Source organism: Artibeus jamaicensis, unplaced genomic scaffold, assembly GCF_021234435.1.
Source record: "Artibeus jamaicensis isolate MK-2021 breed Jamaican fruit bat unplaced genomic scaffold, CSHL_Jam_final contig_685, whole genome shotgun sequence".
In the NCBI taxonomy this organism is placed as follows: domain Eukaryota; kingdom Metazoa; phylum Chordata; class Mammalia; order Chiroptera; family Phyllostomidae; genus Artibeus; species Artibeus jamaicensis.
Window position 1 is genome coordinate 12,260,270 of NW_026521924.1, and position 244,805 is coordinate 12,505,074.

The 244,805-nt window shown below is 44.9% G+C and overlaps 4 protein-coding genes and 1 pseudogene across 17 annotated transcripts in view; 3 read left to right on the forward strand and 2 right to left on the reverse strand.

Annotated features, from left to right (window-relative positions):
* SIGLEC1 (sialic acid binding Ig like lectin 1) overlaps positions 1-13,005 on the forward strand; it is a 20,469-nt gene extending 7,464 nt beyond the window's left edge. For 4 of the 5 annotated variants that reach the window (XM_037147767.2, XM_037147768.2, XM_037147769.2 and 1 more), the window contains 17 exons: positions 1-36; positions 1,014-1,313; positions 1,964-2,221; positions 3,234-3,569; positions 3,825-4,082; positions 4,282-4,584; positions 5,908-6,168; positions 6,338-6,649; positions 7,352-7,603; positions 7,926-8,195; positions 8,281-8,532; positions 8,851-9,153; positions 9,722-9,982; positions 10,780-11,082; positions 11,354-11,459; positions 11,847-11,919; positions 12,539-13,005. The exon at positions 1-36 is cut by the window's left edge and continues 219 nt beyond it. In XM_037147767.2, the coding sequence (XP_037003662.2) occupies positions 1-36; positions 1,014-1,313; positions 1,964-2,221; positions 3,234-3,569; positions 3,825-4,082; positions 4,282-4,584; positions 5,908-6,168; positions 6,338-6,649; positions 7,352-7,603; positions 7,926-8,195; positions 8,281-8,532; positions 8,851-9,153; positions 9,722-9,982; positions 10,780-11,082; positions 11,354-11,459; positions 11,847-11,919; positions 12,539-12,646 (3,992 nt within the window). In that variant the 3' untranslated portion in view covers positions 12,647-13,005. The remainder of the gene's footprint in view (positions 37-1,013; positions 1,314-1,963; positions 2,222-3,233; positions 3,570-3,824; positions 4,083-4,281; positions 4,585-5,907; positions 6,169-6,337; positions 6,650-7,351; positions 7,604-7,925; positions 8,196-8,280; positions 8,533-8,850; positions 9,154-9,721; positions 9,983-10,779; positions 11,083-11,353; positions 11,460-11,846; positions 11,920-12,538) is intronic. The other variant, XR_005082877.2, reaches the window with a different exon arrangement.
* Positions 13,006-22,339: 9,334 nt separating this feature from the next.
* Positions 22,340-35,377, forward strand: ADAM33 (ADAM metallopeptidase domain 33). 8 transcript variants are annotated; one of them, XM_037147832.2, is made up of 21 exons: positions 22,340-22,472; positions 24,488-24,567; positions 26,845-26,921; positions 28,541-28,619; positions 28,816-28,892; positions 28,981-29,152; positions 29,694-29,759; positions 29,841-29,912; positions 30,093-30,259; positions 30,346-30,430; positions 30,515-30,657; positions 31,175-31,352; positions 31,436-31,525; positions 31,743-31,938; positions 32,085-32,193; positions 32,281-32,479; positions 32,570-32,647; positions 32,735-32,843; positions 32,926-33,067; positions 34,444-34,535; positions 34,700-35,377. In XM_037147832.2, exons 1-21 carry the CDS (start codon positions 22,370-22,372, stop codon positions 34,735-34,737), a joined length of 2,352 nt encoding a protein of 783 aa, XP_037003727.2. In that variant the 5' UTR covers positions 22,340-22,369; the 3' UTR covers positions 34,738-35,377. The 8 variants fall into 8 exon arrangements, with proteins under 8 accessions (XP_037003727.2, XP_053527325.1, XP_037003725.2 ...); XM_053671350.1 differs by lacking the exon at positions 22,340-22,472 and having other exon boundaries at positions 24,192-24,567; XM_037147830.2 differs by lacking the exon at positions 22,340-22,472 and having other exon boundaries at positions 24,192-24,567; positions 29,694-29,912; positions 30,093-30,116; positions 30,207-30,259; positions 30,346-30,657.
* Positions 35,378-40,105: 4,728 nt separating this feature from the next.
* On the forward strand, positions 40,106-48,794 carry GFRA4 (GDNF family receptor alpha 4). The gene is made up of 5 exons (XM_037147763.2): positions 40,106-40,494; positions 40,602-40,711; positions 40,803-40,937; positions 41,644-41,735; positions 48,632-48,794. The coding sequence occupies exons 1-5, from the start codon at positions 40,106-40,108 to the stop codon at positions 48,767-48,769; spliced, it is 864 nt and encodes a 287-aa protein (XP_037003658.2). The 3' UTR covers positions 48,770-48,794.
* Positions 48,795-49,917: 1,123 nt separating this feature from the next.
* On the reverse strand, positions 49,918-206,855 carry ATRN (attractin). 3 transcript variants are annotated; one of them, XM_053671406.1, is made up of 30 exons: positions 206,357-206,855; positions 179,343-179,426; positions 175,496-175,609; positions 169,340-169,468; positions 165,321-165,526; positions 164,187-164,355; positions 148,293-148,383; positions 147,142-147,385; positions 146,006-146,189; positions 142,331-142,485; positions 139,748-139,829; positions 132,413-132,633; positions 129,884-130,005; positions 128,886-129,024; positions 127,122-127,312; positions 123,441-123,660; positions 122,069-122,254; positions 121,331-121,564; positions 113,586-113,723; positions 110,624-110,717; positions 103,488-103,540; positions 101,599-101,693; positions 98,345-98,423; positions 96,484-96,641; positions 83,061-83,122; positions 65,133-65,211; positions 61,244-61,351; positions 56,559-56,673; positions 54,071-54,216; positions 49,918-51,963 (listed from the first exon to the last, which is right to left on the reverse strand). In XM_053671406.1, exons 1-29 carry the CDS (start codon positions 206,728-206,730, stop codon positions 54,092-54,094), a joined length of 4,251 nt encoding a protein of 1,416 aa, XP_053527381.1. In that variant the 5' UTR covers positions 206,731-206,855; the 3' UTR covers positions 49,918-51,963; positions 54,071-54,091. The 3 variants fall into 3 exon arrangements, with proteins under 3 accessions (XP_053527381.1, XP_037003651.2, XP_053527382.1); XM_037147756.2 differs by having other exon boundaries at positions 49,918-54,216; XM_053671407.1 differs by lacking the exon at positions 206,357-206,855 and adding an exon at positions 199,580-199,698 and having other exon boundaries at positions 49,918-54,216.
* LOC119051153 (60S ribosomal protein L31-like) lies at positions 200,848-202,312 on the reverse strand (annotated as a pseudogene).
* Positions 206,856-244,805: the final 37,950 nt, after the last annotated feature.

A 244,805-nucleotide genomic window follows, 5' to 3' on the forward strand; every position in this document is an offset into this window, starting at 1 on the left:
GAGAGCGCTCCGGGCCCGTCAGCGTGGTGGTCATCCGTAAGTGCCCAGTGGGGTGGGCACTGCTAGGGCGGGGCCAGAGGGCGGGGCCGCTGAAGGAGGCTTAGGGCACTGGGTCCGGGTGGCCTTGAGCTCTGCACACCTGGCAAGGCTTTGACCTCCTTGGGCCTTAGTTTCCTCCAATTAAAAAAAATCTTTATTTTGAAATAAGTTCAAACTTCCAAAAACAGTACAAAGAATTATCCTGTACCTTTAACTTAGATTCCCCATTTGATAACATTTAGGTACATATGCTTTCTCTCTTTTTACATGTATACTCTTTGTGTGTATATGTGAGCACACACATGCCCATGTGTGTGCAGGCATGTACACTCATGTCTCTCCTTATAAACACATATGCACTCTATACATGCATATGGACCTGTGCCCTCTGTCAGTATACATACATGTATATGTTATCCATCACCTAGCCATCCATCCATCCATTCATATTCCTAAATTTGCAGGCATGATGCCCCTTACCCCGTAGTTCCTCAGCATATATTTTCTTTTCTTTTTAAAAAAATTTTATTTATTTCTTATTAGAGAAAGGGGGAGGAAGGGAAAAAGAGAGGGAGAGAAAGATGAATGTTCAAGAGATACAAGGTTGCCCCTTGCAAACCCTCAAACTGGGGAACCTGGCCCGCAACCCTGGCACAGGCCCTGACTGGGAATCGAACCTGTGACCTTTTGCTTCCTAGGCTGGCACTCAATCCACTGAGCCACACCAGCTAGGGCCAGTTTCTCCATATTCGAAGTAGGGTCCCTGATCCCCAGCCGCAAAGTTGCTGCAAGGATTGATTGGCGATTTGCCCAGTCCAGGGACAAAAGTGTATTCAGCAGTCACTCAGGAGCCCCTGGGGTCACCCTCCATCTCCCAAGGCATTCTGGGACAAAGAAGGTGCCGCAGTTATAGACTATATAGGGGGACCCACGGAGTGCCCCTGTCTGAGGGTGACAGGCCCTTCTCCACACAGACACGCCCCTCGCCCCCGACCTATCTGCCTTCCTGGAGACACAGGGCGGGCTGGTGGGCATCCTCCACTGCTCTGTGGTCAGTGAGCCCGTGGCCACCCTGGTGCTGTCACACGGGGGCCTCATCCTGGCCTCCACCTCTGGCAAGGAGGACCACAGCCCACGCTTCAGAGTCTCTTCTGCCCCCAACTTCCTGCGCCTGGAGGTCCGAGACCTGGAGCAAGCCGACAGTGGGGAATACACGTGCACAGCCTCCAATGCCTACGGGAACGCGTCCTCTACCCTGGACTTCCACGCCAATGGTACGATGGCGGAGGGGGCTCGGAGCGGAGGCCTGGTCTGGGCTCTTCCTTCTAGGGGAGCAGAGGGCTCAGCTGAGGGGCTGCACGAGCTGGCTAATAAAAATCACACCAAGAACCCAGGCTATACAGTGTTCCCAACACAGGAGGTTCAGGGAAGTAGAGGCAAAAAGGAAAACACGGCAGATTGTGTTACCGTTTTTGTATACACTCTGATTCTGAACTCCGAGGGTCCTTCATTTGCATTCATTTGTTCCTTGTTTACCAAACGTTTAGGGCAGGTCCTGTGCTCGGTAGGGGTCAGATGCAGGAGGCACAATAGAGTAGGGTCCTCCAGTTCTTGGTATATGAGGTATCCTTCCCTTATTCTGAAGCCATAGCTGATCAACCAAGCCAGGTTTTTGACAGAAGGCTGGGTTCCAGCTCAGAATCCTCAACCATGAAGCAGCCAGTTACTATCAATAGATCAGAATGGTCCTTCGAGGCCAAACCCTCCTGATTGTCAAGAGATTCACAGAGCCGATGGCATGAAGCCCAGACCTACCCTACAATTGTTCGGGGAAAGCGGGATACTGGAGGGCTTCCCGTAGTGGGTGGCACGGAGCCGCAGATGTGCAGGGGAGCTGAGCCTCCCTGTCTCCCTCTTCTGCTAGCCGCCCGCCTTCTCATCAGCCCAGCAGCAGAGGTGGTGGAAGGGCAGGCGGTGACCCTGAGCTGCCGGAGCGGCCTGAGCCAGACGCCTGACGTCCGCTTCTCCTGGTACCTGAATGGAGCGCTGCTTCTTGAGGGGCCCAGCAGCAGCCTCCGGCTCCCCGCGGCCTCCAGCGCTGATGCTGGCTCTTACCACTGTCGGGCGCAGGATGGCCACGGCGCCAGCGGGCCCTCCTCGCCTGCGGTCCTCACTGTGCTCTGTGAGCAGCCCCCCACTGGCCCCTGCTTGTCTTGGGGGGGGATCGATCAGTCCACTGGGGTCCACTAGCCGTCCTTCCCTCCTCTAAGTCCTCCTGACCCTGAACTGCCCAGGGTCTAGATAAAGAGGGCAGCCACAGGCCAGGGCTGAAATTTGGAGAACAAGGTTAAAGACTTTTCTACCTCCTCATGCCCCCATCCTCCAACCCCAGATGTTTTACGGCCCTCTACCCCAGCCTCAGACCCACCATGGGCACCGTGTCCCAGCTTCCCCCTCCCGAGCTGGGCCCTGGGACACCATATTCCTACCAATGTGCACACACCCCATAGGATGCGCCCTCCCCAGCTCCCAGAGACGTGCAGGCAGAACCTCTCAGCACAGGAATTGTGTCCGGTCAGCGGGGGATGTTCTGTATGAGCCCGAGAGGCTGACCAATGTTCAGGGCACCCTGAGCTTCCAGAAAGCCTCCCCTGATATGAGCGGGAGCGACGTCCTGGCACTGTCAGGAAGAGCAGCCACTGCCAGAGGCTTTCTAGTGTCATGGTGAGGTCACGTGGAGGCCTTGACTGGTGGCCAGCTCCAGAAGCCTCTAGAAAGAGGGCATTTTGGGTGTTATCTACTATCCTGATAGAGCCAGCTGGCAGATCAGAGATAAGAGGTGGGGAGGACCTTGGGGGAAGGGTTGGGGTGCAGAAAGAGCTATGAGGGCGCCCTGCTTAGGAGCACATGGGAGTTCAGCCAGTGACGCTAGCCCAGGTGTGCCTTTGTCTAAGCTAGAAAACGGCGCTTTCTCAGGGAAGACTCAGTGCAGCTCGAGGGCACAGTTCAGCACCAGGCATGGGGGCTGCATCCCTCCCACCCTGGTTCAGCTGTCCTTGCGCAGTGCACAGGTCCTTTGGTGTCCCTGGGCACACGTCCTTGTCCAGTGTGTCCTGGGATCCCAGCCAGACTGGAGTGGACTTGCGAGGCCCTGGCAGAGCCTGTGGTTGAGAGCCCGTGCTCTTCCTCCCCAGACGCCCCACGCCAGCCCAAGCTCACCGCCCGGCTGGACGCCGATGCTGCAGAGGTCGGGGCTGGCCGCAGAGGCTTCCTCGAGTGTCGTGTGGAGAGTGACCCCCCAGCCCAGCTGCGGCTGCTCCACGGGGATGATGTAGTAGCCTTTTCCCTGCCGTCAGGGGGTGGCTGCAGCAGCTGTGGGGCCTGTTCTGGGCGCAAGAAGGTCAACAGAGCCCCCAACCTGCTGAGCGTGGAGATACCAGACCCGGTGCTGGAGGACGAGGGTGTGTACCAGTGTGAGGCCAGCAACAGCTTGGGCAACGCCTCCTCCTCAGTGACCTTCAATGCCCAGGGTGAGTCGGGGCAGGGAATGGTGGCGCCGGGGCGGGGCCGGTACTCAGGACCCTATCCTCCGCGACCCCTGGCTCCAAGCAGGTCAACCGAGGGAAACCGCCTTATTCGGCAGTGAAGTCTGCTTTTCTGCCCTTTGCCGTGGGCCCTCCGGAGGGTCTCCTTCCTGCCCCCTGCAGGCCAGGAGGCTGGACCGCTGTCCCCTAAGGTTGTGGGGGAAGCAGTCAAACTGAGGGCCTGTGCTGCCTGCTCTCCAGCCACTGTCCTGGTCATCTCGCCGTCACACACACTGCCAGAGGGCACCGGAGCCAACCTGACCTGCCGTGTGAGCCGGGAAGCTGATGGTGGCCCTGCTAACTTCTCTTGGTTCCGGAATGGGGCACTCTGGACCCAGGGCCCCCTGGAGACCCTGACGCTGCTGCCTGTGGCCAGAACGGACGCCGCTCTCTACGCCTGCCGCATCCTCTCCGAGCCCGGCGCCCAGCTCTCTGCCCCCGTCATCCTGAGTGTTCTCTGTGGGTGATGGGCCAGGGCAGCAATGGGCACCTGGAGGGATGAGGAGGTGGTCTGGGAGGAGCCAGGCTGGGGAGAGGTTTGGGCATGGGGAAGGGTGGGCCTGGACTGTGTGTTTGGAGCGGGGATGGGACACAGTGTGGCAGCTGGAACGTGGTGAGTGGGGCTGGGGGTGGCCTGAGCTCCTCCCTGTCCCTGCAGATCCCCCAGACCCTCCGAAGCTGTCAGCTCTCCTGGACGTGGGCCAGGGATACATGGCTGTGTTCGTCTGCACTGTGGATAGCAGCCCACTGGCCCAGCTGACCCTGTTCCACGGGGAACACCTCCTGGCCACCAGCCCGGGGCCCCAGCTCCCATCACATGGCCGCTTACAGGCCAAGGCCACGGCCAACTCCCTACAGCTAGAGATCCGAGACCTGGGTCTTGGGGACTCTGGCAGCTATCGCTGTGAGGCCACAAATGCCCTTGGGTCAGCCAACACCTCCCTCTTCTTCCAGGTCCGAGGTGAGTGTCAGTCCTCTGAAGATGGGAGACCCAGATGCCCTGGGGGTCACTCTGACCAGGTTTGGGGCTGGGTCGGGTGGGTTTCGTGCAGAAGTGTGAGGTCTTTTTCAGCCATGGTTTCTGAAGTTTCCAGCCAGCCCGCAGGAGACCTTTGACTCCAGTTAGATATTTTCAGCTGTAATAACTGTGGCAGCCACTAGGGGGAAGTGGCAATTGCACAAGGCAACTTGCTTGGTTGGAGTAATTTCTGACAGATAACTTCTTTTGTAACAATAGAATTTTGTTAGATGATAAGTATCTCACACAAAGCCTAATATGTATATTGTGCATACACATGTGTATTATACGTATATGGATTTGTTATGTATATACACACACATAAACATATACATAAGAATATATTCACATATTCTTCTCAAAAAACCCTCCCTATGAAAATAAGCCAGGACAAAGGAAAGCTAATACCCATAATGCTGCAAGGGCCAAAAAACCCACACAATTTTCCTTCCACAATGACAAACACCAATTTTTGAACATTTCCCTTGGGCTTCCGTTCTATACATCTTGTCTTATTTATAATGCTCACGTCACACGCAGAGAAATTGAGGGTCGGAGCTTTAGGAGCGTGCTCACGATCACACGACCAGCAGGTGCCCCTGCCGGCGTGGGACTAATTTGGTTCTGTTCCCAGGCGCAGCCTGCGTTCTCAGTCACCGCTCCAGCTGTTCCTCCATCTCCCTCCCCGCCCCTTGGTCTCACCCTGCCTCAGACCCAGGGGGGCCGGGAACTGCCCTTCGCCCAGCCCCCAGTTCCTGGGGTCTCATGACCTGGGGCCTGGGTGCAGGGCTGGGCCAGAGAGAAAAGACCGCACGGCTGCTAGCTTCCCCTTCTGAGCCCTGGTCTCATGCTGAGTTCAGCTCCTGATCAGCGCCTTGGCCCTTGGCATGACCTCGATTGCTCCTGTTTCAGTGCTTTGTAAGGCCAAGAGCCCACATGCGCAGGCGCAGTGCCTGGCACTGGGCTGCAGACGGTCTAAGTCAGTCGGGCCTCCAGAGCCTCACCCTCTGGTAGGCCAGATATGATCAGCAGCAAAGCCGTAACTCAGGGTGGTGGGTGGTCAACACCAGGGCAGACCCAAGCCGGGTCGTTGGGAGCGGGAGACTGAGGCACGGGGATGAGGTCGGCGGTGGTCTGGGTCCAGGAGCTGTGGCTTGGGGACACGCAACTGAGAGGTCGTGCAGTCTTGGCGTGGACGGACTCCCAGTCCCAGACTGCGGGAGGACAGGGTGCAGGGTCCCTACTTGCTTCTGGTTTCTCCTGCAGGAGCCTGGGTACAAGTGTCACCATCGCCCGAGCTCCAGGAGGGCCAGGCCGTGGTCCTGAGCTGCAAGGTGCCCACGGAGGCCCTGGAAGGGACCTCATACCGCTGGTACCGAGATGGCCAGCCCCTCCAGGAGTCAGCCTCAGCCACTCTTCGCTTTGCAGCCATAACTCTGAGCCAAGCCGGGGCCTACCACTGCCAGGCCCAGGCCCCAGGCTCAGCCACCACGAGCGTGGCAGCCCCCGTCAGCCTCCACGTGTCCTGTAAGCGCTTTCATATGGTGTGTTCTTGGGGTGCAAGGGAGCCAAGGGCATGGCAGGGGGAGGGGACGCTGAGCCCTTGCTCTGGGGCTCTGCCTCCATGAGAGAGTCTTAGATGAAGGACCACCTCACCTAACCTGGCCAGGCCCTGAGCACCCCCTGCTTTGTGTAGATGCCCCACGTGAGGCCACACTCAACACCCTGATGGACACTGGCCCTGGGCGACTGGGCCATCTCCTGTGCCGTGTGAATAGCGACCCTTCAGCCCAGCTGCGACTGCTCCATGGGGACCACCTGGTGGCCTCCACCCTCCAAGGTGTGGGGGAACTGGCAAGCAGCTCTCCCCGGCTGAAGGTGGCCGTGGCCCCCAACACCCTGCGCCTGGAGATCCGCAACGCGACGCTGGAGGACGAGGGAGTCTACACCTGCAAGGCCACCAACACCCTCGGCCAGACCTCGGTCTCAGCCAGTTTTGATGCCGAGGGTCAGTGCGGGGTTGTGAGTGTGTGTGTGGGCGGCTCCTTTAAGAGAAGAGAAGGTTGGAGAAGGTTCCGGAAGTCTAGGGCGCAGGCAAGATGGCTCAACAGAAGGAGCGTTTTCCCTTCTTAAGGGCGGCAGTCTCCCAACTTGGGTTTTACAGAAGAGCCTGTTTTTGAAAAATCCTCACTTGAGGACTGTTTTTTTCATTGCTTTTAGAGAGAGGGAGAGGGGGAGAGAAGCATTGAGGTGAGAGAAACATCAATTGGTTGCCTCCCCCACACACCCCAACCAGGGACTGAACCCTGCAACCCAGGCGTGTGCCATGAGTGGGAATCAAACCGGCAACTTTTCCGTGCACGGGTCGACACACCAACCAACTGAGCCCCACTGGCCACGGCTCATGGAAGAGCCTTTTTGAAAAATCGGATTTTTCCATGGATGCCCAGCGGATAACACTAATCAGAAAGGGCGTGCTCAAGGAGAAAGCACAGTGGGGCCAGAGAAGCCTGCGTCCTCCTGTGTGCCCCGCCCCCAGGGGCCGGGAGGGCTCTGCAGAGCTCTGCTTGGGACCACCTGAGAGACGATGAGTCGTTTGTTTACCAAGCTCCACCTCTGAGGGCCTCCCCTCCCTCATGGGGACCCGCACCCTGTTTTACACAGCCTCACAACCCTCACTGGTGTCCCCATGTCCTCCTTCTCTTCTCAGCTGTGAGTGTGCAGGTGTGGCCAAAGGCCACCGTGCAGGAGGGCCAACCAGTGAACCTCACCTGCCTCGTGTGGACCGCCCACCTGGCCCAGCTCACCTACACGTGGTACCAGGATGGGCGGGAGCGCCCGGGGGCCCACTCCCTCCACCTGCCCAACGTCACAGTCTCGGACGCTGCCCCCTACCACTGTGGTGTGGTGGCCCCTGGCCGGGCACCCCGCCTCTCAAGGCCTGTCATCCTGGATGTCCTCTGTGAGTGTGGTTGGTGGCAGGGTGGAGCTGGAAGGAGCGACAGCAGCCAGTGGGGGTCAGGGTATGGCTGACACCCAAAGGTGTCCAACCTGGGAACAGTTCCAGAACTCAGCCGGCCGATGGAGCACTTCCCAGGGAACATTAGAGTTGGGGAGCTGTGGGGTTAGGTCCTCTTTGGGCAGAGCAGCAGCGCCCCAGATTGGGCAAAGGGAGGCCCTTGGGGAGGGAAGCCAGGGCCCTCCTGGTCCGAATGGCACCTGCACACTGGCCTCCTCTGGGCTGCAGCCGCTGAACTCCATCTGTGCCTCTCATGCTCCCGCAGATGCACCCCGCAGCCTGCGCCTGACCTACCTCCTGGAGAGTCGTGGTGGGCGGCTGGCCCTGATACAGTGCAATGTGGATAGCAACCCCCCTGCCCAGCTGGCACTCAGCCACGCTGGTCGTCTCCTGGCCTCCTCGACCGAAGCCTCTGTGCCCAATACGCTGCTCCTGGAGCTGAAGGAGCCCAGGCCCAGTGATGAGGGTCTCTATAGCTGCTCGGCACGCAGTCCTCTGGGCCAGGTCAACACGTCCCTGGAGTTTCGGCTAGAGGGTGAGGCAGGGCTCAGATCCCATGAGGGGTGGGATCAGCTATGGTTTCTGGCTGGGGCCCGCTGACCCTCGCCTCCTTGGGACAGGTGTGCAGGTGACCCTGACCCCGTCGGCCACTGTGCCTGAGGGGGCCCCCATCACAGTGACCTGTGAGGACCCTGCTGCCATCCCACCCACCCTCTATACCTGGTATCACAATGGCCGTTGGCTGCAGGAAGGGCCAGCCGCTTCCCTCCCACTCCCGGCGGCTATGCGAGCTCACGCTGGTGCCTACTCCTGCCAAGTTCAAGATGCTCAGGGCACACGCAGTTCCCGACCTGCAGCCTTGCAAGTCCTCTGTGAGCTGGGGTCCTCGGGTCAGGGTACCCAAGGTGGTGGAGGGCACTTGCAGGTCCCAGTGGGGCTGGGCACAGGACTGCAGGGGGGCAGGTAATGGGCACTTGGGGAAAGAAGGACATGGGTGATGGGGACAGAGGCCCAAGGTCCCCGAGAACCCTGCCCGAAGGAACCTGCCCACAGGATTCCTGAGAAGGCAGCACTTCTAGGAAGTGACAATTTGTCCAGAGGCTTTGGCCTCGCCAATGCCATGAGGGTGGACAATGGACAGTATGGAATTTCCGAGGGGGGACTTCAACTGTTCCCTGCTGCACCCTCAGATGCTCCTCGGGACGCTGTGTTGTCCTTCTTCTGGGACTCGAGGGCCAGCCCCAAGACTGTGGTGCAGTGCACTGTGGACAGTGAGCCACCTGCTGAGCTGGCCCTGTCTCGCGGTGGGAAGGTGCTGGCCACCAGCCACGGGATCCAGGGCTTGGCATTGGGGACGGGCCATGTCCAGGTGGCCCGCAACATCCTGAAACTAAAGGTGCAAGACATGCCCTCGGGGGATGAGAACACCTACGTCTGCACGGCCCACAACTTGCTGGGCTCGGTCAGCACTACTGGGCAGCTGCAGGCGGAAAGTGAGTGGGTGATGGGGGAGGAGAAGGGACTCAGGTGCTGTGGGTTTGCAGAGTCTGTGTGGAGGGGGTTGGCTGGCCTGAAGGGGTGGAGGCAGCCCTGATCCGTTGGAAGAGAAATAGCTCCCACTGGAGGGCACGGCCCAGCCTGAGGGGGAGAAACAACCTTGCCCTTTGGGAGCTCCCTGCAAGGGTGGAGGTATAGCAATGCCCAAGAGGAGCTTGGGAGCAGGGGAGACACAAGCCTCCCCTCACAGAGCCCGGTCTGAGGGAGGAGGTGCGGCCTCACCCACAGGGAGTGCAATCTGAGGGTGGGACACAGCCTCATCCATTAGAACTCTGGTGTGATGAGAAAGGGAGGCACAGCCCAGCCCTGGAGGTCCCAGTGGGAGGGTGAGAGACAGTCCTGTCCTCAGAGATCTCAGTCTCATGAGGGGAGACTGAGTCCCACCTTCAGAGGCCCAGATCCCAAGTCAGATCATAACGCACAGAGGCCCCTCTGATCCCGCCGAGAGGCTCTGGCTCCCGCAGGCCTGCAGATCCCCAACCACCTCTGGTCCTTGGCCTACAGATGTGCGTGTGGTGGCTGAGCCGGGCCTGGATATGCCTGAGGGTGCAGCACTGAACCTGAGTTGTCACCTTCCTGGTGGCCCCATGCTCATGGTCAACTCCACCTTCACTTGGTTCTGGAACGGCCGGCAACTATACGCAGAGCCTGTGCCCACCCTTTCCTTCTCCCACGTGGCCCGTGCCCAAGCCGGAGTGTACCACTGCCAGGCGGAGCTCCCCACTGGGACCACCACCTCTGCTCCCGTCACGCTCCGTGTGCTCTGTGAGTACGACACATGCCCTCCCCCCACCTTCTCAGTCTCCCCACATCTCACGTGCCCTCCTCAGGTCTTCCTCTTCTTTTGCCTGCAAAGAGCAAGGACTTCACAGGCATGGAGTCCTGGGTTGAAGGACTCCCACTGACTTGTGTGATCTTGTGCATCTGTGCCTTGGTTTCCTCATCTGCAAACACCAGTTCCCCCACCTTGTGAGGAATGTAGGAGATAAAGCACGCAGAGTGCCTGGTGCACAATAGGGCCTCATCAGCCTTGGTGCTCTATTCCATTTTCCACCAGGGCCTCATGCTGTTTCAGTCAGCTATTGCTGCATAACAGGTCACGCCAAAACATCATGCTTAAAATAACAGCCATTTTATTTGCTCACAATTCTGTGGGTCAAACCTTTGGGCTGGGCTCAGCTGGGCAGTTCTTCTGCTGGTCTCACCTCACGTGGCTGCAGTTATCTAGTGGCTGACCCATGATTACATGGTCTAGGATGGCTTCATCCTCGTGACCGGTGGTTTAGGCTGGCTGTTGGCTAGGCCGTATGTATCCAACGGGCTGGCTTGGGCTTCCCACAGTCTCGTGTTCCAAGGAGAGCAGAAGCTGTGAGGACTATTAGATCTAGCCTTGAAGTCACTCGATGTCACTTCTGCCTTCTAGTGGTCAAAGGGAGTCACAGATTCATGGAGTGAAGAAATGGGCTCTTAATGGGAGAAGCAAAGTCACCTTGCATGGATATAGGAAGGAGAGGAACCTGTAACTGTTTTCTACAATTACCATATTCCTTGTCTTCCCATAGACCCTCCCAAGACACCCACCATGACAGTCTTTGTGGAGCCTGAAGGTGGCACCCAGGGCATCCTGGACTGCCGAGTGGACAGCGAGCCCCTAGCCATCTTGACCGTCCATCTTGGTGATCGGGTGGTAGCCTCCAGCCAGTCCCCAGGCACCCCAGCCGAGCCGCACATCCACATCTCAGCCGCCCCCAATGCCTTGAGGGTGAACATTGAGGAGCTGAGGCCCAGTGACCAGGGTGAATACGTGTGCTCTGCCTCCAATGCCCTGGGCTCTGCCGCCGCCTCCACCTACCTTGGAACCAGAGGTGAGGGACACTGCACAAGGTCCCATCTCCCAGGACACTCTGCACAAGGCCCAGCTCTCAGGTCCAAAGGCTTCCTTCTGAGGCCTTCCCTGGGTTGTTGCTTAAGCTTGTCTGTCTAGTCTAGACCGGTGGCTTGAAGCTCCTTTCTATGGGCAAGCTCCTGAGACAAAGCAGAAAGTTAGAAAAGGTTTCATCTTGGGCAAGTCACTTGGGAAGGAGCGTTGGAGGCCTGAAACCACAGCTGCCCCCTGAGCTACCCCCTGTGTTCCAGCCCTGCACCGCCTGCATCTGTTCCAGCAGCTAGTCTGGGTCCTGGGGCTGCTGCTGGCTGGCCTCCTCCTCCTCCTGTTGGGCCTGGGGGCCTGCTACCTCCGGAGGTGGGTCCACAGCTGGAGGGCGAACGGGGCTACCTCATCCTTCTATGTTTTCTCTCAATATTCCCCTATGTCCCTCCTACCAAATTCATGGCTTCATACTTCCTAGCCCATCCCCCTCCCTGCCCATATTCCAAATTTGGGAATCCTTTCTAGAATTATCTGTAAATCCATCTTGATGTAGTTTTCTTCTTTCCTTATCTTGCTCCCCTTCCCCGGTCTGTGCTGAAGAAAGGGCTGGGGAGGAAGAAAGATAAGGTACCCTGCTCACCACAGTGCTCCCCATTGCTTGGTGCAGTGACCAGTCTGGAGACAAGCATGTGGGCGGGCAGGAGGAACTGGGGCAGGCAGCAAGAGGGGAGCCCTCTGAGTCCTCTCCTGCCCTTGCAGAAGGAGGTGTTTTCATAAGCTGAGCATGGGTGAGAATTCGGTGGAGATGGCTTCTCAGAAGGACAGCATGCAGGTATCGTTCCACCATGTGGGCACACACGGACATAATGCCCAGCTACCCCACAGAGCAGGGCTGGCCCCTAGAGACTGCTGTCATTTATAGGCCGGTGCCTGGGCTGTAGAGAGATTGGGGAGAGACTACAGAGATCCGGGTCCCCTTCAGAAGAGGTGGAACCATAATCTGATTGGGGTAGAGAGAAGTCATGTGTCTGCTGCTCAGCTGGCTGCATGATTGGGGCAGGCATTCCAAACTTAGCAGCAACACCTTGGACACATCTTGGAAGACAGGACCTCCTCCTGTGTTTTGGGGTCTTTCTTCCCATCACTTGGGCAAGAGTGAAAAACTGTTTTCCCTCCTTCATGGTGTGTCCCCTTCTACAGATAATCCATTTGGTGGGTCAGGGCTCCCAGCTGTGCACACTCTCACCAATCCGCTTAAGACACTACCCAAGGCTTAGGGGTCTGGGGGTCCTGCCCTCTACAGTTAGGGATCAGGCGATGACATCTCCCAGAGTCCTCCAGTGACCAGAGTTTTTTCTCCACGGGAAGCTCATTGATCCTGATGCAGCCACATTTTGGACTTCACCCCGTGCTCCACCCCTGAGCTGACCTGTGGCATTGCTTACCTGCAGGAGGAGGAGGCCACTGAAATTGGTGATGACTTGGGCTTTGTAAACAAGGCTGCATTGGATCCTGCCTGCTTCTGTGAAAACAATGCTGAGACATCTGACTTGCTGTGACCTGGTTCCAAACTTCTTGCTCCTCAAGAACAATAGGTGGTGAGAGGAGGGGGTGAGCCCCCATCTACCCAGGAGGGTGTGAACCTCGGGGGATGCTGAAGAGGAATGGGTTGATCATGTCATCCGCTTCTCCTTCATTTTTCTCTGAATCTCATCTCTCCATTTATCTCCCACTTCCTCCGCACATCTTTCTCTTCCAAGCCCATTCTGGACTGTTTGGAAGGATTACAAGAGGAGCTTTCTACATCCTCACAGGCTGGCCAAGGTCCTCTGTATGATCTAGAATACAAGCTAGGCTGCTGTAACAAGGCACCAAATATAGTAACTTCAACATGAGAAAATTTTATTATTCTCTCCCATACTAGTCTGGGTATGTTATGGTGGTTTAAATTGGTGGTGCTCTGTATTCTTTTATCTTGATTGTGAAGTTTATAATGACCCCACTACACTCACATTCCCTCCAACAAGAAGAGTGGAAGTTGAAGTTAAATGTACACCCATTCCCATTGTGGACTTTGCCCATTTCACATATACTCACTTCCCATTGGCTAGAGTTTAACCATAGGGTCACACCAAAGCTTTGAGGGATTCTGGGAAATGTAGTTTCATCATATTTCCAAAGAACTCCCAGCTATGGTCTCATCCCCGAGACTTGACATTGATGAGAATGCTGCCAGCAGGGCACATTCTGTCTTCGTGCAGATCTGCTGAAAGGCATGCCCTGGTCATGGGCTTCCTGGAGGGAATATTTCCTCTCAAACATTAAGACTAATGGAAATGGAGGAAATTGAGAAGGTTTGGTGGTCCCTTGGGAGATGGCATGCCAAGTAGTGGGGTTGCCTGAGCAGATGTCTGTGTCATATCTGGCCCCTGGAAGAAGAAGTGCTTCCATCCCCACCCCACCCACCTCAGGGAGTGTAAGGAGCAGACAACAGGTCATCAGCATCCTTCTTTCTGCTCCAGGTACATTCCTCTCCATGAGCCACTGAGTTCACATCTCCCTGGAAGCGGGTGCCCAGGGGCTGTTAAGATGCATGAGGGTCACCAAGAAGGGATAATGTGTTCCCAGGAAGTCAGTGCCTTAGGGGAGACAGTTCTTGGGTAGGCTCGTGAACTCTCCTGGTAGCCTGGTGACAGATGGAAGGAGCAAAGAGCCCCTGCTCTGGGATTTTGGCTGAGAAACGTTGGGAGTCATGGGGTGTTAGCATAAAGCTAACAGGCTGGGGAGAAACTGGAGGCCTGGTGAGCTCCACATGGCAGTGGTTGGGTCCCTTCTTGGCCTAAGGTTCCATTCCTTTTGATGCCTGATGGCCAGACCTTTCCTGGGAGCCTGTCTGGCATTTCTTCTCAATAAACGTCCATCCTATGACATGACCAAAGTGAGTCTTTTTCCTGCAACACGAACTGCTGGACTGGAACACAGAGGATTCAAATGTGAGTGGGGTTTGTTCTGGGAGACTACCTGCTGAGTGTCCAGTGCATGCAAATGACATGCATTTACCACAAACTGCCTTATGCTCAAGTGATTTGTGCCCCTTCCTGCCCCTTGAGACAAGGGGCTGCTCACCTGCACTGCCCGCATGACCAGCACCATATTGGGCACACAGTAGGTGAGCACTTAGTAAGTAAGCCCTGGTTTTTCTACATTGTTGTCACATGGAAGGGTGGAACGTGTGGGCTAAATCCAGAGGTGGGACTGGGAGAGAGCAAGCCAAATGCGGCCAGTGTTTTTGGACTGTCTGGGAAAGAGAGCCTGAGGGGGCACCACAGGTGGCTGCAGAAGGATGGCTACTGGGCGATCTGGGACCATGTGACTTGAAAGTCTTTGTCTGCCTCTGTGCACCTCCAAGGGAGTGGAGGTCCACCTGGGATAGGAGAGTTCTCAGAGGGGTTCAGTATGTCCACCCCCAGGGGTCTGAGGCTCCTGAAGACTTTGATTTTATTTTTCACATCAAAGTTCTTAGTTTATTCATCCTCTCATGAAAAATCTGCCACCACAGACGAAATCACTGAAGAATCTTCACTCCTCCTGTTGTCAGGTCTCCAGCTCACTCTCCCCAGCACCGACCTTGGCCTGTGCAGTCCCCCTGACTTGCTTCCCTCTGCTCTGGCCTTCCTTCCCGTTTCCACGAGGTCTTTGTCTTCCCACACAGGCCGTGTCCTGCATGTCTGTGTTTGGGTTCTTTTTTCTTTACGTAATCCAAGGAATCATAAATCACACCAAAGCCCGTTGTCTTGCCACCACCCAGATGGGTTCTGAAACCAAACACAAAGATGACACCTGGTGTGGCTTTACACATTTTGGTGGTTTTTCCCGAATTTCCACCTTGGGTGCTGTTGCCTTCCCAGGGTGAGGACGTCACCGCTGCAGTGGTCTGTTGGTCATGAACTTCCTGGTGCGGGTAGTTCCTGTGTCATTCATGATGGCAACCGGTCTTCAAGCAGACAGGGAGGAAAATAGCAAGACTTTAAAAATAAACTTTGATTCAAGTGTAACACACATACGGAAATGTGAACACATTATACCTGCACAGCTTGATCACTTTTTTAAAAGCCAGCACACCCATGTAAATCAGCACCCGGATCAAAAAATAGACCATTGGTTATCAGCACCCTGGAGTCTCCCTTCTGATCCCTCCAAGTCACAACCCCGCAAAGGTAACCACTCACCTGACCTTTCACACCATAGACTCGATTTGCTTGTTTTTGAATGTCTATAAGAATGGGATCATACAGACTATATGACGACTTTGGAAAACTGTTTAACATTATCTATTAAAGCTAAAATACTCCTGCCCTGAAATTTCACCCTGGGTATTTACTCAAAAACGATGAAAGGTTTTTGCCCACCATGGGATTGTACTAGAATGTTTACAGTGACACTATTCACGATAGCCAAAAACTGGAAATGACAAATGCACACTGACAATAGAATGGGCAAATGAATTGTGCTACGTTCACACAGTAGAATATTACACAGGAGTGAGGAGGAGCTACAACCACACGTATTATGGTCCCCAACTTAATGTTGAGTGAAAGGAGTCAGATGCTAAACAGTGTAGACTGCATGGTTCCAGTCTCACGAAGTTCAAAGCTAATTGATAGTGACAAAAGTCAAAATAGTGGTTACTTATGGGGGAAGGTCATAATTGGGAGGGACCATAAAGGGACTTTTGGAGAGTGGACAGTGCGGTTCCTTGGTCCAGGTGCAGGTTTGATGGGTGTGTTCACTTTGTGAAAAGTCACCGAGCCACTTAAGACACACACAGTTTTCTGAAAATATACCAAACACTACTTCAATAAGGTGGTTTTAAAAAACCTGCCACCTTTCATGGAAGTCTACCCAAATTACAGCTGAGTACAGATTTTTTTTTTAAGCGCCTTCTTCACTTTGCTGAGGGACATCATGTTTGCCTTCGAATCCACTGTTCACATGCGTGACTTTTTCTGATGCACACGTGCAATGGCCTGGCATCTCCATGGGCTGGCGTTGGTTGTGCTTCCCTTGGACACCTTATTCTGGGTCGCTCTTCAGGATGAGTCCTACTTACAAATGGTAGGTATCGTTCATTATGTGAACACTTCAAAGCTTTAACTCTCACTGGTTTGCCTTCTTCCCAGGACACTTCCCATTGCCACCAAAGAGGGACACCAACAAGGCATTCGAGAAATCATCTTTCCCATGGTGCTATCCAGCATGAACACTGAGTTGATCAGTGGCACCTCTAGGATCTGTCTTCCTCAGTTTTGGTCTAATGGCCCCATCCCCTCCTCTGCTATTCCCAAATGTACATAGACAGTTGCTCTGAGATTTGGGCAGAAAATTCTTCTGATGTGCTTGGTCATAGCTCATCTGGGTTGAAGCATCCGCTTGGCAAGGATGAATTCAGTCCCCACACAGCTCTTAGGCCACATGCCCCCCTCATTTTGTCAGCACTGACAGTGTGTCGGGCTCTGTACAAGGCAGTGAACAAAAGACAGTCTCAGACTCCATGAAGCTCAGGGTCTGGAGGAGAGAGACAAGACATAGGCAACTACAATGCTGTGTGAAATGTGGTACAGTGAAAAGTATAGTGCCAGGGACAGTCACCAAGCTCTGGGTCAGGGAAGACCCCTTGATAAGGAGTCACCAAAGCCGCAGCTGTCAGTGTGAGTAGGAGTTCTCCAGTGGGCTGTATTCTTGCCGGAGGATGGAGGGCCCCACCTTCCTCTCCATGACTCTGGGGTCTGTTCTACTTTCCTGATCCCCAGCTTGTTGGGCACTCAAGCCACCTGCAGCCCCTTGCCAGGCCCTTCCAGGACGTACATTTGGTATTGTGCTGTCCCTGTGATTTCTGGGGCTTTCTTAGCTGCCTCTCTCTTCTTCCCCTTCAGGACTGTTTCCTTAACCATGGTTAGGGCTTCTCCTTTCTTAGGATTCACATTCTCTTCTGGAATCTCCATTTGTGCTCCTGGTTCAAGATGGAAGCCTGGGTCTCTCTGACCACTGCTGCTCTACCCCAAATCCTCCCCCAACAAGGGGAGATAACAAAATCTCCTGGGTATGACAGAATGCCTTGCCCTCTGTTCCCTGGCTTAACCAGCAGAAGGATTAGGGAATTCTGTCTTGGAGGGGCACCTTCTGCTGCTGTCAGGATCCACGGAGACTCCATTCATTCATCCGCAGGGGGAGGGAATGGATGCTTTTCCAGCCTGTCTACACTGGAGCCCCCCATGTGACCAAAGCCATCTGTGTCTGTATTGAGTCTAGTTCCTGAGATGAGATTTCATGTGCAAGTGACTTATTAAGAACATGCCCCTAGGGGAGACCAGTACAGGGGTGGGAGGAGCAGAACAGCAAAAAGAGGAAGCCAAGGACACATGCATTTGAATGTTCATAGCAGCAACTTTTGTAACATCTCAAAACTAGGAACCACTCAAATGTCCAAGAACAGTAGAATAAATGGGGAAAAGATGTGGTTATAGTCACACAACTGAATACTACCCAGCAAACAATATAAATGAACTAAATGCTGGATACATTTCATAAGCTATGGAAAATATTTGCAACTCATACTCTAGACAAAGGTTCGATCATGCTATGTATAAAGATCTCCTTCAAGTTAGGAGAGACCAAAGGTTCAACGGAAAAAATGGGCTGTGATATGAACTGGCAATTAGGGAAAAGTAAATACAAATGGCTTTTAAGTGTTTGAACAAATATTAACCTCACGAAGACTGCCAGTCAAGATGAAGGCACAGGTAAATGCGGCTTGCCTCCTCACAGACCACAGCTAAAATACAGAACAAACATCACTCAGAACCATCAGAAAAATCAAACTGTATGGACCCTACAGGACACCTACTACATTAGGCAATGCTACCAAAACATGGAGTCAAAGCAGCTCTACTTAATACATAGAAACAAACACAAGGAGTCTGCCAAAATGAGACAAAGAAATATGGCCAAAATGAAAGAACAGAACAAAACTCCAAAAAGAGCCAAACAAAATAGATAAAAGCAATTTATCAGATGCAGAGTTCAAAACACTGGTTATAAGGACCTCAGTGGGTGCTTCAACAGCATAAAAATGATCCAATCAGAAGTGAAGAAGACACTAAATAAAATAAAGAACAATTTAAAGAGAATCAACAGAGGAATGGATGAAACTGAGAATCAGATCAATGATTTGGAACATAAGGAAGAAAAAGACATCTAATCAGTACAACAAGTAGGAAACAGAATACAAAAAATAAAGAAGGTTAGTCCCAGGAGCCCCTGGGACAACTGCAAGCATTCCAACATTTGCATCACAGGGGTGCCAGAAGAAGAGAAAGAGCAAGAAATCAGACACCTATCTAAAAAAAATAATAAAAGAAAACTTCCCTAATTTGGTAAAGGAAATAGACATACAAGTCCAGGAACCACAGACAATCCCAAACAAGATGGATTCAAAGAGGACCACACCAAGACACATCATAATTAAAATGCCAAAGGTTGAAGATAGAGAGAGAATCTTAAAAGCAGCAAGAAAAATAGCAGATAATTACTTACAGAGGAGTTCCCATAAGACTGTCAGCTGATTTCTCAAAAACAAAACAAAAACAAAAACGACCAAAAAACTTAGCAGGATAGAAGGAATTGGCAAGAAGTATTCAAAGCGATGAAAAGCAGGGACCTACAACCTGCATTACTCTATCCAGCAAAGCTATCATTTAGAATGGGAGAGCAGATAAAGTGCTTCCCAGACAAGGTAAAACTAAAGGAGTTCATCATCACCAAGCCCTTATTATATAAAATGTTAAAGGGACTTATGTAAGAAAAAGATAAAAACTATGAACATTAACATGAAAACTAATTCACAACTATCAACAACTGAATCTAAGCAAACAAGCAGGACAGAAATAGAATCACAAATGAGAACATTGGGATGGTGGCCAGTGGGGAGGGGAATCTGGGGAAATAGGGAGAAAGGGGAAGGGACTAACAAGTACAAATTGGTAGTTACAGAATAGGCAGGAGGGGTGTTAAGAGCAAGTATAGGAAATGGAGTTGCCAAAGGACTTACATGCATGAGCCATGGACATGAACAAAGAAAGGGAGATCCACCAGAGGGAGTGGGGGGTGCTGGGTGGAGGGGGGCAAAGGGGGTAAAGGGGGAATAACTGGGGCAACTGTAATAGCATTATCTATTAAAAAGACACTAATTTCTCAATCATAAGAGAAATGCAAGTTAAGACTGCACTTGCACTTTCAGACTAGCAAATGCTATCAGGATTTGATAACCCTGCTGGTAAGGCTGTGGGAAAACCAGCACTCCAGACAGTATAAATTGGCACAAGTTGGGAGGGCAATTTAACTGTAGCTATGCAAATCAAAAATACATGTATTCTTTGACTCAGTAATCCTGCTTATAGAAAATCATCTCACCGATAAACTTGTGCATAAATTATCCATCACAGCACCGCTTGTGAATGCAGAGGTACAGGCAACCATATATATGCCCAAGAGGAGACTGTACAAATAAATGGTAGCACTCAACTACAAAAAATGATGAGGGTGTTACGCTCCCACTAGAATGGCCAAAATTCAAAAGATGGACAGCACCAAATGTTGGTGAGGGTGTAAAGAAACTGGGATTCTCATACATTGCTGGTGGGAATGTAAAATGGTACAGCCACTTTGGAAAAAGCTTCTTAAAATAGTAAATTCTAACCCTGCAATTCTACTACTAGATATTTACACATGAGAAATGAAAACATATGTTTACATACAAAGACTCACACAGCAATTTTGTAACAGCTATATCTTAGAAAGCCCCAGCCCCGGCTAGTTGGCTCAGTTGGTTGGAGCATTGTCCCATGCACCAAAAAGTTTGGGGGTTCAATCCCCAGTCAGGGCACACAGCTAGGTCGTGGGTTTAACACCCGGTCAGGGTGTGTATGGGAGGCAATGATAGATATTTCTCTCTCATACCCATGTTTCTCTCCCTCTCTCTCCCCCTTCCTCTCTTTCTAAAAATCAATAAACATATCCTTGGGTGGGGATAAAAAATAAATAAAAATAAAAAACTCAAGAAACCCCAACCTGGAAGAACCTAAATGCTAACTGGAATATAGAGGAATGTACTTCCCTATACCATGGAACACACTCAGCACTAAAAAGAACAAATGATCGATACACTAAACAATGTAAATGAATCTCAAAACCATGAAGAAAGAAGGCAGCCAGACACAAGAGTCCATGCTTTATGATTCCATTTCCATGAAGTTCTAGAATATAGAAAACCCATCTATAGACAGAAAAACCAACGGCTGCTTGGAGTTGGGAGTGGGACAGATTGGGAAGGGGCACAAGGGAACTTTCTTGGAGTGATGGAAATGTTGTATGTGGATTGTGGCGGTGATTACACAGGCATATACATTTATCAAAACTCATCTACTTGCCTGACTGGGTAGTTCAGTTGGTTAGAATGTGTCCATATTGGTCAAGGTTTCAGGTTGGATCCCTGGTCAGGTTACATGCAGAACCAACCAATGAATGCGTACCTAAGTGGAACAACAAATCAATGTTTCTCTCTCTTTCTTCCCTTCCTCACTAAAATCAATTTATAAAAAGAATTTACTTAAAAAAAACTCATCTAATTGAACATGTTATATAGGTGCATTTTAAAAAATGTTTTATTTATTTATTTTTATAGAGAGGCGAAGGTGGGGGAAGAGGGAGAGAAACACCATGTGTGAGAGATACATCAGTTGATTGCCTCTCAGAGCCACGTCTTTAACTGGAGACCTGGCCAGCAACCCAGGCATGTGCCCTGATGGGGAACTGAACTAGGGACCTTTTGGTTCTCAGGCCAGTGCTCAATCTACCAAGCCACACCAGTCAGGGCTAGGTGCATTTTATTGCATGTAAATTAGACCTTAATAATAATGAGAATAGTGATAATGAGACCACTCTAAATTCACTGATATGAAGAATCTCCAAGGTGTATTAAGTGAAAAAAAAAATCAACGTGCAGGAAATGCTAGAGATGAAAATGTCTATTACATTGGGAATGTGTAGAATAATCCAAAGCCTGTACTGATAATTAGTGCCTTCCTGCTGAGGATGTGGGCTGAGAAGGTGCACCAGAAAGAGAGAGAGAGACACGTTCCTCGAACATCTTACACCTTTCGGTGTTTGAATCAGGCGACCATAGACTTCCCTTGTAGCTGGAACGTCTGCTGAATTGCCACACTTTGATTTCTCCAAAACAAATAGATTTAAAGTTAACTTCCCTCGCTGTGGGAATACTTGTTCGCTATCGGAATGTATTACTCGGTAGGGACAAACCTTTAAAACCAGAAAAAGATGGTACAGAGGCTGCAAGGATCCCTGACATCTTGGAGTCCACGGTTTTGTACAGTTTCCCTCCCCCCTGGGCACCACCAGGGACAAAAGGCCGCCCCTGCGCGCCGGTCCCACTGCCTTGCCTTTGCCGAAGCACGGAGCCGACAGGACCGCGGCCCCCACTGGCTCCCCACGCCCACGCGCGCGCCGCGGGGCTGGCAGCCCCTGGGACACAGAGACTAGCTCGGGGCCCCAGCCGCACCTGTGGCGTTCGCTCCGGCCTCCCTTCTCCCAGGGACCCTTCTGCCGCGTTCTCTCCAGGGGGCCTCTGGGCGGGACCGGTGACAAGTCGGGGACAGGGGTCTGCCTCCGGAGATCCGGGAGTGGGGTGCGCTCCTAGGAAGGCCCGAGCAGCAACAGGTGGCCCACAAGCCCTGGCTCTGTCCCCTCTGCTGTGGTCCTCAAAGTCTTACCCCGAGGGTCCGCACCCCAACCTCACCCTTCGCCCCCACAAGTAGGGGGCTCTCTGAGACCTATGGGGTGGGATGACACGGGCGGGTTCCCAGAGCGGGGCCGCACGGATTCCCGCCCCCGCCCTGCCCACGCAAGCTCTAGTCGGTAGAGGGCCTCTCCGGCCGGGAGGGTGGTCCAGGCTCCCCAAGGGCGCGCGAGCTCCGGGTCTGCAGGGCAGGGTCGGGTCGGGATCCGCTGAGGTCACGGCGAGGGCGGCCAGGGCTGCGTGGGAGGACGCACGGGGAGGGGTGCGGGCGAAGAGGTGGACGCGGGAGGGTCGGCAGGCGGCGGGCCCGCTGCACGGGGCGTGCGCCGGCGGTGACCCAGCGGGGGCGGGGCCCGCAGGCCCGGAGCCGAGAGCCGAGAGCCGCAGCGTAGAAGTCGAGGCGCTCACAGCTATGGGCTTGGGGTCTCGGAGAGCTCCAGGGTCTCCTGCCTTGCTGCTGCTGCGGCTGCTGCTGCGACCACCGTGGCCGGCGTGGGGGGCCGAGACACTTCGCGGTGAGTGCGAGAGCGCCCCAAGGGCAGGCTTGGCCACTGCCAGGGGATGGGGCGTTGGGACGAGGAACAGGGAGGGTTTGGGAAGCTGCTCCTGGGCCCTGCCCGGGGATTCTCACCTTTACTTGGGACCAGGGCCGGACTTGCACACTCTGCTCAGCGGCCACTGTGCCCACGACGAAGCGGAGTGGCAGGGACCCTTCCCCTTGAGCGGCGGCCCAGCCCTCCAACCCCTCTGCCTGGGTCCTCAGGCCCCTCCTCCAGCGGGAACATCCCTGCACCTCCTTCCGTTAGGACTCGAGGGTCTTCCTCCACTGCCCCCCGAGTGCCTGCTGTGACCTCAGACTAGGGCACTGACTGTGACCTCCGCACTCAGGCATCGCCCAAGCTCACCCGCCGTGGCAGGGCCTTGGGACAGCGCGTGTTCTGTCTATATTGTTGCCTTGTTTGGTGAGATACAGAAGGAGGGCTTCTCACAGAAGGTGCCTGTTTAGCGGGACAGGGAGGAAGGGTGCGGGGGGGGGGGGTGGCTCAGTTTCTTCCCAGTGTAACTTCTCCAAACCCCTTGTGAGACGGGGCTGGAAACAGCAACTTCTCAGAGTGGGCGGCAGGACTGGGGGAGTCCTGCACATCAAGTGCCTAAGAGGGGTCCGGGAGGAGGCAGGAAAGGCGGGGCTGGGAAACCTGAGGTGGGGCAGGGGGAGGCTGCAGAGCCCTGGGGCGAGGGGGGATGGCAACAGGGACTGGTCCCCACGCATTGCACTGATTCCTCCTCTTCATTCTGGAATCGGGGGTGGGGGGTGATGCCACCCCTGGGGAGAGTGGAGAAGGGCTCTGCGCTCCCCAGCAGCACCCTGGCTCCCGCCCCCGGCCCCGGTTTCTGCTCTCATCCACCTAGTCACCAGACTCCACTTCTGCCTCCCTGTTCCTCATCAGGGTGCCAGTGACCAGTATGTATGTGTACCAGGGGCCATGAGAACCCCCAACCCTCCCCTCCCCTCTCTGCCCTGGGAAGCCTGAGCCCAGCAAGAACTGGTTCTCCACCCTCAGTCAAGTCCACTCTGGGCTAAGAGACACACCCGCTCCCCAAAAGCACTCAGACCCCTCTCCACACCGGCCCCAGTCTGAGGGCAACTGCTGGATGGCAACTCACTCATCCAACCAGGGAGGCCTTCTTGGGGGAAGGGAACTTCTGGAGCTGCTGCTCTTCTAGGTCTTTGATGGTGGAGTCTGGGGGAGGAGACAGAGGAGGAGAAGGGGGTCAGGGTGGGAGTTGGGGAGCTGTCAGTTCTGGGGGCTGGGCTTCTCCAGGACTGAGTGTGGGAGGGAGGGAGGCCTGTCTGCTCGCTCTGGGCTGCCTGGGGCCTGGCTCCTGGCTGCTCAGGGCGGGTGTAATGAGAGCCACTGGGGCTCCTGGGGGAGGGGGTGTGGGAGCATTCCAGCCTCCTCTGAGTAATGCTTGGCTCTGGTATTCCTCCTGGAACCCCATAAAGCATACCAGGCCTGGGAGCGCTCAGGCTCTGTCCCCACGCGCCCCCCTCTGAGGACATGAGGAGCCGGCCTCTGGGCCAGGGTCCCTGGAAGCCTCATCACCAGCATGAAGCTCCCAAGGGCAGCTCGGAGCAAGGTGGGCCGCCCGCAGCAACATCCAGCTGTCGATCTTCTCAGAGGGTGGTGCAGACAGAGGCATCTGTTGCCCAGTCTAAAAATACCCAAGGCCACTCCCCTTTTCTTTCCTCTGGGCACTGGTAGCCTTGGTGTCTTCCTTGTGACCTTTGACACCAAGCCTTCCCCCAAGGTCAGTGGGGCTCCTGCATCCCCCACTGAACCATCCTTCCTAGACTCCTCTTTCTCTCTTCTGCCGCCTCCTGGACGACCCTCAGTTCCAAGGACACCCCGTGGATCGTTGAAGATGGCTGTTCCTCCCTGCTGCGCTCCTCTAGCCCCACCCCTCTGTGGTCCCCAGTCCCCTCCGTTCCTCAGGTTTCCCCTCACCCTTTTCTCTGTCCTCACATCAGGAATCGTCCCTGGGGAGCCAGTCACCCCTCGCTGGGTCCTGGATGGACAACCCTGGCGCCCAGTCACCCTGGAGGAGCCGGTCAGTGCCACATCATTCCTCCCTGTGCAGGGCCCCAGGGTCTCCCAGCCCTGTTGCCCCTGCCCAATTTTCGGTGTGGCCATTTTACTGGGTGCCCTGGATTCCCCCTCCCAGTCCTAAGGCTCCTCCCTGAAGGGTTGGCAGGCAGGGGCGGGAGGCATCCAGACTGCATGAGCCTGCACACATGGAAGTCATTTGCAGGCTCCCCCTCTGCCCCCGCCCCTTCTCTCCCTTCCTGAGACTATCCAGGCCACCCCCGTCCCATCAGGCAGTTTGTGAGGCATGAACTTCAGGGACCTCTTGAAGAAAACACCAAGATAGCTTCCTTTTGCAGATTACCAGAACATGTGACCCTGCAGACAGACACATGGTTGTCGCCTCCAGGCCCCTGCGATTGAGGGGCCTGAGACTTCAGCCTCACTGGCTCATGAAGAGTCCGTTCCTGTCCAAGGGCAGTGGCCACTCTCCTGATGGCACTCAGATGCAAGCCCACCACATTTTGCTTCTCTAGGATGCTCTGTCCCAGCCTCCTCCCAGCACCCACACATCACACCCCCAGGATAACCGTGGCCCTGTCTCTATTTGCCGCACAGCTGCGCTGCTAACCCGGAGGCCAGTGGCCTCTGCCTGCCCATGTCACAGAGGGGCACACTGAAGCCCAGAGAGGTTGCAGAAATTGCCCTAGTATGCACAGCTGTCTGAGACCCATGAGGGGCTGACAGACTTCAAACCATTGGCCAGTGTCCCCCAAACTTAGAGAGTCTTCTTCATCCTGGATTTTCAGGCCAGAAAGGACAGCCCTCTGAGCCAGCGAGGAGAAAGTCAGGAGAGCATCACCGTGAAGGCTGGGAGGCTCCCACAGCTGCCCACCTGGGGCCCCCACTGGGTCCCCTGTACCCCCAGGGTCCCTGCTCGAGTGGCCAAGCATAGTGCTGACCCATGCTTGGAGGTCATTTTTCTGGACATCACCAGCAGAGGGCAAGGCTGAGCCTACACACCCTGACTGTGGACCCTCCTGGCCTGGCCTGGGCTGTGACCAGGAGGGGATCCCTGGAGGGGCCTTGCTTTTCCCACTTCCAGGCCCCTGTCCCCAGGAAGCCTGACAAGAGGAGGACCGTATTGAGGCTGGGGGCCCTGTCCCAGAGGAGGGGAACGCCCCAGTTTCAGGTCAGGGCTGGTGCGCATAGTGAGCGGTAAAGTGGCTAGGAGGGCAAGAAGCGCAGGCGGCCGGGGTGCAGAGGAACAGAGAGGGGGCAGGAGGAGGCTTTTCGTTTGGCCTGCCATCTTTCCTTTGGACAGACCTCTCTCCAGTAAAGAAGGGGCATTCCGGGCCTGTGAGCTCATGTCTGGGGCCTTGCTGGGCTCTTCGCTGGGGCAGGGAGCTGTCTGTTCCCCACCTGCCAAGGAAGAGCTCACACTCCAAGACTGTGAGCCCCTTGGCCTCTGGCCCAGCGCAGTGCACTGTGGGCTAAAGAGGAAGGGCCAGCGAGGGTTGGGCCAGCATTCCAAGACACAGCTGCTCTCCAGGAGGACCCTGGACTGGCTTCAACTCTGGGCCCCTGGCCAGACTGAGTGGACAAGGGAGGCAGATGGGGTCTTCCCACAGCATGGGAGAGACAATGAGGGTAGGGAAGGAGAGGCTGGCAGGCTCGCCACCTCCACATCTGGCTGGGAAAGCCAGCGTTTTTCTCTCAGCCTGGCATAGGGGCCTGCGTTTACCTCGCAGGATCAGTGACACAGGTGTGACACTGATGGAGACCAGGGTAGCTTTCAGGACCTGGCAGGTTGTCACGATCGGGGGTGGAGGGGTAGAGTCTGGGCTCTGCAGGGAGTGAGCGGAAGCAAGAAACAGAAATGAGAGGCCGTGAGGCAGCCTGGGCCGAGGCTGTGTGATGTCCACCCCACCCCCACACTGCACTGTCTTCAGGACACAGCTGCCTGCGTAGAAGAAGCAAACCGAGTCAGGATAGAGGAGGGAGGGCAGAGGAAGGGCCCAGTGACTGTGAGCAAGGCAGGCCCCTTTCTGGGACCCCTCGTCTCTCTGGGGAGGAAGTGGTGTGTACCTAGCAGGCCATGTCAGACGGCTCTTGTAGGAATGACAAACATCCTGAGTTTGGGAACGACTTTGTCTGCATGTTCTCACCCCCACACCCGCCCAGGCCCACCAGAGCAAGCGGGGACCCTTCTGTCCCTCGCCCCCATGTTCTGCCCATGAGCTCCCTGGCAGCAGAAGGGCCAGGCTGCCTGCCACCTCAGCCCCTACTCTTCCTTGCCCAGGTCTTGAAGCTAGACAAGGGGCTCATAGCCTTGGACGCTGAAGGCCAGGAGCTCCTGCTGGAGCTGGAGAAGAACCAGTGAGTACCAGGTTGGGGAGGGGGCTGGGAGCCAAGATAGCCCCTCTGTCTCTGGGGGCGGGGACTGGTGGGAACCCAGGAGGGAGGCCGGAAGGGCTGAGGGCCCAGAGGAGGCTCAAGGCACAGGGAGAGTCACACCAGCCCACGATTCACTCCCCTGAGGCTAAAGTGGACTGTGGGGCTGGTCAGCCCTGCCGTGGGGCACCTCCCTCACACAGGCCCTGGGAGCATCTTGTCAGCTCCCTCCCGAAAGCGAGTGAGCATTACCTAATGGGTTCTCGAAAAGAAGCCTGAGTCAAAAGAGAATACAAGATAGGTTTCAAAGATGGGCTTACACCCCAAGCTAATGGAATGACAGGGACAAAGGTGCAGTGGGTACAACGATCAAGGCACATTCAGGGGACCTCAACTTGTCAGGCCTGCCCAGAGGGTCTCTATCTGCAGGGAAAGGAGCAACGGGACACAAATTTGGGGAGTCCCGGTGGGAACCAGATCACAGAAGGCCATTTTCGTGTTAAGTGTCAGGAATGGTGCAGAGCCAAAGATTTTGAGTTGATGAATGAGTAGGCAGAGCGAGGCTGGGTGGGTGTCCAGGATGGAGCATGGGGTCTTAAAACCATTCAGATTAAGTTAAGCAACAGGTAGTTATTTATCAAGTGCTTGTTTCATTGCAGGCACTGCTCTAAGCACTCTGCACCCATTTTAGTCTCCCCCACGGAATCAGGTGGACTAGGAACAAACGGGTTCCACCATGCCTAACCACTGTTCCTCTGGGGTTCGATGTCCTCATGTGTTAAGTGGACTGACCACATCACCTGCCCCCCTGGGGTTGTATGTGTGCATGGAGTGGGGAGCAAAGCTCGGGAAGGTGAAGGGAAGGCTGGGAGGCAGAGAAGCAGGCATCAGAGGTTTCTGGGGCAACCTGCAAGTACAGAGGTCAAGGTGAGGTGGGATTGAGATTTTCTTTAAAAGAGAGGGATCGACTAAATATTGAATCCTTGGTGGGAAGGATGTTAGTGAGATAGATGGGGCTCAAAGATGGAATCGTTACGGGGATGAGCATCACTGAAGGACAGTCAGAAAGATATGTGGGGTGTTCAGGCCAGAGGAGAAGATCTGAAGGACCCTTGAGGCTGGAAGGCAGATGAGAGAGGGTTGACCAGATGCCCAACAAGAGCAGGCGGCAGGAAGGGCCACCCAGGGAGTTCGGCCACACTTCCTTAGCTCCCAGTCCCACCTCTTCATCAGTTTCTCCTGAGTCCTCCCCAGCCCCAGGCCTGGGGATCCAGCTGCCTGCCACGGGCTCCACAGCGACCACGAACTCTCCCCCTATTGCTGCACCTCCCTGCTGCCTCCCACACACCCACTTCCCATATCTAAGCCATCACCAAGGCTCCTTCCTGCCCTTCACTTTTCTCCCTCTAGCTTACGGTTTTTCTGAGCTACGCAATACACATTCACTTCTGTCCCTTTCCTAAGATACACTTTGGGTGCTTCTTTAGTGTTAGCCCTGTGCCTCACTCAGAGAGCTGTCCAATTAGCATTCATGGAAAAAGGCTGGGGGGCATCCTGGAGGAGGCAAAGCTGAATTTGGTGATTCCCACAATATCCCTTCCAAGCAGGCTGCTGGCTGCAGGATACACAGAAACCCATTATAGGCCAGACGGGCAGCCAGTGGTGCTGGTCCCCAACCACACGGTGAGATACTTCCATGGGCACTGAGGACAGACTGAGGGACACTGGGGGATGCACTCCCTGAGGACCTCCCCATCCACTCCTACCCCATTCTTTTCCTGGTCCTAAGGAGAGGGAGCCAGGCCCCCACCACGCCTGCCCTCTTGCCCCTCCCACTTCAGTCCTGGCTGGGTCTGAGGCTGGGTCCCTTGCTCTCCAGGATCATTGTCACTACCATGGGCGTGTAAGGGGCTTCCCTGACTCCTGGGTAGTCCTCAGCATCTGCTCTGGGATGAGGTAAGGAGTTGTGGGGTGGGAGGGGGGCTGGGCCTGGGGCTGGGGCAAGAGTTCTCTCACACCGCCTTCTGCACCCTGTGCACCCTAGGGGCCTGATCACTCTCAGCAGCAATGCCAGCTATTATGTGTACCCTTGGCCAGCTGGGGGTGCGGAGGACGCCTCAACCCACAGGATCTTCTGGACAGAGCAGCTGCTTAGCTGGAAAGGGGCCTGTGGCCACGGGGATCCAATCAACCTTTCTCATGCCACCCGGATCAGGGTGAGGGCCACAGATGGGGTGGGAGCAGAAGTGCAGTATCCATAGCAACCCTCCAATCAGAGGAGATGGGACGTGTCCAGGGTGGTATGGCCGTGGGCCACAGCCCCCCCAATCAGAAAGACAGGAAGGCGTGGCTTCATTTCAGCATCTTCTGCCATGATGTTTTTATTTGGAGGCTGAAGAAACAAGTTCCAGCAACATTTTATTTTATTTATTTATTTGAAGATTTTGTTCATTTTTAGAGGAAGAGGAAGGGAGGGAGAAAAAGAGGGAGAGAAACATTAATGTGTGAGAGATACATCAACCAGTTGCCTCTCATAAGCCCCCAACTGGGGACCTGGCCCTCACCCAGGCATGTGCCCTGACGGGGAATTGAAACGGCGCTATTTTGGTTCACAGGCCAGGGCTCAAACCTCCGAGCCACACCAGCCAGTACTGGCAAAACTTTGAAGTTAACTTTGTGGTTTCTGGGGATTAGGGCTGGTGGTCAGAGTTTAAGCCCAGTGACCTGCCACCCAGGATTACAGATGCTTCTCCCCAGGCCAGGCGGCAGGCCCGCAGAAGCCTGAGGTACCTGGAGCTGTACGTCGTGGCTGACCACACCCTGGTGAGAGGAGGCTCTAGGGGGCTGTCAGGACTGAGCGTGGCCAGCTCAGCTGGTCACACCACCATATCGCTGCCTTTCCAGTTCTTGACCCAGCACCAGGACCTGAACCACACCAAACAGCGTCTTTTGGAGATCGCCAACTACGTGGACCAGGTTGAGTGGGGCTGTGCTTTGGCACAGAGGCTCAATGGGAGTGACAGCTGCAGCCTGGGCAAGTCCTAGACGGAGGAGGCAGGCTTGGAGATGAGAGAGGAGGTGGGGGAAAGAGAGGGGCCACCAGCAAGGTGGTATAGCCTGGTCCCCTGCTTCAGGCCCCTCTTGCCCTGACCACAGATTCTCAGGACTCTGGACATTCGGGTAGTGCTGACCGGCCTGGAAGTGTGGACTGAGCAGGACCAGAGTCGGGTCATGCCCGACGCAAACGCCACACTCTGGGCTTTTCTGCAGTGGCGCCGGGGGCTGTGGATGCAGCGGCCCCACGACTCCACGCAGCTGCTCACGTGGGTGTCTCCCATCCCCACGCGGGCTCCCCACTGGGCTTTACCCCCTCCCGGCATTGCCCGGTCACGCTGCACTCTGCCCTCAGGGGCCGCGCTTTCCGGGGGAACACCGTGGGCCTGGCGCCCCTCGAAGGCATGTGCCTTGCAGAGAGCTCTGGAGGCGTGAGCAGGGTGAGCTGTGCCCGGGACTGGACGGGAGGAGAGGTGCGGAGGCGGTCTTCTCAGCCAGCAGTGACCGTCCCCACGCCCTCCCAGGACCACTCGGAGCTCCCCATCGGCGCTGCAGCTACCATGGCCCACGAGATCGGCCACAGCCTTGGCCTCAGCCACGACCCCGAAGGCTGCTGCGTGGAGGCGGCCGCTGAGCCCGGTGGCTGCGTCATGGCAGCGGCCGCTGGGTACGGGCAACGTGGTGGCGGGGAGAGGGGCTGCTGGGGAGGCTCCACCAGACCTGGGGCCCTTCTCCGGCTGCGTTCCGCTGGGGGAATGCTTATCTGCTAGTTTTCTCTTCTGCAAAATGATCATAGTACCGGCCCTGAGTTGTTTAGGAGGCTTAAATGGAGGGAACACAAGGAAAACGGATTCCCAAGAGTACGAAGATTCTTCTCCGGAAAACCGAGCGAGGTCATCCCTACGGGACCGGCCGCGTTGGGTCCGGGCTCGACTTTTCAGCCGTGGGCTACCGGCGCCCGGGTCACACCCTCCGGCCTCGCGCTCGCTGTGGGACTTTGCCCGGGCTTCTTACCCACTCTGGGCTCTGCCTCTAGAGGATTAGAGCCGCCTTCACCCGGGCGTTGTCTGCGCATCCGCGGCTGCGTGGCCCTGCGCCGGTGGTCGTGGTGGGAGGGGGTCGGAGACCACCCGGGCGTTAAGGGGGTTGGTCCCCGCGCGCCTCAACGCCCTTCCCCGCCATAGGCACCCGTTCCCGCGCCTGTTCAGCGCTTGCAGCCGCCGCCAGCTGCGCGCTTTCTTCCGCAAGGGAGGCGGAGCCTGCCTCTCCAACGCGCCGGGCTCCGGGCTCCCGGTGCCGCGGGCGCGCTGCGGGAACGGTTTCGTGGAGGAGGGCGAGGAGTGCGACTGCGGCGCGGGCCAGGTTAGGTCCGCGCGCCCGCCCCCTCCCCCAGGGTCCCGGGAGCGACTGGCTCACCCGATCCCTTCTTGCCTTTTCGGCTCCAGGAGTGCCCCGACCCCTGCTGCTTCGCCCACAACTGCTCGCTGCGTGAGGGCGCCCAGTGCTCCCACGGGGACTGCTGCTCGAGCTGCCTGGTGAGGGGATGGGAGTCTGGAGCGTGAGGGGTGAGGGGCGCTGGGGAGCCGGCGTCCTCCGGTCCCCCGTTGGGTGCTGGCTCTGCTTCGAGCTTGGGCCCGCCGGGCTCTAGCCGGGCCGCCCCACCTCTGAGCCTTGCCGTCGGCGTGGATCTCTCACTGTCCATTGTCTCTCTGTGTCTCGGCCGCTATTCCTCCGCCCGCGTCACCTGCACAGCTGAAGCCGGCGGGCGCGCCGTGCCGTCGGGCTGCGGGGGACTGCGACCTCCCTGAGTTTTGCACGGGCGCCTCTCCCTACTGTCCCCCAGACGTTTACCTCCTGGACGGCTCGTCCTGCGCCAGCGGCCGCGGCTCCTGCCGGGACGGCGCGTGTCCCACGCTCGAGCAGCAGTGCCAGCAGCTCTGGGGGCCCGGTGAGAGACCCCGCGCACCCTTCGCACCCACCCGTTCCTGTCCTTGGGTCTGAGGAGTTTTCTACTCCAGGGAAGACGGACGGGGCCGGGGCGGAGGACCGAGGGCAGAGGAAGCTTGGTTTCCAGCCCCGCCCGTGCTTCCCCAGGCTCCCGCCCAGCACCAGAGGCCTGTTTCCACGGGCTGAACTCGGCAGAAGACGCCGGTGGCAACTGCGGCCCGGACGAAGAGGGCGGCTCTGCGCCTTGTGCGAAGAGGTGGGGAGGGAAGCGGAGGGAGCGAAGCCGAGGTATGGGCGGGGGGCCGGGACGCTGCACGCTGACCACCCCCCACCTGGTTCCCAGGGATGCGCAGTGTGGAAAGCTGCTGTGCCAGGGCGGGGAGCAGAGCCCACGGGCAGCACACGCGATGCCGGTGGACTCCACCATCCGCTTAGGCAGCCTCGAGGTGACCTGCAGGGGGGTCTTCCTGCGCCCTGGTGCCCAGCTGGACCTGCCGGACTTGGGCCTGGTAGAGCCTGGTACCCAGTGTGGACCTACAATGGTGAGCCCTGCCCACCCCGCCCCCTCCCTGCCACTTCTAGGGCCGGAGCGTCACTCCCCCACAAGGCTTAGCGCACACCACTGCCCGCAGGTGTGCCAGGACAGGCGCTGCCAGAACACGACATTTCAGGAGTTGCAGCGCTGCCTGACCGCCTGCCATGGCCATGGGGTGAGTGGTCTGAAAGGTGTGTGTGTGGGGGGGTGACCTTGAGGGCCCTGATGCCATGGGACCTGCCTTCTCTCTCTCTCTCTTCAGGTTTGCAACAGTAACCGTAACTGCCACTGCGATCCGGGTTGGGCCCCGCCCTCCTGCGACAAGCCGGGCCTGGGTGGGAGCACAGACAGCGGGCCCCTGCGGCCTGAAAGTGCGCACTCGGTGGGGAAGCAGGTGGGGACAGGCCGGGCAGCGCACCCACTCAGGACTCAGCCCCACCCTGGTTTTCGCAGACCCCTATGCATTCCTGCTGGCAGTGATCCTGAGCTTTCTGCTGCCTCTGCTTCCTGGGGCCGGCCTGGCCTGGTGCTGCTTCCGGCGGCAGCGGGGATCCCAGCTCCAGCAATGCCTCTGCGGCTCAAGGAGCAACAGTGGGTAGGTTCCGAGGGCTCAGCTTGCTGCTCCCTGGGCCCGCTCCTGTGGCTCCCGCTCCTCAGAGTTCTGCTGGGCCTGGGGCAGCTGGGATGGCCCCAGCTGGGCCTTGTTCCTGGGCACAGAGAGGCAGCAGAGAGAGTCGGAAGAAGCCTTGTGCAGAAGGCACCAGGGCCCAAGGGTGTCAGTCCACGTGGGGCTTTCTACCCCTCCCCATCGCTGTGGTTCAGTCCCTTTTGTCCATTCGCCTATTTCTGCCACCAGGGGTAGGGGGGGCTGCCTCATCGTCAACTTTGCCCTGTTTTCCACCAGCTCACAGTGCAGCTCCTGCCCCACTGCGCTCCTCTCAGTGTCTTTCTCATGAGCTTTGGACCCTTCGTCACATCCTCTGCCTAAATCTCTGCTGTTAATCTCCTTTGAGTTCCCAAATGCTGGGCCAGCACATCTTTTCACTCCATACCACTGGTCAGCTGCAGTGCCAAGGGCCCGCCCTAACCCAGCCCTTGGGTTGGCCCCAGCCTGGGAGAGGCTCCCATAACACCAACCAGTTGCTCCAGGACTGCCCCTTCAGTGGGTGCTGGGCAAAGCAGGCACCTTACAGCCACATCTGACACAGCCTGGCCTTGGGAGTGCTCAGGACAAGCTGAGGGAAAGGGCAGGGTTTGGGCCGGAGGTAGGGGCAGAGGGCATCTCTGACAGGGTGGGCACCGGCCAGGCCCTGGTGAGGCCTTGACACAGTGAGTGGTGACTGCAGGTCTGTGGGCAGAAGTGCAAGGTGCTCAGAGCTCGGCGTGTCGGCGTGAGGGGCCCTTCAGCAAGGCAGTGGCTGCATGTCATCGCCATGGTGGAGACTTGAGGACAGCCGAGACTGCTTTGAAGAGACATGGAAGGAAGTGGCAGGCCCTGGGAGATGGGGCATGAGCAGTGGAGCATGGGTTGGAGTCACTGAGGGCAGCAGGGCACCAGAAGCAAGGAGAACAGGCAGAGCTGGCCCTAGGGAGGAAGGCCACCCCTCTTTGGGACCTGAGCGATGTGGACACCTGTAAGGTGCCAGGATGCTGGGGTGGTGCTGGAGCTTGGTAGAAATGCCAGGGCAGTAGAGAGAAAGCGCCAGCAGCCCTGGGAGAGCCTGAGTCTGAACTCAGGCCTGGACCCCAAGGGCTTCTCCTAGGAGGGAGCAGGAAGTGAGCTGGAGGGAATGACCTGGAGAGAAGGGTGGAGACCCAGTCAACACTGAGGGCAGAGCAGAATGAAAACCTTGGGCTGGACATGTGCTCCCAGCTGCAGGGAAGCGGCCCGGGGTGGAGGGTGTGGGGCAGGGGGCGGTCCTGCTCAGCATCACTGCTCCAACCTCCTGGCCTCTTTATCTCACTGCTCAGGCCCAAAGATGACCTGCGCAGGCACCGCCCTCTGGGCAGTGTTCACCCCCTGGAATTGGGCCCCATGACCACTGGAGAGCCCCGACCCCTTGGTGAGTGAAGCGCAGGGGCAGATGGGAGGGAAGCGAAGGGATGGACTGCTGGACCCCCTCCTCTCCACCTAGCTCCCAGCCACCTTGAGTCCCTGTACCCTGCCCACCCCAGAGCCCACTGCCAGCTGCATTCACAGTGCTTGTTCTCTACCCATTGCTCCCAGACACTGAGATCTCTGCCAGAGCTCAACAGCCACCTTGAGAAACCTGTGCCCTGTGGCCCTATCGGCACCCCAAGGTAGGTGGGGACCCTGATGTGGGACCTCCACCACCCACTGCCACTCAGTTGCTCCTCAGCTCACTGTCCCCTACCCTGGGGTTCTGAGAAACGACCACACGGAGAAGCTGTTGTCATGGAGGCCTCTGGAGCAGGGGAGAGAGAAGTTGTGGCTCTTCCTGGGTCATCTGTCCTCACTGAGGTAGCACAGGGTGTCCCCGTCACATGACCTGCAGCCTCAGGTCTCAGTCCTCAGGGGAAGATCCTGCCCCCACTTAATTTATAGCAGGTCAAGTCCAGAAGCCAAGCTACTCTCTCTGGTGAGAGGTGAACACTGAGAGCCACTCCAGGCGCTTGGGCCACCAGGGGCAGAGCCAGCAAGTCGACTGACCTCCCTGCACCTTCAGGCAGCTTTGCAAGTTTCTTCCCTGAGTTACCTCCACCCTACCCACTCCAGGACCCCACTCTGGAGCCTCATCAGAATTTGCCCAACGCTGTCCCTGTTGGTTTGGGCCAGGGATCATGCAAGTCCAAGAATCCATCTCTCACGTAAAACTTCCAAGTCTGAGAGGCCAAAGAAAGCAGCTGGCAACTCCATCATAACCAGTTTATTAAGGGAACTTATATACAAGGCACATCTCGGGCAGCTGCAAGACCAAGTGGATTTCCATCACACCATGTGGCAGGTGCTAAAGGGTCATACAGGACGCAGCAGGATGGGTAGGGACACTGGGGTTTGACCCACCCCAGAGAAGGGGAAACTACCTTACATGCTGGCCCAGGGAAGCGTGAGGGCCTGTTCTGGGAACCAGCCTGCCTGGGGCGAATCAGGGGAGGGGTGACCAGTCTCTGGGGGTTTATTGGAAGCAAACTCTGTTCTGACCCAGAGGATCTGGCAGTGGTCAGGCAGCGGTCATGTCATGGAACAGTCTCTCCTTCGTGTCATCAGTCCAAGGAGCGGAGGTCACATAGTCACTGACATCCTGTCACCAGGAGAGGTGGGGTCACACTGGGCCCTGGGAGAGGCCTCTGTCTAAGACCCTGAGGGTGTGGGCTACACGCACTTCCCCGAGACTCAGCTCTGCAGAGCACGGTGACTGCTGGGCCGGAGCCAGGGTGCAGGAAACCCATATCACAAATTGAGTCCACTTCCCTGGTGCCTGGTCCCTGCAAAACACAGTCCTTGGGACCCTCCTTCCTCCCTCTTCCTGTCCTGTCTTGTCCCCCAGATGCTCCCTCAGCTCCTGCCCATTCTTAGTCCTGCACCTGAGGATTCGGAGGAGGGTAGGGTGTATGGCAGCCCCTCACTTCAAACATTACTGTGCCCTTCCTCCATTTCCTGGGAGGGGACAGAGGGAACCATTTTAGAAAGGGCACCAAAGGGCCTCTGTGAGTCTTTCTGTCTGGAAATTCAATGCCGTGGGGCTCCCTGAGGGGCGATGGCTGGTGGATGGAGCCTCAGATGGCAGTCAGGGCCCCAGACGGGCCTGGGCATAGAATGGTGCTGCCTTGCTTGAATGATTGCTTTGCCCCAGCTCACCTGTCTTTTGGGGCATTCTCAGAAGCCACTTTTTCTCTCCCCTTGCTTCAAGAGTTGCTGTGCGATTGTCTATATTGGTCAGCTGTTGCTGCATAACAATACTCCCCCCAAACTTAGCAGCTCAAAACAACAACCAATTCTGTGAATTGGCAGATTAGGCTGAACTCAGCTGGTGGTTCATTTGCTCTCAGCACAGCCCACTTACACGTTTGCTGTCAGCTGCTGGTCAGCCAGGCAGGTCTGCCTTGGGGGTGGCTGGGGGGCGGCTGGGGCGACGGGGAAGGATGTGCTGCGTGTCTCTCATTTTCCAGCAGGTTAGCGCAGCCTCGTTCACATGACAGCTGGGGAGGGTTCTGAGAGAGCAAGATTAGGATGAGGTACGTGTGCCAGCTTACCTTGGGCACACACAGAAAAATAATCAAGATAAGCAATCATCTGAAAATCAGTGCCAGAAATCTATGATGAACAAAACATCAAAATTTCCAGTAAAAACCAGATCAGTAACAGTGCCACGCCAAACCACGTGGGAGCCAGAGGCAAAAGGAAAAACCGAGGGGTCCTGAGGCCAGTTCCTCTCACACCTCGTCCTGCAAGAGACTGATTGGAAGCTTGCAAGGCCCCTTGAGATTTCACGACTAGCTCATGTTAACAACCATAATGCTTTATGGGCCCAAGCAAGTCACAGGGCCAGCCCAGATACTGGGGACTGGGAAAAAAACTCCACCTCTTAATGGGAGGGGTGGCAAAATCCTATTTCAGAGGGTGTGAAGAGTGGGGGTCTCTACAAGTGTCTGCTCCCTCCACTGGCAGCACAGAAGAGGGACCCCCCCACACCCTGCATCGTTCCGCCCTGCATGGCCCCAGGCTTGCTTTAGCTCCACTCCACCAGCCCAAGAGGCTGAAGGAAACTGTTTTCTAAAGCCCTTCCTGTGTTCTTTGTATCTGTGGGATTTTGATCTACAAAGAGGACCGAGTGCTGCTGTGGAGAGGTCAATGCCATCGAAAAGTTTTTAGCACATACAGTCCCCAAGAGGGGGCACACAGGGCCACATAGGAAGCACCAGGCTTGTGAGACTGAAGAGGAACTACCACGATTACAGGAAGCTGAGGCAGCGTGACCATGGGGTGCCATATGGGCTCCTGGAAAAACTGGAGAAATAAAAAATGCACCAATGAAGCCCTGGCTGGTGTAGCTCAGTGGATTGAGCACCGGCCTGCGAACCAGAGTATCGTGGTTTGATTCTGGGTTGCAGGCCAGTTCCCAGCAGGGGACACACAAGAGGCAACCACACATTGATATTTCTCTCCGTATCTCCTTCCTTTCCCCTCTAAAGATAAATAAATAAAATCTTTTAAAAAAATGCACCAATGTTCAAGTCCTAGTTTTAACAATTATACTATGGTTATGTAAGATGTTAGCATCTTACATAAGGGGGTGCTGGGTAAAAGGCATAAAGCAAATGCTAATATCTTTGCAACTTTTCTTCAAGTCTAACATTAGTTAACAATGAAAGTTTAAAAATTAAGTTGTCAAAGGAAAAGAACGGTGCTGTTTCACAAAGTTAACAGTTTGGCATGGGAGAGGCAAGGTCTGCTGGGGTGGTTCTGTAGGTGTTGCTGGGGTGAGGAGCGTGTGGTGGGGTCCACGTAGACAGTCAGGCTCTAGATTCAGTGGCTCCTGGATCTACCTGAAGGCACAGCTGGGGGTGGAGACTTAGTGGGGGCGGGGAGTCATGCAAATGATCCTCCCAGCGGTAACTGCAGGAGAGACTGTCAGCACAGGGTGTGGGTTTCCTCCACCAGCTCCAGCTCAGGCAGCGCTGGGAAGAAGGCACCTGTCTCACTGGGGTTCTGCCTGGTGCGGTCCTCTCCTCTGTTGCAGGCTGGCATGGCCCACTGCTTGGAGCCCACGATGCTGCTGCTGCTGCTATGGCTGTTTTTGAGTGAGTGGCCGTAGGACCCCTGAACCCTGGCTTATCTGTTCCAGATCCTCAGTGACAGAGTAAAGGGCAAGAGGGTGATTTCAGGAAAAGCTGGGAGGCAGGAAGTGACACCAGCGAGAGACCTGTGCTTGGGGTGCAGGGACACCTGGCCCCCTTCTCTGCAGCGCTGTACTGATCCTGCCTCCAGCTTCCAGGTCTGCAGAGCCCCCCCCCCATTCCCAAGTCCCACCCTGGTACCCCTGCCCCAGGAACTTTCCTTTTCCTATTTCCTCCCCTCTCCCACCTCTCTTACCCTTCCTCCAGCCCCAGCCCTCCACCCTGGAGTCTTGTACTGAGCTCCTGCCCTGCATCTTCAGTGTCTCCGTGCCATTCACCTGCTGTTTCCATCTGCTCAGACTGTCCCTTCCCCACTGGAAGCATCGCGGAGGGAAGGGTCATTTTACCGGGTGGGATGGGGAGAATGCAGTCAGGCAAAGGATTAAGGCTGAAGAGATCTTGGAGCTGACATGTGCTGTTTTGAGGGTGGAGATGAGGTAAGGCGATCCTGGTGGAGAAAGACAGGTAAGCAAATGAGCAGAGGTGGAACCAAGACCTTATGGGACAAACACTAGGCACTCCTGTGTGTGGCTGAGACCTGGGGACATGAGGGGCTTTGCTGGGAGAGGAAGGGAGGAGGGGAAAAGGGAGGGCTCACCCCTCTCCTGTGACCCTCTCCACTCACATACCCATTCCAAGTCCTTAGTGTCTGCCCGTCCTTCCTGTGGAGTGGTGGGCACGGAAGCCACCACAAGAATCACCATGGCCCCCCAAGGAGGTGCCCAGTGCCAGAGAGGGGCCCTGCTCCAAGCCCTGAGGCAGGGGACACCCCTCTACACACACACACACACACACACACACACACACACACACACACACAGTGAGAGGGGTGAGGCTGGCAACTGCCCTGCCAGAGGGCTTCTTGCCTAAGTGAGATGCTCCCGCAGGGACTGACAGTGTGAAGGGCAGGGGGAGGGAGCCTGGTTTGATGACCTAGGTAGCAGCGGCCAAGTCTCAACCGCTGGAGACCACTGCTTGGCCAGGTTTAGATGTGGCCCCTGGCACGTCTGCACAGAGCTCACCCTCTGGCTCTGTGGTGGCAGATGAACTCTGCCCCCAGCTCTGACCTGTGGCACAGGATAGAGCCCTGTGGCCTGCCATAAAGGGCTCCTCTCAGATCCATGCCCTAGCAGCTGGACCCTCCAGTGACCACAGCCCTTTCAAGAGACCCCCTGGCTGCTGAAGGGTGGCGGAACCAGGAGGAATCCAGAGTCCAGATGGAGCAGCATGAGTTAGATGGGCCAGAGGGAGCACCAGAGGGAATGGAGGGGAAAGACTCCAGGGGCAGCGGGCAGGAGGAGGTGGAGGAGCCAAGGAAGGAGAGAGAACTAGAAATCTATAAACCCATTTAAGGGTCAAGGAGGCGGGAGGAGGGGAAAGAAAGAAAGCTCAGCCTGCCAAAGAGAGAGGATGGGGAGTGTCCATTGTTTTCAAGGCCACGCCTGATGTCTTCATTAGGCCCCAGAAGCCTTGTTTCTCGAGTCAGGGGGAAATCTCGTGAAAATAGAGGAGACCGGAGGGCTCCTCTTTGGGTGCTTGTGGCCCTTCTGGGGAAGGGGTGCCTGGAGAGGTTGGGCCTCAGCCTCTAGGGGAGCCTCGGGACGCCCCATTCATCCCTGATGTGTTGCAGGAATCTCCAGAGCCCGCCGCCGCTCATCCACACGACGGAAGGCTGGTCAGTGCCAGTGGTTCATAGTTTCCGGCCACACTCCGTCCCCTTGGGTTTCGAGCGCGCCCCCATCTTAGGGGTGCGGAGCGGGGTTGAAGTGTGACTATGGGCCGAACAGAGAACCGCAGTCTGCCCGCCCTTCCGCCAGGGTCCCCGAGCTCGGAAGCACGGAACCGATGCGTGGTCGCGGCCGAGGCGTGTACCGCAGACGCGCGGTGTCAGCAGCTGCGCACCGAGTACGTGGCGCAGTGCCTGGGTAGGACCGCGTCCGGCGGCTGTCCCCGCGCCCGATGCCGCCGCGCCCTGCGCCGTTTCTTCGCCCACGGATCGCCCGCGCTCACCCACGCACTACTCTTTTGCCCGTGCTTTGATCCCGTGTGCGCCGAGCGCCGGCGCCAGACCTTCGTGCCCGCCTGCGCTTTTTCCGGGCCCGACCCAGTGCAGCCTTCCTGCCTCGGGTCCTTGGCGGCCTGCGAGCACAGCACGGTGTGCAGGTGCGGCCGAGGGCCGGCCGAGGGGGTGGGGCCGGCCGAGGGGGTGGGGCTGGCCAGGTTGGGCGGGGCCACCCGTCCGCAAATCGCTGTTCTGCCGCACCGCGCAGGCCCCGCCTCCTGGCCTTCCGGGCCTCCTGCGCACCGGTCCCCAGCGTCTCCGACGGATGCCCACCAGGTCAGGGCTCCCACTGCCTGCGCGCCTACGCCGGCCTCGTTGGTACGCACAGCGGGAGTCCGAGAGCGGGCGGGGCTCTCCCGGGCTTCCCCCACCTGGGTGGACCCGTTACCGGCTCTCCGGGTTCCCGCAGGCACCATAGTCACCCCCAACTACGTGGACAACAGGAGCGCGCGCGTGGCGCCCTGGTGCAACTGTGGAGCCAGCGGAAACCGGCGGGAAGAGTGCGAAGCTTTCCGGGAGCTCTTTACTAAGAACCACTGCTTGGGTGAGGGGCCGGGGCCAGGAGACTCTAGGGTACAACGGTTGGCTCTTACTGCCCTCTACCAAGCCGCCTGGCAGGCGGAAGTCTATTGTAGAGGTGAGGAAAGTGAGGCTTTTTGTGGCCGCCAAGTAGCCCCGCTTCGTCCTCTGCTGTTGTCCTGTCCCTGTGGGAATCTGTGCTCAGCTGTCTCTGGAGAGCAGGTGTCAGACCAAAATGGGCTCCTAGGGGTGTGTGGGCTGGTGCCCCTGTGGGCAGGAGAGGACCTGCAATGGAACTAGTTGAGATCCCTGCTTCTGCCACTTCTGAGGCAGTTCCATCCTCCTCCCCTAGGCACTGCCAGCTCCTATCATTGATGATCTTGCCTTCCGGGTCTGAAGAGCTTGGTGGTTCCCTGCCCAATATGGGAGTTAGGGGAGCTGAGTTTGAAGGCCTTCTCTAAGCCGTTTTGTGTCCATCCCTAGAATGGGAATGATAATTGTCGCCCTCCCCAAGGTTTGTAAGGAGCTCAGTAGCACAGTTGTTCTTACTTTGTTATTTCTCACCCTGCACCTTCCATTCCGGAAGCCAGTCCTTGCAGACATTCTATCTTCCCATCCATTCGTGGGGAGAGGCCACACAGGATGCCGAGGGTCTCTCATTTGTCCCCCAGGAGCTGGCTCCTGTGCTAGGGTTTCCAGGCTAAGCCCACCCCGGACCTTTCCCTCTATAGATGGTGCCATACAAGCCTTTGACAGCAGGCGGCCCCCAGTCATGCAGGACCATCAAGACCCCCGCCAAGACCTGGAGCACAGCCTCCTGGAGGTAGGTGCAGGTAGGGGTTGGTGAGCTGGCATCCCCTGCACTGCTTCTTCCATCCTTCCATGCCGGTGGGGCCTACGTGGACATGAGTGGCCTGGGACGGGGTGGATGCAGAGAGCAGGGCCAAGCTTCTGCCTCAAGCCCGCACTTCTGCTTCCACCCCAAGGTGTCCTCGGCAGTTGGGCCCCTAAAGGGGTGTTTTCTGCTCTCCATGTTCCCTGTGCTGGCCTTCCAGCCTCTGCTCTGATTAGGACAGAAGACCTTGGACAGCACGGCCAGCTCTCCCATCCTGCCTGGAGTACATGGCCACCTTTGTGGCCTACTGCCCCAGTGAAAAGGGACTGGTTGACCTCTCAAGTTGGCCCCAGTGCTCTTGACCTTTGCAGGTCTGGACACCCTGTGTGCCTGTTCCCTGGAATGAGGTGTATAGGCCGTAGGACTGATTGCGAAGCCATGGTTTTCATTTCGGTAGGTTTCTTGGTTGTAGATCTCTTTCTCCACAGACCCTGGAACAGTTGGGGGTCTCCCACAGGATAGGCATGGGAGGGGGTCACCTGTGTAGCTGAGACCTCACCGGGGCTTCAGATAACCTAGAGAAGGTCAGAGACCATCCGGACTCCCAGAATTATAAATTTTATCAGCCCCTCAAACAGATCACGCCTTAAGGAGTACATCTGAACAAACTTGTAGGCAAAACCCCCTCGAACACCACAGCCTTTCATGGTACCCTCCCAGTTAGGCAGCACCCATAATGATAATCACCTGTGCCCGTGACAAGTGTTGGCAGAGTGCTTCCCATCCAAGATATGTTGCTTGGTGGGTACCACCTAGAGTAGGTGAGAATTCAGTCCCCTGAATTGCACTGGCCATATGGCCACCTTCCCCGTAGTTTAACCCAGCACTAGGAATGGCCTCCACAGCTCAATAAATCAATGTACACTGGCACTGGCTTTGCTTTCATGTGATCTGTGTCTCCCTGGGACCCATGGTTAGCCACAGGGTGTTTTTGTTGGTTTGTGTGACTTCAGATGGTCTCAGAACCTTTCTTAGCTTTGTCTCCTCACCTACAGATGCCACACTGAATAAATGATCAGGTCCTAGTGGTAGGGATTTGGGTTGCTTTTGTCTATTTTTTTCTTCTCTGCTAGTACCCAGATAAAGAAACTATATTTCCCAGACTCCCTTGCAGCTAGGGTGGTCCTATGACACAGTTCTGGCCAATGAATGAGTGGCATTCACAGATGAAGCTTCCAGGAGAGCTCTTTAAACAGAAATAGACTTGCTGACTGACCCCTTCAGCCTTTGGCCTCAACCTTCCCCACTTCTTGCCCGGGGACATGGGGACATGGGCACCATCTCGAAAATTGAGTCATTGCACCAGCTCCAGTCTGCTTCCCTCTGGACGCTTCATTGTGTAGAAAAATGACACCTCTAATTTGTTTAAGGCAATTTCTCTCTAGGTGTCTGTTACTTGCAGCCAAAAATGGCCCTGATTGATGTACTCCCACCTCTGGGGTGGGTCCCAGGGTCGCCTGCTGTACTCACTTAGAGGAGCCTCATCTCATTGCCCACAGAGCCCGGCTCTGACGGGCACTTCAAAGAAAAGGTGACAGGAGTTTGTTTTTGTTCCCACATATTCTGCCTGCTTCACTCCATGTGGAGAGTCGCATTCTTCCCTGAAGCTGAAGGAAATTTATCGTAAAGGTTTTTGTGAGCATTCCGTGTGTGCGTCCAGTGTGGACCCACAGAATGCAAAGGGCATCGTGTTAAATTTCCATTCTGCAAAGGGGTTTGGGGAGAAGAGGGCAAAATAATGGGGCCTGGGTACCAAGCCTCTGTCCACTTCCTTCTTCCTCAAAATCTTGGAGACTTCTGAAGGGTGAAGGGATCCCATGCTGGTTGAGGTTTGTCAGGGGCTATGGAAGCTGTTGGTACCTTGCTCATAGACTGCTGTGGCCAATGCAACCCATCCCCATGCCTCTGGGAATGCTGGCTGCAAACACAGCTTAGAAGAAATGCCTGTGAGGTTACGCTCTGCTCCCTGACTGAGACTCAGGTACCACAGCCTATCCTGCTTGCCTCAGGGGGGGTGATCCTGTGTGCCAGTCTTGCTCCAGAGCTTCATGGCTGATCCCAGCTGAGACCGCATCCTAGCTTGGCTCCCTCCCCTGCCCACTTCTGACTCCTTCACTTAGGAGGTTCCTGTGAGGGTAATCCCTCCAATAAATTAGGGCTTGAGAACCCTTGTCTTGGGCTCAGTTTCTGGAGAACCTGACCTAAGACGTGAGTTAGGTATAGCCCACACCAAAGCCCAGGCCTGGGGGCTGTCCTGACCAGAAAAAGAGCTTCCAGGTCTGAGACTGTGTACTTAGCAACTCACACAAAACCCACAGACACCCTGCGAGGCAGCTGTGAACCAGCCTCCCAGCTTCAGCCAGTACTGTCCTGAGTGAACCAATCAGAAATCCAGCCGGCCTGGGCACGTGACTCAGCCATCCAAGCTTCAGGCACAGCTCTCTAGGATTCAGATGATGTCCCTGCTGGTTTGTGCACAGCTTCCCTCTGCAGCCAGGCAGGCTGTCACCACAGGGTGGGTAAGAATGCCTCCAGCAGCCCTTGGTCTATGATCGTTCCTTGTAGCATTTGTGGCATTCGTGGACTGTCCCAGGCCACACTCTGTTGGTCCCAGCATGGGTCATAAGCCTTTTCCCAGTGGCCTGGGGAGTGACATCAGCCCATCAAGGTCACATGAAATGGGAAGGCAGTTTTCCAGTGGAAAAAAGGAGGAGTATTGGGCAAAGTGCGAGTCCAACCTGTTCTCAACTTATGAAGGAGAAGGAGTGTTCTCCACCACCTACACGTGCATGGGAGTGGACACCTGTAGGTGGGCTGGGGAGACATGGTGTGTGTGTATGTGGGGGGGAACTGGGGGCAGGACGGGCAAGTGAAAGCATCACCTTGCCCTGCTCACTATGATTGATTGCATGGTGGCCCAAATACGGAATTAAATATCTGCTAAATAATTTGCTTTATGTGAGAGTGTGTTAAACTCTCTTACTCCCTGTTTTACTCAGATAAATGGAGTAAAATATAGGCATATACCTTTTGAACGTTTGGAAAGATAAAAGTGAGCAGAACCAAGCTAGAAATCGCACTGCTGTTCCCTGGCAGCTGTCTGCCTTCAGTCCATCTCTCCAAGCGGACTCACTGGTGTTTAACCAGACTGAGCCTCTTTAACATCCGTGTGTGGTGGCCAAGGGGCTCCCTCCCTGGGTGCAGGGAGAAAATGGAAGGTCCCAGGACCCCGTTGCCTGACTCTCTGTTGTTCCCCAGAGTGGACATTTAGTGTGGGGGGCCGGAGGCTGTCTGGGGCATCGACGCAGCCGGCTCTGCAGAGAGAAGCCAAGAGGGACGACGTGTTTTGGTCTGTAAAAACCACTGTCTTGCCACTCCTGGGCCAGTCGACTTTCTGAGGGTTTTGCTGCTGTGGAGGGCTGATGGTGGCCCCAAAGCTATGTCCACATCCTAAGCCATGGAGCCTGTGGATGTTACCTTGTATGTAGGCAAAGGAGTATCACCCAGTATAGCAAAAGATGTGCTTAAATTAAGGGTCTTGAGGGGAGGTGCTTATACTGGATTATCTGAAGGGACCATGAACTTGGTCACAGGAATCGTTACGTGAGAAAGGCAGAGAGAGGCAAGACCCAGGAAGAGACGAGAGTGAGGCAGGGACAAGCCGGGATCGCGGGCAGCCACCAGCAGCTGGAAGAGGCCAGGAATGAATTCTACTCCAGGGCCTCTGGAGGGGCCACAGCCTGGCCACACTGTGATGCCGGCTTCTGGCCTCTGGAACTGTGAGAGGACATTTCTGTTGTTTAAAGCCAACAGGGTTGGGTAACTTGTCCCAGCAGCCCCAGGAAACTCATGGAGTTGTCTAAGGTTGTCGGAGTTTGGTTTCTGTCACTTCTGCCTCAGAAGGTTCTGGCTCACATGTGGTTTTTAAATCTGGCCAGACTCCTCAAGGCTGAGTCCAGCCGTGGCCCCCACGACCAGGAAGAGGTCCTGCCTAGCTCGTCCACACCTGAGTGTCCTACCAGGTAGCCTGGCTGCTGTCGCCCTCTCGCCTGCACTCAGGAAGACTGTGGTCATGGCACTGACCTCATCCCTGTGACTGGGTCTCTGTTAGCTGCGGTCAACATTGAGCCTCTAGCTGGCAGGTGGCTGGGGGCTGGGAGTGAGGCAGGAAGGCAGGTGCTGGAAGCTTCTGTTGATTTATTGGTGGAAACTTCACGGTTCATGAATGCCCACTGTGGCTTGGAGGCTGCTAAGGTACAAGGTCGGCATGGAAACTGCTCATTGCCCACTGCTTCTTTCCCCCTCCCTCACTGACCAGGTGGTGCCAATTTCACAGAACCATCTCATTCTTTTTTAAAGATTTTATTTATTTAATTTTAGGAGTGAAGCGAGAGAGAAACATTTGTGTACGAGAGATACATTGATTGGTTGCTTCTTGTGTGCCCCCAACTGGGGACCTGGCCTGCAACCCAGGCATGTGCCCTGACTGGGAATTGAACCAGTGACCTTTTGGTTCACAGGCTGGCACTCAATCCACGGAGCCACACCAGCCAGGACAGAACCAGCTCATTTTTACCAAAAGTGTGGATATTGCCAGTAAAATTCCCAGAGAAGCAGAAGGACAGGGGCTCTGCAGAGCTTCAGGAGACATCCCCCAGCTGGACAGAAACTGGCTAGTGAGTCTGGCACGCATGTGAAAGGAGGCAGAGACAGGACCCTGCCTCTGTGCTGCAGGGCTGGGGAGGCCTGAGCTGGAGGATTTCTCAGGAAGCTGTTCTGCCAGGGACATATCACCCCACACCCAAAGGAGCCTCCAGTCCAGGGCAGAAGATGCAGGGAGGAAAATTAGGATGAGGACACACACAGGAGAAGAAAACACATAAACCTCACACCCTGAGCCCTCAAGAGACCAGGGTGGGGCAAACGAGGAAGAAAGGCCCCCAGGGCGTGTGGGTGGGCCTGACCCCTGCAGCCTGAGGGGAAAGCGTCACACAGTCAGTGGGGTCGCCTGGTCTGGTCCCTTGAGTTGGCAACACAGGATGGAAGGGAATTCTTGCCAGGCATGTCACACAGCCAGTAACGCAGGGCTGCCGAGCGTGTCTGCTCAGACACAACCCACACAGGTGTGCAGGGCAGGGGACTCAGTCGCCAGGAATGACGCTGCTGCTGGTGACTGAGTTTCCCAAAACGATGACCAGGTCTTGGTAAAGGTATGAAGAAAACGAAGTTCAGTCGCCCCTCGAATTACGCAACAGTACAATTTCTGGAAAACTGATTGTATGTTGAACCAGCTCTCACATACTGAGTTTGTAATTGGGTTCTACACTAAAATATTCAGAAACATTTTCTCACATACACAAATATCCAGCAAAACACTTGAGAATCGAGTGGGATGTGGGTCAATTCCTTGTCCGGTGGGACAGTCCCGTGTGTCACAGGACGACCACCGTCAGGCCCTTCCTCTTCAACGCAGTAGTTGAAATTGCCTCCACCTATTTCCAAAATGTCCCCTAGGGGGCAGCCCTGTGCCGGCTGAAAACTGTTGTCCCGGGGCACCTGCCTGCCCCAGCTCCTACCAGTGCTGTTGCAGCCCACTTTGCTTTTGCCCACTGGCACGCTGCCACCTCTGGCCCTCCCCACCAGCTCCGTCCTTTTTCAGCTCTGCTCCCGTGTCACATCGGAACGGTCCCTTCTCAGCACCACCATGTAAAGCAGCAATCCGCCCCAGCACTTTCTACCTCCAACCCTATTTTTAGCCGTGAAACCCCTGGTCCCCACATAATGCCTGGCCGGGCAGGACACCCTCACGACCCGGCTGTTTGCTGAGCCAGGCAGACACAGCAAACTGGTCCAGAGCGATTTCACTGTTGACCATGCAATTTCCTTTTTGAAAAATGATAGTTTTTCCGTTTATCAAAATTCATTAAAGAACTCCCTGAATTATTAAATCTTCATTCTTCAAGAATTATTGTATCTTAAACCCAGGGCTCTCACGCACTCCCCATGGGCCTCAGTTAGGCGTTTGCAGTGTTCTCCTTTCTCCACGATGCACGCACCGCCTCCGGGCAGGCGCGGCAGGGTTTCCTCGGCTGCTTCTCCTGCGTCTCAGGGCAGGGCTTGCAGCCCCAGACTGGGCATCTTGCAGCCTGAAAGCGGCAACTAGTAACAGGCGCCAACTCTTCCAGCCTCTAGAGCAATTTTCAAGTCCTGCCAGGCCTTGGTGGGGGCAGTTCCCGACCAGGCCCGCATCTGCCCTGTGGGCCCCATCCGAGGTGGCCTTGGGCTGTGCTCCCCTCAGACCCAGCTTCCACAGCCGGCTGCTGCCCACAGGTGCTTCTGATTAAGCTTCCTCAATAGTCAGGGTTTTTTTCCTTCATTTTTAAGTTAGTCTAACGGTTTCTCTGGCAACACAATTCCCTCAGAAACCTGGGCTTTTCCTTTTCCGGTGCAGGTCCAGTGCCAGTGATGACATTCCTGGTTCTTCCCGGGACACGCTTCCGAAGTTGGCTTTGTTCCTTTGCTCCCTCAGGACGATGGCCTTGAAGTTACGAGGTTCCAGAGGAAAGGACACATTCTGCCCCTGATTCTCACCTGGAAGCAGAATCCCTGAATGTTGCCGGCTCTTTGTTGCTCACAGGGATGGCTTACTGTATGGAGACCAGAAGCAAGACTCGTTGGCTTTTCTGACTCTAAGACTCTGGATTTCAGAATCCTCCGCTGCCTTCCCTTCTCCTTTGTAAACTAATTCAGGAACTCAACTCTTTCTTGGGATACCTTTCCAAAAGCAGTCACAACCAACACATACCACATTTTGTTTTTTCCAGCTTTTCCCCCTCGAACTAAAAAAGGCATACAGAGGACATGCAGATTGCTTTCCAAGTTACCAGATGGTTTGCCACTGCCTGAGGGGGTCCCCAGCTGTTCTGCCTGCTGTGTCTGCCTGCCACCTGGCCCCTAACTAAGACGATGTCACGTGTTTGAGGTTTTGGTCGCAGTTGCCTTCCACCTCAAGGTACCAATTTGTGCATTAGTGAGAAAAGCTGTAAAAAGTGATCAAGTCTCAAATCTCGGTGGGTCAGTGGAGCAGAAGTGTGCTTTTCAGGGATGCAAATACCAGCACATCACCCTTGCTGCCCAGGTGGCCTCCCCCCACACCTTCAGACCCCGATCCCCTGGGGAACCCCGAGTGGGAGCACACTACGTGCCAAGTTTGGAACTTGCAGATATCACTTCTTTGGCCACAGATGTTTATGGCACCAACCTAACTACACAAGGGCTGGGAGCTGCTGTTGACCTGGGCATCCAAAGGCAAAAGCACAGGTTTGGTAAGCACACAGCAGTCTCTGCCTCACCACTACGGAAACACAGGTTTTCACCCTGCCAGGAGCGCTCGAGAGCCCCAGAGCCCTCCACAGGCGCTTCAACGACCACCCCAACCTTGCAGCAGTCACCAGTCCAACAGCTTTCCTCCGAGCCCAGGTCCAAGCTTTGGTGGCACTTCCACCCCATCTCCCAGACCCCCTGGAGCCTTGCACCCTCCCCTGTATGAACCACTGTCCTTCCTTGTGCTTTCTCTGATGTTCTCAATTCTCACGATGCTTCTCACCCTTCCAGGCTTTTCGCACTTCGCACCGGGGCAACTGGAATGTTCTGAGCCCAGAGGAGCTGCATGAAGTGGGGCTAGGCAGGCAGAAGGCCCACGGACAAGACAGTGTGAATGGACGTGTATTGATAATAACTTCTTCAAAAACTCAAGACTGATGGCAGTGCTGAGGCCAGGGGACAGGAGGTAGGTTCCTGTCCCTACCAGTGCTCCTGAGAGTGAGCAGTTCCAGAAACCCCGAGACGTTCAGGAGCCCGTGAGGAGGACAAATGCTGAAGGACCAAGGGCACACAGGTGCAGTGGGGACATTAGGAGGTCCCCCCACAGGTGCCCAGGGTGCCCGCCCTGTTGGTTCAACACCTTCACCTTCAACTGCCAAGTGCTTCCTCTGAGGGAGTCTGAGATTCGGGAACCGTTCTGAACTTTTTTCCCCCTTAAGGCTCCAATGACCAAGTTGTAAAAGGTAAAACAAAAAAGTCAAAATCAAAGACTCAGAAAAAAACCCCATGTTTTTACCAGATCTACTTTTATTTTAGAAGGAAGTTTGTAGTATAGGATTAGTTTTGATTATGTACAGGTTCTTCACATTTGTGTTTAAAATGCACAGACCTCCCTTATTTCTCTTGTTCCTGCTTAAATTAGCTGTTATTTTACAATACAAAAAATACCAAAAATTGCAGTCCTAAATGTATGTATAACACCCACAATCCCCAGCAATGAAATAGTTTACAATACTTACTCCATATTTACATGAGTGCAATAGATGCTAAATTATACATATTAACAAACTAAGCTTGAATCCAAACAAAAAAACCGTAAATCACTACAGAACAAAACATTTCCAGAGCCAGAATTAGTTCAATGAAACAGGCTTCACTAGTGTTTAGAATGTTTTGTGCACAAATTCAGTTACCAGAAGTCGATTCCATTATTGCCACTAAAAGAGAAGGCGCCAGTTTTCTTCTCTCCCGATCATTTCCCTGCAGGCGGGGGTGTTCAGGACTCGGGAAACGTCTCCTGGGGGGCCACCTACAAACCATCACCGTGAGGTCTGAGGCCGAGTTTGGTACACTGGGTAAACACTTCAGACAGAGCGGGTGGGTGGCCCAAGGACAGACCCTCTGCCTTCCTGGGTCTGAGCTCAGACAGCCAGTTCTCACAGAAACCACATGGAAAAGGTCTCCTGGGACGGTGGGTCTGGCAGCTGGATTCTGTCCTAATCCTGGAGCTGCTCTTTCACGCAGGTCACTGCCCCAGAGTGAGCTCAGGCTGTCTGTGGTAAGTGCTCTGGAAGCATCGGCTGGATGGGTGGATGGATGGCACTGAAGCGTCGAAGGTGCTCCTGGCGAGGGCACGGCCACCCAGGGAAGCGAATCACTCCTGCTCCTTCCCCTCGCACACGCTGTGAAGGGGAAGGAGTAAGACCAGCACCGAAAGGTAAAATGTCTCTTTCTGGTAGTGCTCTGGTCTTTTCACTTGCCCCAGACTTTCTGCTGTGTTTCCAATCTTGCACCACAGGCCTCACCCACACATCTTCTCATGTTTTCCTTTTGCTGCCCAACCTCCGGGGTAGCTCAGGGGAGTATGAGCTGCCTCCCCTCCGTGCCTCTCCCTGCCTTTTGGAGGTGATGCCCAGAGGCAGGCACAGGCTTCCCCTACACTGTGTGTGGAGAGGAGGGCAGGGGAGGCCAGGGTGTGCGTGGTTCGCCATGGGGAAACCGGGAGCTGTGTATCAGCAACTAGCCACACCACTCCCATTGCCAGTTTCCGGTATAGTAAACTATGGTCCTCAGAATTGATCATTAAAAATGTAGATAAAACCACAACAAAGTGCAGCCTGAAACCCCCTTTTTGGGAAATCTGATTTCTGCAGGTATAGTCTTTGAACTTACAGACCTCAAGCAACGTTTCTCAGGACGAGCCCGGCTGTCCCTGGCCACGCCCCAGCACCCGGAGGCAGGGAGGCTCACAGGGCACCCACGCCCGAGACAGACCCCCACCACTGCCCGAGTTTCCTCTCGCACTGCCACCACAGGGGCTGGCTGCCAGTCTCCACTGGTGACTCGAGTTGGCCAGTCGGCGCCAGACGCATCTGAACACACCGGTGTGATGGGAGTGCCCTTGGCTTTGTTCTCTGTGTTTTGGGGCTGCTCGGAAGACTTCTCTGAACCTGGATACCCAGTATATGGCACAAAGACACATGGGGTGAAACTCAGACACCATAACATTTAATAAAAATACACTGAGATAGGTTCCTGTTTTATGTACACTCCGAATGTCTGAACACTCTGATGCTGCTGCAGAGCTATGTACAAGTGCAACATCGATGTTGTCGGGCCCGCCCTAACCACGTCCAGGGCTCTCCCGTGGCAGGCGGGCACCACCTTGGTCCTGGTGACGCCCTCCCGGTAACTGGCTCCAAGCTGAGCGCCCTTCTTCCGGCCCGAGCCTCGAGGAAGCGGTTTGCTACGGGCGGCAGAGGAGAAGCAGGTGGAATCAGCTGTTCTTCACTGTTGGAGCAGAATTACACTTCACCGGTTCCTTCCTTCGGTTCTAAAATGGAACATTCTCTTTTAGGAAACAGTAAATAAAAGATGACCAGTGGCTGTGGGACTCGGTGCATGTTATTTCAAGGCATGGGACCGGGTGGCTGTGGGACAACTGTGGGGAGGAGACTGCTCTGGTCAAGGGCACGCTGGCTCCTTAGAACAAGGGAGGATTCCCTGTGCAAGGAGCCTCTCCTGTGCCTCCCCCTTGGCCAACAGGCCTCATGGTGATCACAGAGGGGAAGGGCCAGTCCACGGCAGGTTCTCTGTGGCTGCCGGGACCTGGAGTAGGGATGTGGGAAGCTTCGAGAGGTCTTTTCTAGGACCATCTGCTCTTCAACAGTGACGTGAAAACACAGCTTTCTGAGAGAAGAGTCTCAAAGTAGAGGTGTTCTGTGTACCAGACAGTATCTTATGGTTCAGCTTCTTTGAAAACATCTTTCCAGGCAACTCTTCATGGGAGTGAGGTTGGTACCTGGGAAGAGACAATACTCCCTCTCCAGGCACTGCACCTAGGAGGTGAAATGCTGCAGTTTTTGCTCTTTTCAGTATTAATGTCTCCAAATTCACAAACTCGAGCATTGTTGTCTAGAGGTCCATCCCCAGGTTTAGAAGCACAAGAGAGGTCCTGGGAGGCACCGCGTGGTGCCAGGGGACAGCGCCAGGGGCGGGACAGCATGATGCCCGGCGGCGCCCTGGCAGGAAGGCAGAGGCTGCCCCACCCTGCCTGGTCACTTTCCCTGTGGCAGAGTTCTCCCTCCTGGTCCATGTTCCCATGTGCTTTTCACCCTCTTAGTGTTCACTGCCCTCCCCATGGCCAGCAGCCGAGTCTGCTGGGGAGGAATGAAGAGCCCAGGCCCTCCCGGGGAGAGAGGGCGAATAGCTCCAGGTCCTTCTCCAGGCTCTGGGCAGGTTCTGCCAACAACGGCGGGAGCTGCCCCTCTCCTGGCGTGTGATTCCACTCGCAGCCCGTGGCGGCCCCCAGCCCACGGTAGGCTGCAGGCAGAGTCGCACTGCCCCGGCAGCAGGCAGCCAGGAAGGCTGGAAAGCAGACGTCAGGCCTGGAGCCGCCCGGGGGCACGGGGACTCCTGGGGATCACGCTTACTCAGTGTCCTTTTTGACAACAATACGAACAGGAGCTTTTACAGTTGGGTCATTTCTGCTTTCCTTTCAGTCCTTGCTGCTGGGATAAAGGTTTCTTGGGGTGAGAATTCTTTCCTGGCTGCAAAGTACATTTTAGAAAAAAAAGCAGATTGCCAATGGAAGCTATTTAAATTTTATAAGAATGTAGGAATGTAATTATGAAAGAATTAGGAAGTAAAAACTGAGGCTTACTAACTTTCCAATTGCTAGATCTATTTAAAGTCTAGGCACTTAGTGTTATGTGTGTGTGTGTGTATGTGAGAGAGAGAGGAATTTCGAACAGACTTATTAGACTAAATTAATCAAGTTGCTCTAGAAAACTACCTATTACACCAGTTTACGTTCTAAGCATCACTGCCGACCTTGACATTTAAAATAGCCCCCTTCTATCTGAGTTTAATATGATTCAAAAGAGATGGACCGTTATTAGTTCTCAACTAGAAAAAGCTACTTCTTGGAAGAGAGGTATCTGCCTAAAACGTGCAAGAACAAGCAGCACATCTTTTTTCAAAGACAGCAGGCTTCAGATGAAAACAAGTTCATTCATCTGACTCGTCTGGAAAAGCCCGAGTCCCCGAGTGACTGATGACGCACGTCTACTCGTAAACACCATGTCCTTGTTTTTTGCGCAGTTGAGACAGTCCCAAGACCAGTCTCCCACAAGTAAACCTGAGTGTCGTTCCCAGCTCTCTCATGGGCTCCACTAAGGCCTACTCCAGCAACATGAGGATCACTCCGGACATGTGGTTAAGTCAGTCATTTCCTATGCAAAAACAAAAGGTCAGGTGCTGGAGCACAGATGGAGAAACTGTCAAAGAAAGCTTGTGAACATGCAGATGAGTCGGATGTTTCCAGTCGGAGGGTTTCCAGTTTCCGGCCCTGCTCCGCTCTGCAGAGCATCTCCTGCCTGCCTGCCCCTCCCTGCAGACGGCTCTGGCACGCCACGCCTCGCCACGCTTGGCTCACTCACGAAGAGTCCCCGGCCCCAGCATCAGATACAGGTCCCAGGCTGCGCAGGTGGTTGCTGCTTCCGGTTTCTCACGGCTCCTGACTTCTCCTTGTACACAATTGGCATCTGCTGAGAAATGTCCACCAGGGCGCTGGCTACTGCGAGACCTTGGGGGAACCCACGGAGGGAACACGTGTTAAGGAGCAGCTTGCTTTTATGTTTGCAGATAATTAAAAAATTTCTGTCTACATTCCCCTGGTGCAATAAATAAAGCAATAAAGTGTGTAGGGAAGTCTTACTGCCACCCTGCCCTCCCTCCACCTTTCCCCTCTCCAGCTGAGAAATGGCTTTCATTAGTTCGCATGCATTCTTTCAGGGTGTCACTATGCAAACACAAACACGCAGTCCTTGCCTTTCTCCACCATTTATTTACACAAAAGGTGTGGCTTGCTTTTCAGCAGATGGGTCAAGCCAGAGCTCTGCCTGCTGCTGGGAGCATTCGAATATGACTGCAGACACACTAAGCACTACACTCTTCCTGCCTGCCTCCAAAAGGATGCCAAGAAAAAGCAGCGTGGTTTACAGTGAAACTCAGATTCACTCCACACTGCCCAGCCAGCACCAGGGATTTTTACATCTGTATCACGACACAGGTTAGGGCAGACTCTGGAATAAGCAGGGGCCTTAAACCTCCCTGGGCCTCAGTTCCCTCATCTGTAAAACAGGGAATAAAAACACAGGGCTCATATGGAGAGTCAGTGAGCAAAAGGAAGTAGTTCTGCTTGGCTCATTCCCCACCCCCCCACCCCCGCCCTTTGCTTTAGGGACGGGTGGTTTCACTCCCCTGTTCTCCTTTCTGTACTTGCACCGCTCGCTGATGTTCATTAGGGAAAGGCCAGCCCAGGCCCGGAGTCGGGCTGAGGCCCTCAGGAACCACATTGGGGGACTCGCCACTTCACCTCACTGAGCCTACAAAATGGAGGGATGGGGAGTGGGGAGATTTTAAGTGCCGGGGTCAGCGCCTGGCATTCAGTGGAGAGTCCACACCGGTGACAACTGTTACACCAAAGGCAGAGCCAAGTGCTCCGGAGTCTGGGGAAGCACATACTCTCAAATGGGGGGGGGGGGGGCGGGTGTGGGTAGAGAACGGTGGCAAAGGAGGGTGGTCCCACTTCTGGGGTCTCAAGCTGTGAGCAGCCCTTCTTCAGGAGTCCAGTGCGGTGGGGTGCGTCAGGAAGAGGCTGGTGCAGAAAAGGCCGCAGGGCTGCAAGGCCACCACCCTCGCCATCCCAGCCGGCACCCTGCCATCAGGGAGAAACGGCCAATGTGGTGGCAAAAGACACCGCCCCAGAGTCTTCAGGTCAACGGGTCATCCTGCCCTCAACACGGGCAAGGCCAAGGTGGGGGCTCAGCTCACACAGTCCCTGGGGGAGGGCAAATTGAGCCCATCCCCTCTGCAGTGAAGGCAGCACATCCTGGCCTGGTGGAACCCACAGGCACAGACCACCGGAAAGAAAGCTGACTGGGAGCTCTGCTGAGTGGCACTTGGGGCTGCGAGCTTGTGGGGGGTGGGGTGGGCAAGGGTTCCAGGCTACACTTTCCTGACACAAGGTGTTTTTGACAGAGGCAGCCCTGACCCCAAGAACCATCTCAGTCGAAAGCCGTCTAAAGCATCCGCATTGTCTGGGGCATCCCTCCAAAGCACGCCATGATTAGTCAAGATACTTCCCAAACTGTGTTTCGTCGTTCCTTCATGTACAACAACACAACAATGTTCGGCTAAATTCTGAGTCATGTATTTGATGGAATGGTTTAAAAGAGATTGGCAAAATGTTATGTAGTAAGCTGCAAAAATGTTTATGAAAGTTACATGACAAAAGAATAAAAATAAGAGTGATGCAAACATTTCAACTAAATTGCCAGCCAGGGCTGGAAACAGAATAGTGTAAACTGATGGATGTTGGACAGTAGAATGGTGAGTCAATTCTGAAAAACCTCCTTTCACTTGTAATAATCGCTGTTTTGTGCCTTATTTTTAAAACAGAGTGAAAAAAGCAAATGAGATGCAGTAGTTCTGGAAATACCCACTGGAGGATCGCCGGCGTGGAGGAGCCGGCTGGACGCCATGAGAGTAGGTAAGGCGACTGGGAGGACGAATGGAGTGAAGAGGGAACTGCCCACACTGAGAGGCAGAGGCAGCCACGGGGCAGCAGAGCCAGAGGGGCCAGAGACACTGGGGGCAAAGGAGGGTGTGGTCGGAAGCATCCACACCTGGGAGGCTGAGGAAGCTGGCGCAGCGAGGGGAGTCTGCACTTTCCCCTGGGAAGGAAGGGTGACCCCAGGAAAGAGTTCTGGGGAATACCACTGACCCTGGGTTCATCTCACTGAATCCTCAGGCCTGAAGCAGGCGCTACGCAGTATCACTTTCAAACCCAAGCTCTCAGTGAAAGGGAAGGATCCCTCACACGTCTAAAACGCAAACCGTGTCGCTGACCCCTCATCTACTCACCCGACTGCCCGGGAGGAGGGATTCCACCGAGACCTCGAGGGAGCCGCACGAACACTGAGAGGACAGCAGCTTTGTTGCCAAAACACGGCTCCAGGGCAATGGGTTTAGGAACAGTCTGGTGGAAGAAAACAGAGGGTTGGCTAAAGTGGTCTTTCTCAAGCTTCAACAGTGAAGCCCTCAGATGTGACTTTTTAAAGATGCTCTCTGTATTTGTTTCTATGGCTGTGTAACAAATTACAAACTTAGTAGCTTAAAAGAACACATCCATTATCTCAGTTTTGTAGGTCAGACACCCAGACCTCTCCAGGGCTCGCTGCTTAGGGACAAAGGACTATTCATGTCTTCCCTCAAGTCTGGAAAATTCTTCGCTCTTATTTCATAAGTCTCAGCTCTTATCTTCACAAGGGGGAAGTTGAGTATCAGCAGCAGGGCTTTACTCTTCATCCTGAGGCTCTGGGGAAGAACCTGCTTCAAACTCATGCAGGCTGCTGGCAGAACCCAGCTCCTTGCAGGGCAGGCCCGAGGTCCTCTCTCCTTGCCAGCGGTCAGCCGCTCCCTTCTCTTCGAGTTCACGTGCGTCCCGCTCACGTGGCCTCTCCAGCTTCAAACCAGCGATGGTACATCGAGTCCTTACCACACTTCCTCTTCCGACACCAGCTGGAGAAAACACTCCTCATATTACTTCCGGACTTTTATGACTTCTGCAAAATCCCCTCACGGAACCACCTAGAGTTCGATGAACTAACCGTAAGACGGGAATCTTGGGGGCCATCTTTAGAATCCTGCCCATCATACCTCCAAATATGTCAGCAACCTCTTCGGTTTTATTGAAGGAACTAACTTCCAAAACCACCCTGGCTATGGCACAGGGCAATGACTGGATGGGTGAAATGGCAGAAGTCGGGAAACCAGATACGAGCAACTACAATAGTCCAGGTGAGACGGCAGTGGCCTAGACCCAGGTAGTGGGTCTGTAGTGGAGGGGTGTACAGTGGTTTGCAAATGCTTTCGATAAAGACAAAAAGATTTGCAAGAATGAGTCGAGAGTGATTCGTGGTTTGGGCCTGAGCCACTAGGATGATGGAGATGATATACGAGTTCAGCAAGACATGCCAGAGGAGCAGGTGTGGGAAACACTATACACAACTTTCAGATGAGTTAGGTTGGAGACACCTGTTCAGGCAGCCAGTGGGGACAATGAGCACGCAGTTTAATATATGAGTTGGAGGCTCACTGCCGAGATGTGAGTGGAGAGCTCATGGTGTTTAAACCCACGGATAAGACCACTGTGGGGGGTGGTTTTCTGGATGTCTGTGTAGTCCCAACATTCATATGTCAAATTATAACGCCCCAAGGTGATGGCATTTGGAATTGTGGACTTTGGGAGAAAATCAGGTCAGGAGGGCAGAGCCACCATTGCTGGGATTAGTGCCCTCGGAGAAGGGCCCACACAGAGCACCCGCATCCCTTCCACCATGGAAAGGTTTCGGCCAGAAGGAACCATCCATGAACCAGAAAGTGGGCTCTCAGAAGACCGTGAATCTTCCAGAACTGTGAGAAATATGTTGTTGTTTATAAGACACCTGGTCTCTGGTATTTTGTTATAGCAGCCCAAACAGACCATGACACTCAATCACCAAAGGAATAGATGCCAAAGACGTAAGAAGAGGCCTGAAGACTGAGCCTGATGTGCCCACGGTTAAAGGTGCTGGGGAGCTGGAGAGGGTTGAACAAAGAGCACTGAGCAGGAACAGCCTCGGGGAAAGTGGGCGACGTCCTGAGAGTCAAGACAGGACTAACCAACAGTGTCACATGCTGCTGACATATGACACACAATGGTCTTTTTCAGTACCGTAGGTTTATCTACTCTTTAAAAAATTTTATATTTTTTTTTAGAGAAGAAAAAGGAGGAGTAAAGAGAAGGAGAAAAACATCAGTGTGTGGTTGCCTCTCCCGTGCCCCCTACTGGGGGCCTGGCCTGCAACCCAGGCATGTGCCCTGACTGGGAATTGAACTGCTGACCCTTTGGTTCGCAGGCCAGTGCTCAATCCACTGAGCCACACCAGCCGGGCTGTCTGTTCTTTTCAATCCCACAAATTATTACTGGTTTACCAGGACAATGTCTGCTTAGATTTGTGCACGTGTCCACTTTTTATTTACTCACTATGCCTTATTATTCCATCCTCCTGGGGTAATTTTCCTTCTTTCTAGCACATCCTTTAGACATTTCTTTTGTACAGGTCTGTTGTGGGCAAACTCTGTTTTTCTTCTAATCAGAAGATATCTTTATCTTTATTTCATCCCTGTTCTTGGAACACAGTCACCAGGCACACTCTTCTGGGCTGGCAGTTCTCTTTCAGTTCTTTGAAGATACTCTTCCACTTTCTTCTGGTCCAGTGTTAACTAATGAAAAGTCAGCTGTCACTTTGTCACTCCTCCGTAGGTGATCTTTTCTTGTTCTTCCAGTCATTTTTAATGCAGAAAAATACCCGTAATGTAAAACTTACCATTTTAACTACTTGTAGGTGTGCAGTTCAGTGGCATCGGTTACACTCGTACTGTTGTGCGACCACCACCACCAACCACCTCCAGGGCCCTGTCCACCTGGTTAAGCTGAAACTCTGTACCTGTCAAACAGTAACTCCCCACTCCCACTCCAGCCTGACAACACCATCTGACCTTGTCTCTGTGAATCTGACTCATTTGAGGCACTTCATATAAGTGGAATCACACAGCATTTGTCTTTTTGTGACTAGATTAGTTCGCTTAGCATAATGTCCTCAAGGTTCGCTGATGTTGTAACGTGTCAGAATTTCTTTTTTTTTAAGGCCGAATAACACTCCTTTGCACATATATATCATGTTCAGTTTATCTACTCATCCATCAAAGGGCACCCAGGCTACTTTCATCTTTCAGCTACTGTGAATGTGCTTCTGTGGACATGGGTATGCAAATGTAGCTTTGAGACCCTGCTTTCAATTCTTTTGGGTGTAAACCCAGAGGTGGAATTGCTGGGTCACATGATTATTCTATTTACATTTTCTGATAAAAAACCAATACTGTTTTCACAGCGAATGCCTGATTCTCCCATTCCCTTAGCAGTGCACAAGGCTCTAATTTCTCCACATGGTAGTAATCATTTTTGGCTCTGGCTGATTTCAAGATGTTCTCTTTGTTTCGGAGTTTTCCAGTTCCACTATGATAAGTCCAACTATACTTTTCTCTCTCTCCTGCCTTCCCTTTGCTTTCTTTCCTTAATCCTGCTTGTAATATGTTTTGCGTCTCAACTCTGTATTTTGTGACTTTTATCAATTCTGGAAAATTCTCAATTATCTCTTTGAATTCTGCCTCTCCTCCATTCATTTGTTCTGGGACTCTGATAACATGCATGTCAGATCTTCTCATTCTAACCTCCACATTCTTATTATCTGTCATATTTTCCATCTCCTTGTGTCTCCTACATTCTACGTAATTTCTTCAGATTCATCTTCCAGTTCAAAAGCTCTCTTCTCACTTGTGTCTCATGTGCTGTTTACCATGTAAACTGAGTTATTTTAAAAAAATTTCTACTACTGTATTTTCCATTTCTAACCATTCCATTTGGCTGTTTTTTTCAGATATGCTTGACTCTTGTGGCTTCTGCATCTTTATGCTTCCATCTTTTGTTTTCTTTAAAGATTTTATTTACTTATTTTTATTTTTTTAATGTATATATATGTATATTTTATTTTATTATTTTTTAAATTTATTTTTATTTATTTATCTTTAGAGAGGAAGGGAAGGAGAGAAGGAGAGAAACATCAATGTGTGGTTGCCTCTCGTGAGTCCCCTGCTGGGAACTGGCCTGCAACCCAGGAATGTACCCTGACTGAGAACTGAACTGGCGACCTTTTGATTTTCAGGCCGGTGCTCAATCCACTGAGCCACAATAGCAAGGGCCCATCTTTTATTTCTTTAAACATTTCATACATAGATATCTTACATTCTCTACATATCAATTCCAACATTTGAAGTCCTGTCTAAATCCACCACCTGTTGTTGCTGACTCTTATTCACAAAGGCACGCCTCTCTTGTCTTTGGGAACCACTTTAGACCACTCATGGTTCTGGTTTTGGTTCACAGCTTGCTCCTTCTCTGCTAAGGGAAAGCAGAGTGATACCTGAAAATATTGCCTACTTCCTGTGAGCTCAGTAATGCTTTAGTATGGATGTTTTGTTCAGGATAAATAGCTCTTTTCCCAAAGTATCTGCAATATATCATGTTTGTTAAAACAGAAAGTCTTACTACTTTTCTCATCATTTGAAGGGGGGTCAGAAATATTTATTCTCTACAGTATTCATAGTGAATTATGATCTGTCACTTTAAAAAAAATCCCCAAATACTTACAAAGAACAATGGTTCAATTTAGCTTCATTAAGTTTTAAAGTATTATGTCATAGAATATCAGACAAATCATTTATATTTTAAAATCCCCTTAACATGAGATTTCTTAGTAACATTAACTGAAGACTAGAAAGTGAGAGCAAAGAATATATTGCAACTTTGCTATGTTGGCTTGTTATAAAAAAGAGAGAGGAAAACACGAGAGGCCACAGAATAAAGTTCTTGCTCTCTCAGATTTCCCAGACTCAGACGCGTGAGTTTTAACAAGTTAAGCTGCAATGACTCTGAATCACATTCTCACCTTTATAGTGCCCCCAATAAGATCAGGAGGCTCTTCATCGGTTTCCAAGGCAACGTTTACAGAGGCAAAGGGACGACTGGCCATCTGCTGCATCTCTCGAAGAAGTTGCTGGCAAATAACACAGCAAGCATTAATGCAGTGAGTACTGAGGGGACTTCGCGAGAGAATACTATATATTAAAAATATCTCATCTTCCCTGATTCCGACGACTCAAAGCCAAAATATTTTTACAACAGCTCGGGAAACTTGGATAAGAACAAGGTACTAGATAACGTTACGAATTATTAAATCTTGTTGGATATGGTCACAGTATTGCCATTATATTAAAGAAAAAAAATCCTTATCTGTTAGAGGTAAATAGTATGCATACAATACCTGCTGTAAATACATAGAATAAATCGTACAGCCCTCTCTCTTCCTATTTTTATTACTAGATTAAAGCCAGGCTTTTTTTTCCTGCTGACACTTAAACCAAGTATTTCTGTAGCCACAAAAACCTGTCCCTTGTTACACAGTAGGTAGGAATGGGAAAAGCTCTATTCACAGAGGTGGTACAAGCTAAAATCACTAACAAGCATGAAGTATTGCAGTTAGAGGGACAAGCAGGAGCTCTGGATTTAGCGAGGCTTGATGTGAATCCCGCTCCATCGCTCTTCAGCTGTGTGACCTTGAAAAAGGCATTGCAAGTTTCTGGGCTTCAGTTCCTTCCTCTCTGAAGTGGGTTTTTACTGCCGTGTGTCAGTGGGATCACATGAGATCCTTTAACTAGCACAGTGTCCGGCATGGGAGGGGGTGGGGTCGGTCACGTGTCATCGAGGGTATGGTCACGCTGCTGCAGCTCTGGGTCCTGTGTCAGGAGCCCTCCTGCAAACCATCCCCTAGGAACCACTGTCGGATTGAAAATCTTGGGTTGGAGAGATCATGGCTGTTTCAGAAGGGCATTTTTATGCTACATATATTTTAAAAAATACCAATAAGAAGATTCTTACATCTCATCAAGTTGTTGGTCTATTTCCTGAACAATATATGCAGCGACCTGCTCTGGGTCCTGTGCTATTCTAAGTGCTGGAGCCACGGTAAGACCCGTGTCCAGGTGCCATTCGAGTTCCTTTACGAAGAGTGCAGGACACAGTATGTGTAACAGCACGAAAACGACCTGGCACGTAGCAAGGACTTAGGCGGTATTAGCTGCTATTGTTTCTGTTGTTATAAATCACAACATTTCTTCCACAGTTCTGAGAGGGTTAAACCATGACTAACTGGTTAGAAATGATGAAATATATTCTGAAGGGTCAGATTCACAGTAACAGAGAAATTTACTGTGAAATCGCAAGGGTAACAACTTAGCTTATTGGTTGGTCAATTGCATAATAAGCATACTTTCTGAAAACATCTTTCTTCAAAAGTGTTCACCTTTTCCTTATTTTGTGTATGTTGCAATTATTTTCCAGTTGGTTGTCTTCTGTCTTACTCACTTTTTAATTCTTTATACACTTTAGGATTAATTTTTATGCAGGTAAATCTGTACTATACCGTGTTTCAATAATCTTACCTGAAAATAATTTTGTACCCTTTTTAGTAGTAACAGAACTTACTTCTCTTTCTCTCAGTGCAGTCTAGAACATCCAGAATAAAATTACGTGACTATGAGGATGACATGACAACTAGACAGCCTGTGAAGGCTGAAGTTCCAGGCTTAAAGCCCAGTTCAGCCTCTAGGAGACTGTGTGATGATGGGTGAGTTATACGTCTCTGGGCCTCAATTCCCTTCCCTGTGAAATGCGGCCGTGCCAGTAACTGTGTCATAGAGTTCGATCAGTTAACCCACAGAAACCTCTTAGGACAGTGCCCAGAATTCAGGAATGCTCAAATGTCAGCTGGTACTATGAGTAATTTATTGGTACAACCTATGAGTAATTTTATTGGTACAACCTTTGGTATTTTTTCGTCATGAATGGTGTTGGTTATCTTCAAAGTGTAAAGGAGGTATTATTCTTGAGTTTGCTAACATTTTATTTTTCAAGTAGGAATTGGTGTTGAATTTCAAAATGATTAAATGATTTCTTGGCCACTGCTAAAAATTTAGGTTTTATTTTTTTATTGACTTTTATTTTTTACTGGCCTCTATTTTTTGGTGCTACCTTTCTCAGGTATCAGTTTCAAGGTTTTCGTGCATAATTTAGGACTCTTCAAAATTTTATGTTTTTGCTTATTTGTCTGAGAGAGAGAGACATCGTTTTTGTTGTCCCACTTCCTCACGCATTCAATGTCTGCTTCCCGTAGGCGTCCTCACCAGACGGAGTTCAAACCTGCAACCTTGGCAGTAGAGTGGACGGCACTCTACCCAACTGACCTGCTCAGCCAGGGACAATTTAGGCCTCTTAAAACTTCTCATCTTATCTTTTGCTCTGGAACAGTTTACATGTTTTGAAAATAATTCTCATGACCACCCAAGGAGGAACAGACTATTATAACCATCATGAGCTCATCTCAAATTGAAACTCCCTGGTTCTAATAATGCCAATTGTGGAGAGAATAATATTTCGACAAGTTTTCAAATCCTTCTTCCCTGGTTACTAGTGTACTGTGGCTCCCACTCTTTTCTTACTCCATTTGGACAACTTGCATTTTTTCAGAATATTTACAATCCATTGGGACTTTAAAATATCTCGGAAACAGAGCTACTGGAGAATCCTCTGAATAGGTTATTCACTGAAGTTTTAAAATGAAGACAAAGAGGACGCAGCATTACCGCTGTGAGAACGTCACCTGTACATGGTCAGAAAAGGTGTCTCGGCCTCAGGAAGGGGCCCACACCCTGGAACCTATCTCGCCCCATTGCACACGCTAACACTCCATCGACAGTGCCGAGTGCTTCTGAGTTTTGGTTTTAGATATTCCATTCTCTTCCAAATCTTGCCTGCAGATTGATATTTTTTAGATTTTTAAAAAATTTACTTATTCTTTGGCAGAAGGGAAGAGAGGGAGAAAAATATCAATGTGGTTGCCTCTTGTGTGCCCCCCACTGGGGACCTCAACTGCAACCCAGGCATGTGCCTTGATTGGGAATCAAACCAGCAACCCTTTGGTTTGCAGGCTGGTGCTCAATCCACTGAGCCACACCAGCAAGGGCCACAGATTGACTTTTATACAGAAAAAAAGGCATGAGTAGACACAGAAAACAAAAGAGTGCATATATGTTCAGATCTCACTGTATTTCCATTAGCAACAGTGTAAATACCTGATGACCAGAAGGCAGAGTATTAACAAGTGAAAGCTACAATAGACAAAGTTCTTTTTTACTTAATTTTTCAATCATTTTTTGTTACTCTATTCAAAGTTCTTATGCTGTAACTTTTAACCAAGTGTTATTTATTTGACTTGTCTATTTTAAATATTTGCTTGACTCCTCACTTTTGGAATGAAGTTTTGGAAATATATCAAGACTCATTAAAAACAAAACTCAATAGAAAATTTAATTAGACACATATTTACCTTTCCTTGGATAATGAGACAATTTTGAGATGCTTAAATGGCTGATTTTACTCTCATTCTTAGGAAAGGCTCTTGTGAAGGCTGTGCTACTGGGCCCTCAGATCTGCAGCCTAAGTTAAGGACCAGTGTCCTGGTAGGACAGGTAAATCCAGCACCTGTAGGTCAATACTCGAGTTTCCTTTCAGAAAGTTAAGACCATGCAGGGAAGAATTATCGGTACCTTTTACATAGCACTACTTGAAGTCTGCTGGCCATCTGTAAAAAGGGTGGCGTCATTCTCACTGTGGATTTGTCCGTCAATGAACACCAAGTCGCTAACACTGGCTTAAGGAAAGTGTGTCAAAAGGCAAAGCTCTGACAAGGGGTCCGCTTATCTTTACCCACTGAGGCTTACCTCTCTGCGTCTGGAGGCCCAACAACTTTGTTTGATCTTCCAAACCACAGCAGCCACCAGGAGCAAAGAGAGGAAACAACTGTGAGAAAGGAAAGTACCGAGTTATTATCCCAGCCCCCAGAATCAGCAGAGCACCACTGTCATCCACATGTCAGGCCAGGCAGGGAAGTGATCCCCTAAACACCTACCCTGAGTGCCTCTCTGATGGAAAATCACAACCATGTCCATTCATAGGAAGCAAAGTGTGACAAGACTTTGAAAAGCTGAGCTTCCTGACCCCCGACCTTTTGGACTGTCTTGTCCCCAGGAAGTACCTGAGGAGAGCACTGACCTCCCATTGGGCCTTAACGCAATGGCTTACCCCACATAAGAAAAATAATGCTAACATAACTATGACAAAGAATAGCGTGTTATGTAATCTACATTAGCAAATGCTCACTGGGAAAGTCTAAAAATAGGAAAAAAGTTCATTTTAAAGTAATCTGATAAGAAGGGTAAATGTAGAAACAAGCTTATGTATCATAACACATTCAACTATACTTTTACAAAGAAATACATACATTCATAATAAGTAAAATGATCAACTTCAACCTAGGAACTTTCTTCAAAGTATTAGGCGAGACTAACTCCCAGTGGTCACATAATTCCGAGTCATTTCAACTTCCTCCCAATTGTAAACTGGGCACTCAGTGGTTTGAAAAGCTGCTGTAATAGCTATGAACTGACTTCTGATTAAAAGGGTTAATGAGCTGAACAAATATACCTCTTAGAGAATTGCTGAAGGAATTTTTAAACTGGCGTTTTCACTCACTAACTTGTGAAGGGGCTTGCTGCTGAGCATCGCTGCCGAGTGTCACCGCAGACGCAATGCCCCCGGCCTGCACCGTCAAGCACCCTCTTGCTGAGCTAGGTGTTTGCAGGATGGGTCGGCTTCACTAAAGGCAGCCTCAGTGCACCCAAGCACTGACCGACCCCAAGGCAGGCTTCCCAGGCTGGCTGGAGAAGGGCACTCATGCTGAGATGCTAGGATGATTAAACTTGCCCTTTCAAGGTTCAGACATCTCACCACTTCCCCAGGATGCAAAAGTGTGCAGACTCCTCCCCCTGGTACCCTAACAAAAGGCATGGGGTCCCAGGGTCTTCACTTAGAGGAGAGCCTTCGGTTACTATCTGCTGGTCCTCTCGGCTGTTCTGACACTGCTGGTCCTTCTTCCTTCCTGACAATCTCTGTTTTGCTGTTATCAGTACTTAATGGGCCAGGTCCCGGTCTAGGCTCATGGAGTACATCAGTGAACACAACAAAAGCTCACTGTTCTCATGCGGGGAGTTTACATTCCAGTAGGTGGAGACAAACAGGAAAGGAAATAAAAAACCAATATAAAAGAGTATGTCAGACGGTAGTCAATGCTACAGAAAGAAAAGATGGTAAGTGTAAGGGGTACCAGTGGCATTCTAAAGCAGAATGGCCACATGGGCCTTACTTCTTCAGAAGGTGACATGTGAGCAAAGACTTGGAGGTGTGGTATTGGAAGTAATCAATCTGGATGAGGCCACCAAGGGATTGAATACAAGTACATAAGAATGTCTAGGGGGCAGCCCAACTGTGGGGTCAAAGGCCATGGCCCGTCCCCATCCCATGACTGAGGGCTGGCCAGACGGCCACTGGCCAGAAGGAATGTGTACTGTTTGGGGAATGGAGTATAACTCCCTCCGTATCTCATTTTGGGAATGGCTTCTTGTCCTGTGACTGCCTCTGGACCTTTACACAGTGAGGTGACATAGTTTAGAGTCACGTCCACGTGCAGGACGTGTGCCTCCTTTGTCTGGGACACCTAGTAACGAGCCTCAGACTGGAGGAGGCGCAGTCCCTTGCACCGACCCGCACCACGCTCCCCTGTAATGTGAGCAATAAACGGCGTGTCCTCATCTGCTACTGCTCCGGGCGGTTTTTTCAGAGTATAACAAACACTTAAGGAGCTCCCCGTTTGGGGCTTGGAGCTCCTGTGCTACACAAACATCAACAATTTGGGAAGGACAAAAAGGAGTCTGAGAAAAGCAATCTCAGTCTTTTTTGGTTTCCATGGATAATCCCACTTTTTGCTGTTTTTATTCTAACAGATAAACACAAGGAGGCAGCAAATCCACAAGATATGAAGCAAATGAGAACAGCTTGTCAGCTGGTCAGGACACTGTTGCTGCAGCTGACTGAGGACAGGGCTGGCCTCAGAGGTGAGGACCCTAGTGCCACCCAGAGGCTTCTCCTGGAACTACCCTCTCAATACAAGGCTCAGAGGGTCCTTTTCCCCCTGAGGCCGGGGTGGGGCTTCTGTCTTCAATGCAGACCTGTTGAAAATACCAACACTGTCCCTCCCCACGCCCCCACCCTGCCCCATTCTAGTTTTTATAAGGGACACAAAGAGCCTATCAACATACAGTGATTGTCCCTCAAAGATGATACATGTGATTTCTTCAGGGTAATACAACAATAGAGAATTTACTAGTTATTCCAACGAAGGTGGCACCTGCCTGTACGTCTCCCTTCATTTTTTCCTACCACTAACTCGGCTACAGGTGGGGCTGTGTGCGACTCAGTGTTCATCCTATTACAGTCCCTCTTATCAATGGTTCTATTTTTCAATGCAAATGTAATTTAAAAAAGGCATCATGAAAAATTTCAATTATACACAGCAACAGAGACAACAATCTAGTTATTCCTATATGTCCATTATTTAACTTAGACAATTATTAACATTTTGTCAATGTTATTCAAAGATCATTCTTAAAATATTTTTTTCAAGCCCGGCCGGTGTGGTTCAGTTGGTTGAACCACTGTCCTGTAATTGAAAGGTTGCAGGTTCAATTCCTGGTCAGGGCACATAGCTATGTTGCAGGTCTGATTCCCGGTTGGGGTTCCCAGTCTGGGCATGTACAGGAGGCAACCAATCTATGCTTCTCTCTCGCATCAATGTTTCTCTCTCTCCAAAAGCAATGAAAAAATGTCCTCAGGTGAGGATTGAAAAAATAATAAAGTATTTCCTTCAACAGTAGGACACTGACCCAGGCTGGGTCCCTTACTTTCTGTCAGCTCCGTGTCTAAGGAGAAACCAAGCATCCTTCAGCCTTTTTGTTTTTAAACCTGTTCCTGTCTATCTGAGATGTCGAAAATCTATGCCTTGATTGTAGGTCTTTCTTTCCACATTTTTGTATGTCTTTTGAAAACTCAGTTTGTCTAAAACCTCCAAGAAATAGACATCTGATTATTTCTCACCAGCTTACCTATAATTGTGAAGCTAGAATACTATTTTTTAAAGAGATTTTATTTGTTTATTTTTAGAGAGGGGAAGAGGGAGAGAAACATCAATGTGTGGTTGCCTCTTGCATGCCCCCTACTGGGGACTTGGCCTGCAACCCAGGCATGTGCCCTGACTGGGAATCAAATCAGTGACCCTTTGATTTGCAGGCTGAAACTCAATCCACTGAGCCACACCAGCCAGGATAGAAGACTATTTTTTTTAGAATCCTCAGCTTTCCTTCCAGAGGTTGAGGCCATTAAAGAATGGTCTTCTTAAAACATAGGCAGTACATTCTCTGACATCCCTCTTAGCAATATTTTTCCTGAGATAGCTCCTTGGGCAAGGGAAACAAAAACAAATAAACAAATAGGACCACATCAAACCAAAAGGTTCTGCACAGCAAAGAAAAACATACAACAAAATAAAAGGCAATCTACTGAATGAAGATATTCACCCATGATACATCCAATTAAGGGGTCAGTAACCAAAATTTATAAAGAACTCATGGCACACAACACCAAAAAACAACCCATTTAGACATGGGCAGAGGGCCTGACATACGCATGGCCAGAAGACAGGTGAAAGACGCTCAACATCGCTGATCACCAGATGATGCAAATGAACCACAACGAGACAGCCCCTCACACCTGCCAGAACAGCTATCATCTACAAGTCAACAAACAACAAGTGTTGGTGAGGATGTGGAGAATAGGGAACCCTTGTGCACTGTTGGTGGGAATGCACACTGATTCAGCCACTGTGGAAAACAGTATAGGGGGTCATCAAAAAATTTAAAATGGAACTGCCTTATAACCCAGCAATTCTACTTCTGAGTATATACCCAAAGAAACCCAAAATACTAATTGGAAAAGATATATGCACCCTAATGTTCACTGTAGCATTATTCACAAATAGCCAAGCTATGGAAGGAACCCAAGTGCCAACAATAGATGAGTGGGTAATAACACTGCAGTACATATATACAATGGAATATTATTTGGCCATAAAAAGAACAAAATCTTACCATTTGCAACAGCATGGATGGACCTTGAGGGTATTATGCTAAGTGAAATAAGTCAGACAGAGAAAGACAAATGCTATGTGATTTCACTTACATGTGCAACCTAAAGAACAACATAAACAAACAGAACACACTCACAGATGCAGTGAACTGATGGTTGCCAGAGGGGAGGGAAACTGGGGGACTGGGAGCAAAAGGTGAAGGGATTAAGAACAAACTGGTAGTTACAAACCGGTCGCAGGGATGTTGAGTACAGCATAGGGACTACGATCAATAATGCTGTAATAACTCTGTATGGTGTCAGGTGGGTACTTGAATTATCAAGGGGATCGATCACTCTGTAAATTACATAGCTGTCTAACCACTAAGCTGTACACCTGGAATTAATATGAAATAATATTGAATGTCGACTGTAATTGAAAAAAAAAAAAAGAACAGTTTTCTCTTGCCGTGCTTCCAAATCTAGCCTTCCTTAAACCACATACGCATCTCTTGGCTTTGTCTTGACCTCCCAGCCAACCTGGGAGAACAAAGAGACATTGCCACTTCTTCCCAAGTTCCAGTGATTTATTTACACTTCACCATTCTGGTCAGGATTAGGCCCAGAGCGGCAGGATCCCATATCACACGTACGTTCCAGAAAGTGAAATGGTCAACAAGCCATGGATTTGTTAAATGTCTGCTGACAATGTGGCAAGAGTCTCGGTAGTGACTGAGATTAGGTTTTACGGAAACATGCTGCGTCTACACCAGGAAATGCCCATTACATCCTTTCCTTCTGGCTGGGTGGCATGACATCACCTGTTTTTCCTCTTTATTTTCTCTCAAATGCTGCCCTCGGAGGCACCTCCAACCCCAACCACAAGGATTTTCAGAGTGTTAGTCCGTCTCTCCTCTTACTAATAACAGTCATCGTCCCAACCGCACTAGCGTATCACTCCCTGAAGCAAAGCCCCTTCACGTACATTGCTCATTTGATGCTGAGCAAACAAGCGAGTGGGTCGTATTTCCCTCTTGTACACAAGGCTCCTACTGGAGTCTGGAGAAGCACTTGTTAAGACACGAACAAGTCTCACTAAATCTGTCAGGATCTAGACTTGACTTTCCTGTGTTTGATTCTGGAAGCACTTTTTCCAACCCTCCTCATACTGATTTTCTCACTTGACTCACAGAGTGCCCTCCACTTCCCTGCTTTGCTCCAACTCTGATTTTCTTTTCTGTACTATATGAACTGTTCTTCAGAGTGCTGAGGATTATCTGGATTCCATTCCTCCTCCCCTTGTGTTTCAGGTAAATCCTTTTTGGATCTGGTTAACTTGCTCTGGAGAAACAGCTTCTTCCTCATGCTCACAAAAAGGTCTCTACACGCAGCTAAAAGCTCACCATTCCTAGTTCTTAAACAGAATCCAGAAAAACCAAAGTTCTGGATTCTTTTCCCAAGGCCCCATCTTCAAAAGGGAGAAGGGTGAAAACACCCCAGAAGATGGGCCCAGAAGATGCTCCCCTAATCAATGCTGATGGTGTCTGTCAGTCTCCCACTGATCAACGGAAATGACTGCTCCTCACTGGCTCGGTACTTGGCAGCAGGGTCATCTCACGAGCAGACCTGCTAACCCGAGCCTCTGCCTAAATGCGAGCCTTCAACCAGCACCGCCAGCCTCTCTCCCTCAGAGGGCTCGCTACCTATGGCTTCTCGTAACTACACTTTTCCTGAAAGACTAGTTTACTTCCCACATATATAAGAGCCCATGTGTTACGTGTTCACAGGCGTGTGCATGTGCGTATGGCAGCAAACAAGAGACAGTGTCCTGTTCTGTTGAAGCGTAGAGTCTAACTGTGGACACAGATATTCCACAAGTAAAAAGTTACGTGAAGTACCACAGTGGAAAATAATATAGTTTATGGGAAATGAGAACGAGGGCAGCCAATTTAGTTTTGGGGTTCCAGGACAGATTTGCAGAGAGTGACAGAGTGCATGATTTGAAGGATGAATATGGTATAATAAACAGCTTTACTTGTAATAACCAAAACCTGGGAACAACCCAAATGTCCATCAAGAGGTAAATAGCAAACTGTGGTTTATCTTTATAAATAATATTACCCAGCATTAGAAAGGAATGAGTTATATTTTTATTTTGATTTAAAAACTTTAAAACTGCTTACTAGTTTTTTGTAAGAAGCAATTAATACAATTCCGAAGGGTATAATAAAAGAAGTGACCAGGTTTTCCGAATCTGAATGAACTGCCTTTTGAAACAGGTCTATCGAGATGTAACTCAGGAGCATCTGTTGTATGCTAATGGTGATTCAAGAGAGAAAGGGAGTTAAATAGCTTCAGGATGGAGGCTGGTTGCCAGAAAAACCAGTCCTGTGATTTGGGGGTTAGACTCTCAGGGGAAGGGAGGGGCAGAAGACTGAGTTCGATCACCAAAGACCAGTGATCTCATCGATCATGCCTGTGGAACGAACCCTTGAAAGATGAAACGTGGAACGAGGTTTGGGGAACTTGTGGGCTGGTGAACACACTGACACGCTGTGGGAGGCTGGTGTGCCCAGAGAAGGCATGGAAGCTCTGTATTCTCCCATCCCCGTATCTTGCCCATACACACACATCTGGCTGTTCCTGAGTTGTATTCTTTATAACAAAACTGTAATTTTAAGTATAGTGCTTTCCTGGGTACTGTGAGTCATTCTAGAAAACTGGTGAATCAAGGAGGGGGAGTCCACTGGAACCCCCTGTCTGTAGCTGACGTGTGAAGTGGGGGCAGTCTTGCCACACTGAGCCCTTCCCCCGGGGGTTGTACCCCAGCTCCGGGCACTGTCAGAACCAAAATGAACTGCAGGACACCCAGCTGGTGTCCGACAACTGGCTGTTGTTGGGAAAACCAAGCAATGAATAAAAGTACACAGGGTAGGGAGGAAGAAGTATGTTCTAGAAAGAAGGAAAACCGTGTGCATACGCTGTGACGTGGGAAAGGGCTTGTGCTTTCGAGAACAAAAGGCGGCGATGCAGGGGGAGCACGGGGCAGCATGAGCATGGAGAGGCCCCAGCCACTGTAGCTCGGGCGGCTGGTGTATCCGCAGACCAAAAGGTCGCAGGTTCGATTCCCGGTCAGGTCACGTGCCTAGGTTGTGGGTTCAGTCCCTAGGGAGGGCGCCTATGAGAGGCGACCAACTGATAGTTTCTCTCACATCAAATGTTTTTTTCCCTCGCTTTCTCCCTCCCTCCCCCTCTCTCTAAACTCTTCCTCTCTCTAAAAGCAATGAAAAAAAAAAGTCCTCAGGTAAGGATAAGGGAAAAAAAGTAAAAGGAATATGGAGAGGACCCCGGTATTTATTTCATTAAAATTTTTTAAAATCTTCACCTGAGGATATGTTTATTGACTTTAGAGAGGGAGGAAGGGTGAGAGAGAGAGACACCAACTGGTTGCCTCCCACATGTGCCCCAACCAAGGATCGGCCCCGCAACCCACGTATGTGCCCTGACCAGGAATCGAACACACAAGCTCTTGGCATACAGGATGCCCCAATCAACTGAGCCACCTGGCCCGGCCCCCTGGGGTTTATTTTAGATACAATGGGGAGCCACTGGATATGAGGTAAGTAAACAGACTCAAACCAACTCATGATTTTAAAGGTCTCCTCTGGACTTTTTGTGGATTGTAGAGAGGCCAAAATCAACTGGAACAGTCAGGCAAGACTGTGATGGTTAGGACTAGCGTGGGAGTGGCGGTGGCACAGACTGGAGCTGTACGTGCTGGGTATGGCGCGGCAGTGCCTTTTGGACGTGAAGGGAGAGCAGGGACTCAGAACTGGCAGCCTGATGCTGCAATCAGTGATGTGGAGAAGCCTGGTGAGGAAGGATCAGAAAGTTCACTTCCAGGCGTGTTATGCTAAAGATGGGGATGGCAGAGCCAATCAGAGAATGCAGAGTGGGAAGACGGCCAGGGTCAAGTCAAGCTCAGGGTCCACAGTAAGACGCTGACCTGAAAGGTTGTTCAGGAAGGAAGGCCAAGAAGGAACGGCCTCAAGGTGGTATGGGATTCCAGGGGGCAAGAAAAGTCTCACAGATGGGTGGTCAGTTTGATCCCTTTAAATTTGGCAAGAGATGCCTGCTTTCAACTCGTGATTTGCTCTTTGTCTGCCTCTCACCCTCTGCTGTCCTCTGGACACTGCTCTGTGACCGGGATGGTTTCTGAGACTGAGCACTGAGGGTGGGAGCCAGAGGCACGGCAGGCTGCAGGAGGGCACCAGGGAGACAAGGGCGAGTCGGCCTGTGCCCCCCACAGCCTTCGTGAGCCCTGGCAGCCGGCCCTGCAGGGTCCCCCAGCAGCATGCTGGCAAAATGGGGGGCTGATCGAGGGGCCATCTGTGATGGCACAGCTGGTGCTGTGGCACAGGATGGAACACAGAGTCTCTGTCCCTATCACCTGATCCAGGCCCAGGCCCAGAAATAAGACAGGTCTCTGCCCTCAGGGTCCATGCAAAGTTCAGGAACCATGAGAGCCCAGTGAGTTTTGGATGCTGGCTGCCACTGTGGTGAGGCTGGCCACTCCCACCAAGAGAAGGGCAGCTGAAGCCAGGATGCGGGTGGCAGCAGGGGCTAGGACAGCCATGTGACAGACACAACAGACACCTGCCAGATCAGTGGGAGGACCTGCTGGGGTCACAGACCTGCATAAGCCAGTGCTGGCCGGCCCCTCCCTTTAGGATGCTGAAGGACTAGATGCAGGAGGAGGCCTTCCTGGCAAGGCGCAGGCACAAAGGGGAGAAGCAGTTGTGGGGCGCTGTTTTCTTAACTCGACTTCTGTCTCACTCTCCCCTGGCTCCCAGTTCTCCCTGCTCTTGTCTCTCCCTGGGTCCTTCCCAGGTGGTGGACCCACCTGGGTGGTGGAAAAGCTTGAGTCTTTGTGAAGAGAGACTAATGTGCAGCAGACTTGGCGAGGTCTGTCCAAAGCTTACTGGAGGCTGGACCTCGACACAGACCCTGCTGATGAACTCTCGGCCCCTCCGCTGGCGTCCCAGAGCCCAGCGCTGGGCCCCTGCAGGCTGCCACCCCTGCCCACTCCCACACTAGCAGCCCAGGCCCCACAGAGCACGCTTCGCCCCTTCGATGCGCTCCCTGCCCGCTGCCACAGCCTGGGTCCTTTAGCCTTGGCTCCCGCTTGGGGAACTGCTCGGGCAGAAGAAAGTGTCCAGAGCAGTCTGGCCTGTGGAGGACCTCACGGCAGGGCAGAGAGGAAGCCCAGTGTTGGGAAGCCTGACCTGAGCTTACGGTTCACAGTGGGGAGGGGTCTCTGGGTGGGCAGTGCTGGCCAAGTCCAGGCCAGGCCTCCTGTGCGGAGCTGCCATGTGCCTCACCCTGAGGGCTCCTGCCGGGCTGGGGGTGGGGAACTGGGGGTCCTTCCTAGCTCTGCAGACATGTTCTAGTTATTTCATTTTTTCTGTAAGATAATGTTGAATGAAAACAGCACTGCCCTTAAAAAAAATTAATTTGGCAACAGAGATGTGCTAGTCGCCCTCAACAAAATGACAATTTAGTTGGGATATGAGGACAGAAGACAGATGGGAAAGGGCAAAAGGTGAAAAAGGGCCCCCAGCCCAGAGCCAATGGGTCTGAGAAGGAAGGGGGCTCGGGAAGTGTCAGAGTGCTGGGGGACTGGCATTCAGAGGGGCACATGGGATGGCTTCGTCCTGAGTCTTCGCCTGTGCTGAGCAATGGAAATCAGCAGCTAAGGCAGTGAGCTGTGGTCTGGAGGCTGCAGAGCCCATTCCGAAGACAAACCAACAGAATATTCATCCAGCAGCAAATCCTGCCCCTACCTCACACTCGCTGGAGGCTGTGACAGATGGAAACAGCATTCACACACAGGCAAACGGGGGTCTTCTGCACAACCAAAATCAGACATGTGTGGGGAAACCAATAGTGTGAAAGACAAGGACCACATGACAAATGAAAGCAAAAAACCCCAACAGCTGAGGAGACAGTTATTAATAGCACAAAGACTTAAAGATAAAATATTATGCATCTCACAAATGAATATGAAAGGAAACTGCATTCTCAAAATCAAAGCAGGCTATAAGAAAAAATGTATTAGAAATAAAATGCACTGAAAACAGCAAAAAACCTCATTAGATGGAGTCAACAAAAGAAATGAATCCAACTTCGGGTTAAATTCACGAGCTGGAGGATACTGCTGGGGCAGCAAAAGGAAGCTGGGAAGGGAAATCAGGGTTCAGTTAAGAAATACAGCGCTCAGACCCAGAATCGCCCTCATTCATCTGACAGAGAATTCCAGAACTGAAGCACAGAGAATTAGCGGAGAGGAGACAATCAAAGAAAGAGAAGACAATGTTGTAGAACTCAACACTCTATCTTCGGACTGAAAGGGTCCCCGGAACGAGCACCAATTCCTTCTCAGATCTTTTCTGAATCAGGACACGGTCCCACACAGTAATAACATCCAACAAAAGGGAAGAGAGATTTGTAAAATGGTGCAAGGAAAAAAAAAACAATAAAACGTATTACAACAGTTCCCGTATAATGTAAAATAATTACAATCTAGAATCTAAATCCCAGATAACTGCTGCCTAGGCGTTCACGGGGTGGTTGTGAGAAATAATTAAGGGGCTCTCTCAGAGACCTACGGCAGCCAGCTCTCCTGAGAGCGGGGATCATGAAGCTGCCAGGAGCAGAGGCTGTGGTCACACCCCTCAGTGGTTACACAATCTTCCTCCTTGTCTGACCTCCTACGCTTTAGTTTGCATGGATAGATGTACTACTCCCCAGCCCTCGAATTCCACGATTCAGCTAATTCAGGGTTTCTCAATGGTAACTGGATGTAAGAATCACGAGAGAGCCTGTAAATATCAGAACGATCAGGTCCCATGCCAGACCAATTAAATCAGCATCTAGGCTGCTGCTTTTTTTTTTTTAAAGCTTCCCAGGCAGTTTTAAGGTATAGCCATGGCTAAGATTCATGAGATAAGTGTTTCAGACTGTCTGAATCCAATTTAAAACTTGTAGGAGAGGCCTCTAATTGGCCCTGTTCACCTCTGCATGTCAAATTGTAGGATCAAGCCCTGGCTGCTGTGGCTCAGTGGATTGAGTACCAGCCTGCGATCCAAAGGGTCCTGGTTCAATTCCCAAGCAGGGCACATGCCTGGGTTGCAGGTCAGGTCCCCGGTATAGGGCACATGAGAGATAACCACACACTGATGTTTCTCTCCCTATCTTTCCCCTCTCTCAAAAAATAAAATAATTATAGTTTCACCTGTTTATGGTCTGCTCTTAAGCTCTAGAATGTTAAATACCTGCATTAAAAGTGATAAAGTGCTATAATGAAACCATGAGAAACATGAAGGGGCAGTCTATGAAGGGGTGTCCTCTGGGGTAAATGTGCCAGAAGACTTCACAGTAGACAACGAGACTGTGTTTTGAAGGAGTGAAGATATGTACGACAGGTCAGTGGGTGGGCAGGTACCTATGCACTTGCAGGTACATATGCAAATGAGGAAAACTGGATTACGCACACCACCCTCCAGGTCCTGCTGCTCACTGAGCCAAAAAAGCTGGGGGGTTGGGGGACTGGCATTCAGAGGGGCACATGGGATGGCTTCGTCCTGAGTCTTCACCTGTGCTGAGCAATGGAAATCAGCAGCTAAGGCAGTGAGCTCTGGAAGGAATGACCATGACCTTAGAGGGCCTCATGATTTGGTGGAAGTCATTGAGCAAAGATTCATGAAATGCTGAATTTGCAAGAATACAGAATGATTCTCTGGCCCCACACCGGAGGAACTGCGGAAGGTGCTGGTCTCAGTGTGTCCTGGCTGTCTGAGCAGAATACAAAAATGTTGGGAGGGGTGGGAAGAGATCTTGGGTTTTCTGTGGTAACACGGGAGAGGGCAGTTCCTTTCTGTGGGAGGGAGGGAGGGAGACACTTCCTTGTAAATGGGAAGAAGTTTCATTAAATTTCCAGCATTTCCTGTTGCTGGCATTGCATCCCTGTCCTTCGGGAAGAAGTCCTGGGTCCCCGCTCAGCTCCAATGAGCTCATTAGCTGGGCACACTCTGAAAAAAGAATTAAATAGAGATGGCCTCCCAGCCTGGTGGGTGGCGTGGCCTTGGAGTTGAGGTAATTAATCCCGAGCCTTGATTCCCTGACAAATTTCTGAAGTCTACCCATTTGGGAAAAAAGCAAAGCTATATCTAAACAGATTCCGGATAGATAAAAGAAGACTCAAACATGAAAAAACAAGAGGTAATATACTCCTGAAGAAAATACAGAAAGACTGACAGACCTGCTTAGTGAAAGATACCAGAAACAACAAACAACTGAAGATACACATGTTAATACTCACAGAATATAATGAGACCCTAAGTTTAAATAAGAAAAAAGGCACACATACCAACAGAAATGTGAGCAAAGGATATGAACAGATAATTCAAAGAGCTGTAAGACATCAGTGAGTATCACTCATAAGGAAAGAAATCCAAATGAAAACCAGATACCAGTGATACCTCCCAGATTAGCAAAACTAAAAATATGACAATTTCTAAGACTGCTGAGAAATAATAGTAGTGATAAGAAAGACAGGCAGAAATAGCAAGCGATATTAACTCCAGCTGCAGGAATGTAAATTCACGCCAACTGTTCTAAGGGGCCAGGTGGCAGTGTTTTTGCGTTTTGATACAGCAATTACAAAAACTATCCCAGAGACGACATTTACAGAAAAGTGCAGACGCAGGCAACAAAAACTGAGGACAACTGAAGAGTCAGTCAGAAGAGGAATGGTTATAAAAAATATGGTAATCAAACTATGAGAGAAGCTGTTTTTAAAAAATGAGGTGAATTTCCACCTGGGAAAAGTTAACCACAGAACAGTGAGTAAAGAAGTTACAGAACACTATAAAAGGAGGCAATCCATTTTATAAACCAAAAAATCAGAAAAACCACTATTTATTTTGGAGCTCCTTCTATTTTGTAAGAATTCATGTCCTTCTTATTCCCTGTATTTTCCCCCACCCTATTCTCCCACCTCCCCCTTCCCACTGATAACCCTCCAAGTGGTGTCTATCGTGGTATCTATGATTCTTTCCCTATTCTAGTACTTGCTTAGTTTTGGCGGGAGGTGGGAAGGGGGTTGGTTCAGTTGTTGATAATTGTGAGTCTGTTGTTATTTTTTTGTTCATAGTTTTGATCTTCTTCTTCTTAGATAAGTTCCTTTAACATTTCATATAATAAGGGCTTGGTGATGATGAACGTCTTTAACTTGACCTTATCTGGGAAGCACTTTATCTGCCCTTCCATTCTAAATGATAGCTTTGCTGGATAGAGTCATCTTGGATGTAGGTCCTTGCCTTTCATGACCTTGAATACTTCTTTCCAACCCCTTCTTGCCTGCAAGGTTTGAGAAATCAGCTGATAGTCTTATGGGAACTCCTTCTGTAGGTAACTGTCTCCTTTTCTCTTACTGCTTTTAAGATTCTCTCCTTATCTTTAATTTTGGCTAATGTAATTATGATGTGCCTTGGTGTGTGCTTCCTGGGGTCCAACTTCTTTGGGACTCTGAGCTTCCTGGACTTCCTGGAAATCTATTTCCTTCACCAGATTGAGGAAGTTCTCCTTCATTATTTTTTTTGAAATAAGTTTTCAATTTCTTGCTCTTCCTCTTCTCCTTCTGGCACTCCTGTGATTTGGATGTTGGAATGTTTAAAGCTGTCCTGGAGGTTTCTAAGCCTCTCCTCATTTTTTTTTTTTTGGATTCTTCTTTCTTCATTTTGTTCTGGTTGAATGTAAATCTCTTCCTTCTGTTTCAAACTCTTGATTTGAACCCCATTTTCCTTCCTTTCACTGTTGGTTCCCTGTATATTTTGCTTCATTTCATTTTGTGTAGCCTTCAATTCTTCCTTCATTTTGGGACCGAGCTCAATCAATTCTGTGAACATCCTGATTATCAGTATTTTGAACTCAGCATCAGATAGGTTGTCTATCTCCTTACTGCTTAACTCTTCTTCTGGAGTTTTGATCTGTTCTTTCATCTGAGCCTTATTTCTTCATCTCGGCGCACCTGTTAAGTTGTAAGGGGCGGAGCCATGGGTATTCACCAGTGTGTGGCAATCCTCTTTGCTGCACTGTGGAGCTGTCTGTTGGGGAGGAGTCAGAGAGGGAACAATGCAACCCACTCACTCTGCTCTAGCCCCACTTTCCAACCAACTCTCCTGTGAGACTGGGATGTTTCTCCCACCTTTGCAACCCCCATAGTATTTTGTGGTTAGAAGTTTTGAGTCTTTAGTTTCCAGGTGAGCCAGCCTCTCCTTCCCTGCGTGTTCAGCAGCCATGCGGTGGGTCCTCTCTGCCCACCCAGCTGCTCATCTCTGCCCCTCCTACTGGTCTGGATGAATGTTTTTTTAACTCCTTGGTTGTTGGAGTTCCACACAGTTTGCTATTCTGGCAGTTCTGGTTGTCATCCTTGTTTTGGTTGTGCGAGGAAGCAGTATTTCTGCCTCCACCTCCACCTTGGCCAGAACTCCCAATGTTCATTATTATTGGTAGATTTTTGCTTCCTCCTTCATGAGACTGGCTTATAAATTTGTTTCTCATAATATTCTTGTCAGGTTGTGCTAAATTTGTAAAATGAATTGGGGAGTAGTCTCTCTTCTGTTCTCTAGATGATTTGGTTAATACTGGTATTTTTTCCTTAAAACAGTGTAAGTTACCATGAAATGTCTTGGGCCTATAGTTATCTTTGTGGGAAATTTTTAAATTATGTATTGTTTTAAAAATAGATACAGGACTATTTAGATTTCTTATTTCTTCTGTGTCAGTTTTGGTAAGTTGTATATAGTTGTTTAATTGTTCTATTCCATCTGTTCCATCTTCAAATTTATCCCCAAGAAGTTGTTCATAAAGTATTCTTGTAGAGGGAAAAACACCTGTAGGATTTGAAGTAATGTCGTCTTTTTTATTTCTGACAGATTATTCATACCTTCTCTCTTTTCTTCTTGGTCAGTCTTGCTAGGTATTTACAACAATGTTCTTATTCTTTTCAAAGAATAGATCCAACTTATGGTTCTTTCAATCCCCTCCATTGTACTTCTTCCCCTATATCATTAATTTTGCTCTATTTATATTCCTTTCTTCTACTCTTTTTAGGTTTAATTAGCAGTTCTTTTTCTGATTTATCGAAAGGGGTGTATTTTCTTTCCTGACAAAGCATTGATTCGCAACCTTAACTGCATGTTGGAATCAGCTGGAGAGCTGTCACATGCTTGACCCATCCCCAGAGATTCTCATGTAACTGGTCTGGGGTGGGGTTTGGGCATCAAAAGTTCCCCAAGTACTTCTACTGTGCAGCTGAGCTGGAGAATCACAGATTTAAAGATACACCCTCTACTTACAACTTTAACTGCATCCTACATGTTCTTAACATTTTCTTCATTTGTTAGTTCAAATGATTTCACAATTTCAGTTGTGATTTATAATTAATATACATTTTATTTTTTTAAAGATTTTATTTATTTTTTGGAGAGGGGAAGGGAGAGAGAAAAGAGGAGAGAACATCACTGTGTGGTTGCCTCTTGAGTGCCCCCTTCTGGGGACCTGGCCCAAAACCTAGGCATGTGCCCTAACTGGGAATCGAACTGGTGACCCTTTGGTTCAAAGTCCAGCGCTCAGTCCACTGGGCCACACCAGCCAGGGCTAGTTAATATAAATTTTAAAACGGGCAAATGCAATATATAGTTTTAGAAGTCAGGTAAACAGTTACTTTTGGGGAAGATAGGAGTTGTAACTGATGAAACTACCCCTGTAGTACTTCCAGGGTACTAGTAATATTATATCTTTTGTTCTGGGCAGTAGTTATGTAAGTATGTTCAATTTGTGATCATTCATTGAACTAGACATTTATGATGGGTGTTTATGTAATTTTATATTATACTTCAATGTAATTTTTTGTTTATTTATTTATTTTTAGAGCCAGGGGAAGGGAGGGAGAAAGAGAGGCAGAGAAAATCAGTGTGTGGTTGCCTCTCATGTGCCTCCTACTGGGACCTGGCCTGCAACCCAGGCATGTGCCCTGACTGGGAATTGAACCAACAACCCTTCGGTTCGCAGGCTGGCGCTCAATCCAGTGGCTCAGGGACTGAGCCACACCAGCCAGGGCTCAATATAATTTTTAAAAGTGAAATTTCCTGAAGATTCTATACAAGGAGTAGAAATTTTAATGGCATTAGCCTTTTTATTAGTTGTACTGGAAGACAGAAGAACAGCATAATGCCTTCTAAATTCTAATAGAAAATCATTTCCAACCTAGAATTCTGTATTTGATCTTCAGTCCACTGTGAGGGTAAAATTAAGATTTTTTTCAGACAGGAAGGTCACAGAAAAGTTACTCCCCTGCACCTTTTCTCAGAAACCTCCTGGAGAATGAGCCCCGGTAAAAGGAGGGAGTAAATAGGGAAATGAGGACCTAAGACCTGGGAAACGGAGATTTCAATGTAAGATGAAGGCAAAAGAAACTCCCCAGGTGACAGCTGTGCTTCAGGCCTCAAGAAGCAGCGCACCTAGGAGCAGGCCAGGGGTTCCGGGCAGACATCTACCAGAGAAACGAAAACCAAGAGAGTGCCTGCCCGTGTGGGACCAAACCGAGACATTTTTCAGTTCTGTTAGAGTGCAGAAAGAATCAGAGGTGCCTACACAGAAAACCAAACAATTAAAAAAAACTAAATATGGGAAATATTACATTTAGAAGAAGCAAAGAGTGATCACCCATCCAAAAACTGGGGAAGTACAATCACAATTCAACTGACCTGTGAATAGGAGTTTTATGTGCATAACGTAAACAGGGATGACTGATTTAGCCAAGCACTGTGATATAACTATATTAAGTGAGTATAAGGAAGGGGATTTTATACGTTCTTGTGCTGTGGGACACTGTTGAATGAGGTAACATGAAATAATCAATCCTCAACTTGTATGTATAGTAGGACATCAGAAGATAACTAAACTGAAAAATCAAGAACCAGTTAAAGCCTGGATAAGTAAAAATAGCAAAACCATTTAGACTGGAAAGAAGGGAGGAATGGGAAGGTGGGGGCAGGATGCTGCTGTTTCCTCTCATTAGCACTGTAGGACTTGTGTTTTCCAATACGTGTATATAGTATTTTCATTAAAATAAAATTAAACTGAAAAAAAAAACCAATAACAAAAAAATCCCAAGGGCTTAATAAGTCCTTTAAAACCGTAGATAATCACCTAAAACATTTCTTGAACAACAGGAAGTATATATGTAGCACTCACCAGTAATCATTATAAATTGTTGTTTCACCCCCAATTCTCCCCATACGAGGAGCCAAATTATCTACGTTTTAGTACAGGGTACATGAAAAGCTGCTTCAAAAAAGTCAGAACATACAAAGCAAATATTTTCATTCACCAGATGAGGCTGAATTTAGGCTCTTGTTACTGACATCTAACTTTTCAGGAATATAAACACAATTAGTTTGATCTGTTGCGCAAACTCAGGATATTCATTTATCTTTTATGAGCAGATAATTAATGGAATTAAGTGCCCGAATCAGAAGAACAGATATAGTTTGTATGAGTGAAATTACCTGAAGAACGTCACAAAGAACTGTACCAGGTCCATAAAATTGCTGTGCTGGGAGAAGGCGATCTGCGGCAGAAAGACAGAAAGACAGGCAGCGTGGTTAGGTCGGCTCCCAGACGGCGCCGGGAACTCAGTCTTCTCGGTTGGTTCAACGGTTAAGATGAAAACATACTTTTATTTTAAAGAGACTAACGTAAAGTTTTGCACTTGAGGATTAGTGCCCCGTCCCTTTGTTTTTTCCCCTCATTTAATTGTCAACCCAAAAGTAATACAGCAGGTCTTCCAATAACATTTCATTCAATGTCATTTCCTTATAATGCCCATGAGGTGCCATTGGCACTTAACTCGTGTTTGTATCAATCAGCCTGTGGTAAAATCGGCTTTGTTACATGTTGTTTTGCTTAAAGTCACAGAACGCATCAATGACATCGAGTGAGGGCTCACTGTATCCCGGGGCTTCGACAACCTCTTCAGTGCCCTCTGCTCAGGACATCGTGCGTGAGTTCTCCCGGGCTGACCCTGAAGACCTCTCAGACTAATGACAGGCAGGTGAGTTTGCTTGCTACCTCCCTGGGCCTTCATCCAGACAAAATACTCTCCTGGTTTGCTTCACATTAATTCTTCATCTACGGCGAGGTGGGCAGCCCCTCTCCTTGTGCCCCTCCTTACTTTGACCTTTATGTGCTCAGTGTATACTCACTTCAAGATAATGTCTTTCTTTTTTAACCATATCTCAAATTTTATCTTATTGAGTATCATCTGACAATCAATATAACATCCGCTGGAACTTAATAATTTCATTATACAAATCTTTGTATCGAGAATATGAAAATCCTTAGTGGAGTTCATCAAAACCACCACGGCATTATTTTTTCTACTATTAAGAAAAAGCACCGCCAATTAAACTGTGACAACAAGCTTCCAAAATCCCTGACCGTGCGGTTCATCTCGATTTTGGGGCTATTAGAACATGAGAAAACGTACACCTCAGGATTTATTACTGAGCATGACAATTGTGTCCTCATTATTACCTACGACACATGCAGTACCAGCCAGCTATTACAATGTATTCACTGCTTTTTTTTAGGGGAACGGAGCTGTCTTGGAGACAGAATGATACTACAGATGAAACAATTATTAAAAGAGGTGATAAGTGTTCCAGACAGACAATAAGTATGACAATCAGAGAAGTCAATGATTTTTTCTAATCCCACCCAACCCTCTGCCTTTCTCAGGAAGCAACACCCATCCTGTGGTCACGCTAAGGAGCTGCCACGCCCAGGCGCCAGCACGGTAACCTTCAACACTTTGCCCTCTTTTAACAACCAGACTCACAAGAGGCGGGAGAGGTTTCCTCTGTTTGCCTTTGCAATGGTTTTACTTCCTTTTCATGCTCCATAAATGAAGTTCCAACAGCACCTCTTCAGGCCATAGAATATTATAGGGCACAGAATTTAAAGCTTTTGTATCCTCCTCCTTGCTATCAATTATTATCAGAAATACAAAGGTAACATAAGTTCCGTACCCTAGACAAGAAGAAACTCACATTTTTTGCTTTTCTTTTGTTTATTACAGTAATGCATCCCAAATAAGAAGGCTCCTTGAGAATATGGCTATAGTCCTTACATAAAAGCATTTTGGTAAGACTGGAGAAGGACCACTGTATAAATAAAGTTACTCAGTCTTGAGGAATGAAGAGTCCAGGTTTTACTTAATAAAGGAGAAGGAAACAGATTCTATCTACTCCATTCTGTTTATAGAGTTTAATCTCTTAAAACATTAATATGTTCTCGGTGTTCACATTTAAAAGAAACCCACAATATGCTTTTAATTATTATGGGATGCCAACACGTTTGGCTGCCCAACAGCACTTCTGAGGACTTACCAGGCGTCCCTACGGCCACTCCTCGGGGCAGCTCCCCAGGGCTTCGTAAAGCAGGGCCACACCTCATTCACATCCAGTCAGAAATCATAACGAACCCATGCAAACTGGCTGCCAGTGTGGCTGATATGCAAGACTGACATTACTCTAAAAGCGGCTCTATTGTGTTGAATGTTTATCATCTAAGTCTCCACAGTTACAGAGTTTCTCAGGGAATTGAAAGTCATAATATAAAACTTTATGAAGGATCAACCACTGAGAAACATCCAGCCCTGCTTAATACCCTACGCATTGTGCGTCCCATCTAACAAATGCTGAGAGGGAAGGGGAAGACTTATAAAAATTACACGGGGACAACACGCATGAATTGGGCAGTCCTTACTCACAGACTGCAGGAAAATGCAAAATCAATTTTGCAGAAGATCCGAGTTCAGTGAAAGTACTGTTGGAGAACTGGTCACGTAAAACCACTGCCAAATGAGACTCGGCAGGATCGGCAATGGAGAAGGGATGAAGGATAGAGACGTAAGCCCTTCAAAGTGCTCTGAACAGGACTGAGGGGATCTGGGGAAAACTGATGAGGCCCTCGACTACCGGTTTTAAATCATTCTGTGAAGTCAGCTGTAAAGAGAAAGACTCGTCTCCAAGCACCGCTGCACAACTGATGCCACGATCTCTCTCCTCTTCTTGCTCCATTTTCCTTCAGCCTTTACATGTACATTTACTTACAGTCCTTGTCTTTCCCTAGAAAAGAGGATCCATAAGGACAGGAACTTTGTTGCTGATTATTGCATCTTAGTGCCTAAAGAGGTGATGGCATGTACGAGGTGCTTAATAAATACCTGCTGAATAAGTGAACGTGACACTGGAAAAACAATGACCTCACTTCCCCCAGAATGCGGTAAGACACAATATAGAGATTTACTGCTTCTAAGAACCGGCTCGTAGTTGCAACCATAACTTAGATGTTGTTAACTGTAAAATTAAAAGACATCTTTTATACTTTGGAGTTTCATTTTTCAGGATAATATGCCAAATCAGACTTTTCTGTCATGATTATTATGAAAATGTCAAAATGTGTTTATGGACTTTTCTGATACTAAAGTTAATGAGGATTTCTACGATAAAATCTACTTAATACCAAGAGGAAAATCTCATTATAATTCATAAATTAAACCCCAATGCCATTCTTCCCAAAAAGCAGGTATTACCCTCCACACTCCAGAACATCTAGAATTTACTTGCCTATACATTTCCACAACTGGCTGCTGACTCGATTTTCAGCAGTACGTTTGATTAAGGTGTACTTGCCTGGGCACAGGGTGGGGAGTGGAGGGGCCGAGCTCAGTATGTGTTAAATAAACTCTAAAAAACCAAAACTCAGAAGCCCAGCTGGCCCCAGGACTTGGGGTACAACAAGGAGGACCTGCCCTGCCTAAGCGCAAACTGTGTGCATCAGCCAAACAAGTGCTTTCAGGGGCCGTACTACCTGCACTTGACCCTTCTGTCCCCAGTGTGTCCTCCCTTCCTCACTCAGGCACCCATCACCCCTGGGAAATTCTCTTCTCTACATTCTCTCAACACTTGATCTACTTCCATTTCAGGGCATGGGATAAACATATTCTACCTGTGTATACACAGATAACCTGGAAAAGGAGAGTCTCGTAATTCTGTCTACGAAGATATAAATATATGACTTTTTAACTGTTGCAGGAGAAAGAATGAAAAGGCAATTTCCCATCTACCACACAAGAACAGATGCAGCTTTGTATTCCAAGAACCAGACCAGGGTTCTTAAACTCCTGAGAGCTTGGATCAAAGTCTGAGCCCTGGGCCCTATTCCTACTCCTGTAGCTCTAAGCTCCCCAGCTGATTCTGGTGTCCAGAGGCCATATATTTAGGAAACTCTGAAATTAGGAATTATTTTTAAAATCTCCTTCCTCACTCCTTTCCCTGAACAATTTCATTAGAGTTCCATGAACTGCACTGAAAAAAAAACTGACCCTTTTTACTTTAAAGGTTTGGCCCCAAAAGAACTTAACTTGGATCAGAGGATAGTGCTTTGAAACAAAGAGAGGCGTGGCCCAACCTGGAGGCCGGGAAGTGAGAGGGGAACGGACAGGACGTTTTAGAGTTTTCAAAGTGCTGAGGATATGGGGTGACTGCACGGTAGGCCTGGGGGGCTCTGGAGCTTCGGTGATTATTCTATGTCCACGCCTGTCACACATGAGAGGGAGGGGGTGAAGCATTCTTGACTTTGAGGCAGCACCGGCCAGGCTCTGAAAAAACCCACAGTCTGTGTGCACAGGGCAGAATCTCTGTGGGCTGCGCCCACAGCCTCCTGAGGCCAGCAGCTGCATCAGGGCTCAGCTCCCCCTGGTCTGGGGGCCCATCAAGACCACAGCCCCTCTGCTCCTCAAATCTCTCTGAGAGGCCAGGCTCTGCAGGTGCTGAAGATCTCTCATCAAGACCAGAAAGGGCTGAAACGACATGGCTGCCATCTGGCCTCCTGGCGTCACCATGCCACTCTTGCCACACAGTTCTGGACTCTGCATGGCTGGAAGCCAAGAGAGGACAGATGCCTCCCATGAGAACTCAGGCCTCAGTCGTGCTGAGGATGGAAGGTTCTGTGACCACAGGCTGAGCAGCATATTCTAATCTGGGTCTAGTGCTGCCATCCCCTTGAGTTTTGCTGTGACACAAAATAACTTTCTTTACAAAACAAACAAACAAACAAAACCCAAAGTTCTATATGAAACTCTGTGTTGAGACCACAGGCCCTGGATTGGATCCCAGTGTCCAGCACCTGGCCTCACTGCCACCTACCTAATGCTGGTTTTTGCTGGCACAGAAACTGTATACCCAAGCTCTGGTCAGAGCCCCAAGGCTAGCGAACACCACCGAGCGGCGCATCCGCAGCATGCAAGCCAGCACTCACCGTCTGTCCGCTCCCAACCTCCCACCTCAGCGCTGCTCTGTGCTTTGTACCCCCGATGCCCTACGACCTTTCCTTTTCACCACCGTCCAGAATTTCCATTCTGTTTTATCATTCTCATTAATAATCTAAAAAACATTAAGAACTACATACACTTGGTTGAAACACCAAGTACCAAAAGGCTAATCACGAAAAGCAATAGCTCCTGCTGTCTTCTCTTCTTAACTTTCCTCCTTTAGGAGCCACGGCCCCCTGGATGGTAGCTTCCCAGGCCTCACGGCCCACGGAGAGAAGCCCTCAGGCCTCCGAGGCAACGCTGCTTGGGGGCGAAGTCAGTAGCTCTTGGGGAAGCTCCCTTTGCCATTTTCACCAGGGTGAGGTATCCGGGGATAAGGCGTTTTGTCCTTGTCCCTTGATTGTTCTAGAGACTGCCCAACAGTGGCTAATGAAGCAGTGACGCGCTCCTAGTACAATGCTGTGTGCTTCCCCTAAAGTCGACCAGGCCGGCTCTGAGAGCGACCCCAGCTGGCCGGGGCTGCAGGCCTCCCTGAGGCTCATTACTGCAGCTCATTTCGGGAGGGTAAATAATATACCTGGACTTCTATTTCTTGTTTTTGTATTCTATTTCCTTGTTTTTTTTGTTATGACAATTTTAACTTTACAAAAAGTAGAGACAACAGTCTAATGAATGCAATTGTGTTCGTAACCCAAGTTTAATAATTACCAGCTCATGGCCCATCACGTTCCATCCGTACTCTATCCACCTTCCCTGTGACATGTCATTTTGCAGCTAATCCCAGACATCCTGTCATTTCATTGTTCAGTGTTTAAATACGGATAATCTCTCCTAACTACCCCCTCTGTAAAACTAGGATGCTTGTGTCCTTGTCCCATCCTTCCCTTTTCTTCTACTCTCGATTCTTTTGACAGAATTCCAACCTAAAACAATTCAGTCACCTAACACCACACTGTGTAGGCTGGGATGACAAACTCTGGGTGGCCAACCCTGGCTCCTTTGCACAGGTCAGCAATCACTCCGACCACATCAGAAAAAGCTGTCAGCACCTTTTAAGAAGTTACAACAGAAACAGTTCTGACACCAAACCTGAAGCTCTTGTAACCTACAACTATGCATCCATCTAGCAGACATTTAGGGGTGTCTACAACTGGCTGCCCCTAGGCCATGACTCTGAGGATACACAAATATGAAATGTCGTCCCTGCCCTTAAGGACGTTTTTGCGCAGTGAGAACTAGACAAGTCTATGGCCGTGGAGGCAAAGACAAAGAAAGAAAGTTGCCACGGGACATGCCTAAGGGTCATCAGAGAAACCTTCCCCCGAGTGGCTAAACGAGAAGACCACCTGTACGCCCAACTCAGGCCTGGCTCCTTCCAATCCAGTCCCCTACCTGCTGCCAGAAGGGCCTTTCAAAAATACTGATCTTGGGCCACTTTTTGATTCAAAGCATTTTTAATGACTCCCAGTGGTTTTCAGGCTTTCAAGCCCCGCAGCCAAAACCTCCAGTCTCTTCATGGCGGCCTCTGCCTACCTCTCCAGCATCTTGCTCACAGGACTGTTGTGTTAGTTCTGCTTAAGTCCTTGTAGTTCTTGAAGGTGATCTGACATGCCCTTTCCCCACCCAAATACCCTCTCCCTGACCTCACCCTCCTCAGGACTCAGCTCTGATGTCGCCTCTCCTCACTCAGACTCAGGCGACCAGGGCACTCACTCCTTCTCCCAGCAGCACAGTGGCACCCCACCCCCACAGTGTCTGAAGCAGCTCCTCCTATCCATTCATGGCTGCCGCTCTGGGCCAGAAAGTCTCCTGAGTGAATGGATGTTAAAGGAAGCCTAGTGGGTCCTGGCTATGGGGATCACAGAAGAGAGGTCGGCTCCAGACGGAGATTCACCAGTTCCAGCCAGAGGTATTCACAGGTGGTGTGGATGAGACTGTCCAGGGAGCAGTGGTCCAGAGGAAACACGAGGGAGCAATGTCATTGAGGAGCTCAGAAGAATCAGCCAAAGCCACAGGTGAATGCAGGAGAGAGGAGACGCTCAAGAAGAAGGAATAATAAACAGTGACCATGATGAAAACCACAAGTTAGTACAAGAAGCATGATGCCCCCTGATACAAGGAAAGACTTATACTTTATGTAGTTTAGTTTTAAAAGTATTTCATGGCTTTATAATTCCTAAAACCCTTAAGGTAGAGATACTGAACACCAGGAGGTTTGCATAAATCATCATCATCATTAGTATATATACAATAACTACAAACATCAAAAGTATATCTGACACTATTCATAACAGTCAAAGAGTGGAAACAACCCAAGTATCCATCAACCGATGAGAGGATAAACAAAATGTGGTATATCTGTGCGATGGAATGCTACTGAATCTTAGAAAGGAATGAAGTACTGAAACATACTAAATGTGGGTGAACCTTGAAAACACTGTGTGAAGTGAAGAAGCCGGGCCCACAGGCCCACCTATTATGCAATTCAATTCATATGTCGTGCCCAGAATAGGAAAATCCATACAGACAAGAAGTAGACTGGCGGTTTCCAGGGGTTGGAGAAAGGGAGGAAGGGGAAATGACTGCTAATGGGGGTGGGATTTTTTTTTTGTATGTGATGAAAATATTCTCAAATTGATGTGGTCAAGATTGTGCAACTCTATGAATATATTAAAAACCACTAAATTGTGCACTTTAAATGGGTGAATTGTATGATATGTGAATAATATCTCAATAAAACTTTCACTTAAAAAAGTATATCTTTATCTGAGTCAACAAAAGTTTCATACATCCTTTCCTCGGTATAGCGATCCTGCTAGTACTCATAAACATAACTCTAAAATTGAAATGAATGCCTGCTTCTCAATACAAATTCTGTGTTGCCTTCACTTGGGAACACTAGCCTCTTACATAGAGTAGCAGATGAAACACCCAGCATGGGCAGACTTTAATATTAGTTCCACATCACAATGACCACCTCTGTTGCACAGCCGGTAACAAGCCAGAATCCCGGCTTCACTGCCCACCTCCCCCCTCACACAATGTCTGCCAGTCCATTCTCTGCCTCGAATACCTGCTCTCCCAAACTGTGGTCCTGGCTCAGCTAGCTGAGTGCCTGCTCGCCGGGGAGACACCTAGGGTCGCCTTCAGAAAGCTGAGTTGAGGGAGGGGTGCTCACCCACAGGAGCGACTGACCAGAAAGCAGGCACAACCAGACCCGACAAACCCACCACCCTACTGCACACAGGCTCTTTCAGTCTGGGGGGCGGTTTTTTAAAAACTGCACCTACAAAGACCTGTATAGTTAGTTTCAAACTCCCTCAGTTAGCAGTTACAGGTTTTGATCTGTTCCTAATTATGGAAAAGAATCCTGGAATCAGTTCAGAGAGAAGGAACTTGAGTTTAGCATTACCATTTTTAAAGCACCAATGTTTACATGAATTTCTGAGTAGAGAATTAGATTTCCTCAGTTATTTTGCTTTTAAAAAATGAGAAAGACAGAAAAGTTATTTTGCCTGCACTCAAAGCCATACTCAATGGCCTACACAGCACCATTTAGACATTCCCTATTCTTTACATTTTTACTGAATTTGTAGTCTCTGAGTGCATGCGTGTGTTGAAGAGCTACCTACATCTAGAAAAGGAGAAGCTCTGAGGAAAGTAGAACAAGAAGGAAACATACAGCTCCTGCCGTTGAGAACAAGACTGCATCTGCCTGGGAAGGCGCAGCCCAGCCCTCCACCCAGTGCACACCCAGACACGGTCCCAAACACAGAGGAGCAGCGGCGTGTGAAGACCCTGGGAACACCCAGGGCTGCAGGTCTCATCACACTGCATGCACCAAAGAACAAAAAGACACATTTTCAATAGAACTTACCTGCTTTTTCAAGGAAGGCTTGGCAAACTAAACGGTGAGCACGCCATCATTTGTTTTCAGAAGTGCTCCTGAATACCGCTCTCACAAGGGACCTTACTCATGTGAGCGATCCAGCCCAGGTACAGGGCACCGAAAAATCAGGCAGAAAATCGACATCTCTGAGTCTTAAAACTTAAAATTGGTACTTAAAAAAAATAAGTGTGGGGAAGAGATCCCTCTAGAAGGAAATGCTCTAAAAACATTTCAGGGACTTTCAGAGGGTGGAGCAACAGGGCATCGGGAGGAAAAAAACCAGAGCTCCGCATTGGCAACCGCATGGCTATCTCCAGCACAAAAGCCTGTTTATGTGCATGGAGCCCTCTTTCCAAATGGGAAAAATGTCAGCAGCATTAAGTCAAGATTTTCACTAGGAATCTTAAAAATATTAATTATTGCCCTGGCTGGTGTAGCACAGTGGATTGAGCGTGGGCCTGTGAACCAGAGGATCAAGGCTCGATTCCCAGTCAGGGCACACGCCTGGGTTGCAGGCCAGTTCCCAGCAGGGGACGCATGAGAAGCAACCATACATTGATATTTCTCTCCCTCTCTCCTTCCCTTCCCCTCTAAAGATAAATAGATAAAATCTAAAATAATAATAATAATAATTTTTTCAGCTATAAGCAACAAAGTCTGAAGTTCAGATGGATTCAGAATATCGCCAGGTATGCCATTATGAAAACAATCTCAACTTAAAATAAGTCAATAAATAATATTTACTAGAGTGTAAATCAAGTATTTTACAAATATATATGATCTATAGTTGACAGTGTTAGAAGATGTTACAAACTGAAGTAACACTGACTGGAGCCTAGAGTTCAACCCTCTGGGGTCAGACAAATAACCTAAATCCCTGACTGGCCCCCAAGATTCCCACTGTGTTGATACGTACACTCTGCACAATCTCCTCCATCAGAGTGTGGGAGGGCCTGATCTAATCAGATGACCCCTTTCTAAAGGGGGCCTAGAGGGCAGAAGAAGTCAGAGAAAGCTGAAGCCTCAGATTATATCAATTTTTGTTCTGAAATTTTTATTTGCAAATGTTACTTCTATTACTTCTATTTTCAATTTTAGCATTTTGATAGGCGTATAGTGATATCTCATTGTGGTTTGAATTTTTATTGATGTGATTATAGAACTAGAATCACACAGAATGCCAATTTCTAATTTTTCACTCACTCAGCAAAATTTCCTTGGGATTTATGCAACTTGTTGTATCAAGCGTTTGTTTCTTTTCATTGCTAAGTATTATTCCACCACATGTGTTAGCACAATTTATTTACCCATTCACCTGCTCAATAGTACTTGACTTGTTTCCAGTTTGGGGATCCAATGAATGAAGCTGCTAAATACTGTTATACAGGTGTCTGTGTAAACATCAGTTTTCATTTCTCTGGGATTAATGCCCAGGAATGCAACTGCTGGGTCATACAGTAAAAGCAAGTTTAATTTTATAAGAAAATACCAAACTGTTTTCCAGAGTGTCTGTACTGTTTCCCTCCCCCACCAGCACAACATGATCCAATTTCTCTGCAACCTCTCTAGCATTTGGTGTTTGGTATTACTTCTATTTTCAATTTTAGCATTTTGATAGGTGTATAGTGATATCTCATTGTGGTTTGAATTTTTATTTCCTTAATAGCTTTGATCCGAAACATCTTCTCATGTGGTTATTTGGTATATGAATATCCTCCTTGGTGAAGTGCTTCCTCATGTCTTTTGTCCATTTTCTACATAAATTAGAAAATGTTTTTCAACGCATTTTTCAACATTGCATTCTGAGAATTACTCTTATATTCCAGATATAAGTGCTTTGTCAAAACTATGGTTTGTGAATATTTTCTCCTAGTATGTAGACTTTTTATTCATCCCTTTAACAGGTCTTTCACAGAAGAAAATCTTTTTGTTTTGATGTAGTCCAATTTATTGATTTTTCCTTTTATGGGTCATGTTTTTGTTGTCAAGTCTAAAAACCTTTGCCTAGTCTTAAGATGTAAAGATCTTCTATTTTTTTCCTAAAAGTTTTATAGCTTTGCTTTACATTTAAATCTGTGATCCATATTGAGTTAATTTTTATATAAGATGTGAAGTTTAGGTTAAAGTTCTTTTTTTTTTTTGCCTATGGTTGTCCAATTGTTCTAGTATTATTTGTTGAAAAGGCTATCTTTCCTCCTCTGAACTGTCTTTGCACCAATGTCAAAAATCAGCTGGACGTGTCTACGTGGATCTAGTTCAGGCTTCTTCATTTTATTCCCTGTCTGTTCTGTTATGTGACCTCTGTCTGCCCCCCACCAATAACGTCAATGCTCTGGATACTCTGGCTAAATAAGAAGCTTTATCACGGCATACAGTGATTCTTCCCACTTTATTCCTTTTTAAAAACTGTTATAGGTATTCTAGAATCTTTACCTTTTAATTTTAGAATAAACTTGTTTACATCTGCAAAAAATCTTGAGATTTTTAAAACTATTTTTGATTGGGGTAAAATATATTTAAGACAAAATTTACCACTTTAGCCATTTTTAAGCATATGATTCAGTATAGTTAGGCAGAGATGCTACAAAGATTAGATAAAGGACCATGTGAAAAACTCTGTGTCAATACATTTGAAAAACACATGAAATAAAAAATTATCCTAAATGATTCAAACAGAAGGACAAAATCTAAAATATCCTATAACTATTAAAGAAATTGAATCAGCAGTTAAAAAAATCCCCATATATAAAACACCAGAGTCAAATTATTTTACTTTGATTGCTCAAGTTAAAAATTCCTCAATTTATAATTATTAAAGGTTAGTTTAACCTTGATTTAAAAACCATAACAAGGACAGGAAGGGAAAATGATCATTCTCACTCATGAAATAGATAGAATGTTCTAACCCAAATATTATCAAATTTAAAGTAAGTTTTGCATCCCAGTAATGCTTGAAGAAAGAAAATGACACATCATGCCCAAGTCAGGTTTACCCAGGAATGCAAATGACTTCCTGGGTCCCAAGATTCCCAGTTGTACAACAGGGTGAATGTTGGTGGTGCCATTCACTGGGAAAGGAAGCACAGGGTTTGGGGTTGCCAGAATGGCTATGTGCAGAGTGCGGAGAGCTTGTGAATGTTCAGATAGAGATGTCTAGACAGCAACCAAGAGGACTTCCTGGTCTGGAGCTCCAGTATAAGCTGAGCTGGAGCCAGAGCACCGAGAATCTCCAGTACAGAAGTAGTATCTACAAATGGGATGGAACTATCCAGAGAAACTGGGATGAAAACAGATGAGATCCAACCTGAATCCCAGACAACCCAATATTTAAGGAAGAAGATTCCCTAAAAGACTGGCCAGAGAATCAGGGAAGAAAAGACCAGGAAGGCAAGAAAGACAGTGATTCAAGTCCCTCTATGAAGGAGAGAGTACCGAGAATTCAGTCACTGAGACAGGGCAGTGTCAGGGGGTCCTGAGGGGAGGAGGCAGACTGTTTTGGGCTGACGTGTGAATGAATAAGAGAAAATAGAAATAGAGAATGTGGTCAATGCTTGTAAAAGGATGGCTGAGGAGGGAAGCAGACTATGTGCAAGAGCAAAGGGAGAAGCAGATTAGAGGATGAACTTGTAGACCATTTGGAAGGAAAAGAAAAAGAGGGTGGTTAGAAGAAATACAACACCAAGCCTGTCCTCCACATTCTAGAAAGGAAAAGACTGTTCCTTAGCAACAACTCTGAGATATGAATATGAAACCAACAGAACTGGAACGCACCCCCATCCTAACTGATCTGTGACAACGTGCGTCAGTTGACCACGCTTCTGAAAGGTAGCAGAGAGCCACGGCCCTCGTCCAGCAGCCAGGCCTCCATGGCTCAAGGCAAACCAGTTCCTGAAAGTCCACCCATCCCTCAATTCCACATTTACCCAAAACGGAGGGGGTGAAAGTGAAAAGAATTAAGGCAAGGCCGCAAGGACACAGAAGCCAACGATGATAAAAAGCAAAAAAGGGACCATGGGTCTTGGATAAGAGGGACTCCACTGGTCCCCTGGGAACAGAGAAAATGAGCAAATGAACAGCAGCAGTGGCTGCAGAAGGTGACATGAATCCTCCGACTTCCCCTCTTAGGTCACACACATAAACAACCTGAGATGTGAAGAGGGAACCCGAACTGCACAGGAGCGAGACAGGACGCACACCCACATCTGTCTGACTACAAGGCCCAGGTCCCTTAATGCAACCTCATACTGCCTCCCATTACATACCACCCCATCCTCCTTTAAACTCTGATAGCATTTTTGGGACCTTTTCATGCGGCACTTTCCACACTCGGGCTTTTGCAGGATGTATGTGTGTTTGTTTCCCTTATGCCCACCTTACTCATGCCAGAATTGAAGCTCATTATGTAGCTGTACAAATTTTCACACGGCAAGTGCTCAATGGAGAAGTTAGAGTTATAATGATCAAATTTGTTACACGCCAACTTGCTTTCAAAATCGCCAGTAACTTTCCTTCACAAGTGGTTTACACCCTCCCCCCTACAATTTCCTAGAGTATTACTCACACGCTCAGCCCACCTTCGCCATAGATATTACAGAGGCAAAGAAATACTGTGCATCTCATTTATCGCAAGTTCCAAATTAGAGAATTTGTCTCCTCTAAAGAGAGTTCACCATGGCTGCAGAAGAGACCAAAAAGCACAACTTACCTGAATTTTGATGGGCCAGGTGAAATTACTAACATAAACAAAGAAAGTGATATTTGGGTGGTTACGAAAATCAAACTTCTCGTTAGAGAAGCTATCTTTGTACTCCTTGATGTTGGTTTTCGAAACAACAGGCATCTCTTCTCCAGCTTGGGTTCCAGCTATTAGGAAGAAAAAAATAAAACAGAAGAGCCTTTTTTTTGGGGGGGGGGGCAGAATCTACCCTCATTACTAATAAGGATAATCGCATTTATTAAACACCATGTCCCAGAATCAGCTTTTAAGAGCTCAATAGCATTTAACCCTAACGATAACTCTATTATCCTCATTTACAGATTAGGAAAGTGAGGCTCAGAGAAACTAAGCAAGTTGGTTCAGGTCACACAGCTGACAAGAAGGGGAGCTGGGATTTGAAGCTGGGAAGGAGGCTGATACACAAGCCCATGCCCTTAACTAGAATGTTTTACCAGGAATCCCTGCAACTCCCCTTCACTGAAATGGGCTGCACGTGGCCGTGAACTTACAGATACCACTAGAATCCTACTAACAAGCAATGGCACCTACTGTGCACACTGCACTTTGACTGCTCTGCATTTCCCCTCGTACACTTGTCTGGCAGTGTTCCGTATGTCCTCTACCAGGGACGCTGATTCTCCCCTCACTTCCTGACTAGCAGTGACCTCAAGCCTCAGCAGTAGCAGGGAGGACAGAACTGTAAGGGTCACTTGGTCCCTTCTGCTGCCAGCTACGACTGTTGTTAAGTCCCCCCAGTTTGGTATAAATGCATCTATTCCCCAAAAGTCTTTCAGCATTCCATATTCTCCCTCTGCCGGGAATTCTAGTGTCTGTAAAAGAGTCATGAAATGGGTATTTTCGAAGTCTGAGTTAAATCTGTGACTGGAGCCCAGGCTGCCAGGTCCTCAATGAGACAGTCACTGCAGATCAGCACATGCTCAGAAAGGTGACCTTTCTCAAGACAAATACTCCAACAATGCACACCTTTTCTTAAAGTCTCTCCTCACTGCAAGTTGCTGAATTTTTTCTGAATTCTATACAATCTTTTAAGACATCATAAACATAAAGTGACAGGCAAAGGTACTGATTTTATTTTGCTTCAGTCAAATGAGTTGTGTTTTGATCAAAATCCAGAACTGTATAATAATAATAATAATGAAACACTTAGTGAGAATTTACCGTTCTGTAAGCACTATGCTGAGTACTTTGTTACACCACTTCATTCCCATGACATTCTGCATGGTTAAGTGCTTTTCACACGACAAACTGGGTCAGAAAGCTTAAGCATTTTGCCTGATAGCAAAGCGCAGTACAGTAAGTAAGAGGTAGAATTCAAACCTAGGCCAGTCACGCTATGTTCTTAATCACCGTGGAAGGCCCACCCTTCACTTTTTTAGTGGATTTTCTGCCCAGGCACATTTTCAGTGACTCGCAGTAGGATGAACAGGAGAGCAAAAGCTGTGCTCCCGAGTTTCATTTAATTCCCAAGTACATTTCCCTGTACCGACTGAAATCTCATTCTACTTTGTTTCCGTTGCTTGCATCTACGAGTCCCTTGCCTTTTTCACTTCTGAAGCAGGGACGGAGATGGGGAGCGTGGAATGAGCCTGACACCATGGCAGGCACTGACGTGCAGGGCCTAATTTATCTGCACAACATTCTCTTTACCATGAATAACCCTAAAATCTAGAGGGGAGTTTAAAATTGCTCAAGGCCTCCCAGCTAATAAGTGGCAAAGGGGGGCTTCAAACCCATCTGTCTGTCTCCAGAGCCCCCTTTCTCAACTCCTACATCATGTTTCTTAATCTAGACCTTCCATTTAGAAGGTCTTCTCTAGGTGGATTTTTACCTGAGAAGCTGGCGGCCCAGGTGATATTGAGGTTGAAGTTTTTGGAGGCATTGATGAACATGTCCAAATCCCTGTTTTGCTGAGGAGAGGTACAAATAATTAGAAAATTAATTAGAACAGTGTCCAGATTTTAAAATAAAGCAGTAATTAAAGTTTACTACTTTTACCTTTTCTTAAAAAAGGATTTATGTTATTTTTGGAGAGAGGGGAAGGGAGGGCGAAAGAGGGGGTCAGAGACATCAAATGGTTGACTTTCACATGCCCCCATGTGGGGACCTGGCCCGCAACTCAGACATGTGAGGGATTCCTGACCAGGAATCGAACAGGTAACCTTTTCATTCACAAGTCCACGCTCAATCCACTGAGCCACATCAGCCAGGGAACCTTTGTTAATTACAAAGCAGGTATTTTACTATGTCTTGAGAGAAACCGACATTAGAGTGAGCAAAATTTCTAACTAATATAAGAAATATACCCCAAATAAATCTGATTTCTCTTCTATACAAATATATGAAATTTAAGCCCTGGCTGGTGTAGCTCAGTGGATTGAGCGTGGGACTGTGAACCAGACAATTGCGGTTCGATTCCCAGTCAGGGCACATGCCTGGGTTGCAGGCCGGTTCCCTGCAGGTCAGTTCCCAGCAGGGGACGCACGAAAGGCAACCATACATTGATATTTCTCTCCCTCTCTCCTTCACTTCCCCTCTAAAGATAAATAAATAAAAATCTTTAGAAAAAAATTATATGAAATTTAATGGTTTATCAAATGCCAACTCCATGAAAAGAATACCTTTAAAACAAAACAACCCCTCACCACAGCACAGTGACTTACATCCTGTGACCTACATTAGGAAAAACAGCCTCCTAAGGAACCTCTGGGCAGCTATTTCCAAATGCCTGGACAGGAAAACACTTGATCAAGTGACCCACTTTCTAGGCATTTATAAATTCAGCCTAAGTACTTCTGAACTAATAGATTATATACAGTATAAAGTTCTCCAAAATGAAAATAGACTTTTAAAAAGCATATAAACCTGAAACAAACTAAATAATGTGATTGTATTCGTTCATGATTTGAATAACATTTTTCTCTCACTAAAAATATTATTTCAAGTGAAAGACAACTAAATGTCTTTCTTTCATTAGCTTTAAAAAGCTTGTTTACCACTTAGAGATACAGCAATTTGAGGAGCTAGTTTGACTTTTGATTCTAATGATTAAAAAAACATCTCAAGCCCTGGCTGGTATAGCTCAGTGGATTGAGCGCGGGCCTGCGAACCACACAATCGTGGTTCGATTCCCAGTCAGGGCACATGCTTGGGTTGCAGGCCAGTTCCCAGCAGAGGAAGCGTGAGAGGCAACCACACATTGATATTTCTCTCCTTCTCTCCTTCCTTTCCTCTCTAAAAATAAATAAAATCTTAAAAAAAAAAAAGACATCTCAGAATTATGTTGAGCCAAATGGAGAAGTTCAGGGGGCCATGCTGGATAAATTTTAATACTAATTTTTACTTTCTATTGGCGTTTGGTAAATAAATCTTTCTTGGGGGTCAAAGGATCATTTCTGCAAATACATCAATGTGGTAGCCCTGCCTGGTGTGGCTCAGTGGGTTGTGTATCATCCTGCAAGGTGAAAGGTCACTGGTTCAATTCCTGGTCAGGGCACATGCCTGGGTTGTGGGGTCAGTCCCTAGTCAGGGTGTGTACGAGAGGCAACTGATCGATGTTTCTCTTTCACATCAATGTTTCTCATACTTTTTCTCCCTTCCTTTCCCTCTAAAAATAAATAAAATCTTTAAAAAAATAAAATTTTTAAAAAGATGTTATATTTTTATGTTTTACAACAGATCTAACTCTGCTGATATTCTTCATTTTGTAAAATCATAAAACATATTAGAAAATTAAGATTCTTAAAGGGTGTTGTTTTGCTGGTTTTAACAGGCAAAAACCACAACAATGGAAACATTTTCAAAGCAGAATCTCCAAACCAGAAGTCTCCCTCACAGAGCAGATACCTTCTCACTTATTGCTACAACCTCACTTTCCTCTTGAAAGGACAGCTCAAGTGTTGTTTTTTAAAATTTGCCGGCAGCACACTACCTACCAACAATTACTTCTTCTACCGAAAGGATCAATAAATTTGGAATCCTAGTGCTTTTTTAAAGAATAGAACACGCACACTGAATAACTCTATTAAATATTCCGTCATAAGATAAACAGGGAAGCACAGAGAAGTTCTAAAATTTTCATGGTCATTCCAGATCTCACTAAGAAATATTACTGAGACTACTACGTTTATTTAAAATAAAATTTACAGCATCAACTATATCCTGAAAGACCGAGCACTTCAACCACTTGCTTATGAATAAAGTAGTAAATAACTTTCATGTTTGCTGGTTTTGCTATAACCTTACCCTTAAATCTTCTTTAAAACTTCCACTTCACACAGCCCCTCAAATGATATGGCTACAGAGTTTTTCCACAAAATATTCTCATGGAAAGTACACTGATGAGAAATGAAAAACTAAGGAGGTTCCTAAATAATTTATCACCAAGTTTAGAAAAATCTCATTATGGATTGGGGTGGGTAACGAAAGACTGTCTATTTCATTGAAGAAACCGTGTGGGTGTGTCTTCACGCTCTAGATGCCCCGCCTTTAAATGCCGGCTCCCTTCGACCACTCCCAAATGCCATGTGGCACGGTGGGGTTCATCGTTAACTGCAGTAAATATAAATCCATGTATCAAATAGCTGCCTTGATAGTTTCGATTTTTTTTCTGGCTGGCTGACTTGTTGGACCCAACTAAACCATCGCTGTTTTTACACCCTAATGAGGTCTGCAACTTACTATATGAGAAGTGTCATCTCTGCCACCTCCCATGCACCACTGCCCTTGATTTCAATCACAGCTTCCTTGTGAGTACTTCTAAGCCTCTGGTTTAAATGTGGGCTCTGCCATCTGTGCCTCTGATGGGGGAGCTGCCCTTGCCGTCTCTCCTTTTCTGTATGGGGGCACAATGGGCCGATGGGCAAACCAAGTATCTGTGTACCACATACTAGCAAATCCTAACACCGTTCCTGCCTTTTAGGTGGGAAACAGATAAAATGCAGGTTCTAACATTTCTTCCCTATTCCTTTAAACATCATCAAGAGTGCTCCACTCTGGGACTGCTGCTAAGGCCGTGCTGCTAACCATAATGACAAAAAAATTCACATAAATTTGAAACAAAGTGAGAAGACTATGAAATCTTACTTCATCAGGTGTGGCCACAAAATTGATGGCTGTGTAGTAGCGGTCATCCTCCTGGGACAGGCTAAAGGTGAACTGATAGTCAATAAGAAGAGTGTCTACGGGAGGAAGGACACATGTATTTAAAACTGAAATGAAACACAACAGGTCTCTAGAAATACAACTTGATTATCTCACAAACACCGAATGGCCAGACACCGAAGGCCAGGAAGCATTTCTGGCTCATTTGTACCTGGGGGATGGGGGGTTTTTCAAAGGCAACCAGATCTGTGGACAGTACCATTTTGTTTGGGTTAACCCACCAAACTCTCCTTAGATCATGGCCCTGGCTGAGATCTTAAAAGCCCCAATCTACCTTACCTAAAAATATTAACTGAATGCCGATTACATGCTAGGTTGTGCTTAAGGATATAATGCTATAAATGGGGAGTTGTTGGTAATTTTATTTTTAACTGTTTAAGAAACTGCCATATGGTTTTCCAATGAGACTATATACCATTTCACATTTCCACACAAAATGTATGAAATTTCTCCATAGCACAGTTGGTATTGGCTTTTGTTTTTCAATATAATAAATAGTTTATAAATGTACAAGACTACAACAAATTCACTGAGGTGGTTTCATGTTCCATGCGGTAATTAACCTTAAAAATACGACCAGTTGTCTGGTTTTGGTATGGTATCAAAGGATAATATCCATAATTACCAGAGATGGTTATTAAAATACTCCCTTTTCCGGCTATATGTCTGGTGAGGCTGGGCTCTTCTCATGTACTTTCACCAAAGAGATGTTGTAACAGAGGCAGAAGCAAATGCGAGAATCCGGTTGTCTTCTTGTAAGCCACAGTACTGGCTTTTCATTCTAGTCATTCCAGGGATGTATCTCACTGGGATTTTAATACATAGATCTCAAATGTCTAATGTTACCCATTTTTCAATGAGCTTATTAGCCATTCACATATATTCTTCGGTAAACTGTGTATTCAAATCTCTGTTTTAATTGCATGTTCTGGATATAAGCCCTTTATCAAATATAAGCTTTACAAACATTTTCTCTAGTTTGTGGGGGTTTTTAAATGCTGTTTTCTAAAACACAAGCTTTAAATTTGGAAGTCCCAATAAATAACATTTTCTTTTATGAAGTGTGCTTTTGGAATTGTATCTTGGAACTCTTTCCCCTACACAAGGTTATAAAGTTTTTCTCTCTTCTCCTAGAAAAAAGAAATATTTTCACACTGATAAGTTCCAGGTGGACATGAATTCTGAAGGGACACTGTTCAACCCAGGAGAGCAGGTATATAGTTACAGTGGATATGCAAATCATTAACTCCTTTTCCTCTGGTTCCATAACCTGGCCTACGATGTGGATTCTCCCACTGGAAGAAAATGCATTTACCCATAAGGACCTGGTCCTGGTCACTTTGCCAGACTCACCTTTCACTATAAGCGTTAGAGTTTTATTTTATATATCAGTTCCTAAAGAGGTGGTTAACACAAGGCAGTTTCAGCGAGAATGACTTTAACTATACTGTAAGAATTATTTTTTGGATCTATATCCTAAAACCAATTAATGATAACCAGGTGATAGAAAATGAAATAAGTTTTCAAGAGAACATAAACAAGAAAACCAGAGATGTGAATCTCTGTATGTTTCTTCGATATCTGCTATGCACATATTAACATAAACCACAACCACAAAGAAAGCAATTTAAAATCGTATCCATGTATGTATTAGATTTATAGAATGTGAACATGTCAAATAAGGGGACAATTCCATGGGTTGTTGCTATATTCCTACAGCACCTACCATTGTCAAACAACGTTAAAGACAGTAATGAAGTTTTACTGAACTACGTTGCTTCTAGACAGGTAAGAATTACAAAAACACTTACAATAACATGTTCCTTTGAGAGGGTTTCCCTGGTACCGATTTTCTACCTCACATCTAGAGGGGGAAAAATGAAGATTATTTTCTATTGCTATATAAAAGAGAATCTATATTCATTTTAAAATCAAGTAGGTCCTTTAACATAAACTAAGAGCATAATTACATTCTTCAGTTATTATTCAAACCAGGTGAACTAACAAGAATTTGCATTGACTTACACTGCTGACTGCCCAGCAGTTCACACCACCAATAACTGATCAACATTTGCCAGAGCACACGAGACAAATCCAAATATAACAAATCTAGATCCTACTTATAATCATGAAAAACATTTTTATTTTTGTGTGAAGGAAATAGTCTTCTAAAAGTGTGGTTAAAACATTTTTCCAGCCTGGCTGGTAGCTCAGTGGACTGAGTGCCAGCCTGCAAACCAAAGGGTTGCCAGTTCGATTCCTAGTCAGGGCACAAGCTGGGGTTGTAGGCAAGGTCCCCTAGCAGGGGGCGCATGAGAGGCAACCACACATTGATGGTTCCCTCTGTCGCTCTCTTCCTCTCTCTAAACATAAATAAAATCTTTAAAAATAAACAAACACTTTTCCTGTATTCATTTTCCACTTCTTTCCTACCCTCCCTGGATAAACCGATCCTGTCCTTTAACTGTAAGTGAGAGAAGGCTAAACACAAACTTTTTTTTTTAAACTCTGGACATGGTCCACCAGCCTGGAGGCTAAAAAAGTTTTAGTAAAAAAGTATTTTTAATTCCCTCATAGGTACCATCTATGACTATCAGCAACACTACAACAGGGGCAGAGCATCCCCCACAATCCTCACCTGGGGGAAGGTTAGAGTAGAAGACCAGGTGGTGCGGCGGTTAGGATACACTGCGTAACAGTGGCAAGGTAACAGCTGTGCCTTCCTCAAAGGAAGAGGGCTGCCAACCAGGGCAAACTGTGTACTTGACTGTGACTGTGAAAATGCTCAGGGACTCCTGACATAGTCAGGAGAGCTCGTACAGTGCTTGCTCAAGAGGCAGGGAGCGAATGCCCACCCTGGATGTCCCAGAGTCACTGGGAACTTTTGCCCTGACTAAAGATGGCAGCTGAAAGAAGGTAAAATATATAGGGGAACTGGCAAAAATGGTGGACACTAACATACCATAGAAAGGGCCAAAAATGAGATCACACAGGAAGTTCTAGGCTGAGCATTTAAATAAGGGTAGGCTAAAAGAGAAGAAAGGTCTACCACGGGGTTTGGAGTGTAAGTGAGGAGGTCTGCTGGTGAGGCAGGAGATAGTCACAAAGGAGGAAACTCGGGAGGTGCCCCCGGGCTAAGATAAAGGGCAGTGATACAGGACAGAGATCCCATTGTGGTTGTTTTCCCCCTTCTGGAAAAGCGCTGAATCATGGTGAATCATGACTGCACCTGTGCAGAAGATGTTACATGACTCCTGCTTCATTATAATAGCATGATAATAAATTAACATTGTGTGACCCCCTTCCCCAGTGGGCCAAAGAAAATCATGGGAGACCAACCACATGCACAGTAGCTTAAAATAATATAACTACTCGTACACGCACAATAAAAGCCTGCCAAAACTAGCCAGGAAATATCCACCTTTAAGAATGGAATCCCTCCAGCCCCTGAGGTCAACCTCTGCTCGGAGCTGGCCTGCTTTCATAGTCTGTGGGGTGTACTATTGCTTAATAAATCTGCTCTCTCCCTTTCCACCATAAACTGTGTGTTCGGTTCAATTCTTTGTCTGCCATCACCAAGAACCTGGTTACCTTTGCCCACCTGTGACACTGGGAGATCTGAAAGTAAGAGAAGAGTCATGTGGTCTGGGGTAAGAGAGGTCTGAAAGTCAGAAGTCCAGCGAGTCCCCGGAGCTGGTGGTACAGTGGGTGAGAGGAGACCTGCCTAGCCACCCAGGTTCAAGTCTGCTTGGAGGAGACAGTGGCAGAGCTGGCAGAGCTGCAGGGGACCTGCCCAGCTACCTGGATCCATGAGAGATTCTTGGAGCTGAACTGTGACTGGGAATGCTGATCTACAGACTTCCACTTTTCTGAAAAGTACCTCTCGCTGGCGTATTCTGAAATGAGCCTGGTTTTGTAAATGAGGCAGGACTATGTGTTTTTGGTGTTTTTAAAGGGAGCAGGACTTAATGGCATAAATCTGCTATTATTCTAAATCTTTACCACCTTCGAATAAGCGACAACACCTTTCCTTTTTCACCAAACTCTTGCACTGGCAGTAACACTTCTTGGCAGTGGGCGATCAACCCCCACAGCTGTTCCAGAATAGCACTGGCAGGATTCTGTCACAGCAATGGCGACTATGAAGGCACAGTGATAATTACCCATGGCAGATCGACCCCCTCAGGAGTGGGAGAGTGGGACTGTGGAGTTTCCCAATCTCTGAGAATTTCTCTGCACATTTCTTGATGGCATCAGCTGCCTAAATATGCCTGGTAGGTGGAAAGGAAATGGCTCTGGGAAGGGGTCAGGCTCTGAGAAGTGAGATTGTTGGGCTGAAAATTTGCTTGTGAAAGCCATTTGGAATAATAAAGTTGTGGATGACAGTTTTGTTTATATGCTGCTCCCAGGTTGTCTGTATTTTTCTGGTTATAGCTTTCAGCATGTATGGCCAGCACAATAAGGGCAGTTCTATGCTGGTGCCTTGGGGGGCCCACTAGGTAGAATTTGGAGGAAGGGAGTATGTATTGCCAGTACCCCACGTCCAAGGAGGTACTGGATTATTAGTGCAATACTGTTTGACCTACGTATGTTTTGGAGCGTGGGGAAAGGCGGCCCCCAGACGGCCCCCTGAGTTATTATGCAACTATACCATCATGAAACTGAACAGTATTGCCAACAGTTGGACAAATGGGATGAAATCCGTTATGTTAGTGCATTTATGTCATTGTATAAATGGGTTTCGCCAGGGACAGAGAATGTCTTGATGGTACAGAGAAGGGAAGTGGCCTCAAAACCTCTCCCCGATGGTAAAACACAGGAAGAAAAGGAGAATGAGATAAACCTCATGATGTTGTGAACCCAGGGGACCAAGGGTTGGTGGCAGGAGAAGCTTTCTTGCCACCACCCCCTTCACGAGCTGCCCCTGAAGTAGAGAGCACAGAGCCAATGGCTCACCCCTGTGTGACGAGGGAGAGACCTCCCCCCTAAAGACCCGTCAGCGTACCCAATACGGCCAGGGAGCCTCTCAACTCAGAGCAAGCCAATTCCCTTTGAGGCAATACCTATAGGGAGAGCAGATCAGGAAGGCCAGCCCTCTGTGGGCCTTCTAACCCCTCATATAAGCATGATCCCCAGAGAATAGCAGATCTTATCACCTCCATTTTGCCACTCATCATCCAAACTGAGCAGATGTACGGGCTCTCCTAAATATCTTGTTAACTGCAGATGAGAGACAGCTGGTTATAAATAAGGCTAATGAAGAGTCCCAACATCTCCACCAAGAGAATCCCCATGGGACCATCAACCCAGCTGAGGCAATTCCCTTGACAGTGCCTAACTGGAACCCAATTGGTGGGGGCCCAGCCTTCCTGAAACATCACAGAAGGTGACTACTAGAAGGGCCTAGAAAGGGGCTGCCTAAGCAAGAGCCCGAGTATGATGCAGGCCCTTCAGCAAAAGCCAAATGAGGACCCTTCTGCATTTTCAGAAAGGATCTATCAGGCCTACAGGGAGCACACGGATGCCGATCCACAGGCATTGGAGAATGTGTGGATGGTGAGCATGACTTTTACTGGGCTAAGCACCCCAGGTATCAGAAAGAAACTCCAGCGTATAGACGGGGCATTGGGAATGAGTCCCTCTCAGCTGGAGGTTTAGCATTTAAAGTTTAAATGCCCAGGAAGCAAGGAAGACAAAGTAGGCCTCGGTGTTCTTAGAAGGAGGCGGGGGAGGCCAAAGGAAGCAGCAGGACCCTACAGGAAGGAGGACCAGCTCAACAGGCATCAATGAATGTGCCCATTGCAAGTGGACTACAGTGCAGGGCCACTGGAGGAATGAGTGCCCAAAATTCAAATGACAAAATAGAAATGAGATCCCTTGCTGAGAAATGCTGAAAAGGAGAGAGGAGTCTGATGATGAATGAGGAGGCCCATGGACTCCACTGGACATCTTCCAACCTATCACTATTTCCCCATGGGAGCCCCAAGCACAGATGACTACAGGGAACAAGCCAATTGATTTCCTTGTAGATATGGGAGCTACATACTCAGTGCTGAACACAAAATTAACCAAGAGAAGTCCAGATGCAGTAATGGTTCCTGGAGTGACTAGAGTCACAAAAACAGGCATTCCTGCCACCTCTGGAATGCCTGGAATGCTTGGGGATCAAAAGTTTACGCAGTTTTCTTTTCATGCCAAATTGCCCTATTCCATTGTTGGGCTGAGATTTACTCTGCAGACTGCATTCATAAGTAACTTTTTCTCCTGAGAAGCAGCAATTACATGTGGAAGTCCCACTTGAACATGCCCTCCAGCTACAGGCATTCCTGACCTGTGCAGAAGGTCCTGGAGTTGAACTCTTCCCACCTAAGATTTATGAACAGGTCGCATGAACTGTTTGGGCTGATGGACCACCAGGTAAAGCGGTTAATGTGCAACCTATAAAGGTTAATCTAAAAGAGGGACTGTGAGTCCCATGGAACAAGTAGTACCCACTCAAGAAGGAGGCTTGAGAGAGTATCGAGTCAGTGTTGCAAAAGTTGCTAAAATCAGGACTGATTTGGCCATGCCAGTCACCCTACAACATTCCCATTTTGCCAGTCAAAAAGCCTCACTGGGACAAATGTTGGTTGGTACAGAATTTTAGGGCCATAAATGACACCATTTAGGACACTCACCCTACAGTGCCTGATCCCTACACCGTGTTGACCAGGGTGCCTGGGGATAGCAAATGGTTTTCAGTCCTAGACTTGAAGGATGCCTTTTTCTGCACCCCAATAGATGAACAGGCTCAGCTACTGTTCACCTTTGAATGGCAGAACCCAGAAACGAAAGCCATGCTCTAACACTGCTGGGCCGTGCTGTCACAAGGATGTAAGATTCCCGGACTGTGTCTGAGAAAGTGTTGGCAAAAGACTTAAGGAATGTTCAGTTGAAATCAGGAGTTCTTTTATAATATGTAAATGACATATTGATAGGTAGCAGCACCTATGGGGGGTGCACAGCACCATCACAGTCCTAAATCATTTGGCATAAAGGGGGTATAAGGTGTCACCTGATAAGGCCCAGATTTGCAGAAAGGAAGTGGCATACCTGGGATTTCAACAGAAAGAGGGTACCAGGAGCTGGATAGCAGATGGAAAGCAAGCCATTGCTACATTAAAAATCCCAGAGAACTGAAAGCAGCTTTGCCTAACAGTTTTTAGGAATTACTAAGGACTGCCAAAGGATGGATTTTGGGCAGTCCTTAGCATAGGATGGATTCTTAGGAATTACAAAGTTCTGCCAAATTTGGATTCCAAACTTTGGACTCATAGCAAAGCTACTGTACAATTCCTTTCAAGGACTGGACTCTGAACCCTTTGAATGGACAGGGGATTGTCAAGTAGCATTTAATACCCTGAAGGACAAAAGCTAGTTTCGGCTCCTGTACTGGGATTGCCCAACTTACAGAAGCCTTTCAAACTGTGTTCATGAAAGGAACGGGATTGGACTGGGGTACTAAACCAGACTGTGTATTTGGGGTGTTTTTAAAAGAAGCAGGACTTAACGGCAGAAATCTGCCATTATTCTAAATCTGTACAAGGTTTAAATAAACAACGCTTTTCTTTTTCACCAAACCCTTGCACTGAAAGTCATGCTTCTTGGTGGTGGGCAAATGAACTCCAAAGCTGTTCCAGAACAGCACTGGTGAGATTCTGTAACAAAATGATTTAGGCACAGTAGCTAATAACTATGAAAAAAGAAGGAGAAAGCTTCAGTCAAGCACTTTCTCCAGATAAATAACACAGGGATATTGTGTCCTTTTGTCCACAGTGGTTATCAGCACTTGCTTGTATTTAAATCTCTTCAAAAGAAAGTCTTTCACTGGACCTATATCTCATTTCTTTGCTGTATATCAAAACTGAGGACAGGAATGATTAATTTCACTCTATTACATTTCTCTGTTTAAAGGAATCTAGATTCAAGAATTAAATTTAATCTTTGATTAGACTTTTCTTCTTGTACTTTCTTTAGGGCAACATAAAACCAGTAAATGTATACATCGGTATAAACTAAAAAATGCAGACAGAGTATTTCCCTCCTGAACACCTCTAACCAAAGCCTCAATCACTGGTGATGTTACTAGTGTTCAATAAGCCGGAGTTTACCGATGACACATCTGGTTGTATCAGCTCATTATTCTGATACTACTAAACATTTCTAAGTTTCTTCTTGAGGGTATGAGTAAACATGGAACGTGTGTTTTGTGAGGTTTTCTGGTGAGGAAGAGAGGAATATATTAATTGGAAAACCATCTCTCTTCTCTCAACATCCCAGGACACTAAAAAGGATTACTGCTAGCCCCACTGTTGACGGATATGGAAACTGAGGTTCCGCACATCGAGTGATTTGCTTCCAGAGGACCCTGCTCAGTGAAGGCACAGCCAGGGCTGAAACCCCCCACGTCTGCCTGCATCCTCATGGGTGAGGACCCCGGACTCTCTCCTGGAAAATGTCTCATATACTTTGTCAAGGAAAACACTAGAACAGGGAGGGATGTGTTAAAGGCCGAAGAGGCTCATCTCCACTATCAGACAACCAAAATGCCAAATAAAATACTAGCTCTACCAACTTTATCTTTTGGAAAAGAGTGTAATCTCGTGACATGAAAAAAAATCGAGTCGTGGCTGAAGTTAAACGACTAATCCAGGTCAGCAACCCCGGAAACGTCAGTGTCACTGAGACAGGAAAATGTAACTTCAAGAGTCATTAAGAAATTGCTCCTCCACTGACAACCTATTCAGTACAGAGGCTGACCAAGCTAGACCTGTCTGAAGTGGAAAGGGTAAAGTTCCCAATCAATCAGTTTGAGGATCCCTTAGAGCCCACGGCAACAAGGCACAGACCCAGCTGACAGGCTGTCAGTCACTAAACCCAGGTGCGGTCACGGGAGGGTGGTACTCACAGCTGGCACTCGTCCCCCTTGACGCCCTTGGTGGTGCAGAAGCACTTGCCCGTGTTGGTGTTGCACAGCGCTGCGTGCCCATTGCACTTGCATGCTGGAAGGAGGAAAAGGAACGCTGGTCAAGTTCAACTGGCTTAGGACATTACTATTATCTGAGACTTTTTCTACAAAAAAAAATTCTACCTGAATTGGATTTGATATGAAAAACATTTAAAAAAGTATTTAATGGGTGAGATTTGTTTTTCAGCTAATGATTTATCTCAAATAATGTAAAGGAAATGTTAAAAAAAACTAAAGTAAAAAAACAGGAGGAAAGAATGTCATTTCCATTGCCTTCTGAAGCAATCACCATGTTTATCTTTTCAATAGACACTCTGGTGTTCACTACTACAATTCATTCGTTCAGCAAACATTTATGGAGTGTCTCCAGTGTGCCATTCCCTGCCCCCACGGAGATGTTCTGAGCGGTGACTGCCAGAGGGGAGGGCTGGTCCCTCTGTGCTCTGCCTCAGCTGAGGTGCCTGCTCCACAATGGTCATGTTTTAATCACAGAGGGGCTCAGAACTGGGGTGGGATTCCAGTGGCAGGTCAGTGTTCAGAGGCCGTTCAGAACTCACCGCCCTTTCTTGCCTTCTTCTTAGCCTCCATAAAAAACCTACCAGCTCCCTCCTCTAGCCATCAACACCTCTCTATCAATTTTTTTAATCAGACAAGTATGAGCCATGACAAATTTTATGCTCTAGTTGAAGTAAGTGAGTCTTTTTGTTCAATTCCTTTTCACTTCACACCCTACTTTTCTGCAAATAAATGAAAGGCATTAGGCTGGAGACTGGTACACTTTAAAAATAAATCTTGCAGAGAAAAAAAATGACCCAAAGAAACCTATGGCACGAAATTAGTAAAGCAGGTAACAGAGTGGATGAACAGGCAGAAACCTGAGTGTTCAACTCTTGGCTCAGTTGAGCAGGGAGAAAGGGGCACAGTGTATTAATAAAAAGCAAAGGCCTGTGGTTGGTTTGCCTGGCTCTGAATTCAGTCCCCTCCACTTAGCTTCTTTTTATGTTTGGCCAAGCTGTTTAACTCCTCTAAGTCTCTGTTTCCTCCTCTCTATGAGGAAGATAGTGCTAGTACCTATTTCATAGGGTTGTTGTGAGGATGAAGTGAGACAGGGAATGAAATACAGTAGGCACTCAATGACTCATGGGCATCATCCTTAGCTCAAGGGCCATACAACTCTAAGAGGAAAACATAAAACACATGGTGCCACTCACGGTATTTTAAAACGATGCTTTCTGTTGTGGACCGGGACTCTAAAACATACAGTTAACTCTAAGTTCTAGAAAATAGTACTCAGCCCCCACAAATGCTACAGAGCAGGATGTAATTTTTCTAGATGGCAGATGCAGGAACAGGGATGATAAGAACAAGGCACAGATCTAGCTGACCTTGGCCCCTGGAGGCACAGTAAATTCAGACATTCTGGAGAGGGTTCCCAGCACGGCCACCTCTTGCAGTGAGAAGCTGGGCAGCTTCCTCCATCATGGGGACAACAAAAGCCCCTATGCCTCAGGTGGCTGCCAGCACAATGCCTTGTATACAATTATCAATAAAGTTAGGTACTCTGATTACTATCTAATGAATGAAGTCTATTCACAGGAGTGGGAAAATATTTTTACTGAATGATCTTTTAATCTGAGCAAGAAATTTTATTTAAGAGTGGCAGAAAATGGCATTAGAAGAGTAATAATAATTGCTCACATCTACTGAGTGATGACTACATGTCATGCGCTTCTCGGACTTCTTTCATTTCAACAACCCCTTTCATATCCCCATCTTGCAGACGAGGAAACTGAACCCCAGAGAAGCTGAGCGATATACTGCTGGAACACAGCTCTCTCCCAGCTGCTCTGGGATCAGACCTTTTTCAAGGCTCACGCTAAGGAGTTTGGAGGTGGAATTTAAGGAGTAGCTAGAGAATTTCTTTTATTTCCCTGCTCAGAACCTGATGGGTCTTTCCAATGGAAACTAGAAGAAACCAATAACCAGTTCACTAGTAATATTGGTCATTTATAAAAAAATGTAATATATATTCTAACAATAAAACATCCTATTGCTTGCAGGAATCTATCTGACGTGTATGGGGAAACACGAGAGCACCTAAATATTTAAGATACACTTAGAAGTGCTGAGGAGTCCAGCTCCTGGTCAAAAACCTGGGTGTGACTTTTTCCAACCACAGGCTTTCCCTGGCAGGCCTTACACAGAAGGCTGCCCACCCCCCACCAGTTTGGGAGGAAGTCTCTGAGGAGTTGCAGACAAGGTCTCAGGACCCCCTGGTTGGCCACTGCTTTCACATATTTGCATCCCTACTTCAGATGCCTTCATCCTAGGTCACTTTAAATGAGGTCTCAGGCAGAGGTCATCTGCAGGCCTCTGCTGAGCTCCCTTGTGAGGGAGGAGGGGGAGGCCCTGGAGATCTTTCCCCACTCTCAGTCCTCAGTGCTCTTCCATTCCCAGCCCTCCCTGCTCACCCTCCCTCCCCACCCCAGGGCCCATCAGAGGCGTGTGCTGAGCTTTCTGTCTGGGCTCCCTCAACAGGGAGAAGACCAGCCCCCACCTCTGTGCTCATCCACCTGATGCTCAACCAGTGTGCCATTCCAGGAGGGGACATGCAACAAGGGGAGTCAGTGCTTTTCCATGTTAAGCCTCTTTCTGATACTGCCACAGCAAGTGATTAAAAGCTTAATTCTTTCATTTTTGGTTTGTTGCTTTAACTGGCTACTCTGACACTTGGCAGCTCAGCTCACTTTCTCCCAGGCTCAGCTGAGCTTCTGACAAATATGACTTTAGAAATGCAGTATCTAAAACCAAGTGGTTTTCCTCCTAGATATTCAAGTCAAATAGAAGCATCATGTTCCACCTGGGCTGCAGTCAATAGCCCTGACTGATGGATTTGACTTACGCTGACATTTCCCGCCATTGGTGGGATCGCCATAGAAGCCAGAGATACAGGTCTCACAGTGCTTGCCCGTGGTCAGGTCCTCACACTTCTCACAGATACTCTGATTGATGCACTTGCTGTGGCCATTGCACTGGCAAGCTGAAAGAAAAAGAATTTTCTTTTTGTCTCACCGTACAACTGGGTGGAGTAAGCACCACAAGATCTATTTGTAACTTTCTTATTGCCTCTAAATACCAAAATCATCAAAACTGATTTGCTAAAAACTAGTTTGAGAAATAAGCTCAAGACATCAAAAAATAGCTAATGCGTGAAAATCAGAAATGTACCATAGCAAGAAGAAAGTCCACAGTCATTAAAATAATTTTTGCTATTCACTGTAAAAATAATATATGCTTATGGTAGTTAAATTTGAAAAACTAAGGAAGGAGGGAAAAGTCATATATAACTCCAGTACCCAGAGATCACAACATAGTTGTTGTGACATTTTCATAGTGTTCACTGTAATATTCAATTTTGATTTTTTAAAAAAAGATTTATTCACCTTTCGAGGGAGGGAGGGAGGGAGGGAGAAAAAGAGGGAGAGAAATATCGATGTGCTAGAGATACACTGATTGATCGCCTCTTGCACGCCACACCCCCAACTGCAGATGTGGCCGCAACCCAGGCCTGTGCCCTTCACTAGGAATTGAACCTGCAACCTCTCAGTTCACCGGCTGGTGCTCAATCCACTGAGCCATACCAGCCTCAATTCTGATTTTTAAACTTACATCACAAGCATTTTACCACATTAGTTCATCTATAATGAACAAAACTTTAAATGGTATGATGATTTCCATGAGCCATAACAGTTATTTAACCATTCCTTTACATTCTGATATTTACTGGTTCAATTTTTCATGGTGATGAAAATAACTATCTCTACTTATAAACATTTTCATAAGTGGCACTAGTAAGATTCTTGATGCGCGTAGGTCTTTACAACGACAAAGGCGATAGGAGCCCGGACTCCTCGGGACTGCTTGGCACCGCTGTGCGGGCTGCCCGCTGAGGACCTGGGGGGGCACTCACACAGCACATGACCTGAACCACGGTGAGCAGAATCTGATTACACAGATCTGCCCCTGCCCCCCACTGACATAGAATATTGTATAAGTTCAGGGTGTACAATATGCTGACTGTACACAATTAAGTATCACCAAATGTTGGCCAACACAGCATTAGTTAACACCTGGATCATATCACATAATCACCATCTTCTGTGTGTGTGTGTGTGTGTGTGTGTGTGTGTGAGAACATTAAAGATTTACTCTTTTAGCAGTTTTTGTAGATTTTTATTGCTTCATCAGCACAATACAGTTTTTTTTACCATCTCAGAAACTTTTCATAGCCTCATACCTATTCTGTTTATCACCTGTTTTCTACCCCGTCCCTGTATTTGACTTGTTCTATACAGACTGCAGCTGAAAAACTTAGAAATGACTACATCAGTTATGACTGCACCAAAATCACTTTACATGTGTGGGATACACATGTTGTTCCTCTGAAGTTAAGTCCCTTCACTGGGCTTCTCTATCTGTGGGTGCAAAACTCATGGATACAAAGGACCAACTACATAGCAAATGGCAGAGCGCAACACACACAAAGTGCAACACCTAAAATCATTTACACACAAAAAAATCTGTGTTCTGGTACAATTTAAAAAGACTGAGCAAATGCCTCTCTCTTCCTCTTCAAAATCCCACTAAAATCACAAAAGAAATGTAAAAACAATGATTAAATCAATAGGAGTATGGGGTAGGAAGGAAAAGTACTATTAGAAGTATTTGGAACTTCTGGCCAAGATAGAGTTGTAGGTAGATAACACTCACAACCAAAAGGACAACAACAAATTTAAAAACAAAAATAACCAGAACTGCCAGAAAATCAAACTGTATGGAAGTCCGACAAGCAAGGAGTTAAAGAAGAAACATTCATCCAGATCAGTAAGAGTGGCAGAAACCAGCAGCTGGGATGGAGAAGACTCTTAGCAAAGTGGCATCTGGCAGAGTGGGCAGTTCTACATTTGCATGCAGATAAAATGGGAGGAACAACTGGGGAGTGAGACAGACCACACAAATGACGTGGGTTGCCCTGCCCTAGAATATACCTAAGGCTCTTCCCATTACTATGTAACAGGTGTGCCAAGACAAAAAGATAAAGTAAGTACAGATCAAAGCTCAATAAATAAATAAATAAATAAATAAATAAATAAATAAATAAATACAACTAAGCAATGAAGAGAGAGACAACCTATCAGATGCAGAGTTCAAAACACTGGAAATCAGGATGTTCATAGAAATGACTGAGTATGGATGCAAAATAAAGGAAGAAGTCAAGGCTATGCAAAGTGAAATAAAGAAAAATACACAGAGAACCAACAGTGAAGGGAAGGAAACTGGACTCAAATCAACAGTTTGGAGAAAGAAGAAATCAACATTCAACCAGAACAGAATAGAGAAACAAGAATTCAAAAAAACAAGGAGAGTCTTAGGAACCACAACTTTAAATGTTCCAACATCCGAATCACAGGGGTGACAGAAGGAGAAAAGAAAGAGCAAGAAATTGAAAACTTATTTGAAAATATAATGAAGGGGAACATCCCCAATCTTGCAAAGGAAATAGATTTCCAAGAAATCCAGGAAGCTCAGAGTCCCAAAGAAGTTGGACACAAGGAGGAACACACCAAGGCACATCATAATTACATTAGCCAAGATTAAAGATAAGAAGAGAATCTTAAAAGCAGCAAGAGAAAAGGAGACACTTACCTACAAAAGGAATTCCCATCAGACTGTCAGCTGATTTCTCAAAAGAGACCTTAAAGGCAAGAAGGGGCTGGAAAGAAGTATTCCAAGTCATGAAAGGCAAGGACCTACATCCAAGATTGCTCTATCCAGCAAAGCTATTATTTAGAATGGAAAGGCAGATAAAGTGCTTCTCAGACAAGGTCAAGTTCAAGGAGTTCATCATCACCAAGACCTTATTAGGGAATTATCTAAGAAAAAGAAGATCAAAATATGAACAATAAAATGACAACAAACTCACAACTATAAACTACTGAACCTAAAAAAAAAACCCCAAATACAAAAATGAAGCAAACAAGTAGAAAAGGAACAGATTCACAGAAATAGAGATCACATGGAGGATCATCAACGAGGAGGGGGAGGTGGGAGAATGGGGGAAAAGGTACAAGGAATAAGAAGCATAAAGAGTAGGTACAAAATAGACAGGGGGAGGTTAAGAATAGTATAGGAAATGGAGAAGCCAAAAAACTTATATGTATGACCCATGGACATGAAGTAAGGTCGGGGAATGCTGGTGGGAGGCAGGTATAGGACAGAAAGAAATAAAGGGGAGAAAAATGGGACAACTATAATACTATAATCAATAAAATATATTTAAAAAATAAAAAATACAAGAAGTATTTCAAAGGAGTCTATCAAGAAAGAAACAGGACTTCCAGCCAAGATGGAGGCGTAGGTAGAAACACTGCACCTCCTCCCAAAACCAAATTTAAGGACAACAAAGATTTAGAAACAAAGACACAACCAGAACAGACAGAAAATTGAACTGTACTGAAGTCCAACAACAACAAACCATTCATCCAGACCTGAAGAGGGGTGGAGTCACTGGCCTGCGGAGAGGGGTCGAGGCAGGAAAAAGCAGTGGCTGCCAGACCGACCCAGGCATGCAGGTAGTGGTTGGCAGATCCCAGGTGTGGGGTGGCAACGGGCAGACCCAGTGAAGGCGCAAGGTGGCTAGCTGACCGCGGTCACACATTCATGCGCAGATAAACCAGGGAAAATAAAGGGCAGTGAGACAGACTGCAAAACCCAGGGCCCCGGCGATGAGAAATAAAGCCTAAAAGCACTGACTAAAAAAAATTTTTCAGGGGTTGACGTGCCGAGAGAGGCTCCCAGCCTCATAGGAGAGTTCATTGGAGAGACCCACTGGGTCCTAGAATATACACAAGCACACCCACCCGGGAACCAGCACCACAAGGGCCCAATTTGATTGTGGGAAGCAGCAGAGGGGACAAAATTCCCAGGGAGCATGGAACAAGTGCCATTGCTCCCTCTCTGACCCAGCCCCCACTTACAGAGTCGTAACCCAGCCACTGGGTGGACCCAGCCTGGTGAACACCTAAGGCCCTGCACCTCATATGTAACAGATGTGAACAGACCAAAACACTATGGCTCAAAGAGAATAACTCAAAGCCCCAGAACCAATACTTCTAAGCTACCAGGAGGTAGCCAACCTATCAGATGCACAGTTCAAAACACTGGTGATCGGGATGCTCACAGAACTGGTTGATTTTAGTCACAAATTAGAGAAACATATGAAGGCTAAACTAATTGAAATGAAGGAAATACACAGGAAACCAATAGTGATGAAGAGGAAACTGGGACTCAAATCAAGGGAGTGGACCAGAAGGAAGAAAGAAACAACCAAACAGAAAAATATGAAGAAACAAGAATTCAAAAAAAAATGAGAGGCTTAGGAGCCTCCAGGACATCTTTAAACGTTCCAACACCCGAATTATAGGGGTACCAGAAAGGGAAGAGGAACAGCAACAAGTGGAAAACTTACTTGAACAAATAATAAAGGAGAACTTCCCCATTCTGACAAAGGAAACAGACTTCTAGGAAATCCAGAAAGCTCAGAGAGTCCCAAAGAAGTTGGACCCAAGAAGAAACACACCAAGGCACATCATCATTACATTAGCCAAGATTAAAATGAAGCAGAGAATCCTAGAAGCAGCAAGAGATAAGGAGACAGTCACCCATAAAGGAGTTCCCATCAGACTGTCAGCGGATTTCTCAAGAGACCTTACAGGCAAGAAGGGGCTGGAAAGAAGTATTCCAAGTCATGAAATCCAAAGACCTACATCCAAGATTGCTCTATCCAGTAAAACTTTCACTTAGAATGGAAGGGCAGATAAAGTGCTTCTCAGATAAGGTCAAGTTCAAGGAGTTCATCATCACCAAGCCCTTATTATATGAAATGTTAAAGGGACTTATCTAAGAAAAAGGAGTTAAAAAATATGAACAGTGAAAGGACAGCAAACTCACAGTTATTAACAACCACACCTAAAACAGAAGCAAACTGAGCGAACAGCTAGATCAGGAGTGGAGCCACAGAAATGGAGATCACATGGAGGGTTAGCAACAGGGGAGTGGGAGGAGGAGAAGGGGGGAGAAGGTACAGAGAATAAGTAGCATAGACAGTGGGAAGAAAATAGATAGGAGAAGGGCAAGAGTAATGTGGGAAATGTAGAAGCTAAAGAACTTATGACGCAGGGACATGAACTACAGGAGAGGACTGTGGGGGGAGGGGGTGTGCAGGGTAGGGGGGAATGGAACAACTGTAATGGCATAATCAATAAAATATATTTTTTATAAAAGAAAGAAACACACAGAATGAAAGAAAATACATAAGCACACCCATCCGGGTGTGCTTGTGTATTGCAAACCATATATTCAATACGGGACTTATGTAGGATTCATAAAAATCTCTCACAGGTTGATAATAAAAAGACAAGTAATGCAATTTAAAAATGGTCAAAAACTTTGAATAGACATTTTTCTAAATATGACATACAAATGGCCAATAAGATGCTCAACTTCATTAGTCATTAGGGAAACCAAAACCACTGTGAGATACCATTTCTCATACACTAGATCAGCTACAATAAAAAAGATGAACACTAGTATTGATGAGGATGTGAAGAAATCTGAGCCTTTTTATATCTCTAGTGAGTGCAAAATGGTGCTACTTATTTACACCCTTGCCCACTTTTTCTGTTGGCATATAACTTAGCTTTTCCTTTTTCCCCTGGAGGGAGGAGGCTTACATACTCTGCAATCATTGGACATATACACTGCAGATATTTCCCCCATCTGTCTCCTGCCTTTTATTTTTGTTTACAGTGGTCTTTCCCTTACAGAACTCACGGAGAGCCCTGCTGTCAGTGATGCTGTCTGCAAGGCTCTTGGAGTTCTCCCCCACTAATCTCCTGGGAGTCTTTGCACCTGCCCGACCTCTCCCAGCTGTTCTGGGGCCCATCAGCACATTCCTGAGTATCTACTGAAGGTCTGTATCAAGGCTAATTTCTCAGGATTTGTTTCTCAAAGCAGCCTCCCCAGCAGATTCAGGCTTTTAGGTCAACTCATGGTCTATTCCTTCTTTTTTTTTTTTAATCTTCATTCAAGAATATGTTTATTGATTTTAGAGAGAGAGGAAGAGTGGGGAGCGGGGGGAGGGGGAGAAAGAGAGAGACAGGCAGACAGACAGACGTCAATGTGAGACAGAGATATCGGTGAGTTGCCTCCCATACCCACCCCAACTAGGGATGGAACTTGCAACCAGGTATGAAACCCACAACCTTTTTGGAATACAGGCTGATGTTCCAACCAAAAGACACAATATGATTTATTTTGTTCGTTGGATAAACACAATTATGTAACACAAGTGGCCACCCCTATTACCAGGTAAACTCACAACGAACTATGAAAGAATGTACAGCAAACCATGCCACCAAATGCTCTCACAGGAGGACAAATTATCATCATCTTGAGAACACATACATAATGGATGGCATCTGCCTGGCTGTTTATTTAAAAGGGGGGGATTTCGCTTGGTCTTTGCAATCTCCTTAGCGGACTGCCTGTGATGTGTGCCACAGTCTGCTTAAAGCTTAGTCAATAATGAAGCTGTTTTCTTTCTGTTTCCTTCTTTCTACATTTGTGGAGAGGAATTTATGGGTTGACTGGAGATCTTATTTTTAATTTTTCTCCTAACAACTGCCAAGATGTATTTTTAAATAAAAAACAAACTGTAGATACCATATCATACGAATGGTATTTTTTTTGTTTTAAAAATACACATTAGTGTGTCTAGAAGTATCTATATCAAACTGGTAAAAAAAATTTTTTAAATATTTTATTTATTTATTTTTAGAGAGAGGGGAAGGGAAGGAGAAAGAGTGGGAGAGAAACATCAATGTGTGGTTGCCCCTCATGTGTCCCCCACTGGGGACCTGGCCCGCAACCCAGGCACGTGCCCTGACCATGAATCGAACCAGCAACCCTTTGCTTCACAGGCCCGTGCTCAATCCACTGAGCCACACCAGCCAGGGCTAAACTGGTAAAAATTTGTATTTCTCTGAAGAAATGGACATGAGATGAGGGATTCCAGTTTTTATATTATGTACATCTGTAATATTTAATTTTTTATTATGAAATTATTTCATTACTTTTGTAATGAATGTTAACAAAACAACTCACTTGAAATTCCTTGTATTTTCGATAACAGGTACTAAAGATATTTTCCATGTAAAACTATTTCTCCACAATGATCTGTTATATGTATTTTTTAAGGAAATCCATATAAATAATATAGCTTTCAATATTTGTTTTCTTTAATCCTCACCTGAAGACATGCTAATTGACTTTATAGAGAAGGGAAGGGAGGGAGAGAAACACTGATGTGACAGAGAAACATTAATTGGTTGCCTTTCGTACGTACCCCAACTGGGGACAAAGCCAACAACCTAGGCTTGTGCCCTGACTGGGAACTGAATCTGCCAATCTTTTGGTTTATGGGATGATGCTCCAACCAATGGAGTCACACAGGCCAGGGCTTTCAAGGGTTCATTCATTGCAAGTAGGTAGTGAAACACTTGATTTTGGCTACACGAGACATCTTACCCGGGCAATGAATGAAAGACCAGTTGTATCTGCTGTCCTCCAGACACATGCTGGAATTGAGAAGGGGCTGTGGGTAGAAATTTCCTATAGGGGCCTGAGAAGGCATCCTCACTGGTCCTTTATAGGAGCCCTCTATGCATTTCCCTTTGCCAGTATTGCTGGGATCGGTACACCAGCCGCAGCCTGGTTGCTCCAAGCAATGGCCACAGGTACAGTAGCCTGAACAATTTCCAGCTGTTGAAAAAAGAGAACAAAACAAGTTGATCTGAATTCATTGTCCTTAGTAATTACCTTGTTCTTTAACAGACTATTCACCTTCCGTGAGTCAAAATTCCCATTCTATTGTGACTGTTTAAATGACATAATAAATTTGAAGAGCCCAATATCTTGCTCTACAATAATAAGGAGTCCTCCCTTCTCTCTCAATCTCAGGATGTTGGAGGCAGAAGGGACCTTAGAGGTCACCTGCTGGGAAGCACTTATTATATGAGCAATATGGTACTGAAGTCGAGGAGTTATTTCTGTACTCTGTGACCTATCTTACATTTATTTACTCATGTCACTATGCATAATGCTGTGTGAAGGTTCTCATCAGGCAGTCAATGGACAGACCCGAGCCGACAGTCAAATTGAGTCTTGTCCCTGAATTGTTCAGAGGCTGAAAGCACTGCTTCCCGGCAGCAGTTGTCACTTGCACACAGGGCACTAATTAGTGCCTAGAGCTCACGTTTCACTTACGGGGGCAGCTGCTCATGGTATACCACTCCAAACACTGGCCGTAGGGGAAAGAGGCCACGTAGGCATTGGAGTCCACACACTGCTTCATGTTGCTGCACCACATGCACTCGGAGCTGCCACTGGTGCAGTCCCCACACGCCGTCCTCAGGGCACACGGCACCCGGCACTGCTTGCTGCTGTGGTTCGCTGGAAGTCAACCCAAGAGAGACACTCAGAGCTCCCCCCAGGTCAGCTAAGGTCAAAGGCTTTTCAGTGTGGGTTATGACCCACCAGTATGTCATGAAATCAATTCGGTGGACTACGTTAAATGAAGGAGAAAACAGGAAACATTAGAGTCACCTTGTACTGTTTAGTCAAGTATATTTATACATTTTGGGGAAAAGATATTTTTCTTTTCAAAGAGCATAAGAACAGACAGGTAGGAACAAGGTACTCTTTCCATTCAAGTGGGAGTTCTAAAGCTCCTTACAATTTAGGGGTTTTATAGTCCACCTGAACATGCAAAATCGTATCTTTGCATATTCTGGAAAAGAAAGACGACAGCATTCATTAAATACACGAGATCCAAAATGGCTAAAAGCTCCCCTATAGGAAGTTTAGAAATCATACTTTAGGGTGACTCCTACAGTGCTATGAATTCTCCTCTACACTTCTGTGTTCCCTACAATATGGTACCATCCTAAAATGATGGAGTCCAACCTCCCAAAAGTGCCTAGAAAATTCCACCTATTACTTGTGAGTTCCTCTGCAGGAGGAGGATGCTTGTCTTGGGCTGGTCTGCGTGCTGCAGGGGCCTTTAAGAAGCCCAAATATAGCCCAGAGGAGCCCTGAAGAAGCCTAAGTATAGCCCAGAGGAGACATTAAAACCGTGAAGCTGCTCAAAATGCTCGTTCCTTCCGGACTCGAGCACAGCTTGGGCACATCAGGCTTGCTTGTATTTTGTTGTAGAACTGCTCTCATCATTTTTCTGTCACAAGCTTTCTGTCTGCTGTCCCTTTGTCCCCCACTGTCAGTTCTGACCTTTCCATTGCTTTTACTTGCACTTTTGGTTCTCTCTTCCATAGCATTTCTCTGGCAACACCAAGAAATTTACCTTTTAGAGCAAGTCGCAATACTTTTTGTAATCAACAAACCAATCATTCTCACTGTTAATTAGAATATTAGGTTCTTTGAGCAGTTAGTTATTTTTGTTTAGGCTTATGGCTCATACTATTCAGAGCCAGAGGCTATTTCCTAAAATTCTTGGTTATACTCTGCTTCATATACTTCAAATCAATTCTGTTTTTCATGATTATTTCACACATATCAACACCATGCCTCCTACATTTTCTCTCTCAGTGAACTTCCAAAATGTGTAATTCCCCACACTTACCCTCTCTTTCACAGACACTACCATTGAGGGGGTTGATGCAGGTTGCAGCTTTCAAGCCCCGAGGACTGGGTTCTGACAAGATCCCACAGAATCCGGCGTCACTGGGCTCAGATGGCATCCACTGAATTGTACTATTTGTGAATGAGGTCATATCTTCCCAGCACCAGTAGGACACATTGATCTTCCGAAGCCCAACCCACGGGGTCAAGGTCTGCTTGTTCTATAGGCAAAACAGACACAGCCATGAATATAATCAATGTATTGACCAAAACAGGCGTCTAGATAACAATACAGCTACTTAAATGGTTTTAAGTTACTTATCCCGACATACAGGAAAACCTCTCTGTCTGCTGACTCGGCTACTGCACGTTAGGTAGATCATATTTTTATGTTACATTTTATGCTTGGTATTTCAACTATGGCCATTTTGCAAAGGACAGAAATATAGCTCAGAGAATATATCAAACATTTCAAAGAGATTAATGGGAAAACAATAATCAAAGTCCAAAATTTCCATATCCTAAGACAAATGCTATGAAGAGATGGCCACCCTTAAACTTGTTTTAAATGTTTATTCACATATGAAGTCATCTTGCCAATGTTTCTGAAATACTGGTTATGTGTCTATAGTCAGAGTCATGAACTAATAAGCCTGTTTGGGGGCACTGACCAGTTCAGATGATCGGAGAGTCCCACCTTCAACTGGAAGGTACTGTCTGGCACTGAATTTTATAGGGAATTCTAACGCGATAGTAAACCACAGGGAGAGTCTCTGACTCCTGCTCTACTGCAATTTCCTTCTAGTTGCATGAAAAATTTCTTTTAAAATAAAGTACAAAGTTTAGCCCAGAAATGAAAGATATTTCTAATTTTGGCAGTTATAAAACAAAGTGTATGATACATTTCCATTTTTGAGAGAAAAGAAATGAGTACCTATTAAAAGACCTAAAAGAAATAAACATATCCAAAGTAGTTATTTTTAGTTGTAATGAGTAATATTTATTCTATTTTTAATGTTACTGTTTTATAAATTTCCTTTGAAATATGTATTTTTTAAAGAAAAAAATAATTAAAATTAATGCTTTTTAAAAAGTCCTTCAATAACTTTCTTTTGCTTTCATGATAAAACTCGAAGCAATCAGCATTGTAGATAAGGCCTCTCAGGTTTCGGCCTCGATTCCTCATAAGATCCAGCTACATTCCTTCTACCCAGCCTGCAGCTCATCCCTCAGTCTCCTCGTCTTGGATGAGCAGGTAGCAAAGCACAGAAAGCCCTTCCCTATTCACCTTCCCAATCCACTCCCCCTCTTCAGGGGTTACCTCTTTCTGCCTATCAGCCTGCCTCTGCCCTAAAGGCTAGTTGGGTACTCTTGCTTGTTTTTGCATAAGCCTGGGCTCTCAGTCTCAACTTATAACACAAGACTAAATTCCTGTTGTATAAAGGCAGTCCCAGCTGATTTGACTACCTAGAACCTTCTAGAGCTAGAAAACCTGAGGAAGAAAGAAGAAGGACAAGAAGAGAGAACATTGGTGGCCAGCTGGGATGGCAAAACCCTTGCAACCAGCTGTTCTTTGAGGCACATGGAATTGGGAATCACTGGTAATGAACAAAACTGTAAGCCTCCAGTTTTCTGAGGGAGTTGACTACAGGTGAGATAAGTTGACAGCCAAGGATAGAACACTGTAGAAACCCATATCTGGAGTTCAGGTGAGAAGAAACAAACAACATGAACAGTCTCCAATGGAGATTATGAATTTGAAAAATCTTTTACTGAGGCAGGAGAGTAAGAAGCTAGAAAAATTCCTTGGCAAGTGGAATAGGGAAATTGAGACAGATGGCTGATCAAACTGGCTGAGCAATTTATAGTCTGACACGGAAGGTCATCTCCCTGGAGATAACATCTAGGCCTCTGTTGTATTTCAGCCCCAGGCTCAGACAGGCAGCAAGACTAGGCCAGCAATGCCAGGACCAGCTACAGGACTCACAATTCCCTGCCCTGGCACTGACCCAGCAGTAGAGACCACGACCCTAAACTGGCACACTTGGAAAAATAATGAATATTCTGCTAAAATGTTTCCCTGAGACCTCTAAAATGCCTGCCTGCAAGAGAGAGTTAAAAGTCCTCAAGACAGCCCTGACTGGTGTGGCTCAGTTGGTTGGGTATCATCCTGCAAAGTGAAAGGTCACCAGTTCAATTCCCAGTCAATGTCCAAGCCCGGGTTGCAGATATTGTCCCCATCAATGTTTCTCTTCCCGTCTTTCTCCCTTCTGTCACCCCTCTTTCTGAAAATGAACAAATGAAAAATCTTAAAATGAGAAAAGCCCTCAAGACAAAGGACCCAGGGCGCTCTCCCTCTGGGAAGCATGCCCACGCTGTTCCCTTCCTCCTCTTCTTCCCCCACAGGCACTCATCTCCTAAACTCTAAGGGACCCCAGGAGACTTGCAACCAGGGGAACAATGAGCAGCAGCAGCTTGCCCCTGAACCTGTCCTCAAGACCCCCTTTTCTCTCACTTCCCAGTGAGCTAAAGCAGCCTGGGCTCTCCTGGTACTTCTTCTATGCTAAGGCGTTCCTTGTTTCACTGTCCCCAGCTTTAATAAACATACCCTCATAGTCACCTGGACTCACGTTGTGAAATCTTTCCTGCATGAAGTCAAGAACCCACACACTACCAGCCAGCCCTAGGCAGACCCACTCGGGGCCAGGTCTGCTGTCTCCTAACACCAAGATATAAAATATCAAATGTGGTCACAGAGTCCCCTGAGGTAAACTACATTTATAATGTATTACCAACATTTGAGTGTCTACACCATACCAAGTTGCACTGGAAAAGGAAAAGAGATTCACTGGAGAAAAGTCAAGTACAGGGCACCTCCTACCAGCTGCAGAATTGCCCTCCAGGGGGCATCAGGGGCCACAGGTAGCCAGGACCCAGACAGTACTCCCTGTCCTCACCTGAAGAAGGCTGCACCTGAGGAAGTCCACCTGTTGCTTTTCCCTGCTTGTTGAGAAGAACGTTCTCCCCAACCTGCTCTGTACCAAAGCCAGCACTGTTAAGAGCTTAGTCTTGTGACCATCTACTGAACTGAGGATAGGACCACAGTCTAGGACTTTGGACTCAAAAATACCAAATGTGATTGCAGAAGGTCAACTACAAGCCACATCAGAGCACTGAGCAGATGGAAAGAGAACAGGGGGCCTTTCTGTGCTTAGAAGCTCTTGGTAAGGTACCCCCTCCTTTTGGGCTGGCCAGGCCTAAAGAAAGATGCAGACAAGTGGGCACTCCTTAGGGTGATGAACATTAAATCATATTACACGCTATAATGATACCTAAAATCTGAGAGACCTGGGCACCTTAATCCAACCTAGCTAGTGGTAGTGACATTCCCCTCCCTCCACAGCAGAACCGAGGGACAAAACAGACCTGAAAACATCTACTGCTGTCACAAAGGTATGTGCATAGTACGTGTGTTACTGTTCAATACACACACAATTATTCAAACATATTTTAACAGACATGACTAATAAAGTGTTAAGAATTTTAAGATAAGAAGGAAGGCGTTAAAGGAAGAGACTGGCAGGCAGTTCCACAGTCGGGCACAGCACCCCCGCCAAGCACACCACGTGCCCTCGGCAGACAGTGGGCCCTGGAAACTGGGGTTCTGGGGGTTCTAACTCACCATGCTCTGTGACGACTGCATTATTCTCAGCTGCGTAACGACGAAGTCTACCTTCTTCTGGTTTGTAAGAGAGGCCAAGAAGGCGTTGTGGTTCCGACAGGACAGTTTAGCGTTGTCATAGTTCTCCTTGGCAGTGGTGATTTTCATACATGAGTTTAAAACCAAATGCCAGCCATTGCCACAGATAGTTTCTTTTGTAAAGGAGGAAGAGAAAGGAAAAGTTTTAGAAACCACATAAAAGTACTATGTTACTAATTCAAATTACTGAAAACCTAAATGGTTTGGGGGCTCTGGATTGCAGTACTTATTAGGATGTACTGGAGTATCAGACATATTACTAAGGACCAGATAGAGAATACAAGAATTTAAAAAATGCTTATCACAGTCATATTCCTGAATCTCAAAAAACATATCCTGAGGTCAACCATCCCATATTTTTGAAGAAAACACTTGTTTGGTGCCAGTGTTGGAGTTTATAAATCTCCTTTTGAAGAACAATTAGAAACAAGACTAAAATTCTAAGAGCAGAAAAATAAATATGCATACTGGAAGGATGTGGTTAAAAACTGCAAGAATGGGAAATGAGCTGGTAAAGGAACAAGTCTATAGTCTTCAAAAACTACATTGTTCTCACATCAAATGGAAGGTAAAATCAAGTGCACAAATTATCCCAAAAAACGAAGTGAAAGATTCTTTTGAAGAAAAAAACCCAAAGCGATACAGCTGTCGCACAGAAAGCGAACCTGCAATCTGCAACCGTGATGGCCCCGAACCCACCCAAAGAACGGCAGGAAGCCCTGAATACCTCTTGGAAGACAGTGAGCAAAGCAACTGTACCAGAACCAAAGTACCCTGGAGACGCCATCAGCAACACTCAGTAGTAGTTGGTGAGGTGAACGAAGGGTACCATGGGTTAGGGACCATTTAAGAGCAGAGAGACAGTCGCTCCTCAAAGTGTGGCATTAGTGTCACTTCTTGTTCAAATGTAGACTCTGGGCCTCACACTAGATTTCTACCAAAATCTGACTTCCAGCAAGATCCCCAGGTATTCTGTTGTGCATTGAAGTTTGAGAGGCAATGCGATAAAGAACAAGAAGCCCACTCATGAAAGAGAAATCCAGAGGCCATTGACGAGGGGCCTCGCAGAGCCCCAGTGCACGTGCCGCAGACACTGCGCAGCGCCACAGGAATCCCCCTCCTTGAATATCTCAGTCCCAGCAAATGCACCGCAGTTTCAGTCACGGCTGGCCGGCCTCAGATCCCCTAACTTGTCATCCTGAACCTCAGAAGTGCCACAAATTAAGGTATCTGGGGCTTGAGATCACCCCAAGCGGTGCTGTGGACACAGGCATCTCGCCTCGTCTCGTCAGAAGGTGCTGACAGTCTAATCCAAGCGGTCAAAAGGAAGCAGTCTTCAGTGGGTGCCCAGCAGACTGGCTGTGAGACCGTGGCATTCTATTCCCAGGCTCCCACAGCAGAGTGGGGCGAGGCCAACAGAGTGGGCTCCATGCTATGGAGCCAAGTGGTCATTTGATGCTCCAGAGAGCAGATGATGTTTCACTTCATTTCAAAGGATGTAGGAGCATACTTCAGAACCATATTTTTGTTTTCAAAAATCACCGCCACAATAGTGGTATGGGAGATGAATGGATGAAATGAGCTTGCCCACCACTGCTGGGTTCGATCGAGGCTGCACAGTATGGGAGGCATGAATGTGAAGTCTCTAGACCCACGCACACCCCAAGGTCCCGCTGTAAAGCCTACCGGGCAGGGCGATGCACTCCTGATTCCGGGGCTCCCACTGGCAGCTCGGGTCCAGGGCGCAGCTCCTGCAGCTGGTCTTCTTATTACAGTGGTACGCGGGGTTGTCCTTGGGGCAGTTCTCATACCTGGAAATGGAGACCTAGAGCACAGCAGAAAACAGCTTTTGTCGTATCCACAGAGAGGACTCACGGGATACTAAAAACTGAATTAAAGCAGCAAACTACAAATACATAAATAAACAAACAGAATGTATACGACACTGCGCTGCAGTGAACACACTTTAGTGAAAGGTTCTGCTCAAGGACATGCCTTTACCCAGCAAGGAAGCAGGACACCCTTAAACACCACGCCGCAACCTGCTCCCCTGTAAAGTGGCGATGTTGAATGTAATGCTTTTCAAATGCCTCCCAACCAGGCTAAAAGCTTTATATTTGACGGACTGCTTCACAGATTGACAAAGAATGTCTTATGTAAACTGTCAAAACCTAAAAGCTGAGTCATCATCTTTGTTGCCTTAGAACCTAAATAAACAATTACAAATGGTGAACATTATAGGTAATTATGCTAAGCCAAGATATAACATAAGACAAGGAGATTTACTTCCGCAACTCAATGTGTAGCAGCCACACTGAATCTTGGAAATAAATCTCAAGTTTTAACTTGCCTCTGAAACCTTGCACAGGTAGAGCTCACAAGCCTTACACCAAGGCTCCAGTGTTTAGCCACAGCCAGGCCTAGCAAGTGGGGGTTACTCAAAACACTATTCCTTCCTTCTAAAACCCCACACGTCAATCCTGTGACAAGGACCTTTAGAACGTCAGAATGCATAGAGCATCCCCTCCCAAAAGAAAAGTTGAGCAACAATAAAATCCAAATCTACACTGAAGGTTTTACAAATTAACTCTGGGCCAGTATTTACAACACACGCATTATAATCTCCACATAACCCCACTCTGGTTTGTTCCATCCTCTGAAATCCTTCAGAAACGGCCCCTGACCTGGCCTTCTGTGCAGCTGTGGTTCCTAGGGACACAATAGTCGTTGCACCAGTGGCAGTCATTGGTGTTGGCCGTGCAGCTGTAACAATCCGTGTGCTGGTCACATCTGTCATGGTCAAGAGCTATGAAGAGAAGAAAAACTCATCAACTGTGACAGTTTCTCCTCAGAAAAGTCACAGGCCATTACAACTGCTGTTGAGCACAATGAGACTTAGGTAAAAAAAAATGTGACAAGGGTTGGAAAGTAAAACAAGGAGCTCAACTAGTAGAAAATTACATCAGTGAGGTCATGTTAAAATAAAACAGATTTAGAAAATTGTAAACAATTTGAAAAAAAAAAAACGCTGTTCTGTACCCACTCCCCCTACAAAAGTACACAAAAAGTAAAAAAGAAAGACAGACTAATTTAATTCAACAACAGCAAGACAAGAGCTCTGGTTCTTTAAATACTTTTCTTCCCGAAGGAAAAAAAAAAAAACTACCAACAGAATGAATGCCAGGACCTTCCCAAGGAGCCAAAGTAAGATAGGAGACCAAGCCATTTCCCCCAGCTACAAACACGAGGCTAAGCCGGGCACAGGAAGAAGGTAGTATCATAGAACCCTAAAGGAAGCAGTAGGCTGGGCTGCATTTTGTACACATATATGTAAATCCAAAGATGTAAGTTTGAGAATTTCTGGGCAGACCTGCTGCACCTCCCATTGACCCCAGACAGGTCAAGGTTAGCAACAAAAGAGAAGCTGCACAACCATATTGCCTCATCTTGTGGACACAGCACATGATGAAATCCATGGATAAGAAAGAGTAGGGCCATCCTCACAAAGTCTCCAGCGCCCTGCTCCTTGGCTTGTTCTTCCTGCCCTGGTCATAACTCCAAGGACTAAGCCCAAACAGGAGGTAGAGTGAACCAGGGAGGCAACACCTGAATGAGCTCATATAAAATGGGTTCATAAAGAACCACCTAAGCTAAGCGAGTATTATATTAAACTTGCACATCTAACTTGAACTTTAAAAAATTTGGTTAAGCTCTGGCTGGTGTGGCTCAGTGGACTGAGCACCAGCCTGCTGACCAAAAAGCTGCCAGTTTGATTCCCGGTCAGGGCACATGCCTGGGTTGCGGGCCGAATCCCCAATCAAGGGCATGTGAGAGGCAACCAATGTATTTCTCGCACACTGGTGTTTCTCTTCCTCTCTTTCTCCCCCCGCCATATCTAAAAGTAAATAAATATTTTTAAAAACTTGGTTAAAAAATAACTATGTCACTGATTTTATCACTTTTAGGAGACAGGGACTAACCCTTCCAGGTTCTGGTCATCTCAGTTCTCCAGCACTTGCCAGCTCACCAATGAACCTAGAAGGCTGCCTGGGTGTCCTCACTGAGGACTTATGTCCAGCTGAGGAGTGAAAGCTGCCTCTGTCCACCATAACTGTCGTGATGACTGCTGTACCAGACCTAACAGTTACGAAATTCAGTCAATATGCTTTAAGTTAATTGAAAAAATATTCTACAGAGACATCTTTCTTACTCTTTTTTCTTTTAATCTTTAATTATTGACTTTTAGAGAGAGAGGAAGGGAAGGAGAGAGAAAAACACCAATTTGTTGTTCATTTATTTGTGCATTCATTGATTCTTCTTGTATGTGCCCTGACTGGGGATCAAACCTACAACTTTGGAATATTGGGAAGATGCTCTAACCACTTGAGCTACCCAGCCAGGGCACATTTTTCTTACTCTTAATGGAATTTCTCACATAATACTTTGCATTGTGTTAAATGTCAGAGCATAAAGGTAAGAAGCTAAGTAGGCAAGAGGAAGAAAGCTTGGAAAGTACAAGAGGAAGTTTTAGAAGCAGGGTTCACTATGCACCCCCAGCAACTGTCTGTCCTGCTATCACTGCTGTGCTGAACTAGAGAGGCTAGAAAAGAACAGTACTTTGCAAAGACAGCTGCGACGTCACCTCTGTCCATGAGAGCGATCGACCCCAACGCAGCTGCTTTGGGTGGCCCTCTTCTTCTCACCCTTCACATTAGCGCTGCCTAAGGCAAAATGGTAGCCACTAGCCACGTGGAGTTTTTTATTGAAATTAATTAAAGTAAAAAATGCTCAGTTCTTCAGTCACACCACTCTCATTTCAAGTGCTTTACAGCTACATGTGATTAGGAGCTACCATACTGTGACAAGCAGATACAGAATATTCCCATTAACATACACAAAAAAATCACTGAATTGCATCTCCTCACACAAAATGCAGCCACATTCTGGAGCTGATATACAAAGTCTAAGCCACACTCGGGAAGTTTTCGTCTCTATGATTTGCAGACAGCTTGCAGGAGCCACAGGGCATGTCCCACCCATTGTAAAGATGTTTATAAACCAATTCCCCATAAAACCTTTGCATAAGTTATTACTGAATATTTTTGGATGATAACATGAACTTAAGAAAAAGTATACATATGCTAAGTGCCTTCATAATTCAGACAAAATGAGATTTCAAGTTAATTATATTTTAAGAACAGAGAAAAACATACTTCTTTTGGAAAAACATTCTGATTTTAACTTTTCTTCTTGTGCTTCTGTTGCCAGCTCCCAGGAGATACACTGAGATGACCCTGGGTCCCACACACATTGGATGCCAGGCCCTGCTGCTAGACAAGCAGCTTTACTCTGGTGTGCTTCACACAGTTCTGAGGTAAATACCAGGATGTCACTGAGAAGGAGACTATTAAAACCACCAAATACATACATGGAGCTAAAAAAAAAACCAGAAGTAGTTTAGTGGAAACAGAAAAACAAAGGCACGATACACTATATGCAATCTTCAAACTAATATTATATATCAAAAGTCCTGTCAGAATTATGTTCCAGGGTCTCAAAAAACAATCATATACCCTTCCTCCCAAATTCTAACATATCATGCTAGTCTTTCCAACCTCGATAATTCCAATAATACACGTACTCTTTATAGAACATATATTAAAAAGTTCTTACAATAACAAAGTGGCTCTTAAACATGATTCCCTAGAATATTTTAGCAGCAGGGTAAGTAAACATATTTTAAAATTAAACACATAGGACTTCTGGGCAAGATGGAGGTATAGGTAGATACACTTTGCCTCCTCACACAACCAAAAGAAGGACAACAAGAAATTTAAAAACAAAAAATAACCAGAACTGCCAGAAAATTGAACTCTATGGGAAGTCCGACAACCAGGGAGTTAAACAAGAAACATTCACTCAAACTGGTGGGAGGGACAGAAACAGGCAGCCAGGGTAGGGAGGGCAGCTGGAGGACCAGGGCAGGCAAGGCAGGGGCTGGAGGACTGGATGGTCCACATCTGCATGCAAATAAACCAGGAGGAACAACTGGGGAACGAGGCAGACCGCACAACCCAGGGTTCCAGTGTGGGGAAATAAAGCCTCAAAACTTCTGACTTAAAAAAACCTATGAGGGTTGCGCGGCAGTCCTAGATGGTACACAAACCCACCCACCCAGGGAATCAGCACCGGAGTGGCCCAATTTGCTTGTGGGTAGTGAGGGAAGTGACTGAAAGTTGGTGGGAGCTGAGCAAGCAGCATTATTTCCTCTCTGACCCCTCTCCCACATATAGCACCACAACGCAGCATCCTGGATTGTGCCACCCTAGTGAACACTTAAGGCTCCACCCCTTACAACATTAACGGCTGTGCGCAAAGAAATATGGCCCAAATGAAAGAACAGATCAAAACTCCAAAAACAAACAACAAAAAACCCCCAAAAACTCCAAAAACAGAATTAAGTGATGAAGACATAGCCAGCCTACCAGGTGCACCATCCAAAAAACTGGTAATCAGGATGCTCACAGAAATGGTGAAGTATGGGTGCAAAATAGAGGAAAAAGTGAAGGCTATACAAAGTAAAATAAAGCAAAATATACAAGGAACCAAGAGTGAGGAGAAGGAAACTGAGACTCAAATCAACAGTTTGGAGCAGAAAGAAGAAATAAACATTCAACCGGAACAGAAAGAAGAAACAAGAATTTAAAAACGAGGAAAGGAACTTCCCGTCAAGATGAAGGTGTAGGTAGACACACTGTGCCTCCTCACACAACCAAAATAAGGACAACAATTTAAAAACAAAAAACAACCAGAACTGACAGAAAAATCAAACTGTATGGAAGTCCAACAACCAAGGACTTAAAGAAGACACATTGATCCAGACTGGTAGGAGGAACGGAATTGGGCAGCCAAGGCGGAGTGCACTCACAGCAAGGCAGTGGCTGGCAGACCCACTGAAGGGGCGGAGTGGTGACTGGGGTGCACAAGGCTGCGGCTGGCCAGCAAGGCAGTGGTGGACTGGGTGGCCGCACACTCACACACAGATTAACCAGGCGAAACAAAGGGGGAGCGGGAACTCCCAGCCTCATAGGAAAGTTTGTCAAAGAGACCCACAGGGTCCTAGAATGCACACAAACCCACCCACACGGAATCGGCACCAGAAGGGCCCAATTTGCTTGTGGAAAGCAGGGGAAGTGAATGAAATCTGGCAGAAAGCGGAGCAAGCACCACTGATACCTCTCAGACTCCTTCCTCACATACAGCGTCACAACCGAGTAAGTAAGGTGGGTTACCCTGCCCTGGTGAACACCTAAGGCTCCACCCTTACTATGTAACAGTTCAAAACACTGGTAATCAAGATGCTCACAGGAATGGTTGAATTTGGTTGCAAATTAGATGAAAAAATGAAGGCTATGCGAAGTGAAATAAAGAAAAATGCACAGGGAATCAACAGTGATAGGAAAGAAACTGGGACTCAAATCAATGGAGTGGACCAGAAGGAAGAAAGAAATATCCAATCAGAAAAGAATAAAGAAATAAGAATTCAAAAAATGAGAAGAGGCTTAGGAACCTCCAGGACATCTTTAAACATTCCAACATCTGAATTATAGGGGTACCAGAAGGGGAAGAGGAACAGCAACAAGTGGAAAACTTATTTGAACAAATAAAGGAGAATTTCTCCAATCTGGCAAAGGCAATAGACTTCCAGGAAATCCAGGAAGCTCAGAGAGTCCCAAAGAAGGTGGACCCAAGGAGAAACACACCAAGGCACATCGTCATTACATTAGCCAAGATTAAAATGGAGAGAATTCCAGAAGCAGCAAGAGGTAAGGGGATAGTCACCTACAAAGGAGTTTCCATGAGACTGTCAGCTGATTTCTCAAAACAGACCTTACAGGCAAGAAGGGGCTGGAAAGAAGTATTCCAAGTCATGAAGTCCAAAGACCTACATCCAAGATTGTTCTATCCACCAAAGCTTTCATTTAGAATGGAAGGACAGATACAGTGCTTCTCAGATAAGGTCAAATTCAAGGAGTTCATCATCACCGGGTCCTTATTATATGATATGTTAAAGAGATTTATCTATTAAAAAGATAAAAATATGTACAGTAGAATGACAGCAAACTCACAATTATTAACACCACACCTAAAACAAAAACAAAAACAAACTAAGAAAACAACTAGGACAGGAACAGAACCACAGAAATGAAGAGCACATGGAGGGTTATCTACAAGAGAGTGGGAGGGGAAGAGAGGTGGAAAAGGTACAGAGAATAAGTAGCATAGATGTAAATAGAAGATAGGGGGAGAGTAAGAATAGTATAGGAAAAGTAGAAGCCAAAGAACCTGTATGTATGACACATGGATATGAACTAAAGGGGGGGAGTAAAAATGGGAGGGGGTATGCAGGGTGGAGGGGAAAAAATGGGACAACTGTAATAGCATAATCAATAAAATATATTTTAAAAAAACATGGAGAGGTTTTGGAACCTCTGGGACAACTTTAAAAGTTCCAACATTGGAATCATAGGGGTGCAAGAAGGAGAAAAGAAAGAGCAAGAAATGAAAAACTTATTTGAAAAAATAATGGAGAACTTCTCCTATCTGGCCAAGTAAATAGACTTCTAGGAAGTCCAAGAAATTCACAGAGTTGCAAAGAAGTTGGACCCAAGGAGGAATACACCAAGGCACATCACAATTACATTATGCAAGATTAAAGATAAGGAGAGATTCTTAAAAGCAGCAAGAGATAAGGAGACAGTTACCTCCAAAGGCACGCCCAAAAGACTATCAGCTGATTTCTCAAAAGAAACCTTACAGGCAAGAAGGGGTTGGAAAGAAGTGTTCCAAGTCAGGAAAGGCAAAGACCTACATCCAGATTAGGTCAAGTTAAAGGAGTTCATCATCACCAAGCCCTTATTATATGAAATGTTAAAGGAACTTATCCAAGAAAAATAAAATGATCACAAATGTGAACAGTAAAATAACAACAAACTCACAACTACCAACAACTGAACCTAAAAAGAAAATAAAAACAAAAATAAACTAAACAAACAACTACAACAGGAACAGAAAATCAAAGAAATGGAGATCATCTGGAGGGTTATCAGTGGGGAGGGGGAGTTGGGAGAATGGGGGAAAGGGCACAGGGAATAAGAAGCATAAAGGGTAGATAAAAAATAGACAAGGGGAGGTTAAGAATAGTATGGGAAATGAAGAAGCTAAAAAACTTGTATGTATGACCATGGACATAAACTAAGGTGTGGGGAATGCAGGGGAGAAAAGAATGGGACAGTTCTAATAGCATAATTGATAAAATACAGTTAAAAAATTAAATTAAACACATAATTCTAAATCTACATATTCTTAAATATTAAAAATAAATATGTATAATTTTAAAAGCTTAGATAAAGTCTCCCTACTTAAAACTGTGTAATGATGCATAAATCAATAAGAAACAGATAAAAGTGCACAGTAAAAGTGGCATCTTAAATTAGTGTAGAAGAGATGGACTTTCTAGTAAATGGTATGGAGATAATTAAATAAACATGGGAAAAGATAAAATTGAGTCCATTTCTCCATACCAGAATAAATTCCAAATGGATCAAAGAACCACTTGAAAAAAAATGAAGGCACACATGCACTAGAAGAAAAGATGGGTGAGCTACTCTATCACCTGGAAAGGCTGCACCATTAGGCCCTACAGGACACCTACTACACAGGGCACTCTACCAAGTCTGGAACACCCACCAGCCCTACCTAGTACATAGAAACATAGGGAAGCAACCAACAAGTGGAGACAAAGATACGGGTCCCAAATGAAAGAAATCTTCAGAAAAAGAACTAAATAAAATGGATGCAAGCAAACTACCAGATAGAGTTCAAAACAATAGTTTATAAGGACACTCAAGGAACTTAGTGAGAACTTCCACAACTTGAAAAAGGGCATAGGAAACATGAAAAAGAACCAGTCAGAAATGAAGGATACACTAACTGAAAGGAAGAATAACTTATAGGAAATCTTCAGATGAAGATGAAGCTAAGAATCAAATTAGTGATTTGGAATATAAGGAAGCAAAATATACCCAATCAGAATAGCAAAAAGATAAATGATCCTACCCTGCTCCAAATGAACATAACATAAGAAGCCTCTGGGAAACTTCAAGAGTACCAACATTCTCATCATGGGGTTTCCAGAAAGAGAAGAGAGTTAGAAAGTGAAAACTTTTTTGAAAAAGTGATAGAAAACTTCTCTAACCAGGTGAAGCAAGTAGATATACAAGTCCAGGAAGTGCACAGAGTCCTAAACCAAGAAGAACCCAAAGAGACCAACACCAAGACACATCATAATTAAAATGAAGAAAGTTAAAGACAAAGAGATAATGTTAAAAGAAGCAAGAGAAAAGCAGCTACTTACCTACAAGGGAGCGCCCATAAGACTATCAGCTGATTTCTCAACAGAAACTTCACAGGCCAGAAGAATGGCAAGAAATATTCAAATTGATAAAAAGCAAGGACCTAAAACCAAGATTATTCTACCAGGCAAAGTTGTCATTCAGTACATACAAGGTCTTTCCAGAAGGTATCCAGCCATGTAATATGAAAATAGAGACTTTTATCGAGGATACAAGATATAAGAAACATTGTACATAGGATATTGATGTCTCAGTCCCCTCCAAAGTAGGAACCTTGGGACCTCACACAGTTCTCCCAATCTCCATCAGCAGCCCCATCGGATTTTCCAGGTTCTCATCACTGGTCTGAAATCCCTTCCCTTCAAAGTTGACTTTAGTTTTGGAAACAGCCAGAAGTTGCAGGGCACCAAATCTGGGCTTATAGGGGGCCTGAGTCACCTGGGTGATTTGATGTTTCACAAAAAAACTGCCCAATGATGCATAAGCGGGCACATTGTCCCAATGAAGCTGCCAACCACTAGATGCGCACAGCCGTGGCCTTCTGAATCAGCCAAACAGCTTCCATGAAAGAATGTTCAAGCTTAATGCAAAATATGATGCAGATTCATTGCTCTATTCACTCAGTCATTTTGAGTGCAATGGACACAGGGTACACATGCTCACTCGACAGCATCTACTTTGCCCCCTGACTAATACAGTAAAGTTGTCATTGTCCACGCATGCGCATTCCAGTCCACTCTCCTTCGCTGTCAGGTTAAATCAGTGTGGCGCAAACTGTTCTCGTTATATTAATGATGGCTGGATGTTTTCCAGACAGATCTCATATAAAGAACTTCCCAGACAAGAAAAAGCTAACAGAGTTCATTATCACCAACCCAGTATTATATGAAATGTTAAAGGGTCTTCTTTAAGAAGAAAGAAAAAAAGGTAAAAATATGAACAATAAAATGGCAATAAATACACATCTACCAACAACTGAATCTAGTAAAACAAAATAAATAAACAAGCAAAACAGAAACAGACTCATGGGTGTGGAGAACATTTTGATGGCTGCAAAATGAGAGGAGTGTTGGGGGGATGGGTGAAAAAGGGGAAGGGATTAAGAAGTACAAATTGGTTGTTAAAGAAGTCATAGGGATGTAAAGTACACCATAGGGAATACAGTCAGTAACATTCTATTAACTATGTATGGTGTCATGTGGGTACAAGATTTACTGGGATGATCACTTAGTAGGTTATAAAATGTCTCATCATTGAGGTATGTACCTGAAACTAATATACTATTGTATGTCAAGTGTAATTGAAAAATAAAAATTATTTAGAAAATAATAATAAATGGTAAAATGAGTAAAAATTATGAGGCAACTGGGAAATCTGAACACTGAACACTAAATGGTATTAAATTACTATTCATTTTTTAAAGTGTGATCATTGTATTGTGGTTGTATTTTTTTTAAGTGAAGAAGAAATAGTAATAACAGCAAAAACAAAAAATGAGAAAAACTAGTATCATGATTAGACTGTTTAACAAATCAAACATCTTTAAAGCACACTGTAAGAAACAGGTGTGCCCTTACAAGAAAGAGCTGTCTCCAGGGGCAGACTGATGAAGAGCTCTGTTAGGCAGGGCCACGCATTTTTGAGCAAGGCAATGCAGACTCCAGATTACCAAAGACTATAAACTTCTATACGAAGCTTCACAATCTCCCCACCTCTGTTCCCCTACCCGATCCCCAATCTGACGTGCCCTCTTTCTTTTTTCAAATCTCCTTACCACTCAGACCTAAGTACCACCAACAACAGCAAATGACAGAGGGCGTAAGACAGTAACTGCACATAACTTTTGTGGTCTGATGCATTCAGGCAATATAGAGTATAATATACTCCTTCATGCAAACAGAAAACACATCAACAAACATGGCACTAAAATTAACTCAAATGAACATCAAATATTTTAAATATATGTCAGGAAATTCATACCTATGTAATTCTGTGAAAAATTAATAGGTCCTATTAAATAGATTGAGAAAATCCTGTAAATAATATGTAAGTCTGATCTCACTTCTTCATATTTTACTTCATTTTCATTTTAAACACAAGAGAAAAGGAGCAAGCACTTTCTTTCCCAGTTACCTGTTGTGTAAGACTGCTGAGTGGCCAAATCTGTTGACATGGTGGAGATCAGGTCTGGGAAGCACTGACCAGCGGTCACAAGCTAAGAGCAAAAAAAAACACATTTCAGATGAGACTGCTGGTCATCATCAGTAGAAACTGGCTTTTTTTTTTTTTTTTGAAAGAAGATTGCAACAGACACAACCTCCTAAAATGTGCCTCTCACTTTTTCTTAGTCACCCGATCATTTCTGAGTTAAATGCTGCAGCAGAACAGCAGGGCATGTAAGAAAGGCAGGACCATATGCCAATTCTAATTAGTGAATTATAATTCCTTCTAATTAGTGAATTCATCCAACATTCATGATACCCACATCACTCACTCTGTTGCCTATCAATTTCACCCACTACAATGTTTTTTCCCCCCAAAGAGTTTATTTATTTATTTTTAGAGAGAGGAGAAGGGAGAAAGAGAGGGAGAGAAACAATGATGTGAGAGATACACTCATTGGCAGCCTCTCACATGCCCCCATCTGGGTACATGGTCTACAACCCAGGCACATGCCCTGACTGGGAATCAAACTGGAGACCTTTCAGTTCACAGGCCAGCACTCAGTCCACTGAGCCACATCAACCAGGTCTCACTTACTACAATGTTTTTTAAGTTAAGCATATTTTATATTTTTCAAAGCTTATATAAGTAAAACATGTAAGTTCCGTAATTATTTTCCCCTCTATATTGACCTGCCCAAATAGTAGCTAAAATAGGAAAATACAGGTAAAAAATTAAAACTAAAAAAAAAAAAAAAAAAAAAATCAATGTTATCTAATTTTTTAAAACTCCTTTCCTCAATCCTTTAGATCCACTACTTTTCCTTTGTCATGATTGATACTATCAACTGCTCTTGCTGGGAAACCACATGCAACTCACATTCACTACGTGCTTCCGAGACACTCAGATACTCACACTCACTAGGCAAACGTTCTTCCACTCAATCCAGACCTTTTTTCAACCTTGACAACAGCTTTCACTTCCTTCTCCAACCAGCCCAGGCTCTGTGGTCTTCCTCACATGGAGAACAGAGGCTTCCAGCCCACCCACCTTGCTTCCTTCCTTAAAACCGCAGTGTGGCAAAGACCCCCTCCTCTTAGTGCACCTGGCTTTGACCACAGCATTTAAATATGCCCAAGACCGTACTCAAATCACCACTTTCTTCTTCTCACAAATGCATTTTAAAAATTAAAATAGTCAATATTCACTGTGTACATCTCCCTTACATTATTTTGTAGCCCTCTGCAATCTGGATTATTCCTCCATGTGTACAGGGTAATAAACCACCTCTTTGTTGCTAAGTCTGAAAGACTCTCCAGGCCTTATTTTAATCCCTCTGTGGCATGGTTAACATTTCCCTTGCAGGACACCAATCTCGCCTTACTTTCCTCCCACGCCTATGACATGCTTTCATGGTCTGCATTCTCTTTCCAACTTCTTTATCCATCTCTCCTCTGCTTCTTTGCTCTTCCCTGATGACACATGTCCCCTACAGAATTTCACCCCTTACTGGAGATTCCCACTGATCTCTGTGCTGCTCCATCCCATCGGCAACTCTAGCTGAACATGCTCCCCAACTGCCTGCACTCACCTTCTCCCAGACCCTGTCCCTGTACTTCCATGTCCCACCTTAGTACACAGTACCGTCTACGCTGGCCCACATTAGCTACCTGGGAATCGAGATGCTTTAATCGCTCTCAAAATACACCCCAGACAATCCTCAAGTTCCCGGGAGTTCTCAAACCCATCTATCTCTTTATCGTCATTGCCACTTCCACAGCCTTGGTGCAAACCCTCCTCAGAACTTCAGCAAGAGCCTCCTAACTCCCATCTTGCCCTGTGCTAATTACTCACCACAATACCACAAAGACCTCTTCCTGAAACACAAGTACGATTCTATCACTGCTTGTGTAAGGGTCTTCAAAAGGCCCAAACTCCTCAAGATCTGACCACTCTAACAGCTGCGTGGGTCTCTAGTTCCACTTAAAGTAGCTATCATACACCCAGAACTACTCACAGGCTCTAAGTAGGTGGCATGGTCTGTTTTTGCCTCCACCTGAGAAGTCCGCCTGACTCTGCCTAACTGACTTTCCAGTGTTCCTCAGGACCCAGCCCTTCTCCTAACTACAACCCTTACCCCCATGTGTTAAGGACTATTCATAGGCGCTTTCATACACTTATCTTAAAGCAAGTAATACTCTGAATTACAATTACATTGTATGTTCAGTTCTCTGCCTCCCCCACTATGAGACCGAGGGCTGTAACTTACAGTCTCCAATGTATAAGGTTGGTGGCCAGCACAAAAATGACCATCCAATGATATAAGAGATGGGCTAGTATTTTGCATGAACAAATTCTGCCCTCTTCTGGTTAAATATGTTACCACATGAAATTTTTTAAAGAATGTGAAATCAGATTCTAGGAACCAACTTAATACAATTTGGGTGGTAAACAACTACAAGACACTTCTGTGTAAGATATTGTAGTACATCTCAGAGAGCCCACTTATCTCAACTCATCCTTAAAAATTAACATTCAACTAACTACACCTACCAATGTCATAAGCCATGAAATCCGAAGAAAAGCACTTGGCACCATAGCTCATGGACGTGTCGTTGTGCGTGTTTCCTCCGAACACCAGCATGGTCCCACTCACCAACACCGCTGTGTGCAAGTAACGGAAGAACCGGCTGTCCTTAAGAATGGTCCTTTTGAGAATTAAAAGTAATAAATACATGGTTAGTTTTTTACAATACTTAGCACCTATTTGCTAATAGAAACATAACCATTTTCTTAATTTCATATCCAAATGTGCAAATATTTCTGGATTTTTCCCTGTATATAACTTTGTCAATACTAAGTAAACATGTAGAAACTTAAAGACCTATAAGAATTTTGACAAAATATATTAAGAGCCTTAAAAATTAATGAGCTCAAAATGACAGTGTAGGCAGAGCTGACTTGCCTCTTTGCACAACCATGTCAAAATTACACTGAAACATAGAAGAACCATCACTCAGAAGCATCCCAAACTGAGTCGAATGGAAGTCTGACAACTACGGAATTAAAGAAACCATATCCATCCAGACTGGTAGGAGGGGCTCAGATGTGGAATGGACTAGTCCCTTACACACGTGTGCTGGATAAAAAAATTCAGGAGGGATATCTCGGGAGTGAGCAGTCCTAGCCCTATATGAGGCTCCCTTAGTCCAGGGTTCCAGTGCCCAGAAAATAAGTCCCCACAACTTCTAGCTGCAAAAAAATCAGCAAGGATTGAGTCGGTAGAAGAAACTCCTTGGGACCCCAAGCAGTTCCTCTTAAAAGAACCCACACATGGGCTCACCTATGCAGACTCACTCCCTCTAAGCTCCAGCACTGGGGTAGCAGCTTGAAAGGCATCAGTGGCATACAGGGAGGAACTGAAGTGTATGACATCAGGGCAAAGCAGAGGCCATGGTCTCTTTTCTAAACCCTCCCCCAACAGAGCTGGCAAGCAGGTGCCATATCTCAGACTCCATCAACCTGGCTAACACTGTGTGACCCGCCTCAGAGATCCCCAGAGACTCCACACCACCTTTAACAGGGGCACACAAGCTGCTTTTCCATATGAATGGCTGGTCTTGGCTTATGCTTCACAACTTCCTAAATCCTCTCAAACATGCAACAGCTGGATTCAGTGAGCCCCAGGCCCAGCACCAGAAGTAGCCAGCCTTGATTCACAGCATAGCTTTGCTTGGGAATCTCTAAGCCCAGCACAAGTAACAGCCATTTCAGGTTCCTTTATACCTCAGGCAGGGTGGCCCCAGACAAAACAGAGGTAGGGGATGACCTCGGCCTGTACCACCCAGAAAATCCCAGGGCAGCTACAGACCACCCTGCCCCTGCACGGCTGATCCTTCAGGGAGGGCGGAAGTTGGCGCTAAGTGGTCACAGCCAATCCTTCCAGCTGACTGGCCTGGGTAATTCCTTCCCATTGATTTGCCAACAACAATCAAGGCTCAACTACAAGAGGAAGTGTACTCAGCCCACACAGAAAGCACACCTCGAGTACCCAACTTGTGTGATAGAGGATGCTGTGGCACCAGACTCTACAGGACACCAATTACATTAGGCCACACTACAAAGGCAGAGTCAAAGCAGCCCTACTTAATACATAGAAACAAACACAGGGAGGCTTCCAAAACAAGGAGACAAAGAAACATGGCCCAAATGAAAGAACAGATGGAACTCCAGAAAAAGAGCTAAACAAAATGGAGACAAAGCAATCTATCAGATGCAGAGTTCAAAACACTGGTTATAAAGATGTTCAGTGAACTCAGTGAGGACCTCAATAGCATAAAAAAAGATCTAGTCAGAAACAAAGAATACACTAATTGAAATAAAGAACAATATACAGGGAAATAGTAAAGTAGATGAAGCTGAGAATTGAATCAATGATGTGGAAAGTAAGGAAGCAAAAACTAACCACGCAGAACAAGAAGAAAAAAGAATCCAAAAATTTAAAAAATGAGGATTCTATAAGCAGTCTCTGGAACAACTTCAAGAGGTCCAACATTCCCATCATAGGGGTGCCAGAAGGAGAAAAGAAAGAGCAAGATATTAGAAATCTATTTGAAAAAATAATGAAAGAAAACTTCCTTAATTTGGTATAGGAAATAGACATGCAAGCAGGAAGCACAGAGAGTCCCAAACAAGATGGATGCAAAGAGGCTAACCCCAAGATACATCATAATTAAAAGGCTAAAGTTAAAGATAAAGAGAGAATCTTAAAAGCAGCAAGAGAAATAAAGTTAGTTACCTACAGAGGAATTCCTGTAAGACTGTCAGCTGATTACTCAAAAGAAACTTTGCAGGCTAGAGGGGATTGGCAAGAAATATTCCAAGTCATGAAAAGCAGAGAGCTACAGCCAAGACTGCTCTATGCAGCAAAGATATCCTTTAGAATCGAAGGGCAGATAAAGAGCTTCCCAGACAAGTAAAGGAGTTCATCATCACCAAACCATTATTATATGAAATGTTAAAGGGACTTATTTAAGAAAAAGAAGATCAAAACTATGAACAATAAAACAGCAAAAAAAACCCCCCATATCTATCAATAATTGAATCTAAAAAGCAAACTAAACAAACCAGAGAACAGACAGAATCATGGGCACAGAGAGGGTTTTAATGGTTGCCGGATGGGAGTAGGGTGTGGGGGAATGGGTGAAGAGGTTAGGGGATTAAGAAGTACAAATAGGTAGGTACGGAATAGCCATGGGGATGTAGAGTACAGTACAGGAAATGGAATAGCCAAAGAACTCATAGGCATGACCCATGAACGATGGTGAGAGGATTGCCCAGAGGGAATGCGGGGAGCTGGGTGGAAGGTGGCAAAGGGGGAAAAAAATCAAGATAACTGTAATAATGTAATCAATAAAATATAATTTAAAAATAACTATGACCTTATAATTGCAGTTTCTGGGTGGAAATCATGTGAAATACAAACAGAAGCTTATGCATAATGCTTTATCAGTAGCACAAAAGCGAGAAACCAAAATTTCTGGCTGGATAGGCTCAGTACACTTACACAACAAAGTGTTACACCACCACTAAAAATGATGCTTTTAATGAAAGGCAGAATGTAAAGTGAATATCCATAGCACGGTCTCAAGTATGTAGGGAAACAGGAAAAGCAAGAAGAGAAACTATTGCTTTATAGTTACATTATTTCATGACTCAAATTTGCTTTACATTTATTAAAATTAGCATACTTTATATAGACCAATATATAGTTTAGAGTAAGGAGAGTTCTAATCTTTTAGGTGCTAAGACCATTTCTGTTTGATGATTCCATGGATGCCAGTAACTGACCTCAATGATGACACCTCGGTCATTAAGAAAAGGACAAATGGATATATTCTACATAATTACAACAGAGTGCATACTCAGAGTAATTTATTCCTTAGGATTCTGAAGAGCTAAAATTTTACAGTGGTACTGAATGTATAAAAATTAAAAACCAATTCAAAAAAATAGCAAGCATTTTCTAACCAACCCACTAAAAAATGAAAAAATAATGCAACAAAATAAATACTACCTACTTTACTACCTCTGCTTTGCCCCCCATTTCTTTGTAACACTGCAGAGAACTATCTGCTAGGTCCGAAGACAAAAATACAGCACGGTATTTTCTCAGCAATGGCCAGAATGCGCACCTTACAGTGAAAGTGCAAGAGCGAGAGCACTCACCACATCCGGGTGTCCACGTCGTATCGGTAGAGATCATCTGCGAGCCGGTATTTATTGGCACTGAAAGCCTTGTAGCCTCCATGAACATAGAGGGCCCTGGTCTTGGGGTCATAGACACTGCTGTGGCCATAGCCCCCTTGGACAAGGGCGCCAACAGTATTTAATATGCTCCATGTGTTTGTAACTGAAAACAGAAAACAGTTAAAGGCAAATGTTGCAGGCTTCTCCTCTCTAATACTTAAAATTACCAAGTAGCTTAGGACAAGAGTAGAGATTTCAGGAGAATTGATACATATAATTTTCTTTTATTGTTTTATTTTTATTTTTTTAAGATTTTACTTTTTCTTTTTAGAGAGAAGGGAAGGGGAGGGAGAGAGGGAAAGAAACAGCCATGTGTGGCTGCCTCTCAAGTGCACCCAACTGGGGACCTGGCCCGAAACCCAGGCATGTGCCCTGACTGCGAATCGAACCAGCGACCCTTTGGTTCACAGGCCAGCATGCAACCCACTGAGCCACACCATCCAGGGCTATTGTTTTATTTTTACAGGGAGGTCACCTAAAACTAATTAAGTCAGGTGGCCAGACTTTTAATTTGTTTAAAGTTCTGACATTCTAACGTGCCATGTAGAAAAAGAATTACATTAAATTGAAAAGACAGAGAACACTTAATTCTCATGACCTTTACCGACCAATACACACATGTACTGTATGCATCTATTTTCTCAGAATATAAATTATAGCTGGCACGCCTACTACAGAACAAGATACAATAAAATTTAACCAAAGGAGAAATTACATAGTAAGGGGAAGAAATCATACTCCCTTAAACCAATCTCTAGAGGGCTTACCAAATACATTTTCTCTTCAGAATAATTGTTTTTTAGAACCATTTATTTACTTACTTTATTTCCAGCATGTAAAGAATTTAGTGCCGTCTCTGCCCCATGCCAAACTGACAGTAACATACATACCACACGGCAGCATCAATAATCTGATGCTAACACATCGGTGTTAACTGCATTTCAAGGTAAAGTATTGGGTCAAGGTTAGTTTGAATCCTGTTAAAAACTCCTAATAATAAGTGTAAAGGTTTTCAATTTGACATCCAAAAAACTCACTGGAAGAAGCATCCCCACCTAAGTCATACTCCTGCACACTGCTGATATAGCCATAGAGGGGGCAGTGTCCAAAGAGGACCAGCATGACCACCCGGCCGGTGTCGAGGGTGACAATGTGCGCCGAGTGCCCCACCACCGCGTACTGCTCCTTCGCTTTAGGGCTCAACAGCACCCACGACTCGTTGTGAATATGGAACACTCTCAACTCATTGGTCACATTCCCTGTTGAATCGATTTTTCCTCCATACATGTAAATTTTATCCTAGGGAGAAAATGGGAAAGTTCTAACAACGTCAAAAGGATTAAATCTGAGAGCAGTTCAAAACCTCAATATCATTCTTAGCTTAAAAAGTGTTAGTAAAATACACCATTCCGTGAATTACTAGAAAAAAGATGGCAAAAAATAAAATAAAATATAAAACACAATAAAGTGTGTTCTATATCTGTAACAATTTCCTGCTTTTCTTGGACTTCCTCATGCAAGTTCTTTTACAGTAATAAAATGACTTAGAAAAATAAAGTTGAAAAGTTCCCTCATCCTACCATAAACCACAAAAACAAGGAAATGAAAATGATTATTCAGTTATATTGCAATGTGCTCATTCTTGGCAAACCTTGCTAATGAACATAAATACTAATCTACACCATATTAATTTTAACCATCTAATACCACAATCATAATATCCCAGTACAATTTAAACCCATTAAGAATCTGTCCTGTTGTATTTGTTTTAACTTTAACTTCCACTTATACCTTAGCCTATTATACACCCCCCGTCCCCACATGTAGGAAGTTTTTCCCCAATAAAACTAACACTGCAGTCAAAACCACAGAAACAGAAAGCTGAATGGTGCTTTTTGGGGGACGTGGGAGGAAGCAATGGAGAATTTAATGTTTAACGGCCACAGAGGGTTGCAGTTTTATAAGATGAAAAGAGTTACAGAGATGGATGGTGGTGATGGTCGCACACTGTGAGTGTATTTAATATCACTGAACTGTATACTTAAAAATGGTTAAGATAGTAAATTTCAAGTGATGTGCATTTGACCACAACCAAAAAGATTAGGAAAAAAAAACATCAAACAGTTTTTTCAACCACATAATATTGTGATAAAGTCAGGTTGGAAGAGCTGAGTTTCTAGTTCAGTGAAGGGCGGAGACATTTTACCTGGTGTAATGCTACAGAATGGCCATATCTGACCACCACATCGTTCACAGAACGGTTCAGTGCAAGCCATTCCCTAGAAGCGAGGTCATACCTACAAAACAAACAGAGCATATTTTCACCCAAATGACAAACCAGAATATCTTGTATTCTTTTATTTGTGACATAATCCAGTTTGGAGATGCTCACTGCACCTGCTACATATACAGGGAGGTGCCTGGGCAAACGACCCTAACACCTGGGCCTACCCACAGATGAGAACCCAGAAAGGGGGCCTGGGCTGCACAGCCCTGAGACAGGAAAAAAGTCCATCTATTGGCAATTTCTAATGCTTCCTGAAAACCTCTTCTACACACATTCTAAATAACTTGAAGATTGCATTGTACGCAAGCAGCTTAAACTTTTATTATCATAACTCATCTTTTATTCAATCACATAAAATTGAAGACAGGTACTCAAAGGGGAATGACAATAAAAGAAAATTCCTAACTCTCCCTTTAGTTTTTAAAAATTCTCACCTAAGGAGATGCTTATTGATTTGAGAAAGAGGAAGGGGAGAGAGACAAACAGACACCGATTGGTTTCCTCCTGCACACAACCCAGCTGGGGATCAAACCTGCATCCTAGGTGTGTGCCCTGACCAGGGATTGAACTGGCTACCATTTCGGTGTGTAGGAAGATGCTCCAACCAAGCAACCTAGCTGTGTCTCTCCCTTTTCTTTATCTAATTAGTTTTAAAAAAATTCATATTTTTAAGAAAGCTGTAATATCATTATAGCATTTCAATTATACTATGAATACATTTTATACCAAAAAAAAAAAAGCCAAAAAGAAAATCATCTACACTCTTGCTTTTGCCACTTATTCCCATTCACTTTCTTAGAATATCCACTTTTAGTTTGTCTTTGAGGAAAATATCACTCTACTATTTTCACCCTGGCTGGTGTGGCTCAAGTTGGCTGGGTGTCGTCCCACAAAAAAGTTGCTGGTTTGACTCCCAGTCAGGGCAATGCCTGGGTTGCGGGTTCAGTCCCTGGCTGGGCCTTGAGTGGAAGGCAAGCAGTCAGTGTTTCTCTCTCACATTGATGTTTCTCTCCCTTTCTCCTTCCCTTTTCCTGTCTATAAAAATAAATAATAAATAAAGTTTAAAAATAAAAAGGATGTACTCTATTATTTTTATTAAAATCAGAATATTCATTATAAAGGATATAACCAATGCAAAATATAAAGAGCTAAAATCTTAAAAATGATCTCACATTTTATCACCTAAAAATGACTATCATTAAGTAAACACGACCCCACGCATTTTCCTACCCATTTATGCGAACAGAAGAACAGAGTGACAGCGCAGGGGATCACACTACAGAGGGGAAGTTTAATAAATAGCGTCAGTTTTAACTTTTGTATAATGTAATTTAAAAAATCAAAGGGAAACCAATGCTATTGTCACACCTTAAATGTTTACTTACCTTATAAGTTTCCCTGAATAACGGAAGATTTTTTAAGTATACAAACCATTAATATACGTAAACAAGAAGATGCAAGAAAGTTTTATCACAACTTAGTATCAAAAAGGAAAACAAATGTCCATCAATATAAAATGGATCAATAAATTATAAGATATCTATATAATAGAATAATTATACATAGTGAAAAGTAAACATACTCAAGTAACATATTATCAACATAACTCTCAAAACAATGTAAAGTTAAAAAGTGAACTACAGAGTACTGTTTCTGTAAAGACTAAGAAACTTCATTAATTCTACTTTATAGTCACATACACTTAAAGTGTAAAACTATGTATGTGAATAACCGACACCACAAAATCAGAACACTAATTATCTCTGGGATTCTGGGGGGCATGCTGGGGTCTAATAACTATATCAACAATGTGCTACTTCTTAACCTGTGGTAAATACATTCATATTCATTATTTTTCACTCAACTGTTCCTTTTGTCTGAAGTATTATGTACATAATCTGAAACCAATTTAACAAAATGGTGACTTTGGAGGGTCGGTGGAGGTGGACAGTGTATGGGGGATAAATGGTGATGGGAGAAAAATACCGTTAAATCAATAAATAAATGGCATTTCTTAAATATGAGGAGTACTTAACACCACAGCACCTATGATTTTATATATTGTTTGAATATGCTACATTTTTTAAATATACGAAAAGCTGACAGGTTCAATTCACTTTAATTTTAAGTTATATACAATTTTATTTTGGGCAGAATCCAAACAATCCCTGCTTTGAAAGTTGACAACTTTAGCACTTACACCTCCTCCCATTTCTTCTCCCAATCTCTGCCATATAATTTTTACTGTCCAGGCTCACAACATTCGTATTCCATCCTATAACTGTAATTCCGTAGTGTAGTACCAGGTCTACACTGTAGCTGAATCAATCTCTTTACAGTTTTCTTAACAGCAACTTCTTTCTCGAGTCTCTAACTCTTAATTGGCTGGATTTCACTGTCAAGTAGCCCTTTTCTAGTTGAGTTCATATGTACCATCTTTTGCAATGTATAACGCATACTTTTTTGCCCAAATTTTTGAGGGAAAAATACAGATGGTCATTATACATGGGCAGTCCTTGAAATACCTTGTAGTGGTTTGTAATTATTTGTTACATAAAATTTCTTGTACCATAATGTGTCCAAAAATAAATGCTAAAATTCCTTTATAATACAACCCCCCCATGTATCTAAATATCAATCAATAAATAATTGGATCAAAAAATTAAAGTGAAAGACTTTTTTCCCTGAAAGTCTGGGCCAAAAACATGGGCACACATTATACACAGCAAAATGTAGCGTCCCCTTCTTTAAATTCTTTAGGGTTTAAAAAGAGTATCTGCTTGCTAGCCCTACAATTGAATGACACTTTGGCTGCTCTTAATATTCTTGGGCCATCTTTTCTTTCCTTCAGAAATTTGCAGACACTGCTCCCGTGAGTGCTGGTATTAAATGCTGCTATGGAGAAGCCTGAGACAAGTATGATCCGCAGCCCCCTCTTACGTGGTTCGCTTTTCTTCTTAGAAACCTGGAGAAGTTTCAGTCATTTTCTCTGTCTCTCCCTGGCCCTCCTTCCCCCTCCTTCCCTCTCTCTCTCTATTTTTTCTCACTACTTTTAAAAACACAGTATTATACTTTACTTTAGGTTTAAAATAAGTTAAAACTACCCAAGAAAATGGTTTTACAGCACTGACTGCATATCACTGCAACAGTTTTGTCCAGTTCTGACTATGGAAGGTGTTTTCTGAGAAGGACTACTGTGGCTTCTGAAAACACATTTATACCTAATATTCAAGCCAGAGGCCTGTTTCTGTCAACGTGAAAGAGGTCAAAGAGACAGAAGGACCACAGAATCAAGTCTCCAGATGATTCAATCCATAATTCTCTCAGGGGACATAGAAGGTGTTCCGCCTGCATTTTAATGCATTTTGCTTTTTCTTAAGTCAAGGACACTTCAGCCCAAGAGTTTACTGGAGGTACTAAGGGGCTGGCAGGACCCAATGACTCAGCTAAAATAAACTGCCAAATGATACTTACATAACAGGCTCTCCTTCTTTTCAAAACACAGAGAAGCAAATGCAAGACAAGTGCATTATTGATGCAATAAAACATGAGACATTTCAGGGACCAAATAAATGCTCCTTCTTCTGGAGCTGAGTCCATAATAACGGAATACTGAACAACTAGTTCTAAGACCTGGACAAGCAGATAAACAAACTTCAGGAATTCAGAAACTGGTGTGTTCCACAGAGCTCCTGCCACGCCTCTCGCAAACTCTTCCAGGTTGCCTGGCAAAGCAATGACCACCATGCCACGGGGCACATGCTGCACCACCCACAGTGGCCTGGGGTTCAGTCACAGTGTCTGGCTGTCCAAAGACCACAACAAGGGCTTTGTAGAGACTGGGCAGGACCCCTGCCAGCATTAGGCACAGAACTACCTGAGGCTTTGCACATAGTAATTTGTCCTTTATTTTAAAAGTTCAATTATTTGCTCAAAACAGGTCTTACTGCTAAATATCAAAATTTTCCTAAAACATCTTATACTATTTCAGTCCTTTTGTTGTTTGTTAGGTTCTTTTCTTCGGTGATAGTATTTATCTTTATACTGGATCTTCTGCATTCTTTTTTTTTTTTTTTTTTTGCTTTTCTCTATTTTAACCTTTTTATCTGTATTCATTGGAATCATGTTTGTCTGTTAAGCTGTACAAAAAACAAACTATTTTTATTCTAGTTTTTGGTACACAAAATTTATCTGTATTTCTTTAGGTGTGTAATCTCCAACTTCATCTCGTTCTGTTATTATTTTCTTGTCTTTGACCCTGTTTTTCTGAATCCAAATTCTCACTGAGTTAATCTATAAAACAAAAGAGTTGGAAGGAATCTCCTTCTGCTCTTTCAAGTCACTCTTCCTCGATGATTGGTCCTTGTCAGCTTTTCCAGGCGACTCTTTCTTCCTCTTTTGTTTTTTCACCACGGAATACTTGCATCAGCTACACGTCTTTTATCTTGTTTGCAGTTTGACACTGTTCTCCAGACATTTTATTTGCAAGGTGTGTGCTGGTTTCATAGTTCTTTTTCCCACTGTATCTAAGACAAGTTTCTCTCTCCATACTACTGGCATCAGTGCCAGGGCTGGCATTTTATGTTCTGTTCACTTTCCTGAAGTCCGAGGAGAGGCTGGGGCTCAGGTCTTTCAGAACAAACCACACTAGACTCTCCTCTCCTCTGAGATTTTAGGCGTCCTAGCCCAGTGTTCAAAGCGTGTCCCAAATTAAATAGAAGCTCTGACTTCTGGTCAGAGAGAAAGTCAGCCACCTGATCAATTTCCTCCTTCTTTACCCGATCTTTCCTAGCAACTCTTTCTCCTACTCTTCAGTTAAAACAGAATGATACCCACTCAGTTTTCCTCCTTCTAGATTTGAGGCTATTGGTGAGCACTTGCAGAATCTCGCCCAGTGGTTTCTGTGGGGTAGCGAAGGGGGTCTGGTCTGCCCTGCCATTTCCTGTGAGTTTGTTTTAAAGTTTATTGGATTAGGTGATACTTCTTTCCTTATTTGGTTTCCTTATTTGGTTCCCTTAACTTACTATTTTTTTTAAAACTTTTTAGAAAACTCTTTTGCTCAAGCGAAGGAAATTCAGTGATGAAGTTTTGATCAGAAGTCTTAACCCATAAGACCAAGCCAATTGTTTTGCAAAAGGACCCTTGGGCGACATAAAGTGGGAACTGCAAGTTTTGGGTTAACAGGGTTGTGGAGAAAAGAGAGTAAGAGCAATTCCTGAACTATATCAGAGTACAGATGATGATACATTTATAATCTAAATTCTAGAATTACTTCTAAAAGGAGTTACTATATTATTTTCACCAGTTAGTAACAATATATTTGAAATTTTATTAATATTTACACAAAATACATAAGGCTATATAAAATCATGTTTTTATCAGCTGAAAAGAAATGTTAGTCTATAAAACAAAGGTGGTTCATGAGGAACACAAAATGAAAGCAATAGGTGACATTAATATTTCCAGGAACAAGTACTTGTGACCATTAAACAACACGGGCTTGAACTGTGCAGGCCCACTTAACATGCAGATTCTTTCATTCGACCACAGTTCAACTGACCTGTGCAGTTCAACTGACTGATGTAGCTCAATACCGTTCAGGGGTTAACTCACTCCAAGGTTGGGAACCCAGGCGTGCAGAAGGCCAACTGTAGTTACATGCAGATTTCTGACTGTGTTAGAGGTCAGGGCCCCTAACCCCCACATTGTTTTCCAGGGTCAACCATGATTCATTTACTCTTCCATTCATTTGATAAACACCTATTTGAGTATGTTCTATGAGCTAAGCCCTGACTTGAGTGAGTAAACAAGGTCCCTAAATCTTGGAGAACTTATAGTGGAATAGGTAGAAAATAAGCAAGTACAGCAACAGGCACAAACAGAATGAAGAATCACAAACACTGCTCTAAAGAAATGAGAACTGTGAAAATGGACAGGGAAAACCTATCTGAACCAAATGGTCAGGGAGGAGCTCTCTGTGAGACATTTAAAATTGTGACCTAAATGGTAACAAGACGTCCCCCTGAGGTAGAAGAGCAGAAATACAGTAGACAGAGGGACTGTGAGCCTGCAGGCCCTTAGTTAGTACTCTTGTGAATTTTAAATCAAGAAAGAAGGCTCATGAAGCAGGACTACAGCAAATAAGGCAGGAAGGGAACAAGTTGAGTCTGGGAAAGTAAGCAATGGTCAGATTACATGTAGGCCCGTTAAGTTCAATGGGAAGCCACTGATGGGTTTTAAGAAGGTAATAAATGATATGATTGACACTTAATAAAAATTATCCCAGTTGCCTGACTGGTGTGGCTCAGTTAGGTGTCATCCTGAAAAGTGAACAGTTGCTGGTGTGATTACCAGTCAGGACACACGTCTAGGTTGTGGTTTGGTCCCGTTTCAGAGTGCGAGAGGCAAGTGATCGATGTTTCTTTCTCACATTGATGTTTCTCTCCCTCTCCCTTCCCCATCTCTAAAAATAAACAAATAAAATCTTCCCCAGTTGATATTTAGAAACTGGAGTAAGAGGAATAAATGCAAACAGACAGACTTGATAGGAATCTGCTATTGAAGCCGAGGTGAGAGATAATGGCAGGCTGGTGACAGGGAAAAAAGGATGACTATGACGTATTTGGTGAGAGCGTGATATGAGTTTATGATCTGAGAGGATGAAGAAGAGAAAATATCAAAATGACTCCCAGATTTCTTGCTTTGCGATGGAAAGAGGATGTCAGGTACAAGGGTAAAATTATGTAAATGGTAGAATATATGACTCTTACAGAATCTAGCATAACAACAGAAGAAACGATCACTTTTACATCTTTATTTTTACCTTTACTTCTCAGGGTGGCGGCACTAGGAGAAGTTGCAGGTGGTTATACTGGGGACAGAATTTAAAAGCAGAGTCAACAAGCAGGCAGACACTGGGGTGGTGCCCACGATCATTTGTAGCCATGCCTCCTGACCTTCAGATCCACATGTAACGCCCTCCATTTGAGTGTGCCCTTTCAATCAACGTAATATGGGAAAGATGATGATCTGCCACTTCTGTGACATCCTTCCTACTAGCAGATAGTCCAGAAACTCTCCTTGTGCCAAAAGTAAGCAGCCATTCTGGGAAGCTCAAGTGATATGGAACTGTAGTGGCTTCTAAGCATTAAGGACCGCTCTAGTCAACAGTGAGCAAGAAGTACAAGCAGCAGGCCTACAACCACAAGAAAACAGAATTTTGCCCACAACCTGAGTGAGGGTGGAAGTAGATTTTTCACTAGTTGAGCCTCTGCATGAGAACACAGGCCAGGTGACACCTTGACAGTATAAGACTCAGTTGAGCTCTGCCTAGACTCCAGAGGAATAGAAACCATGGGGTGATAAATGTATGTTGTTTTAAGTGGCTAAGATTGTGGTAATTTTTACAAAGTGATAACTCATACACATACCAATTTAGGGGGCGGGAAAACAAGCAAAGGATGACTCCAAAATTCTGGGCTTCAGCAAATAGAAGCATGGAGCAGTCACTGACCAAAGGACACTGGGGCAAGAACAGGCTGGCGGAAAGACCTGTCCTGGGTACACTGAGTTTAAGATGCCTGTGAGCCAAAAGATGGAGATGTCAAATAAAGACGTAAAGATATGGGTTCTGGTGAAAATTCCAGGATGCAGATATAAGTTTGAGAGTCATAGCTAAAGAACCAAGATATTACATGAGATCACAAAGACAGTGAATATACATTCTCACAGAAGGTGGACCAAAGGCTAAGTCCACGGACACACCATCAGAGTCAGCTAACAAAGAACCAGCTAAGGAGGCTAAGAAGGAATAGTATCAAGATACTGTGGGACTTCCACCAAGATGGAGGCATAGGTGGAAACACTTTGCTTCCTTGCACAACCAAATCTAAAAACAACAAAGTTTTAACAACAATAAAAGCAACCAAACCACAGAAAATCAAACAATACAAAGTCTGAAAACAACAAAATGCTCAGCTAAACCAGTGAGGGGGCGAAGCCAGCAGCGGAGCGGGTCGGGCAAAAAAGATCCCCCAACCCGGGGCGGCGGGCAGGCAGCCAAGGGTGCAGATCCCAGGTGTGGAGTAGCTACAGGCAGACCCAGGGAAGGTGCAGCTGGCTGTGTGAGGTCGTACATTTGCGTGCAGATAAACCAATGAAGAGATCAGCATTGAGACAGACCATGCAGGACCAGGTACAGGGCAGCAGGCTCGCACATTTGCGCTCAGATAAACAGGCGGGGGTGAGTGGTGGGACGGACTGGGAGAGCGGAGAGGACCGCCACTGCTCCCTCTCTGACCCCACCCCCACATACAGTGTCACAAACCAGTGACCTGGGTGGCCCCGCCCTGGTGAACACCTAAGGCGCCTCTCCTCATACGTAACAGGCACAAACAGATCAAAACATGGCTCAAGTACAACTCAGAGCCCCAGAGCTGATAAATCTAAGTGATGAAGAAATAGCCAAACTTTCAGATGCACAGTTCAAAACACTGGGGATCAGGATGCTCACAGAAATGGTTGATTTTAGTCACAAATTAGAGGAACATATGAAGGCTAAACTAATTGAAATGAATGGAATTGCACAGGAAACCAAAAGTAATGGAAAGGAAACTGGGACTCAAATCAAGGGAGCAGACCAGAAAGAGGAAAAAAATGACCAAACAAAAGGATGAAGAAACAAGAATTCAAAAAAAGGAGGAGAGGCTTAGGATCCTCCAGGACATCTTTAAACACTCCAACATCCGAATTATAGGAGTACTAGAAGGGGAAGAGGAACAGTCACGAGTGGAAACCTTATTTGAACAAATAATAAAAGAGAACTTCCCCATTCTGGCAAAGGAAATAGACTTCCAGGAAATCCAGGAAGCTCAGAGTCCCAAAGAAGTTGGACCCAAGAAGAAACACACCAAGGCACATCATCATTACATTAGCCAGGATTAAAATGAAGGAGAGAATCCTAGAAGCAGCAAGAGAGAAGGGGACAGTCACCTACAAAGGAGTTCCCATCAGACTGTCAGCAGATTTCTCAAAAGAGACCTTACAGGCAAGAAGGAGCTGGAAAGAAGTATTCCAATGCATGAAATCCAAAGACCTACAACCAAGATTGCTCTATCCAGCAAGGCTTTCATTTAGAATGGAAGGGCAGATAAAGTGCTTCTCAGATAAGATCAAATTCAAGGAGTTGATCATCATCAAGCCCTCATTATATGAAATGTTAAAGGGACTTATCTAAGAAAATGAAGGTAAAAAATATGAACAGTGAAAGGACAGCAAACTCACAGTTATCAACAACCACACCTAAAACAAAAGCAAACTAAGCAGACAGCTAGATCAGGAGTGGAACCATAGAAATGAAGATCACATGGAGGGTTAGCAACAGGGGAGTGGGAGGAGGAGAAGGAGGGAGAAGGTACAGAAAATAAGTAGCATAGAGAGTAGATAGAAAATAGATAGAGGGAGGGCAAGAATAGTAGGGGAAATATAGAATCTAAAGAACTTGAGACACGTGTTCATGAACTAAAGGGGGGGAATGGTGGGGGAGGGGTGTGCAGGGTGGAGGGGAATGAAGGGGGGGAAATAGAACAAATGTAATGGCATAATCAATAAAATTAAAAAATATATTAAAAAAAGATATTGTGGTATGCTGGAAGCCAAGTGAAGAATGTGTTGAAAAGAGGGAGAAGGGAATGGCTATATCACATGTTGGGGAAAGTTCAAGTAAGATGAGATTAAGACTTTAAAATTTAAGATTCAGCTCTTCAGTCACACGAGCCACATTTCAAGTGCTCAATAACCGTGTGTGGGAGGAACAAATAGGAAGGACACAGGGACGAGAACTAAGGGGGGTGGAAATGGGAGGGAGGTGGGGAGCAAGGGGTAGGGGAGGCTAGGAGGGGAAAAATAGACAAAAAACTGTACCTGAAAAATAACTAAATAAAATTAATTAAAAAATAAAAAATAAAAATAACCGTGTGTGGCTGGTGACATGACAGCGTAAATACAGAACATTTCTACCGTGACCGAAACAGAAAGTGCCTACTGGACAGCCCCGACGTACAGAGACAGAAGACACGATAAATGAGCACAGAGGTGGGTGATGGCTCAATGTGGTGCTGGAGGTTTACACAAGTCCTCGTGATAACCTCTAGCTTTCAAAACAGAAACAGGAAGCAAGGCCATCAGCTGAGAAGAGAGATAGGAGAAAATGTACCGAAGATTTGAGAACAGAAAAGACAGTGTTTATTTCTGTTCTGATATTTATTATTTCTTTCCTTCTACTGACTTTGGGCTTTGTTTGCTCCCCCCACCCCAGTTCCTTTAAATGCAAAGTTAGATTATTTGAGTTTTTTCTTGTTTCCTGAGGTAGGCCTGTAATGCTATGAATTTCCCTCTTAGGCCTGCTTTTGCTGTGTCGCGTAGATTTTGGATTGCTATGTTCTCATTTTTATTCGTTTCAAGGTAACTTGGTTTCTTTCTTGATCTCATTGTTAGTCTATTCACTGTTTAGCAGCATGTTATTTAGCCTCCATGACTTTGTATGCTTATCAGTGTTTCTTTTCTCCTGTGGTTGATTTCTAGTTTCAAACCATAATGGTCAGAGAAGATGCTTGATATGATTTCAATTTTCTTAATTTATTGAGACTTGTTTTGTGTCCTAACATGTGGTCTATCATAGAAAACATTTCATGTGCACTTGAAAAGTATGTATATTCTGCTGCTTAGGGGTGAAATGCTCTGAAAAAATCAATTAAACCCATCTGATCTAGTGTGTCATTTGAGGCCACTGTTTACTTGCTGACTTTCTGTCTGGAAGATCCATCCACCAATGCCAATGAGGTGTTAAAATTCCCTTCTATGACTGTACAGTCAAACCTCAGTTCTTGAACATCTCCCATCTCGAACAATTTGGTTCTTGACCAAGTTGTTCATAGAAAATAATGTCTCAGTTGTTGAGAAAACTTCAGTTTCCCACCTAACAAACCACTCGTGCTGACACCTGTATGAACGGTCACACGCCTCTCAGGCGACAAAGGTGACTTGGTTTTTTAAAAAGTCGCTTCACAAACAGCCTGCCTGAAAGAATTAAGTCTGAGAACTGAGGTTCCACTGTATTACTGTCAATCTCTCCCTTCATGTCCATCAAGGTTTGCTTTACATGTGTAGGTGCTCCTGTGTTAGGTGCATAAATATTCACTAGAATTATATCCTGTTAGATTGTTCCTTTTATCATCACATAGTGTCCTTTGTGTTTCTCACTACAGCCTTTGTTTCAAAGTCTATTTTGTCAGATAGAAGTATTGCTATTCCAGCTTTTTAAAATTTCCATCAGCATGAAATATCTTTTTCCATTCCTGTGTGAATCTTTTGTTCTGAGATGGGACTCTTGCAGGCAGCATGTATACGGATTTTGCTTTCTTACTCATTCAGCTATCCTATGTCTTTTGATTGGAACATTTAAGGTATTTACATATAAAGGGATTATTGATAGGTACATATCTATTGCCATTTTGTTCTTTTAACTGTTCTTTCTCTATTTTCTTTCTAATTCTTAAAGCAGGCCCTTTAACATTTCTTGTAATGCTAGTTTGGTGGTAACAGACTCCCTCAGCTTTTTCTTGTCTGGGAAGCTCTTTATTTCTTCTTCAGTTTTACATGATAGCCTTGCTGGGTAAAATAATCCTGGTTGCAGGTCCTTGTTTTTCATCACTTTGAATATTTCATGCCGACCCCTTCTGGCCTGAAACATTTCTGCTGAGATCAGCTGACAGTCTCCTTGGAGCTCCTTTGTAGGTAATTATCTGCTTTTCTCTTGCTGCCTTTAAGATTCTCTCTTTGTCTATAACCTTTGGCATTTTAATTATGAGTCTCGGTGTGGGCTCTTTGTATTCATCTTGTTTGGGACTCTGTGCTTCCTGGACTTGTGTGCCTTTTTCCTTCACCAGGTTAGGCAAGTTTTCATTCATTATTTCTTCAAATAGGTTCTCAATTTCTTGTTCCTTCTCCTCTCCTTCTGGTACCCCTATGGTGCTGATATTGTTATACTTCATGTTGTCCCAAAGATCCCTTAAACTATCCTCATTTTTTTTTAATTCTTTTTTCTTTCTGTTGCTCTGATTAGGTGTTTTCTCCACGTTGTCTTCCAAATTGCTAATTCGATCCTTTCCTTCATCCAGACTCCTTTTAATTTCTTCCAGTGTATTCTTGGCGTTGGATATGGTATTCTTCATATCTGACTGGTTCTTTTTCATGATTTCTATGTCCTTTTTCATGCAGTTGTAGTTCTCACTAAGTTCTTCAGTTCTCACTAAGCTCATTACTTTGAACTCTATAACTGATAGATTGCTTGCCTCTATTTCATTTAGCTTTCTCTGGAGATTCCCCCTATTCTTTCATTTGGGGCCTGTTTCTTTGTCGCCTCATTTTGGCTGTCTTTTTGCACTTATTTCTATGTATCAGGCAGATCTGCTATGACTCCCAGTCTTCATGAGTGGCCTAATATAGTAGGTGTTCTGTGGGACCCAGCAGTGCAATCTCCTTGATCTCCTGAGTTGGGTGTTCTAGGAATGTCCCTTGTGTGAGTTATGTGGGCTCTTCTATTGTAATTGAGTCCTGACTGATGTTGGCCTGTTCATGCATGGGATCAACCCTCAGTCTGGCTGACCTTGAGGCACAACCCTGGCCACAGTGTGCAAACTGCTGTGCAGGTGCTGACAAAAAAGAAAAGCAGTTTTGGTGTAGCTCCTTCTGCACTTCCTTCATTTCTCCAGCTAGTCTGTAGTTAGTTTTTCAGTATGACTGTGCCCCAATTTAGTTGTATTTCCAGTTTGGCCCTGCCCAAGGTATGTTCAAGATCTACCTACTCCACTGCAATCTTGAAAAATCCTAAGGCTGTTTTTTTTTAATAGCCCACAGGTCTCTGAGGTTCTATTCATTTTTTTAAATCTACTTTCTCTCTGTTCAGGTGGAGAAATCCCTGTTGTTCTGTCTGCAAGTTCACTGATTCTTTTCTTCTGTCCTTTCCATTCTGCTGTTGAACCTATTCACTGAGATTTTTGTTTTGGTTATTTTTCTTTTTTTTTCTTCCTTTTTTTAAAAAAGATTTTATTGATTTGTTTGTTTGTTTCTTTGTTTTTAGGGAAGGGGAAGGGAGGGAGAAAGAGAGAGAAACATCAATGTGCAGTTGCCCCTCGAGCACTCCCCACTGGGGACCTGGCCCACAACCCAGGCATGTGCCCTGAGTGGGAATCCAACTGGCAACCCTTTGGTTTGCAATCCAGTGCTCAATCCACGGAGCCACACCAGCCAGGGCTATTTTGGTTATTTTTCAATTCTAAAATTTACCTTTTATTTTTCTTTATATCTTCTGTGTCTTTGGTGAGACTTTCTATTTTTCATTTGTTTCAAGTGTTCTATAATCACTCATTAAAGCATAATTCTAGTAACTGTGTCATTTTGGTGTGACAGTGTCTCTTGATTAACTTTTCTCATTCAAGTTTAGATTTTTCTGACTGTTAACATGACAAATGATTTTCAATTGAAATCTGAACATTCTGGGTGTCATGACATGAGATGATGGATCTTCCATAAATCTTAGAGCAGGCCTCCCCTGACACCACGCCAGTAGGAAGGGAGAAGGCCAATTCACTACTGCCCTTACTGCAAGATGACAGGAGCAATCCAGGCTCCCTACAACATCTCCACTGAAACCACAGGGGTGGAGTCCTCATTAAGTACCTGATGAAAAAGGTCCCAGTTCCTTAACTGGCCTTCCCTAACACCATCCTGCCAGGAGGGTTAGAGCACCTCAATAGGTCTTGGCAAGGGTGGAAATGTAGAGTCTCCCCTCAGACCATGCTATCAGGGGCTGGAGTGGAGCCATAGATCTGTGGGGTCTGGCTAGAGCAGAGGGGTTACTGTCTAAAAGTTTTCTGTCTTGCTAAGCTGCCACCGTCCTTGTCCTTGGTCTAGATAAAACAGGATTTTTTCTGGGGCTTTTTCAGCATGTGCCTGCTGGCATTTCCAGATTGCTAATTTTTCTAACATCAAGTCTTAGGTACAGGAGACTAAGAAGAAAGCCCTTGGAGCCTACTGGTATGTCATTCATTGGGTCCAAAGGCTCCTGGCCAGACTGCCTTCTTCTACCCTTCAGCTGTTTTATGTTTGTTTTATAGATAATTTCTAGCATTCTTAACTGGGCTTACCACAAAGAACAGGGAAAAGAGACCTTCACTTCTTTATGAGCTTTTATATTTCCTTTTTCTATTTCTAAAGGAGTGTCAGTTATGTTCATTTACTCTGTATTCCTTTTAGGTTTGTCTTCAGTTCTGAAATTATTTTAAAATTCTTTCCCAATGTCTATCACCTATGAATTTTTCTTATGATTATATTACTCTTTGATGTCTTCCGTCATTTTTTTTTACTGTATTTTAGTTTGCTTTGGAATACTGTTATAATTTTCATTAGTTTTATGAGCATATTTTTCTACTGTCTTTCAGGTATGAAAAGGTGCATTCTATTCCTTATTCTCTTTGTTCTTAACAACTTTCTATGAGATCTGACTGTGATATTTTTCTGTTGATCAATTTTAGGTAAAATTACTTTTTCTTGTATTTTTACAGGAAAGGCTTCATTTGGGATAGTTTTCTAATTTCTCGACTCTCTAGCTCCCCCTTCCATTGTAGTACAGTGTTCAAACATATGACAGTTTACTCGTCCAGATCTCACTGCCTTTCTCCTTCCTTAACTGTTATTTGAAACTTTGTCTCTATTGCCCTCACCCTGTTCAATTTGAATTCTCTTCCCAGAAGTTTCTTCTCAGGGTGGGACTTTCTCCTGTAAAAAGACTTCAGCTGGTTCATTTTGAGAGTTAATAAGGCATAATTTGCTCCAGCCCCTTCAGATCCTACCACAGATCCCCTGAAATTACTACATTACTAGAATATGCAAAACTCTCTTCAATTCCAGCTGCTATTTTCCAATAGCTGGCCGAGCTTCCCAGTGAGGTTCCTCTGGGGGCACTGAACCCTGCCGGTGGACTCACTGCTCCCCTGCACTCACTCCCACACAGATGCTAATGCTGCACAGGTTTTGCCGCTGTCGTTGGTTTAGCCCTCCCCATCTGTCTAGCTCCCTCTAACCATGTTTGTTATTTGTGACCCATGTGATTGTGCGTGTTTCCTAGTTGTTCAGTGCAATTTAATGACCATCTCTTGGGGGGATTCAGAAACTATATCACCGCTGCCATATTTCCAAAATCCCTTAAAGAACAGGTGATAGTTTTTGACAACCTTCATTGCCTAAAAACAGTCAGCACAAAATCAGCATAAGTGTTGCTAAATTTGTCCCAAAAGTCAATCTCCATGGTTAATTCCGCTATGACAACATATATCCTCCTTTCAAAATGAATGGAAAGAGACCAGCAAACTGACCTTGAACTCTGGGGAAGTATTAGACAATGACAAAATTTCCACTAGTAAACTATACATTCAAACATTTGACCTACAGACATGTTAATTAAATGAAGAGATAAAGTAATCCCCTATTTATATAGAACCTATTACATGTACCTAAAGCAAACAATGAGAGATCATATCTGGAAAAGATGAATTATTGTTTATTACAATGAATTCATTGTAGCTCCCAACTTCAAAAACTAAGGATATGTCAAAAACAAAGTGGAATACTACTACCAAAATATTAACAGAGATTTTCCACCAGATAATGGAATTCTTTTCCTTTTGCTTATCTCTCCTTTATACATTTTCAAAATGGAAAGCTAAGCCTCTTGCAAAAGCGTCTGCAACAACTTACGCCAGAACCATGCTGTAATCTGAGTGGTTGAACATGTATCCTCCGACGACCCACATGATGTTGCCACTGACCACGGCTTTGTGCGAGGCTCTGGGCAGCTTGGGGTTAGAATATTCCTCTTGAGTCCAAAATGACTGGTTAGCTGGAACAGGGATTGAACATCCAGGACCTAATAAAGTGTAATAAATTAGCTTCACAAAATGCAGCTTTAATATTATTGCATTTCAAGTTGAATCTTTTCAATGTAACCAATGTCTAAAGAATACTTAGTCTTTCCCCCTTTAGCATCTAGATATCAGACAAATCTCTTTAATTTGTGCTTTTAATTTACTCAAAGCTAGAGACCAACAACAATCTCTCATAAAATTCAAAATCACGTACTTTTTAATGAACAGCCCTCAAAGAAAGGGGTTGTTAATTCAAATGAAAAAAAAAAAAAAAAAAACCTTTAGGGCTAAAATGTAAAGACTAGTCCCAGGAGTAACAATATAAGCCAACCATTTCCTAGAAAATCAGGAAACTCGACTCTTGGGAGATTTGGCCTCTGTTGCAACATCTGCACGGTGCCAGGTACTCAAATACTTCAATTATTTACCTCCCTGATTTCCGCCAAAACAAACAAATAAAGCATTTAAACAAGCACATTTCCTTTCATAAAAAAAGTGGTTTGAGAAAGAGATAAATGTATAAAGAAAATCACTAAATCAGTGTCACTGTTATCGCCTGCCCTTAAAGAATTTGCTAAAGCTTCTTTAATAATTTTTTATCTGCAGATAACTCCATCAGCTGACTACTGTAGAATTTCACTCTATATTGAAAGTTTCCGAGGAGAGACTATTATGGTCAGCTCTTGTCCCACCTCCCAGCTTGGCTCTCTGCTATGTCCTCTTATGGCGAAGGCCAAGCTGAATGAATTGCAAAGAATGTCAAACCCCTCCCCATTCTAAAGAGACCACAACCACACATCTATGAAATTCAAAGATTTCTAAGAAGTTCAATAAAGAGATGTGAAAACCTAAACACTACCTGGCTTTGAATAACATAAAAGTTATGGATGCTAGAAATAAAGTCGATTACAAGTTATTAAACTAGAAATACACTGTAAATTCAAAGAAATATTAAAGAAGTTCCTACCCTGCCACTCTGGGAAACATGAACACCCCCTGACATCACTGGCGTTGCAGACGCCCCGATAAGGAAAACCGCAGTCATTCACACAGTGCGGAATATCACACGCTTCACCCGTCCAGTTTTCGGAACATTCGCACTGGACAGTGTTGCTGCTATTACTGATCTTGCATTCTCCTTGGCCTGAGCAATTATTCGGACACATGTCAAAACTATAAAAACAGTGGGAGAACATTAAATCAAAACAAAGCAACACTTGGAATAATTTAGCAGAACTCCCTCCTACAGAAGGTTGAAGAATGGCACTGTCCCCCCATTCCCAAGCCCAGCTGCAGTCCTTACCACTCAGCCCAGACAGGGTAACCCAACACTGCACAGCTAGGGCACGTAACGAAGTTAAACTGAACTCATTGGATCTTCTTAAAAAGAGACAAGCTTTAAAAATTACAAGGAGAAAAAAGATTCTTGCAAAATGTACAGGCTTTGCTTCTCAAGTGTGGCAAGACTATCCTATTCCTGGTAGCCCACAAATGATGAGCGTTACAAAACTGCCACGTGCTTGCAACTGTGGAGAGGAAAAGGGTAAAACGAACTGCCAGCAATAATACACTAACATCCTGATGGCATATATATCCCTCTGGATAGTTTCTGAAAATTTAAAGAATTTGTTAAAGACTACTGCCCAGATTGGTGTATTTAAAATTCCTTAGTCAATGTATCTACACAATTCAGATGGAAGAAAAGGCCAGTTTAACTTAATACAGGAGTTTAACTATGTATCTCATAATAACCTGACTTAAGATAGTTGTATTGACAGCACTTTGAAAAGACATAAATCAAATTGTAAATAGGGGGAGGAAAACTGAACTATCAAGATACTTTAAGAGTACAGATTTCTTCTAAGGCCTGTAAAGAAAACCAAAAAGAAATTTTGTAACAAAATGTGTCAGAATATCAGAAAAGAGTTACAAAAACAAGCTAAATAATGTTCATGCTTACACCCAAATAGCATTTTATGATATATCTGTAATAAAATTTTATAAATATTTGTACACAGTATTTTTTATAGTTTATATTATAATATGATCACTGAATTTGCCTACTTTTCAAGTCCCAGTAAGCAGAATGAAGCATTTGGTGAAAAAGCTGAGTGGCACTCCTGTAGGTCTCTGGAGAGCGGTGCTTATACTTACACAGAGGTAAAGCTTCGATAAAGGTCAACTTCATCTTTCCTAAGAAAAAGGCCTTGCAAGGCAAAAGTTTATAAAGGGAAAGTCTAAGCTTCAGATTGAACTTGCTATGCCCACAGAGCCACAACACTCCCACTTCATTTTATAAAAGGCCTAAAAGAAAAGTGAGGCAAGGCAGTTCCACCATGTGCTCAGACCTACGCCTCAGACCAAGCACATGCCGAACGTTTCCTTACAGACACGCTTATCTGCCACAGAAGGGAACAGCACATAACCAACACTGAATGTGACCGAAAAACAAAGAGGAGGCGATCACTCATGCAGCCCTTAAACTAAAGGAGGGAAAGTGTAACTTCAACTGCCCCTTACACTTCAACCTCTCCACTCAAGGGCCTTTAGGCACAGATTTACTTTAAGTGCCGACATTAACAATGAGCACCTTTTAGAGCAGTGAATTACATCACATCTCAAAACACAAAAATTATTTTTGTATCTCTAAACTGTACAAACGGCCAGCAATATATCAAAATGTCTGCTTGTTGAAGTAATAAGAAAATTAGTCTAACTTTCTACCTTTAAAATATGACTCTGAGTGAGAAATAAGGTACAGTGCCAATCTGTGTGAAAGTAAAATGTAACTATTTGTTTTTTCTTCTTTTAAAAGAACATCAGAAAGCACCTGAGAAGCTGTGGGTGTGCACTCCAGGGGTCCTCCAGCTGCGTTGGCCCCAAGCTAAGATTCAGTGCAACCCGAGGGTCCCGGGAAAATGAATGACAGTGTTTTATGTATGTGCTTCTGGACATTTTTCTGGGATACAAACCATCATTTTATTTGGCTTTTCATAGGGCCTGGGACCCCTAAAATAGTTTAGGATTCCTTTTTAAAGAACAGAATAGAGCCTTGGGACCAAGAAACTAATAAAATTTATGATAACCTCATCATTCCTTCATTTAACAAATACTAATTCTGGTCTCTAGGAGAGACCAAGGCTTCTCCCTACACCAGTCAGAGTCAGGAAAGCACGCACTCCTGAGGAAGACACTGGCAACAGAGCAAGAAGAGCTCTCCAGGGATGACGGGCAAAGGGCCTCCAATGTCAAGGGGTGCTTGAACTGCTTTCTCCCCTGGGGTGCTCACTCCCTTGAGTTTCTCTTCTCCCCCAAGGCTGCTACTGCGACGGGCCATTTAACAGTGAAGACTGTGCCCTCTAGCCCCTGACTTAGGAACCTACCCAGAATGGAGCCTTAGTGAATAGCTAGTGCAATGCTACTAGACCTACCCAGAATGGGGCCTTAGTGAATAGCTAGTGCAGTGCTACTCAGAATGTGGACCACAGAGAGAGAGCAGCAGCCAGGAGCTATTCAGAAATACAGATTGTCAGGCCACAGCTCTACTGAACGACGATCTCTGGGCAGATCCCAGGAATGTGCCCTAATGAGCCCTCCAGAAGATCCCTGTGCATGTGAAGTTTGAGAAGCCCTGGCCTCAAGCCACATCTCCCCTTTCTCCCCTCCCCTGCAGAGAACAAATTCAGAGTGTCCGTTCTTAATGCCATGACTTTCTAATCTTCCGTCCCTACCAGGCCCTGGACTCCAACCTCCCCAGCTTGGGTGACCTAGGGCCTCCTCTGCTTACTCAACCCTCTATCAGCTTCCTCCTTCTTGAGACTTTCCTCTCTGGGCTTCTGTGACAACAGAGCCCACTGGCATTCCTCTGCCCCGTAACTGCCTGTACACCGTGCACACGCCCGCAGGCCAGTCAGGCACGTCCGAAACCCAGTGATTCTGGATGGCGTCTCATAAGCACCCAGCCGAACTCATCAGCCTCTCCCTTCAACCCAGCCTGCCTGTGTCACTAAAACTCAACTCGCTAATACTGCGATAAGCTGCCCAGGCTGCCAAGTCACACACCCTGGGCGCCTGAAAGACTGAATCACCGTACTAATCAAGATACAGAAGGCTTTCAATCAGTCTGAATAAATACTGAGATCATGAGAAAATGGGCAGGAAAAGAACCCAACATAAAGGTTTCATACAGAGGTGACTGCCTATGCCAGGAGCTGGCAAACTTATTTTGTAAAAGGCCACACAGAACTTTAGGCTTTGAGGGCCACAGAAGCTCTTATCACACACCACTCACTTATGATATTTTATGAATTTAGCTACTTATGAAAAGAAACATTTTTTTTTAGAGTTTGAAGTGAAAGCGAATTTATTCGTGAAGCAGTGAAACAGAGAATGGGTTACTCCACAGACAGAGCAGCCCCCCTTTAGTGAAATCTTCTTCCTTTATTGAGGTTCATTTACTTGGGGGCGGGAGATAGTATTTCTTAAAAGGAAAAAAAGAAAAGACAGAAGTGAGCCTCTCTCCTATCACAGCAAATTCCAAAAGCTGCCAAAGTCTGTCTGTCAACATCTCCTCTGTAACCTCAACTAAGTTGTCACCAGTGGTCCAACCACTAAGTACGCAAAAACTACTAGTATTTGTTAAATCATACTTAGCAAAAATCCCCAACGTTTTAACCCATTTTCACAGGAAAATGCCCCTCTCTCCCAGGGGAAGCTCGACAGCAGCAAGATCTGGGCTGAAACTGTGGCCCCAGGACTCTGACAATTTACTGTCTCCCACTAGTTTCCTCGATTATAAAACGAGTAGAAACACAGTGCCCATATGTCAGAGTCTTTTAGGAAAACACTTTACATGAGAAAATACATTCAAACCGCTCAGCACAATGCCCGGCACACTGTAGGCCCTCAACATACGTTAGTGACTAGTACTGTTCGCGTATACAGTCTTTGGAATAAAATCACAAATATTAGACATAAATATCTTACTTGTAAGTGATATTAAATCCAGTCAAATTATAAGCAGCATCACTAAAAAAATGCAGCAGGGCATAACCTGACGTGGCAACCACCTCGGGGACAGTCTCGTTGCTGTCTCGCTCAGGAACGATGAGGCCGCTGAAATGAAAACACATTTCTTAGGAAGGGAAACACAATCGCAGACACATCACACGGTGGCAAGCACAAGTTCACAGCTGGAATTCATCCGTATGGTTTAAAAAACCACTTTAGGAGGAGGGGCGACTACCCTGTCAGCTTCGGATCCCTGAGGAGCAGGGTCTGAGTCTCTGGCTAGGCCCTCCTTTACTCTGGGTTGTATTTCTATTCAGATTTGAAATTAATGGCCCTATGCTTTTTTTGAATAAAAATTTTGATACCTCATCTATGAAAAATTGAGTAAACCCTCAATAATTAGAGAAAGTAACAAACTTTGTTAAATACATATTAGTGAAAGACACGAAGAGTAAAAATACACGTAAGTGGGCTTGGTAAACAAACACCCGTAACCCCAACACCACCAGCATTCTGATGTGTCCTCTTTGCCTAGGTGGCACCAGATTACAGCTTATATTCCATTTCACCAGTAATGCACCGTAAGTGTCTCCCGTGTTACTAGAAATTCCTTCAGAGCTTTCATTGTCTCACTGAGACTCAAGCACACAAAAATTCTTGTTGGGTGCCTGGAGAGCGAAAGAAGTACCAAGTCACAGGGTCTAAATGATGCCTGTAAGGTTCCTGACCCAGAACACCAACCTGCTTTCCGGAAGAGCCATGCTGACTTGAAATCCCATCAATAAGGAGGGAAAGGGTCCATCCCACCTTGCTCAACCAACCAGTAAGGTTACCAGCCCTATTTCAGCTTTGCTAATTTAATAAGTGAAAGTGATTTTTAAATTTGGATCCTGAGTTTCTTTCATACTCATGATGTAAGTCATGTTTCCCATGTTTACTTGCCTTCTGCATACTTCCACGTGCTCACATCTTCTGCCCAATTATTGACACACTGTCACCAACACCTCACTCTGTAAAAAGCTTAAATCCTCCCAGGCCCTATGCAGTCTGCTGCACACACACGGGACACCACCCAAGAACAAACACCTCGCCCACTATTCTCTTCCCTTCACCCACTTGACCCCTGGCACACTGGCCTCTGTGCTTTCCCAGAGCACTCTCCACCAGGTGAACTCCCACCTCAGGGCCTATAATAATCTTAAATGCTCATTCACTGTGATGCAGCAATTCTATTTATTTGTAAAAGAAACACTTGCTCGAGTGCACAAAGACAAATGCACGAGAACCCTCACTACCACACCTTTTAGAATGTCAATAGTTTGAAATATACTCATCCACAGAGAGTTGGCTGAATGAATCACTACATCTCTGTCGGTCTGCAGGACTAACAAGGGGCCTCATCAAGGCACTCTGGTAAGTGGGGGCGGGGGCAGCTGCAAAACAACAGGCCTAGTATATGTGCACATTTATGTATTTATTTAAGTCCACATGAACATGACTAGAAGAATACATAAGCAGGGTCTGAAGGGGAGAAGGGGACAAGACGTTCATTCAATGAGAGTTTTCTTTTTTAAAGATTTTTATGTATTTATTTTTAGAGAAAGGGGAAGAGAGGGAGAGAAACATCAATGTGTGGTTGCCTCTTGCACGCCCCCTACTGAGGACCTGGCCCGAAACCCAGCTGTGTATACCCTGACTGGGAATTGAACCTTTGGTTTGCAGGCCAGCACTCAATCCACTGAGCCACACCAGCCAGGGCTCAATGAAAGTTTTTAATATGAAGACAGAATGCTAGTAACCCGAGGACACTGAAGGTGCTCCAGAGGTTACTAAACAGTGAAGAATTTTTCTCCTACGTATTCAACTAACAAATACTTACTATTTACTACTATCTGCATCTGTTCCACTTACATATGAGGCACCTAAGAAGGTACCAAGAATACAGCAGTGAAGAAGTTGCTGCCCTCAGGGGGCTCACCTTCTGAAAACGACAAATAAGCCTAGATACAGCTCCTCCCCTCCTCCACCAGGTGTGTGTACATAATGCCAGGCAGAGAGAAATGCTATGAAGGGAAATAGAACAAAGTACAAAAGGACAAAAGGTGCTACTTTAGACCGAGCAGACAGGGACGGCCTCTTGGAAGAGGTGACATTGGATCAGAAACCAACAAAAGGTTTCGACCATCATCGTGCTTCCATCAGTTTTATACACCTGAACCCCTTGAAATGCTGAAGGAGCAGGTACTTACAAGAGCAGGGCCACCTAGAAATGGGTTTGTCAAAAGCGATGTTCCCATGAGAAACTGGCACAGAGAAGGACGGGGCACTTCTGTCACACGTGGGAGACCCTGCACTCTGTTATCCCAGCACGAGCTTCAGGATCAGAGATGTGAGCTCCGATCTTTGCTCCACAGGCCTGGGTATGTCGCCGACATCCCTGAGCCTCAGTTTCCTCAAATGCACAACGAGAGAAATCCTATCTACCTCACAGTGATGCGTGAGAATCAAGCTGTTAAAATATGTGAAGTGCTTAAGAGCTGCCCCACACTAGGCTCTCAGTAAGTGGTAGCTAACGGTACTTATTTTTTATGTGTGGTGGGGACACTTCAGCATGTAGGACGAATGGCAGAATGCGTGTAGGGAGAACGCACGACAGCCACCCAAGGGATGGGAGGGCCATCTGCACTGGACAACCACGATACTAGAGAAGGGACCAGCTTCCCAAGTGCCAGAGGAACGTAGGCATTTACGTCTTTTCACTTCAAAAACTTGAAATTGTGACACCTCTGGAATGTGCTGCTTTCTCCTAGTATAAAAATAAAACAACTATTTAGGACAAAAATAAACTTCTACAGAGTAAGTGAACACAAACACAGCCTCTACCCAGTGTGGAAGGCAACGGAGAGTGTGTGGGTGAGCAAGTGCCGCTGCAGGCGCGCCGCTCAACTTCGCCCCGAGCTGCCCTGGCCTCCCCCCCCTGTGCCCCGAGGACACAGACAAAGGCAGGCGCAGCTCAGGCCACAGCCTGTTCAACTTGAGCAAATCAAGAACTGCCTGCCCCGGGTTTCTTCATCGTTTTATATTTCAAACACAGAGTTTTTAATTGCTTAGAATCGCTTTTGAAAATCACTTAACTCACATATTTTAACTCACCATAACTGCTCCAGACAGACATGGGCTCTCTGAATACACCTATAACTTCTAAGACACAACCTGACTTTACCAACTACACCACAGGTGACAAACACAAGGTCCGCAGGCCGAATCCGGCCCTCCACCTTGTTTTATCTGGCCCGGCACCAGTGGCAGCACCGAGCTCCTTGGCCCTAGTTCAGGAGTAGTTACATTTCTACAGTCCTACAATTACATTCGGCCCTTTGAGGGCAACCGTGAGGCCGGTGTGGCCCCCCATGAAAATGAGTCGGACACCCCTGAACTACATTACATAAGTGTACTAGTACTCCTTATCTGACGCACCTGTCTCCTTGCAAGACGACGTGCTCCTCACCCTGACTAGTGTGATTCAGCTGGCTGGGCACGGTCCCAAAAAGCGAAAGGTCATCAGCAGTTTGATTCCTGGTTGAGGCACATGCCTGTGTTGCAGTTTTGGTCCCCAGCTGGGGCATGTAGGAGAGGCAACTGACTGATGTTTCTCTCCCCCTCTTTCTCCTTCCCCTCCCCTCTCTCTAAAAATGAATAAATAAAAATCTTTGACTACCTTTCTAACTGTGCCATGGTCTGACTACAGTTTCAGTTGGGTGCTGGACAGACTGATTGACCCCCACTCTCACAGGCTTCCTCTAACAGCTCTTCGCCTCGGTCTAAACAACTGCCTGGCCTCAGCAACATCTGACTTTCTTTAAAAAATATATATATATCTAAAAGCAATAATGTTCTTTTGAAGAATGCTCTCAGAGGGTAAAACTGCTTCATCACCACTGCCACCTCTGCGTCTCCCTGGCAACAGATCCCAGCAGAACGGCTGCTCTGCAATGGTGCGTCATGTACGCATTTGTTGGACTGGATGCAGCACCGAATCCCAGTGTTGTGGAGTTGGAAGAGCCTTGTTCCAGTGGTTCTCAAAGCTGTCTAGTAATGGAATTGTGTTTATTAACAACAATTTTATTCAGAACTTCAATATATAAAAAAGATCAATGTGATCAACCAGTCTGAAGTCAAATTCAACATCGAAGTTTGCCATACTCCCCAAAAAACACAGTGTGACACCTCCACTTTAGGTTTTAGAAGCTGAAGTCCAGAGCACTTACATGACCTGTTCAAACACACACGGGGACTGGAGCAGAACTCAGATGAAAACTCCACATCTTCTGAATCCTGTGGGATTCTTCCTTCCTTTACTAGCTGAACCATCTGCCTCCAGGCTCCCTCCACTCCAGTCCCCGAGCACATCACCACTGGCTTGTTCCTCTAGTCAAGTTCTCCTGACTCGACAGCTCCCCATCTTGTGACAGGGCCTTTCAGCCTAAACAGTGGTTTCCAACTTGTTCTGCATACCTGTGCTTTAGAGGTTTTGTGTTTCAAGTAAATTTCAATTTTAAAACATATCTTTTCCCACTATAATTTCTGAAAAGTCATGCTCAAATATTATGCCATAGGTTAAACTTTAACATAATCAATGGAATAACTCATACTATCATCAACCAACTTTATTTTGTAGAAACCTAAAATCTCTCCTGGTATCTGTACATATACTTTGGCTTCTCTCTAAAGTCATTAATTAGAATAAGGACAGCCTCCTGCTTGTTCTGCTGTTGCTGCTGATTCACACGTCTGTTCATCAAACACCTAGTCCAGGTGAACACGGGACTGATGGTGTACACCTGCTTGGCGGAAGTTCGCACAGCTAATGGCAAGCTGACTCAAAGTGCCCAGTATGTAATAGGGACCCCATCAACTTGGATTAACAAACTCAGTATCAAGTGAACCCCCAACAAGTACCATCATAATAACATCATACTCTAGGTAGTTTTGGGGCTAATGCTAAAGTTTGGGGTGCCTCTTGCTATAATGCAAGGTATGCTTCAAACTCTCACATAAAGACATGCATGGCTCAGCACTTAGCAAATGACATCTTAATGCTTAGCATGGCCCAGCCATCCTGCTGTTTGGCTTCCTAAGTGAATCTCTGAAACTGGTTCTTAATTCCAGGACATGTAAGAGAGATTTCTAAGCCAAAGGGAGGGAAGAAGTACAAGGACGTTAGTCCCCTGGTCTCCTGTGCCCTTGGGCAACTCGTGCACTGTTTACTGTTTCTTCCTCACCCGCGAGATCAGCCTCATGTGAGGAATACAAAAATATTTGTTGAACTGATTTCTATTTAAACTCAAGGAAATAAAACATTTGAGGGAAAAAATATCTAGAAAGTGAGCTGCAGATGAAAAGCTGACAACATGGCTTATTATTTTATAAGTCTTCTACCAAGTAAAAGACAAATAAGGTAGATTTAAATTCCCACGTGGTCAAAAAGATGACAACACAGCCCATACTGTTAATAAAAACAAAAATGCCAAAAACAATCCAGAACATATATGTGGTAGTAAGCGATTTTCTTTAACTACTAATATAGAATATACTTACTGAAAACAAAATCGCAATATATGATTGGCATACTCCTCGTTTTCCTCAGATAGCCACGGTCCACTTTCTGCATATTCTTCCCCAAGTTTCCCCTCACTCATATTAATGCATTTACACAAACATACACACACATCTCTATACCTGAATTCGACAACTCCCTCCTGAAGGCCTATGTCATGCGGAACACAAGGATTAAGATGACCGTAATCCCTGATTTAATTTTTTCACAGAAACATTATTCAATACATTACTCACGAAACAATTTTAAAATGTAAACTTCACCACCACGAGAGGCAGATGGACGACACCCCTACCACGACTGGACAGAGCAGGAAACTGAAAGGAGAGGTCAAGTGCTCTGCCCAGAAACTTACCCAGTAGCTACAGGAAACCAAGTCAGGCCTCCAGAACTAGTACTTTCCATGAAATAATGCGTTAAGGGATAATAAAGGTGAGTCAGTAAGAATGCAATCTAGGAGATATACATTTGAATTCAGAAACCATATGATTAACTACTTATATGAGTGAGCTTACCTAAAGGCAGCAATTAGTGGTGCATAAATTGAGTCCCCGTCATACACATATAAATGGTCCCAACTACATTCTGTAGCAAAATGATTGAAACGAAGTCTCATTATTTTATTTGGCCTGGAAAAAAAAGTAATTTATAATAATCATAACTATTAAACATTTGAAAAAATATATAGCTAGATTTTTAAAGAATTTACAGAGAGAAAAATTAATAGTGAACAATATTCATTGGTTTGTCAAAGATTTACTTAGTATTTACATATGTGCAAGAGACCACTAAACATGCAATGATAAACGAAATAGATAGGTCTATGCCTCTTTGGGCCTTACGGTCTATACTGGGGCCATTTATTAACAGCCTCTGAACCAATCCATTAGCTCCTCCATTTCTGCACTTCCTTATTCAACTGAAGATCCCATACTACACCATTTCATACACATAGCTGCCAATTCTCTACACTCACCTGCCCCTCTGACTTTTCATAGAACTAACTGGCCAAAAGCCTTGGTCTAGAGGAAAACAGTTGCCTGCTTTGCCTTAGACTGAATCCAAAGAAAACTAAGCCGTGCCAGAAAAAAGTCACACCATGGACAAGGCTAGTTCCAGTACTGGTCACTGTTCACCCTCAAACAGCCCTTCAGTTCTGCCCGCAGTCCTATGACCAACTCTCTCCCTCCATAACTGTTACTCTCAATTACTACTTCAACCCATTCGGTCCCACCTCCCTGCTCTGGAAAATCGCCCCAGAATCTCTCAAATTCCCATTTCCCAAAACATACACCCACCTTCTCTTCCTTCTGTCTCTCAAATATTTACCATCTCCCTCTGTTCTGGAACTTCCACATCCACATTTTAATCTCCCTAAGCATCACACATTTTACCAAAAAACCCACAAAACGCTAAAAACTTCAGATCCCGACTCTCCTTCTAGCTATTACCCCGTCCTATCCCCTTCTCCTCTAGAATGAACCTCGACAGAAGACTCTGCTTTCTCCACTGCCTCTTATCCCCTTACCACTTCATTCTCCAGCCTGGCTTCAGCTCAAACACTCCACCCATAAAGCTCTTGGAATTAGCAACACCATTTAGTTCCTGCTGATGTCTAATTATATGTCTCCAGCCTAGACTTTTCCTCTACCTCACACTTATTTGTCTAACTAACTTCTCTAAGCAAACAACTAAATAAATACATAAACAAGTTAACTCAGATGGTGATGACCACTGTGAAGAAATTAAAGGAAACAGAATATGGTGGTACAACATATTCTGTTCCGAGGAAACACCCCAGAAGGCTCTGGAGGAGAGTAGAATGACAAGTGACAAGCCACATGAAAGGCTTGAAAACAATGTTTTAGACAGAGGAAAGAGCACCATCATAAAGTCTGGGGATGAAAGAAGTTATGACTTCATGTATTGGAGCAATATGAAGAAAATCAGCATGCCCGACAGCAAATTAGGGAACCACATGAAATGAGAAGTGAGAGGTAGGTAAGGGTGAAAATCAAAAGGCCAATTTCAAGGCTATTACAGGGGCCCAGGAAGATAAGGGTGGTGGTTCTTACACTAATTGCAGAGATCAATGTGAAAAGGAGAATGTGAATGGGTTTGGGGATATTCTAGAGGGAAACTGGCCAGAACTTAATAGACCGAATGTGAGGATAAGAGGAGGGAGAAATCATTTACTGGTGAGGCTGGGAGAAGCAACCACTGAGATCACATGCAAAGCAACAGTGAAGAAGGACACCAGACGGGAGAGAACTGATACAACAGAAAGGGCAGACAGACTACGAGTTCTCAGAGTCGTGTCCACAGAACGCCGGGGGCCCTGAGACCCTTTTAGGGGCCCACCAGGTCACGACTGTTCACAACAATTAATACTAAGTTATCATGTGCCTTATCGTCATGCTGGCATTTACTAATGGCACAAAAGCAATGGTGGGTGAAGCACCAAAGGGTACTAGTCATCACTGTCATTCTTCACCACCAGTTCCTCATAGAAAAAGGAGGAAAAAATGACAATTTCATGTAAGGATATCTCTATTAGATGGTAAAAATTACTAATTTTATTAATAGTGCACATCTTTTTAATATTCTGCATGACAAGACGGGAAGTCTGCATAAAGCACTTCTGCCACCTCACAAAGTACAATGGTCTCAAGGAAAATCACTTCTGCAATTGCTAGAGTTGTGAGCTGACCTTGTTGCTTTTCTTTTAGAACACCGTTTCTCATCTTTACTTGAAAGAACAACTGAAAAATTATGGTTTTTCAGACCTGGATATATGACCGATATTTTCTTGAAAATGAACAAAGTAAGCCTGTCACTTCAAAGAAAACAACTGGCAGTACTTGTTACCAAAGATAAAATAGAAGTTTCAGGCAATAATGAGAACTCTGAAAAGCTGGGATCTGCCAACCAAAGACAACTTTCCAGTATTTAAAACTTCTGATGAGACTGGTGGTGATACTAACTAATGTGATTTTTTAAAGTGATTTTAGAGAGAGAAAGGAAGAGGGGGAAGGCTGGAGGGATGGAGGGAAGGGGACGCTGGGAGAGAGAGAGAGAGAAACACCTATTTTTGTTGCTCCACCTATTTATGCATTCTTTAGTTGATTCTTCTATGTGCCCTGAGCGGGGACTGAACCTGTAAAATTGGAGTATTAGGATGACACTCTAACCAACTGAGCTACCTGACCACGGCCCAGTGTGATATATTTTTTTATATTATATAATGAAATATATCACCATTTGGGAGATCTGCATAATTCAGTGAACCAATATTTTCCAAATGTCCCACATATCATGTTACAAAAACAATGCACCTTTATGCAGGTTAAAGATCCATTCAAAGTACAAGAAAATGAATTAATTTTAATGTAACAAATTCCAAAAGTTCATTCATATTGTTTCTGATTCCACACTACAATTTACTTTTAAGCAATTACCCCTTGTCCAGTTTTGGAATAGTACCAAACACCATCCACAATTATTTCAAAGGGCTATGAAAGCCCCTCCCCTCTTCCTACTACATATTAAGTGAAGCCTAATTTTCTTCACATACTTCTACCAGTAACATACGGTAACAAAGTGAATGCAGAAGAGAATATGACAATCCAACTAACTGCCTTCTACAAATCCAGAGAAGAGATTTATAAAAACGTAAAGCACTGTCGTCATTCTTCTCACTAACCATTTCTAAGTACAGGGTTTCTTTTTTCATAAAATACATCATTTGTGCTAACACATGGGTTTATTATTGTTGCTTTTAAAGTAAATTAAATATTTCTTAGTTTTAATTTTAATATGGTAAACACACACAAAAAATTATTTGGAATTCTGTACATTTAACAGTGTAACAGGGTCCTTAGACCAAAAAGTCTGAGAAACGTTACTTTGTGAGTGTGCTGAAGGCAAGAACAAGAAGGCCCGCAGCCGCGGGGCCACGGGCGCCCAGGGCAGGGGCAGTCCGGGCAACAACGACTGTTCTGACTCCCCCGCCCCCCAGTAAAAAAGGGCACTCAGAAAAAATGACACGATGTTTTAACTGTCTAATGCTTCAAGTAAACCATTCAAAATACTCAACAGTTTTTTAATTAGTACAATTGAAATATACATTTCTGGTGTGTGTAATTCATCTGCAGCTTTAAATCAAACGCAAATTTCTTTGTTAAGTAACAATGAAATTCAGAAAAATAAAATCAAATTTACTTACAAACTAAGAAGTTACCAAACAAGAAAATATTTTAAGTACTTTATGCTACAGACTGATCATTTTACTTATAGGAAAAATAATGTCACACTGAGCTCTATCCTGAAAGAAATTAAATTAAATCGGCCTTTCCTACTTACAGTCCTTCGACGAGCCATGTGCACTTCGTCTTGTATTTGTAATTTCCAGGTCCATCCGTTATAAACCCAGAAGATCCAGTTAGTCTGAAATTTAAAAAACCCATCAAAATATTACATATTAATATTATCTTTCTTCATTCTCAATACAATCCAAGTTAAGCACAGTGAGTATACTAGTGCATACGACTGATACATAAACAGAAGAAAATAACCGGACAGTTACATTCAGATTACACAAATATAGATGAAACAAGTACACACACTTAGGGAGACAAATACACTAAAACTAACACAATGAACAAAAAACATATCTAAATATTTCCAGATAAGATGGGAAAATTGTACTTTGTACCACAAAAATGGACACAAGAACTTACTTATAAATATGAGTTGGTTTTTAAAAATAAGGTCACACAGTAACAGTTACACGTATTTGATACAACAGCACTACAGACAGCATAACTGTGATGGGTGAGCATATCAGATGCCGCAACACACAAGAGATCCATCACAGCCATTGAGGCTGCTGCTTCTGAAGGGGCGATCTCGAACCCTGCATGGACAGTGTGCATCAGCACCTGTCTTGCCACGCTCATGCCAAGCTTGAAGTTCAGCAGTATGTTGAGGTCTTTCCATTAAGACAAGCATATCCTAGTATTTCATTAATATTTTCACTGGTACTAGCGCTAATGTCTGAACCTTCTCAACTGTTCTATTCATTTGCATTTCCCCCTCTGTGAATTTAGATTCTATATTCTTTGACCACTTTGGGACCAAATTGCCTTTTCAAATTAATGTTTAGACGTTCTTTTTATGTTAAGGAGTTGCAGGTTGTATGTTAAATGTACTAAAAATTTATTCACTCAGTTTACTTTTTTTCTTTATACTCTCTGTCTAGTATATTTTGTTACACAGAAATTTTTATTATTTAAGAAGGATGTTGTTTCTTTCCTCATTGCTGTTTCCAGGTCATTTTTCCTCCCCCTTCTATCGACAACATCAGCCTCTCTGAAACACGTGCTCTCTTCTGGATCAGCCTCCCTCACTTTCTCAGACACCTACTGAGATCTCAGTCACTTCTCCTCACCCACTGAAGACGTCAGCAACAAGTTCACGGCCTTCCACTTAACTACATCAACACCCAAGATGTTCCATCCAAAACCCAGACTCTCTACTTCTTAATTTCATCATTAACAATCTTTCCTCCACCCCACTTTAGTTACTCATGCCTCTAGGTCATTACCAGTAACAGCACTGCCATCAAAATCTTCATTTTAGGTGTCCTATGCTCCTGTGCAGACTGCCATCTTCTTGATCTGCAGAACATTTAGCCTTTTTCCTCCTTCCCAGTGAGTCGATATCCCCATGAGGACCTCCAACCCACTAAACTAGCACTTCTCCATGTCCATCCCCTGACACCCACACATTTCACTCTCCAGTTCCCTAGTTAAGATCCTGCGGTCTATCACAATTAACATGCCCCCCAAACCCCTTGACTTCCTTGCCCTTCTCTCCCTCCGCTACACTTAACTGATACAAAAGTCTCTGTGTCTCACTCCCCAACATCTATTCCACCTCCAAAATGTTAGTCTGAGCCAATCATGGTCTCTTGTGTTCTCTGCCAAAAATTAATTAGAAATGTGTATCAGTTAAGATTAGGCTCTTATGCAACTGACAGAAGAATCTACACAGTAATGGCTTAACTGAGAAATTAAGTCCAAAGATAAGCAACCCAGAGCATTTCCATGATCATCAAGAACCTAATATTTTGGGACTGGAGGTGGGAGGGGGGCGTGTGTACGGCAGGGAAAAGTGGAGACAACTGTATTCAAACATCAGTTAAAAAAAGGGGGGGGGACCTAATATTCTTCTGTCTTGTTGCTCTGTCATCCTCTACAGGTGGTTTCCACCTCGTAACCCAAGATGGCTGCTCAAACTCCAGCTGTCTTCCCCACATTCCACCCAGCAGGAACAGGCATATATCCCAAGGTGAACTTGACAATTCAACTTAACCATTATCCAAAAGTTAGACAAATCTAAATACAGAGGCTGAGAAATGAAGCCATTATCTCAGACGACCATGTATCCAATGAAAACCAGGACTTGCTTTACTAGAGGCAGAGAAAGACTATGAAGGGTCATTGTTAGTCTTTGTTACAACATGTAATCTAATACTTAAATGTAGGGGAAGTTGATCAAGGACTGCTGGGAAATATTTTCTGATTCTTAAAGACAGCATGGTAGACAGAGATGTGCCACCTAGATCTCCCCCTCCAGGAAGGACCTGCTCTAGCGGCAGTAGGCAGCACGGCCATCAGATGGCCTGCAGCTGTCGCCTGTTCCTTCAGCAGCTGCCTGCCCAAGGCAGCCCGCACCGGAGCAGACGCAAAGGCTGGGACATCTCAATCCAACGTGAACAACCATGAGGAGCAATCCCTGCTCCAGAGCTCCCCTTGATCAGGCCTGCATTAAAGCTCTTCTTTTGCCCAGTTCTGCTTCCAACCCCTTCCCCTCACAGTTGTGATAACCAACCTGTACCCCAAACTCAATCTCAGCAAACGCATCCAAGAAACCCTCCCTACGACGGACATGCAGAGAGAACATTCTTCTTCTCCCTGTGGACTTTGCTGTAGTTGGATTTTACGGCTGGAAGTACTGCAGCCTGAACACAAAGCCAACACCAAGAACGACCAATTGAAGCAAGGCAAAGGCCCCTGAAGAGCAACACCAGCCAACCAAAGAGACCACCCCAGTTTTATGGGTGATTAAATCTCCCTCTGGTTGCTGCTGGAGAGAAAGAGAGCAAGAACGAACATGGGCGTGCATTTCTTTCATTCCTTCTGTTAGGCTCTCCTACCTCAGAGATTTTATGGCTTCCTATTATGCTTGTTTTGCTCCTAAGAATTTCTGTGGACTTCACATGGATATATTCAGATATTTGCAAAGAAGCAACACTTTTAGAAAAAGAAATAGGTTATTTCTAGGTTATTTTTATTTAAAATGTTTACTGAGCATCATTACACATGTACATTTACATAATACTCTGGTTTCTCTACAGATCGTATAAATCTTTCATCTTTTACATAATTTCACAGGTCATTACCTGTGAAGTAAGTGTCATCACAGGCTTTTTTTGTTGTTGTTGTCAACTAAAGAACATTCTTCCCAGGTACACTCACCTACCTCCAGCCGAGATGAACATTTAACCACTAACAAGCATTCTTAAATATTTTCCTTCATACTCACAAGACCATGAAATTCATCCTTTTTCATGGAGCATAATAATCCAACCTCTGAGATAGCGTTTTTGTCTCTGCCTTTCTCCTACTAACATTGTGTTTTCAGCCGGTTGGCATTCTGCACTTTGCTGCAGTAAACACCCCTATACAAGCGGCTTCACTTGTGCTTCTATTTCTAGGAACAGAATCTTGGGAGGAAGTGGCTGGGCCAAAAGGAATATGAATTTTAATTGTTACCTAGGCTGCCAAATTTATTTTCCAAAAGGCTGTAACAATTCACATTTGCACCTGCAATATGTGAAAATATTCTATTCTCCACATCCCCTCTGTGTATTAGGTGTTGTTTCTATTAAATTTTACCAGTTTTGAAGTTGAAATCCCCTGTGTTCTAGTGAATGAGCAACAAGTGGTTACTGGAAATTTAGAAAGGTTTGAAAGGGGAAGGCCAGGAGTATCAACGTAAAATTTCAGGTCAAGTTTTACAGCATCGTTAGACATATTACTTGTTTTACATGTTTCAATGGTTCTCACTCTTCTGTTTCTCGCATTTTGCCTTCCTGGGGGGGGGGTCACTTGAACACTTTTTAAGATTCTACCTTAATTAATTTATATTGCTTTTATCTTCTGTATAGTTCCCTTGGTGGTTACACCAGGAATCAGACTATACATAGGTGACTCATAATTACTGGTAATGCCATTTCACTCCTTTGAGTGGAGTGTGGAAACCTCACTTCCATTTAAATGCTTTATCTTCCCAATTTTAAATATCATTTTTAGCATCAATGGTTTTATATTTTTTGATTCAATCAACAGATCTGCTAAATCTCAGGAGGAGAAAGAGTCTGGTATTGTACACATCCATATTTCTGCTTTCCCCACCATTCCTTCTTTGCTGGTGCTCTAAGATGCATCCCTTTCTCATTTCTTATCTGTTAAAGAACTTCTGTTAGCCATTCTTTAAGGGTAGACCTGCTGGCAACAAATTCTTTTAGTTTTCCATCATTTGAGAATGTTTTTATTTCCTTTTAATTTTGAGGGACAGTTTTTGCTGGATACAGAATTCCTTTTGTTTCAGCATTTAAAAAATATTGTGCCACTTTCCTGATCCCACGGTTTCAGGGAAGACATCTGTCGTTTGAACTGGGCTTCCCTGTAGGTAAAATAACTTTTATTTGCCTTTAGTTTCTGGGCTCTGTTAAGTTCCACCAACCTATTAGTTTATTCACTCACCGCTACCACATTGTCCTGATTACCTGTAGCTTTACAGCTAAGTCTTGAAGTCGGGTAGTGTCAGTCTCCTGACTTTGTTCTTCACCTTCAGTCTTATGCTGGCTATTCCAGGTTCTGCCTCTTCATACAATCTTCAGGATCAGTTTGTCGATATCCATAAAACAACTTGCTGGAATTATGCTTGGGATTGTGTTTAACTTATAGATCAAAGTGGGGTATCTTGACAATAATGAGTTTTCCTATCCATAAACAGGAAATATCTCTTCTCATTTATTTAGTTCTTTAATTTTAGTCATCAGTTTTGTAGCTTTCCTCATACAGATTTTGTACATGTTTTGTCAGGCCTATACCTAAGTATTTCATTGGGGGGGCTGCTAACATAAATGGTAATGCATTTTTAATTTCAAATTCCACTTCTTCATTGCTTGTATATAGGAAAGCAACTCACTTCTATATATTAACCTTGTATCTGTGCCTTTTAATTTCCACCTGTGGGTTTCTTTTGCCAAATTTGGTAAATTTCCAGCCATGATTTCTTGCAAATAATCTTTCAATCCCACCCAATTTTTCCTTTCCTTAGGGGACTCCAATTAAATGAATGTTAGATCTTTTGTTGCTCAGATCTTTTTTTTCTATTCTGTTTTCTCTCTGTTGTTTATATTGGGTAAATTCTACTGTTCTGTTCTCAAGTTTACTGATTCTACCCTCTGTCATTATCACTCTACTATTAAACTCATTTAGTGAGTTTGTTACAGTATTTTTCAATTTTAAAATTTCCATTTGGTCCTTTGTAATTTCATTACTATTATGGTTCTAAATAATTTTATTTGATTCTCTGTTGAGATTTTGTACTTTTATTTAAGATAATTTTTAATTGATCATGAAGCATTTTTGTGATACTAGCTTTAAAATCCTTGTCAGAAAATTCCAACATCTGATTCTTCTCATGTTGGTATTTGCTGATAGCTTTTTTTTTAAAGATTTTATTCATTTATCTTTAGAGGGGAAGGGAAGGAGAGAGGGAGAAAAAATCAATGTATGGTTGCCTCTCGTGTGTCCCCAGCTGGGAACTGGCCTGCAACCCAGGCATGTACCCTGACTGGGAATTGAACTGCGATCCCTTATTTCACAGGCTCTCACTCGATCCACTGAGCTACACCAGCCAGTGCTGCTGATAGCTTCTTCTGTGATTCAAGTTGCGGTTTCCTTCGTTACTGGCATGACAAGTGATTTTCTACATCTTGAACATTTTTCTACTATGTTATAAGTCACTAACATAGAGCATTCCAGTTTTTTTTTTATTGTAACAGGTAGCCACCCTGTTTAGTTTTAACATGTGGGTCTTGGCCTACTCTTCTGGTCTATTACTCTAATGGCAGGGTAATTTTCAGAGCCTCTGTGGTATTATTTGGCTTGCTTTGTTTATCTGGGTGTCACTGGGCTCCCACTGGTCCTGCTGGTGCTGCTTGAGGGAGTGGAAGAAGTTTCCCCAAGTCAGGCTGCCAAGTTATCTCGTGGTGGGAAAGGGGCGTGAGAGCCCCAGGGTGCCCCCACCCCAGCTTCACAGTGTCTCAGAGAGTGAAAGGCCAAGTCTTGAGCCCTCAGGGACAACGGAGGCTTCCCAGAATGTGCCACTTACTATAGCTGGGTCCCTCCTGCCGGTTCCACCCACCTGCCCCTGGGTCTCTGGGTAGCTTCTCTGAGAAGACTCTCAGGCCCACAGGGCCAAAGACGCTTTCCCGGATAGGACACCTGTCGCTGTGTCCTTTTTGCAGGGGAAAAGGAGAGTGCTTCTTCTTGGCACACATTCAGTGGGGCTCCCACTGATCAGCCCTGACAATGTTGCCAGGCTTGCACAATGTCTTCAGGGGGACTCCCATTTGATTCAGGGGAGGCACGAGCCCACCTGGATGCTAGGCAGGAAGGTCAGAAATACCGGTCTAGGTGGCCTTCTTCTGTTCAGTGTGGGTCTGTAAGATGTCCTATGACTATGCTGTCCTTCCAGTCCCATGATCCCAAACCAGCTTACCCTCTTACAGCCTTTCACCATTCACCAGCCTTTGGTTGTCCTCTGCATCAATCCCAGGGCTTAGAGTGAGACTTAGCAGGGAAAAGTGGGTGTGTGCAATCTCATCTGCACTGGAAATCTCCCTATGAATCTATTTCAATTACCGTTTTCTCTCTAAATTTTAGTCAGTTTTTTTATTTTTACACATCTGGTTATTGTATTGAATGCAGACTAAGTTTTACAAGTATTTATTATGCTACAAATATAATATATAATATATACAATTGATACAAATACATATCACATATTATCACTGAACATAGAAAAACTATACAATTTGAATCAATTGTTGATGGTGTCTTCCTCGAGAGAACATTTACACTTGCTTCTAGCATGCAGTAAATCTCCTTAATCCAAACAAGGATTAAAGGTGATTTGAAGGCTAGGCTTCAGCCTTTACGAGAGCTGATCTATTCTGAGTTCACCCTTAGGCATGGGGTGTAGCCTGTCCTTTAGTGCTCCCAATGAAAAGCCCGGGATGTTTTCGGTCTCCTTCCTTTGCCGGTCATGAACTCCAATTAGACCCCTAACTCGACATGATCACCAAAAACTCTGCTCAGAATCTCAGCTTCTTTGCCACGATTTTCTGCTCAACTTCTTGGCTGCATATTTCAAACTAGCCAATCACTCCATGAGAAAGGCTGTACCAAAAGTTGATTTTACCACCCTGAGCTTTTCTTCGCTCCAAAATGTTGGTTTCTCAAGTCCTTGCTGTTTGCCTTGCTCAATGTCCAAAGACTTCCAAAAGATTAAAAAAAAAAAACTTCCCTGTTTTTCTACTTGTTTTCAGCTGAACCGCTGGCATAGAAAAAGTTATTCTGCCTGCGAATCAGAGGGTCGCTGGTTTGACTCCCAGTCTAAGGCACATGCCTGGGATGCAGGCCAGGTCCCCAGTGTGGGGCACGTGAGAGACAACCACACGCTAATGTTTCTATCCCTCTCTTTCTCCTTCCCTTCCCCTCTCTCTAAAAATAAATAAAATCTTTTAAAAAAGATAAGAAAAGAAAAAGCTATTCTACCATTGATAGAAACAGAGATTTCCCCAGCAGTTTGTTTTGTAGTGTGTGTGTGTGTGTGTGTGTGTGTGTGTGTAGATCCCTTTCTTTGAAAAACAGAGCATACAATACCACTGTTCTGCTCCTTTTTTCACTGAACCATATATTTTCGAGATGACCACACAACATACAGGGTCTGGCAGAAGTGAGGTCTGCTTGAGCGTGGTTGGTACGGTAATAATGTGAGCGTAATAATTTATAGTTTTAACTTGAACATTTCACCTAAAATGTCATATGGTGTGCTGCAGAGAGATATTGTTATGTTACAGAAGTACATGCTTATGATTTTGTAATAAAAGATTTCGGAATAAAGAGGGGCGTTATTTGTGCTGGACCCTGTAGAGTCCCAGTTCCTTTTTACAGCTACTTCATCTACAGTACTCCACTGTGTGGACATACCATATTTTATTTAACCAGTCCTCGGTGCTCTGAGCCTAGACTAACTTGCTACTGAATTTTTTTATAATTTAATTTCACACAGAGATTCAAATGGTCTCACTGTGGTGGCTGGAAAAATAAACTTGCAGGCATTCTGTCTGGCCTCTGCTGTCACAGCTCTAAGCGGAGAAGTTACCAACAGGATCAAGAAACAAAATACACTCACAAGGCCCCCACACAAGCCACTGGTAAAGGGTTCTCAGCGGAGAACACATCAATACCACCCACAGAGCTCTAAAAAACACAAATGACAAGTAATGGAGCCTCGATACACACCAGTCTCTGTGGAACCCCGCATTGCACTGGGACCTTTAAAAGCTCCTCAAATGATTCTAATACATACTTCAAATTGAGAACAAATCTTCCACGAACAATCTTGGAATTTTCTAGGTATTAAAGTAAGTGGCTAAATTTTTGGCAAAAATGCTAAAAATAATTCCAAAGTTTCACCTTTAGTCAGAAAAGTTTAATTCTTATTTCTTAAAATCCAAATGTAATGAAAAAAGTTCATGAAAATTTATTCATACTAATAAGCCCTAAAATGTAACAGCATTTGTCCTATTTTTTAAATAATACATCTATACATCTACAGTATGATAAATAATATAACATTACAAATGAGTGTTGTACACTTTAATGTTTAGGATACCCTACTACACCCATCCATGATGATAATTAAATAAACAGACAATGCACTTCCTCATATTAAAAAAATAATAAATCATCTACCTTCAAGGACTCAATAAAAGGGACAATTCCTTTGCTCAACCAGAGCTGTCCTGGATCCAGTTCTCCATGATCCCCTAGAGGTAATCTCATCCGCACTTCCGGCTTCAACTTCCATCTGTATGCTGATAATGCCCAAGCTGTATTTCCAACACAAAGCTAGACACATATTCCCTATCTCATAAATTGTAGGCATTAATTAAATCCCCTTCTTTACCTCTTGCTTTTTTTCACCATTTTGTCATCATCTACTCTATCTTTCAAACTTTATGAACTCTTCCTTTGCCTCACCCATTTGTTCAGCCTACAGAACCACTCATCTTCTCCCTTCTATCCCCACTGCCACTGTCAATGCCCTAGTTCAAATTCTCCTCATCTAAGCTTGGTCTCCTGTAACAATCAGGGAGCTGGATCAGCCCAGTTCCCTGATCTGGCCAGTTCTCTACAGACCCACCTGTCATCCCCCTCAAAACCTGCTTAGAAACCCTTGCCTTAACACTGCACGAAAGGTCCATCACAATCCAACCCCAGCTCACCCCTCCTGAGCCATCTCCAGCCACTGCTCCCCAGACTGAGCAGCCCACACTGCAGCAGAACTGAATGTCAGTCCCCTCCCTCAACTCACCTGCCCGCAAGTCCCCATGCCTTCGCCCATCCTGACTTCTCTGTCTAAACTACCTTCTCTTCACCCCTCCTCTTGTTTACTGAGTAAATAAACTCCTAACCACCCTTTTGCACCTCAGTTCAAATGTCCTTTGGGACACTGGGAACCATGTCCAGTGATTTTTATACTGAGCTGAATGTTGCCTTTCATGTTCAGACTTATCATATGGTCTGATTATCATGGACACAGAGGAATTATCTCTGCCCACTAGACTATCAAAACTTTTTCAATGATATACTGCATTTACTTCTTTTTCTCCACTGCCTTAAACTTCATAGATGTCGACATAATGTTTGCTGCCTAATAAAGTTCCAGCAAAGTTTCACAGCAATAAAAAGTTTTAAGCTCTTATTACGAACAAAATTTACTACAAAAAACGTCCAGGGTAAATCCCTACAATGTATCTATGACAGTCTGGAGAGAAGAGCATTCCAGAAGCTTATGAACTGGAGGTGGAATCTTTGTTCAAAACACTGAAAATCTATCACCTCAGAAGAAGAGGTGCCTTGTGAATGCCTAGTTTGGTTCAAGAACCATGGGAGTCCAATAATTTATGTAAAGCACCCCCTTAAATAGCCATATAATGATTTTTCTAAACAGCAACAAAAACTCACAGCAGAAAAGGGCAGTGCAACAGCAAAAACTGGAAGTTCCAGAACCAACAAAACTCAAGACTGCAAAGAAACCAGGAGCCAAAAAGTATGGCTCTGACATGAGCTACAGTTGGCTCTGCCCTGTGTGTCCTGTTTCCTCTAGGTTTCCAGACACATCTTTAACAAATAATTTATATTAACCTTATGGGGGAATATCTCTTCCCATCAACTACCACCCACCTGAAATGATAAAACAGCCCCATTCTCCCAGGCTTAAAAGGTGTAACCTTCGTTAGCTTCTTCTTCCATTTTATCTCCTGTGCCAAATGCATGACCAATTTATAATGAAATGACCATCAAAGGCTTCCTTCGATTCATCCCTTCATCTCCATTCCCACTGCTACAGCTATGCTCTACCCCAAGTACAAACAGTTCATAGTAGCCTTACAGCCACAGACTCTGGCTACTGTCACAGCTCCCATGAACTGCCCACAAAATCAACTAAGCACCCCACAGCCAGAACAACATTCCTAAAGGACCTATGTCACTGTGTTCCTACCCTTGTCAAGTGTTTACAATGACTCTGCACAGACTGTGGAATGAAGTTCTGACTCCTGATGATGACATTCTGACTACTAAGAATGTCAATCCTCCCTGTCACCCTGGGAAGCCAGTTCCCATCACTGTTCCCCAACTGCTCCATGCCCATTCTCATCTCCACTGTGCTTTTATTCATACCATGTTCCCCATCTCTTCCTGGAAAGCAAACACGGCCACCCACGCACATTTTCCCGTATCTAGTATATGCTTTCTTGTGTATCCAATAACCAGAATCTCTCCCAAGGCCCTGAATATTCGACCAAAAAAAAAAAAAAAGCACAAAATGGGACTACATTAAACCAAAAACCAACCCTTTGGCACCCAACTCCTTGTAACTACACTCCTTTCAAAAAGTCCATATAAGTATACAGCAATGAAAGGACAGAAGAAGTGATTAGTAAGGATAAAGAAGCTTAAGGAAACTGACATTTCACTCCAACTCCTGCTAGCCCTCTAACACCTTTTATTTGTGTATACCACCTTAAGCTTTTCAGGATTTTTTTATGATTATTTAAGAATAGAAAGACATACACAATCTGGCCCCTACCTATAGAAGGAGGGGAAAAAAAACAGCAGCCAATTCTTAGCTAAATTTTAGTGGTTAAATAGTCAGCATTTGAGGACAGTTTTGAGATAAGGAAAAAAGCATATGTAAGGAAAACACCTGGGTCTTTAGCCTGTGCTGAGGAAACTGGGAACTGAACAGGCTTGGGGTAAAAAGCAAGGATTCCACTTCAGTGTTCAAAGTCCTGGGACTAAGACAAACACCTGAATATGAGGTGCAGACACAGAAGAGGGCTGGGTGCAGATACACAGAGTGTGTCCTGGGGTACTCTGATTTTTAGAGGCCAGAAAAAGACAGAATTTGCAAATGAGCAAACGGTCAAGTACGGGGAGAAAATAGACAAGAAAAAGAAACACGAAGTATACAGATCAGAAGTCAACTGTCAAAATTTATGGGCAGCATGATTATGAACACAGGAAACAGGAGAATCCATACTAACACAAAAATTTAGGAAGATCTCCTAGATAAATCCAATATATGAGAAAACAAATCTGCTTCTGCAACTCTGCCATCACCACGACATCAGACTCAGCTAAGTCTCTGGTCTAAGAAAGATGAGACAGTTGTGATACCCCACCCTACCCCCAGTGAGTCCAGCCAAGTTCCAGCCTAGACCCACACAGGTAGGTTCAGGAGAGATGAGCTGGGCTGCCCAGACAACCACAGATGCTCATGAGCTAAATATTATTTAATGTTATGAAGACAATAGTAACAAAAATGATAACAAAATATTCCATTCCTAGGGTGGTGGCAAGAGCTGGGTGGAAGGGGGACAAAGGAGAAGGAAAATGGAGGACATCTGTAATACTGTCAAGAATTTTTTTTTTAATTTAAATAAAAACAAATTCCATTTCCATGCACCACAGTAATCCATTAGGTTACAGTCATAGGAACAAAATTATGTATGTAGGGGTAAATCCAATAAAAGTATTTCAGACCACTTTGAAAAAAGTTATAAGAATTTACTTAAAGACATTAAAAAAACCTAAGTAAATGGAAATATAAAGCATGTCTGGATGGGGAGACTCTACATCACAAAGATGACAAATTTTCCGGGTGAATCTCTGTACCAAAATTCCAACAAAATATCAACAAGGGCCCTGGACGGTGTGGCTCAGCTGGTTGGAGCATCATGCCATAGACCGAAAGATCGTGGGTTAGATTCCCAGTCAGGGTAAATACTCAGGCTGCAAGTCTGATCCCCAGTCAGGGCACTTATAAGAAGGCAACCAACTGATGTTTCTCTTGTGTCAATGTTCCCCTCTCTTTTTCTCTCTCCCTCCCACTCCTCTTGAAAGCAATGAAAAACCGTCCCCAGATGAGGATAAAAAAATAAACTCAACAAAATTTTTATTGAAATTAGAGAAGCAAAAGGCTAAAAACAACTAAGACAAATTTGATGTCTTACATGACCAAGGTGTATTTGAAATCTGTAAGGGGAAAACATATCATTCTATAAATGGGACTGGGACAACTGCTTATTAAATAAAAATAATTAAATTAGATAATTATAAAAAACTACACATAAAAATAAATTACAGGTAAATAAAAGATCAAAATGTAAAAAAGCAAAAATTTTGAATATTGAGGAAGAAGAGTATCTTTATATCAGTACAGGAAGGAAATTTTTTAATGTAACACAAAAAACACAAGAAATAAAGAACGAGTGATAAACTGACTATATTAAAATTAGAAATTTCAAACTTCTGGACAAATTGGAGGCATACGTAGATGAACTGTACCTCCTCGCACAACCAAAAGAACCACAACAAATTTAAAAACAAAAAAGTAACCAGAACCGCCAGAAAATCGAACTGTGGATTGATTCTGACAACCAAGGAGTTAAACAAGAAACATTCATCCAAACTGGTAGGAGGGGTGGAGAGGACCACAGCAAGGCTGCAACTAGAGGACCAGGAGGGGAAGAGGGCAGCCAGTGGACCAGGGCAGGCAAAGAGGTGGCTGGAGGACCATGCTGTCCACATTTTCATATAGATAAGCTAGGAGGAACAGCTGGGGAGCAAGGCACAGGGTACAATGCAGGGATCCAGTGTGGGGAAATAAAGCCTCAAAATCTCTGACTGAAAAGACCTGTGGGTATTGCAGTAGCGGGAGAAACTCCCAGCCTCACAGGAGAGGTTATCAGAGAGACCCACAGGGTCCTAGAACATACACAAAACCATCCACCTGGGAAGCAGCACCAGAAGGGCCCAATTTGCTTGCGGGTAGTGGAGCAAGTGACTGAAAGCCAGCAGAGAGCCAAGCAAGTAGCAGCACTGTTCCCTCTTGGACCCCTCCCCCACATACAGTGCCACAACACAGCCATGGGCATTGCCCCGCCCTGGTGAACACCTAAGGTTCCGCCCCTTACAACGTAACAGCTGTGCCCAGACAAAGACATATGAAAGGACAGATCAAAGCTCCAAAATAGAACTAGGCAATGAAGTGATAGTCAACTTATCAGATGCAGAGCTCAAAACACTGGTGCTCAGGATGCTCACAGAAATGGTTGAGTATGGTCACAAAATAGAGGAAGAAATGATGGCTACATGCACAGCAAAATCAAGGAAAATGTACAGGGAACCAACTGTGAAGGGAAGGAAACTTAGACTCAAATTAACAATTTGGATCAGAAGGAAGAAATAAACATTCAACAGGAACAGAATGAAGAAACAAGAATTCAAAAAAATGAGGAGAGGCTTAGGAACCTCCAGGACAACTTTAAATGTTCCAACATCCAAATCACAGGGGTGCCAGAAGGAGAAGAGGAAGAGCAAGAAATTGAAAATTTATTTGAACAAATAATGAAGGAGAACTTCCCTCCTGGCAAAGGAAATAGACTTCCCAGGAAGTCCAGGAAGCTCAGAGAGTCCCCAAAAAAGTTGGGCCCGAGGAAACACACACCAAGGCACATCATAATTACATTATCCAAGATTAAAGATAAGAAAAGAATCGGAAAGTCAGCAAAAAAAAGGGGACAGTTACCTACAAAGGAGCTCCCATCAGACTATCAGCTGATTTCTCAAAAGAAACCTTGCAGGCAAGAAGGGGCTGGAAAGAGCTATTCCAAATCAGGAAAGGCAAGGACCTACATCCACGATTAATCTACCCAGCAAAGCTATCATTCAGAATGGAAGGGCAGATAAAGTGCTTCCCAGATAAGGTAAAGTTCAAGGAGTTCATCATCACTAACCCATTATTATATGAAATGTTTAAGGGACTTATCTAAGCAAAAGAAGAAGATAAAAAATATGAACAGTAGAATGACAACAAACTTACAACTATGAACAACTGAACCTAAAAAACGAGAACAAAAACAAACTAAACAAACAACTAGAACAGAAACAGAATCACAGAAATGGAGATCATTTGGAGGGTTATCAGTGGGGAGAAGTGAGGGGAGAATGTGCAAAAAGGTACAGGGAATAAGAAGCACAAAAGGCAGGTACAAAATAGACAGGGGAGGTTAAGAACTGTATGGGAAATGGAGAAACCAAAGAATTTATATGTATGACCCATGGACATGAACTAAGGTGGGGGGAATGCTGGTAGGAGAGCAGGGGCAGGCAGAGGGGAATAAAGGTGAGGAAAAACATGAGACAACTCTAATAGCATAATCAATAAAATATATTTAAAAAAAGAAACTGGAATAGAGAGATTAGAACAAAAAGAGTTACATGGTTTGGGGAAAAAATAACAAAGAGGCAATGTTCCCTCCTAATCATGTATCTGGTAGCGCATTAAAGCAACATATCTTATCATTGGAAGCTTCACCCTGATCAGTTAGTGAAGGTAAGTGCGTACAAGGTTTTTCCCCTGTATCATTACTATTTTCCCCTTTCCATATTCTAGTATTTGGATAAGAGTCACTAAACCCAGGGTATACTCAAGGGAAGCAGTAAAGAGAAATTAAGCTCCACATCCTGGAAGGTGGAGCATCTACTTATATTGTCCAGAATTCTTCTGTAAGATTTGCCCCTTCTCATCCTCTACTTATTTACCCAATCATTTATAGGTACAATTTTTAAATTGTGAAATAAAAATTTAAAAGCCATTCACTAGATCACTGCTGACTATATAATCCCAAAATTAATCCAGTATATACAAAGAATGCCTACAAATCTATACAAGAGAACAAACCACCTAATAGACAAATGAGCAAAAGCAAGAAAAAAGCAATTCAAATAAATGTAACATACAGAGCAGTGGACAGAATTCATAATCCAAGAAAAAAATCATATGAGTGAATTAGAATAAAAATTAAAATTTAAGCCAAAAAAAGAAACAACACAAAGAAGATCATATACATCTTTTTTTTTTTTTAATGAATGAAAATGGTATCAAACTACTATGGAATTTGCATTCCATTTAATTAATTTTTTAAAAGATTGTATTTGTTTTTAGAGAGAGAGGAAGGGAGGGAGACAGAAAGGGAGAGAACCATCGACGTGAGAAAGAAACACTGAGAGGTTGCCTCTCTCATGGGCCCCGACCTGGGACCAAACCTGCAACCCAGGCACGTGCCTTGACCGGAACTGAACCACCGACCTTTCAACTTCATGGGACAACACCCGACCAACTGAGCCACACCGGTCAGGGCCTGCTCAATAAATTTTTAAAAGTAATATAACGGGTCCTTTTCAGTAACTCTGTACTATTTCAGAACTGATAGTCTTTGCAACTATATAAATCATTTTTAATGGTATAAGTTAACTGCATGTCAACCTAAAAGTATGCAAGGAAGTCAACAGAATTTTTAAATTATTTTGGAGGTGCCTGTCCAAAAGTTTAAAAATCACTATCCTAGAGGAAAATCATGCACGCATACACCAGGAGCTGTGTAAAGTGTTAATGGTAGCACTGTGTATAATGGCACAAACTGGAAAAATCTAAATGTCCAACAGCAGGACGATGAACGAGTAATGGGTGTTCTGTAATGAACACAGCTAGAATCAACTAGAACTGCATTTATGAACACAAATCTCAGAAATACTTAACAATTTGTTGTTTTCAGGTAAGAAAAGCATGTTTACTTTTTGTGAAGTATGAAAACCATGACCCTGTTTTTGGAAACAGGACTGGATGTGCACGTGTGGGTGTGGGTCTGCAGCAGAGGTAGAAACCTGCGTGCAAGCGAGATGACACACGTCGACTCCACACCAGTTACCTGTGGGGAGCGAGTAGCAGGGCTAGGAAGGGGTAGTGGAGAATCCGGTTGATATCTGCAATATTTTATATTTCATAAGTTATATTAATATTATTATGGAGTAACAATATTACTATGAGGGAAATTCAGCAAGGCCAAGTTGTAGGTTCAAAGCTGTTTGTTTTATTACTCTTTGTACTTCTTCCATCGGCTTGAGATACTTCATATTAAAAGAAAGTTAAAATCAGCCCAGAGAGACTGAACCAGCACCAAACATACAGTTACTTTAAAGCAACCAGTTACTTGGTCAAGGTTGTTCACTGTTGCTCAACCAGTAGTTCAAATAATGTTCCAATTAAAAGACAGTAATGGCATCTATTAAAAGAGAACTATAAGACATGATGTTTAAGTACGAGTTATGGAAGGGCATAAAATTAATCCGTACCTACAAATATGCCTCAAGATCAATTTGCCAAACCTTCTGATCAAAATCCTCGTATAGATTTGCAAAACATCTTTTTCACTTCAAAAACCAATGTTAAAAGAGGGAAATTGACAATTATAGCCAGTTTGGCCTTTTCAGTTTTGAAAAAAACCATTCACACAAGAAACAAGCTATTGTGGAGAAATGCTTACAAATAGCTGAAATGACTATTATTTTATCACCTAGAAACAAAATACAGAAAATTCTAAGAAATAATTTTTAAAGCACAAACCTATGAAATATCAATCATTAGGAGAAGAAAGCTGTCTATTTCTATAGTACAAAGCAAAGTCAAATTTGATCTCTATGTTAATGTACACTTGATCCCAAAATTAAATGTCATTTTTATTTGTGTATAAATCATGCTTTTCCTTACACATTAACTTAAAACACATTAAACATGTAGCATATGTTAAACAGAGAAAAGGTCAAATTTTTTACATTGTGAATATCATTATGAATTACATTTAAAATGTACATTATAATATTAAGAAATTACTTTTTACTTTATTAAAAGCATTTATCAAAGCCAGGATACATTTTTTAAGGTTATCTTTTAATTCCTAAGAGCGTCCAGTACAATATACATGTTTCTGAAAGGATCTGTGAATCAAAAATACCGTGAAGAGAGGTGAAGAGAGGTTGACCTGTGTCAACAGCATCTGATAAAACTTCCACCTCTAATGGTTATAAGTTTATTAACAAATAAATTTAAAATTCTTAATTAGAATGCAAAAAGGACCAAGTGGGCCCTGGCTGGTGTAGCTTAGTGGACTGAGCTCGAGTCTGCAAACCAAAGGATTGCAGTTCGATTCACAGTCAGGGCACATGCCTGGGTTGCAGGCCAAGTCCCAGCAGGGAACCCACTAGAGGCAACCACACACTGATATTTCTCTCCTTCTCTCCTTCCCTTCCCCTCTAAAGACAAATAAAATCTTTAAAAATAAATAAAATAAAATAGATTTTTTTTAAAAAAGGACCAAGAGGAATTAATTTAAAAATTAATGTTAATGTTAAATTCTAAAAGAATACACTCAGCGATGGCATATTCAACCGTGACTAAAATTAACCTCCTCAAGTGAAAGATAGATTCTAGGTGAGTAAACATGTACATAAACAGCCAGAGTTAAAATTCTCTCCAAATGTAACTTGAAAAAACTGAAAACTTAAAGAATTAAAAAGTGAAAGGACAAAAATCAAAGCAGGGTCTCAAGTGCTAAAAGCAAAGTAGTTAAAGGGATATGATGTCAATAAAACAAGGAGAAGGGAAAAAAGCAAGGTAAATATCAGAAAGCCACCTCAGGAGAAAACATTAGAAAAAGACTGGTAATACAGGGCTAGATTGAAAGAATCGGGTAAAAAGCAAAAATGGGAAAAAGTAACAAACTAAAGGCTTAGATTAGTATATAATATAGGGTGAGTGTCGCTTTTGCCATAATGCCTTTGGGAAATCACAGAAAATGGTGAAGAACAGAAGTGGAAAACAAATTTCATAATAGGTTAGTGGCTGATAAATTTTCAGATACAATTACTTTGAAAAGTACAACTATAGTTTCATTTCAGTTTTAGAAACAAGACTTTGTGAAAGAGAAAAACCAATATAATAACTTCAGTTCAACCACAGTTCCAGGTAAACACTTCTACATTTAATCCTTAAGATAAAGATAACCTACAAATTTATTAAATCAGTTAGTTATATTTAGAACAAAACTGTTTAGATCATAAACACACTCTGCTTTTCTTTTACATATTTCTCTGTTGTCTATATCATAGTAAGTAAGAAACTATTTGCCTATCTCAGGAATCTTTTACAGAGGTAAAGTATAAATGTCAGATATCTGCTTTTGAATATATCACAACTCTTACAATTAAGACATTCATGCTCATCTTTCTTTTTACTCAACAACCATATTTTTACCTTTTCAAATAAGAAAATTCTATCTTCAAGGAGTCAGCCAAAAACATTAATTTAAATGTCAATTATATAAGTATTCTACATACAGTTAAGTTTGTACTCAACATAGCATAATTTCACTCAATAAACACATATTTGTTTGCTTCCTCCCATAATCCCCCCTATTCCCTCATTACAACACTAAGAGATGAGTAATGCAATTCAGTGACTTGGCTCTACTAGACTGACACTCAACCCTGGACAGCGCCCACTGTAGTAACCTCAAAGAGCCAGTTCCATCTAGTGGGTCCCTCACAACTCCGTGTAATGACAGTAAATTCCTGATGAACTGGGCCCCGCACTTTATTACTTGATTTAATAGTATCCGGACCATTCCCAATTTTTATCATCAACACTTAGTATTCACTAAATGGCAGGTTCTAAGAATACACAGAGATGTTACTGTTCTCACTTGCCCAGCACCGGCCCACTTTCTGTAACACTGCATGTGTTTTCCTTTCTCCTTCTTTGTCCCCTTTCTCAGTTCACGCCATCTAATGGAGCTGGACCTCATCGCCCACCCCGGAACAGGTACTCAGCTCAGGAGGATGCTAAGCAAGTTCGATTTAGCTTCTGGAGGCACTACATGAAGACAGCCTTCCTGAGAGTGAGGCTAGTAAAGAACAGAGCAAACAAAGACATGGAGGAATGGACACCAACGGGCTCCCTGGATCCAGTTATGCATGAAGCCGCAATAGCCCACTGACCTTTCTGTCACACAAACCAGTAACTCTCTCCCATCTTTTTCTCTTAGGCTTGTATGAGTCGGGTGTCTGTCACTAAAAGAATTTTGATAGAAATCATATCCAATACGACTTATAAATAAAGTAACGATTGATGAGCCCTCAGACGTGAAACTGGCGAAACAGGGCTGGGGTACAGGGCAGTAAGAACGGTCTCATCTCCGCTGGTAGCTGGCAATCCCAGTTAAGCAGTAACAAAGAAATAAGCTAAAAAGTACTGCCTATGGTAACGTGGGGTTCAGATCATATATGCACATCAAAATTGGAACACTGGGAGACTTTATAGAAAAAGATCAGGAATTTAGACCACATCATCAATGCCAAGAGCACTGGGCCCACACTCCTTGGTATGGAATAAAAAGACTTTCATGATCTGGCCCTACATCCCTCTGTATGTTATGAATTATTCCATATTGTAAAGGACAGAAAATCTAATACTAACTGGCATAAGAAATGTAATACTGCCCTGGCTGGTGCGGCTTAGTGGACTGAGCACCAGCCTGTGAGTCGAGAGGTGGCTGGTTCAATTCCCAGTCAGGGCACATGCCTGGGTTGCAGGCTGGTTCCCTGCAGGCCAGTTCCCAGCAGGGGACGCACAAAAGGCAACCATACACTGATGTTTCTCTCCCTCTCTCCTTCCCCCCCTTCCCCTCTAAAGATAAATAAATAATAAAGTATTAAAAAAATAAAAATAAAAGTAAATAAATAAAACTTAAAAGAAAAATGTAGTACCTCACAAAACTGAAAAGTACAACAGCTTTAGGCAAGGCTTGATCCAGAGATTCAGAAAGTCATCGGGTCTCCATTTCTCTGCCATCCTCCCTCCTCTAGGAGCTGCTCTGACCTCAGGTGGGCTCCTGCTACAACAGAAATGCTACAAGCTATAACAGTTCTAAGTTTTATATCCTCACTACACAGAATGCAGATGACAAAGCATCTGCTTCATAAACACCCACAGAGGACAGAGGTCTCCAGCAAGTTCTGCGATTCACTCTGAGTCAGCTTAGGTCACATGCTTACCTCAAACCAATCACTGCAGCCAGAGACTGGAATGACCTGATGACTTAGCCTAGGTCAAGGATGCGTCCTGAAGCTGGAGGTTGTTAGGAAGGGCAGAGGGAAGGCCATTATCATCTTCCAACGCATCCCTCACAAGTTATACTCTAACAACCACCTACATTCAATGCTCTAAGTGTTGTGGTTTAAATTGTGAACGCCAAAAAGATATTGTGAAGTCCTAACCCCCAGTACCTGTGAACGGACTTTATGTGGAAACAGGGTCTTTGCAGATATACTCAACTCAAGATGTACTCAAGTTACACATCCAACATGACTGGCTTCCTTATAAGAAAAGAACAGTCACATGGGGAGAGTGTCATGTAAGACTGAAATGATGAACCCACAAGCCAGGGAATGCCCAGAATTGCTGGCAATTCCAGAAACTAAGAGAAAGGCAAGGAACAGATTCTCCCTCAGGTCCTCGGAGAGAGCGTGGCCCCTCCAACACCTTCATTTCAGACTCCGGACCTCCAGAGCTATTAGAGATGACATTTCTGTTGTTTTAACCCCCCCGGTGTGTGGCACTTTGTTACTGTGTAGTAGGAAACTAATACATGGAATGCGTGTGATGGTCCACAGTTCTCTGTCTTTGCACAATGGAAAGCCCTTCTCCCGCACTGTCGTGACTCACTATTCACACCAGACTCCTCAGATCTGTCAAAATGCTCTCCTCGCTGTGACACTTTCCAGCAGAGCCCCCCAAGGTTAGTCTCTCCGCCTCATATTGATCCAGCACCACGTGTTGCCTGTGTTTTTATTATTAAATTCTAATCGCCTGCACATGCAGCTGTCTTCTCAGAACTATGAGCCCCGCAATCCGAAAGCAGGGCCTGATCCTTACCCACCTTCTTATCCTCAAGGTATGCACTGTACCTAATACATAATAATCATTCATTCAGAAGCGTTCCATGAGTTGAATGGGTTGATACCTCATCTCAGAAGAAGATAACAAGTATGATTTTGGAAAATTTGCTATTACAGATTATAGAGAATTAAAGATGAAATTGAAGGGGTAGAATCTAGGTAAGTGGAGAAGAATGTGGAGGCAGGGAGGAGGGAGGGTGCTAAATTTAGCAAATACTCAGAAAAAATGTAAGGCAGAAGGATTCGGTTAGGGAAAAAGAACGTGCATAAAGCAGAGGGAGCCTTCCGCTGACAGTCATTTTACAGGTAGCAATGGGAGGGAGAAAACGGTGTCTGAGCAAGACAGTGACACAGGTTTTCAGGGGATTATATGACAGAGTGTGGAATGGACTCTGGAGATGCAAGATACCAGTCAGGGTGCAACACAGGCAGGCTGGCAACGAGGTGAAGGACCAGGTATGCTAGAACGGCAGCAGGAGAAACAGAGAGGAACAAACTTCTACGACTTTAGGAAAGAGAGACTAAATAGAAAGAACGGGCTACTCCTAAATTTTGACCTTTGGTTATCTAAAGTCAGATTTGCTACTGAAATAAGGCAGTACAAAAGAGTATTTTTCAATGCAGGTAAGAAGTTTGGTCTTAGACATGGCTCATTCTGACGTGACGGTAAAACATCCCAGTAAAGAAGCCCAACAAAGAATAGAAAATAAGACAGTGAAGTTTAGGAGAAACAGGACAAAAGACATATGGCAGTCATATAGGCAAAAATGACCTTTTTTTGGCAGTTTTACAACTGTATTTGACAATCAGTAGTTAGTTCTCAACCACATTAACTATTTGTAGATTATTGAAAGTGGCATCAGGTACATAGGTAACCAACGTATAGAGCGTGTTTGGTGAATCTTCATCCTCATGACATTTTCTAGACAACTGCACCTGGGTATGGTAAGACACTTCCTTATTCCTGTGGCCCAAACAGCTTAGTTGGGCCTGATGTCAATGTGTACATCTAAAGTTCCCATCTCCTTCACAGCAAATTTCTGGATCTCTTTAAGTGCCAGAAGAGCATGCTTCTTGAAACCCACTCCATGGATGCCCTTGTTGAACGTGTATTCTCTGGTCCCTACCTCGTTAATGGCAGAACAGCCCTTCTTCTCAGCATCCTTCTTTGCAAGAGCCATTCTGCCAAGCTTAGGTTGGAAATGAAGCTCAGAGTGTTCCCCAGAGGATTTAGGTCAGCCCTTCCAAAAAACATTCATAACGGGTGACCGGACGGACTCAGATAGTATGAGAGGCCAAATGGTACCATGGAAAACGTGGATTTGGGAATTAGACAAGGCCTGAGCTTAGACCACAATTGTTTATGAGTTATGTGACCTTGAGCAAGTAATTTAACATCTCCCAGGTTGAGTCTACCCAGCTATGAAATAGGAATACCTTCACTCTAAAGATTAAAAAGGGTAATTCCTAAAAGGCACTTGACACAATACCTGGTAAAATTGGAATAAATGCTAGGAAAATGGTGGCAGCTGTTGCTGTAACTATTACTACTGGTACTACGTATGCCGGGCACAAAACGGATGCTCTGTAAATGCTTACGTCTTCCTTTTTCTTCTGTAGAAGGCAACTCAACATCATGGGTAACTATAAAGCCCCAATTCAATAAGTTACTCTATTCTATTCTCCCAAAGTTTTGTATAGCAGAAACTTAAAAGAACTAAATACATATTAATTTCATAAAGGGCTTAATATCTCCATTCTCTAACTTGATGGGATATATTTAACCTCCAAAGAAAATTTTCAATGGCGATATGACAAGTTGAAAAAAAGATCAATGAATTATGAAGGTTCATATAAAAACGAATGAAAGTGTTTGTGCTTTAGAAATCATCCACCGAAGACTCGATTGTTATTTTTATGACAATGGCACCATTAACTCCGTCCTCTGCAATTAATCATTTTTGTAGTTATCTGTCATTTGGGGAAAAGACACGTGATTTTCTAACTACAACCACACAAAAATCCCAATTGTATAAAACACCCTCAGAGTTATCCTGAAAATTAAGTGGCACAGTGTGTATGAAAATGCCTGACAGGTCCTGGCATAGAGAGAGCATGCACTCAGTGATAACCCCTGTGAAATCTAATCCTCTATTATCCTATGTTCCTTGTAATTAATAATAGAGACCTTATAACAGCAATTATAACACAGGATTTATGGAACTAAAGTGCAATAAAAAGCACACTGACTTGATGCCAGTCCAAGCCAGAAAGGCGTTCATTTTAAAGTCTCTCTGTTTAATAACAAGGTTGGTGTCATATACACTACTATAATCAAAATCAGCACTTCACTCTTCCCCTTTAAAAAAAATCCTTCAACTACAATTTTTTATTATTTTTTAATCCTCACCCAAGGACATTTTTTCTTTGCTTTTAGAAAGAGAGGAAGGGAGAGAGAACATCAGTGCAAGAGAAAACATCAGTGCGAGAGAGTAAGCATCAACTGGTTGCCTGCCATACACGTCTGCTCCAGGGATTGCAGGTATCCAAACTGAGGATCAAACAGGCAACCCAGATTATGTGCCCTGACCGGGTATTGAACCCACAACCTTTCTGTTACAGGATGACACTCCAACCAACTGAGCCACACTGGCCAGGGCTAAAATTTTCATTCAAGTTTTTTTAAAAAGTCAGAGACATAAGTTCCTCTTCCTTTCATTTTTTAAAACGCAAATTCCAGAAGCCTACAAAATATAATGGAATTATCAGGACTACAGTCAAAGGAAAGGACAGGGATACAGCTCAAAGCAGCTCAAACAGTACCCTCAAAAACCAGGGGACCTCCTTCACTCAAATGTGACACCATCCGAGACAGCCACTGTCAGGGCTGCCTGTTCCCATACCTAGTGATTCTTCTCCAACCCTCCTAATCGGCTGTGTGAACACTCAGACCTGCTCCCGCTCCCGGGCAGTCTCCTTCATATACAGCTAACACCAGTGCTGACACCTGTCCTGCCAGGTGGATACCCTGAAGGCACCGCAATCTCAGTGTGTGCAAAATTACACATCTCAGATCCGTTCCTTCTGTGTCCCTGTGTGTCTTATTGATATCACTGTCTTCTCAACTGCCCAAGATAGAATCTAGTTTTCTTTCCCTCACCATCCCCCTTCTCTCTTCCCAAAAACAAATCAGTCTCAAAAACAGATGTGTCACTTACCTCTACAATACCACTTAGGACCTACCCCATATCCCATCTCAAGTTCCAGTTACTGCTGTCCTGACCCACACCAACAGTTCCCACCTAGCTGCCCACCATCTCTCATGCTGTAAGTGAATTCCCCCACTCTGAATATTCCAGACAGACTGATCTTGCTATGCTTGTCCCTCCTCACACTGAGTCTATGAGACCTCCACAGGCTCATGGTAAGTCCCTCACTACCTCCCATGGCATGCCAGATTTTTAGAACCTGGAAGAACTTTCCTCTGACCCAACCATCTATTCACTTGATCTTGGAAGCTCCTCAAATTCAAAACGCTCTGGCCTAACCCTCAAGGCCATTCCTACTCTGGCTCCAATGGAAAAAGCCTGTAATGTCACTCAAACAAGAGGAACTATGCCAATCCACTGCTCACAAGCTAAAAGTTAAAAATTTCAACCCATCCAACAGGGATCCATGTGCCTTGGCCCCTGCCTGTCACTCCGGTCTTGCCATGCTCCCCTTTGCTCTCTCTGCCTCAGCCACCTGGCCTTCTACCCAGTCTGCTACATTTCTGCTCATCCCCAAGCCCCTTAGCATCCACCCCTCAGATCACAACTAAAAAGTCCCTTATTCAGTCACCAACCTTACCACACCAAACTACGTCAAGTTCTCTGTCCCCCGCTCTTCACTTCCATGTTCTTCGGCAAAATCATACTAAGTTGATTATTGCATGTCTCACCCGCAAGCTGGAATGTAAGCTCCACAACAGCAGGACTGTGTCTGACTTGTCTCTCACAACCTAACCCAGAACAGCCCTCAACAAATGTGTAGATTATATTCATTCATAAGTCAGAACACCCAAGTTACAAGGCCAGCCCACAACACACTGGTCGTGAAATTACTTCCTTCTTTCATAACAATAAAGAGCTCATCTCCTCCACATTCTCTGAGTTCCCTTGAAAATCTGACAATACATGAGTCTACAATTCTACCATTCCAAACTTCTCTCTCACAACTCTTCTATATAGCCTGCCACCAGCAAAATACTCCTTTCTGGTCTCCATACTTTGTTTGCATCCTTCTTTCCATCTGGAATTTTTTTCCCAGCTGCACACATCCAAATCCTACTTAGTCTCCAATGCTCAAATAGAATGTCACCTCCTCCTCAAAGCTTTCCTTTCATTCTCCAGCTAGTCACAACCTCTCTACCCCTAAATTCCCCCAGGTTCTCACATGCTTCATTCAGGTCTCAGATCAAATACACTTTAAATGAGAGGCTTCTCCTAAAATTACCCACCAGTTATCATTCTCTATCAGACCATCTGTTTTCCTTTCTTGAAAGCATTCAGTATTACCTGAAACCATCTTGTTAATTTCTTTCGGTTACATTTTTACTGGTAATTCCCTGTCTCCCAACTAGAATGTCAAGATTCATGAACGCAGGGACCCTGTCTCTCTTTTTATTCATATTTCCTCACTCCACCACATCTGAGATCAAAAGTATTTGGTAAATATCTGTCCAAGGCAGACAATTAGGGTTATTTGTGTATATACCCTTCTTTTGCTATACTCGAAATTCCTGGTGGACTAGGCCAAAGTCTAGCTAATCTATTTGTGCATATAATCTGGAAATCCTTGCACAACGAAAGCAAACAATAGATAACCACTAATTAATTAATGAGTGATCTCTCCAAGAGGTACTGCCCTGAACCAGGCCAACTCAGAACTCGGTATTCCCCAGAAATCAGGGCAAACAGGAACCACCTCCTATGCCCTCTCCACGACAAACCTGGTCCAATCTGCGGCCTCAGGAGAGCTTCAAAAGGGCTAGTGCCCTCACTTTCCTTAAGCCAACAACCATTGATTCTTCTATCTCTAATATCTCACTATCTTACTCTTTCTTTTCTATCACCAGCCAACAAATCACTGCCAACACCCTGTTCTTTTCAGACTACCCCATATATCCAATCAGCAGGGGAACTCAGGAGGCCTTGGGGAACAAGTGAACGTTAAAACGAAGTGTTTAAGTAAGACTGGCTCTCTTTTTCACGTTTTCTTTCATACTTCGTTTATCCACAAGAGGCCCAGTTTCAGAGACTGGCTTCGATTCACTTTGGGACCCTAGGCTTTCTTCCCTTGTAGCCAGCTGCACCTAAACCCCTTTGGGGTGCCCCATCCCTTGCCTCGAACCTTTTCATCTTCCAGTGCACGAAAATCCCAGGCCACAGACGAAGATCTCCCCGTAAGCAAACGGTCCTCAAACAGCGTGGGGCCCCACCTCTCCACTTTCTGTCTGGCATCCACCTCTGGTCTGAAGCTGTCTCGAGCACCCCTTAACCCCAACCTCTGGCTGGGTCCGACCTTCCAACACCACCTTGCACTCACCTGAAGCGGCCCCCGCAGTGCTGGCACTGCTCGCCCACCCAGCCGGTGGGGCAGACGCACTGGCCGGTGCCAGGGTTGCAGCGGCCGCCGTTGACACAGGGCCGGTCACACTCCTTGGCCTCGGCTGCGGCTGAGCCCGATACTACCGCCGCTGCTGCCGCGGCCTCGGCAGCCCAGGGAAGCAGCAGCAAAGGAGGGAGCAGCAACAGCAGCAGCTGCGGGAGGCGCAGCCCGGCCCCCAGTCCTGGCCTCCCAGCCTCGGGGACGTCCCAGTCCCGGAGCCGCTCGCCGTTCGTGCCCGAGGGCCCTGTCGTCGTTGCTGTCCTCCCCCTCAGCTTCGCCTCAGTCGCTGCCGCCGCCCCCGCCGCCACCATCTTCCCGGGGCTGAGACCGAGCCCCACGAACACATACACACACGGCACAGCCGGCTCCTCTTCGCCTGGCCGTGCGAGGCGGGGCCGGGCAGACGGTGGCTCGGGCGGTCAATCCTCAGGGCGGAGCCAGAGCTGCGCGGCGGGCGGGGCCGCAGCGTGCGAGCGTGCGTGGCGGCGGGGGCGGGCTGCTGGCGTTCTGCACCCGAAGTCCGCAGGTCGGATGGGTGTCTGATGCTGCGTCTGGGCTTCCGAGAGCCGCCCCCTTCCCCGTCTACTCCGCCCCCCCCCCCAGCCGGGGTTCCCGGTACCGGGGCCCCCTGGCGGACTAGTGTTTGCTCTTCTTCGCCTAGCAAGGCGGTGACAGGGTAGCAGTCCTGAAGCGCACTCTTTCCGGTGGCTGCCTGGGAGCCGAGCGCTCTGCTAGCTTAGCGGGTCGTGTCGAGCGCTCCCCTCCGGCAAACGCTGGCGCCTGTCACCGCTCTGCCCCAAGTTTAGCAGCCGGGTGAAAAGAGCCAAGGAGGCTGCGTCGTGGTGTGGTGCTAGGCACTGCATTCCAGCCTCTACTTTCTTCTGTAAAATAGGGATAACGAGATAACGCAAATGTTAAGAACCTAGCGCTTAAACTGCTCAGTAAATGCTTAATAGGCTAATGAATACACGCCCAGGCCAACCTCCCTTGATTCAGGAGCAGATCAGAGCCCCCACCTCCCGCACACGTTTAATTCTGTGGAGGAAGTTTGGGGTTACCTTGTTCCCCACTATTTGCCCTCCAGTCATCTCTGAATATGGGGCAAGGTAAAATTAGGGATAAAATCACCCTCAGCCCTCCCAAATCTGCCTGTAGAGCCCTTTTTGCTAGGTAGTTTATTATTTAGGTGGTCCCCAATAAAACACGCTTATAACCTTGTGTGGTCCTTGACCCTGGATCTGGACTGGACCTATGTCTCGACTTAACCAACAGAAGAACGTGGCAGAAGTGAGAATGTGCCAGTTCCAGATCTGAGCTTTAGGAGTACTTGGCAATCTTGATTCTGAGTTGTTGTTAATCCTGTGCTGATCCCCCACTTCCATCTGGCTGTGGCGAGACCACATACAGAGATGACACTGAGGAAAAGTAGGGGCCCAATTATCACCAACAACTTAGGTCAGACACAGGAACCTGGTGGACCCATCCCAGCTGAGGGACCAGTCATTGAGGGAAGAAGACAATTAAGTTGTTCCAACCAGCTGGACTGTTCCTCATAACCTAGAACAGAGACAAGTCTTTCCCCCTGTGCCTTACCCAAAATCCTAAGAAATGGTAAAATGGCAGCTGTTTTCAAGCCACTGTGTCTTAGAGAGGTTTGTTTCTCAGCAATAGATAACTAGCGTACTGTCTGGCATAAGCTTTGTGCTGTGAAAATATTCATGGAGCTTCCAGTCAAGATGGTGGCATAGGCAGACATGGCTTGCCTCTTCGCCAACCATATCAAAATTACAACTAAAACATAGAATAACCATCACTCAGAACCATCAAGAATCAAGTGAATAGAAAGTCTAACAACGATGGAATTAGAGACACTACATCCATCCAGACTGGCAGGAGGAGTGCAGACATGGAACAGGCTGGTCCCTCAAACACATGTGGTAGATAAAAATGTGGGAGGGATATCTCAAGAGTGAGGAATCCCAGGCCCAGACCAGGCCCCCCCAGCCCATCCTGGAACCCTTCCAGTGCCTAGAAGTTAAGTCCCCACAACTTCTGGATGCAAAAATCAGCAAGGATTGAGTCAGTGGAAGAAACTTCTAGAGCCCTAAGAAATTCCTCTTAATGATCCCACACACATAGACTCATCTACTCAGATTTACTCCCTGTGAACTCCGGCACCGGGGTAGCAGCTTGAAAGGCATGAATGACATACAGGAAGAAATTAACTTGTCTGGCATCAAGGCAAGCAAAGGCCATGGTCCCTTTTCTAAACCCTCTCCCAGCGGAGTTGGCAAGCTGGTGCCATATCTCAGACTCCATCAACCTGGCTAACACTGTTTGACCTGCCTTGGAGATCCCCAGAGATTCCATCCCACCCAACTTATGGGCCCACCCAAGCTGCTTTTCCATATGAATGACTGGTCTTGACTCATACAGCAAAACTTCCTAAATCCTCTCAAAAAAGTAAGAGCTGGCTTCAGTGAGCCTTACACACTATACTAGCAGCAGCCAGCCTAAATTCACAAATCTCTAAACCCAATGTAAGTAGCAGCCATCTCAGATTGCTTTATAGCTCAGGCAGATGACCCTGGATAAAACCCAGGTTGAGGCTGAACTTGGCCTGCACCACCCTGGAAACCCCATGGCCAGTGTACCCAATGGACAACTACAGACCATGTTGGATTACCACCACCCCACCCCTGCATAGCCATTCCTCCACAGAAGGCGGAGGTTGGTGGTCAGTGGTCTGGGAGGAACAACTGGGGAGCAAAACAGACTGCAACAGCCAATCCTTACAGCTGACTGGCCTGGAAATCCCTTCCATTGATCTGCCCACAGCAACCAAGTCTCCACCACAAGAGGAGGATGTACTCAGCCCACAGAATGGATGCATCTCAAGCAACTAGCTTGGGTGGTAGGGGAGGCTGTGCCACTGGACCCTAGAGAGCATTTACTGCATTAGGCCATACTAACAAGACACGGAATCCAGGAGCTCTACCTAGTATATAGAAATAAACACAGGGAAGCTGCAGAAACGAGGAGACAAAGAAACATAGACCAAATGAAAGAACAGATCAAAACTCTAGAAAAAGAGCTAAAGGAAATGGAGAAAAGCAGTCTATAGGAGGCAGAGTTCAAAACACTGGTTATAAAGATGCTCAAGGAACTTAGTGAGTACCTCAATAGCATAAAAAAGAAATGATACACTAATTAAAATAAAGAACAATTTACAGGGAAACAACAGTAGAGTGGATGAAGCTGAGAATCAAATCAATGATATTCAACATAAGCAAGCAAAAAAAACAACCAATCATAACAATAAGAAGAAAAAAGAATCCAAAAAATGGCAATAGTATAACCAGCCTCTGGGACAACTTTAAGAGTTCCACAATTCACATCATTGGGGTACCAGAAGGAGAAGAGAAAGAGCAAGAAATGGGAAATCTGTTTGAAAATATAATGAAGGAAAACTTCCCTAATTTGGTGAAGGAAATAGACATCCAAGTCTAGGAAGCACAGAGAGTCACAAACGAGATGGATGCAAAGAGGCCCACTCCAAGACATATCATAATTAAAGATTAAAGATAAAGAGAGAATCTTAAAAGCAGTGAGAAAGGCAGTTAGTTACCTACAGAGGAGTTCCCATAAGACTGTAAGCTGATTTCTCAAAAGAAACTTTGCTGGCTAGAAGGGACTGGCAAAAAGTATTCAAAGTGATGAAAAGCGGAGATCTATAACCTAGATTACTCTATCCAACAAAGCTATCACTTAGAATGGAAGGGCAGATAAAGTGCTTCCCAGACAAGAAAAAACTAAAAAAATTCATCATCACTAAGACATTATTAGATGAAATGTTAAAGGGACTTATTTAAGAAGAAGATCAAAAATATGAATAATAAAATGACAAAAGATACAAATCTGTCAACAATTGAATCTAAAAAACAAAGTAAGGAAACAAGAACAGAGACAGAATCATGGATACAGAGAGTGTCTTGATGGTTGCCACATGGGAGTGGGGTGCGGGGGAATGGATGAAGAGGTGAGAGAATCAAGAAATACAAATACGTAGATACAGAATGGCCATGGGGATATAAAGCATGGTATAGGAAATGGAGTAGCCAAAGAACTTATACATATGACCCATGGACATCAGCAATGGCGGAAGGATTCCCTGGGGAGTGTGGGATGCTGGGTAGAGGGAAGGCAAAGTGGGAAAAAATCAGAACAAGTATAAAAGCATAATCAATAAAATATAAAAAAATAAACAGTAGAAATATTCTTATGACAACTATCTCAGAGTCTCAGCATCTTATAGTCCCTTGGAAACAAAGAAAGCCCTTTACATACCTGTGGGGCTTCTCAGCATTACCTTAGAGCACAGAATTCTAAGATTCTAGGATAAACCCTTACACCACAGGTGGCAAACACAAGTCCCGCGGGCCAAATCTGACTCTCCACCTTGTTTTATCCAGCCCAGCACCTTGTTTCTACCTGGTGGCAGCGCTGAGCTCCTTACCCCTAGTTAAGGAGTAGTTACATTTATACAGTCCTAAAATTACATTCGGCCCTTTCAAGGCAACTGCAAGGCTGATGTGGCCCCAGTGAAAATGAGTCTGACACCCCTGTCTTACACTCATACCCAAGTCTAACCTTCCTCTCTCTGCATCCCCTTTAAGCCTGGTAAATCTGAACTGCAGTACAGCCTCACCAGCAGCTCTCCACCCATAAATCTCTTCTATTTCTACCCGAAACCTATTGTTTCCCTTAGGCCCTACCACTGGCATTCTGGTTTGCAGGTTGTTTTTTCTGCAGTGTCTTACATGGGGATGTATAAGACCAGGTAGGAAAATAGACCTGGCCCTACCCTCTGGCAAGCCCCCAGTGAAATGGGAGAGGCTGACATGGAGTCATGCCCTGGCTTTAGGAGGCACCGCTTCTCCTACCCCTGTAGTCTAGAAGTGGAATCAGGCTTTGCCTTCACTCCCCACAGAAAAACTGAACCCAGGCTGTGAAGTTTCACGTTCTTTACCAAACACTCGTGGATAACAGGAAAGAGTTTGTACCCACAGAAGACCAACACAGCTACCCTAGAACCTTGATGCAGCAAACATCCGCTTGTTCTCTTTCCTTGGCCCTTGAAACATGTTCAAATTATATTATCTTTAAAAAAAACAAAAACAAAATCTAGTCCTGACTGATGTGGCTTAGTTAGTTGGGCATTGTTCCACAAACGAAAGGTTGCCAGTTCAATTCCCAGTCAGGGCACATGGCTGGGTTGTGGGCAAGATCCCCAGTAGGGGGTACACAAGAGACAACCACATATTGGTGTTTCTCTCCCTCTCTCCCTTCCCCTCTCTAAAAATAAATAAATAAAATATTTTATTTTTTAATAGAAAATAACAAATGGCAAGAATATGGAGAAACTGGAACCATTATACACTGCTAGTGGAATGTAAAATGGTACAGTCACTATAGAAAACAGTTTGGCAGCACCTCAAAACATTAATAATAGAATTGCCATATGATCCAGCAATACCACTTACGGGTATATATATCCAAAATAACTGAAAGCAGGATCTGGAAGAGATATCTGTACATCCACATTCACTGCAATATTATACACAACAGTGGAAGTAACCTAGATATCTATCAATAGATGAATGTATAAACAAAGCGTGGTATACATTCAGACTTAAAAAAGATAGAGAAATTCTGACACGTGCTGCAACATAGATGAACCCTGAGGACGTTCTGCTAAGTGCGAGGAGTTGGTCACAAGAAGATAAATAATGTATGATGTACTTATATGAGGTACCTAGAGTAGTCAAGTTCATAGAAACAAAGTAGAATGGTAGTTGCCAGGGACTGGGGGGAGGAGGAAATGGGCAGTGGTGGCTTTGTGGGAACAGGTTCAGTTGCGCAAGATGAAAAGTTCTGGAGATCAATTGTACAACAATGTGAATATATTTAACAGAAATGAACTGTATGCTTAAAATGGTTAAGATGGTAAATTTTATGTTATTTTTCGCCACAGTGAAACATTTCAAAATTATGTTTAAAAAATCCCTACCCTCAGGCAACAACTAATAAGGTAAACTTTTTTTTTTTTAATTTTCTGCTGAAGTACAACATACATACAGGGAAGTAAAGAGATCATACATTTACAGCTCAGTGAATTTTCATAGTGAGCATAGTCATATCACAAGGTCCAGTATCAAGAAAGAGAACATTACAGGGCCCTTCCCACCCCCTCCCAGTTACTTCCTCTGCAGGGGAATCACCCTCCTGGCTTCTTACCCTTATATGTTCATTTTGCCTGTTTTTCACTTTATATAAATGGATTACTATAGTAGGGACTCTTTAGTGTCTGGCTTCTTTCACTCAGCATTATGTTTGTGAGATCTACCCATGATATATATTGGTGGTCATTCATTGTCATTTCTATATTCCATTTCTATATAGATAGATATACTATAATATGACAATTTATTTCTCTATCCTACTGCTGATGGACATTTGGGCAGTTGCGGTTTGAAGCTACAATGAATTAAAGATGCTCTGAACAGTCTAAGAATCCAGCATAGCTGTCTTGATGAACATACATACACATTTTTGTGGTATACCTCATTATACAAGAGGTATGCTGATAAACACTTAACAACCAGCTCACTGGGGCAAGGGGCAAGGGGAGTCCTCACGTGTAGCGCTTTTTATTTCTATGGTGTAAATAGTCCCACTATGACCTAGTTCAACCTTCTAACAGGATATCACTGAATGTGGAATTGGGAAGAAATGCACAAAATCTGCTGTCACAAGCCAGCGGGAACCTGCCCCAGCACTGTGTATGCCCGGGAAGTCTGCAGAGAAACAGATGCTAAAACAGAATTAGACACATGAGAGACTTATTAAGGGAATGTCTGTGAAGGGTAAAGGGAAGGAAGCAGAAAAAGGCAGGAAAAGAATTCAGACTGGAATAAAAATTGACAGCTATGGAGAAAAGGGGGAGGAAAGACTGGTTAAGAAGAGTCTCAGACTACAGTATAGCTCCAGGACAGGCTCGTTTGTTCAGGCCAATGGGGAGGGTGGGAACCAGAGTTGCCAATTGGAGTAACCCTTCATCGCTCAGGAATGAGCCTGTGTTAGCACGAAGGTGGTGGCAGAGCCACAGGGACAGCAGGTCATCTGCCAGTCAACTCCACTCCCCCCAGCAAGAGACCCGAGTGATGCGTTTTCATGGCTGCTGCACCTGGCAATGTTCCTTTGTGCCACCTCCCTGGAAATGAGTGGGGTGGCTTCTCAGTCAGCGTCCTCTCTCTAGACGTCTTCCCTTTCACAAGTTAGACGCACAGCCCTGGTTTGGCTGACTTGTTTGGAAGCTGGACTGGCAACTTTAGACTGAATAAGCTCCAGGTTTCTTGGGTAATTCACTGGAAAATAAAGATGGATTCAGGGAGAAAACACTGGATTTCCTCCTAATTAGGTTAGATAAGTGTTCTAATTATTCAATTTAAAAAATAGGAGTGGACAATACTATATCTAACTATATCTCTCATTCTAACCGATGATTTTCTACATTACTGGTTATATAAGAAAAACAAAGTTAGTCTGAAATAGAAGCTGGAAAAGACCTTATAATCCAAGCTACAGTTAGCTATTGGACTAAAATCAATATGGTACTTTCTAAAAAATGTCCACAAATCCCTTGATATACACTTTAAAAGTTGGGGTTTAATTCCCCTATCTGCAAGGCCAGACTTATTATTCACTTTTTTTTTATTATTCACTTTTAACAAATAGAGTGTGATAGAATTATGCCACATGACCTTTGTGCCTAGGTTGTACAAAGAATAATGTCTCTGTGTGTGTGTGTGTGTGTGTGTGTGTGTGTGTGTCCCCTCCATCCCTTTTAACTTGCTTTGGAGGAAGCCAGCCATCATGTAATGAGGACATCCAGCAGCCTGTGGGGAAGCCCAAGCAGGGAGGAACCAAGGCCTCCCACTAAGAGCCCGCACAAACTTGCCAGATGTGTGAGCCATTTTGGAAGTGGATCCTTTAGCCTCAGTCAAGCCTTCAGGTGATGGCAGCTCCGGCCAACATCCTGACTGTGACTTCATGAAAGACTTGGAGCCAGAATTGCCTAGTAAAGCTGCCTTCGAATTTCCGACTCCCGGAAACTGTGAGGATAATATACTGTTGTTCTAAGTCATTAAATTTGGGGGGTAATTTGTCTCATTGCAATAGATAACTAGGAAAGACAATAGGAGTTTGGAAGTCCACCTACATGTGCCCAACACCGTGACAGAAGATATTATACTGAGACAATATAGCAAACCCATAGAAACGTCCATTTCCTCCTTTCCTGCCTTGGCTCATAGAGAAGCCATCATCTCTTCCTCGGGCTAACTTCCATCAAAGCCCACTGGCCAGAATCACCACCTCTATTTCTAGTGCTTGCCCAAAGCCCTGACACAGATGGCTTCAAGTGTTGGATCGAGGCTTCTGGACGCCTGCACAGAAGTCCCCATCTCATGTTACTGCTGGGCCACTGGCACCAGCTCTCATTATCTGAGAAGTCACTGGCAGCAGCGCAGCATTCATTATGGTGAAGTGGTTCTGTGCTGTGACTAAGGCAGGAGCCCCGAGGTGGGGGATGGTGGTAGGTAACCCTGTGTGCAGAACCAGCTGACGAAAACCTTGGGCTGGGACTAGAGGTGTGGCCCGGATTACAGTGTTTACCAAGTTAAACAGGCTGAAGCCAGATCAGCATATCAAAAATGGCTCAAGGCACAAGGAGTATTTAGCTATGAACCCCAGCAAGTCAGGGCCAAGAGTATTAATTATGGACAAGGTTCATTAATTAAGAACAGAAAAAAAAAAAAAGCAAACCTGCAGGAAGTCGATGAATCAGAGGCCTGAGCTTGGGACAGCTTTGAAGTTTGTGCCTGTTGCCAGTGGTCTTGCCCTCACCCTCAAGGCTGGCGTGAAGCCAGCAGGCCCGTTCTCCCCTGTGCATTTCCAGGGAGGTTATAGCTCATTCTCACGTGGAAAGTTCGCACAGAGTTGCCAGGGCTCAGACCCTGTCGCGTCTGGCAAGGAAAACTTCAATAATTTTATATTAGTTTAGGTACCCCCAGAAGACAGCCCTGAGGCAGGGATTCAAAATAAGGATTCGAGGATTCCCAGGGAGCAGGTGGGAAGTGGGGAAGTGAGACCTGGAAGGGAAGGAAAGTCAACACGTGGTATTTATCAAGCTAGTGTGAGCAATTGGAGCTTAATTCCACAGGGGAAAGTCTGAGGAATGGTGTAGGACACATGTCTTAGAGGCAAATGGGCTGGCGTATGCAGGAGTGTTTGTATGCTAAGCCCAGTCAGCCATCGTTGATGGTTACTAGGAGAGCGAGTGTTAGTTACTGTGGGGACCAATACGGACATACGGATACTGGTTGATCAGTTTTTTGCTTATTGGTCATGGAGGTGTTCCCTTCTGTGAACTGTGTGGTCATATCCTTTGACCATTTTTAAAACAGATTTTATTTATTTTCACAAAGAGGAGAAGGGAGGGAGAAAGAGGGGGAGAGAAATATCAATCTGTGGTTGCCTCTCACATACCCCCAATGGGGGACCGGCCTGCAACCCAGGCATGTGCCCTGACTGGGAATCAAACCAGTGACCTTTAGATTCTCAGATCAGCACTCAACCCACTGAGCCACACCAGCCAGAGCCTTTGACCACTTTTCTGTTGCATTGTTTAACCTTTTCTTATTGATGTATAGAAGTTACTTATGTATTCATATGCTAACTTTTCTTCATTATATCTGTGGAAAATATTTTCCAAATTGTGGTTCATCTTTTCACTTTCTTTATGGTATAATTCAATCAATTGTTCTTATTTTTCATGTGAGTGAATTTAACAATCTTTTCTTTATAGTCTGTGCCTTTTATGTCTTGTTTAAGAAATTCTTTCCTACCTTGAGGCAACAAAGATGATAATTTACTAGGCACCTTTGCTTTATAACAGATAGTCTTTCATCACTTATGTAATGATGCAACATAAGAATTCAATATGTAATTTTTATCATGGAAAACATCAAACACATAAAAAATAGAATAGTACAATAAACCCAACACCCAGCTTCAACAATTACTAACTTCTTTTGGTTAACTGTTGCTGCATAACAAATCACCCCAGCTTCTCAAATTAAAACAGTAATAAATATTTGTTATCTCACACAGTTCCTGTAGGTCGGAATTTCCGGAGTGCCTTAACTGTGTCCGGCTCTGTCGTGAGGTAGTGCAGCCAGCTGCAGCCGCACTTAACTGGGGCTAGAGGATCTGTTCCAAGGTGACCCTCACCGATGGCTGAGTAGAAGGTGGCAGGAGGCATCTGTTTCTTGCCACGTGGACCTTTCCATGATGCTGCTGGAGTCTCCTCCCGGCATGGTGGCTGGCTTCCCCCAGAACGAACGATCCAAAAAAGAATGAGGTAAAAGTTTCCGTGGCTTTTATGATGTCGCCTTGGGAGACACACAAGATCATTTCCACTGCTTTGTATTCATTAGAAACAAGTCACTACACCCCTGTAGTAAAGGGAAATTAGACCCCGCCTTTTGAAGAGAGGAATGTCCAAGGTAGTGAACGTTTTAAAAATCAGCCCATAACTCCTGGGTGATCTCCTTTCAGCTATGTTTCCATTTACTCTCCCTTACCAAATGGATTATTTTGAGGAAAATTGTAAACATCGTGTTATTTCATATGTAAGCACTTCAGTGTGAACTTCTAAAAGATAGGCCCTGAAGAAATTTCATAACCACTATACCATATAACAATATAACAATTCTTAATATCCTGTCAGCATTCAAACTTCCCTAATTCATTCTCATTCTCTCTTCCTCTCCCTCTCCCTTTCTCTCTCTCTCTCTCTCTCTCACACACACACACGTACACACACACACACTTATCTTTACATTTCTGTGCATACCTCCAGATCCTCTTGGGCTCACCTGTCTCTTACTTCAGCCATTGATCATTGCCGCATAGGATCCAGCCAGCTTCACACAAGCATAGCCTGCCACCTTCTCAGGGAGTCTGTTAAATGCTGCAGTGTCAGATACTGTGGAAGTCTGCTTGGCACCCAGGCATGCACAACCCAGAAGTGCCAGGGACTTAACATTCTTTGAGGCAAACTTTGACCAATAGAGACTGAGACAATGGACAACTGCTTTCATTATGGAGTCCAGGGGCTCAAAGTTTGGGGTGTTCTCAAGTACAACAGTGGTTGTCAGGTAGTTTTATTTACTTGCAGTCACAAAAGGAGAGAAGCAATTCACATTCAAAGCTTTGTCTTCACAAAGGGAGGCCTAGCCATTACTTAAACATTCTCTTTGGTTAATTGCCTGGCTAGGGTAAGGATAGCATTTAGTAAGAACCACCTAGACCTTGAGGTCCTCATCCTATCTAATACTTTCCCTTTCATCCCCAGATCAACAGTCCTAAGACACAGTACGTGCAGCTTCTCAGAAGGTCTATGGAGTTAAGGAATCACCCCTGGGGTGGTCCACTTGGTCACACTTCCTTGTGTTGGCTTTTCCTGCTTCGATGTTTTACTTACTGTCCCTCAGTCCTGCTCCTTGAGATTACACTCCTCAATGGTCTTGGCAGACAGCTTTTCTTTTTTTAAATCAGGTTATGCTTTCTGTGGGACATAGGCTAAGGCACAGCATGTTCCAAACAGCACTACTTTGCATGCGATTGATCCCTTAGGTGTCTCTGATCTACAGGTTCCACGCCCTCCCACTTCTTGTCCCTTGCAATTAATTGGTTATCATGATAAATTATATTGTTTCTTCTGAGGAGTTTATGACCTTCTAGATTTCCCTGATTTCTCTTGCTATAGTGCTGTTTTACTTGCTACCTGTTCCCTATATTTCCTGACATGGTAGTCAGACCTAGAACCTTTGTCAGATTGAGCTTTAAATTTTTGGCAGGAATACTTCATGGATGGCATTGAATACTTCCTATTGCATCACAGCAGGAGATGCAATGTCTGTTGGTCTCGTTTTTTGATTTCAAGACTGATCAGTAAGCCCAGGGGAAGTCATTCTAATCCATCCATCATCAACTCCCCACCAGTCTTTCAGCTAGTGACTTTAGCAGCCAAATATCATCGCGCCCTAGAACTACACTCTCCAGTACAAAAGCAACTAGCTGCAATATGGCTCTTTAAATTTAATGAAAATTGAATCAAATTAAAAATTTAAATCCTTAGTCACACTAGCCACATTTTGAGTGCTCAATAGTTAGTAGCTTCTGTATTGGACAATGCAAATATAGAATGTTTTCATTATCGCAGAAAGTTGTATTAAACAGAGCTAGACCAGGCCATTATTTTATTCCCTTCTAATATTCATAATTTCTAGTATTTCATCTTATGTCTATCATCCTTTATACATGTATTAGCTGTAATTGTTCAATAAAGAATAATATTCCTCCATCAACTATGTAGTTATCCTGAGGTGTAGTTTATACAGTAAAAGCTGTGAAAGCTAATTTGCCTTTATTTACCAGTATTCAGAACAATGAGATGATTCCCTAGCATCCTCTACAGTGGATTAAAGCTTTTTTTATTGTTTTGAATATCATTATGAATTGATGAATAATGTAGTTGATGTCTTTCAGTTTATTGTAGTTACCATTTTCTTTTAAGATTTGATTTATTTTTTAGACAGAAGGGAAGGAAGCAAGAAAGAGAGGGAGACAAATATCGATAAATGTGCAAGAGAAACATTGATCAGTTGCTTCTCGCACGCCCCCTACTGGAGACCTGTCCTGAAATCTAGGGAGTGAGCTCTGACCAGGGGTCAAACCAGCGACCTTTTGGTTAGCAGGACGACATCCAACCCACTGAGTCACATTAGTCACAGCAGTTACCATTCTTTTGAATGCTCAGTTTTTCCATGGGACAGGTTAGCTCCTGTTATAATATTTTATAGTTTTTTTTCATTTTTAATACAAGATGTATCAGGCTTTTTTTGGTGCAATTTCTGCCCCAGACTTAGAATCAGACATTTCTTCAAATGGCTTTGGTTCCTCTTAGAGAAAAATGAGATAACTTAGTGAGTTGAGAAAAATGAGTCCTAGTGATTTGGTTGTTTGTTTTTTAAAATATACAGAGCTAGAAAGTAATTTCTTGTGTTTTGTTTTATTTTTTAAAGAAAATACATAACTTCGAACTGATATTCCAAGTTCAAATTTAGTACTACAAAGTTTTGCTTAACTTCTTTGATGTTTATATCTCTTTTCTCCTAGACTGAGATTCTTGGTTCCTAAGGTTATCAACACAACTACTCATTTTCTTTGTCTTTTAATACCTATAATTTCTCATTCAGCTGTGTCCATAATGTATTGTTATATATTTTGAATATCACCCCTCGCCCTGTGATCTTCAAATTCTGTGAATTAATTTTTTTTCTGCCTACATTTCCTCACTGAAGGGAATTGCTATTCTCCTGCTATCCATGATTCAGCGAACTTGTCAGGCAAGGAACTTGGCCTCCCCTTCTGTAGCAGTGGAAAATATTCCCAGGCCATGAGAGAATTAACACCCATGGGTGAACTTTGGCCAGTGCAAGATAAGAGACGGGAAGGAACCAGCAAATAGTCTTTCTCCCTCCCCCCTCAGTGGACTATTTCATGACCTGGTGGGTGTGCATAACTTTTTAGGAAGATTCCTGTGTAACTAAGCAACCAGGGATGTTTTCTCGAAACTGCAGTGAGCCCAGTAATATACCACCTTGAATTTGCTTTGTTCCTTCCCGTCTCTAACTTTTGTTGCTCTGAATTGTACCTCCCATTAAGACCCTCTCGCTCTGTTCTCTAATTCAGGCAAAGGCAATTACCCAGGATCTTCTTCAGAAGGGTAAAGAGCAGTGCTGTGAATTTATGCATCTAATAACCACTCCAAGTGAGTCTTATGATCAGGCAAGCATGGCTGAGACTACCTTAAAACAGCCTCTGGCCTCAGATCTCTCATCAGCAGGAAATAAATTACTAAAGCTGTACAGAATTCAGAAGGGAATCCATCCCAGAAGCCCCTTCGATGTGGCCATTGGAGGACAATGAGCGAGGGGGACCCACACAGAAAAGCAGCCCAGAGGCAGCCAGATGGACGATCAAGGCACATTGCTGCCAGAGCAAAGAGCACTGGGTGCTCCCATATTGCTGGGAGGTAACGTGTGCCATGAACTGGAGCTACTCTCTCTTTCTCTCGCTCCTATTCCAAGTATGAGGTTTTATTGCATGAAGTTTTCTACCCCTCCTCCAACAGTTGGATGTTTTGTTTTGTTTTTCTTGAGTGTTATTTATGTTGTTGGACCATAGGCAGCCACATCTGGACCTAAATTAGAAGAATGCAGCCAGCTAGCTTCCAGCTGAAGGAAATCACCGCCCACACTTGCCACACACACATCCTCAACCCCCCTCCACACACACCCTCCTGCAGCAGACATGGCATAACACTGAGCTGTTTCCGTTTGGGGCAGGGATGTTTTATTTTGGGTGCCCCTACAAGCATATCCTGAGACAAGGAATAGACTGCAAGTAGTTTATTTGGGAAGTAAAAGAAAATGCTGGTAGGAAAGTATAGTGAGACAGGGACTATAAAGCAACCAATACACAGTTTATGATCAGCCCAGTTACCACTGTGTACAATTGGAGCTTCCCAAACATGGGAAGCTCAGAGCCAAAACACGCACTGTAGTGTTATTCCACTATAAGGAGTGAGGGAGGTAGAGTGTTCATACAGCAACTCCTATTAGTCATTGGTTGAGAGCAGCTCCCAGCAGGGAGAAACATCAATAGTGCACACTTCTGGCCTGTCGTGTGAGTGACAAAGTAGGGAACAATCAGAGAAAGCCCTTATGCAAAGCACACGTTCTGGCAGCTGAAAGTCAGACCAGTATGCACCAAAATGGCAATGGCAAAGGATTTGGGGCAAGGCAATGACCGCATCCAGTGAGAAGTGAAAGGGTTTCTCTGCAATCGTGAACTAGCTATGTGGTCTTACGCAGGAGCGTTTTTAAACTTGTACTCAGGTGTGTGTGAGTGCTGGACAGTCAAAGAAGTGAAATGCAGACAATATCTGATTCTGCTTTTCAGAATTGCCCTTTTCCCATTCCATATGATCGTGGTAGGACAGTCGCTCAAAAGGCCCATCTCCCTTGTTACAAGACATAGAAATGACCCAGACAGGCCAATCATGCAAATTCATTGTAGTAGACACTGTTGGAGCCACAGTCAGATCTCTTTTACTGGGCAGCACCTGCCCCTGCCCCTCTGGGGTCATTCTGTCCTGAAAGGTAAGGAAATACAAAAGACAGCTCCCTTGCCTGAAGGGGCAGCGGTGGTGGTGGGGGGAGATAATTCTGCAGTGCAGTTTATGCTTCAGGGCTCCCCAAGGTATCAGGCTAAACTGCAGCTGGGCCTTCACCTTTGCCTAGTTTCTTCCACAGACCTATCCTGGTTCTCTCACTCCCTTATAGGTTTTCCTGAGAGCGAGCCTCAATTAATCAAGTGCAGCTGAATCCCTGTCCCAGGCTCTGCTTCTAGGATGCCAACTCTAAGACCCATTTAGTGGGACACAAGGATGGGTCGGCCCAGGGGAAGATATATGGCCCTGGCATAGCTAGAGCTTTGCGGGGCATTGGTATGGATTCTGGGATAAAACAGATCTGTCTCTTTCTACGGTTATGGGCTACCCATAAAAATATTTTAGTGGATATATGTTTACTTCCTAACATATATTTCACTCTACTTCTGGTAACAGTATACTCCTTTCCCTTATTCTTGGCTCCTCAACTTGGGTAGAGCCGACTTCTCTTTGAATCCATAGGTATGCATATAATCACACTGACCAATCACATACCACAGAGATTGTTTAGGGTGGTCATGTGACCCAGTCAGAGCCATTGAAATATGAGATTGTTAAAAGAGAAAAAAATGCTCTTAAAAATTTTTTTTTAGTGGGGGAAAAGGGGTCCTTAGTTCACTGTTGGTGGGATTGCAGATTGGTACAACCATTATAACAAACAGTATGGAATTTTCTCAGAAAAATAAAAATCAACCTGCCTTTTGACCCAGCAATTCCACTGCCAGGATTATATCCTAAGAATCCTAAAACATCAATTTCAAAGAACCTATGCACCACAATGTTCATAGCAGCACAATTTACAATAGCCAAGAGTTGGAAGCAACCTAGGTGCCCGTTGGTAAATGAATGGATCGAAAAATTGTGGTACATATACACAATGGAATTCTATGCAGCAGAGAGAAAGAAGGAGCTACTACCCTTTGCAACAACATGGATGGAACTGGAAAGCATTATGCTGAGTGAAATAGGCCAGGTGCTGAAAGACAAATACCATATGATCTCACCTTTAACAGGAAGCTAAACAACAAAACAAACAAGCAAGCAGAATAAAAACAAAAATACTGAAATAGAGAATAAGGGGACAGTGACCAGAGGGGAGAGGGAGGGAAATCTAAGGGGAAAAAAGGGGAGGGATTTGGAGGAACAAATAAGAAGGACACAGGGACGAGAACTAAGGGGGGTGGAAATGGGAGGGAGGTGGGGAGCACGGGGTGGGGGAGCTGGGATGGGAGAAACAGACAAAAAACTGTACTTGAAAAATAACTAAATAAAATTTAAAATAAATAAATAAATGAATGTTTTAAAAAAATTGTACTGTCATTCAAGTACAGTTGTCTGAATTTCCCCCCACCATTCCCCGCCACCCCAGCCATCCCCACCTCCCTCCCCTCATCCCACCCCACCTTGGTTTTGCCCATGTGTCCTTTATAGTTGTTCCTGTAAACCCTTCCCCCACTACCCCCCTTTATCCCCTCCCACCTCCCCTCTGGTTACTGTCAGTTTGTTCTTAATTTCAATGTCTCTTATTATATTTTGCTTGCTTGTTTGTTTTGTTGACTAGGTTCCACTTAAAGGTGAGATCCCATGGTATGTGTCTTTCACCGCCTGGCTTATTTTACTTAGCATAATGCTCTCCAGTTCCATCCATGCTGTCACAAAGGGTAGGAGCTCCTTCTTTCTTTCTGCTGCATAGAATTCCGTCATGTAAATGTACCATCGTTTTTTGATCCATTCATTTACGGATGGGCACTTAAGTTGGTTCCAGCACTTGGCCATTGTAAATTGTGCTGCTATGAACACTGGGGTGCGTAGGTTCTTTTGAATATGTGTTTCAGGGTTCTTAGGATATAATCCCAGCAGTGGAATTACCAGGTAAAAGGCAGTTTCATTTTTAGTTTTCTGAAGAAATTCCATACTGTTTTCCACAGTGGCTGCACCAGTCTGCATTCCCACCAACAGTGCACTAGGGTTCCTTTTTCTCCACATCTTCTCCAACACTTGTTGTTTGTTGAAAAAAACAAACTCTTCCCCCACCCCCGGACTAAGAGCATCAAGAATAAGGGGCTATCGTGAGGAACCTGAATATAAAACCAACACAACAAAAGATAGGGTACTATGGGTGGAGTAAAATGAGTCCTACCCAGGTGACATGTTGGAGCTCATGGTCCCAGAGCCACTCAGACACTCCTCCCTTAGATTACAGAGGCTAATGAGTTCTCTTTTTTTTGTTTAAGCCAGTTTGGCTTGGATTTTATAACACTTACAACTCAAACAGTGTGACAGGTGAAATGACAGCAAGCCTGTAGATTCAGGAAAATACATTGCTGCCCTGTGAAGAGACCCTGGGTGACAGTGAAACCTATTCACAAGAGAGAAAGAATTAGAACTGAGAGCTGGAGAGAGGGAAGCAGAGCAGGTGGCTGCTGTGGGCAACGTTCAAGGATCAGGCGCACCTTTCGGTTCTCGATGATCTGAACGAACCAATTCCCTTCTTTTGCTTAAAGGAGTAAGAATTAAGCTTTATCAGTTTCAAAGAAAAGAGTTCTCACTTACACAATGCCCTTTTTTCCGTTTTCCTCTGAGTCATTTTATTTTTCTCCTACTGAGTTGAAGACAACCTTTATATTCTCTGAACATTGACCCTTTTTGTTCATTGTTTGCTGTAAATAACTTATTCTACCACTTATCTCTTCCTGTGCTTATGCTATTTCTCAGTGTTGAAAAGGCTGGGATTTTATGGGGTCTAAGTCAATGAGTTTGGATTTTAGATATTGTTCTTTTAGTTGAAAGTGGTGAAAACCCAACCCAATCTAGTTTAAGTTAAAATACATTTGCTAACAAAATTTGGAATTCTAGAGACATTTGGTCCTAAGGTGTGACTAGAATCAACTCCAACTTTGTCATTAGGACCATTTCTCTCTCAGTCTATTGATTCTCTGGGCTTCTTTCCCACTGAAGTTCATTTCTTTTGAAACAGCCCATATTCTCATACTTTGTAGTTCCAAAGGGAAAAGGCTTCCCTGATGATTGGGCATGGAAATCCCAGGAGATGCTGACGGCCATTCTGAGCACTCCAGCAGATACGCATTATGTATCCATTCCTAAATCCTGCTGCTGTGTCAGTCATTTCAAATTAGTCAGGATGTGCTCCACGCTGATTGAAAAAGTTTTGTTATGAAGGACGGAAGAAAGGAAATCTGGTAAGCATTTGATAGCTACCATACTCATCTATGTCTTTTATGTTTAGTTTATGAAAACCTTTCTCTCCCCAAATTATATTTGTATATATTTATACATACACATATATATTTCTTTATATTTTTAATCCTCTCATATTTTTTCTTTAAAAATTTGCATTTTCACTTCAGACTTATATTTCATCTGGAATCTATTTTTGTTTCTGGAATGAAGTAGAAATCTAACTTAATATTTTTCCCATATATAAAACCTATTGTCTTAAAAGCATTTGTTGAATAATCTTTTTCCTACAGCTGGAAATGCCATATTCATTACAAACTAAATTCTACATTTATGCAGTTCTGTTCCATCACTATGGATTGCTCCACTGATCTGGTCTTCTATTCTTGCAACAATTCGATGTTGTTCAAATAATAGTTAATTTTACTGGGAACTTCTGCTTTTTCCTTGGTTCTAAACTTCTAACAAGCATGGTTTGGACTGTGATTCTCTTTGATCCTATCTTCATTAATCTGATTTTGTCAATTTTTTTATTTATTCAGTAATTAAATTTTTAAAAATATATTTTATTGGTTATGCTGTTACAGTTGTCCCATTTCCCTCTCTTTATTCCCCTCATCCTGCACCCCCCATTCCTGTCCCTTAAATCATATCCATGGGTCATACATATAAGTTCTTTGGCTTCTCCATTTCTTATACTATTCTTAACCTCCCCCTGTCTATTTTCTACTACTATTTATACTACTTATTCTCTGTACCTTCTCCCCCATTCTCTCCACTCCCTCTCCCTACTGATAACCCTCCAAGTGATCTCCATTTCTGTGCTTCTGTTCCTGTTCTAGTTGCTAGCTTACTTTTTGTTTTTCTAAGTTCAGTTGTTGATAGTTGTGAGTTTGTTGTCATTTTACTGTTCACATTTATGATCATCTTCTTTTTCTTAGATAGGTCCCTTTAACATTTCATATAATAAGGTCTTGGTGATAATGAACTCCTTGAACTTGACCTTATCTGGGAAGCACTTTATCTGCCCTTCTGTTCTAAATGAAAGCTTTGCTGGGTAGATTAATCATGGATGTAGGTCCTTGCCTTTTCTGACTTGGAATACTTCTTTCCAGCCCCTTCTTGCCTGCAAGGTTTCTTTTAAGAAATCAGCTGGAAGTCTGATGGGAATTCTTTTGTAGGTAACTCTGTCCTTTTGCTGCTTTTAGAATTGTCTTTTTATGTTTAATCTTGGGTAACTTAGTGATGATGTATGTGCCTTGGTGTGTTCCTCTTTGAGTCCAACTTCATTGGGACTCTCTGAGCTTCCTAGACTCCCTGGAAATCTATTTCCTTGGCCAGATTGGGGAAGTTCTTTATTATTTTTGAAATAAATGTTCGATTTCTTGCTCTTCCTTTTCTCCTTCTGGCACCACTATTATTTGGATATTGGAACATTTAAAGTTGCCCTGGAGGTTCCTAAACCTCTCCTTATTTTTTTAAAATTTGTTTCTTAATTCTGTTCTAGTTGAATGTTTATTTCTTCTTTCTGGTTCAAACTGTTGTTTTGAGTCCAGTTTCCTTTCCATCACTGTTGGTTTCCTGTGCATTTTCCTTTATTTCACTTTTTCCTCTATTTTGTGACTATGTTCAACCATCTCTATGAGCATCCTGATCACCAGTATTTTGAACTGTGCATCTGATAGGTTGTCTATGTCTCCATCACTTAATTGAATTTTTTCTGGAGCTTTCATCTATTCCATCATTTGTGCCATATTTTTTTGTCTCAGTGCACCTGTTACATTGTAAGGGGTGGAGCCTTAGGTGTTCACCAGGACGGGGCAATGCAGGTCGCTGTGTTGTGGCACTGTATGTAAGGGAGGGGTCCAAGAGGGAATAGTGCCACTTACCCAGCTCTCCACCCACTTTCAATCACTTCCTCTGCTCTGCACAAGCAAAGTGGGCCCTTCTGGTGCTGATTCCCAGGTGGGGGTTTTGGGGGAAGTTCTAGGACCCTGTGAGTCTCTCCAACAAACTCTCCTGTGAGACTGGGAGTTTCTCCTGCTGCTGCAACCCCCACAGGTTTTTTCAGTCAGGGGTTTTGAGGCTTTATTTTCCCAGCGGGCGGTTGAGCCCTGTGTATCACTCCCCAGTTGTTCCCCTGGTTTATCTGCATACAAATGTGGGGCTGCCCACTCCACCAACTCCTACCCATCCCAGTCCTCCAGCAGCTGCCTTAGTGTGAGTCTTCTTCGCCCCAGCTGCCTGTCTCCACCCCTGCTACCAGTCTGGGTGAATATTTCCCTTTAATTCCTTGGTAGTCGGACTTCCACACAGTTCAATTTTCTGGCAGTTCTGGTTGTTTTTTGTTTGTGAATTTGGTATTGTCCTTCTTTTGGTTGTGCAAGGAGGCAAAGTGTATCTGCCTACACCTCCGTGTTGGCTGGAAGTCCTGGTGGTTATAATTTTTATTTAAAATTGTTAGTTTTTACCAAAGCAACAAGTTGAAAATGATTTAAAATCTTGTTTCATAGTTGCAAAATTTTCTCTGGTCTCTCTAAGAATAGTAATTACAGTACATTTTTACAAGTTTATTTCTGCTCCTTGTTGTTACCTTTGTTTCATGTTCCTTCTTTTTCTGATTAGGTCTCTGATTTTCCTGTTAGCAGCTTTCCACATTAGGTGACTTTTGGCCCTCTATTGATACGCATATGAACCAGCACTTATGTTTGTAAGTGGAGTGTATTGATTGGGGCCTCATAGTAATGGGCAAGTACCTGGAAGTTTCACTGGCAGACTCCTCCAAATGCCAATTTCTGTAAGTATTTTTCTCTGGGCTGGCCACTTTCTCAAGAGAAGTCTCCTCCTGTCATCTGCTTGGTGGGAGGGAATGTTATATGTGCGTGGAAGGAAGAGAGTGGATAGTGGTGGTATCTGCCTGGCTCAGAGTGCAAAAAATGCCAGGGTCTCCATTCAGAATGCAAACTTCATTCAATTTCCCAGGGTCTGCCTCTTCCTCAACTGTGCCAGGTCTCCCTAAGTTGAGAACTTTGAAGTCCAACCTTTTCAGATGACGAGCTAGTTTTCTGTCCTGGTAGAGGAGGGCCAAGGTTTTCCACTGTATCTTCCATTTCCAGAACCAGCCCGCACTCCTGTCTTCTGAGGTACGTGGCATTTCCAATCTCTGAGCCTTTTTAAGGTGCTGGAGCACAACTTGGTTTTCCTCTTATCAACTCACCCCATCTACTTAGCAGAAGTGAGGAAACTTGCTAGCAATGTTAGAGCAAAATTCTGAAACCAAAGGACTGTGAGCAGTAATCAATTTTTTTTAACTCATCAAAGAAGGAACCAGCAGGTAGACCACACACACACACACACACACACACACACACACACAAGCTGGTTTGACAGTGTTTGAAAAACAGAGAAGTGTGTGTGTATACAGAGTTAGAGCTAATGAAAGGAATCCCAAAGACGAATTGCTAGATAAGAATCAAGACTGGTTAACTTTCTGCAGGGCAATAAAATCTTTGTGTTTAACTACATGACCAGGCTATAAAACCATAGAATCTGCAGGTTTTTAAAGTTAGACTGTAACTATGTAGAACCATAAAACTCTGTTTCTTCAATAGCTGTGACTCAGTTAGACAGACTCTGACCACGGAATTACATTCCCCAGGACTTAAGCTTCTATTTTAATCCAAACAGGGTTTGAGAAGATGTTTCCTTGAGATATCAGGAATCAGTCAATCATAATTTTGCCTTTTTTCCAAGTGTAGAATCACTTTCTATTTCTCCCCTATGCCATGTAATAACATCTAAAATATTATTGACATCAGCCCTAGCTGGTGTGGCTCAGGGGACTGAACTGCAAACCAAAGGATTGCAGGTTTGATTCCCAGTCTAGGGTACATGCCTGGTTGTGGCCCAGGTCCCCAGTAGGGGGCATGCAAGAATCAATTACACATTGATATTTCTCTCCCTCTCTTTCTCCCCACTTACCCTTTCTAAAAATAAATAAATGAAATCTTTAAAGAAATAAAATAATAAATTTCAAAAATAAATTTAATATATTTTGTACAGTAAATATATAAATATATATATGAAATTATATATAAATACATAATATATTTAATATATTACAATATTATTCACATCACTAACTCAGTGTTACCCCAGTGTCTGTTATTTTTTCCTTGTGGGTTTTGTATTTTTGTCCTAATTTACTGTATTCTAGTAAGATTTGGAGAGGAATTCAGCATTAATGCATGAGCTCAATTACCCTTTTTAAAAAGTTTTATTTATTTATTTTTAGAGAAAAAGGAAATGAAAGAGAAAGAGCGAGAGAGAGAAACATCAATGTTGTCACCTTTTACTCGGCCCCCCACTGAGGACCTGGCCTGCAACCCAGGCATGTGCCCTGACTGGGAATCAAACTGGCCATGCTTTGGTTCGCAGGCCAGCAGTCAATCAACTGAGCCACACCAGATGGGGCCCAATTACCCATTTTTGACCACACATTTTTTTCTGATCTCTATCTTCCAGGACTTTCTTGAAATGCCTGGCTTGTGGGTTTCTCAGTCTCCTGTTGTTGTTATAGACCTATTTGTTTCTCTCTTTCATGTCTTTTCTGGATTTCATTAGGAGTTTTCATCAAGAATGACAGTGCATACTTTTCACCATCTTGCACTTGTCCTTTTACTGATAATATCAGTGTTTGATTCCAAATACCAATCTCCCCTTTGGGGATGGAAGCTAATGCTTCCAGTTAGATAAACATTGCTGTAAGCTTGGCAAGAAAGCAAAAATTAGTAGGCATCTTTTTTTCCAAGTCTCTCGACTTCTTACTACTCCCTCTCCACCACTATAAGACAGAGACCCCTAAGATGGTCCTTTGAAAAGGCTTCGCCTCTGCTTTTCAAACTTTAATGGATTTAAGTAGCACAATTATGAATGTAGAACCCCAGACTCCACCCCCAGAAGATGAAGAAGGTGACTTGGAATCTATATGTTAAAGAGGACCCCATGTCAAATCTGAGACAATGCCAGCCTCAAACAAATGAAGCAGGGATGGATTATAATATATCGAATAAAAAGGAATTCATTCATTTATATTGATATTATCACAAAACATCTTAAGGGAGACAGAGCATAAAGTTTTTCATAGGAAAATGCCAATAAGTCAATGTAAGAAGATGATACAAATGGAAAAATCGTCATTTTACGAACATCCTAGTAATAACGGATTCGAATGGGACTCATCAATGGAAGGTAAAACCATTGCAAAGAAAGGAGTTGGGAAAAAAGATATTCAAAAGACCTCAAAGTATCACCCTAAGAATATTTAGTAATTACAGAGAGGAAAGATGCCTTCACCTCGGAGAGATCTGGTGGTCACCGTCTTGACCGAGGGATTACACTTCGCATAATTACTAATGTGACAAGCTGACTTGATGTGATGCACTGAGATGAATACTCTATCACTTCCTATTTCTACCAAAATTCTGAACAGAGATTTATTTTTTAGAAAATCAGATGAAATCAGGGCCCTATGCATTATGATATCGTAGTGATTTCCAACAAAATGGCTTATTTAATGGACGTGATCAATACTTTGAAACTTTCAGATCCCTTCTTCCACAGACTCCCTGACATTCTGGGGATGACCAGGGAACACTCATGTGTAATCCTATCGGAATTCGCCATTCTCTCTCCGCAAAGGTCACCAGTCAAGCTTCTGTTGTATGGAAACAATGAGCATTGTCTCTTCCCTTCTATTCCTTATATCTTTGGGAAATGTAGCTGATGCCAAGGCTGAAACTGCTGAAATATACTTGAGACCACTTTCTTACATGATAGTCTTTTTTTTAAGTTCCTTTTCTTTATTTTTTAAAAAGTATTTCTTATTGATTATGCTATTACAGTTTTCCCCTCTTTATCCCACCTTCATCCTGCCCTCCAGCCTTCCAGCATTCCCCGCCTTAGTTCATATCCATGGGTTGTACATGTAAGCTCTTTGAGTTCTCTGTTTCCTGTACCATTTTTTATCTCTCCCGGTCTATTTTATGCCTACTAATTATGCTTCTTCTTCCCTGTACTTTTCCCGGCTATTCCTCCCCTCTCCCTCCCCACTGAAATCCCTCTATGTGATGTCCATTTCTCTGATTCTGTTCCTGTTCTATTGTTTGCTTAGTTTTTGTTTTCATGGTTTTTCTTTTCTTTTAGGTTCATTTGTTGATAGTTGTGAGTTTATCGTCATTTTATTGTTTATATATTTTATCTTCTTTTTCTTAGATAAGTCCCTTAAACATTTCGTATAATGATGGCTTGGTGATGATGAATTCCTTTAATTTGACCTTATCTGGGAAGCACTTTATCTGCCCTTCCATTCTAAATGAAAGCTTTGCTGGATAGAGTAATCTTGGATGTAGGTCCTTGCCTTTCCTGACTTGGAATACTTCTTTCCAGCCCCTTCTTGCCTGCAAGGTTTCTTTTGAGAACTCAGGTGATAGTCTAATGGGAACTTCTTTGTAGATAACTCTGTCCTTTTCTCTTGCTGCTTTTAGGATTGTCTCTTTATGTTTAATCTTGGGTAACTTAGTGGTGATGTGCCTTGGTGTGTTCCTCTTTGGGGTCCAACTTCATTGGGACTCTCTGAGCTTCCTGGACTTCCTGAAAGTCTATTTCCTTGGCCAGTTTGGTGAAGTTTTCCTTCACTATTTGTTCAAATAAGTTTTCAATTTCTTGTTGTTTTTCCTCTCCTTCTGGCATCCCTATAATTTAGATATTGGAACATTTCGGGTTGTCCCAGAGATTCATAAGACTCTCTCCACTTCTTTGAATTCTTGTTTCTTCATTCTGTTCCACTTGGATGTTTCTTTTTCCCCTTTGTTCCAAATTGTTGCTTTCCTGGTTTCCTTCCTGTCACTGTTGGTTCCCTGAATGTTTTGCTTTATTTCATTTTGGGTATCTTTCTGGGGTGGTTTTCTTTTTTTCATTTTTTGATCAAGCTCAGTCAGTTCTGTGAGCATTTTGATTACCAGGGCTTTAAATTCTCCACCGGATAGGTTGGTTATCTCCTCATTGCTTAGCTCTCTTTCTGAAGTTTTGCTCTGTTCTTTCATTTGGGCCATATTTCTTTGTCTTGGCGCACTGGTCTCGGTGTTCTGGTTGATTTTTCTTTAATTCCTCGGTTATTGGAGTTCCATGCAATTTGACTTTCTGGCTCTCCTGGTTGTTTATTGATTTCAGATTGGTTGCTATCCTCCTTTTGGTTGTTCAAGGAAGTGAAGGGTTTCTGCCTACACCTCCATTTTGGCTGGAACTCCTCTTACATGATAGTCTTAAAGGGACAACTTTAGATTCCCAGAATCTCACTAAGATTTTACATGACAACCACATGGTTTTTCCTCTTAGCCCCTCCCTCCCTACAACTAAGAAATGGGTCCATGGGGACTTGCCAGGAGACAGTGGCACAGTCAGCACTGTCTTGCCAGCCTTGCTCTTTGAGCAGAGGCTTCTCATTCCACCCATCCACCCAATCATCCAACTCGCTCTGGAGCTTTCTCATCAGCCCACTTGACTCCTTGCAGTATTATAACAAGAAAGTGTTCCACAACAGAACCCAGAGATTTGTGGAAGAAATGGCTGCCAAAACAGAAGAGGGGGAGGTAAGAGATTTAGGGAGCAGCAGCTTCCCTAATTCCCTTTTCTCTTTGTTCCTCCAGCAGGAACTTTCCTTGTTTCCCTATGACCTTGAGAAATAGGCCCTCCTACAAAGCCCTGTTCCCCTTAGTCATCCAAACTGTACCCTTCTTTTTTCATCTGCACTAATGATAACAAACAGGTACATTGTTTCTCATCTTTAATTTTTCCTTTAATGATGAATTTTGAAGGTCCTTGTTTATCAATACCTATAGATTCCTCATTCTTTTTCCTGGCTGCATAATATTTTACTGTATGAGTATACCATCATTTATTTAGCCTGTCTACTATTTTGTTTAATTTTTAATTTTTATTTTAATTGTTGTTCAAGTAGTTTTCTGTCTTTTACTCCCATCCCAGTCCACTCCCACAGTCCTCCCCACCTCCCTCCCATTTCTACCCCCCCATTTTTATCCCTGTGTCCTTTATACTTGTTCCTGTAAACCCTTCCCCCTTTCCCCTGGAATTTTCTTCCCTCTCCCCTCTGGTCACTGTCAGCCTGTTCTCTATTTGAGTGTCTTTGGTTATATTTTGCTTGCTTGTTTCTTTTGTTGTTTAGGTTCCTGTTAAAGATGAGATCATATGGTATGTGTCTTTTACCGCCTGGCTTATTTCACTCAGCATAATGCTTTTCAGTCCCATCCATGCTGTTGCAAAGGGTAGGAGCTCCTTATTTCTTTCTGCTACATAGAATTCTGTTGTGTAAATATACCATAGTTTTTGGATTCATTCATTTACTGATGGCCACCTAGGTTGCTTCCAACTCTTGGCTATTGTAAATTGTGCTGCTATGAACATGGGGGTGCATAGGCTTTTTTGGATTGGTGTTTCAGTGTTCTTAGGATATAATCCTAGCAGTGGAATTGCTGGGTCAAAAGGCAGGTCCATTTTTAGTTTTCTTAGAAAATTCCATACTGTTTTCCATGGTGGTTGTACCAGTCTGCAATCCCACCAACAATGGATTAGGGTCCCCTCTTCTCCACAACCTCTCCAACACTTGTTGTTTGTTGCTTTGTTTATGATGGCCATTCTGACTGGTGTAAAGTGGTATCTCATTGTAGTTTTAATTTGCATCTCTCTGATAGCTAGTGATACTGAGGATCTTTTCCTGTGTCTCTAGATCCTCTGTATGTCCTCCTTGGAGAAGTGTCTGTTCAAGTCCTTTGCCCATTTTTTAATTGGGTTGCTTGTCTTCTTAGTGCAGTCATGTAAGTTCTTTATGTATTTTGGAGATTAAACCCTTGTCTGAGGTATCATTGGCAAATATATTTTCCCATACAGTTGGTTCTCTTTTTATTTTAATAGTGTTTTCTTTAGCCATGCAGAAGCTTTTTATTTTTGATGAGATCGCATTTGTTTATTTTTTCCTTTATGTCCCTTACTCTAGGGGACATATCAGTAAAAATGTTGCCGTGTAAAATATCTGAGATTTTTCTGCCTGAATTCTCCTTAGGACTTCAATGGTGTTATGGCTTATATTTAAGTCTTTTATACACCTTTAATTTATTTTTGTGTTGGTGTAAGTTCGTGCTCGAGTTTCATTTTTTGCATGTAGCTGTCCAGTTCTCCCAATACCATTTATTGAAGAGGCTACTTTTATTCCATTTTATGTTTCTGCCCCCTTTGTCAAATATTAATTGACCATAGAGACTTGGGTTTATTTCTGGGCTCTCTGTTCTGTTCCATTGGTCCATGTGCCTGTTTTTATGCCAGTACCAGGCTGTTTTGATTACAGTGGTCTTGTAATACAGTGTGGTATCAGGTATTGTGATCCCTCCTACTTTGCTCTTCTCTCTCAAAATTGCAGCAGCTATTTGGGGTCATTTATGGTTCCATATAAATTTTTAAGTGTTTGTTCTATGTCTGTGAAATATGCCATTGGTACTTTAATAGGTGTTGCACTCAATCTGTGAATTGCTTTGGGTAGTATGAACATTTCAATGATGTTAATTCTTCCAATCCATGAACACAGTATATGTTTCCATTTATTTATGTCTTCCTTGATTTTTTTCAATGTTGTGTAGTTTTCTGCATACAGGTCTTTTACCTTCTTGATTAGGTTTATTCCTAGGTATTTTAGCCTGTCTACTATTAATGGACATTTATTTTCAATTTTATTGGTATTATTAACAAGATGACAATTGGTATTACCATGAATACCTTTTGATTCAGTGAGGATTACATTTGGGTGAAGGTAAAAGAAAACTTAAAACAGTTTAATGAATGGGAGAAATAGACAAAAAAACTGTACTTGAAAAATAACTAAATAAAATTTAAAAAAACAGTTTAATGAAGTATATATAATACATAATTTTATTTGTATATTAAAGCAGTATACAAATGAAGTATATGTATTTTTCTCACAGAAAGGCCTCAGAGGAAGGAATTCCAGGACAAGGACAGTTGATTGATACCATTTTCGGGGAGCCTGGCTCTACACACTTTGCCTTCCTTAGGGTGTGTGTGTGTGTGTGTGTGTGTGCACGCGTGTGCTTCATCCTCATACTCATAAAAGCTCCTCCAGACCTTGCTTCTGCATTGCAGGCCAGAAGAAAAAAGACAAAGGACAAAGAGCTGAAGGACGTGTTCATGGGTGCTGTCCTTCGACTTTTCTTTGAAGTTCATCCAATGCCTTTGGCTTCTATATAATTGGTCAGAACTGTGCCATGTGACTACCCTAGCTTCAAGATGACACATTTTTATTGAACTTATCATCACCATTGACGAGATCAAATTCTTTTATGTAAAGGAAGAAAAGAAAAATGGATATTGGTAGACAATTAGTAGTGCTTGCTACATACTTAAACATGTATAATATCACACACATATTTTTAAAAATCTGTAGGATAAATTTCTCTAAGTGGAAATTTCTGGGTCAAAAGACATGGCCAGTGTGTGTATTTCTGATTTTGTTAAATATTTTGTTAACTTCTATGTCCTCCATAGAAGTTATACCAATTTCCACATTACCAGCAAATGTAGAAATGTGTGTTATTTTAACTTGGTTAATCTGCATTTCTATTGTGAAGAATATAGAATATGTATAACTGGTTTGTTTTCTCTAGAGAAACCTGACTCATACAGCTGTTATATTGCAAATATTCTTGTGTAGCTCATTGAACTCCATGTTTATAAAATTTATTCTTATTAATTTAATTGCTGTATAACTTTGAATGAATATTCCACATTTGATTCATATTTTACATTTGATCCCTTATTGATAGATATTAAATATCCTCATCTAAATTTTATTGTTACAAAAGTGTGCCATAAACATTTTTGAACTTACTTCACCTGGTCCCATGTGAAATAGTTTCTTTAAAAGTGGAATTGCTGGATATAAAACATATAAGCATCTTTTACTTTACTGGATACTACTGAACTGCTGTCCCAAGTGGTTATATCAGTTTACCATCCCACCAGAAGTACATGAGAATTCCCATTTTTCCCATACCCTGACAACATTAAAAAATGGCACACTCTTAACACCAATCCAAAAGAACCTATGCACCCCAATGTTCATAGCAGCACAATTTACAATAGCCAAGAGCTGGAAGCAACCTAGGTGCCCGTTAGTAAATGAATGGATCAAAAAACTATGGTACATATACACAATGGAATTCTATGCAGCAGAAGAAAGAAAGAGCTCCTACCCTTTGCAACAGCATGGATGGAACCAGAAAGCATTATGCTGAGTGAAATAAGCCAGGTGTTGAAAGACACATACCATATGATCTCATCTTTAACAGGAACCTAAACAACAAAACAAACAAGCAAGCAAAATAAAAACAAAGACTCTGAAATAGAGAACAGGGGGACAGTGACCAGAGGGGAGAGGGGAGGGAATTTCAGGGGATAAAGGGGAAGGATTTACAGGAACTAGTATAAAGGATACATGGACAACAATAAGGGTGGTGGAAATAGGAGGGAGGTGGGGAGCACTGGGGGGGGGGGGCTGGGATGGGAGTAAAAGACAGAAAACTGTACTTGAACAATAATTAAATTTAAAAAATTTAAAGGCAAGCTCTTAAGTGTTTTTTTTCCAAATTAATGGGTGTGATGCTATCTCATTCTTTTAATTTTCTTTTCCTTCATTACTAATGATGTTGAGAGTATTTATTGAGTTTGTTCATCTTTGAATTATCCTTTCTAATTCTTTGGGCATTTTTATGTTGGGTTGTTTGCCATTTTTATTGCTTTACAGGATCCTTTGATAATCTGTCAGTAATACTCATTGCAAATATCTTCTCCTCAGGGTGTGTCTTGTCTTTAAAAAAACTTTGTTGAGAAACAAGCCCCATACTTTAAGATTCACCCATTTAGAGTATACAGTTCACTGGGTTTTTGTTATAGTCACAGAACTGTGCACCCACCACCACCACCTAACAGTAGAGCATGCTCGTCATCTCCAAAAGAAATCCTGTATTTATCAGTCACCACTCTTACTGCTTCTCTCCTCCAAACCTCTGGCAACTACCAATCTACTTTCTTTCTCTGTAGGTTTGCTTATTTTGGACCTTTTATAAAAATAGAATCAGGTGATTTATAGTCTTCTGCAATGCCTTCTTTTACTTGGTCTAATGCTTTCAAGTTTTATCCACATTACAACTCGGGTGGTTAATTTGGTTATACTATGCATTGTTGTACATGTTTTGAATTTTGATTTGGGCAAATACATCAGTCTTTAGATTTCTGATTTTTCTATCTCATTTAAGAAATCCATCCCTTTCCCTGAGTTAAAAAGATGTTCTCTGATAACTTCAAATCTTTATATTTTTTGAAGATTTTATTTATTTTTAGAGAGAGGGGGAGGGAGGGAGAAAGAGAGGGAGAGAAACATCAATGTGTGGTTGCCCCTCACTTGGCCCCCAGTAGGTACCTGACCCACAACCCAGGCATGTGCCCTGACTGGGAATCGGACCAGCAACCCTTTGGTTTGCAGCCCATGCTCAATCCACTGAGCTATACCAGCCAGGGCCAAATCTTTATTTTTTTTTATATTTAAATTATCTGCTGTTTATTTTGCATACCATATTATGTAGAGACTTAATTCTTTTCCACATCGGTAATCAATTGTTCAGCACTAATTACCGAATAGTTCACCAGTTCCCCTACTGTTTTCTGATGCCATTTCTATTATACAACAAGGAATCATATATGTTTAGGACTGTTTTGTCCTATATGTAGGGCACTCTCCCTGTGCCGTTATGGTAGCTATACAGTAAATCTCATTACTAATATGGCTTTATACAAATCCCATTTGGTAAGGCAAGTTCCCTTTCCTTGTTCTTCTTTTCTACAACTGACTTTGCTAATAACAACCCTGGGGATTGGTTTTTAAAGCTCCAATAAAAATATCCTGTTCGAATTTTGTTGGAAATTGCACTGAATTCATAATTTGGGAAGAATCAGCATTTTAATGAACATTTGAAAAAAATGTGGGATATATTACCTCCTATTCCACCTGTTTTCCTTTATAGTCCTCCCTTTCCCCCTGCTCGGAAGTGAACTCCGAGGTAAGGCTTTGAGCGCAAGTACCTCTTGCACTTGGGAGGTAATCCCAGTACAAACCAGCAGGAGAGCAGGGAAAAGATTCAGGGAAGGGGAGGTAGCTCATGGAGTTATCAGCTACATTCTCCAGCAAGTTGTCACTGTGGGCAGTATCTACTGAAGAACCCTGGGAAATGCTCTGGAATATGTATCTCAGAGTTTTCCCTCCTGAGGAGTGGGAAGTGGAGTATTGATTCAACTCCCTTCGGCCATGACTGAGGGCTTCTAGCAGTCATTAATTCCCCAGCACTTCCAGCCGGGGAAGGTGAACCAGGTCAGGTGGGAAATGGTTAAGTACCAAGGAGCACCAACTGTGTCTGCTAAAATGACCAAAGGGTCTTTTGAAAAGTCAGATACAAGCAAGTCTCTCTCCTGCCTAACATCTTTTATTGCAGGGAAATCCAAAACTGTTAGTATGGCCTATAGGTTTCACCATACCAGCCCCCTTCCAGCCTCACCCTGCCACCTCCTGTCCCAGGAAGTTTAATCTCTGGCCGTATTGACCCACTGTCCATCTGTTCTTTTAGAAGCAGCTGGATTCCATCAAACCCTCACTTCTTTGCTTTTGTTGTTTTCTCTGCCTCTAATGCCCTTCCCTTATTCTCTTCTTTGAAAAGCCCTTCTAGAAGGCTGAGTGGTTAGCCATGTGAACATCGAAGAAATATAGAGCTAGAATCAAAACCCATTTCTAACCCTGGCTGGTGTGTCTCAGTGGATTGAGCCTTGGCCTATGAACTGAAAGGTCACTGGTTTGATTCTGGGCCAGGTCCCCAGTTGGTGGTATGTGAGAGGCAATTGATAGAAACATCTGTGTTTCTCTCCTTCCCTTCCTCTTTCTCTGAGAGTAAATAAGTAAGATTTTTTTTTTTTTAACAGCCAGCATTTGCTTTGTTTAGTGGCAAATGCAAGATGCTGGGATACAGAGAAGGACATGTAAAGTTGAGCAGGTCTGGGGGGTTTGAAAGATGATGATGAAACATTGGGGTAAAATAACAGGGGTTCAAGGAGGGCCGAGGAAGTCTGCAATCTGTGCTGTGGTGTTTTTCTTCATTGTTTCTCCATGGAAATTGTAAAAAAAATTTTAATAATTTGTCAAGGGAAACACCTGTTCTCATACTTATTTGGTCAAGTCACTTAACATTTATGACATTCAGTTTCCTTATTTATATAATAGAAATATACCTAATTGTTATCTTATAGAATTATTGTGAGGATGTATTATAACTATTGCTGCATAGCAAATTACCCCACCCCTCAAAGTAGTGACTTGTAACAAAAAAATGTATTCTCTTAAACAGTTTCAGGAGCAGCTTAGCTGCTTCTAGCAGAGGGTTTCTCCATGTGGCTGAAGTCATCTGAAGATTTGACTGGAGCTAAAAGATCTGCTTCCGTGACATGATGACAGTCACGTGACTGGCAGTCTGGTGCTGGTTCGAGGCAGGAAGCTTCCGTTTCTCATCCTGTAGGTCTCCTAATGGAAGCTGCTTTACTGTCTTCACAGAAAAGCAACTGCCTTTTTCCACAGCAGGTGATCTAAGAAAGATGCTGCATATGTCTTTTATGACCAATATTTAGAAGCTTCGCATTATGACTTCTGCCCTACTTTGTTGGTCACAGGCCAGAAATTACTCAGTGTGGGTGGAGATTATACAAAGTCATGAATAGGAGAGGTGGGGATCATTGGGACCTATCTTGGAACTTGGCTACTGCAAAGATGTACATGAAAGGTGCTGATAACACAGTGTTTTCAAATTACAGCTTTTTATTATCACTTATCTTCTGGATTGCTTGCATAAACATTACTCTTCAGAGACGCTTTCAACCACCACAGGAAGTCATGAAATAGTCTTGGTGAAAAAAAATTAATCTGTTCAGACTTTTTATTATTTTGCACTTCAAGATCGTAATTTGTGGCATTAAGGGGAAGGAAATAATTATCTCAGGTAAGGTTTCTTAGCTGGTCCAGGCCTTCCTACCTTTCTCTGTTCCCACATGCCCAAACACCATAGCCAGCTACATTTACCTCTCAAATAAATGAATAAAAATTGTACAAATAAATAAATAAATAAAAGTCCAAACTATGGAATACTACTCACCAATAAAAAGGAATAAACTATTAATATGTATAATAAGATGAATGAATCTCAAAATCATTATGCTGATCCCATTTATATAAATTTCAAGAGCAGACAAAACTAATCTGGGGTCATTAAAATCAAATCAGGGTAGGGGATTTGACCACAAAGGGGTCCCAGGGAAACTTTTATGGTCAAGGAAATGTTCTGTGTCCTGGTTAGGAAGCAATGATTCTACAACTGCATACATTTGTCGAAACTCACTGAACTTTACATTTTATTATGCATTTTATTGTAAGGAAATTATAGTTCCATAAAAAAAGATTACTGGTGAAAAACTTTTAAAAGACCTTCATTAAGTGGACTGTATATACTATCTCAGATCATCAATGAATAGGTTGCCAGATTTAACAACGAAAAACAAGGGGCCCAGTTAAATTGGAATTATATCTAATTGCTTATGAATATGTACCTACATGTAAACGAAAAGTAATATGGGATATACACTAAAAAGGCATTTATTACTTATAGGAAATGTTATAAGTATCTAAATTATATACTTTCTCCTTTAATTATATCTTTCTGAGCATTTGGTTCTCCTTAATAGTTCCTTGCTTTACAAAATTTGCTTATAAAATTCCTTGAAGATACAATCCATGTTCTTTTTTTTTGGTATCATAGTTTCTACACTGATCACATCTAACTAATTTAGTTCTTTTCTCTTTTGAACATTCATTAACAAGAAAAAAAAGGTCAACATTAGTGTTATGAGCCAGTATGTCTAACATGTACTGGAATAAAGTTAACAACCCTGAAAATAGCTCATATAAATTTGGTTTGCTGAAGCAAATACCACCTTTCATGGTATGACTTGTTTTTTCCTTTCTTCAGCATCACGTTGCTTCTCTTGGTCGGTAACTTTTTAAAATGTCATTGGTCCACTGACAAAAAAGAACACTGTCATCGATATTTATTCCTTTCTACTTCCACATGACATGTGATGATTCCACTTGTTCCCATGCTGGAAGAGTCTTAGTAATATTGATGTAAAAGAATAAAATTCTTCATGAGATGAAATCCACTCTAAAAGGGAGTCATGACAAGTGCTCTAAAGATCACCCACTTCGAGTCAGAATTTTTTTTCATGTTCATAGGTACTGTTCATAGGTTCTATTGAGAATAGCCTTAATATTTAAAGAAATGCATTTTTTCATTAATGTATTCATCAGTTCCCTTAAGCAATGGACTTGCCTCAATAACACTGTTTTCTTTCAGTTTGTATAACCCTATTCTAAAGATATCATTGTAAACCTATGAACAGAAAATAAATAGGGTTTCGCTTAATGGATTATTTTTTAAATTAATAAGAATTTTGGTGGCCTTTTCTTTAGAAGTAAAGTATGATTTCAGTGCTTCCATTAAATTGAGGATTCTCTCAACTCCATTTGTTAAAGAGTGTTCATAGGTTTTTGAAGGCAAAAGACATGAAGAATACTGAATACCTACAAAATCATAAAAATCCCTTAGTTGGTCATTTTGAACAGTGTAAATGCTGGCAGAAGAGAATAATATCATGGCAATTATACCCAAGTCAGTAGGAAGGGCATCAGATGCTATCTGAGCATTACGCAGAATGCAAGCGGGATAGCCAATCACCTCCATAGAATCATTCATGCTTTACTGCCACTTTGAATAGATAATGTCTGCATCTTATGCAAACATCTACCAACATTTACATTTGTATTATTTCCACCAAAAGAGTACAATTTTCCTCATTAACTCCTAACTCTGTAAGAAAGTCTCTGCAAAAAATTGTTCGTTTCTGAAGTCTCTCTCATCTGGAAGGGATTTTATTCAAAATAGCCTTACAAGTGAGCCTTTTTACAAAAAGTAATTCACAAGCAAAGGAAACATATTTTTTTTGCATTGTAATTACTTGTATCCATGATGATGCCAAACAAAGATGAGCCATTTAGAGATTTGATAATCACTACAACAGTAAGTGGAGTTATTACATTTTTAATTATTGCAGTAATCGTGCCCTGGAATTTGAAATTTTGCTTGCAATTTTGGAATTAGAAAATACTCCTGGTGGCAGTACATTCAAAGAATCATCTGAGCTGAAAGACTGATAACAATATACAGTGTGGGCGGCCATTACAGCTTCTGCTGTGATTATTTTATCTTCTTCATCTAAATTCCCTAAATGAAAATTTTGTTTTATTGTTTACGTTGATACAAATTCAGGAAGCCGCGTATCTCTTATTCTTAGCTCTTACTGTATGCTGCCTTAATCTGACTTTCTGCCATTTTCAATACTCAAGAAACACTTGCTTACTGCACAAAGATCTTCAGAAGAATTTGTGTCTCCTTTAATAAATGTCCAGTGTTCAGGAAACTCATCATAAAATTCACACTTTTACTTCTGCATTTTGGGATTCAAATGAAAAAGAGGTAACAATCTTCAACAAGGGTGCCAAGATGATTCAACAGGAAAAGAATAGTTTGTTCAGGAAATGGTGCTGAGACAACTGGATAGCCACATGCAAAAGAGTGAATTTGGACTTTTCCCTTCACATCAGATATAAAATTTGACTGAAAGTGTATCAAATACCTAAAAGCAACAGCCAAAATTATTAAACTTTTAAGAGAAAATGTAGAGGAAAATCCTCACGACATTCATTTAGGCAATGGTTTCTGAAGATATTAAAAGCACAAGCAATTATAGAAAAAATGGATAAATGGGATATGATCAAAATAACAAATGTGCTTCAAAAGACACAGGATCAGAAATATGAAAAGGCCACTCACAGAACTCTGACCAGCATGGCTTATTTGGTTGGGTGTCATCCAGCAGGGTGAAAGGTCACCCGACAGGGGTTACAGGTTCGGTCCTGCTTCAGGCAAGTAAGGAGGGAACAGACTGATGTTCCCCTCCCTCTCTTTCTCCCTCCACCCCCACTCTCTAAAAATAAATAAATAAAATCTTTTTTAAAAAAGCAATCCACAGAGTGGAAGAAAAATTTTGCAAATCATATATCTGATAAGGGACTTAAAACTAGAATATATAAAAAACGATTACAACTTAATAAAAAGACAACCCAATAAAATGAGCAATAGATCTGAACAGATATTTACCGAAAGGCTATACAAATGGCTAATAAATACCTGAAAATATGCTCAACATCTTTAACTATCAGGGAAATGAAAACCAAAACTACAATGGTGGTAGTAAGAACATGATATTATATACACAGATGCCAAATTATGATTTACACCTGAATCTTACATGTTATAAACCAATGTTATCTCAACAAAAATAAAACCTAAATAAAACATATAAACAAACAAAAAACACAAGGAGATGCTACTCACACCCATTAGGACACCTATAATAAAAAAGATGGATAATCAGCATTGGTGAGAATGTGGAGAAATTGACACTTGAATATGTTGCTGGTGGGGATGTAAATGGTGCTGCCACTTTGGGAAAAAGGTTAGAAGTCCCTCAAAAGTTTAAACACAGAGTTACCATGTGACCCAGTCGTTCTACTTCTAGGTTATATACCCAAGTTAATTGAAAACATTATGTCCATACAAAAACTTGCATGAGAATGCTTATAGCAACATTAGCTAAAAAACATAGTCAAAAAGTTTATTCTGTTTTTGGGAAACAGCCCAAATATTCATCAACTGACAAATGGATAAGAAAAATGTGATATATACATGCAGTGGAATATTATTCAATCATAAAAAATGAAATCTGGTATGTGCTACTACATGAATGACATTTGTAAAATTATGCTAAATGAAATGTCGTCACAAATGACCACACATCATATGATTCTGTTTAGATGAAATGTTCAGAATAGGTAAATTCATATGCAGAGAGAAAAATGAGTGGTTGCCCAAGGCTGGGATGGTTGGTGAGGAATGGGGGGATGACTGTTAAAAGGCACAGGGTTTCTTGTTGGGGTGATGAAAGTGTTCTAAAACTGGTTGTGGTAGTGATTACACCATTTCATGAACATACCCATAGAGGTGTTATCAAAAAAAAGGTAATAGCAACCTTAACAAGAATTGAAAAGATTGTCTTTGATAAATCTCATGGCTGAGACATTGCGTTTGTCACAAGTCCAACCATAAATAACAGGGAGAATTGGATCTTGAAAGGGTTGTAATTTCAAAGTTGCGTGGGCAGGGGGTGGGAATGTTGAACTCGGTATCTGATACAAAAGTAAAGATGAATTTCTCATCAGTCAGCAAAGGAAAGCTGTACTTATAAGGCACAGTCTCCCTAAACAAAGCCAGGACTCATCTTACAGGTTTCAGGAAGCCTAGCGTTCAAGGACTGACAGTTTTAGAAATGAGTGTCTCCAGCGATTGATGGACTCGCAGCTCTATTAGTGCGGTCACTGTTGTAGGGTAACTAAGGACCGGCTAACTTTCAGAAGCC

Excerpts from the sequence above, each read along its gene's own strand:
- ATRN (XM_053671406.1), bottom strand. The coding sequence starts at position 206,730 with ATGGTGGCGGCGGGGGCGGCGGCAGCGACTGAGGCGAAGCTGAGGGGG. Across the intron at positions 110,718-113,585 it reads CAATGGCGGGAAATGTCAGC|CATGCAAGTGCAATGGGCAC; the intron begins GTAAGTCAAATC and ends TCCTCCTTCCAG. Across the intron at positions 65,212-83,060 it reads TTCTTTGTGACGTTCTTCAG|TTGTTTCCTCTCTTTGCTCC; the intron begins GTAATTTCACTC and ends CCTTTCTCACAG.
- ADAM33 (XM_037147825.2), top strand. The coding sequence starts at position 24,382 with ATGGCTGTTCCTCCCTGCTGCGCTCCTCTAGCCCCACCCCTCTGTGGT. Across the intron at positions 28,893-28,980 it reads AGCATCTGCTCTGGGATGAG|GGGCCTGATCACTCTCAGCA; the intron begins GTAAGGAGTTGT and ends TGTGCACCCTAG. Across the intron at positions 30,658-31,174 it reads GTCATGGCAGCGGCCGCTGG|GCACCCGTTCCCGCGCCTGT; the intron begins GTACGGGCAACG and ends TCCCCGCCATAG.
- GFRA4 (XM_037147763.2), top strand. The coding sequence starts at position 40,106 with ATGGGCCGAACAGAGAACCGCAGTCTGCCCGCCCTTCCGCCAGGGTCC. Across the intron at positions 40,495-40,601 it reads GAGCACAGCACGGTGTGCAG|GCCCCGCCTCCTGGCCTTCC; the intron begins GTGCGGCCGAGG and ends CGCACCGCGCAG. Across the intron at positions 40,938-41,643 it reads TACTAAGAACCACTGCTTGG|ATGGTGCCATACAAGCCTTT; the intron begins GTGAGGGGCCGG and ends TTCCCTCTATAG.